This window comes from Rhineura floridana, chromosome 12 (genome assembly GCF_030035675.1).
Source record: "Rhineura floridana isolate rRhiFlo1 chromosome 12, rRhiFlo1.hap2, whole genome shotgun sequence".
In the NCBI taxonomy this organism is placed as follows: Eukaryota; Metazoa; Chordata; class Lepidosauria; order Squamata; family Rhineuridae; genus Rhineura; species Rhineura floridana.
Window position 1 is genome coordinate 27,763,892 of NC_084491.1, and position 288,358 is coordinate 28,052,249.

The following is a 288,358-nucleotide window of genomic DNA, read 5'->3' on the forward strand; positions in this document are numbered from 1 at the left end:
CTGAGCTGCCCTCCCAGAACTGAACGTGTCAGTTTTGTTATGGCATTTGGAACAGATAGTTGGGAAATGTGATGCTTTTCCAAGGGTGTTAGAGATGTTCTCTTCTGTATGACAAAATCTGTTGATTTTTTAAAAACTTATTTCACCATGTCCTGACTGAATTCCCAGGATGATTTTTTTTCCTGGAAAGGTGACAAGACTTCCTGTATAACACTTAAAAGGGACCGGGGGGGGGGAGGAGCTGTCAGGACTCTCCTTTGGTCTGAAGGGAGAAAAGTGAGACGAGTGAAAACTCTTTGGAAGCAACATGTGGAAAATATATAGGGACGGAGGAAAGGAGGCAGATAAACGGGGGAGGACAGGCAAGTTTATTGAATCCAAACAGGTTAAGTCACCCCCAAACTCACAGCCAGACAAGTCTAAATTAGGTCTGAGTGACTGGGACCTGTAGCAGTTCTCCAAGATAAACAGTCCTCACCCTCCTGCCTCAGAAATGCTGGAAATTTCCATCGCAACACTCCTGCCTCTGTCTAACGGCGTATAAGCCTGCAGTAATTAAACTCTGTAAACAGGCATGGCCTAAACATTGAGCCCCAGTTTGCGTGTAAATGTTAAGCCAAACCATGTCTTAGCATGGAGGACAAGCAAACATTTGATTTTATATTTGTGACAGTACTCAGAGGTCTGGTACTTTTTTCAAGGTATGAATATCAACACCTCATTTAAAAAAAAATTTTTTTTTTACCAAAAAGGCACTAGATAGTTGAATGCGGCTTTTCCAACAACCAAGCTGAGCTCAAAGCAGCTCACAACAAGAAAAAAACCTTAACAAATTAAAGCAACCCTTTCTAATACCAAAGGAATATCCAGTTTATTTACAATGCAATAAATGAATCAAAACAATATAACAACAAAAACACAAAATACAAATCAGTCACGTTGGATGTATGTTAGGAACACCAATCCACCCTCTAGCAAGAAACAGAAAAACCATCAATCCAGCCACCCCATTTCTCACCTAAGGTGTACACACACCTTTCCTTGGAGGGACAGGTTTCACCAACAGGCTCTCACTCTGGGGCAGAAACTACTTTTATCTCCCACTGCAGCCAAACATGTGAGTTCCTGGAGCAAAGATCACAGCTGTAGCACTTTGGTCTGGTGGCTGATGTTCTCCCTGGGGCTAACTCATGGTTTGACTTAGGTCCCTCCATATTGCAGAGCAGAGCATATGAAAAGCTTGGCCTCTCGCTTAACATCAAAAAAACCAAAGTGCTTCATCAGCAAGTGCGAACCAATCCCTCTGTAGCACCATCAATCCAGCTTAATGGTGCAACGCTGGAGAATGTCGATCACTTTTCTTATCTTGGCAGCCATCTCTCTGTAAAAGCTGACATCGACGCTGAAATTCAGTATCGTCTGAGCTCTGTGAGTGCCGCATTCTCCCGAATGAAGCGTAGAGTGTTCGAGGATCGGGATATTTGCAGGGAGACCAAAATGCTTATTTACAAAGCCATTGTACTACCGACCTTACTGTACGCCTGTGAAACATGGACCATCTATAAACGCCACTCCCAACTTCTTGAAAGATTCCACCAACACTGCCTCCGGAAAATTCTGCAAATTACTTGGGAAGATAGGCGGACTAATGTTAGCGTATTGGAAGAAGCAAAGACCACCAGTGTTGAAACAATGATCCTCCAACATCAACTTTGCTGGACCGGCCATGTTGTTCGAATGCCTGATCACCAACTTCCAAAGCAGCTACTTTACTCCCAACTTAAGGATGGAAAACGGAATATCGGTGGACAGCAAAAGAGTTTTAAAGATGTTCTCAAAGCTAATCTAAAAAAAGTAACATAAGCATTGAGAACTGGGAAGCCTTGGCCCATGAGCATCCCAATTGGAGGTCGGCCATTATCAAAAGTGCTATGGACTTTAAAGAAGCATGAGTACAGGGCGAAAGGGACAAACGAGCTAAGTGGAAGGCACATCAAGCAAATCCTCATGACCATCTTCCATCTGGAAACCTATGTCCTCACTGTGGGAGGCATGGTGGATCCAGAATTGGCCTCCACAGTCACTTACGGACCCACCATTCAAGACCTTATCTTGGAAGACAATCTTACTCGGCCACGAGTGATCGCCAACAAATGTCTTATTCCAAGAAAGACACACACAGCTTTAAACTTTAAATTAGATCTTTACTTAGCAACATCAGTTGTTACTGGTTACAGCAGAAAACAAGGAGGAAAAGTGAAAGAGAACCTAAACTCACAACTCAGGAAGGACACTCAGCCCCTGGGCCTAAATACCCTTTAGTGGCTTTTCCTCCTCTCAGTACAATGGGTATTAATTAAAGACTGTGGCTTATTCCAGCACTCCGCACTGTCAGTATTTTGCATGAGGGATTCAAGCGCATACTGGAAAATGTAGCTTTGTACAATTAAAAGTGGATGAAAGTGCTATGCCGCCAGCTCTGTAGCCAGCCTTCCTTGTTAGGTAGGCCAGCCACATTTCTAGGTGGGGTATTTGGTGGGAAGGTGCATAGTGCCAGCCAATTCCCCCCCCCTCCACTGGTGGAGAGGACATGAGGACCACATCAGCAGTTCATTTTAAATAATATCTATTGCCTTCAAAAACTGTAGTATTCACTAAAGTAGACCCAGAGGTTGCAGCTAAGAATTGCCTTTCTTTTTCATGTCCCATAGATATTACTGAAACATGGATCATAGATACAGTATGTTTGTGAAACCCTCTTGATTTTTCAAGTGCAGTCTTTCAGTCCTTGAAATCTCTAAAAGTAAAGACATTTTGTTTTGACATTTTTGGTTGGAAATTTTGGCAAGCATAGTAGAAACTGAATCAGTTGATAGAGAATATTCTAACCATTCATATTTCTGGAACTATGCTAGTTGGAAATTACACTGTGTTTCAGGTTTGATTGGAGTTTAATCTGTTGAATTGTCTTACCCTTTTTTGAGAGATCCCCAGGAATACCAGGCTCAAAAGCTTGACTTTGCCTGTAGCTACACTCCTCTTTCACCTTTGGTCTGTTACTGCGTTCTGATTATTCATGAAACTGAACTACTTTAGCAATAAGCACCCAATCCTGCTCTACTCATCATAACTGCAGAATAAACAAATGTTTACTTCTTACTGCAGGAAACCAAACCTGCTTCTTTATTGCTGGCTGAATAAAGAACACAACAGAAACGGAAACAAAAAAGAGCCAAGGAAAGTCCAAGGTGTAGAGGTTAATTCTAGCTCATAATACAAAGCTCAAATATTGAACTCTTCAGGGGTCATGTTAACTATACAGGCTGGTTTTTTCAGGACCACTTAAGTAATTGTAGGGTGATTGTGATCATGAAAAATTCACCCTCAGTCAGGGAAAGTCTTGAGTGAGCAGACTTTTGGGGGCTTTTCTGAATGAGGCTTTTGTAGTGCATTTGCCCTGCCTTATTCACTGAATTTTTCAGAGGTTCCTGTTCTTAAATTGCTCCTGTTCTTAAAACAATCCATCATTCTTTAAATGGAGGTTGCCACTGTCTGTTATGTCACAAATTAAAAAGACTATTTCCTAAAAAAAAGTTCAGGGGGAGGAAAAGCATAGCTCGGCTGGGATGGTGCATCCATTCCCCTCCCTGGCAACAGGGCTATCTGCTGTCCTAGTGCAATAACTGCACTTTAAAAAGTAAAACAGACCTCTTGCAGTTAGGAAAGTGGCGAGGAAGCGCAGGTCCCTCCAGACAACCTGTTTATTGAGCATTCATCCTGATTTGCTTGCACAAAGTTTATGTAGAGGTTAGACTATATGTGGTCTTTATTGAGCTTTCATTCTGCTTTGTTTGCAGGGTAGTTATATGACGAGCATTCATCCTGCCTTCATTTGGATTTGTTTTAGATGTTTTCCTCTTAGTCATTCATTTATCCCACTCTTTCCCATTCATTCTCCCGTCACTTTCTGTACAGCAAGAAAGTCTGGTTCTTTTTTAAAGTGGCTTTGTTACACTAAGGTGACAGAATCCTTTAATCCACTTTAACCGTGCAAACCTAAAGTTCAGTTGTGTGTTTGAATTTCTCCTGTAAAATACTGACAGTCTGGAGGCACCCTGCATTTAAAAGTAATTCATGTAAGTTCTGTTATTATGTAAACTTCATGAGGTTCTAAATTTTGCCACAGCACACTATGAGGTGAATAACATAGTCTTTGGCAGAAGACAAACTGCAGTGAAATGGAAACAGTGCTGCATGCGATGAATACAGGAATGGCAAATGAAGCCTTCTTATATCTTTACTGGCCGCTTGCAAGATGGTTGGAATTGTATATGAAAATATCCATGGACCAGATCCCTGGGCAGAGTGATGCTGGTGCCATTTGCTCCATTGTTCTTGGACCATCCACCTTTACATGTCTTAGGAACATAGGAAGTTGCCTCATACGGAGTCAGATCATTGGTTTATTTAGCTCAGTATTGCCTACACTGACTGGCAGCAGCTGTCCGGGATTTCAGGCAGGATTCTCTCCCAGCCCAACCTGGAGATGCTGGGGATTGAACATGGAACCTTCTGTATGCAAAGCAGATGCTCTACCACCGAGCTGTGGTCCTTTCCCTTGGCCTGGCTCCACGTGAAATGGGTTGTTTCTAATATGTGGTACTCATGAATCTAACTCTAGGTGGCTTATGCAACAGTCAAAACCTCAAGGCTGAGGCTGCTATATAACCTGCCAACATCAAGGGTGCAAAGGCTGCTTGCTGTTCTGTTGTAAACAAAGACCTTGGCGAACCAAGATGGTGTTTGTGTATGACATATGCTTTGATCCTCAGCAGCGCTCAGTGGGAGAAGTTTGACCCCTCTTCCACCTCTGCCATGTAAAAACCTGAATGAAAATTAAAGCCACTGACCATCCCTGTAAAGAATAAGTAACACACTGATACCTAGCCCTCGCTCTGACACTGATGAGATGCCCAAGATGTCTTTGAACACTTGGGAAGAGCACAGAATCTTATTTCAGTAGCTGAATAGTAATAAATCTCTCCACGGGACCTATACGATTCACAATAAAACAGGAGTGAAGAACCTTTTTTAGCTCAAGGGCCGCATTCCCTCCTGAGGGCCACATGCCAATAATGAGCACGGCCAGAGGCAAAAGTGGGTGGAGCAACAGATACGACTCTACATTCCAGCCACGCAATTTCTATCCCATGCTCAAATGCACACATCTTTCCATCGTCCATTCCTGCAAGCCACAGGCATTATCACAGTTCAAGGGCAGCTTTCCCCCAGGCCAAAAGCACTCACAGAGGGTGTGGAGCAGTTGTAGGGAAGGGGAGCATGGCCTGGGGAGACCTTCAAGGACTGGACAGAGAGACCTGGAGGAGACCTGGATTCAGTCCTTGGTTCTAGAATTCCCCACTCCTGTAATAGAGCCACACATATGCCATTATGATGGTGCCTTTGATTCACAACAAAATCACCTTTGTGACAATTGACTACTTGAGAATGTTGGGGGATGCACATTCTAAGACAAGTACCTTTAGACATCATGGAGGCATCAGGAAGTATATCTCCTCCCTCTGCAACATCCCCAAATTAGGGTGTCGGTATGATGATGGTGATACTTTCACACAGAGTAGCGAGCTTAATTTTATTCTGAAGGAAGGTGATGTGTTGAGTTTAACTGGATCCATTCGTTTTACAGCAAACTGTATCTCTGGAGAGTTTGGTTCTGGATACAAGTGTCATCCCTGCAGGATAAGACGGGGAGAGTTGATAGGATGTGGCCACCCAGACACAGTTCCAATATCCAGTTTACGTTATTGTCCAGGGGAAAGACTGTAGCTCAGTGGTAGAGCATCTGCTTTTACATGCAGAAGGTCCCAGGCTCAATCCCCAACATCTCCAGGTAGGGCTGGGAGAGAGATCCTTGTCTGAAACCCTGGAGAGATGCTGCAAGTCAGTGTAGACAATGAGCTAGATGCATGAATGGCCTGTCTCAGTGTAAGGCAGCCTCCTATATTGTATGTCCTTTGGGCGAGGGCCATAGCTCAGTGGAAGAGTATCTGCTATGGAAGCCTAATGTCCCAGATTCAATCCCTGGCATCACCATGTGGGGCTGGAGACATCCCCCATTTGAAAACCCTGGAGAGCTATTGCTGGTTGTTATAGACGATGCTGAGGTAGATGGACCAACATTGCTTGTCGTACTCCGAGTAAACCCATTGAAGTTAATGGACATGGCCAACTTAGCTGTATTAATTTCAGTGGGTCTTCTCTGAGTAGGACTTAGGTAGAGACAATCCTATGTTCTTATTTTCTTATGGGTGTAAACGTAAGGCATGAGCAGGTCAATGTTAAAAGCCTTAAAGCCTCATTGATTTCAATGGGAGAGAGTTAAGCACATTCCCAAAGCTGCTCTTTATGAACACTTTCTCAGCAATCAGCCCCACTGAATACACTGGGGTTTAGTTTCAAGTAAAAATGCATAAGATTACGCTATAATTTCCCCAATGAATGTGACTTCAAAACGCTTAACTGTGGCTGGATCATGCAACATGCTGTCCTTCCTCCTCTTCCAGTTTTTGTATAACTTGAAGGTGAGCAATAGAGTTGTGAATGACCTTTGATAGCCAGTGGCTACTGTAAGCTGCTGGACTTTGTGCTAAACCCTACCTGCTTGGGTGCTGGCTGAAAGAAGCCATTTTTGTGCGTTGAATATGGACATGTTACACATTTAAAAGCATTTTAAAAGGTTTAAGGTGGGGTAAATCTGTCCTCCAGGAGGGGTTATGCAGTCACAGGCCCCACCCTGCCTATAATCCTAAGTGTGCCTGTAGAGTTAACTCAGACAAAAAGAAAACTAATGTGGTGTAGTGGTTAGAGCAGAGGTAGCCAATGTGGTGTCCTCCAGATATTGTTGGACAACTCCCATCAGCCCCAACCAGCATGGCCTGTAGTCAGGGATAATGGGAGTTGTAGTCCAGCAGCATCTGGAGGGCATCACATTGGGTTAGAGTGTCAGACCAAGGCCTGATAGTCCAGGGTTCAAGTCTCCATCAAGCCATGAAGCTCACTGGGCGACTTTGGGCTAGTCTCTCTCAATCTAACCTACCTCATAGAGTTGTTGTGAGGATGAAATAAAGGGTCGAGAGGAGAACTATGTATGTTGCCTTGAGTGTCATGGAGAAAAGAGAGGATATAAATGTAGCAAATAAACAAATAAGAGGTGTGCATCTTCCACTTTTGGAAAAAAGCCATTCAAAGAGATATGGCTCCTGGATAAGTTTCTAGATTTGACTTAGATTTTCCTATGGAAAACTGAATATTCTCTATCTTTATCTTGTGCTGCAGGCCACCCATCTGAGATGCTAAAAGCAAAGAAAGTTAACTCGTATTGCTGGCCTTTCTGCAAAGAAGCTCCTGCATAATAGATCAAGGAAACGAGATTAAGGAGAAGAAATGAATAATTGAAGATTAATCAGGGGCAATTCAGAGTAACCTGAGACAGGAGAGGGCTGCATTTTGATGGACGAGAGACTGAAAGAGGAGCCAGATAGACTTCCTTTTATGTCACAGAGGTTAGTGAGGTCTGCTGGATAAGCAGGAAATGGAAAAAGTAGCGATGGAACGGTGGGCACTTCCTTGGAGGCTATAGAGAGATTTGCCAGTTTGGAAGGAGCTAAGAAGGTCTCTGGATTCTGATTCCTTTCTCATGCAGTGACATGGAGCAATGGATTATGGATTGGCAAGGAACCTACCATTTAGGAGCCTGCTGACGATCATCTACATCCTCCCAACGGTGGCTTATGGTGAGTAACCTGTTAGCAGTCTTGCCAGGCCAGCAGCGGCACAAGATCCATATAGCAAGGATGGAGGAGAAATTTTTATTCAGTTCACATTTAAGGGTGAACATACAAAGCTGCATTTTCCAAAACAACAGGCAAACTGAAACACAGCCATCCTTTGAAAGTTACGCTTCTCCGAAATTTGCAATGCACTTCTCCACACAAGTAATATGTACAAAAATGCACATACTGGGGTAAAGTGTGCTGCCTGGAGTGCTGGGTCGTACAAACATTATTAAGGGGTTCCTTAATACAGGCATCAGCAGTGGATCTGGCAAGGACCTTGGCAGATGCCCAAGGATGCCAGGTGTTGGTGCCAGCCCTGGCAGCAAAAGTGCTGTCCCACTTTTTCATGTTAAGGAGACCCACCGAAAGTCTTTGCCCAAGATGCATGGCTAATATTCTGGAACTCAAGAAGATGCATAGACTGTTAACTCACATGTTGATAAGGCTCATATTGAACTGGCGATAACCTATTCTAGTAAATACCTTCAATGCAGCAGAATGGGCAATTGCAGAGTAAATGAATGCACAGGCAGCCCCTCAGCAGTGTTTAGCGGGTGGGTGGAGAGCATTCGTGGAGTAATCCTTAGTATGAAAATGGAGGTGTCACAGGCATGTCCCTATTATGACGTCTTGCAGGGTATGTTTGTATGAGCTGCTCAGAGCCTTGGGGAAGGAGCAGGACACAAATGGAGAGGGACTATGGCTCAGTGGTAGAGCACATGCTTTGCATGCAGAAGGGTCCAGGTTCAATCTTTACCATCTTCAGTTAAAGGGATGAGGTAAGCAGTAATGTGAAATTCAGGATGGAGAGATCTCTCAATTTTGGTCTCTTTCAGTTTCTCATTTTTCGTGTCTTCAATTCAGTTCTCCTCATTTCTTCATCAGTCTGTGATTTTTTTAAAAGTCCTCACAAAATTTTTAGTGCACATTTTCCTGAGTATATACATTTTTGCATGCAACTTTGCTAATCTACACAGTTTTTGCAAGCAGTTCACCCAAATATAATGTATTTGATATTTATTTTATTTATTTTTAAAATTTATATACTGCTTGACTGTAAAAAAAAAACACCTCAAAGTGGTTTACAAAGACTTTAAAATTTTCAATAAAACAAATACGGTTTTATAGGTTATTTTGTATCCATATTTTGGGTGCTTTTTATATTATTCTCATTAATATATGCATTTTTATGCACTTTCCCCTAATATATACATTTTTGTACACATTATTTGGTTGGAGAACTGCATTGCAAAATTCAGAGTAGTGTGGATTTCAAAGGATAGCTGCATTTCAGTTCATATGTTGTTTCAGGAAGTTTGAATTAAAATCCCAACTGAACTGAATTCCTCCTTCATCCCTATTGGGAAAGTCCTCTGAGCATGAGATCCTTGAGAGAGCTTCTGCCAGTCAGAGTAGACAATACTGGGCTAGATGGAAAAATACTCTGATCTGGTATAAGACAGCTTCTTATGCTCCTAAACTGAATGAACAAGGAGTAAGCAGTTTGAATCATGGCTTTCATACAATCTGCTGGCATTGCTTGCAAAGAGAGCCCTGGAAAACTAAAGTTGTTTGCTTCTTCCAGGTCAGCTGCTCCCTTTAGAAGATGCAAAATATGAGGAACATGTGGTCAAAGGGGTCCGTGATCGTTCAGTGCTGCTGGCATGCGGTGATGTGGTCTTGCCCATGGTTGTCTTCTGGAGTTTCACCAAGATGGGCTCGGACATCCCCAGGGCTGTCGCAATCAGCAATGGCATGGAGGCCAAGGTGGAGAGAGGCGCTGTCATTCTGGGGAATGTGACCTTGAATAACAGCAGCCTGGAGATAGAGAACCTGCAAACAGCAGCAGAAGGGCGCTTCATGTGCCAGACAATGTATGAAGAAGAGGAGGATATCAAAGTGGCTTATTTCTATATTGAGCTCATTGTTTTGGGTAAGTAACTTGGCGTGTCTGATGTGTGGAGGGATTTTTCCCTGATGGCTCCTATATTTCCCAGAATTAAAATACCATCACCACCACCAGCAGCAGCCTAGTTCAGGAGTCAGACACCTGTGACTCTACAAACGTTGGTGGACTACAGCTCTCTTCATCCCTGGCCATTGGCTATGCTGGCTGGGGCCTAGTTAATGTCTTCTTCTTTGAAAAAGTTATTTGGGGAGGGGGAGATTTAGAGCACACAAGCAGAAGTAGGAAGGGATGCTTTAACCTTTTGCCAGCCTGTCACTTCTCTCCCTCAAATTATCTATCCTCAAATTCTCCCCCTCAAGGTGCTACCTGTGCTTACTTTCAAACATGTGCTTGGAACCCTACAAGAGGAAATGTATCTGGGGAGAGGAAAGATGTTGAGTGAAAAGCAGAGTGAAGCAAAAGTGTTTCACTAAGGATGGACAGACCAGTCTTTTTGGAGTCTGTGTCACTTTTGCATGCATCGTTGCACATAGGAATTTTCCATCCTGTTTCCACATTAAAACAGGTAAAGGTGTCCCCGCACTTATAGTGTGAGTCGTTTCCGACTCTTAGGGTGGCGTCTTGCGACGTTTACTAGGCAGACCGTATATATGGGGTGGGATTGCCAGTTCCGTCCCCGGCCTTTCTTTACCCCCCAGCATATGCCGGGTACTCATTTTCCTGACCACGGATGGATGGAAGGCTGAGTGGACCTCGACCCCTTTTACCGGAGATTCGACTTCCTCCTTCCGTTGGAATCGAACTCCGGCTGTGAGCAGAGCTTCGGCTGCATTACCACCGCTTACCACTCTGCGCCATGGAGGGTCATGTTTCCACATTAACTTGCCTTTATTAAAAAAAAAAAATCAGCATGAGAATCTGCATTCACATGTGTATTTTGAAGATATGTCTTATCAAAATACCCATTTAATTTTGATTTAAAAAAATTATTGAAGAACTGTGTTGCAGCATTTGGAGAAGTGTGAAATCTGATTGATAGTGAAGTTCTAATTCACACATTAGTCTAGGTGAGGGGAGCAGCTCAGTTTATAGCAGAATTTGCTGACCAAACAGTCAAGGATCTCTAGCTTAAGCACCCTCCTGTCGATGGTTTTCCACTTGCTTGGTGCAAATTCAGACTGAATTCATTCTGTAGTCTCCCAAGATATTGCCGCTCTGGGCTCCTTCTGGGATGAAGGGCAGGATATAAATTTAATAATAAACAAATAAATATTTTGGAGCAGAACCAAGTGGTTCCTTATATCCCACATGGAGAACCAGAGGAGATCATGAGATAATTTTTTTGATTGTGTACTGTGGGCCCACTAAGGATTCTTGACGGCCACCCTTCCCATCCTGGAGCCAATACTGTATGGCAGAGTGCAACAGCTGGACCCGGATCAATAGCAAAATTGAAAACAATGCATAGATGCGCTTGAGGGTCCTGTGCAAGCAAACTCCAGCCCGGTTCATCTTCATCTAGCTGTCAAGGATATCTACAAAAACACCTTAGGAATGTCAGTGAACACACTCTGACCTCTCAAAATTTGTCCGGAGATAAAAAGGCTGCAGCCAAGTAATTGGATCCCCCACAAAGGAGTTAAAATTCCTGCCTGGGGTGTGCTGGTCAGAGAGCCTTTCTACTGGGCACATTGGGGAAAATGTATCCAAGGTTTCATGGATGGAAGGCTGAGTGGACCCCGACCCCTTTTACCGGAGATTCGACTTCCTCCTTCCGTTGGAATCGAACTCCGGCCAGACATTTGGCCCTCTTGTATATGCAGAATACTGCAGATAGGCTTTCAGAGATGATTGTTCATGGGCCTGCATTTTGCTGCTAGTGGGGTTGGCTAAACTCAAGTTGTCAAGTACTCCTTCGTTGCTGGGGGATTATATCTCAGAAATATGTAACTGCCATTCATTGCCAGCAATCCCATGGGAGTGACTTGTCTCTGCTTTCAGCCAGCGGAAGATTTAATCCTTTTCTCATCTTAAGGAAGCCAGCCTGTATTTTCCAGCACCAGCTGCAAATTGAGGGAAGGGAAACATATATTACACTTTTAGCTGACTAAGGAATTACGTATAAGAATGCATGTGATCCCATCTCTCTGTCTCTCATCCAAGGATAACTTTTCCCCATATATGTTTGCAAACATACTAATGCTCGTGCATATAGGCCTGCTCCAGATGTTCAGTTGGAACGTGCAAAGTGGCAATTGGAAATGTGTGGGGTGAGCCCTGTTCTCTTGATGACATCACAGGTACCATGCACACACCCAGGCCAATATGTGATTGTTGCTAGTCTGAGGGGGGCTGCCTTACTCATGAGTGGGGTTGGTCGATCAAGGTTTTGTCTCCTTTTTGGGCACCCAAAATGCCCCCTTCAGACTAATGCCAATATTGCACAGATGGGGGACTGTGCCCAGTGCACACAGCATCACTGAGGGACCAGAACTCACACACATTGCATATTGCCATTTGTCCCTTTGCATGTTCAAACTGATTGCTTGAAGAGGGTTATGTACGTGCGTACACACACACACACTTCCACAAGGTGCTGTAATTAGGGAGGGATAGAGGACAAATTTGTTAAGCTCAAATTTAAAAGTGAACCTACCTGATTCATATTCTCCAGAACAATACACAAACTGAAATATGGACATCATTTGAAATTCACACTTCCCTGAATTTTGCAATGCAGTTTTCCACCCAAGTAAATGTTTACAAAAATATGCATATTAAGGTAAAGTGGGCATAAAATGCATATATCAGTGAAAATAACATACAAGTATATTATTATTATAGGGAAAATTGCATACAAACATATGCATATTAGGAAAAATTTGGATTAAAAGGCTGACGAATTTTCATGAGGATTTTTTTTTTAAAAAAAGCACCAACTGATGTAGAATAGTGGAGAACTGAATTTAAGATTTGAAGAATGAGACACTGAGAGAAACTGAAATTTTAAAAGGGATTAGATAGAATAATGGAGAATAAGGCTATGAATCGCTACTAGTCATGATGGCTACATCCTATTTCCAGGGGATCTGGGGAGCAACAGCATGAGAGAGCTGTTACCCTCATGTCCAGTTTGTGGGCTTCCCACAGGCATCTGGTTGACCATTGTGGGAAAGCAGATGTTGGACTAGATAGGGTTCTTATCTTTTTTTATCCTGCAAGCCTGAAGTCCGCTCACCCTTGATTTAGGTTCTGTAGATGTCTGGAAAGGGCCACAGCTGAGCTCAGCTCTATGTTTGCTCTTTCCCAGTCCCTGTTTCAAAGCCCTTCCTGCAGATGAACAATTCAACACCCGTGGAAGGCATGCCTGTAGTAATGACATGTACCATAAAAGAGGGTACTCATCCTGTCGAGTATTCCTGGCAGCGCCACACTAACCGGGATGGCACCGTAGCTGTTGCAGAAACAGTGGATGGTCTATTGAATCTGACATCAGCAAACCGGACTCACATGGGTTGGTACACCTGCATCGCCCACAACGAGGTCAATAGCCAAATCAGTGACAGGATGTACCTTGACGTTATCTGTAAGTAACCAGACAGCAGGGCTAAATGTTCTGTCTTTCCTCCTAATGTGAGACATTGCATGTACCCTCAATGCTGCAAGGTGCTGAAAATAAAACAACAAAGAGTCCTGTGGCACTTTAAAGACTTACACATTTATTATGGCCTAAGCCAATGGTTCCTAAGCATTTTCCCCCATGGATCACTTCAAAATTGCTGAGAGTCTTGGTGGAGCCTGCTGTAGCAATTGTAATATGCTGTGTGGTAGGTGCTATATGATTTTTAACTGTATTTTTATTGCTTTTATTTCTTATATTGTATTTTATTGTATTTAATTCAAATTGTAATACAACAAAATACAATATCAGAAACACAAGAAGCAATAAAAATACAATTAATAATCAATACGAATATTTAACATGGACATGTCATGGACCACAAGAATGAAGCTCACGGACCAGAGTCTGGGAACCTCTGGCATAAATTTTCATTCACTACAATCCACTTAACCAGATGCATAAAGTGTTATCTTACATTACAGGTATATATAGAGAGAGAGGCATGGTTGTGGATTGTAAACAGTGAGGTCAGAGGAAAATGAAATGCAGACAGTGATAATTATGTTATTAACGGTGTAACTGATCTTAAAATGGCCAGTCTTGAACAAAGGAACCTCCAAGGGAGACTGCAATATGAAACCACTGAATTACAATTCATCAAGAGATTCAATTATCCCAACAGAACGAGAATAGTTTAATAAAACTTGGTATCATGCCACAATGACAAAACAAATATAAACGGAGCATTGGAAATGAGCAATTAAGTACATGACATAACCTCAACTAGAATTATTTAAAGTTTTCCCACTGCTGTCATAATTAATTAATTAAAACTGATTTTGTATTTATACCATTGAAATAATATGTGATGTAAATTGTTATTTTAGGGTTTATATCTTATGTTTATATTATAGACATAATTTAATGTAGGTTGATTTAAGTCAGTAAATAAAAATCTCGGCATATTAGGGTAGGCCTGAGGAAATCTTCAGACAAGTCTTCAGTCCCTTCTAAGAGAGAGAGAGAGAGAGAGACTCTCCCCTAATTCTCTCTCTCTCTCTCTTATCTGGAAGCAATGAGATCCACAGATAAGAAAGATACTGTTAAAGGAAATGGATGGAGTGGATGATCCTTTGTGAAGAACTTAGAACACTCAAGAACAGTGCTTCTAAACACTAAGGGCACCTACAGACTTAAGCTGGTTTAACAGTCATTCCTTCTTCCCTAGGGGACTCTGTGAAATGTAGTTCTGTGTGTGGCCTTACAGCAGGAATGAAGAGCCTGTGGCCCTCCCGATATAGTTGGACTCTATTTCCCATCAGCCCCAGCCAGCATAGCTAATGGTCATGGTTTATGGGAGCTGTAGCCCAAAATATCTGGAGAGGCCCAGATTGCCCACACCTGTACTAGGAATTCTCAATATCCTCAACAAACTACAGCTCTTAGGATTCTTGGGGTGGAGGGAATCATGACAGTTACACCAGTTTAACATTGCTGAAAGAAACTTAGCACTACGGATATGCCCTCACTGTTATAATGATTACTAAACATCTTGTCTTCTGAAGGTTTATCCTGACCCCTTTTTGGATCTGCTGCACTACTAACCTACCTCATGATCCCTCCTGTAGATGGGCCTGATGAACCAGTAATCAGTGTGGAGCCATTTGCTGTTAACCAACATGGCTTCTCAGCCAATGAACAGGAAGAGGTGATTATGACATGCCTTGCTCCTTCTAACCCACCCAGCCACTACATTTGGTTCTACAATAGCTCTCAAGTCTACTCTGGTCAGAAGTATGTAATCACCAGGATCTCACGGACCCAAACAGGCATCTATACTTGCCTTGCTCAGAACACTCATCTGAATACACGTACCCAGACCGCCATAATCTTGACAGTCTACTGTAAGTAATCCTTCTCATCTGGTTTGGGCATGAGGCTCTGGCATGTACTGCTCTGTCTTCTTTTTTCCTCTGTCTTCTGGATTTTATTTCCTTCCACCTTTCCAAATATAATCATATCTAAAGAGGAGGCAGGAAAAAATAATTTGGTGTGTAGAGCAGCAGACAAGAAACAAATGCAGTGAGTGCCTCTTTTCTTCTTTTGATGGTCCTGAATGGTGGTCAAAGCAAAGCAGCATCTCATCTGTCACATAAGAGAACAAAGAATGTTGTCATTCACCACTTTCTTGGAAATTTAAAAAAATAGAACTGACAGCAGAAGGGTGGTTCTATCTTACTCTTTAACTATAGTGTCTAAATCATAATCAAAAGTATCTTCTGATTATGGACCAAGACAACTTTATTCTGTTCCTTCTGGTCAGACTCTTCTAATTTGGCTTGTTGTTGTTGCTGCTGCAAAACTGAAGTCAAGGAGAGTAAAGATTTATTTATGTCTGCATTTATTTGTAAGGAACTAGTGTGGAGAACAGGATCAAGAGTTTATTAGGACTCAAAAGGGATGATTTGTTGTTGAAGTTGTTATTATCTGTGCATCCAACATCAGCCATAAGTAGCCAGGTAGACTTTTCCCAAGTGGGCTGACATGATTTTTTTTCACTGTTATGTTTGATGTCTGATTCTAGATTGGGAGAGGTGCCTGATTGGCTTAGAATCTACTGAGGAATTCTGAAACCTTGTCCAAATCAAAGACCAAACTGGTTGATCTTCCACCCCCAGAAAAATAATATTGTTTTGCCAAAGGTTTTTCCCTTCCCTGAGGCAAGAAAGTTTGAGATCTGAATGACCATGAAACACACTTGTGAAGAATGAAAATTTAGTCCTTTATTGAAGCCAAGCTGTTGGTTTGCAGGCAAAAGCTAGCACTTAAAGCAACAAAGGCGCAGAGCTTATCTTACGTTCTCTGTTTTCCCCCGCTGGAAGCCCCCAGACAGCAGACAGAGAGATCCCTTATGGGCCTATTTAGATTTACACTGCACCACTCTTCCCTGCAGGCTGGTGTCGAGGCTTCTAGCTGGTGTTGAGGCTTATCTGCTCAGATTGAGGGTCCTTTATTTATACCCAAAAGACCCTCTGGGAGGGGGCAGAGGTCGCACCTATACCTGTGAGATTTTTATCTTTCCCAGGGGCAAGTATCTTTAGAACTCATACTTTTGACATTTGTTTATTTTACAATGTCCTTGAATTTGTGCTCGCAAGAGCTGAGAATGCAGCTGTAGAGCTTTCCTTCTGCCTGACGAGGTCATTGTTTTGACTAATTAAACCATCTTTCCCAGCCTTGGCTGTTAGCATCAGCCGAGACAAACAAGCTTCAGCAAGCCTGTAAATTCTTGACCAGAGTTTTCTGTTCAAAGCAGAACTCCAGCACTAGGCAAGCAGTTTGCAAAAGCAATAAGCACCCCATAAATCAGGGGTCTGAGGCAAGAATTATGGGATGGGGGAATGGGACATGCCACCCTAAACCTCCTCGGTTACATCGAGATGGCTTTTGGAATTTTTGCCCCTACAAATGTAGAGCCAACATACGTGTGCAGTAGCATCATGTGGTACAGCTCTACCTAGACTGTACTGCTTAGAACTATAGATGGGAGAACCTCTCTCTTTCATACCCACTCTTCACGCAGAGAACAAACCTATCTACATGAAAGATATTGTTTTCATGTGGGGGACAAACCTGAGATTCCACCACCTGCATCCTCAAATGATGGACAGCCTATGAGAGCTGAATCATGTAATTCTATTGCACAGATAGATATGCTCTAAGCCACCTTAAAGTTCAGGGACATGATAAAACAACAGCAACTGGAGCATGATAGAAATTAGGCGGTAACAAATGGGACCTGCAACAAAATGTTGCAGTGTAGTATGCTCCTGTTCAAGCCAGGCCATCTCCAGGATACTCTCTTCCATCCCCCTCACCCCACAAACTTTGCTATGGATTTCTATCCCCATCTTGCAACAGCATTCTGTACATATTGTAGCTACAGCCCTCAAGGGGTTGTTTTTTGGAGAGGTATCTCCCCTTGAGTTTCCCCCCTACATATTTTTTGTTCTTCTGCAAACTTTTGGGTTCATCCTAGCCTGTGATATCTCCCCCTTGTGCGTGGATGGTGCCATCTGGGCTGCATAAGGACTAGCATTTAGGTCATATCCATCCCATACATTTAAAGCACTCTTATGCCACTTTAACAGTCATGGCTTTCCCCCAAAGAATCCTGGGAAGTGTAGTTTGTTAAGGGTACTGATCTCACAGACCCACAATTCCCAGCACCCTTAGCAAACTACAGTTCTCACGATTCTTTGTGGGGAAGCAAAGACAGTTAAAGTGGCTTAAGAGTGCTTTAAATGTGTGGTGTGGATGTGAGCCAAGATAACTGAGGTTGCTGTTGGTATATGTGATAATACAGTGATTATGTTATTCACGAAGGTGGAATTCTAAGAAAGTCAAAATCCTAAGAAAAATATGAGGTTGCTCAGCCAACCCTCAGTTCTGTAGCTTAACAGAATAAAGGAGGGAGGGGGAGACATGCATCTTTTGTTGCTCTTTGCATTGCGCAAATTGGGAAAGAGAGAGAAAGAACCATGGGGCATCTCGCTACCTCCTTTCCCAGCAAGGAACACAATACGCTGATGACTGCCAGCTCCTACCCTCCCCCTCCGCCCCACAATATACCAGCAGGATTCCACAGCCTCTGAGAGCCGCATGACAAACAGAAATTCTGCATGTAAGACTTTTCCCAGCATTGGGGATAGGGTTCGGCAGCTTGTTCCTATCCATTTGAATTCTGACAGTCCAGCTTTCAGTACCGGTGCAGCATTTTTTTGTTCCCAATTGTGCAATTGCTGATTCGTGGGGTTTTTTTCCCAGCGAAAAAAATAACTGCTGATGAAAATGCTTTTGCTGTAGGCACTTGTTCCTCTGAGTTAAGAATGCATCAGCTTAGAGGAAAGCTGGTTTCAAAGACAATAACGTAAAATTCAGAGTAGTTGTTTTTTTCTAAACCATGCTGATGACAGCTGCGACCCACCGCAAGAAATCAATGCCGGTCCGAAAACAATGCAGACTGTCCGGTTATGTCAAAATCTGGTAATAAATCTGATTTAGTGAATATTCTGCCCCATCCCTACCCAGATTCAAGCAGTGGAGGGTGGTCCAATAGGGCGGATGGGGCTCTGCCCCATCAATAGCAGGGGAAGGCTGGCGGAGGGCAGACAAGAGGTTGTTGGGACAGTGCCCCATTCACCCTAATGGACCAGCTTCAATTGCTCTCTTCCTTCAAATGGTCTTGCAGTCACTCCCATTTTTAGATGGTAATATGGATTATTTAATTCAAAATGTGGTAAGTCAGTTCTGCTGTGTTCAGGGTTTCTCTACCCTGCCCCCTACTCATTCTGCTGACCGGGGACCTGGACTCCTGACCCCCTTCCCATCCTGCCCAAATGGCACCTCTGTTTCCAGTTATTTCTCTCTCCGGTTTGTGCATGGTTGCTATGGTTGGAAAAAGTCCCGTTGTAGGATTCTGTGTGGGCGTGGAACATCACATGCCCCTGTCACTGTCCCACTGGCCACCACTGTGGGTGCAACCTATGGAAAGGCTAAAGGGAAATACCTGAGCAGCAGTGTTAGATATGTATCTGACACACTGTGAGTTGGAACGGCTGTGTGTGGCCATGCCGCAAGAGCCACAGAGAGGAAGAGCACTTCTCCCCCCCATCCATGGCATTTTGGCCCAGGGTGCTGCTGGCACACCAGGCAAACAGGCCACCATGATGCCCTTGGTGTCAGTAACTCCTCGTTGCTGTTGATACTGTGTTTGCACCCCCCATGCACAGATCTGCCCGAGGGGAAGCCCAGCTGCATGCCACTGCCAGCCACCAATTTCCAAGACGTTGCCCTGCACTGTTCGTGGCAGGGGGGGTTTCCCCCAGTGCGGCTGCGTTGGGTGAAATCCAGGCGGGGAGGAAACAGCATGTTGGCAACCTATTCCAATGCCACCCAACTCCATCAAGGCATGGACCTTCGCAACGGGACCTCCTATACTTGCGTGGCTTCCCACCCAGGTCTGAGAGAAGAGACCATCTGCAGAACCACTGTGTGTGAGTAATGACCTTCTGCTGCTCCCAGCAAAACCTTTGACAATCTGGGTCTTGACATTCAAGCACAAACTTGCATTATATTTAACAAAATACATCTATGGGGAGATATCAGTTTCACCAGAGACTTCTCTATGTGTGTAGGATCGGAGTTTAAACACCCGGTGCCATTTTGGTCTGGGGTTGACAGCAGGGATGGGCAAATATGTCAATTTCAGTTTCTCTCAATTTTTCATTTTTCCAATCAAGTTCAGTTCTCCACATTTCCACATCAATTTGTGATTTTTAAGAAAAATAAAATCCTCATGAATGTTCTCCAGCATGTTAGTGCGAATTTCTCCTAATATACACATTTTTGCAAAGCAGTTTCTCATAATGTAATGCATTTTGTTATTAATACATAATATATACATTTATATTCACACTTTGCCCTAGTACAGGATATGCATTTTTGTACACATTAGTTGGCTAGAGAACTGCATTGCAAAATTAGGAGAGGTGCCTGTTTCAAAGGACGGCTGTTTCATTTTGCATATTGTTTCAGAAAATGTGAATTAGATAGATTTGCCTGTAAAAGGGAACTTAATTAAATTCCTCCTCTTGTTTTGGTTTTTGCTCTTAAGTTACCAGCCCTCAGTGTTCTAGAGAAAAGCTTAGGAATGTGTGGTACGCAGTAGGGGCTGGAGTGTAACTGAGTTCCAGTTTTCTGTATCCTTTCTGTTGCTACCATTTCCTGTCCCCTGCCTTTGCTGTCCATCTATCCTTAATATTTATTTTACTTTATTTATTCACATATTTATAATCCACAATTTCAAAAGAATATATCAAGGTGGAGTACAACGTATAAAAATAAAATCAGTAAAATCAACCATAAAACCATCAATAAAATATCAATAAATACAGATTGGTTAAAAAGGAAAAAAAATCAAATTACAAAGGCATGTCTAAACAATATCGTTTTCACAAGATGTCTGAAAGAAAGGAGAGATAGCTCTTGCTGAACCTGTATTGGTAGGGAGCTCCACAGGGCAGGGCCTGCCACACTTGGCCCCTGGTGAAAGGAAACCGAACTTCAAGGGCATGCGGAACCACCAAAAGTGCCCCATCAGAAGATCTCAGTGATCGAGGTAGAGCATAAGGAATATCCACTTACATAGTTCTCTCTCTCTCTCTCTCTCTCTCTCTCTCTCTCTCTCTCTCTCTCTCTCTCTCTCTGGAAGGACTTCCCTTGCCTTTGACAACTGCACGACAGGAAGAAATTCAATAGGTGCAGTTTTTCCTAGTTTAGATTTTCAGTGACAGGGGAGAACCAGACCTGTTCAGTTGCCAAAGTTACAAGGGCTCAATGATGGCCCTTTCTTCCATGGAACCCAGCATTATTTCGCTTCTGTTCCATTTCTAATTGCTTTTTGAAAAATGTATGTAGAGTCTTACAAAGACAGGAACAAGTGAAAACAAAGCTTTGGGATAATAACTGAATGCCACATCAAATGTAGCATGTGTGGTCATAATTGAAGGACTCCCCCCCCCCAAAGTATGATTGGTCTGCACCAGTACTATCATAAAGTCTGGCCCTAGGTGTACAAATATGAATTTGGCCCTTTTTGCCAAGTGACCAGGAAAAAAAATGCCTTGAATTGCTCTTCAGCCTTCAATTACAACTTGGTCTGCAAATGTCGACAAGGGATGTTTTTCATAACTAATTTAGGGATAAATATGATTTTCATTTCATTGCGGTAAATCAAGGCACATTTTAATGCATAATTATAGGAGCTGGTTCAAAAGCTGGCAACCTGGTAAAAATTTTGCCACATTTGTTCATTCTCCTCCCCCAGATGCTCTGTGCGTTTGGCAGTTGCTTTACCCACAGAAAATAACTGGTGGAACGTCCCTATGACTGCTTTTCCATCCTAGAAAGAGTTCCTCCTCTTGCTGTTTTCCATGGTGTAGGGCCTGTCTATATCTAGATGTAGTGATAACCCCTCATGGGGAAGAAAGAATGCAGCCCTTATGGAGAGATCTGCTTCTTTCATTCTATATCAGTTTTGTATGCCTTCAGTAATAAATACATTCTATCCAGTTTACTGCAGATTTTTTTTTTATGAAGCAGACACGAAAAAGTCATTTTTAATTGTATGCATTTTAGTATGCACGTCCCCCTAAAAATATACCTTTTCTCCCTAAAATGCACATTCTTGTACACATCACAAAATCTGGAGGAGTGCACAGGCCAATCATCCTCTGCATTCTGACCTGTGCGTTAGCTCCAGGAATGGCAAATTAGGTCAGTTTGCTTTGAAATTCCACACCCCTGATATAGTGAGGTTTGGTGTGTTGTTAAGGCTAGAGATCTGCCTCTAAATGCTCTGTTTGTGCTGCAGGGGTTCCAGGTGGGAGCCCAACCTGTAGCGCAGTGGCGACGAAGCAGAATGAATTCCTCATGTTGACCTGTGACTGGGCAGGTGGAGAACCCCGGATGACTCTCTGGTGGAGAGATTGGAGGGACCATGTGCTGGGAGGGTTGAAGCAATCCCACAACATCTTTGTCATGAAATCCAACACCACCCTCGGGGGCAAAGAATTCACCTGCGTAGCAGCTCACCCACTTCTGGCAAGAGCTGCCGAGTGCCACATCCGCTTGGGTAAGCAGAGAAGTACAATCTTTTGAGGGCCACATGCCAGTGGTTGGCAGGGCCAGGGGCCCAGTGGGCAGAGCACCAAATGTACATGTTAACTTTGTACAGGAGGCTGGATTCCACATACACACAGATCCACTCGGTTCTCCATCCAGATTGTCAAGAGGCATTTTCAGAGTTCAAGGGGTTCATTCCAGCCAGGAAAAAATATTGAGGGTGTGAAGCTGGGCCACACAGCAGGGGAAGGAGTGTGGGCTGTGGAGAGGGGTGCGTGTATCTTGGGGAGAACGAAGAGAGCCAGATAGGGAGGCCTGGAGGGCTGTACCTAGACCTCGGGCCTGAGGTTCTCCACCCCGGCATAGACTCTTCCTGAGTTCCAGATCACAGGTACATCCCATATGCGTTTGTCAGGCAGACATGGCATCAACTCACAGAGGGCCTTGAGAAGGGGACAGTATGGGATTTGATGGAGGGGGTGGGGCACAGATGGGTGAGGCAGAAGAGTGGGGCCACAAAATCATCATCAGGTGTTTGTGAACATTTGAAGAGGTAAGTATGTAACTGTGCATCCCAGATCCATTGCTCTCTTACTGCACAAAGAACAATTTATGTCTTTGCCTTCTCACATACAGGATCTTCCATACAGCCCTACCAGTGGAGGCTGGTCCATTGGGCAAATGGAGCACTGCCCCACCAGCCTCAGTCTGCCCTCAGCCAGCCCCCACCACATGCCTTCTTACTTCAATCCAGTCCAGGGGGTAGCACTTCCTGTCCACTTCCTCTGTCTCTGTGTTGCCCTTTGTAGAACTCAGCAGGGAAGAGAATGGGGACAAAACTAGAATGAGTTAGCTCTGCCGGTCATTGGCTCTGCCTCCACCTGCTGCTTGGGCTCTCTGCTTTCTGCCATACCAGTACCACTGGGCACCAACTATCACTGATACCTACCTGCACACTCTGGCTGCCTTATTGCATATGGCCCAAACCTGGCTCTTTAGTAGAGTGTTTGCCCAAGTTGTGGTATGATGGTTGGTTGGCGTTGTTATCAAGTTATTTTTCCTGCGGCATTTATTTCTGGGGATTTGAAGACATAATTTGAACGGATTGTTTTATTATGTATTTCAAGGGTAGCCAACGTGATGCCCTCCATATGTTGCTGGACTACAGCTCCCATCATCCCTGGCCATTGATTGTGCATCATGGCTACCCCTGGTGTATTTGTATGCTGATTGCCTATCAGAACTGATAGGAAGGCAGGAGAGAAACGGTGTTAACCAGTAAATAAAATATTGCTGATACATCTGTAAGTCTATGGTGTACAAGTGGTACAACATAAGTGGAATGACTGGGGACTACCTCAGGGACACTGCCTGGTACGAGTGCACTGTTAGAATGGTCACTTATTTTTGTCTTGGCAAAGACTCCATTCTGTTGAGCAACTGCGTAGCAGGCAGAATATCAACAGATGAAGCTTATTTCAGTATTACAGTAGCAATGAGGAAGCTGTGGCCCTCCAGATGTTTTTGGACCACAACTCCCATCATCCCTGACTATTGGCTTTGCTAGCTGAAGGGATGATGGTAGTTGGAGCCCAACAACAGATGGAGAGCCACAGGTCCCCCATGTCTGCCTTACAGCATCCCCAGGCCAGGGAAAACTTTACCTCTCAAATTTCTGCCTGCCACACAGTTGTAGGTGGGCTATTGGCCTGATCCAGCAGGCTCTTCTTATATTCTTATGTTCTTATGTTAAAGAGGGGGAAATGGCACCTTTCTTGTTGTACTTTCTCAAGCTGATTTTGTTTTTGTGGTTTTGCACAGAACCTCCCAAGCTTGTGGTCGAGAGAGCCAAGGTGTCGCTCTTTGAAGGCAGTGAGGTCCAGCTGGCCTGTCTCCTCCAAGGTGCTTATCTGGGATCGGAAGTCTTTTGGTACAGCAACAAGAATCAGGTCATTAGAACAGATGCCAGGAAATACCGACTGCATCAAGAGAATGCTTGGTTTAACTTGACCCTCCGGGATACAGAGTGGATGAGAGACAGCGGTGTCTATCGCTGTGCTGCCATGAATGCAGTGGGCAATACCTCTGCCAGCATCAACCTACTGGTTAAAAGTAAGTAGATGTGCACAGGCAAAGTGAATACACTAAAGCCACATTTGGGTGTTCCAAAGCTGGCATCTGTAGAATCAGCGCATGGAGAGGGGAAATGAGGTGGCAGTGGGAGTGCATGTGCCCAACCCACACACATGGATTGTTCTTGATCATGTTGACACAACAGCAGGAGGAGGTTCTTGCCGTCATGTTCTGCCTGGGGACTTCCTGGAGGCATCTGCGGGCAGGAAGTAGGGATGGACAAGAAATTTGATTCAGTTTCAAGCAAAGTCTATCAAATTCACACTTTGTGAAACAATATGAGAACCAAAACACAGCCATCCTTCGAAATTCGCACTTATTCACATTTTGCAATGCAGTTTGCCAGCCAAACAGTGTTTACAAAAATGCATATATGAGGGGAATAAATGAACATGAGTACCTGAGTGAAAATAACATACACAAATGCATGATATGATGAGAAATTGCTTGCAAAAATGTGCATATTAGTCAAAACTGCCTACAGAAATTTGTTTATTAGGAGAAATTCACACTAACATTCTGGATAACTTTTATGAGGATTTTTTTTTAAAAAAATCACAACTTGCTACAGAAATGTGGAGAACTGATTTTAAGATTGGAAAAATGAGAAATGAAGAGAACCAAAATAGACAGATCTTCCCACCCCTAGCAGGAAGATGCTGAACTAGATGGACCTTTGGTATAATCCAGCAGGAGTCTTCTTAATGTTATTTCTCCACAGAGCCTAAGCATGTGCAAGTTGCAGGCAGGCAGGCAGGCAGTACCCTTCAAAACTGGGGAGGCTCTGTTTCGGAGTAATGATTCATTTGTAGACTACATACACACTGCACTTTGAAAGCATATGACGTTCCCCAAATAATCCTGGGAACAGTAGTTTACCCCTCAGCACAGAGCTGCAATTCCCAGCACCCTTTACAAACTACGGTTTCCAGGATCCTTTGGAGAAGTCATGTGCTTTAAATGTATGGTGTGTAAGCAGCCATAGCCTACCCATGACTACTAGTCATGATGGCTATATACAACCTCCAGATGCAGGAGGCAGTATCATACCTCTGAGTAATAGTTTCTGGGGAGCAACAGCAGGAAGAGGCTACCGTTTTTGTGTCCTGCTTGTGGGCGTCTCAAGAGGATTCTCGTGGATGCCATCTTAAGGTCCTTGGAGAAGAGGCAAGGATATAAGCATCTGCAATACATTTTGGAAAATTGCACCTGTTAAGATAATTTTCCATGGTGGTTCCTGACATCAAGGACCAGGTTTTTGTCTATGTTTGGCTACAATTGCACACCATTTTGAATCAAGATGGTGGACTGAACCTTTCAAAACTGCACTGATTTGGGGGGTTTCTTAGAATTCCTGAGCAACGCCAGGTATGAGGCTGTTAGAAATGAATGAATGAATATCCTTTGCCTCCTTTGCAGAATACCCCTCCCCACCCAACGTGACAATTAGCAAGCTGATGTACACTCGCCACCGCACAGAGGTGGAACTGGAGTGGCAGACCCAGGGCTCAGGGAATTTGACAGGCTTTGTGGTCCAGAGGAGGGAAGCAAAAAAGGCTCCCAAAAAGCAGCTGGCCAGTAGCTGGGAAACAGTGGCCAATGATATTGACCCCGACATCCGTGACCAGAAGCTGGGTGGGCTGGATCCTGCAGTTGTGTATGCCTTCCGCATCCTGGCTGTCAACCACCGGACTACTGGACACCCCTCTGAAATGAAGACACCAGGTGATGTGGGTAGCTTGGGTGATAGCATTCCTTGGGAGGCTGTGACAGAAACAAGCTTGGGAGTTGCGATGACCCTCCTATGTGCCATCTGTGTGTGGGGAGCAAGCTTGGGCCTTTCTCCCAAGAAGCAGTGAATCCTTTTGGAATGTGTAAGAAATCATAATTGTTTGTTTGTTTTTATTTAATGGGACTGATGCAATAAATAAACACACCTGTTCATTAGGCCCCATCTCCATCATACACTTAAAGCACTATTATACCACTTTAAACACTCACAGCTTCCCCCAAAGGTTTGTTGAGGATGCTGAGCGTTGTTTGGAGACCTCTGTTCCCATTACAGAGCTACAATTCCCACAGTGACTTAACAATCAATCTCTCTTTCTGGGGAATTGTATCTCTGTGTGGGGAAATAGGAGTCTCTTAACAACTCCCTCCGTGGCGCAGAGTGGTAAGTGGCCGGAGTTCGATTCCAACGAAAGGAGGGTCGAATCTCCGGTAAAAGGGGTCGAGGTCCACTCAGCCTTCCATCCATCCGTGGTCGGTAAAATGAGTACCTGGCATATGCTGGGGGGTAAAGAAAGGCTGAGGACGGAACTGGCAATCCCACCCCATATATATGGTCTGCCTAGTAAACGTCGCAAGACATCACCCTAAGAGTCGGAAACGACTCGCACTACAAGTGCGGGGACACCTTTACCTTTACTTTTTAACAACTCCCAGCACCCTTAACAAACTACAGTTCCCAGGATTCTTTGGAGGAAGCCATGGCTGTTTCACATGGTATAATACTGCTTTAAGTGTGCACTGTAGATGGGGCCTGAGATTAGAAGACAGCGAGATTTCAACTCTTGTTTCATGCTTGCAAAGGCCCATTGATAGAGCACATGTTTTGCGTGTAGAGGGACCCTGACAACAGCAGTTTACAAGGATCTCGGGTGATTCCTTCCTGAAACTGATTGGGGTGAAATCTGGGTGTGAGCATAGCCCTTTTTGCAGGTTGTAGGGAAACAAATGGGCATGGAAGACAGCGATCACAATCTTGGCTCCAGTAAACACAAGAAGGAAGAAGAAAGCTAAAGTGGGCATGGTTAGTGGACCTGCTTCTACTGCTGAGGGCCAGTACTGGTTCCAAGTTTTGTGGGGCTCTTCAGCAAGATGCTGTTTGTGCTCCCTCTCCCTGAGTATACCAACCTTCTCCTCACCACTGTTGCTGCTGGCCATTCACTTGCCTCTCACTCTGGACCCAAGCCACCCTATCTCCAAGAGGGACAGGACAAGATTGTGGTGATTATTGTTCTACCTTGCTCCTCTTACTGCTGCCTTGTTTGGAGAGGGCAGGTGAATAGGCAGCAACAGCAAAAAGAAAGATCAGCAAGGCCAGGAGACTCCTGAGTTGACAATGGGACCCCTCCTGAGTAGGGTTGCTAGGTTCAATCCCTGAGACTGATCCTGTATCTTTAGAAGAAGAGAAAGTTAGCCAAGTGCAGGTGTTCTTGCAACCCTGTAATGGGAAAAACCACAAGGTGGAATTCTCCCTTCCCCCTGCACAACTTTTAAAGATACAAAAGACCTCTTGGTTGCCAGGCCCAGCCTCCAAGACAGCCTTTCCCAACCGGTGTGCCTCCAACAACATCTGGAGGCACACCGGTTGGGAAAGGCTGCTCCAAGAGGTCTTCTGTATCTTTAAAAGTTGTGTAGGGAGGAGGGAGAATTCCACCTTGTGGTTTTTCTCATTACAGTGTTGCAAAAACACCTGCACTTGGCTGACTTTCTCTTCTCCTAAAGATACAGGATCAGTCTCAGGGATTGAACCTGGCAACCCTACTCCTGAGGTGTGGGCCTTGGCAAATACCTGTTGATGCCAGGCCCACTGGGAATGTATTCAGACTTAGAGTTGCACAGACAGCTCCATCTGTATGTTTTTCTGGTTAATATAAAATGGTGGCTATTTCTCACATCAATAAAAATTAGTCAGACAAAAATAACTTTTTCAGTTTTGAACACAAGACATCCTCTTTCCAGTGGTGCAGAGTTCTAAAAGTTTGTTCAAGGGATTTTGCAGCGAAGATCTCATTCTCTAGACCAGGGACTGGGAACCTTAGGCTCTCCAGAGGTTGTTGGACTGCAACACCCATTGGCTCTGGCACCATCTACTCTCAGGCTCTCTGCCGTCTGCCCCACCAGCCCCAACAGGCACCAACCAGCACTGCCTATCAGAGGGGATTTCAAAATTTAAATAAATAGTGTGGGGGGAGCGGGAGCTTAAAAATGAAACCCTGAACAAACATCAGAGTGGATAAATACACTGGATATTTGGGGGGGGGAGAGAAAGCAAAAAAACCCTTCTTAAACTAGGGGTAGCATTTTGAAGCTGCAGCTGTACGTGTGCCAGTTGAGGAGGGGTGGAGATGGGGGGAGGGGGAAGCAGAGCTCACCCCCAGCTGAAAACTCCACCCCCACTTCCCATTGAAGTGACGTCTGTATTCAGTTTACATGAAGCCCTTCTGGATGTTCATTTAGCAATTCGTTCTTGGCATCTGTGGAGATGGTGGTTTAAAGCACAAATGCAAAATGGTGGACCAGAAAGGCCGCAGCAGCAACAGAGGGAAGATGGTATTGGGAACATTTAATTTTGAGGAACATTGATGTGCTGCATTGGCTGCCCTGTGAAGAGGGACCCCTGTGGCTCAGCAGCAGAGCGCACGCCTTGCATGCAGAAGGTCTGAGGTGTAATCCTGGCATCTCCAAGTTTAAAAAAGGATAAGGTAGTAGCAGGCGATGGGAAGGACCTACCTGAGACCCTGAGGAGGTGCTGCCAGGCACAGCAGACAACCCTGGGATAGCTGGGATCCCAAGCTGGGTTGGATGAAGAGGGATAGGGGCAAAAGCGCTTCTTGAGTCTGGAATGTTACTGCAAGGACCAGAAAGAACCTGCTTCTGACATTGCTTCTTTCAAAGTCTTTGTTTCTGGTCTCTCTCTCTCTCTCTGCATTTGGTGCTGCTGCTGCTGTTCTTCCTTGCGTTTGAGAGTGGCTCAGTTTGCTTTGCTTTTCCTGTCTTGATGTACTGCATGAGGCTGGATTTAGATTTGTGAAACCGTATGGCGCAATCTGCTGCATGCCACACTCTCTGGGTGGGGATCAGGTTGGAGATGGCAAATGGTATCTGATGGGTTTTGATGGGATTGTCATTTCTGGGCCCCATCATCTCTTCTTAATTGTACAGTGTTGGTTCATCCTTCCTGCCATGGATTATTTTTCTTCACCTTTTTCTTTTGGGAAGTATACTCCACCCTCCCGTAGATGCTTACAAGGCTCATTGCAAAGGAATTGTTTTTCTTGCTAGCTTGGGGTTCCTTTGAAAACCCTTTGCCTGATGCTTGATGGAGCTGAACTCTCACTGCAAGATCTCCAGAACTTATAAAGCAATGAGATCTCTTTACACAGGAGCAAAGGATGAGGTTATTTAATCAGAGATGGAAGATCAAGATTGCACCCACTGGATCAGCCTCCAACTTCTGTGAATTCAGCTAAAGTTCTGGATTAACATGCTCTGTAATATTCACACCATACATTTAAAAGACATGGCTCCCCACAAAAAATCCTGGGAGCTGTAGTTTACCCATCACAGAGCCACAATTTCCAGCACCTTCAAAGCCATCATTCCGGGATTCACTGGGGGAAGCCATGTGCTTTAAGTGTGCTTTAAATGTATGGTGTGGCTGTGGCTGTGAACCTTTTGCTGTGTTCTCAGTTCCACAGAGGAAGTCTGCACCAGTCTCCTCCAACTTGGTGCCCTCCAAATGTTGTTAGACTCCCATCAGCCCTGGCCACTTTGGTTCATGGTCAGGGATGGTGAGAGTTGTAGTCTAAGAACATCTGGAAAGCCCCAGGTTGAGGAAGCCTAATCTCCACACACAGGAGTTGTATGGGCATAGGCTCTGCTTCGATATTCTGCTGTAGAGCCAGCAAGCATGATCCCACTCCCCACCAATTACATGCATTTTCTGTACAAGCCATATGGTGTAACAACATTTATGAGTGTGTGTGACACAGTGGGGGTGGGTTGGGATACAGCTTGCTGTATTGAAGGGCTAGCACATACACTGCAAAATTATATAGCTCTCACAGCAGTTTATTAACTGCCAATGGCTTCCCAGAATTCTCACTGGGAACTGCAGTTTGATGAGGTGCTCAGCATTCTTGGCTACAGTTCCCAGGATTCCCTGTGTGTGAAAGGATTATTGTTAAACCATTTTTAAGTCTGTGTATAGATAGGTCCTAAAGAAAACTAGAGAACAGCTTCCCACGTAGCTTTGGATATTATCTGGGGTATTTCCAGATGAGGTGTTTATTGTAAAATCACCATGGTTCATTTGCTCACATTTACTGGGCTTGTGTGTTATCATCCTGTGTTTTCCAGCAATTGTACTATCCCAGAAGACCAGAACAATAGCACAAACTTGACAGGTGTGGATGGTCCACATTTTGCATCACTCTTGTTTTTCCTGTTTCTACATAGCTAGGGTAACATCCTAAGAGATAAACCTCGCACATGTCCTCTGTGCAAATCCTTTCCCAAATGTTACACACCAGCCCTGTGCAAACAGGAATGAGGAATCCATCAAGCAGCCACTGCACTAATCTAGCCAATTACTTTCTGTTGTATTCAGGTCCTGCTTGGAAGCTTCTCATAGGCATCTGTTTGGCCCCTGAGAGAACAGGATGCTGGACCAAATGAGCCATTAGCCTGATCCAGCAGGACTCTTCTGATGTTTTTAGTATTGGAGTTTGGTATATATTGCAGTGGGATGCATAAATAACTAGTCAGGTTATTTACTAGTCAGACTGGTTGCTGAAAGAATAAGAAAACCTTAAGGTTTTTTACTACTGGGAAATAAGGCCATTCTGACTACAGGCATACATGTAGCCATTGTAGAGCTATGAGGCTCACACTCACAAGCCCTCTCTATGACTGAGTAGAAAGAAAGAGGAAGGGTGGAAGTAAAGCTTGAGAAAAATGAACAAGTAGTTTTTAAAGGAGGAATCAGTGAGGGAAGAATGGGTTGCCTCCCTCCCTCCCCCCCTCTCTCTTCCAGTTCAGTTGACTTGTTACAAGCAGTGGTGCTTCATTCCCAACACTTAGAAGGAGAGCCCTGCTAGATCAGAGCAAAGACCTATCTAGTCCAGTGTTTCATTCCCATTGTAGCCAGCCACATGCTTCTGGAAAGCCCACAGGCAGGACATGAGCACAACGACTACTATTCTCTTCCTATTTGCCCTGCAGCAGCTGGCATTCAGTGGCTTATTACCTTTGATACTGGAGACAATGTGTTATATTCAACCAGAGCTTGGAAGATTACTTTTAAAAAGTAATAAATTACAGTTACAATTACATGGCCCCAAAAAGTAGTAATTACTGTTACAATTACAATTGCTCGGAAAGTAACTGATTGCTTTTTCTCAAAAGTAATCATACAATTACATTTCAGTTACTTTTTAAAAAAAAATGCCTACAAGGTGCTGGCCTTGGCTGCTGCACATCTAAGTAGCCTAAAACAACATTAAAAATAAACACACATATACAGAGGTAGTAGAATAATTCTTTTTATCCATAAGATAGCAATGGTGGTCTCTTCGCTGGTAAGGAAGGTGGGGAGGGAGGCAGAGGCCACTACTCAGATCTTTGCATGTCAAACCAAGTGCACCCTCCCCCACTCAGCCAGCAAGCATAATCTCTCTCAGTTAACCACCTGACCCTGCCCTGCCACCAATTAAGGGGCACTCACCCAAGCAAACAAAGAAGTTAAAATACTGCAAATGTAGCACAGTAGCCAGAGAGGGTGGTGGAGGCCACTTTGTGTGCCAAGTCAAACACAGTACACACACACACACACACACACACACACACACACACACACACACACACACGTCATCTTTCACCTCCACAGTCGTTTATCTCCATTCTGCTGCTGCCTCCTTCTCTTTTATACATGTTCTTGACCTCTGGCTCCTTTTCCCCTCCACTCCACCACCGCCATCCATTTTTTAAAATAATTGTTTTCTCCACTCCACCCGTCTCACTCTCCACCTCCTCCTTCATTGCCTCCTACCCACCCACAGAGCATGAGGGAAGAGCGATGCTGCACAGAAGCCCAGTTTGAGGCACATGATTTTCATCCACAAATCAGAGGAGCAGAAGACTTGCCCTGTTTCTCCCCCCCCCAAGCCCAAAAGTAATGCTGGAGACATTACAATTACTCCACAAAAGTAATAAAATTATTCCTAGTTCTATTACAATCAAAATGTAAAGGAATTACCCACTTGTTCCTCAAAAACATAATGAATTACTTCCAAGCTCTGTACTCAACTAAATTATATTCAGGAATGGGGGAGAAATTTGATTCAGTTAGTGTTTAAAAGTGAATCTATCAAATGCACACTTTTAAAAAACAGTATGGGAACCAAAACACAGCCATCCTTTGAAATTCACACATTCTAATTTTGCAATGCAGTTCTCCAGTCAAACAATGTTTACAAAAATGCATATATTCAAGAAAAGAGTCTATAAAAATGTTGTTGAAAATAGCATACACAAATGCATTATATTAGGAAAAATGATTGCAAAATGTGTACATTAGTCAAAACTGCATACAAAATAAGTTTATTATGAGAAATTCACACTAACATGCTGATAAAGTTTCATAAGAATTTTAAAACACACACACACCACAAACTGGTGACTCCTAGAGAACTCAAGAAAAAGTGCTAAACTATAGGATTATGGTCCTCCAGATATTTGTGGAACATATATAGGTTATAATGCACAAAATAATTTTTACAGGGCATATATTGGAAGACTTCCCAATTTTTTCTGTGCATCTTGGCTTAACTTTGCCAGGGCCAGGCAAAAATGACTGCCTTCTGTCTCCATAAGGAGAGCAGCTGTTGCAACAAGTCTGGGTGCAGGTCGGGGATGGCTTTAGGAAGGTGCAAAACCAAAACGAAACTCTCAAGAAAAACAAGCAAACTATTTTCTTGGAAAAACGGAGGAGATTGAAAACAGATGCTGTGCAGAATCAGCGGCTCCCCAGAAGGAGCAAGAAGAGAGTTTGTGTAAAGGCTCATTGAGGGTTTCCTTCAGCAGAGAAAGAATTCTCCAGAGATGCAATGTTGCTGAGGGCCAAATGACATGTTAATGTGGGTGATCTGTCACTGGGTCTCTTGATTTAACCCTCCCCCTAATAACCTTTAAATCAGCTGCAGGGAAGGCAGGGGCAAATTTGATTGAGGCAGAGGTGCTGAGGGAGGTTCACCTTTCCCCAATCCTTCAGTGCCCCAATCAAAATCTCTGCCCCAAAGCTTCAATTAGTCTGCTGGAGGGGGAAAAAAACCATAGGACACCTTCAGATTAGGGATCTGTTAATTTCACTTTTTCTCATTTTTCTGATCTTACATGCAGTTCTCATTTCTGCAGTAATTTGCATTGAAAAATCCTCATGAAAATTCCCCAGCATTTTAGTGCAAATTTCTGCCAATAAACACTGTTTTGTATGCAGTTTTAACTAATGTACACATTTTTGCAAGCAATTTCTCCTAATATAAAGCATTTTTGTATGCATGCTGTTTCCACCAATATATTCATCTATTCAAACCAGCAGGTAGAAATTAGAGCATCTTAAAAGCCCCAGCAGCATAAAAAAGCAGTAGAGACTAAAAAGTCAGAGAAAAATAAAAAAGATCACCTAGTGCTGAAAACATAGTGATGGCACCAGGCAAGCCTCTCTGGAGAGGGCATTCCATAGGTAGGGCATCCCATCTGAGAAGCTCCTCTCTCCATCGCCAGCCATCTCAACTCAGATGGCAGGGCATCTGAAGAAAGGCCTCTAAGACCTTACATGTGCAGGTAGGTTCATCAGGTTAATGTCCCAAGGTATATACTCGAGTCCCAAGCTATATAAAGCTTTAAAAGATGAGCACTAGTAATTTGAATTGGGAGTCTGTGCCATCATTTAAGTGCTTGCAAAATATATTCCCAGTACATGCCTGGAGACCTGCTTCTTGCACCAATGCACAGGGTCTGGCACAGGACAAAGATCCAGAATACTTTAGGCCAGGGATCTATCCTAATGTCTGGCCAAGGGAATCAACTGCAGGTGATTCACAAGGTTATTCTTGAATTATTACATGAATTGGTCAAGACCCTTTGTTGTGTTTTTCCACATTTTTTTTACCCATGTGAGCAATAATACATAATTCACAGGGGATCTTTCCAGTCCCAGTGTGAGGTGCTGTGAGTCCCTTTTCCTAGGGAAGTCTGCTATGTGGGCACATCCACTGGTTATTCCAAGAATGATGGGAAGATTATTTGTTTTACTTGCATTATAGCCTGTCTTTCTTCCATTATGGAACTCAAGGTGAGATACTTGGGGTTCCCAGGCAGCCTCCCAGCTGCAAACCTGCTTAGCTTCAGCAAAGCGGCTGCTTCATGTTCCTATGGGACCCTCCAGATATCCTTTTCAATGTGCATTCATGATTATTTGTGCTCATGATGGTATTGGGCTGGTTATACGCAATCCCGCTTTCATTACTGTTTGCCCCTGCAAAAGTTTTGGAGCAGACATACTGCTTCATTTCCAATCCATGCTCGTCCCATAAATGCCTACTGAAATCCTGCAATTTTTTATACCACAAATGTTCTTTTTGTTTATTTTCGTCCCACTTCTGTTGCACTATAGGGCAGGAGCGCACCCCAGATGGCAATAACACAGTAACATAGGGGAAGCATCACAGAATTCCTAATAAAGCAGAAATATACGTGGACAGTCCAGCATAAATCCACCACTAAAACACTACGCTTGTGTCAATGACACGTTGCAGAATAGACCTGCAAAAGCCCCCACCGATCCAGAGGAGGCCTATGTGATTGAAAGGCACAGTACAACAGGAACGTAGTAGAGCGCATAGCATTTAGAACCTAATTTCCATAGGCTGTAATGCCAGAAGCCCCTGGGACATAACAAAACTGCGAGCCATCTGCTATATTGTGTTTTGGGGCCCTGATGATCTGGTCTTAGTACAAATCCATGGTCTTCAATGGCAGCTTCCTCTCTCTTGCAGCCGACCCTCCTTTTAATGCTTACCCTGCAGTGATTGGTGCCGGAGTGGCAGGGATGATAGTGGCGACAATCACATCCCTTCTAGTATTCCAGTACATCATTCGGCATCGGGAGAGCAATCCAAGTGAGTCTCTGGTGTTTGGGGTTGTCCTCTCTCTCTTGGTGTTAGGTCAAGGGATCCCCCCAAAAAACTTTCTTACACCGGAATGTTGTTCAAGGCTTCTCTTTAGGGGCAAAGAACAGAGGACCATGGCTCATGGGAAACTTATGGCAAGGGTGGGGAACTTCAGACTCTGGGACTGAATGCGGCTCTTCAGTCTTCTCTGTCTGGCCCTTGGGACTCTCAGTAGGCCACACACCCCCTCCAGGCCACGCCTCTGGCAGGTCCTGCTCAGGACCGCCCTTGAATATTTTTGCTTGGTTAGAATGCATATATATAAACAAACCTCTGGCTTTTGCATGGGTGCAGTTTAGCCTGCTGTACAACGGTAAACATCACATCCATTATCCTGCCAACTTTTGTCCCAGCCTCATCCAGACTGACATGTGGCCCCTGGGAGGTTCCTCATGAGTGAATGTGGCCCTCCATTGGAAAAAATGGTTCCCCATTCTTGGCTTATGGGAAGGGCCATAGCTCAGTAATGGAAGACATGTTGTGCATACAAAAGGTTCAAGATTCGATACCTGCCGTCTTCAGGTAGGACTGGGAAAGACCTCCATACTGAAATTGTTGAAAGCTAGGGTTGCCAGGTTCAGGGCCTGAGAGTGATCCTGCATCTTTAGGAGAAGAGAAAGTCAGTCAAGAACAAGTGTTCTTGCAACACTGTAATGGGAAAAACCACAAGGTGGAATTCTCCCTTCCCCTGCACAACTTTTAAAGATACAGAAGTTCTCTTGGTTGCCAGGCCCAGCCTCCAAGAGGTCTTCTGTATCTTTAAAAGTTGTGCAGGGGGAAGGGAGAATTCCACCTTGTGGTTTTTCCCATTACAGTGTTGCAAGAACACTGGCTGACTTTCTCTTCTCCTAAAGATACAGGATCAGTCTCAGGCCCTGAGCCTGGCAACCCTATATGAAAGTTGATGTCAGTCGGTGTTGACAGCAACACTGAGCTAGATGACTCAGGCTAAGGCAGCATCCTGTGTTCCTCCTCTTGGCCAGCAGGTGCAAGGGAAGTCTGATTTAGAGCGAAGCAGAGACAGACAAAGGAATGAAAATAGCAGAGTCAGTGGTGCCTTGCCTAGATAACATAGTCGTGTTCTATGGTGTGTACTGAACTGGACTAGAGTGGAATGAGCAAGAGAGAGGGAGAGAAAGAGAGAATCGCCAGAGGAAGACCACCAACAGATACCTAAAGCCCCCAGGTTAGTGGGCCAGTGGGGCTCTGTTCCCAGTTGGATGCAACAACCACGTAATGTCAAAGTAATTAAAACAAAAGCAACGAAAGCTGTGTCCTACAGCCATGCAAAGTCATTGAGTCAGCACTGCTTTTGCTCCCAGCAAGTGGCTCACTGCTATAGGACAGATTCATTTATAGACAAAGGATGGGGAACCTGTGGCCTTTCAGATGTTGTTGGACTCCAACTCCCATCAACCCCAGCCAGCATGGCCAATGGTCAGGGATGATGACAGTTGAAGTCCAGCAACATTGGGAGTGTCTCAGGTTCTCCATCCATGATTTAGAGTTTCTCTACCACTGTTCATGGTAATAAAAGTACACATGAATTTTGTTTTAGTGCCAGGGTGGGGAACCTTTGGCCCTCCAGATGTTGCTGAACTGCAACTCCCATCATTCCTGGCCATTGGCCATGATTGCTGGGGCTAATGGGAGTTGTAGTTCACCAACATCTGGAGGGCCAAAGGTCCCCCATCCCTGTTGTAAGGAAGCAGATTCATCAGTGGTGCAGTGGAGCAGGGATGATGATGTCATGTCCTGGGATATTATTTGCTGATCCTCTGCATACCACTTTTCTCAGTGATAGAAACTCACCAAATAAGCTAACCAGAGGTAGAGGTAAGTTACTTTAGCATGCATAGCTTAGGGTTACACCAACCCTTTTATTTTGAAAAATTCTGAATCCCGTTATTGTGACCAACTAAAATGTCACAAAATAGGAAGCAAGCTTTTGACTCCAACAGAATTCTTCATCAGAGAGGCAGGAGAGCCTGATCTTTAGCATATGGTGGGGCAGAGCCCTATCAGTATTTTTTCTGCACCCCAAAACCCAAAGCTGTAGTCCACCAGCCTATCCACCCCACTCCAACCCTGCCAGTTATATTCATAAATTTTCTATTAGAGACTCTTTGGAGTCTTTTCTGTCTATCACCTCTGCTGGCCAGTCATAGCAGTAGACAGCCTAGCCAACCACAAAACAGTATGGCCAGCTGGTCCCATCCTTCACCCTTCTTTGTTATGGGGTGGCGGAGTGGTGGTATTGGAACTGTAGAAGGGGAGTCTCTCAGCCTAACGTACCTAACAGGTTTGAGTTCAGTTCGATGCTAAGTAATCGTACTACTACGTCACTTAAGTGTCCATAGTAGCTTTGCAAGGAAGAAAGATGGGGAGGAAACCAAATCATGCTGGCCCTTCCTCAAATGGCCTCCTTGGCTGCCTGGCCTTGTCCAATGGTCACCAGCCACCACAGTCAGAAGTGAAGGTAGAAAACCAACCAACCTGTTTTGCCCTGTAGCAAACCAATCCCTCAATTCATGTCTGTTTCTAGGAAGGAAGGGAGGTTGCGGTCCCTATGTACACTTGCCAGGGAGTTAAGTCCCACTGAACTTTATAGCACCTATGTCTGAGTACACATATAGGATCACACAACATATTTCTTTATTTTGCCGTACACCAACTCTGGGTTTTAGCATTGTCTGCATGTGACACACCAAATCCTGGGATGTTGCATCCAAATTAATTTAAAAATGGGATTCCCCCTCCTAATATTTGCATGTTTTTATGGGGTTAACAATCTCACTAAAGAGCAACAATATGGATGGTAGCACTGGAGAGGCTTTGTACTTTGAGGGGCTCAAGTTAATTTGCCTGTTGTACCATTGCAGAAAGTCATCATTAGTAAGATAGCATGTATAACTTTTGCCCTAACTTGGTGGACAAGGAATCTGTGGCCCACCAGCTCTTGATGGACTTCAATTCCCATCAGCCTCAACCAACATGGTCAGTGGTCAGGGGTTGTTGGAGATGTAGTTGAGCAACAACTGGAGGGCCACAGGTTTCTCACCCCTGCTGCAGGTCTTTGGAGGGTGGAGGAGAGCCCACCACAAATTTTACATACAAGACAGACAAAGTCAAGTTTAGTTTAATGTTGTAACCACAGGTTATAACATAATAGATCAAAACATCCACAAAAATATTAAAACATCATATATCCAACAAAATTAAAAGCATTAATATAAAATAAGAATAAAACTGTAAAATCCAAAATACCAAATAGTAGTTACAACACTAATAATTTATGAGATAAAAGAGTAAACATGGCCACTTGATAACTAACTTAAGGAAGTGCAACCGCCAATAGATAATTGATGCACTCTGCTTCAGAACCCAAGAAGTTCATAATAATCTGACCCAGCAGTCTTCCTCTTATTGCATCATAAAAGGAGCAGCATAGGACAGAATGTTTAATGTCCTCTACTTGAAAGAGGCGGCAGTGAGACCACTCCTGAAAAAACCTTCCTTGGACCCAGAGGATGTCAGCAGCTACAGACCAGTAGCCAATGTTCCGTTCCTGGGCAAGATCCTGGAACGTGTGGTTGCTGACCAGCTCCAGGCGCTATTGGATGAAACCGATTATCTAGATCCATTTCAATCGGGGTTCAGGCCTGGTTTTGGCACTGAGACTGCCTTGGTCGCCCTGTTTGATGACCTATGTTGGGAGAGAGACAGAGGGAGTGTAACTCTGTTGATTCTCCTTGACCTCTCAGCGGCTTTTGATACCATTGACCATGGTATCCTTCTGGAGAGGCTTGCGGAATTGGGAGTTGGAGGCACTGCTTGGCAGTGGTTCCGCTCCTACTTAGCGGGTCGTCTCCAGAAGATAGTGCTTGGGGAACATTGCTCGACACCGTGGGTTCTCCAATGTGGGGTCCCGCAGGGTTCGGTTCTGTCTCCCATGCTTTTTAACATTTATATGAAGCCGCTGGGGGCGGTCATCAGGAGTTTTGGAGTGCGTTGTCATCAGTATGCTGATGACACGCAGATCTACTTCTCCTTTACATCTTCTTCAGGTGAGGCAGTCGACGTGCTGAACCGTTGCCTGGCTGCGACAATGGACTGGATGAGAACTAACAAACTGAGACTCAATCCTGACAAGACTGAGATGCTGTTGGTGGATGGTTTCTCTGATCGGATGGTGGATATATACCCTGTCCTGGATGGGGTTACACTCCCCCTAAAGGAACAGGTGCGTAGTCTGGGAGTCATCTTAGACTCTTCCCTCACACTTGAGGCTCATGTAGCCTCGGTGGCCCGGAATGCGTTCTACCAACTTTGGTTGGTAGCCCAGCTACGTCCCTATCTGAGTAAGGAGGACCTCTCATCAGTGGTACATGCTATGGTAACCTCGCGTCTGGACTACTGCAATGCGCTTTACGTAGGGCTACCTTTGAAGACGATTCGGAAGCTACAGCTAGTGCAAAATGCGGCAGCCAGACTGCTAACAAGAACTAAGCGGTCTGAGCATATAACACCTGTGCTAGCCCATTTGCACTGGCTTCCAATATGCTTCCAGGCCAGATTCAAAGTGTTGGTACTTACCTATAAAGCCTTATACGGCGCGGGACCACGATATCTGTCGGAACGCCTCTCCCGATATGAACCGGCCCGTACACTACGGTCTACTACGAAGGCCCTCCTCTGGGTTCCGACTCATAGGGAAGCCCGGAGAGTGGTGACAAGATCTAGGGCCTTCTCAGTGGTGGCCCCCGAACTATGGAATGGTCTCCCCGAGGAGGTGCGCCTGGCGCCGACACTATCATCTTTTCGGCGCCAGGTTAAAACCTTTCTCTTCTCTGAGGCATTTTAATTCCTGTTAATTGTATATTATTATATTTTGATTTTAGACTGTACAGTTTTGTGTACAGTTTTGTGTTATTTTTATTGTATTTTTAATGTTCACCACCCAGAGAGCTGTTGCTAGTCGGGCGGTATATAAGCTTAATTAAATAAATAAATAAATAAAATAAATTGATCCTGACCACAGGGAAAGAGGTGCTGCTCCATGGATAGAATCTACAAAGATGATAGACACTATAATGCCATTGTGAAATGAGCCCCATCTCTGAAGCTCCCATGCACTGGGTTTTGGGGGATGAGTTTTAATTTTGCCAACTTTCTTGCAAAATCTTTCTAAAAATGTGATCTCCTTGCTTTATTGCATCACAGGGTTGCACGACCTGCTCTTCAGACTGTAAGTTTTCTTCGTTGTCTCTTATGTCCTCTTTCACCTATTAATTCCTGTTCTCATTTGCCCTTGTTGACCTACATCAGGGATAGCCAATGTGGTGCCCTACGGACCCTGTTGGACTACAACTCCCATCATCACTGATCATTGGCTGTGCTTGTTGAGGCTAACAGGAGTGGAGTACTCCAACAGCCAACAGCAGGAGGGCACCAAGTTGGTTACACCTGGTCTGCATTCATTGGTCTGTTGGCTGAATAAATGTGCTTCCCAAAATTCTCCTTTGGTCGTTTTGATGTCAGATCTTGTCAGATCAGAGCTGGACTGAAGGCAGCTGTTGAGCAAGAACTAGTAATCACATGGCAGAAATCAGACACAGGGAAATCTGTTGTTTTTCAGTTAAAGTTCCCACCTGAACAAGAACCCTTTAATTTCCTTCATGGTCTGGAGCAAGCTAGCAGCTAGCCTTGGTGGGCATAGTCATTCTGGAGTGCAGGGATGGGGAGCTTGACTGCAACTCCCATCAGCCCTTGCCAGCACGGGCAATAGTCAGGGATGATGGGAGCTGGAGTTCAACAACATGTGGAGGACCTCAGGATCCCCATTCCTGCTTTACTGCCCAGTAGGATGGGATCCATTGGCCGGTGCCACTGCAAAAGCATTCCATCCGTCTAACAAGTATTGAGTCCAGCTCGTTCTTAGTCTGCTGCTTTTACCAATCCATTTTTCCCTTTGCAAAAAATATTGATAAATATCAATATTTTAAAAGGCGTTGATAATTTAAAAGGAAATTGATAATTTGAAAGGATATATTGATACATTAAAGGAGATATCAACACAATTATTCTTTTTAGAATCAATATTTTAGAGACAGATTTTTTTTAAAAAAAACCCTCCATTTTCAAAAATAGCCACGGAAAAGCACTATATAAACATCCGATCTGCAGTGACAGAGAATACGCACCTTAATGGAACATTTGGTCCCAAATCCCAATTAGACAGAATTCTAGCACATCCCCTTCTGCCCAGAATATGCTGTGACCTGCAACCCTGATGGCTCACCAGATGGGAGGAAGCATAAATTTCATGGCTTGCATGTGTGATATGTATTCCCAGATAGCCTTTAAATGTTTTGCTATTTTATGAATATTTGGTATCCATTGTTACGTAATTTCAATATTTCATAGACCATGATACTTATTTTTAATACTTGATTGTTGATATTAGTGTAGAAGTTGCCAAACACAGCATTTGGCAGAAGATGGCACCTCATGAGATTTTATGCTGGACTCTTGCCACATCAAAACCATTGAGAAAAGCCCCTCACACCCAAGCACTTGAATTGTGAATTAAGGGCCCCTCCAGGCATCCTTTCTATTATTCATTCATGATTATTTGTGCTCATGATGCTATCGGGATGGTCACACATGATCCCTCTTTCAATACTGTTTCAATCAGTGCATATCCTATAACTGCCTGTTGAAATCCTGTAACTTTTTATACCACAAAAGTTTTGATTTACTGTTGGCCTGCTTTTGTTGTGCTATAGCCCCCCTGGACAGCACTAATGTAGTAGAACCAGGGAAGCGTTGCAAAACAAATTGAAGCAAAATAAATCCACCACTAATGTACTATTATTTTGTCAAGAACAGGTTGCAGAATACATCTGCAATGAAATATCAGTCTGAAGGGTCCCTTGGATGTAGACAATATGTGAGAGAGCCAGAAGACTTGAGAGTATAGACCAGCCTTTCCCAACCAGTGTGCCTCCAGATGTTGTTGGACCACAACTCCCATCAGCCTCAGCCAGCATTGCCAATGGTCAGGAGAGATGGGAATTGTGGTCCAACAACATCTGGAGGCACACTGGTTGGGAAAGGCTGGTATAGAGACCATAAACATTTCTTGCTGTATTTCTGCATCCCACTTATGTCAGTTGTGTACACTCTGCTTCAGGGCTGGTGGAGAAGCTCGTGAGCACATCAGCACTCCAGAAGACGCTGAGACAGTGGCAGGGATGGAAGGTGAGGCCACTGAGCAGCTTGGGGAGCCTTCAACCACAGCTGGGGAAACATCAGCAGGTAAACTGTTGGCAGACCATCACTTCTGGATTATTAAAATTGGCTTGGATCCAAGTTCAGAGCTATGTTTCTGCTTGTAGGAGCATCCCCTGACCAAAGTTCCTCTCATATGAGGCTCCCACTGGTGGAAGGAGAAGGGAGGTGACTTTCACTGGTTATTCCTTCTCTCTGAAGTCCATGGGAGCCTTTGGAAAGCTGGTCTGGAGGCTCCATAACCAACCACAGCATGAACCAATGCCTCCCATGCATGGATAAAGCCATCACAGGTCTATCATAGCCTTATAGTGAGCCATTGGTCCATCTAGCTCAGTATTGTCTACGCTGACTGGTAGTGGGTCTCCAGGATTTCACAGGATTCTAGATAGGCTCTCTCCTAGTCCTGCCTGGAGATGCCAGGGATTGAACCTGGGACCTTCTGTATACAGAGCAGTTGCTCTGCCACTGAGCTATGGACCTTCCCCATCAGTGCAGATAGATATTTTATACGCCCTCAGCCACAGTGCTGTTCACTCAGTGGGCTCAGTTTAGCTACAGGTTTTCTCTGAAAGGAAAACTGATGAATTATTTCTCTATAAGTAAATAAATATCACTGCCATTCCCACTTCCAAGAAGGCAAGCCACTTTTTCAACTGAACAACAGGTTTGGGAGTGGGAGCACCACTCTGTTTCCTAATAGGGATGTAAGCTAACTTTTGCATCTTGACAGGGAACCATGAGAGTTTGATTTCCCCTCTTTCTCTCTCTCTCTGCTTTGTGCAGCCATGTACCCCACTCCACTCTTCTGGCTTTGATGTTGCCTCACTTTGTTTATTTTTAGTTATTCCATTTGTATCCCACCTTTCCTCCAAGGAGCTCAAAATGGTGTTCATCGTTCTCCCATCTCCATTTTATGCTCACAACAACCATATGCAGTAGGATAGGCTGAAAGGCCGTGGCTGGCCCAAGATCACCCATTGAGTTTCATGGCTGAGAGGGGATTTGAATCCTGGTCTCCCAGGTCAGAGACCAACATTCTAACCGTTACACAACACTGACTCTTACTTCATTCCAAGAAGCACACAAATAGGGCACATTTACCCAAAAAAATCTCCTTACGCCTAGATATTATCTATAGGCATCTTTTTTGTTTGCTTGTGAACACAAAATCTGCATTTCACTGGGAGAAAATGCTGGACCTAGGGGTTTCTGTTAATATTAAAGCTGGGGCAGAATTCCCTCCCTAGTTTCCTCAAAATATTCCCTTCCTCATTCTCTCCTTGGAAAAACAAGGCCTAATTTTCTGCATGGAGAGGATTTTTCTGAAAGGTTCAGGAGGGGATGCAGCCAGTGGAGGCTGGTGGCTCCAATGTCAGTGGGGAAGTGAATCCTCTCCAGGTCTTAGTCCGAACTTTCAAGGAGCTGTCCAAGGTACTGAAAGGGGATAAATGGAAAACCCTCAGCAATCTCATAGGGTTTAAGAAAGGGAGGCAGCAGCCCCCTCCCAAAAAATTCACAGAAATTTCTCTTCCACCTCTATAATTTTTGGGAGGTTTTCAGTTTGCCCTCATCCAATGAATGCCCCCCCCCAAAAGAAAGAAGCAACTTAGTGACAGATTTTAGCAAGAAAGTATGGAAACTAGTGGCTGCCTTTCCCCCACCAGCTCACAAGCACCTCACACCCTTTGCATGTGTGTTTCTGGCTTTTACAGAAGTTAGCCCAGGGGAAGCTACGGCAGCCCCAGGGGAAGCTACGACAGCCCCAGAGGAACCTACAGCAGCCCCAGATGATGCTTCATCACCTGCTCCAGATCTGGATCCCACTGATGATGATCCTCCAGTTAATGTGACAATCACAGTGACGGCAACCCCATGACCACCAGGAAATCTGACTTCCTGGTAGTCAAAATAGCTTTGGGAAAGTTGTTTAGGTCAACAAGAGGACCTGATATGGAGAAGGATTGTGGTGCTTGGGAGAACTTGGAAGGAGATATCACAGGCAAGATCTTTCCCATCACAGTCCCTGAAGCTTCTGCCTCTCTGAAGGCAGAAAGAAGTCCACGTTTTAGCAGGTCTTCAGCCTGAGCTACAGAATCGAAATGCACCTTGCAGTAAAGAATGGATAGCCTGTGAAAAGTCTGGAGGTTGCCTTGCTACAGGCAGGCAAAGAGAGATGTGATTCCTTTCTTCTTGGTAGAAATTGACCGGACAGTTTATGGTTCAGGAACGATATAGCCATGGAGGTGACACTTCTGTTTGCATGTGGCTGCAGAAGACACAGGGATCTCAGATGGGGTACCTGGGATAGAATCCTGCTATCCAACAGACACTGATCTCTTTGTATATTAGTGGGCGTACAGAAGACCATTGCTTATGATTGGTTGTCTCTGATACTGTTAAACAGTCTGATGCACTGACAGCATAGAGCTATTTTTTTTCGTAGTGGGAGGTGAAGGAAGCTGAAAGTGTCTGCGATAATAAGTTGTTGTGACTACTTTTGAAAATGGAAGAATCTTTACCACATCTTCTCCAGTATCTCAGAGGTTACAGAATTAGAAGAGAGCCTAATTATTCCAGCTTTACCTCTAAATCCACCCTTAAAACATAATAGGAAAATAGCTGTCACTGTGTACTCTGAGAAGCAGAAATTCTTGCTTTCAGGAGCAGTTGCTTTGGATTACAGAGCTAACCAGATCATCAAGTTATAACTTTGCCAGCTTCTAATCTCTAATGGAGAGACTCCCCTAAAGGATTTGCTCCTTTCTTGTACAAAAGGCATAAATATGCAAGTGCTGGGAGATGAGCCTATTAGATTAATAGAAAGCTGCCTTATACCAAGTCTATCTAGCTCAGGATATATACAGCAGGGATGTCCAATGTGGTGCCCTCTAAGTGTTTGGACTACAGATGGGTGAAGGCCTGGGGGGAAAATGTGATAAATTGGGGGGGACATTTCCCTCCTTTTTCTCTTTCAAAAGAGAAACCTTTTTTACCCTGGATTTCCCCAGCTTTTTGTCCTGGGCCTTCATATCTCTACTTTGGACTTCAGCTCCCATTATTTCTGGCTAAGCCATGCTGGCTGGAGCTGACACCTGGAGGACACCACATTGGCTAGTCCTGGTCTGTACTAACTGACAGCACCAGTCCAGGGTCTCAGGCAGGCATCTTTCCCAACCCTATCTGGAGATGTTGGGGACTGAACCTGGCAGCTTCTGCAAGCAGCCCACGCAATCTCCTGCCAAACACACAGGTTCATCTAAGCAAAACGTGCAGCTGACTATTTAATATGCACATTTTACAGCCACAGAAATGGAAAGCAAAACCTTGTTTCTCACTCAGTATTTGTCTTCATTTTTTATAGCTTACTTGGCTGCCCACCAGCTTTGAGCCTCAGAGCTCTTTTGGTATTTGCTGGCTATATCCAAACCACCAAACTGTTTTCTTCAGCCCCTCTCCAAGCAAGTGGTGTGTGTTCAGCCCTCATCAAGCAGACACATTCCTCTTGCAAGATATATCGAAGGCTTGGGAAAATGTCATTTTGCACAACATTGGATGCTTGCCAGTGTTCCAGTTGGAGCCCGTGGCAATTGTGATGGAGCTACAGAGTGCAAACTTTAGGTTGCTTCCATGAATTGACAGCTCCATGAGTGAAAGAAATGGACCAAACTAACCTATCAGCCAGATCCTAAACATATTTACTTGGTCAGCTAGGATAGAGATGGTGAACCTTTAGCCCACGGGGCAAACATGGCCCAACAGGGGTTCAGATTTGGCCCACATGGCTGTTTTCCCCAAACCGAACCTGCCTGCCCTGCACCTGATGTCATTTGTGATGTCAGGTGTGGTGCAGGTAGAGACATGGTTACCAATGCTCAACTGGGAGCCTTAAAATGCACTCCCAATTGTGCACTGGCAAGGAAAAGCAGGCTTCATCTCTATTGTCCATCAGCTGATGGGCAATAAAGCTAAAGCTTGCTGGATCAACTTCACAGGGGTGTTGCCCATGAGAAACTCCCTTGTGCTCCCAATGCCTACAGAAAGCAGACTTTGGGTCTACTGCAGGAGGGCTGAAGCCTCCTGGATGAGCTGTGTATGGTGCATTGAAACTTCAGGGCTTCAAGAGCACCCAAGCATCTGATGTCACTGTGATGCTGGGTGATTGACAGGTGGGCAGTCTTGCCCACCTGTCAAATTTGGCCCACAGAACTAGGAAGGTTCCCACGTCTGACTAGACCTCACTTTTTTTCTTTCTGTAAGAGTGCTTACTGTCGCAGCCGATGTTCTGCCAGCATGGAGCAAGGTTTTGAGTTCCGTCTAGCTGGATACTTTTTATGGTGTAAGGAAATATCACTGGTTCCAGTAGTTGGGCTTTATGGTGCATTAGAATGGGCCTTTAGAGAACAATTCAGTGTGTGTGCAAGCAACACACTTGCAGGTGTCCATCGGATCAGATGGTTGAGATTTCTCTCAACATTATTAATGTGCTGCAGTTTGAACCATAGATCCATACAGGTTCTCAGAGTAATACAATTTTCAGTGCAGTAATATTGCACCAGGACAAAACTTGCAGGTGTTCAGTAATCATATTCTACAACACATGCAACAATCCAACATCCTGAAGACTGTAGTTTTTCACTTGAAAATATATCTAAAAGTCAGGTTTCTAGACCATATGGCTGCAAAAATTGACTGGAAAATATGCAGTTAATGATTGGAGAAATCTGAAGCTGGAATGTGACTAATCCTGCTCCTAGTGGTCACACTCATCGCCCCCTACATAAGTCCTTCCTTTTCCCTGTGACGTAAATTAAACAGCAGAAGCCTGGTGGCTCATTTTGCTTAATATGTAGGAGCCACCAAGTTCACCTCTTCATCAGGCACTAAGTTTAGAGAAGAATAGTTTTTAAGTGCTGAATTCAAACAACCCTGCTGAAAATATACAGAAACACAGTCCCAGGATGGACTTTATCTTTTTGGTAGTGATTGATGCTCCCCCCCCCCCCATGGTTAGCTTCTAGGCTAAATTTACTCTTACAGAATGAGTGCCCTTTGAAGTTAGAAGAGCAACAGAATGCTCGTGTTGATGGATGTTTTAGGACAGGCAGTCGTCACAGCTCTCCATATGTCTATGCCTTGGGACTAGCTGACAAAGTCCCCTTTGTGTTTGATCCATGATGACTCAGGGAATATTCCTATGCAATAATTCCCCTCCCTGTCCACCCCACACTTTATGGAAATTATCAGATATCAAATTCCAGCTAAGCACAAGGCAGATTAGCTGCCAGTGCTGGGAATATCTCTTCAAATGGCGATGACATCTCTGCTCATCCTACTCAATGACCTCTTCCTTAATGTCCTTTGAAGGAGGCTGGCTAGTCTGCCTGGTGCCCCAGGCCTGAACAGTATAATTTCCCAGTCTTAAACCCCAGTACAATCATATCATACCATACATCCCTGTCTGAGGGCTTGTAAGAGTAAGAGGGAGAACTAATGTTATGTTTATCTCTAAGCAGCTACATGATGACTTCCAAGCAAATGGGTTTGGGTTAGCTAGAGGTGATCCTCCAGATGTTGTTGAACTCCGGCTTCCATCATCCCTGACCATGCTGACTGGGGCTGATGGGAGTTGGAGTCCAACCACATCTGAAAAACCACCAGTTCCCCTTGTCTGGTCCAGTGCCATGTGATAAATGGCCTAAACACTAGGTAACAGAAACTAAGGGGCCAGTCAAAGAACATATTCAGCAACACTGCACCTTGGAGCTTGTTCTGGACTATACCATCCCAGATTGGAGGTGGCGTAATTGCACGATGAAAGGCTCCATCCCATCAAGACCACCCTGAATGCAGTCTTCTACCAAGAGAAGGATTCTTGCCTTTCTCCCCACTGTGCTAGTTCTCTCTACCCAGGGATCTGTCAGTGGGAGAGAGTATTATTTGCTCAGGCAGCCCCATTCCGGCTGCCTGACATGGTCCAGTCTGGGAAGAATTCTCCTTTGAGAGTTGTATTGATCATGTGGTGCAAATCACCTCCAAACTCATAGGCCCAAGAGCCATGTGCAGAAATCTTTGTGCAGTAGAGCACTACACCTCTTGCAAGTGGTGCCATCAGGGCAGGAGTTTGGGTCAGATATCTGGGGCTCCACTTAGTAGCCTGAGCAGGAGGACCTCCACAGACCGCAGGGCTGGCTTCCCATAGTTTGAAGTAAATAAAATTCTACACAGCCCATTCTCAATAAGGTGGTCCCATAAGGCCACAGCTTAAATTGTCTTTACTGTACCACAACCGATTGCTAATGATACCTCTCCCACTGCACTCCATTCTCATCCTTGGGCTTTCTTTCTGAAAAGACTGAGAAATAGTTGCAGCTGTTGGCTTCATGTTAGTGTGGCAGTAGAATCCACTCTGAGTTTTAGTTTGAACTTTCAAGGAGCTGTCCAAAGTACTCCTTGGACAGGTCCTTGAAAGTTCAGACTAAACCCCAGAGTGGATTCCACTGCCGTGGAGCCAACAACCACCACTGCTTAGAAACTTCCTAACTTGGGCAGGAAAAGCAGAGCTGATAGCTGATTTTCAGACGGAAGCCTACAGCCATAGCTTTGGGTTGTTTGCAGGTCCTTCCTGTGATGCCTTTAACAGGTGCCTAATACGGTCTATAAATTCTCTGATGACCCCCTGCTTTAATTGGAGATGCCAGCGGCTGAACACCCCCCCCACCCCCCCACACACACTGCCATCAAGCTGCAGCCCAGTATTGCACCTTGGTTAACATTTGTTAATGAATTTCAATGGCCAAACAGCAGCACTTGCTGGGCTGATTTCCGCTCATGGGCTATGAACTTATGCTCTCTTGTTGTCTGATTTAATTGTGAATTGCTTTGAAACTTATGTTCAAGATGAAACAGCAGGTTATACATCCACTTACCAACATACAACTACCCCCCACCCCATTGTCCCAGAAACATCCTCCCCTTTTTTTTGTTCGCTGAAATCAACATAGCCATTTTTAGCTTTGTAGTGAAGAGTGGAGGTGATTTGTGGTGGTCCAAAATTCTTAGCTGATGGAGGAGGGGTGAGCCGATGACCAGAATGAATTGAAGAGCAAGTTGTTTGCTCAGCCCATTGTTCAATGAAAAAGGGGGGTGGATAGAGTGCTAACAGAAATTCTGACTCCACCAGCTTAATCTCTCCTAGTTTTCATCCAATGCCCCAAAGAACATGGGCTGTCAACATCTACTTTACCATAGGAGACATTCTTTCCATTGTTTCCCAAGAGGACAGTCAGCAATGCTGTGGGAACTGCCAGCCCCACAAGCACCCATCCCATCTCATCTGCCCTGGGATCTCTGCATCTTCTCATCTCTCATTAGTGCATTGCCAAGGCCAATAAAACAGCAGCCCTAAGCAACTGGAACAATGAGCCACTTCAGCAAACAAGGCCCAGGCTAAGACCCAGACACATTTTTTCCCATTACCTTGTCTAATGGATCACTGGGAGATTGCATTCGCCACTACCCCAGCAGTCTTGCTGCTTGCTTTCATATTTCAGTACACAGTGTGGCTTGTTATAGCAACCTTGCCGCCGCCACCAGCCACACACATACTTTGATCAGGCAGTTTGTTTCTCTGGCTGGGACAGCCACACTCTTTGCATTCAGTTCCTTTGCAATTGAAAATGTGACCCACTACCTCATTATTTAGATCTACAGCTTTGCCTAGCCCAGAGATTGGGAACCTGTGGCCCTCCAGGTCTTGTTGAACTCCAGCTCCCATCAGCCCCAGCTATGGTGGGCAATGGTCAGGGATGATGGGAGCTGGAGTCCAGCTGCAGCTGGTGGGTCACAGGTTCCTTATCCCTGTCACAATGGCTCCATATAGGTCCAGTCATTGTTGCCTTGTCCTAGCCCCTGTAAAGGTTCCTTTCCAAGAGTTGCGTGGAAACTATTATCATAAGAACGTAAGAGCCTGTTGAGTCGTCCAGTGGCCTATCTAGTCCTACATCCTGTTCTCACAGTGGCCAGGTGCCTCAAATGGAAGCCCACAAGCAGGATTTGAGCGCAGCTGAAGTTTCTAGCAACTGGCATTCAGAAGCATACTGCCTCCAACCACATATCCACTAGGTACAGCTTTTGCTTTCACTGTCAGGAAATCAATAGCTCTTGGCCAAAACTTGCCTTCCATGCAACTCAAGTTACAGGAGCCCCCTCTGAGGATCTGGATCTAGGAGCGCTTAAAGAAAGCCAGCAAAGAGAAGAAACTGTGGCTACAAGCAAGTGTAAATGAGGGGCAGAGGAAGAAAAGATGAGTTAAAGGCAGGTGCCTTCAAGGAGTGTTGTTCTATGGTACATGCTGAGGCTTCAGAATCTATCCTCTTGCACCTACTGAACAGCCACGATAGAAAATAGGACCGAATTTTCCCCACTGTGAAGAATAATTATAGGATTTGTGGAGCTTTTTAGGCAGGTGGAACAGCAGTTCAAAAACTGGAAGCAGGGAGAGATGGGCACAGCAGCTATCATCTGAAGTACCCAATGTATTGATCAATAATATGGGGGGAGAGAGAATAAGCAATATGGAAGATGTAGAGGCTGTAACACCAGCCGCTTGCCCAAGAGATAGCTGAAAAGTACTCTTGCAGGGAATTGTGGGTTCAGGAGTAAGACACACACACATATGTCTCTCTGTGTGTATGTATGTATGTATGGGAAGTGGGAGGCTACACAGCATAATTGGTTGCAGGGTGAAATAAGGCACTCTGATAATCAGTTCTTCATACAGGAAGCCTTGACATAAAGCAGTTTCACAGGCTAGTATGACTATGCTGCACTTTCATTTAGACCAACTTATGCCCCTTCTCAGCTTATGGTCTTGAAATGTATACATTTATCTATTAATACACTTGTAAACTTCATTAGGGTCAAAAGTGGTATATAAAAAAACTCACAATTAAAACTGGAGAGCATTGGAAAGGTCTTAAGACAGATAACACAGATGCACAACAGGCAAGATTACAATACACACAGCTTGGCAGTACACAAGTCATGTGAAAGAGGTGTGGATTGCCATTTGTTGCTGAACTGGCATCCAATTCCACAATTATCCCAAGCCTATTTCTAAATGCCTGCTGGAAAATCTGGGCCTCAGAGAAAGGCAACCATTAAAAGTGCTTGATAGTTATTTTATATGAAACTTCTACATAAACTGTAGAAACTCTTTCCCCCTTCTGTATCATAGTGAACACACACCTCCCACAAAATCCAGGGTAGTAGAAAGTACAGGATGTGTATTGGCAAACACATGGAATCCCTTAGCACAGCTTTCACCAACATGGTGCCCTCCAGATGTTGGCACTAGACTCCCATCATCTCCAGCCACCCCAACCAATGATTAGACATTTGCCACAGCATCTGATTGTCCTGATGCGCACCCTATACTTTGGACAAGAGGCTACTGTAAGGACAGAATATGGAGAAACCGATTGGTTCCCAATAGAAAATGATGTGAGACAGTGGTGTATTTTATCACCGTTTGTTTAATCTGTACGCAGAACATATCATACTGAAAGCAGGATTTGACCAAAATGAAGGTAGTGTGAAAAGTGGAGGAAGAAATATCAATAATTTAAGTAATGATTTGAAAAGAATGCTGATGAAAGTTAAAGACGAAAGCACAAAAGCAGGACTATAGCTCAACGTCAAAAAACTAAAGTAATAGAAGATTTACGTAACTTTAAAGTTGGCAATGAGGAAATTGAACTTGTCAAGGATTATCAATACCTCGGCACAGTCATTAACCAAAATGGAGACAATAGTCAAGAAATCAGGAGGCTAGGACTGGGGAGAGAACTAGAAAAGGTCCTCAAATGCAAAGATGTATCACTGAACACTAAAGTTAGGATCATTCAGACCATGGCATTCCCAATCTCTATGTATGCATGTGAAAGTTGGACAGTGAAAAAAGCGGATCAGAGAAAAATCAACTCATTTGAAATGTGGTGTTGGAGGAGAGCTTTGCTCATATCATGGACTGCGATAAAGACAAATAATTGGGTGTTAGTACAAATTAAACCAGAACTGTCACTAGAAGCTACAATGATGAAACTGAGGTTATACTTTGGACACATAATCAGAAAACCTGATTCACTAGAAAAGACAATAATGCTGGGCAAAACAGAAGGGAGTAGAAAAAGAGGAAGGCCAAACGAGATGGATTGATTCCATAAAGGAAGCCACAGACCTGAACTTACAAGATCTGAACAGGGTGGTTCATGACAGATGCTCTTGGAGGTCACTGATTGGAGGTTGCCATAAGTCGTAATCGACTAGAAGGCACATAATGAGGGTGTAGTTCAAAACTTCTGGAGGGCATCAGGTTGAGGAAGGCTGCCCTAGCATAACCATTTCAGTAGTGTCTATGTCAAACAGTGGAGCTGGGAGGGCACCACTGAAAAGGCCCTGAAAATGTCCCCATTTGCCCAAGGAAAACACTTAGTGTACCAACCACACATTCCATTTTATGGCATGCAGGTGTGTTTTAATGTGTGTGTGCTGGTAAATTTTTCTTAAAGGTATTAATGAAGCAATGTTAAGCAGTAACTTACTAGACACAGAACTTGGAAACAGTAATTCTGGAGAATTGTTTCAAATTTTGGAGACTTCAACACTAGACAGCAGTAGTAATGATTACACCACACATTAGACCAAAGCAGCAGCATTCTCTTTAATATTAAAAAGGAATATCCTGCCAGAACCTACATCATTTAAACATATGTACAATTTTTTTTAAAAAAGAATATTACAACTTTTAAATGAAAATATAGTGTATTTTTTCTATATGATACAAAAGACATGCATCTTTAAAATCATTTATTTGCAAAGGAACAAAAGTACAAATATGAGAACACCTGCTTAGACAGCAATATTTTATTTAACCAAGTTACTTTTCAGAGAGCAATGGAAGAGACTTTTTATACTTAAGACCAACCTTCTCCAACCTGGTGCCGTTCAGGTGTTGCTGGACTCCATCAGCCCCAATCAGCATGAACAATGGTTAGGGATTGTGGGAGTTGTGGTCCAGCCACATATGGAGGGCACAAAGTTGGGGAATGCTGCATAAGACATTTAAGACACATACCATCAGGAAAGCTGTTCAAGGAAAATCTTGTCAAAGCTCAAGAGGTTACTACAATTTGCACCCTGCTCCTGGACACCTTATGTGGAAGTAAGTCACACAGATTTCAGTGGGACATGCTTGCCAATGTTGTGTTTAGGATGAGAATTAATTCTGGTGACCCTCTGAGATATAAGGAAGCCTGCACCTATGACTTAGAACTGATCGACCTACATACCCACTAGTGCCATGCATAACATGGATAACGGCTGTATAATCATAAATAGCTGTGTCGGTTCATGTCTTTCTTAAATTATCAAAAGTCCTTCTAATGAGTCAAAGACCTTAAGGATGGAGAATATCAAATCTATCTCAGGCAAAAGTTCTGCAGTTAATTTTTTTTCCTGCTTTAGTTGCTGTTAACATAATTTGTTTCTCCTTTTCACAAGAACACACGCAGCATATGCCAAACAACTGATGAAAGACATGCAGCACTTACTTTGCTAAAGTAATATATTCTGATAGTGAATTTTGTAAATGAGAAATAATCAGGGGAAATCTACTAAGCACTAAGATACCATGAGAATGAATTTATGTTTAGACTGCTACTTGCTTATCTGCTTCCAAAGCTATGTAAACATAAGGACTAGAAACATTAAGAAGCTAGTATTCTAGAGGTTTTAAATAAGATGCCATAAGTCTCATGAAAGTGCTTTGAGAACATTTAAAAAGTCTGACAAAAGAATTGTGTTTAGTGAATTTGAAACGGCAGTGACAGCTTAATTGGATAGCAAGTTGGAAGGCACAATATTATTCGTTAGGGCAAGCAAAAACAAGATTTTCCTACAGTTTCCTGACCAGAAGTCACCAGTCAGAACCTGACAGGGGGAACTGAATGAGCACTTAGAGAAACTTGGTCACCTGTATATGCTTTGTAAGGTTCATAATTACACATCTGTGATTGGGGGGGAACGCATGATCCCCCCTAAAATATAAAGGCAATATATATATATTATAAATAAAATACAAAGGAAAAAACCCAGGGAAAAACACTTAAAACAGTGTCACACAATATAAATAAAGCAATCCTTGATGAGATTTTGCTACTATAACAGATTACGGACTCTTTTCCAGCCTCCAAATATGACTCAACCATTTCAAAATCTAAAGGCTCATGTTACCTGCCTGGGCTCTCCTAAATCAAAAGTGGCTTCTGTGATGTTCCTGCTTATAGTGTAAATATGGTAAGTGCTGTTTATATAGAAGACATATGGTAAGTGGAGCGAAAGAGGAGGGGGGAGTACATGAGCAGTAGAATGCTGGATGATTGGCTGAGCGTTTGAATGGCTGGGAGTATAAATGGAAGAATGACAGTTGAATCTGGGTGGATGTGGGGAGTGTGGAGAAAGAGGTGTTTGAGGGTGGAGGTCAGGAGTGTGGAGAAAGAGGGAGTTGGAGTTCTGATTAATAATAAGTCAAGTACAAAACAGGAATAGATGAAACCATACGCTTGTGAAACATTCTAAAACTAATCCTGTTATTTCTGATATTTAATAAATACTTATTTGGTTTACTAAAGGCCTGATCCTTGGCTGGGGGATATACAGACCAGAAGGGAGGGCAAGGTAATTACCAAGGCTGAACAGAAACAGTATCTAACGGTGGCAGCGGTAAAGGGAGGAATAATAACAACTGAAGTATCCAGAGCAACCCAGAGTTGTATGCGTTATCTATAAAGATACAAGGGGGTTGGGAACAGCATAAGCACGCAGTCACGAAAGTAACCAGCTAGAGAGAGACTCAGGCAAAGTCTCTGGGAGTATTGGTTATAGGACGTGACTGGTGGTGCTGCCTAGCAGGGGGATCTAGTGAGATCTGTGCTAGAGCGGAGTGAGAAACCATATAAAGGACGGTCCGGACTCGTGGTATCCCTGGTGGTGCCTAGTGAAAGGCAGTAGCCACAAGCAGGTGGGAACCTGACAGGGAGAACCAGGGAAGGATGCCACAGCTTCGAACAACAAAAAGGGTGCCAGAATCTTACACTCCCATATCAAAGTATTTTGACATTCTTGCTTTCTCACAAGGCATCTAATTTGTGTCCAAACCAGCTGGGACATTACACCCACCAAGTCACACTAATGTACTAGCATGATTCCCACTCTAAGGATTTGAAAAGCAATTCCTTGGAAATCTCCAGCCATTGTCGAGTTAAGTTTGGAGATAAATAGGCAGCAGAGACCTTGTGTAGGTCTCACCATCAGTCAAATCACGTCTTGTTCCAATGTCCTACAAAAAAGGGTTCTTGCATAGTAACCTAGATAAGGGCTGCAAATTCTCATTAGGGAGCATTATTTATAATATTATATAATATACATAATATATTATATAAAATAATCACACACTATATACACACACAGCATTTGACATTTGCTGCAACAGATATAAAAATACAGAGACTGTTTTTATCACACACACACAAATGTTCCTCAATGTGGTACATTGCACTTGTGAGCACCACCTCCTCTCTTCTGTTGGAGCTTACAATTTCTATTAGGGCATCTTGGCCCTTTCCTCTAACCCCAACCCTCTTCAAATGGGGCATTTCTAGTTCCTGGCTCCAGCTAGGAAACCAATTCATATTGCCATGGGGCAAGTGTAAATAAAAATTATGTGCCTCTGATTCCTGGAGAAGGTGTTTTACACGTCTATATTTGTTTTATTTATGCTGGTTGAAACTGGGAGAAAGGGAAATATGCAGTTAGCCTTGTGACATACACATTGCACCCTAAGCTGTTTCTGAGGCATGGACAGTTTTCTTAAAGATACATATAGAGCAACTGTATAACTTGGCTACAAGTGTGACACCACACTTTAACAGCACTGAATGCAGCTGAGTGTAGTAGGTTGTTTTGTATTCCAAAGCAGTGAAACAGGGATGTTAAAACATTTTGCACCATGTCAGCCCTGACTTGCCCTGCTTTTACGCTCACCAAGTTCCATGAAGGTATTAAAATACAGTATAATCATAATTATCTTTGGGAAGGCCTAAGGCAAATGGCTTGAGCCTGAACCTGGTATGCCAATTGAACAAAATGCTGTGATAACACATTTCATTAGAGGACTTAAAATCTAAACTCGATTGTATAGTACTCATACTCCAGTGTATTTATAAAGCAGGCAAGCTGAACCCTTTTCTGGACCAACTTCTGGCAAAGTGCGCAAGCTTTTGCTTTACACATGTAGGATGAGTCCGTACCACCCGTTTCATAGAAAGCATTGCTGAACACAGATACAGTACCAATATCTGGTGCACTCTGCACGTCTCAAACCTGTCTCTGAATACTTCTCCATGTTGTGAAAATGAGGAGTTACAAAGGCATTAACTTTCTTGGGTTTAGTCTGCAGAAATACTCTCAACCTCCTCCATTTTGGTAACGCTCCTGTTTCCCTCTATAAGCGTGTTCTTTTGTTTGTTTAAAGTTGACCGTATGTATGAACTTATTTACCTTTAAAGCAAACCCCTGAAACAGATATCTTATTTCCTATGAGTGGGATAAGAGGAGCCATTTCCAATCCAGCACAATTTTGGCTGCTTTCCTACATCAGACACATCAAATTCTCCTCCCCATCATTTTTTTTAAAAAACACAGCATTCTATTGAGTCTTTTAAAAAAGTTAAAGCAACCCGAGGAACAAGATTGTCCCATGCATTTCCCTTGATGCACAGGATACATCATGGGAAAGTCAGGAGACAAATCAAAATGTTTTGGAATGAAAAACAAGTGACATTGGTGTAAAAAACTCAGTTCTTCCACCCAGCAGTAAGGGCTATATATAATTTGGCCGACAACAGTTAGTTCAGTATGATTACATTGTCCATTTTGTATCTCTTGCTATCTGGAACTAGCATGGCAAGAGCTTCACACTTCAACTACTACATACACCTTAATGAGCCTCACTGCAGGCCTGCCATTTGTCAAAAAGTTTTCACTAGCACCGACTGAGAACCATTTGGCATTCAGCATAAGCACAGATTGATACGCTTCCATTGCAAGTTCAATGGTTTCATTTTCAGGTTGTTAGAATTAGGTGATGACTATTTCACTGATATATTGTAACAGTTAAAACTATTTGAAATTTCATAGCCAATAGTTCAATTTGTTCTGCTTCCATTTGCACTAGACCTTCCTCTGGCATTATGTCCTCAAATGTAAATTATGAGCTTCAGGCCAACTTGGATCTGAACCATTCCAATAAGCGTGTTTGCTAACTGTTTATACTAAACTGCAATACTACTTTCCCCAATGTCCATGGAAGACATTCTAATGTTTCCCAACATTACAAGATACCTTCAGATAGTCACAATGGCTTCATGCTGGAAGGGATGGGAAGAAATTTCTCAAGACATAAATAAAATATAAAGGCAAAAGGCTTTTAAAACATACATTCATAGGACACTACACCAAAAATAAATAGCGATTTTATAATTAACATCCTGTTGTCAGTCCCTTTCAGCGACTCTGCTGTGCAGTTACTGGCTTTAAATTGGGGAAGAGAGGGAGGTCCCTTCCTTAAGTCTCTTGTATTTGGAGCTGTCGAAGACCCCCCAAACTGTCCAATGTAACACCATTTGAAATCCGTTCTGTCTTTTCATTACAGTCTTTTGAAAGAGGCTGAAGAATAAGGGGACTCCAGCTCAACATGTGATTGGATGTTTCCAAATGCTCACTGTTATCTGCAAATAAGACACAGCTATTATCAATCACTTGTCTACTGGCAACCCCAAACACCATCAAAATCTTCAGTGCAAGCTCCAACAAGCTGAGAAGCACGACTAACATTTCATGAATCATCAACATTCCTCCCTCTCCAGCCAACTTTCCTGCAGCTCTTCAGCCCAAATATCAAGTCTGTTTAATCTTAGTTGCTGAAATGTAAGATCACAGCCGAAGGTGGTCCTGGCAGAAGCTTAAATAAATTAGCACAGTGATTAAAATAATTTAGTCACCACAAATAATCAGAGTAGAGTATTGGATGAAATCCATTAAAAAAAAAAACGTTAAGAAAACTTTAAAGTTTAAGGAAGTACCTGGAAGGCACTGGAGCACCAGTTTCCATAAAATGCACAGGGAACCACAACATGATTTAAGTATTAATCTCAGCCTAACTTTGATTTCTGTGTTAAGTTGTTTTGGTTGTAAATAAACAGCAATTGCCTCAGAGCCAACTATATTTTTCCATTGTCCCAAACTGCTGGCATACCTTCCATACAATCTGTGCTGAGCGGATTCACATTTTCTTGACAACAAGAGTCCCGAGGAGATGGGGACTCCACTTTCTCCTTGCCATTTTCTTCTGTCTCTATGTTGCATCCAGGGACTGTGGATGCTAAGCACATAGCAACCATCACATGATTCAATGGTTTCATTTCTAAGCTGTCCTGCTGATAAGGTGCTACAATGGGCATCACAGGTACAGTGTTGGTGCCAAAAGTGCCACTGGTTTTAGTGAAACACCTACAAAAATTAGAACAAAATTCATGGAAAATGGAACACTATAAAGGGAAAATGTTACCTAACCACACAAAAGAGAGTTGTTGTTTTTTTAAAGAAAAAAAATTATCTTGTTAAGTGCTGTCTTACACATTTTTACTGGGACATCTTTGGAAATACAACAAAAAGAGCTTCAATATCAATTTGCTCTCTGAATTGGTAACTTGACCCCTGTTAAAGTACTTCTGATAGAGTGATTACATTCAATATTGGATTCTTCACCATTTGTAAACCTAGAAAGTGAGAACATGCTTTCTGAGTCTTCCCAGAAAGAATCTTTGATAATTCCCTCTCATTCTGGATTGTGAAAGACTAGTCAAGCAGGGAAGGAAGTCAATTCCTTATAGCTGAATCTACTTAGCCTTTTAACAACAAAAAAGGCAGCTTACAGCTAAAATCCTTTGTAGACATGCCCAGCACTAATCCAAAGTGTTGGGAAACTGCCAGTGCTATAAATGTTTGTAGCTGGAGAACCCGCTTCCAAGGACACTGAGGTGGTTATCAACTTGTTTTTTCAACATTCACAATAAATGCTAACAAGCACTTACTATATTATTTGCAATTAAACAAATTTAGTGAAAAACCACAACACACCCATATCTATTTAGGGCAGACACATTGAACTGAAGATCTGTGTCACAAAGCATGTGAATTATAAAGAATGTGCCCCTTAAACTATGATGAAAAGTGAATGGTATGAACAGCAGAAATATTTTGTCATTTTGACACTATACTTCAGCCTCTCACATATATAAATGTTTATACTGATTTTCATAATGAAGCTCATTCTTGCTACTGGGTTTATTATGAGAATGCCTGGTGGCAGCTTAAAAATAAGTTATGAGAATGTGAAACAAAGCATAGAAAATACTCTTCCACCAAGTGGGGGAACTACTAGTATATACAGAATTTGTTCACTTTTCATTGACTATGGTTTGGTTGCTCTCCATAATCATCTCATAGGAAGGAGATAATTAACATGAAGCTCTGCCTTAAATTATTCCTTGGCAACCACACCATTTATTTGCAATGACTGTCAAAATACATCCTAAAGCTACATAATATTTAGCTTTACAGAATGAAAGCTTATTATGTGGAACTTTCTTTAGCTACAGAAGCAGGACCATAATTAGAAATGCTTTGTTATTTATACTGTGGCAACAACGTACTTGGCACTTTCTAGAAGCAACCAAAAACATTCCCCTGCCATGAGCAGCTTACAATCTAAATTTTGGCAGCTGTAGAGACAATGGAGGAATGGGAGGGATAGTAGAGGCAAAGATTAAAAGGGATGGATGTGAGCAGATGGAAACACACACACACACACACACACACACACACACACAGAGACAAAGAGGGGCTGTGTTTTGGCTGGTGATCAAAATTAAGAGATTAGGCCACAGGATTCACAGAAGAGGCGAGTTCTGAGGATGAATGTGAATGGAGAGAGAAAACAGTGGATAAAATTCATTATACATATGGAATGCTCATATGGGCAAATACAACACAACCTGCAAGCTTCTTTGTAGGAAATACCAAATGAGTCACAAGATAGCAACCCATCCTCTTTAAACTTTTCAGGCTCCCTTAACCCTTCTTCAAACCTGCTGTTGTATGTTTTTAGTTTTATTATTGGTATGTTATTATGTTTTTATTTATGATTGTAAGATGCTTTGTGGGACAGGTGTTTTTTATAAATCCTTCTGCATGTGTAAACCTAGTCTAGGAATATTTCCGGAGGGTATCTGGGCTCAGGCTACAATGGAACTCTAGAAGGGAGTTCCACATCTGTGGAGCAACAACTAAGAACCTGTTTATATGCCTTTGCTCTTCCAATAGGTTAGTCAAAGCATTGGTTTCCAAATGTATACTTAAAATACATTATCAACACAATTGTAGCTTCAGCCCTACCTGAGTCAACAGTTCCTTTGCATATCACAAAGATCCCTTTCTTTATTTTCCCATCCACATATAAGTGCATAAGGCACGCAGTGGTCACACAATAATAGCGAAAATCACTCTCCCTATTTTTAACAATGTTAAAAGATCTGCCTGACTTTTGGTAGTCAGGTTGGAACTACTCTGTTTTGTCTTTAGATTAGATTTGATCTGGAAAGATAGCACATTGATTTCAAATTGCAAGCCACACTGAGATGATGGAACGCTAGGGGCTAGAATTTTTTTTTTAAAAAAACCATTTATGTTGTGTGCATCTAAAGTAACCAACATCCAAATACTTGAACGACTCAAGACACAGGCAACTACAAGTAGGGATTGTGCAATCCTGGGACCGCAGTTGTATCAGTCTTCAATATGGAAAGCTAAGATGACTGAACTGCATGAATACCAAGAAAAACTGACAATACAGAACTGTTACACAGTTCTGCAGTACAATGATCTATTTTAGAAGCTGTGCTTACTTAAGTTGACAGCAAAGAAATTAAGAGTGGCTCAAGCTTCAGCCATTTAATTTCCACTTATTTTATATTGAGGGGCAAGAAGCCGGCTATATTCTGGAACAAACTTACAAGTGTTTGCATGAGGGAAACGTTTCCCCCTTACTGCACAAGCCAATAAGCTCAAAATATACAGTCAACACAAGGAGTTCTTTTTATAATCTGCAATACTCCAGGTTTATTTTTCAAGAAGCCTTTTAAGTTGAGAGCTATCCCAGTCTGTGTTTGTGTCAGAATTGCTTAATATGTTTTTTTAATAATGTTTTTAACCCTTTTTAAAAAAAGTTTTGAAAATGTTTTTAACGCTTTGTCTTGATGTATTTTAAGATTTGTTTTTATGATGTTTTAAAGTGTTTTTAGTGCCTTGATTGCTGCCCTGGGCTCCTGTTGGGAGGAAGGGCGGGATACAAATTAAATAAATAAATAATATTTTAAAAAGTCTAACTAGTAAAACATTAGCACTAATCCACAAACATTGAATTTGTTTGATCTAAGAGTCCAGAAGGGTCAGCTGTGTGCAAAGTAAGACTAATTAGCCCTAGTAGTCATCCTGCAGGACTAAAGAGATGTTGGCTGAACTTCAACCCCATACATGGAGAAGTCCCAGTCTTACTGCAATGCGTCCCAAAGAGCAAAACCTACAAGCTGAGAGTCTCACTGGAGCAGCCTTTGATGCACCTGTAAGAGCTGCAGTTGAAAAATCCATATGCATGTGCACAGATGCTTGGGGGCACACATGGGACACTGATTCTCTGACTGGCTATTGTAGTCATTTTACAAACTTGTAGGTGAAGGAGGGAGAGAAGGTTTGGCACCTTTTATAAGAGAGTAAAGTGGAAATATCTAACAATGATCATATTATACCCAATATACTGCTTGAATTATGTTTGCTCCCTTCTAGTTCTACCCAAGTACCCAGATTCTTTCTGTAAACGTGAAATGCTTCAGTTCCACAGCTGCACAGAAGTCATTCCACATAATAATGTTTACAAGAGCCAACAGGCCAAATGAAGCTGCCCATCTTTGGTCCAAGAACAGGCCACAAGTTTGGACATGTCTTACTGCTTAGCACTGGATAACTGTGGCCACCTTTCCAGTCTTGATAACTGTTTCTGTGCTCTCCCTGACACTGCATCTAGTAAGGCCAAATTATGCTGTTCCAGTATGCCCTGCAAAGTATACAACTGAGCACAACATACCTGCCACCATCAACAAATATTTTCCCAAGGCTACATTGTTAGCATACAGGGGAGTATTACATAGAGTAAGGAATTGTTTATTTCATGATGAAATTTGAATTATTTCAAGGCACATGGCCTTTCGATGTCCTTATAGGACTCTTCCAACTCTACTAGTCTATGATTCTAAAGCAAAGATATTAACATTAATCAAAATGTTAATTCAGACAAAACTTTGTGGCAGTGGAGAGATTTCATGTAGATTTCTGGTAATAACAAAGCCTTGAAGTGTTTAATATCTAGTTGCCACCTAGTGTCACAGAGAAATGGTCTCACTAAGTATAAGTCACTGCTTCCCTGCAGAAGAAAACAGCTCTGTTTCAAACTCATCACCTTTTAGGCTAGAAGTTTCTTGAACTGTGCAGTGACAGACGTTGAAGGGGCAATTTCATTATCCTCAAAGAGGCTATTCCTTTATCTGATCCTACATTTTTAAACACTAGATGTGGTTCGTAACCTGCCATTGAGCTGAAATTCTCATTGAGCAGAAGCGTTCACAAGTACCTCAAAGGAAGATGCAGATGGCATGTTTGGGGAGGTACTCAGCTCGCCTTTCTGCATGCTTGGCCTTTTGTTACAAGGGTAAGAGGCCTGTTAAACCTTTCCATACCCCCCTCCCCAAACAAATCACCTTCTGTACTTCAAAACTCTATCAATGCAGTATTCACATTTTGCAACTGGAAGCACACAAATTGAACAGACGACTGACATTTCATCTGCCTGTTCTGTTCTGCTGCACAGAGCTTGGAGGCTTTTGGGCTTATTTTGGAGCCTCATTTTATTTTTAAGTCAATGTACAAGAAAAGGAGGAAAGCAGATTTTACCTACTCGTCTAATTGCATACCCATGCAATACCATACAGAGGGAAGAAAACTGACAGGTGCTGTTAGATGGGGGAAAGACAGAAGAGAAGGGATGATGACAGCACTGTGCCTCTTGCTTCAAGAACAGCACAAACTAAGCTAGGAGGATTCAGAGAGAAGTTTCTCTGATTGATGATATTCACCCTTTGTTTTGTAGGTTTGATTCACACTTTAAAAGCCCAGTGGTATAAATAACCACCATACAGTGGTTGTGAAGATAAACCTAGAGAATTGCAATGGCAAGATAAGGGAAAACAGATCAGTAGATTTTTATCCTGAGGTGCTAGCACCAGATTGTACCTGGTTCTGGATGACAGGTATTCAGGAAATTGAAGGAAGCTACAGTTAAAGTGACACGTCTTAGCATGCTTACTTCCAGAAAGCATATAGCACCTTTTATAAATCAAACTAGAACGGTCTTTATGTGAAGGTCCGGAATAATAAGCAGCCTCCATTTAAAAGCCACTCAAATATACAGTTGTAGTAAGTAACTGGAGGAGACTGAAAGCCCAAGACCCAATGCTCCTTTTGTTCTTTCTTCTCTGGTTTATTACCTGTTATTGTTCCGACAGTTCCGGCAGTTTGCACATTCTGAAGGGTCCACCTGAGGCACTGCTGTGTATACTCCACCACCCTGGATAAATTTGGGGGGGGGGGAGAAACACAATAAAAAATCAGAGTAAATTCAAACCATTAAAATGTCATCTGTTTCTAGACAACAAAAGATCTGATTCCAGTTAGTTAGTAATTCCAGTTAGTTAGTAATTCCAGTTAGTTAGTAATGAAGGCTGCCATTCATCTGGAAGGCAGGGCACATAGCATTACAAAACTTCTGTTTTGCAAAACAGAAGCTTCAGCACGCGCACAAGAGCAAAAAAACAAACAGATGTACTTTGGCCATGTATGTAGTTGGCTCCGTTTTCATCCTGAAGTGCCCAGATCCAAGTTAACAAAACTGAAAATGCTCAAGCACACTGATGAGAAATGGAAGTAAATTCCTCTTTATTAGAGAATTTTGTCTGTCTGTGGCGACAAGATGCGTATGTGGCTGGTACAATGGAGGCATCTGACCCATTTTGTTGCAATAAATCTGATTTGATCACCTTAGTTTTGAAATGTTATATATTTTTACAGATGCAATAATTTATGAGCCAAGAGTGATTTGGAGATCTGAGGGGGTGAGAGGGATTTTGAACTGTTGGTTTTGGCTACAGAATCCTTTATAAATACGAATGCTTAGATTAACACATACCTCACTGCTGAATACGAGGCAGATGCAGGTATGAGGAATATTTGAAAATGGGGCAGTACAGGTGGCAATAAAAGCCTATGTTTTAATTTCTCAAATCAAGACTGTGAAAAGACAGTTTTCAATCCAAGACTCAAACTATATACATTGTATTTTGTGGTGGATAGGCCAAGTACAGCATACACATGACTCTAATTAAACTGAAGAAAATCTATCTCTAAAAATTCAGTATGCAGCCCTTAAAGAATACAAAACATTGACCAAGAAAGGATAAGGCCTCTGCTTTGCATTGTTTTTAAGGGATGTGTTCTGAACTACACATATCAGATTTGGTTGAAGAGATACAATTATTTTTTATTCAGAAGGTAAATGTCAAAGTGAGAATCAGGCCTTAGACAAGCACCTGAAAGAAAACTAGCTAACACCTGCTTTAGGTTTTTGTCCCTGGAATAATCCTATACACACAAAAGACACTTGTTCTGATTAAATTCATAGAGACAGAATCTATCCATACGCTTATGTTTTGATACTTCTAAAATCAGTGTTTGGTTGGCCTTTAAACAGAATGAGTACTTAAGGGTTTAGGAGTGCTGCAAAAAGGAGTAAGAAGGCAAGATTATCTGAAGTGGTAACTCTTGTTTGAGTGGCAAACTGTTTCTCCATTAAATGAAGTGCTTATGCTCAGTTACCAAAAACAAACAAGTCTTACTCAAAACGTCTGAACGTTTTCTTCATTTCCCCAGAAAACAGTCAAATAATTTTGAGCGGGACCAGTGTCAAAAAGGTTTAGCTATTTAGGTAATTAAGATTATTTCTCTTAGAAACAAAACAACTGAACAAATGAATATATTTTCATAACAGAGAGGCCTGATCACAATAAATCTTTCTTAATGACATCAACCCAAGTCTCAAACATTTAGGAAGCAGAGAGACTTATACAGCAGCAGAGCAGGACCCGGGGAAGGAATTCTTTGATTTATTAACCCAAGCTTTTAGCATGCTGTAATGTAATTAAGAGCACTGCTTAAAAGTTAAACTTGAAAGGGGGCTAAGGAAGCAGCCTGATCATAAAGGTATAGGTTCTGGCACAGTTGTCTGTGCAAGTGAAAGAATGCAACACATCCCCAATCATTGTAAGAAAATTTCAAAGTAAAAGAAGTGGGTGGAAGGCTATCTAATGGGTAAGTGCCATTATTACTATGACGTAAAACAATATTCAGAAAGCCTGAGGAATAATTCCACCCAGTCACCTTCACTAGCATTAGATTAACAGACTTGAAGAACAAAAACCTTAAACAATGCAGAATACTACACATTTTCAAATTCCTTCTATCTTGTGCCTACCCTTTATACATCCTCAACCTTACAAGTTCTGAAATAGGTTGGAAGGCCACTGCCACCAAACAAAAAAAGATCAACCAACATCTTTTGCTTCTAAAGCAAAGAATGCAAGTCCTTTCGTAAAATATTCTCAGACACCAACTTAATAGAACAGAATAAAGGGAACAAGACAAAATGATTTCTAAATATAGACAACATTTACTAAATATACCCAGGAGCTAAAATCAATTCCATTTTGTGAAAAAATTAAAAGTCTAGAACAAAATGGGCAATGTTTTCAGAAACAAGGGCCTCATTACAAAGATCCATCAATGAGCTGAAGGTCTGTAGCTAATTCAATTTATGTACAGCTTCTCTGACTGAGCTGGTGGAGACCATCTCGGCTGTGGTATTGGAGGAGCCCAGAATGATAGTGCTGGGTGATTTCAATGTCTATGCTGAGGCTGCCTGTAGTGTTCTGGGTCAGGATTTCATGGCCTCCATGATGACCATAGGGCTGTCTCAAGTTGTCACAGGCCCGATGCATAGGGCAAGGCACACCCCAGTCGCAAATACCTCCTCCTTAGGGAAGGTGATTGAGAGGGTTGTGACGCAGCAATTGCAAGTACTCTTGGATGAAACAGATTATCTTGACCCATTCCAATCTGGATTCAAGCCTGGTTATAGGACTGCATCGGCCTTGGTCGCCCTGATGGATGACCTTTATTGAGAGAAGGACAGGGGGAGCGCAACCCTGTAATTCTTACTTGATCTCTTGGCGGCTTTTGATACTATTGACCATGGAGACACTGTTTTATAGTGGTTCTGATCCTATCTCCAGAGTCATTTACAGAGAATACATTGGGTGATTGTCTTTGTCCCTCTGGCAGTTGTGCTGTGGGGTACCCCAGGGTACCATCTTGTCCCCCATGCTGTTTAACATCTATATGAAGCCCTTGGGAGCGGTCATCAGGAGACTTGGGGTGAGGTGTCAGCACTGCACTGATGATATCCAGCTCTATTTCTCCATAACATATGAATTAGGAAAGGCCGTGCAAGTCCTGAACCACTGCCTGGACTCGGTGGTGGGCTGGATGAGGACCAATAAACTGAGTCTGAATCCTAGCAAGGTGGACATGCTGTGGGTTGGTGGTTCCCGAGTTTGGATAATTGGTCAGTTGCCTGCTTTGGATGGGGTTGTACTCCCTCTGAAAGAGCAGGTCCATAGTCTGGAGGTGCTCCTGAATCCATCTTTGTTGCTAGAGGCCCAGGTGACCTCAGTGGCTAGGAGTGCCTTTTACCAGGTTCAGCTGGTAAGGCAGGTGCAGCCGTTTCAAGACCGGGATAGCCTGACCACTGTTGTCCATGCACTGATAACCTCCAGGCTGGGTAACTGTAATGCAGCTACCCTTGAGGTTGGTCCAGAAGCTGCAGCTGGTGCAAAAGGTGGTGGTGAGACTGCTCACTGGGGCAGGGTATCACCATCAAGTCATCCCACTGCTGAAAGAATTGCACTGGCAACCTATTAGCTATCGGGCTAAGCTCAAGGTTCTAGTTTACAAAGCCCTATATAGCTTGGGACCAGGATACCTGAAAGACTGACTTCTCCCTTATATACCCAATTGATCACTGCACTGTGCAGGTGAGAGCCTCCTGCAGATACCATCTTATCAGGAGGTCCATTCTGCACAACATAGGAAACAGACCTTTAATGTAGTGGCACCTACCCTTTGGAATTCCCTCTCCTTAATTATCAGACAGGCACCATCTCTGTTACCTTTTCGGCACCTTCGGAAGACCTTCCTCTTTTAACAAGCCTTTTTAAGTTGAGACCTTATCCAAGTCTGCGTGTGCAGTGGAATTGCTTTTTAATATGTTTAACCTTTATAAAAAAATGTTTTTAAAGACATTTTGTTTTAATATATTTTAAAGACTGTTTTTATGTTTTAAAGTGTTTTCAGTGCTTTTGTTTGCTACCCTGGGCTCCTACTGGGAGGAAGGGCAGGATATAAATCTAATCAGAGCTTGGAAAAGTTACTTTTTTGAACTACAGCTCCCATCAGCCGAATCCAGTGGCCATGCTAGCTGGGGCTGATGGGAGTTGTAGTTCAAAAAAGTAACTTTTCCAAGCTCTGAATCTAATAAATAATAAATGAAACATATGAGCCTGCTAAACTAGAGTTAATGGATGACACTACAGGCTGGTTTACACATGAATGTTCATACTTGATGACATGAACATATATAATATAAAAATAGGTCACTACAGACATTTTTTTTTTTACATCAACTCAAAAGCAGTACTTTTCAATGGAGTCTGTTCACCCAGTCAGGTTTACATATACATGTACAATACCTTATTCTGAAAAGCTTGGCAAGGTCGAGCTATGAGAAATGAAATACAGCACATTTTATTTGCTTAGTTTGATCCTTTAGCTCACATTTTCAAGCCTCTTTGTAACCATCAGGTTAGCAAACCATTTGTACTGGGTGTTAAACAATGCTGTTTAAGAATGAAAACTCTGACCCCTAGTAAAAACTCATAGGTTATATACAAATAATGGGGTGGGAGCGGGGATGGGGGCTGAGTTTACTAACAAATCCATATATTCAAAATTCAGAATATAAAATCAACTGAGATTTCTTGAGAAGACATTTATGATACATGCTCAGTTCTCTCATAAGGGCCCGAAGACTTCAATTTCAGTAGAGATTACATACTTCTACAAGGTGATATCAGCAACCTGAACTTCAAAAATTATGCTATGAAATTTGAAATATACTTGTTAAGTGGCAAATGGCTCCAATTTCCTAACATTTCATTTCCTAACACCCTTAGTTCAAGAAACAGAGCTCCAATGTCTAGAGCTCACTTACATTTCCTAGGTGATGGGTGTGTTCATATTCCATGTGTGCTCTGGACAGGGAGTTAGTGTGCCCTGGATAAACACCAGTTGCTCCATTCACAACACCATTCATGATTCCATTCGTTCCATTGGGAACCTTGTGATGGAGATGAAGGCAACCATTATTATGGTTTCCATTACTGATAAAGTTTCCATGTATACTCCCATTGATACGACTTGTGCCTGGTAATGTAGTGTATTCAACCATTTGCCCATTGATTTCAGCACGCTGGTAGAGGTAGCCAGGAGGGTCATACTCTGCAACAGCGAGAATCAGGAAAAAAAATCTTAATTGCACGTTTATCATCTGAAAAAGTTGCAGACGAAAGAGGGTCTTGGCTGGCTGTTCATTGTAGAGTTTACACCCCCTAACACTATATCTTAAAACCCTTACAAGACATATTACAATCTGACTGACAGACAGCGGACTATCACCACTAATGATTAACGGGCTAACAAGGATTACACGTTTTACACATTTTCCACCATTTGGGGAATATGAAAACTTCTGTGGCATAAAGACACTTTATTGTAGCAAGGCTACTTGTAACATTACAATACAGAGTATTCTGTGGGACCTATAAATTATAAGAGCCAAGTACAACAGCCGCTACCTTGTGAACATTCAGAATACCAAACACCCTCACCCAGTAATAGATTTTAAAGCAGACGGCAACTATGTTGTCCATTAACTACAGCTACCAATGTATTTTGACAGCAAAGTTATTAAATTCTTCCTGAATACATATCTATTGCTGAGTTAGAATGGAAAATCAAGACATGGGGTTTATCACTACATTTCATTTGAGCAAACTGAAAAGTGCCTTTTCAATTTTGTTGCCCTCAGTTACATTGAATGTTCAAAATTTATTCAATGATGATCATAATAGTGACTAAAATACATAGGAAATGCTGTGGTGTAGTTACTTTGCACCAATATTGTTTTATTAGGTTTGACAGCACAGGGGGAAAAAAAGAATATTAAAAGTAACCTACTCTGCATGGCATTTTGCTGGCGATTCTTCCACAAGCACATGGCAATGAAGGCTATCAGAATAAGGACCATTACTCCAAGGACACAGCCCACAATCATATATAACATATCACTACTCCGGACAGGACCATTTGGTTGAACAGCATGGCTCCCAACTCCACGGTCAGGAGAATTTGGTGGTGTACTAAGGTCCTTCACTGGATATTCTGATGCCCCAGGAGTGCGTTTCACTAATAAAGGGGGAAGGGAGTATGAGACACAAACACATTTCAAATAGCAAGTCTACAAAAGCGTTATTCAAAAGTATAAGTCAATCAAGAGTTGCAAATACTACAATTCAAGTGTATAATACAAGAGTGTAAAGTTCTTCAAAGATCTTCCTTCTATCCTTACTAGTATCCCATAGTTTTCTATTTTAAAATTGTTTGATCATAATTTCAAACACAGTACTCTTGCTTTTTCAAAAAAGGAGTTATTTATCAAGCAACAGGGAGGCACTGGGTAGTCGATGATAAATCTTACTGTGTGTTTTTCTGAACCCAGAAACTATAACCATCATTTTGTTTACAGCAGTGACAGACAATAACATGAGATTGGGATAAAGTCTAGGACAACAGCATTGGATGAGAAACTTTCCCAAGCACTCAGGTTTGGTTTTGATGATACCATGTGGACTTCTAAAAGGATGTAGTCCGCTGAAAATGGAATATTTCTCTCCATGAAGTCAAAAAGCTAACTAAAACAGCTAAAACACAGTGAAAAGTATTTAAAAATTCAAACAAGTTATTACATATTAGTGAAGATTGGTGAGCAACAAACACGTGTTCGTTATGTAGCTATCAGTTTACTAGTAGAAGAAACTAACTCACCTTTGGTCTCACAGATCATCACATTGCTGTAGTCACTTTCACCACCTTCATTATAGCACTGCATTTTAATATCATATGATGTTTCAGGCTGCAGGTGGCTTATCAAATGCCATTGCTTTATGCCTAGGAAGAAAGTATGAAAAAGTGTTCTCTTTGCTTGACATGTTGATTGGGTCACAATTGGGGGGTGGGAAGAGTTATAAAAAACTACAGGAAGTGTCCTTACAATTGGAGGACAAATGTTAAAAAATAAATGGCCTGTTGCAATTTGGATCTAAGCAGACCAAGACCAGTCTCTCATACATACACATACAAGAAGAATTTAATCTCCTAATAATAATAATATGTCTACAACCTTCCTGAATGTGTTGGTCTCAAAGACAGAATGTAGCAACTATTTAACATAGAACCTCAAGGGCAAAGTCTAAATCAGACAAGTAAACCAAACTGCAGTAAGAAAAATTGAGAGAATGTAGATCTTTAAACTTTGGAATATGACTGATACAAATCAGTATGCAACTGCTTTTGCAAGGATAGTAATGGAAACATTCAAGGATCACAACATGCTGTGATTCTGGAGTGTCTTCCTAAAAGAGGCTCGGATGGCCTTCCATAATACTATTAAGATCTGACATTTTTTAAATAAAGCATGTGATAGGAGGCTGGTAGAAAGATGAATTGTGCCTCTTGACTCGTTTGCTTAGGCCTTGCTGTTGATATTCATTTAATCATATTATTTATTTATAATAAATAATAAATTTATAATACATAAAAGTATACCACAATTTCATAAAAAAATCAAATCAATATACAATTATAATACAATAAAAACTACACAAAACAGATGTAACATTTTATAGATTTTGCTAGCCACTTTGGGGTCTCTTTAAAGACAGAAACTGGCACAAATAAGACTTGAAGCCACTCAGCTTAAGCACGCTCAAGTCCAAGAACATACTTGAGAAAACTTCAGGAAAGCTTAAGTAGGTCACTAACATCAAGCCTGGGATAAGCCAAGGATAATTCTTACATACTGTGAAAATATATGAAATAGAAAGGCCTTGAATATTCAGCTCTCATTCAGTTTCCTGCCTTGGAGATTTCAATCCAAACAACCTTCATCTAAGAGAATGATTATATTGTGCCTGGCTTAAAGCCAGTCTTTCATTTAGACACCACCTGGCGTTTTCTGTATTCGCATAAATCACTTTGTCGGTATGCTCACCCTTATGACAAGTTTCAATAAAGAGGAATCCTCACTATTATAATTAAGGTAGTTTAGATACTTCTAATGCTTCTTAAATGCTGCCGTCTTTGTATATTCTGCTGGAACGATTTCATCTAAAATACAGACAGATCTATAAACTAAAGCCTTCACAGGGAATAATAGGATCAAGATATCACAGTGGATCAGGCCAGCGGCCCATCTAGTCCAATATCCTGTTCTCACAGTGGCCAACCAGATACCCACAGGAAGCCCACAAGCAGGACCTGAATGTAAGAGCACTCTCCTCTACTGCTGATTCCAGCAACTGATACTTAGAAGCATGCTGCCTCTGAGCAGTATTTCAAAATAATCAAACTAGTCCTATTGGAGTGATGCGATTTACACATTAATCTGATGCTCATGTTTTTTTCCACTTGTAGAGGTAAGGTAAAGCAATATGATGTCAACTGGCCCTTCCTCTGATCTCCACATACATTCTGACAAAGGTGAGATGGGACTGTATGTGCAGAGATGGTTCCACACTTCCAGAAACCTGGATCAATCATGTTCTCAACTGCAAGGAATGCTCCATACATGCCCATACATAGACACTTAATTTTCACCTTTGCCTCAATGCACAGATATTGTGGAACCAGCCAGTGCAATCTTGACTGCCCTCAAAATTTCACTGTGGGTGAAGCACATGAGTATAGGGCTATTGTCCCTACTGAAAGACTGAAGTGACAGAACACTATCCTACCTACCATAAAGCATACCATTATCTGAAAGTCTATGTTCAACTGCTTTGCTGAAGAGCCTCAGAGGTCACCAATGTCTCAAACAAATCTTAAATTCACTTATGTTTGCAGTTTATATCCTCAAAATCAAACTTAAAATACAGTTGAAATAGCCAGCTAGCTTTCCCCAAGGCAGTTTTCCAAGTCTTTTAGCTCCATCTTATCATTCCACTCCAAGCATTCCTTTTAGTAATCACATTAGGTTTTAGGTTCCTGCTTCCAATCATTTACTAGAACGGGAATCAGTACAAGTATGTCAACTCTGTTCCCATGCACTGCAGCAAGGAAAATATAAGCAACTGTTATAAGAATGCATATTGATTTCTTGATGCTATGTCCAAGAATCCAAGTATAGAATGCAACATGTCAGTACAGGAGACAAGAGCAAGTTTGGTGGTATTTTTGGTGAACAGGCAGAAAACTAGTGACTGTTGTAATGAAGAACAAAATGCAAACATCAAGAATTTTAAAAATAAAATTAAGTTAGCATGTGGTAACATATATAGAAAAGCCATCTGAGTTTTGAATAAATCTCAGAACGGTAAGACTGATCAGCAAAAACTGAAACCTCAGGCTATCAGTTAAGCCACAGCTATAGAAACTTTTTCTGTTATTTGAGTGTTTGGAACTGAAAATTCCTTGGTCAAAATTTACCTATGAAGGGTAAAAAAAAAAAGAATACAATGTACAGCTGCAGTGACCCAAAAGGAATGATATCCAACAAAAGACAAGCGAATCGTCTATATACGTTTTCTTCCATAACTGAGGCTGAATTGAATATTTAAATTAAAAAGTAGTTGTGGCTATACTATGCAGTAAAGAAATTTTATGTATAACATTTCCACCACTGTGCAAATTTCTGTTCCAAGCTTTAGAGCAGCTGCTAGTGGTTTCAGGCTTCCACTAAGATTTCAGAATGCATAAACCTGAAAATCAGGAACAAGCAAATTTTACAGCACAGCAGAGCTCACTTAAACATTTATAAACACAGATTCCATATACCAGAAAGGCTGCAAATTAAACAGCTAACTTCTTCAGACTTAATAGCTTTGACTTCATAGTTAACTTCATTCAAAACATTACAAGGTAGCAGTCTTATAGCATTGCAGAGTAATATTAATACAATAACAGATTCAAATAGGAGATGGAAACGTGCGGCAGCCAAAGCTGTTCTATGAAATTCTGAGAACAGGTTTTATTTTACATAAAATCAATGTTAACTCATAGATGTGCCAAAAGGTGATGGCAAGGGAATTATGTGCTTGTGGTGATCAATCAAATGCTTGCTCCTGTGTTAGTGAACATATACTTTTCTACTGTGCAGCTCATAAAATTAAAACCTACAACTGGACAAAAAATTCTAATTCTAATAATAATACCAACTGCTTACATTAGTGTTAAGAGAAGAAATCTGAGAAGCCAGTTTTTTCCAGCTTCAAACATATTTTAAAATATTTAACATTTGAACTGAATAAAAGAAAAGTTGGGGTACAGAAAAATTTGTAGCTGATCTGAAAACTTCACATTTCAGTTACGCTGGGTCATGTAATTAAAAGAATTAATGGCTTCTACACAATCCTGTTGGACCATAACCATATACAAGGATCATGTGAGAAATGTATTATGAGAACCAACCCTTCACAAATATAGTCCCACAGCAGTTTCTGTGACAAGGGCTTAAGATCTGGGAGTTAGGTAGGGAGGAGGGGTTATTTGTTATTATTGTTATCAATTAATTATTAATTATAATATAATATATAACTATTAAACGTCAGTTTGATGTGGTTGTCAAAAAATCGAATGTAATTACGGGGAGTATTATTTAAAGTTCCTCTAACAGAGACATCACTGACAACCTGGTACAAGACACCGTAGGAGTTTTATTCTAGTGCCTCAGCTCTAGTCCACAAGTTCTCACCCATTAGACACTTTGACTTCATTTTATGCTAGAATGAGCACAGGCCCTTTGTCTACATCAGACAGCTGTCTGCTTGTTTTTTTGTGAGGTCTTGGGTTATGTCCTCTTTACATTAAAACTGCATTTTTGGTTGATGCTTTGGAGAGGACAAGGAAGAAATGTAACTGGAGCAATGCCTTGCATAATTAGCATAACATATCTTACCTTCCACAACATCCCTCTTGTAATCACTATCATTGTCACTATCCGTTGGCCGGTAATAGATATAAAATCCTTGGATGGGCGTGTTGTTGTTACTCGAAGCGATATACTAGAAAACAAGCATTAAAACATCTGAAATTCCAGACCTATAGTCAGCAAGGGTGTATATATGTCACTGAAAGACAAGCTGAATGTAATGCAGGAAGAGATACTGGAAACAAAAGTGGGCTTCGTAGCAATGAAAATTGTGAAGACAGTTCTAGAATTTTAGTTACTGCTATATTCTCACCACATTAGACTCTCATGATTGTTTAGAAGTATAAAATTTGCACCCACTTCATTCAGGGTGCAGACCAAATCGGCTTTGGTCACCCTGATGGATGACCTCTATCAGGAGGAGGACTGGAGAAGTGTGGCCCTGTTGCTTTAACTGGATCTCTCAGAAGATTTTGATACCACTAACTATGGTATCCTCCTGAATCAACTCCATGGGATGGGTGCGGAAGGCGCTGTTAGCGGTTTTGCTCCTACATGTAGGGTCAAGTTCCAAGAGTGGCACTGGATGACTGTTCCTTGGATCCCTGACAGTTGTACTGTGGGATGCTGGAGGGTATTATCTTGTCCCCAATGGTATTTCACATCTATATGAAGCTATTGGAAGTGGTCATTAGGAGATTCGGCACACTGGGTCATCAGTATACCAATGCTACTATGCTCTATTTCTCTGCAACATCTGAATCAGTTGCCAGGAAGGCCTGGACCAGTGCCTGGATGCAGTAGTGGGCTAGGTGAGGGCCAATAAACTAAAGTGAGGCCCTGTGGGTAAGTCTGGAAGTTCCCAGGTCTGAGGAATAGGTGTGTTGCACCTTCTGGATGGGGTAGCACTCCCTCCAAAGGAACAGATACGTAGTCCGAGGGTGTGTCTGGATCCATCATTGTCACAGGTGACTCAAATAACCTCCGTGGACAGATTTTACAATAGAGAAAAAGTTGAAATATTTAGGTATCATTATGACAAATAAAAATTCAAAGTTGTTTCATAATAATTATGAAAAATTATGGACAGAGATTAAGAAAGACTTGCTAAGATGGGATAAACTACAATTGTCATTAATGGGTAGAATATCTGTGATAAAAATGAATGTATTACCGAGAATGATGTTTTTGTTTCAAACAATACCTGTAATATCCTCTGATTTACCTTTTAAACAATGGCAAAAAGATATCTCTAAATTTGTATGGCAAGGAAAAAAACCAAGAGTTAAATTTAAACTACTACAAGATGCCAAAGAAAGAGGAGGACTGGGATTACCAAATCTGAGACTTTATTTTGCTGCCTGCTGTCTAGTCTGGATAAAGGAATGGATTTTATTGAGGAATAAAAGACTATTGGATTTGGAGGGCCATAATTTGAAGTGGGGATGGCATGGATATCTATGGTATGACAAAGTAAAAGTAAATGTAGACTTTAATAATCATTTCATAAGACGTCCTCTGTTGAAAATATGGAATAGATATAAACCAAGGTTTTATTCGAAAATACCATTATGTGTCTCAAGTCAAGAAGCGTTTTATAGAAGAGAAATGACTGGAAAAGAGAAATGGTTAACTTATCAAGAACTATTAGAAAATGTACATGGAGAATATACAATGAAAGAGAGAACAACTGACAAAGGAAGGATATAGTTTTCAATGGTTTGCCTATTTACAATTGTTAGAAAGATATAAAATGGACAAGAAAATGTATGGGTTTGAAATAAGTAAATCTGATTTTGAAATAGGATTGTGTACAAATGATGAAAATATAATTGCGAAAATGTATAAACTCTTATTGAAAATGGATATGGAGGAAGAACAAGTAAAAGAGTGTATGGTAAAGTGGGCAAAAAATTTTGGTCATAACATACAAATGGATCAATGGGAAAATATGTGGAAAAAAGGTTTGAAATTTACACTATGCTATAATCTTAAAGAAAATTTTTATAAAATGATGTACCGTTGGTACATGACTCCAGAAAAGTTGTCAAAAATGTATAGTAATGTTTCTAATGTTTGTTGGAAATGTAAACAACAAGAAGGATCATTTTATCATATGTGGTGGTTATGTAAAAAGGCAAAATCATTTTGGGCACAGATAGGTAGGAAGATGCAAAAAATTCTAAAGATAAATATTCAGTCAAAACCAGAATTTTTTTTATTGGGTTTTATGGATAAACAAATAGAAAAGAAATATGGAAGAATAATATTATATATGATTACGGCAGCAAGATTATTATATGCACAAAAGTGGAAAATGGAATCAACACCAACAATGGAAGAATGGTTATTGAAATTAATGGACTTAGTAGAAATGGATAAATTGACATGTTTACTTAGAGAAAAATCGACAGATACATTTCTTAAGGAATGGAAACCTCTCTTAGACTTTTTGTTGAAAGATCAAAATAAAATGATGATACTGGGATTTGACGATTAATTAAGACAGCCTATGGAGAAAAGGGACTCTGTATGTATACATTAAGGGACAGGTTTGATGTATATTATATACTTATAGCTGATCTGCGACAAATCGGAAGTCAACTATTTTATTTTCATTTTTTGTTGATGTATTGTTATGTCTTTTTGACTTTGTTTTGTTTGTTTTTGGAAAAATTTGAATAAAAATTATTAAAAAAAAAAAAATAACCTCCGTGGCCAGGAGTGCTAAACTAAGTTTAAGGGAATACTTCCCCCATACAGACCTGCCAGTACACTGAGATCAGTAGACGAGGCTGTCTTGGTGGTACCACAGCCTTCCAGTCCACTACCATGTGCAACAGCATTCCTACAGAAATATGGTATGTCTATATTTTGTTTTCGATGCATATTAAAGAAACTATCCGTTCATCCAGGCATTTATCTGATTGTAATAATGGCTGTTAATACAGACTGCGCATACTACCACCTACTGAAGTTTTTGTTTTTCTGTGACTATTGGAATTTGTGGTAATAAGGATTTTTTTTAAAAAAAGTTAAGTTTTAATTGTGTTGTACACCACATTGGATATTTTGCATATAAAGCAGCATAAAAATGATCTTAAAGAAATAAATGACTTGCCAATTCACCAGTCACAGGAACTAAAAAGTTGTGCAATTCCCCAGAGACCAATTTAGGAGATTAAATTGAATTTCAACACTTAATATGAGCTCTCCATTGCACTAAAAAACAATATGAAGGTGACTAAACAAAAATTGGGAAGTAAAAGGAAAAGCAGACTGCATGTAAATAACAGTCTTAAATTACTACTCAGCATTTATACAAAGCAGTTCAAATGCTGACAGCCCTTCACATACAGCTCTTTGTTGCCCAAAAATCAAGATATTATAGTCCACTGCTTTGTTGCCTCAAAGCATGAGTGAAAACAGCACAGACATTTGCTCTAATATGATGAAAATTAAACGAATTGGTCCATAGTACACACCTCTTTCCTCTAACATAAAACATTCCTTCCAGAGAATTACAACAAATTGATACTTACAGTCCACTTTAACATAATCTGAGTATCGCTGACTGCCTCAGTGTAAGCAATGTGAGGTCCTGCGATGGGAGGGTTGGAAAACCGGTTGGTAAAGCCAGCCACTTGATAAGGCCGAGAAGCAGAACTTCGTGGGCTCTCCCCATAATTGTTAATAGCAATCACACGAAATTTATATGCAGCTCCTTTCATATGACCAAAAAAGAGAAGGGAACATTAAGTGATAATCCTTTCATATGACCAAAAAAGAGAAGGGAACATTAAGTGATAAGAAAAACAAAACAGTGCTCTAGCAGCACAGGACGTAAGGAAACAAATGGTCCTTGTTGTAATGTTATCCTATACTATGGCTTTGGTTCCCCTTGCACACTTGCATCTGACATCCCCTCCTCACAGAAACATCCATTCTAGCCAAATACTGGATCAAATGCTATCTTCTTTCAGGAAAAACAGGGCATGATGTGAATACACATGCAAGCCAGAGTCCCACATTCTCTGTACTGAGTTAGGAAAGTAATTTCTGGTCAGCAGCTTATTCTCATGCTTATTGTGAAAATGCTGCTCAGACACTTGGCTAAAAAGGAATTTGTTACAGTTAAGAAACAGAGACTGAATCTTGTGCAGCATTGTGGCAATAAGAGCAGCTTCTTATGGTTCAATAGGATTTTCACTTGGTTACAGTGTAACTCCAGAAATATATAATATTGATAATGTTATTTAAGGCAATGCATGCATATTAATACCTGGATCCAAATTGCCAACTTCCACTGAAAGTTTAGAAGGGGAGATGTTATCAGCTGCAACCAGCCACTCATTGTTCCTGTTCATGCGTTTGTATTCTACTTTAAAAGCAGTGATGGGTGATCCACCATTTGCACGTGGGATCCAAGTGACATAAACAGAAGTCTCTGATGCTGTGGAAATAGTAGGTCGATCTGGTGCCTCAGGTACTGAAACAGAAAACAGAGAAGGCTTCATTTAGGATTTAGAAAGGTTATCAGCACTTGATTTCTATACCTGCTTTTTGTTTAATCATGTGTTTCAGCCATGTCAGAAAGAACATAGTCAAATGTGAATTAGTCTTATGTCCAGGAAATCCTTCCTTAAATTCAAACATGGAAGATCATTTCAGTTTTCAAATATGGAGAGAATTAAAGCTTCTTACAAAAAAATAGCTAACTTGGCAGCTATTGTATATAGCCTATGCAACAAAAGAACAATGTACTATGTCAGCGCGCACCAGTCCTGAAGTTTTAACATACTGTCAGAAACCAAGAGAATTGCATAGCTTAATTCACAACCACAGAAATAGGCAGGCTGACCTGCTGTGACACACCTACTTGGTACTGATCCGAAATGAACTCATAACATAGAAACCAAACCATTTGCTGAACAGAAGGCCTACAATCTAACCCAAAATTACTAGACCCAATAATTATACGAGTAAAGCTTTCATAAGTAAGAAGTTTTAAGACCTCTTAAAAACAAGTTAGGTAGCTTTCAAAACCATGCAATTATATTAATACTTACTGACCTCACTTGAAGTTAGACAGCAATGGAAACAGAAAGAATGGAGAGAAGTGGTATTAGTTAAGTCTGATTATAACCATTCTGATAGACATCCTTTAATCTTTACTGTACTGGTTTGTATATTTAAACTACACAGAGTGGAGACAGACAAAAGGGGATTTAATTTGAAAGAGAAAGATACATAGTTTAACAATGAAAAGATCATATTCTTAAGGCTAATTTCCAGCTTATCTTTTACCACTGTCTGATAGTGGTAGATTTTGACAAAGGACATATGCAAGCACTGAAACAATTTTGTTCCACATTAATTTACTGTAATAATGTAACTTCATGATGAGAAAAATTAAACCAGGGCTTGTAAAATTCAGCAACATGACTAGATTGATGGGACGTACATTACAGGAACACTCTTTTTAAGTAATTCAGCAGAACATTCCACTGATTATAAATTCAATTAAACCTAACATCTCAACATACAGCCCATTGCAAATAATATATTTTGATTATTTATAGACACTCTCTTCATTGTAACAAGTCACATAAAAAATGGGTAAATAAATAAAAGGGAAACTTCAAAGATAACATCATCAAAATAAATTAGCATTTGAACTGAATTTCTTCCAGCTATTTATTAGTATCCAGGACAGTGTAACATCCAGAAGAATAATTTATGAATTAAAAAGAAGAACTGATCCTTTTCTGCAAAAAGGGGAGAATCAGACCATTGGGTCCATCTAGACCAGGGATGGGAAACTTTTTCGGCCAATGAGCCAGATTTTTATCCACCTCCATCCCACGAACCAACTTTGACAAGCAGGTGGGACCACCTCCTATAAGTCACCTGTTATCATTGTGACATCAGCTGATTGACAGGTGGGCAGTCCCACCCTTCTGTCAAAGTTAGCCCATGGTGGTGGGATGAGATAGTGACCAACTAGGATTGAACTCTCCATGCATGAGCTGATGGGCTGGGAGTTCAATCCTGCTTTCTGCAGGGTTTGGGTGTGCCAGTGAGTTCCCCATGGAACTCCAAACTAAGCAAGACTGAACTCCCTGCCCATCAGCTGATGCATGGGGAATTTCAATCCTGCTTTCATAAGAACATAAGAAGACCCTGCTGGATCAGGCCAGTGGCCCATCTAGTCCAGCATCCTGTTCTCACAGTGGCCAACCAGGTGCCTGGGGGAAGCCCGCAAGCAGGACCCGAGTGCAAGAACACTCTCCCCTCCTGAGGCTTCCGGCAACTGGTTTTCAGAAGCATGCTGCCTCTGACTAGGGTGGCACAGCACAGCCATCACGGCTAGTAGCCATTGATAGCCCTGTCCTCCATGAATTTGTCTAATCTTCTTTTAAAGCCGTCCAAGCTGGTGGCCATTACTGCATCTTGTGGGAGCAAATTCCATAGTTTAACTATGCGCTGAGTAAAGAAGTACTTCCTTTTGTCTGTCCTGAATCTTCCAACATTCAGCTTCTTTGAATGTCCACGAGTTCTAGTATTATGAGAGAGGGAGAAGAACTTTTCTCTATCCACTTTCTCAATGCTATGCATAATTTTATACGCTTCTATCATGTCTCCTCTGACCCGCCTTTTCTCTAAACTAAAAAGCCCCAAGTGCTGCAACCTTTCCTCGTAAGGGAGTCGCTCCATCCCCTTGATCATTCTGGTTGCCCTCTTCTGAACCTTTCCCAACTCTATAATATCCTTTTTGAGATGAGGCGACCAGAACTGTACACAGTATTCCAAATGCGGCCGCACCATAGATTTATACAACGGCATTATGATATCGGCTGTTTTATTTTCAATACCTTTCCTAATTATCGCTAGCATGGAATTTGCCTTTTTCACAGCTGCTGCACACTGGGTCGACATTTTCATTGTGCTGTCCACTACAACCCCGAGGTCTCTCTCCTGGTCGGTCACCGCCAGTTCAGACCCCATGAGCGTATATGTGAAATTCAGATTTTTTGCTCCAATATGCATAATTTCACACTTGTTTATATTGAATTGCATTTGCCATTTTTCCGCCCATTCACCTACAGGGTCCAGCCACATCTCTATCTGCCTGACACCTGGTGTCACATATGATGCCAGGTGTGGGGCAAGTGGGTGTGGTTTGGGAAGATGGCCTCACAGTCCAAATTTGGCCCACTGGTCATAGGTTTTCTACCTCTGAACTAGCCCACTGCATTCTACTCTGACGTGATGGGCTTGCCAAAGGCAGAGGCCTAATTCAGCACTGCAACCCAAGATCTTTTAACGGAGATGGAATAACTTATGCCAGGTCAGATTATTGTCCATCTAGCCCAGTACTGTCTCCAATGACTGGTTAGGATTCTCCAGAATCTCAGAGGTTTTTCGCAATCTGCTAGCTGATCTTTTTTAAAGTGAACTGAACTTGGACCTTTCTCACACAAAGTATACATTCTATACTGAGCTATGGAGCCTTCCCAATTCAAAACGTTTAATGCTTAGTCATTCTTTTAAGTTGCTGTACCATCATTCAACCAGAAGTCACAAAACACACACACACACGACCTGAAAGCTCAGATGTACAAAAAGAGAAGGTGCAGAAGGAAGTCAGTTTTTCAAAACCATCAGGTATACTGTAGCATTAAATGCACAGAGAAAATCAGAAGAACAGTAGCGCCTACCTCCACTATGTCGAGATGAATCTGGAAGGACCACTCCAAAATTGTTGGTTGCCCCTTCTTGAATGACAGAGTGCTTTGGAATACCAACTGGTTGAGAGGGAGCCTGCGTATTTTTTGTGGAGGATGATCTTTCTAACAGAGAGATTAAGTGCTCATTGAGTAGATGAAACATTGCTAAGTCAATCAATATTCTCTCCTATAGCACCCTTTCAACTATATCTTTGGCTTTTCTGGGTATTTTGTTATAGGTTCCACCAACAGGATCTTTAGAGAAAAACCCATCAATTGAAACACATTATGGGGACAGAGGTACAGCAGAGAACCTACTTTCTTACCTTTGCTGGTACGGAAAGTAAGCATGGAAGGCTGACCTTCACCGGCCATATTTCTGGCTACCATCAAAACTTCATAAAGACTGGAGGGCTCCAGTTCTGACAGAGAAAGTTCATTTTCACTTCCAGGGACACGAATTGTATTCCATTTGGTAACATTGACATTATCATCCAACTGCAAAAAGAGGAATCATAAGAGCCTAAGGGCACTCTCTAAATCTGCTGCAGTAAAATACAGGAAAGGCATATAAATATAACCTAATACCCTAGTTATTCAAGGAAAGTGTAAACTACTAACTGAAGTGCAAGACAGTTTTCTTAATAATTTTTCTTGCAAAGCCCAGGAGCCAGCTTTGACAGCAGAGACCTGAATACATCAGTGCATAGAGTTTCCTGTTCTTGCTAGTGTTTCTGATCCCTTCCCGCTATGTTTCTGGGCAATGTTTAAAGTGAAAGGATAAACTGGAAACTGCAAGGACCAATTTTATGTTATGAGTAGCAACAGAACCTGAAACTTCTACATCCCCACATAGCTACCTACTTACCTAGAAGGTTATTGCTTCATACCAAGAAAATTAATCTTGGAGAATGTGATTGGCTTTCATAATTTACTGAAATACAAGTATCCAAAGGAAGTCAAGGAGAAAACTATTAACACATATTTTTAAAAGAAAAAAACAGAAGATATCATTAAAAGTTGTAGTTTGTGGGGATCAGTACAATTTTGAAGAGATTGTCAGACTGAAGGTGGGTGACTGGGCCATTGTGCTCAAGAAGTTATTTTAGACCAGTTCACAAAAGACCACAGCACTGGAGATTGTATTGTGACCTGCAGTAGGAACTGAGTGAATGCTGTAAGAACTGCTGTGTTCACCCATTAAAATTAAAAAGTACCACTACTCAAGTATGCCCTGAAGGCTAGTAGCAGTATACACCACTCTTCTAAAAGCAAGTTCTCTGGAATAAAGAAGCAGACAGAAGGAGAAACAGAGAAGAGTATGAGCAGACTATAAATTGCAAAATGGATCATTTGGTGGCAAGGTATCAGAGTTAGAAGCACAGCTTGGAGATAAATGCTGCACGATAAGAAATCTCACTAGATTAGTCAAGTCAGCAGTCATTACTAATGCAAGTTACAATGGGAATCACCTTGCTGTGTTAGAAAATGAGACAAACTCTAAGGATTCAGCCACCAATAATTTCCATGCATAAAGCCTATGGTAAGCCACTCTCTTATATTGCTCTGTTCCCAGTTTCAAACTGCACCAGCCTTTTGTGAGTCTTATCTTTAGAATATTGGTTAACAAGACATAATGTGTATGCCTAAACAGAGACTAAGAATGATGGATCACTGAACAGATATAGTTTGACATTATCAAAATAAGAGCCACTTGCATTCAAAAGAACCAAGTATTTCATATTAAGCATGAAGTATGTGTGGATGTTTGCCTACTGGCTCACATGCATTTTTAAATGGCCAAGTAGCAAAAAATCCCCACATGCATACCCCTAACTTTGCATCTTATGTGCACTACGTACATTATGTAGTCTACAGTCTGAATAAAAGTCTCATATGAAGCAGTTTGCAGTGCCAGGTAGACACTATGGGAGACTTGATTCCTGTTGGGGGAAGTTCCCTCACGCTCACCAAAAAACCCCAAACAATAAAATCCTGAAAGAAAACAAAATCCTGCTATTTGTGCTTGCATCAAGGTGATGGAGTTATCAAAGTGTACACTGAAGTATGGCAAAGTTTGTCCAACATTCTTTGAAAATCTCTATTACCACAAATGCTCCAAGTGTATTAGCAATCTATCCTAGTTTCTCTTTAACCTAACATTATTGTTAAATTCCAGAGTTTTGTAACTTTCCAATATCCATGTGTGTATGTCTTTTCAACCACAAGCTCCATTTATTATTAAAACAATGGCAGTCCTATAGTTTACCGGGGGGGGGGGGGAAGAAAGAAGGAAGTTTATAGTATATAACGCAACTTGAAGAATTACCTTGCGATATTTCACAAAATAGGCATTAACTGGTTGGCCACCATCTTTTCCTGGGCGCCATACCAGATTGTACTGGTCTGGTTTAAGAGTTTGAGGAGGACTGAGAATGATTGGAGCTTCTGGTGGAGAAATACCATTTGATGCTTTTTCTGTAGCAACTTCATCAGTAAGAATTTCTGCTGGAGATGAACTTTGGAGACTCGTATCAGAATCAGAATCTCCATTGCCTTCATCACTCTGGGCAACTTCCACAGGAGCAATTTCTTCTGCTTTTGTGCTAGCTTCATAGGAATCTACAGACAGAAGTTGAAGGTTAGAGATTCACAAGGGCTCAACTGTTCTCTTGTCAACTATGTACCCCTACTGTAAGTCAATGTTGTTGACTGCAAATGTTACTGGACTACAATTCAATCAGCCCCAGCCAGAATGGCAAATGGTCAGGGATGATGGAAGTTCTAGCCTAACAACTGAAGGGCACCACTTTGGCTACCCCTGCCCTATACCACACATTATTTCTTTGCTTTTTTTTACTGAAAAAAGACAACTTCTCATTGCATAGTGAGCTAATTTGCACATCTCACTAAAGCACATCACATTCAAGTGTACAAGCACTGTGCACTAATGTACTGCTCAGTCATGCCTGCTACGCTCCTCCCCTGCCTTTCCCAAGCCAGGAGGAAAGGAACCATAGTCCTGGCTTATCACTATGTGTGAACCAGCACTAATCGTTTGCTTCCACCAGACAAACCACAAGTGTTAAGTCAAAATCTTTGGCTTCACCTTGTGGTTTGTTTAGCCGGAAAAAAGATGTGATTGCTGGTTCACATGTGCTGTGGTTTGTTTCCTCCCAGTTGGGGAAAGGAAGGAGCAGGAGAGAAGCAAAACCAACATGAGTGAGCAGCATGCTGGTGTATGCTGCTCACTTACATGTATTTTCAACTACGGCTTAGTGAGACATGTGAACCAAATTTCTTAACAGTTTTTTCAGATGTTATGCATAGCTATGATTATGAAATGAACAAGGAGCAATAAAGAAGACAGCTTCAACTTAGTTTGCAATTATGTACCTGGTTTCTTAGAACTAACAACACCAACCAACATCTGAAAATAATGCTGAGTATTTTTTGAACAGTGACACATTACTGTTCAGTTCTAAAGTAACACAGGCCAATTGTACAAAGAATCCTAAGCAGCAAAACCAATTCAGTGCCTGAAAAGAGTTTGTCACTAATTAGGAGAGATGAAATGTTGATGTCTGCTGGCACACTGAAAAAGTGTAAAACCACAAAAGGTAGGGATTCTGTTCTCCAAGACATACAATGGATAGTTAAAATAACCAAATACTACATTGTCCTATTATTTCTACTATATGCATGCCATATAACCTTATAGAAGTCAGGAGTTTACAAAAAAACTTCACAATGCAAAGGTCATGATTTTCTAGCCTGACTGCCTTACAGTGCTTCACATTTCTACTGAAACACCAAGTGTAGATGCCAGTGGAGGCCCCTCATTAAGGTTAGGTGGGGCACTGCCCATCTAAACCACCCTAAACCTCCAAACCTATTGCCCGGTGCTCTTTCTCTGTTCCTTGCATTCATATTCAATACAGTACCTCACATTTAGAGACACTGTGGACTTGTTTCTGTTCATTTTCAGTTCCGGCAAATTATCTCTGGATAGCACAGCAAATCACAATCATTGCTATGGTCCCAACTCCTGTCTCCAGGGTTAAAATTCTAGTAGAAGTTGCTTAGGGAGGGCAGGGGTCCCCTCAGCACTTCCACAATCTCCATTTTGATTTTATTTCCATAGAATAAGCTCTAACCATAGTTCCAGAGCAATTAGGGCAGGAGTATGAAGAGCCTCCCCAATGCATTTCAATCTGAGTCAATCAGATGCATGAATCTGCAATCTGCACTGGCTCCTCTCTGAGTTTGTGTTGCTACTCCCTCGCTTTTGCAAGCAGCAGGCTAAAGCAGCAAGAAGCACGACTCTTTCTCTACAGCCAACCTTTGAAAACAGCAGCAAAATTTCTGTGTGAGTTATAGTTCATTATTTGATTGTGCAGGGTAGGTTGGTGGGAGTATGTTGCTGCATGGGGAGCAAAGGAAAAACCACAGTGGCACGTGGTGTATGTGTGTGTTTTGGTCCTCATGGGCCTTTTGCTGACTGTTGAGAGAGAGGAGGATGAGGATGGCAGTGGCGGGGTGGGGGTGTAGGCCCTGGCCGTGGCGGGCCTTTTGCTGACTGTTGGGAGTGGGAAGAGGGAGGAGGAGGAGGATGGCAGTGGTGGGGTGGGTAGGCCCTAGTGGTCTTTTTGATGACTACTAGAGGGGAAAGTGAGAGCAGGTGGAGGGAAAAGCAGGACCCAAATGGATCACTCTGTGTGTAGTGGTGGTGGTGATTGAAGTTTTGCATCCAACTAGATGTAGCTTGAAAGAAAAGAGTGGCCACTGTTCTGTCTGCGTGGGTGGGTGTAGGCAGACAGAAGGAGAGAGTTGTTTAAAAGAGTTTCTAGTGTTGTTTATGGCTGAGTGGGGATCTTCCAGATCCTAGTCTAATGCTCTAACCGTTGTGTTTACACATACGTAAATGCTAATTTTTATTGATACTTTTACTGTCTTTTGTGGACCCCTTCTAAACCAAAGTAAAACTATTTTCCGTTTCTTTAGTTCTCTTTGGAAAAACCGCAATGTTCAAGCATCCACAAAATCTTTCAGTGCAAGTGGATGGGAAGAAAAACAGACCTTGGCCACGCCCCTGTGACCTCACAGCAGCCCCACCAGTTTTAGAGGGCACCAGCCGCACCCAGTGGATGCTATTTCTGGCTGCTTCATGGAACTGGAGTGGGAGAGGCAAGTTCCACCTCCCCTCCCCGGTGAAAGCTAAGCCCCCAGCAAGCGCTTTTTAGAAACAATGACTAATGACAGCAACTGTGTGGTATTTGTAGCAGAACATTACCTGGTGACAGCCTACTGATTCCTAAATGTCAAAAGAATGGACAACATACTAATGCCACCATTAAAGAATGGGTAACTATTGTTTTAAATAAACCATCTTTTGAATTCTAAAAGGGAACTGACAGGGAAAGGGCACCTGTCAGATGAATGAAGGCAAATGGTAAACAGAGGGTGTTTGACAAGCTGCACGATATGTATAGGTTCAGCAACTGGTAGGTGCTCCTGACCATCCATTAGTCATATGATTTGTCCAATTCCATTCTAACAAAATAGCTACCCTGACAGCACTTCAGCCAAAATATCAATACCCTATTCAAGCAGCAACTTAGATGACGCTTACCAACTGTAAGGAAAGCTTCTGAACGAGCAATCCCATATTGATTGGTTGCTTCACAGGTATATTTCCCAGCATGTTCTGATGTAATAGGCTGAACATATAGGGAGCTTGATCCATTGCGAGACATGATGAAGTAAGTTCTGTCTGAAATGGAGTTGCCTGTTCTTGCTTGGGAGGATGACTTCCGTGATTTTGAATAAAGTACCTGCGAAGGATGGCTAGTAATCAGCCCATGGCTATTGTACCATCGGATTACAGGAGCAGGAAACCCAGTGGCGTTGCAGGACAATGTGACTGTGTCACCATCTGTCACTTTGGTGTTTGCTGGCGGTGAGGTTATAATTGGCTTGGAGCCTCTGTCTATTTAAAATATAAAAATAAGATACAAGCTTATCATATAAAACACTGTTCTTCCACATCCAGAAGCTTGCACAAGGGAGCAGAGAACTGCAGGGAACAATATTTATTTATTTATAAATTATTTTATTTATATCCCGCCCTTCCTCCTAGCAGGAACCCAGGGCGGCAAACAAAAGTGCTAAAAACACATCAAAACATCATAAAAACAGACCCTAAAATACATTAAAACAACTTTAAAAACATTTTTTTAAAAAGCTTTAAAAACATCTTTAAAAAAAGGTTAAAAACATTTTTTTAAAAAAAATATTAAAAGCAATTCCAAGTCAATTCTGACTTATGGCGACCCTATGAATAGGGTTTTTGTGAGGCTGAAAGGAAGCGACTGGCCCAAAGTCACCCAGTGAGCTTCATGTCTATGTAAGGATTCAAACCCTGGTCTCCCAGGTCGTAGTCCAACACTTTAACCACTACATCACACTGGCTCTCTCGCCTAATATTTAAGGGGAGGGAATTCCACAGGGTAGGTGTTGCCACACTAAAGGTCCATTTCCTATGTTGTGCAGAACAGACCTCCTGATAGGTCTGATAGGCCCTCACCTGCAGAGCGCAGTGATTGACTGGGTATATAAGGGATAAGACGGTCTTTCAGGTATCCTGGCCCCAAGCTGTATAGTGCTTTGTAGACCAAAACTAGAACCTTGAACTTGGCCCGGGAGCAAATGGGCAGCCACGGCAATTCTTTCAGCAGCGGGGTGACATGTTGGCGATACCTTGCCCCAGTGAGCAGTCTCACCGCTGCATTTTGCACCAGCTGCAGCTTCCGGACCAACCTCAAGGGCAGACCCACATCGAGAACATTACAGTAATCCAGCCTGGAGGTTACCAGTGTGTGGACAATAGAGGTCAGGCTATCCCGGAGAAGAAATGGCCGCAGCTGTCTTACCAGCCGAAGCTGTGGACATCTATGTACATAAGGACCAAGTAGACTGCTTTGGGCCACAAACACATCAGAACCCACTTATGCAGGTACCATTATTGCTAATTCTTCTAAAAAAATAGGTAAAGAATTCATTTATGGAGGCTTTTGAACAGACTGAACCAATTTTCCAATTTACTATTCTGAAGATAAACAAGCTGAAAACTTTCAAATATGCTTCCTAAATTGACATGAGAGCATTGGTCAGGGGTCTGATTACTTTTGCAAGGCACTGTATATATACAAAATATCAACATGAATAGAATTCCAGTATTACTTGTCAATACTGGAATTCTATTCATGTTGATATTTTGTATATATACAGTGCCTTGCAAAAGTAATCAGACCCCTGACCAATGCTCTCATATTACTGAATTACAAATGGTACATTGTAATTTTGTTCTGTATGGTATTTTATTTTGGAACACTGAAACTCAAAATCAATTATTGTAAGGTGACATTGGTTTTATGTTGGGAAATGTTTGTAGGAAACATAAAAAGCTGAAACATGCTGCTTGCATAAGTATTCAACCCCTGTGCTGTGGAAGCTCCCAGTTTACACAGATGAAAGAAATTGCCCTATTGAGGACACAGTTACCTTATCATTGGCCTCCACCTGTGAAGCATTAAAGTTGCTGTCACATTGTCAGGACAAAACCCCCACTGTTGAAGGATCATTGGTCAGGCTGTGGATCTGAAGGAAAATGAAGACCAAAGAGCATGCTACAGAAGTGAGAGATAATGTAATACAAATGCATAGATTAGGAAAAGGGTACAAACTAATATCCAAGTGTTTGGATATCCCAGTGAGCATAGTTGGATTAATAATCAGGAAGTGGAAGCTGCATCACACCAACCAGGCACTGCCAAGAAGAGGCAATCCCTCAAAACTCAGCACTTGAACAAGGAGGAGACGACTTCTGAGAGAAGCCACAGAGAGGCCAACAATCACTTTGAAGGAGCTACAGAGTTCAGTAGCTGGGAGTAGAGTAATGGTGCACCAGTCAACCATATCAAGAACTCTACATAACACTGCCCATACCTCATGACACACCATCCCTACAGTGAAGTATGGTGGTAGCAGCATCATGTTGTGGGGATGCTTCTTATCAGCAGGGACTGGGCATCTTGTTAAAATTGAAGAATGAATGGATGGAGCAAAATACAAGGAAATACTGCAAGAGAACCTGCTTCAGTGCACTAAAAAAACTGAGGCTTGGGAGGAAACTCACTTTTCAGTAGGACAATGATCCCAAGGCACAAGGTCAAAACAACATTGGAGTGGCTCAAGAACAAAAAGGTGAATGTCCTACAGTGGCCCAGTCAAAATCCTGATCTCAATCCCATTGAGAATCTGTGGCGCTCTTTGAAAATTGCGGTCCACATGCGATGTCCAACCAACCTGAATGACCTGTAATGAATCTGCCAAGTATGGGCCAAAATCCCTCTCACACCATGTGCAAAGCTGGTACATACCTACCACAAAAGACTTAAAGCTGTTATTGCAACGCAAGATGGCTCTACCAAATATTAAGCCGGGGGGGGGCTGAATACATATGCAAGCAACATGTTTCAGTTTTTTATGTTTCCTACAAACATTTCCCAACATAAAACCAATGTCACCTTACAATAATTGATTTTGAGTTTCAGTGTTTCAAAATATAATATCATACATAATAAAAATTACAATATACCATTTGTAATTCAGCAATATGAGAGCATTGGTCAGGGGTCTGATTACTTTTGCAAGGCATTGTAAACTTATAATAAAAAAAATAGTTTTAACTGGCATCACCACCAAAAATAAGAGGCAAATTTAGTCTGTCACAAATTCACTTGGTGGTCCATCAAAAACTTGGCTGGTATTTTGTCAGTGGACTACAATCTACTTCGTAACATAAGCAAACAAGGTCTACATTTTAAAGCTTAATTTATGGGTCAAAACAATTTACTAGAAAACCCCAGAAAGCAACAGGCTGTTTTCATGTTAGACTGAAAGATGTCAGAAAAAGCAGTAGTTTATAAACAGAAAGGTATGTGATGTGAGGGTTGTTTTTTTCTTTACCTCCTTGGGCATGAAGTCTCCCAGTAGACTGTACAAATCCAATACCATTGTTCACTAAACACTGATACAACCCTATATCTTCTCTGGTGAAACCATTAATTCTCAGCTTGTTTCCTGAAGGTAAACACCGTGAAGAAAGATGGACAGGAGCTGCATTATGGTACCAACTGAGGTTAGGTGTCGGGTTTCCATGTATTTCACAAGATAGATGCACATTTTTACCCAGAGACACTATCTGATCTTGCAGTCCTTTTGAAACTGAAGCAGATTCTAGAACGAAAAACAAAATCTTCACATATGCTTTGCTAGTTTCATTCTGGTGATTTCCTAATAGCATGTTTTACTGACTTTGCTTCAAAAAAATTGCAAATTAAGCATTTTGCTACTGTCATATCTTACCTAGTACATTTACACTGTAGTTTACATGTTTCACAACTCCGGACTTGTTATCCACCACACAGGAGTAATTTCCACCATCTGATGTATTAATCGAGTCTATTATAAGATGCGAGTGAAACATTCTCCACCTGCCTCTAGTGAGTACATCTTGGCCATCCTTATACCAATGGACATAAGTAACGGACAGCCCACTAACAACACATTCCAACATCAAAGGGCTGTGCCGAGGTACTGCCAAAATCTGAGAACTGGTGGGGTGAACAATGTGAAAATCCTCTGAGGAAGAGCCTAGAAATCGAGGGGAAACATGAATTACTTTAAATTGGTATCCAAGAGCCCCTGGCTTCCTACATTCTTATCAAAACATTTTGTTTGCCATTTTATTAGCATGTCATCATAATCACATGTTGACCTGAGCCCAGTGCAGACATAACATTTGGTTGCAGTTTGTTCGCTTAAGCCTATTGAAGTTCCCAAACATTTGCCATGCACATCCAAGCCAAGGCCTGTGCAGTACACATTAGTGAGATCTGCTTATAACTTTTCCTGCTTTGTCTATCTCTCTGCTTGCAAGTTGCTTTAACCATAGGAGCATAGGAATCTATCTTACATCAAGTCAGACCATTGGGTTTATCTAGTTCATTAATGATTACAATACCTGGCACCAGCTCCTCATGGTTTCAAGATGTGGGTAATTCTTGGCCCTACCTGAGATTGAAACTGTGAACTTTTCCATCTAAATTATGTCCTCTGCCACTGAGCTATGGCCCTTCCCAAAGGTCTGCTAGATGAATATGCAGTTCTTAACCATGGTTAATACTAGCTACAATTTACAAACACATTCCAAACTGTGGCTTCACATCCAAAACCATAAGTTTATGTATTCAGATGCAAAGCTTCTCTATGCTTAACCTATGTGTTATTTGTATAAGGCCTGAAGATACTTTGGCAGGGCTTCTTTTTGGCAGGGCTTCTTTTCAACAGATCATTTCAGCCAAACAGGATGGGTTTGAAATACAGGAGCCTGCAGTGAGAGTCCTTGGTGATTTATGCTCTATGATTTCATTGAACAGTTTTACACATATTTAATACTCACTGCTGATTACGAGCTTATGTCCAGTGGGTTCAAGTTTAAAATCATCAGTGACTGGGTTATATGCTGCACACCTATAGAACCCCTTGTCATATAAAGATACATTCAAAATGTGCAGATTTCCAGATGGAAGAATTAAGTAGTTTTCTAGTTAAAAAAAGAAAAGTTGGTTATCTTTACTTAAAATTACAGTGAATCATATAGAATGATTTTCTACTCAACACTTGAGTTATACTTAAAACAAAGGTATAATGTAATGACCAAAGCTCAACAAGCTCAAATTACTCTAGCAATTCCTAATGGTCAGGTAAGAGACATATAGTGAATTTCTACACTTGCCTTTTCAGAAGTAAGATCCCCAGAGTTCAGAGGGACTTATTCCTTGGTAAGCGTGCACAGGATTGCAACTATCTTTCTATTACACAGAATCTCACCTGTTGATTGTTCCAGCCATTTTCCCCGTATACGAAAACGAACAAGTGCCTGTGGACTACTTTTGGGTAGCTTGCAACTGATTAAAGCAGTATTTCCTTCTTCCACTAGAATTGTGTTTCTCACAGAGGTCTCAAAATCATCAAGATCTAGAAGAAAATGCAATTGTTTTCCCTTGAAAAGTTCAGAAGATACAGCAGGATCTACACTTTTGAAAAGTTTTGGTTTTAATCAGAATGGGATGCTCAGGGCCTGATCAGATGATATTTCTCAGGAGACAAAGTCAATGCAGCAACAATGGGGGAAAGCCTCAGGTTCATGTGTCTCCTTCCCCCTCCTCCTTTATTCAGGCATAGGGCACAACTTGGTTCACACATCACATTAAACCATAGTCAAAATAAACTATTATTCAATATGAATGAGCAACATGCTCACACATATAAGCCAAACTACAGCCTGTTTCCCAGCAGTGCAGCAGGGCAGGAGTGAGATGCCTGTGATTTAAATTTATTAGCTGCCCTTCACCTAGATGTCCCAAGAAGGGTTACAACAGTTTTGAAATACATCCTTAAAAACAATTAAAACAATCTATAATCGCATCACAAAAATAGGGTGGATCCTAAAAATATACATCTCAAAAGCCAGGGTAAAGAGGTGCATCTTCAGCATTCACCACAAACTGTACAGTGAAATTGCCAGACGCACCTCTGTGGGGAGGAAATTCCACAACTTAGGGGCTGCAGCAATGCCTTCTCCTGGGTCATCACCACCTAAACTTCTGAGCGTGGTAGAGCTACCAAGCTGATCTCAACACATGAAAGGATCTGTAGGGAAGGAGGCGATCTTTCAGATTTTTGGAACCTAAGTCATTTACAGCTTTAAATGCTAGTGTGAGCACCTTGATTGGGCCCAGAAACAAACTGGCAACCAATGCAGCTGTTTTAAAATGGAAAATGGACTGTCTTCAAGTTGATTCCGACTTATGGCAACCCTATGAATAGGGTTTTCATGGTAAACAGTATTCAGAGGGAGTTTAAGCATTGCCTTCCTCTGAGGCTGAGAGGCGGTGACTAGCCCAAGGTCACCCAGTGAGCTTCATGGCTACGTAGGGATTCGAACCCTGGTCTCCCAAGTCGTAGTCCAACACTCCACCCATTACACCACACTGGCTCTCATAGCTGTTTTAAAACAGAGGTTATAGGAGTTCTAAAGGAACTCCAGCCTGTAACTCTGGCTGCTGCATTTTTACCAGTTGAAGTTTCCAAGTTGTCTTCAAGGGCAGTCTTGTATTAGCATGCTGCTTGTTCACATTAAACCATAGTCACTTTTAACTATGGTTTAATGTGGTATGATCATTGGACCACTGCATTCTATAATTCTCAGTACAGGTCTGCTAAGTTCACTTAAATGTCAATATAGCAAAGCAGCAGTTCCATCATAGCTATTTCACCTGCAAGTAGTACAGTTCACAACTTGTTGTGGCTAGCAGAGTTCGTCAGTGCTGACAGGCTGACCTTTATAAGTTCTCAAGAGAATCTTGCTATGGGTCAGTACTCTACAAAAACACTTACCCATCTCAATTATGAGAAACTTTTCTCTTCTGCATATCTGGGACATGCTTCATAGACACATCTTCTTTATAACGGAGATTCTTCAATCCCAGGCTTACAAAGACAATTCAAGCATTTTACCTCAGATTCCAAACAGCCAAATCACCCTCAATTTAGGAATATTTTTCACAAGAGGGGTTTTCAAAAGACAAAAATGTACATGGGATGATGTTGTTGAAGCCCTTGTAACATTTATTTAATGTTGTGTATGTAAATCTAAAATGTGCAGAGTTGATCAGCCGCAATACATGGAATATAGTTTATAATATAAAGAATAACAATTCCCATGGAATGAACGAGCTTTTCTTAAGAACACACTCGTTTTTGCTGTTGTTCTCCTCTTTCAACTCAGGTAGAACTGGTGAAATTTGTCTCTTCTGCTTAAAATCCAGAAAGTATTTAAGCAGAGCTTCAGATAAGATTTCTTTTTACCACGAACTCCCTCTCCAAAACATGCTTATAAGTTGCAATATAATAATGTTTAAAAAGGACTAATATTTACTGGAACAGGTATTACTAGTTTTCTTTCTATATTATGCAGGCATCTTTGGGAGTAAGCCACAGAACTGAGATTTTGTTTCACTCTATGCTTCTAACAAAGATCATCCCTTGCTCCCAAAGGTTAACTGCATGCACGTGGTAAACAAAATATGGGCAAATAAAAGGACTAAAACATCATAAAAGGGTAATCAGCTCAGTTTTACCATAAAGAAAAATATAACTTACAGGCAATAGATACTGTTGCAGGCCTGCTAATAATTGCACCAATGCTGTTATTGGCTATGCATTGGTATGTGCCAGAATTTGAAGGACTAAGGGAGAAGATTGTCAGGTATCCTGGCTGTAGGTCTACTGGCTCCACTTTCTTGCGTAATTTCTCTCCATTGAATAGCCAAGATACATGAGCTGTAGAGGGCTCCGCAGAACAATGAAGCATTACAGTTGCACCAGGTTTCTGGATAGTAGACAGGGGTTCAGAAACAAAGCGAGGAATCAAGTCTAGAAAAGAAAGACACACACACTTAAGGCAACCAATCCCTTTAACTGTTAGCAGGTCATTTTGAGTATATATGAAAAGGTGAAGTAAACATATTTTATATGTATCTCTTACAGAGACCATTTTATAATATTTTAAGTTTTATATCTAGCCTCAATATTTGTGCATGTTTCACGCAACAGCACTACAGACTAGAACAAAAAACAATTACCTTAGTTCAATTTACACCTCTCTCATAACCAAGTAGTGTCAGAAACCACTTTGAATAAATTGGAGCTAGACTACAAAGCTATCTATGATAATCATAAGTGGTATCATGAAATTTAGTTCTAAATGCTTTGACTGATCTTTTTTAAAAGTTGGTTTTAAATATAGGTAGAAGATTTTTATCTTGATTACCAGATGTTAACAGAAGCGTAAGTCTCTTCCACATGAAGACATATCTAGAAAGCAGGTTGTCTTGATCTAATTTATCTGTGTGCATGATTGTGTGCTGCCAAATTCAAAGGAGGGCGGGAAGCCGGAGGCGCGGGTTTAAATAACCATTGGCCGCCCCGCCCCCTCCTTGCGTGCCACGTCAGCGCCACACACGCACGCACCCTCCAAGATGTGTATTGACGGGCACGCACATTTGCAAGTGAATGGAATTCCCCTCCTCTCCCTTCCCACCAAATTGTATTATTTGGATGCAGGAAACAAAATGGTTAGGTTGTGTAGGTTGAGGCATACACAAAGTAGGGGTATGGTGACAAGAGACCAAACATACCAAAATGTCACCACACACGACAAACAAGATGCTCTAATGAACTTCTACACCAGCTGTGAACGTGGATGTAAAACAGGTTAATACTACTTAACAAATTTTCTATAGTAAGAGGAAATCCAGACTAAGTGTAAAAAAAAATTGCTGATGACAATGACAACATCCTGTGGATGGTGCAAAAAACTTTTGTGCTTGAGCAGCTCTGGTTCCACAGTAAACTTCTGTGTGGAAGCAACCTTTGCCTGTAGAAGAACGTTAGGAACATGTGGCAGTTCAGGAAGGCAAACATACCTGAAGCTGTCGCTGAGAAGAAAATGGTAACTATAAGAAAAAGTAGTTCTTGTAAAAGTCCAGGATCAGGATGCATAGTGCCAGGTTAGAAAGGTTAATGGCAAACAGCTTCAGAGTAATATGAATCACTGAGGAGCCTGAAAAGAAGAGATGTAGACATCAAGTTTAAGATACTGTCTTTCTTGTTTTAAATAATGTACTACAGTAGTACTGAGACACAAAATGAAAAGTCTTAAAGAACAGGAAATTTATGTCACAAGATACTACAGGTAAGGCTAAGCAGAGTAGAGACTTTAAACCAGCACATGCCTAAATTTAAAGAATTTGTACTGTTTTTACTTGTAGGAGTATGCATGTGGCCCAGAGTATCATTATTTCTAACTTTTGACTGTACATGGTCCTTGTATGCAATATTTATCACACATTTTGCTATCTACAGAATGCCCCACCACCCAGGTTAATGACAATAGTTCAGTTACATTAAAAATAAAACATTTTAGCATGTCAACAGTAGTTCTGACTTCAAACACAAATTATCATGTCTCAGCTACTACTTTTGGATCAGCCGTTCATTTAACTGGCAAGCTTTACTAATCTCCAACTGCTTTTCTCTATGCATGGGTCAAATACACTTTGCAAAATAAGATTCTACACCTGCTCAAGAGACTCTCATTGCTAAATCTGACAGATGGAAATATGTATAACTGGAACATCCATTTTGTTTTACCTGTAAAGGTAAATGCAGTTTATTGAACACATGTAAAGACTGAACTCCTTAAAACTGGATTTCCTTAAGCAGTTAAAACTTTCCTATGGCCTTCTATGTTAAGGAAACCATCCTAATGTGTTTCAACCCAACAAGGATTAATTCTGGGAGCTACCTCTGAAGGAAATGTACTCTAGAATTCACTACATAGAAGGCAGTCCTTGTTGCAAAGACACATTCATCTCAGGATTAGTTGCATTATACAAGATTTTGAGTATACTGTGCTCTAAGATTAGGAAAAGGTGAGGTGCTTTTCATTTTTTACAACATAGCTTTACTTTGATTAGAAGGTCAAAGTATTTGGCGTATTATGGCTGTGATCCACTGGGTCTTCAGCAGAGTCACTCATGGAAAGCAAGCCCCATGAACTGACCTGTTTTTCATTACCTGGTTCAAATTGCCTGTAATTCTAGCTGAAAATCATTTTAGGATGCACAATATGCCTACAAGAAAAAATGCAGGTATCCTGTCGTGTTTTTGTTCACTGCAGAGAGGTACTGCTAGCACCAAATCTGCCAGTAATATTCCATGTCTGGCATGGACAAAGGTTTTGATAAACTACACAAAATAATTATATACCTTATTTCATTAGAATGTCCAATGTAGAAGTGAACTACACTCAAACAAGCAGGAACTTCGCATTTTCTATATTACTTGCTAGCCAAAACTCCTAATGAATTTGTAAGGGGGATACCCGCATACACATAATCCAAGGTATTTAGCTCATCTTTATGTGTAACCCTTTAGATTTCAGGTTTCATTTAATGCAGATGGAAATAACCCTATACAAGTGTGCTTTGGTTTATTTTTTGTTTATTCAGTACTAGAACCATCTGAGAAGCATGTGAGAAGTAAACATTTGGAACTTTAAGAGGATGGGAAGCAGTGTTTTTCTCTCTGCAAACTCCTCCCCCATCTGTTTATGCACAGAATGCAATAGAAAGTATATTCTTTATCATTTAACCCATGAATTCACAGGCTTTGTATCAAAGTTTTTATCAAAAGTCATCTAGTGGACTATATTATCTCTGTTATACCTGCCTTTTAACATTTTTTTTTAAAAAATCAGTGTTGTACTAAGTGTACAAAATCAGATGTATTCACACCAGAAGTCAACCAATGAAAAGAACAGCCTGAAGTGGACTTTTTGCTACATAGTCAGGCTACATGTGTTTATATAGCTTTTCATACAAAAATTGTCTCCCAAAGTAGATCATATAATCAGTCAATACACAATGCTGGTGACAGATCCTGTACAGAGATGAAAGCAAGGCACAGGCACTGCCCTTAGTTTTATAAAGTAAGGGATATACATACAAATGAGGGTAAAAGTTATTTATTTATTTATTTATTTATTTCAATTTTTATACCGCCCATAGCAAGGCTCTCTGGGCGGTATTTACATTCAATTTAAAAAACCACCTAATCACCAAATCAACAATTTAAACATACAACAAAAGCAAGATTAACATAATAAGCACATATTAAATACAAATCAAAAGTAATACGAAAAAAAAAAGAGATGGAACATATAACTATCTTTACAACATTAAATACAAATACTAAAATATTTAAAAAAATATTAAAATAATAAAATATTAAAATATTAAAATGGACGGGCAAAGAGGAAGGTTTTCACCTGGCACTGAAAAGATAGTAAAGTAGGCGCCAGGCGTACCTCGTCAGGAAGGGTGTTCCACAGTTTGGGGGCCGCTACCGTGAAGGCCCTCTTTCTTGTAGTCGCCTTCCGGGCGTCTTTCTGAGTAAGCACCCGGAGGAGGGCCTTCGATGTTGAGCATAGTGTACGGGTAGGGTCATATCGGGAGAGATGTTCCATCAGGTATTGCGGGCCCGTGCCATGTAAGGCTTTATAGGTTAAAACCAGCACCTTGAATCGGGCCCGGAAACATATAGGCAGCCAGTGCAAGCGGGCCAGAATCGGTGTCACATGTTCCGATCGTTTGGTCCCAGTTATTAATCTGGCCGCTGCATTCTGCACAAGCTGCAGTTTCCAAACCGTCTTCAAGGGCAGCCCCACGTAAAGCACATTACAGTAGTCCAATCTTGAGGTTACCAGAGCATGGACAACTGAAGCAAGATGTTCCCTGTCCAGATACGGGCGTAGCTGGGCTACCAGCCTAAGTTGGTAAAAAGCACTCCATGCCACCGAGGCCACCTGCGCCTCAAGTGACAAGGACGGGTCCAGAAGGACTCCCAAGCTGCGCACCTGCTCCTTCAGGGGGAGTGTAACCTCATCCAGAACAGGTAGAACGTCCAACTGGTCAGGGGATCCATTTACTATCAGCATCTCAGTCTTGTCTGGATTGAGCTTCAATTTGTTCGCTCTCATCCAGTCCATTATCACGGCCAAGCATCGGTTTAGGACCTTGACAGCCTCACCTGAAGAAGATGAAAAGGAGAAGTAGAGCTGTGTATCATCAGCATACTGATGAAAACGCACTCCAAAACTCCTGATGACAGCACCCAGCGGCTTCATATAGATGTTAAAGAGCATGGGGGACAGAACTGATCCCTGCGGAACTCCATATTGGAGCACCCAGGGTATCGAGTAGTGCTCCCCAAGCACTACTTTCTGGAGATGACCTGCAAGATAGGAGCAGAACCACTGCCAGGCAGTGCCTCCAACTCCCAAATCCGCGAGCCTCCCCAGAAGGATACCATGGTCGATGGTATCAAAAGCTGCTGAGAGATCAAGGAGAATCAACAGAGTTACACTCCCTCTGTCTTTCTCCCAACAGAGGTCATCATACAGGGCGACCAAGGCTGTCTCCATACCGAAACCGGGCCTGAAACCCGATTGAAATGGATCCAGATAATCGGCCTCATCCAAGAGTGCCTGGAGCTGGGATGCAACCACCCTTTCCAGAACCTTGCCCAGGAATGGCACATTTGCTACCGGCCTATAGTTATTCAGATTATCTGGGTCCAGGGAGGATTTCTTCAAAAACGGTCTCACCACCGCCGCCTTAAGGCAGTGCGGGACCACTCCCTCACATAGTGAGGCATTAATCACTTCCCTGGCCCAGCCGGCAGTGCCATCCCTGCTAGCTTTTATTAGCCAAGAGGGGCAAGGGTCTAACACAGAAGTGGTTGCACACACCTGTCCAAGCACCTTGTCAACGTCCTCAAGCTGCACCAATTGAAACTCATCCAACAAAGTATGACCAGACTGTGCTCCGGAGACCTCATTTGATTCCACTGCTATAACAGTGGAGTCTAAGTCCTGATGAATGCAAGAGATTTTATTCTGGAAGTGCTTGGCAAATTCGTCACATCGAACTTTAGAAGATTCCATCACGTCCTTAGGGCCACAGTGTAAGAGCCCTCTAACAGTTTGAAACAGCTCTGCCGGACGGGAGATAGAGGATTGAATAGAGGCAGTGATATGTTGTTTCTTTGCTGCCCGCCCCGCCCCAAAATACGTCTTATTATAAGCACTCACCAGTGCAAAGTTGCATTCGTCAGGAGTCTGTCTCCATCTGCACTCAAGCCGTCTCCTATATTGTTTCATCGCCCTCAGCTGTATGAGCTCTACAAAGGAGAGGGCGCACAGGAGCGATCATGTCAGCTGCCCGGGTCATTTCCGCATTCCACAGATCGACCAGGGTGTCAACATGAGTGCCAGCCTTATCAGCCGGAAAACTCCCCAGAGCTTTTTGAAAACCATCAGGATCCAGCAGCCTCCAGGGGCGGACCATCTTAATAGGTCCCCCACCTTTGCAGAGGGGAAGAGTCGTTGTGAGTCTAAACCTCAACAAGCAGTGATCTGTCCATGACAAAGGAGCCGATGTAAGGCTCCCTATACACAGATCACTATCATCATGTCCCGTAGCAAAAATCAGGTCCAGAGTGTGACCTGCCACATGAGTTGGGCCGGTGGTGTATTGGGACAGCCCCATGGTCGTCGTGGAGACCATGAAGTCCTGAGCCGCCCCAGATAAGATGGCCTCGGCATGAATGTTGACATCACCCAGTACCAATAGTCTAGGGGATCTCAACAAAACCTCCGAGACCACCTCCGTCAGCTCAGTCAGGGAGTCTGTTAGGCAGCGGGATGGGCGGTACACTAATAGAATCCCCAATCTGTCCCTCTGGCCCGGCTCGAGGTACAAACACTCAAGGCCCGTAGTTACATGGACATGGTGCTTGAAGAGGGGGATGGAACTCCTATAGACCACAGCAACCCCCCCTCCCCGGCCCTCAGATCTACCATGATGCTGGACTGAGTATCCTGGTGGGCACAGCTGAGAGAGACCAATTGCTCCCTGCTCACCCACCCAGGTCTCAGTTATGTATGCCAGATCGGCTGCCTCATCCACAATTAAATCATGTATGAGGGCGGTCTTATTATGTACCAATCTGGCATTAAAAAGCAGCATCCGGAGATCAGAGAGCTGGCTGATAGGACATCCCGCATACCTGTGGATGTCTGGAGGACCGGAACACGGGACAGCCGTCAACTGTCTGGGCTGCGTTCCCCTCACCTGGCCTGTCTTCCACACAGAGTGATATCTCCCTTTACCTGTCACTACGCCTATTGGGGCCCCCACAAATTCCTCCTGACTATGATTCCTCTCTCCCAGGCACATAATGACACGTCACCACACACCCTTGCAGCATACACCATACATCACACAAACACTCACAGCATACACACTCACAATCAGCCAGCAGAACAACCAGAACAGCCAGCAGAACAAAAGTTAGAAGAAGATCAGTTTGATATTGCCAGACTGAACTGGTGAGATTTTAAGACACAAGTCTGATCTTCCCCTGTGGTTGTTCTAAGCTGGGATGCAACCACCCAATGGTCATTAGTCCTCTGGTCAGTAAGGAAGCCAGAGTGATCTTCTTCATACTACAGTACAGCAATCACAATCACAGGTAGGTGGAGCAGAGTTCTTTCTGGCAGGGAGGGGGAAAACTAAGATGGCTGACAGCTAAGGCCAGGGTGGTATTCCCTTTGCCACGTTGTTCTTTCTGGGATGGAGGGGATGAAACATTCCAGTTGTCCTTGCTTCTCTATCTGGTGGTAGAAGCAAAAGGATACTTATACTGTCTCTTGCTGCTGATGTCACAGGGCAGCAGTACGTTATATACGTCCTCCAGAAAATTGTAGCAACTCCACAGGGATTATGGAATTTCAACTTTAATTTTAAAAGAGCAAGTTTCTAGTCCATATGTTTCGAAGATATGCTTTAAAGTGGTGGGCAACACCTGATGAAAAATCTGAGGTCCAAGGCATTGTTAATTAAAAGTTTGGGTGGAGCAATAGTGTCCAACAGAAGGAAATTATATAAAGTTAAGTGAAGCAAATTCACACAACCTGTACAAACCACTGATTTTACTGTTTGTCACAAAAGTGAACATACAAAACACACACAGCCATGTTTATATGTGTATAGTTGTGTTTAATAACAGAAAATAATTTATGATTCTTATTCAAGAAGTTTATTTTATGTTTGCTCGTTGAAGCTTTTTTTTTCCTGCCACACTGTCTTCATCCAGCAACCACTTAAGTGGCTTTCTGATCAGACTTGATTTATTATTGGCAGATTAGTTTCCAAACTAAACAAAATGTTATGGTGCTCATTATTCTTTCTATCAGAACACAGTAATTCACAGACACAAAAGCCTTCTGATTTTAGTATTGCATCAATCAAGGCAGGGACAGAACACTTTCCAGCTAAGCACTAATCATGGGGTACATTTTGGCATGGTATTTACAAAGGCATTTCTATTCTCAAGAGCAGCAAGCAACACTTCTTAATTACCCTGCCTTTCCACCATTTAGGTCCTCAAGACAGCTTACAAACACAGCAGTATCAAATATCGGTAGAATAAACAGAATCCTAATAATTTCCAGAGGAGTAGCTGTGTCAGTCTTTTGTACACCTTAAAGACTGTAATTTATTATGGCACAAGTTTTTGTGGACTCCATCAAATACATGAAGTGTTATCCTGAGTTACAGAGGTGTGTGTTTGGAATGGATTGTAAAAAGTGAAGTCAGAGGAAAATGAAATGCCGAACAATATGACAGTGATTACTACATGTTTAATTCAAAAAACAGCACCCTGGCACTGGCAAGCTAGTCTCCCTCTGTACCTTCCTTTGCTCCAGGATAGTATTTAAGGTCATTATCGAAATACTCCTCCACTGGCTTTTGCACAGAGGAGGGTTTCCCAAACTTCTGAGTTCATTGACCCCTTCATAAGCTTGTAAAGTTGCCATTGATCCCAGCCCAAAATCTTAGGCATGTAAATGAAATAAAGTAAAGAAATATCAATATATAATCAATATTTATTAATCAATCACCACTACTAGGAATCATAAAATGTAAAAAAAAAAAAAAGGAATGCTCTTGTATTGTGGAATGATCTTATTAAATACAGAGGTTCCTCACTGGCAAGGGAGGTGCACTTTGTACATGTCTGTGCCCTTTATTTCTGAGGCTTATAGTTCCTAATAAGATTTTTTGCACGATACCCCATAGATGTCCTTACCACCCCAGGCCTATCTGGACCCCAGCAAAGTCCCATCAACCTCAGGTGGTCAATACTGACCACTTCAGGAAATCTTGGCATACAGACTGGCTTGTATGCCCTATGTGGAACACATAGCATTGCTGGCAGATTAATTTATTTAATAAAAGATCGACACCATGATCCTTTAAGAGACAGATAAAAAAGCAATTCACACAATAAACTTTAACCAATTCAGTAAGAATCATCAGTAAAATCATCACAATGATGAGTATTAATAACATTAAGGGTCAGGGAATGCCTGGGAGAACAGGTATGTCTTCAGCTTGTGGGAAAAAACACCCCACAGTTGATGTTCACCTGATCTCAATAGGGATAGCTTTTTATCATGGTAGATGCCACAAAGCAGAAGCCCTTCCTCTGCACCCCTCTGTAGGTCATGGTACAGTTAGGGAGGGTCCCATCAGCAAACTGCAGTGAACTGAGAAGTCTATACAGGCTAAGGCAGTCCTTCATAAATCACATTAGGAGGTGAGCAGGTGAATCCTAACAAGTTATATTTTATTTTAAAAGACAAAACTAGTAGGTAGACGGCAGATAACTCAACATGAATTGCCATTAATCTGGATAAACAGAAAAGTAATCATATGGATCTGAAAACACCACGAAGATGGCATCATGCAAGCCTTCCTGGAAAAGTTATTCCATAACTGGGATGCTATATCAGAAATATCTAGAGAAGGGGACCTTAAGGTTTGTTTTAGGTACATTTGAGCACGCAGTACCTGACCCCAAGTTGTTTAGGGCTTTAAACCTTACACTTTAAATTGTGCCTGGAAATGAACTGGGATGTAAAACATGGGGTCCCTTAGTGATCTGCATTGGGACCACTGCTTTTTTTTATAAATGATGTGTAATTAGAGGTGAGCAGTCAAATTTGCCAACAACAAATTATAGTCACAGTGGTAAAAACAAAAAGGGATTGTGAGGAGCTCCAAAAGGAATTCTCCAATTTAGAGGAATGGGTAACATGGCAAATTATGTAAGTAAATATTAAAATGATGTACACTGGGACAAAACAATCCTAACTTCACATACACCCTGATGGGGTATGAACTGGCCGTAACTGACCAGGAGAGAGAGCTTGGGGTTGTGATGGATAGCTCAGTGAAGGATAACCTAAGGTGTAGCAGTTGTGAAAGAGCAAGATTCCATGTTAGAGATAATTATAAAAGCGGATTAAAATAATACTTCCAATATCATAATGTCTTTATACTAATCCATAGTGCACCCACACTTGAAATATTGTGCACAGGTCTATATATAAAGAATATTGTACAAAAGAAAAAGGTCCAGAAATGGGCAACCAAAGTGATCTGGAGGCTGGAATAACCCCCCTCGGAAGAATGGTTACATTTGAGATTTTTTCATTTAGAAAAAGGTAAGTAATGGAGAATATGGCAGAGATGTATTGTGATGAGTAGTGCTTGGAAAACGTTTTTCTTCCTCTCTCATAAATACTAGTACCCAGGGTCCTCCAATTAAGCTGAATGGTGGAAGATTTGGAACTGACAGGAGGAAGCATGTTTTCCTACAGCACATAGTTAAATTACGGAATTGGCTACCATAGATGTGCTGATGGCCACCAACCTAGATGGGTTTAAAAGGGTTTAGACAAATTCATGGATAACACTATCAATGGCTTCAGGATCAAAGGCACTTTGCCTCTGAATACCAGTAGCTGGGCTATTGTGCTTATATTCTGCTGGTGGGTTTCCCATAGGCAACTGGAAAGTGGTTGTGGATAGACTGATGTATTCTTACTGTTTGAATCCCATTCTTCCCCAGGAAGGGGCGTAGCTGGTGGATTTTAATCTGATCGTCTAGGACAAGCTCTGATCCAACAATACTCCTCTGTAAACCTGATTTTTAGGGCAAGTGTAAACCTTATCCTAAGCAAGGATTTCCATCACTTCACTGGAATTAAGGTTGGACACCATGAGAAACTCTGTCCTTGTCTGGATTTATTTGGTCTATTATCAACCCAATGCAGGTGCCCAGGAAAGAGGAAGCATCATCCGGCTATGAAGGAAGACCAAAACAGAACCGTGTGCTGTATGCATATTGTCACTGACTTGAAGTTTCTAAACGAACTCACCTAGAGAATTCACATAAATATTAAAACATGGGAGACAGTATGAATCCCTGAATGACCCTACAAGGGTGCTGCCAAAGAACAACAGTTCCCCAGGTTCACATTCAGGAACCTCACAGCAACATCCATGGCCAATGATGCCAAAGACCACTGAAAGATCTGGAAAAAATCAACATTTATGATACCCTGGTCTTTCCCCCAGCATAGATCATCTACTAGGGCAACCACAGCAATCTCAGTACTAAATCCTAGCCTGAAGCCAAAAGGAAAGACCAACATCTTTGTTAAGTGTCAACTGCCTTTCACTGGCCATCACTACCTTACATTGATATACTAGATTAAGGATGTAATGAGTTTGCAGCTTGTAGAGGACAGGTGGGTTGTTCCTTAAAACCAGTGGCAATTCTTCAAGAAAGTGACAGCATGAGGTGCCCACATTTATATTGGGTGTAGAATTAAATATACTTTTGGATATTAATCTCAGTTTCCAATATGTCACTACTTATTGTTTATTCACTATTTTAACCACAGTGAACAAGCTGGTACTTAAATTATGATTGGTGATGTTGGTTTTCTAGAAAATTCTGGATTGGATTTTTTTCCCTATGCAAACTGCCCTACTCTACATAGGGTAATTTGCATTGGAAATTTTTCTGATGTCCCTAGAGAGTAATCTAATGGAGCATGCTTATTTTACCTGTATTTAGTAAACAAAACTAAAAACCAATAGAACTGACAGGCTTGCTCACTACTGCATTTGCAATTGGCATCCATTCATTGTTACTAATGAACTGATGAAATGAAAAAGTTTCTATAGAAAAATTAAGCACTGGAAAAATTTCCATCCCACATATTTGTTTATGACTAAATCTGGTCCAACACTGCAACTATAATTATTTCATAATAAACAAGTGAACAACATTTTTAGAGATATCTGGAAGAAATTCTGCAGTTAACATTATAGTCAGTTAACATTATGGTCCAAAACAAGTATTGTATGATATTTCTGTGCTATGTCATTGTAGTTGATTAATACAAACATTTGTACCTTCTATATATGTATAAGTTTAAACTCTAAAAATATTCTGCATTTGAATCTTTTAGACCATTTTTGAAGTGCTTCAACAAATAAGGATATTATCAATCTAGAAGTGGCATCAAGTCTCAAAAATTAGTAAGATTAAAATTCCCAGAAGCCAGACAATATTCCTTTTGTTATCTCAACTCTCAAATGAGATTATGAGAAGGAGCTAATTTGCTTCAGATGAATTACAACAAAGCTCTGCTCTTTGAAAACATTATCTGAAGAAATAATAATCAATCTATATAGCACTCCAGAGTGTTCAAAGGACTTCAGATACATTGTTTTGTCATATTTTTAAACAGCTATGAATGTAGGTCAGTGCTCTTCTATCTAGATATAACAGAGGTTAGGAGTAGACAGCTCTGAGACAGCAAATGATACTACCTGTGCAAGTCAATACCTTTGAAAAATTAAAGCTTAGTGCTACAGAGAAATGTCATGTTATGAATGCTGCTTATTTCATTCTGTTGCAATTTCAGAGTTACATTATCTCAATCTATATAAAACATTGTGCAAAGGGACATCTTGTTCCACTTTCATCCCTGCACCAGCAAAAGCCAATCTAGATCCTACTACATCTGTCAGTAATGCATATGTAACAGAGTTTTAATTTTGGCAAGTGAAGATGGATAATTAAGTTTCACACTGAGCAACGTTTAAAGCAAAAGTAGCGAAGTCTACAGTATTTTAAGAAAAAGGCATTCCTTAGTATGGCTCCTCTGGGATTCCCAAACGCTTTGATCACAGTTTTCCTTCTGTATTCCTGAGGTCTGACAAAATGAGTGTAACAGCTGGCATATGCAATTCACTAGTTTTTGTTTGTTTGCTTACAAGGAGTGGTTAGATGTAGGCTAGTAGCAACTGACTTGCTGACCATCAGTTTTAACTACTAACCCAGAGTCGATTTCTTCACTCTTTTGGGAATTGTAAAATCCCTTGAGGCAATTATGTACAATTGACACTAATACATTCTCTCGTATAGGCCTGTTTGGGGGGGAAAAGCTGTTGTGAATTAATAACTAAAGGGGAGACTGGATAAGGAAAATGTAAATTTAGGCAGATTTTAGATGTTTAATAATCACTACCAAGTATCAAATTATAGCAAGGAAATGTAGGACTTTTGGGGTTTGTTTCTCTGCACCCCCACCTTTTCACAGGCTCAATCAGGTCAGCCAAGCATGCAAACCAATCCTGTCGCCAGCAAAAGCATTTCCTTTCACTGTGGTCAGCCAAAAACAGAGGAGAAAATGGAAATGACTTGAAGTTATGGCACCAAAAAGACCAGACAAACAAGGAAATAATCAACTCCACATGAGCCACTTCTAGCCCATCACAAGGAAAAAGGCCCGTGACTAACCCCAGGAAAGGTCATCAAGACCATGGGGGTCACATGCAGAAAAAGGCAATAGTGAGAGGCTGCCAGCTGCAATAAGAATCAGTGTGTTCCTAATTACACTCCAAGAAGGAAGTGAGCTCAAAGAATGTTTTAATTTAGTCACAACCTAATGTAAAAAAACCCCACTGTTCCATTCAAGGCAGGAACCACAACTTCTATTTTTGTGTATTACTGGATTACAAAAAGTCAGGCATTCAACATGCCTATGGACAAGAAACTTGCAAAACTGATTTTAAAAGACAGATGTAGAAGGGAGGGGAGAGTGAAAGAGAGGTTACTAGCTTCAGAGACTGACTCCTTCAACTAGGTTGGTAAGCAATTTTGTAGTTCCAGTATTAGTACTAGGCTTTCAGTGAATCTGTGAGATTTCATGGAAAAAGTAATTCAACAGTACTTTTTCAAACCAAGAATGAAGGCAGTATATATGTGCGTGCACATTCACAGTGGAGTTTAAAGTTTTCTAAATTTAGAACAAAAATATATAGACTAGCAAACTAATTTGTATTACATTTAAAATTATAGTATTCTTTCAAATGTTTCACATTAGTAACTATTTCAGATGAAGAACTTACGGTATTCTTACTTTTGGGGAGAGGGGTGACAGATATGGGTGACAAGCCAAACTTTAATGTCTCAGAAATAGGGAGCAGCCATTGCTTCTTTATCTGAGAAGTCTAGGTGTGTAACCTGGTATCTGCAGCACTTGGCTAGGAGGAGCTTATTCAGCTTGCAAGCTCCAAGTTGAAAACAGAGTCTACAACCTGACCTCATGGCTTCATCAGACTAATTTCTATACCCCCCCCAAACAAACTCCAAACAAGCACCTTTATCCTCTTCACCTCTACCTTGTGTAAACATCTTATCAAATGAAGAATTCTCGAGAACTCAAAAGCTTGACATATTTGCTGTGATGTTTTGGTTGGTCCCAATGGAGACAGTGACCAGCTGTGAACATTGGTATTGTTTCTTACAGGCCAACTTGGTTACCTTTGCTTTTTTGCTGCTGTTATCATAAATCATCTTGAGTATGTAAACAGAATGGCAGTTAAGAAATTTGAAAATAGTTTGCTCTAAAATTGCTAGATAGAACATAAATAAGGAGACATGTCTTCATGCCCTGCCTCCTGATTTCATAACTGCCATCTTCCACCTATTCCCTCACTTTTCTTGGGGCTAATTAACAGCTGTGTGCCCTGCAGGAAGGCAGAAGTAAAGAAGCCCAGGCTAGGGGGCTTGTGGCCCCTGAAGAGACCATCAGTTGGCCTGAGAGAATGTTCTATATTTTGCATTTGCTTCAGTATTTTAACACTGTAAATGGTAAATAAATAAAAATATCAAACGGTAATTTCAATTTAGGCTGCAGTCATAAGTTTTCAGCAGGAACTGAAGATCACACAGCTTTTGCCATAGGACTTTGTAAATAGCTATTTATATGTGCTCTCACCTGTTTTGTTTATTGAAAAATTGATTGTATGACTTTATTGTATTTTAGCGGTATTGTAATCTGCTTTGGGATTATTTAATAATGAAAAGCTAGTATTTTGTTTAAATAAATAACATTTATTATTGACAAGCTTAATATCAGTCACTACAAACTAAACAATTTATTATTCCTATCTCATCTTCACAAAATGGGTAAGTATAGCATGACTTAAACCTGTGAATAATCTTAAAACTGAAAAACTGCATCTATACACTTTGGTTTGATAGCTAAACTTGTTTAGTTGTAGCACAGGGTAGAGAGCTGCACTCCCTCGAGTGTAATCTGTTCGGGATCATATGCTGACATTGGGCAAGGCTATAGCCAGTGGTGGGTGGGAGATCCCTTCTTTTTCCCCACACCCTTTTTTCTCTCTGCCATCCTTTCTCCCCCTATTTCTCCCCTCTTTGCTACCCACATGAAATAAGGCCAAGGAACACAGGTTGCCCACCCTGATGTGGGTGGTAATTCCATAGTGACCAACATTTATAAGCTTCTTTTCATAATATTTTGTGTTTTAGCTAATATTATTTGAACTCCAATTAACATTAAACTGTTTGTTAACTGGATTGATCTTTACTACAAAAGTAAATCATGAAGTATGCCAGAGATAATCTTCCTTTTTATTGTGTTTTAAAAAGGTATAACATAACTATTTTAGAACCTGAAGAATTTATACTTAACTTAGACAATTGTGTTTTATAAATGTATGAATAAAAAAATAAATTCCATTGGCAGCAACGTACATAAACAGCTAATGATTCATGGGTATGTGTCAAACATATGGTAAAGTGTATTGGAAACTGTTGAAAAAATATTTTCTGGCAAATGATCTGTGACCAATGTAACATGTGACAATTCAATGACAGACACCCACAATAAATGCCTCCAAAAGCAAGGTCCTCTTGTGGATAAGGAATTGGTTAAGAAGCAGAAAGCAGAGAGTAGGAATAAACGGACAGTTCTCCCAATGGAGGGCTGTAGAAAGTGGAGTCCCTCAAGGATCGGTACTGGGACCTGTACTTTTCAACTTGTTCATTAATGACCTAGAATTAGGAGTGAGCAGTGAAGTGGCCAAGTTTGCTGATGACACTAAATTGTTCAGGGTTGTTAAAACAAAAAGGGATTGCAAAGAGCTCCAAAAAAACCTCTCCAAACTGAGTGAATGGGCGGAAAAATGGCAAATGCAATTCAATATAAACAAGTGTGAAATTATGCATATTGGAGCAAAAAAACTGAATTTCACATATACGCTCATGGGGTCTAAACTGGCGGTGACCGACCAGGAGAGAGACCTCGGGGTTGTAGTGGACAGCACAATGAAAATGTCGACCCAGTGTGCGGCAGCTGTGAAAAAGGCAAATTCCATGCTAGCGATAATTAGGAAAGGTATTGAAAATAAAACAGCCGATATCATAATGCCATTGTATAAATCTATGGTGCGGCCGCATTTGGAATGTTGTGTACAGTTCTGGTCACCTCTTCTCAAAAAGGATATTATAGAGTTGGAAAAGGTTCAGATGAGGGCAACCAGAATGATCAGGGGGATGGAGCGACTCCCTTACGAGGAAAGGTTGCAGCATTTGGGGCTTTTTAGTTTGGAGAAAAGGCAGATCAGAGGAGACATGATAGAAGTGTATAAAATTATGTATGGCATTGAGAAAGTGGATAGAGAAAAGTTCTTCTCCCTCTCTCATAATACTAGAACTCGTGGACATTCAAAGAAGCTGAATGTTGGAAGATTCAGGACAGACAAAAGGAAGTACTTCTTTACTCAGCGCATAGTTAAACTATGGAATTTGCTCCCACAAGATGCAGTAATGGCCACCAGCTTGGATGGCTTTAAAAGAAGATTAGACAAATTCATGGAGGACAGGGCTATCAATGGCTACTATTTATTTATTTTTATTTATTTATTTTGTTTCATTTTTAAACCGCCCATAGCGAGTAGGTCTCTGGGCGGTGAACAAAACAGGATTAAAATACAATATACAATAAAATCAGTGACGAACAACAGCAAATTAAACAAAAACATTAGATAGAACATATTGACATTAAAATTGAACATTATAATAACATTAAAATGCCTGGGAGTATAGCCAGGTCTTAACCTGGCGCCTAAAAGAAAGTACCGTAGGCGCCAGGCGTATCTCCTCAGGTAGGCTGTTCCATAGTTCGGGGGCCACCACAGAAAAGGCCCTAGATCTAATAACAATCCTCCGGGCATCCTGGTGAGTTGGTACCCGGAGGAGGGCCTTGGATACTGAACGAAGTGAACGGGTAGGTTCATAGCGGGAGAGGCGTTCCACAAGGTACTGCGGTCCCACACCGTGTAAGGCTTTATAGGTCAAAACCAGCACCTTGAATCTGGCTCGGAAACAAATAGGCAGCCAGTGCAAACGGGCCAGGACAGGTGTTATATGCGTGGACCAGCGGGTCCCTGTCAACAACCTGGCTGCCGCGTTTTGCACTAGCTGAAGTTTCCGAACGGTCTTCAAGGGCAGCCCTACGTAGAGCGCATTACAGTAGTCCAATCTAGAGGTTACCAGAGCGTGAACAACTGAGGCGAGATCGTCACTGTCCAGATAGGGGCATAGTTGGGCTACCAAACAAAGATGGTACAACGCATTCCGAGCCACCGAGGCCACTTGAGCCTCAAGCGACAAGGAAGGGTCAAAAAGGACCCCCAGACTACGAACCTGTTCCTTCAAGGGGAGTGTAACCCCATCTAGAACAGGATAAACATCCACCATCTGGGCAGGTAAAGAGCTCACCAACAATGTCTCAGTCTTGTCTGGATAGAGCTTCAGTTTATTAGCTCTCATCCAGTCCATTATCGCGGTCAGGCAACGGTTCAGCACATCAACAGCCTCACCTGAAGAAGGTGAAAAGGAGAAGTAGAGTTGCGTGTTATCAGCGTACTGATGGCAACGCACTCCAAAACTCCTGATGATGGCACCCAGAGGCTGCATGTAGATGTTAAAGAGCATGGGGGACAAGACCGACCCCTGGGGGACTCCACAATGGGGAGTCCAGGGTGTCGAGCAATGTTCCCCAAGCACTACCTTCTGGCGACGATCCGCTAAGTAGGAGCAGAGCCACTGCCAAGCAGTGTCCCCAACTCCCAACTCCGCGAGCCTCCCCAGAAGGATACCATGGTCGATGGTATCAAACGCCGCTGAGAGATCAAGGAGAATCAACAGGGTCACACTCCCCCTGTCCCTCTCCCGACAAAGGTCATCATACAGGGCGACTAAGGCTGTTTCAGTGCCAAAACCGGGCCTAAAACCGGACTGAAACGGATCCAGATAATCGGTTTCATTCAAGAGCGCCTGGAGCTGGCCGGCGACCACCCGCTCCAAGAACTTGCCCAAAAAAGGGACATTCGCCACCGGTCTATAGTTGTTCAAAATATCTGGGTCCAAAGAAGGTTTCTTTAGAAGAGGTCTCACTACTGCCTCCTTGAGACTACCAGGGACTACTCCCTCTCTCAAGGAGGCATTTATCACCTCTTTGGCCCAGCCGGTGGTTACAGCCCTGCTGGCCTTCACCAACCAAGATGGGCAAGGGTCAAGGGCAGACGTGGTCGCCCGCGCCATTCCAAGCGCCTTGTCCACTTCCTCGAGCTGCACCAACTGAAACTCATCCAACAATGAAGGACAAGACCGCGTTCTGGACACTTCAATGGAATCAACTGTCATAACATCAGAGTCTAAGTCCCGACGGATGCAAGCAATCTTATCCTGGAAGTGCTCCGCAAAGTCGTTGCAGTGGGCTTCCGATGTTTCCATAGTGTCATGAGGGCCAGAATGTAAAAGCCCTCGTACCACCCTAAAGAGCTCTGCTGGGCGGCAAAGGGATGATCTAATGGTGGCAGCATTACACTAGCCATGATGGCTGTGCTCTGTCACCCTAGTCAGAGGCAGCATGCTTCTGAAAACCAGTTGCCGGAAGCCTCAGGAGGGGAGAGTGTTCTTGCACTCGGGTCCTGCTTGCGGGCTTCCCCCAGGCACCTGGTTGGCCACTGTGAGAACAGGATGCTGGACTAGATGGGCCACTGGCCTGATCCAGCAGGCTCTTCTTATGTTCTTATGCCCTGTGGATATGCCACTTTAATATGCATTGGCAAGATGCAGGTCAGCATCAAGTCCATCTGGGAAGGTGTAAAGCCCATGGGAATTCATACTTGGCTGTGACATCATCCCAATTATTTGTTCAACCCAACATTTATCATCATTAACAGGGAAGACAAATGGCTCAGAAGTCCCCTCTTTTAAGAATAGAGTTTAATATTAATGATCAAACAAATTTTCACAACAAATTTTCACCAGTAATTTTTCTTTTTAATTTACCTAACTCAAACTCAACAATAAGAAAGTTGCTAATTGACACCAATACCTCAATGGATGTTCTGCTTCTGTGCTCTCTTTTAGGATAACCACATGTCTCATAAGGGCCATTCCCTGTATTTTTTGGTGTTTATTTTAAATTATGTGAAAAATTAATCTGTGTTCAAGACTGCCTTCAACCTTCTACACTGTTGTCTGTTGGAAGGCAAGACACCTTCAGCTCCTGAGGTGAATTTTTGTATCTCTAGCTGTCCTCTTTCAAGGTTGCCAAACCATTGCCTGTGGGAATAAGCGGGCATGCCCAGCAGGTAGCCCAGAATTTGAGCTTTCATTTAAAAACAAACAAAAAACCAGTCTCTAGCCCTCTAGAAAGAATGTTATGGAGTAAAATATGCATGCCCACTTCTAACTGATTTATGTGAAATGAGCCAGTCATACTGCTCCTGCCTGTCAGTATTAGCCAATAAGTGAAGTCAGAGCTGTGATTGGTAAGAGTTGTTTGGATAGCAGGCAACAGGAATCCCTGGGGTCCTAAAGAGCTGCTATTATGCCCTCCCTGTTAACGCACTTGCCCTGCTTCTGTTTTTTTTTTTTTTTTAAGTCCTTGGAATCTCCATAGTTTGCCCTTCCCTTTTCCCTAGCACCCAGGATACATCTTTCCTGTGCTGGGTTCATCTGAGATCAGGAAGTGTCTAAAATTATTTTCTGCAACTACTACTACTACACAATAAGTGTGGGCAAATGTTAAAGAATCTTCCTCTCCCCAATAGACAAATGTGAAACTTTGCAAAGATTAGGGTTAGCATTCGGGAAAAACAGGGTTCTTGTGCCTTTAACAGATACGTGGCAGGCAGAAATTCAACAGGTCAAGTCTTTTCTAGTATGAAATACATTTATGGGAAAAGTTTCAGTGACTACTCTCTTATTTTATGTTATGCTACATCACCATGGCAGGTATTTTGTGACTGGTCCCCCAGCACCCTCTGGTCCAGAAAGGTTGATGTCCCCTGACCCCACCTATTCAGCATAGCTAGGGAGAGCCAATCAGGACACATTTGTCTCCTTAATAGATCTGAGAGGAAGCTGCTACGTGCTTCAAGAAAGTGGGTGGAGGTCTAAGTAGAAAAATATCAGTTCTACACTTTTGTAAACCATACCTAGGTTGAATTTTAATGATAACATGTCATTTAATTACTAAATATATTAAAAATATATATTATCTTTCTTCTAAAAGCAGTATGTCCTCCAGGCCCCTGTCTATCTTGTCTTTTAGATCATAAGTTTGAGGAGGGCAGAGACCTGTCTCTTTGTTAAAACTCTGTAAGGTGCACTACACTGAAAGCATGTCACAAATAACATGCCTAATTATTAAATTATCAGGGAAATAATTAGGACTGTCCTAAAAAGGGATTTAAAAGATCAGCCTCAGAAGACCTTCTCTCGATCCCACCGGTTAAAACAGCTAGACTGGTGAGGACTAGAGAGAGGGCCTTCTCAATAGTGGCCCCCACCCTGTGGAATTCTCTCCCAAATGATCTACGCCATGCCCCGTCTATGATGAGCTTCCGCCGGACCTTGAAGACCTGGCTTTTCAGGCAGGCTTTTGGGACGGGTTAGGTTCTTACTGTTTTTTAAATTTTTTAACTGTTTTATGTACTGTTTTTACCTTGTACGTCGCCCAGAGTGGCTGGACAACCAGCCAGATGGGCGACTAATAAATTGAATAATAATAATAATAAATGACACACATGGCAACACCTTTAATCTATGTAAGTTGCACATTGTGATGTTCCGTTGGTCACAAGAGCTGTTGCATGTAGAACACATTTCAGTTAACATCTCATCACATATTCTTAATGCTTGCAAACTCGAAGAGAATAAAGTTAAAAATTATAGGTTTTTCTTTTCATGTGTTGAGGAAAAAAAGTATGTTTCTGTGACTAATGTAACATGCTCAACCAACATAAGTTTTATTGTCCTAAGCTCATCTGATTTTGTTCCGAAACAAGATTTCTTATTTCACCAAATGAGAAAGCAAAACTATCAATACAATACATTAATGTATTGTATTTTTCCCCTAGAGAGGTCTATAACTGAAGATTAAGGGGAAAATGAGAAATTGAGTCATCTTGCATGCCATGATTCTAGTTGTTTTACTCATATGTAAAATGCCATTTTGAAAAACTGTTGCCATACAAGGAAACTTTAGAAAACCAGCTTTGAAATGATATAGAACATGTTAACTATATATGAAAATGAAAAATGGGTCTGTAGTTTGACATTTTCATGGTATTACCCAGGTAGCATTTCAACTAAGGCACAGAGAAGATTAATAGTGCAAAATTAGGCATGTCTACTCAGATGTAAGTCGCACCAAGTTGAATAGGGCTTACACCCACATGTATGTATATAGGATTGCAACGTAAGTAACTAAATGTGGGCATTAAGTAAACGGTTGATCAAAACCAATGTGGTATAATGGTTAGATCACTAAACTATGACCTGGGAGACCAGGGTTGAATCCCCACTCAGCCATGAAGCTAGTTACTACTATCTCTTAGCCTAACCTACCTCACAGGGTTATTGTGAGGACAAAATGGGAATTATGTACACCGCCTTGAGCTCCTTAGAGGAAAGGTGGTATCTAGATGTAGTAAATAAGGTTATTAAAATACCTCAGTGTAGCAGGAGCATAAATTAAGCATTTTGACAGGTTAGTCAATGGAAAATAAGATATACTATTTATTTGATCTCTATCCTGTGTTTTGATCCAGAAGTGTCCCTGAAGCAACTTACATTAAAAACAAAAAGGAACTGACTTCATGCCCTCCGAACACATGGCAATGCTCTCAGATAGTTCACCCTCTCCTCTCATTCTCATTACATCAGCAAGAACAGCTACAGTGAACTTCATCCCATCACAGTCTAACTACTGGCAACTGAGCAGTCTGTTGTCTGGCTATATACACTCCTTGCTCCTTCCCTAGCCCCCACTCCCAGTTTTTGGGTCTTTTCACAGTCCAAGGGCAGAGAGGGAGGAGTCAGCTACAGCAACTATGTTTCAGGTGAGTAATGTTCCCCATAATATTTATAATAAATCTGGACAATTTACACAGAACTAGCAACTAGATGAATACAAATTTTCCACAGGACAATAAGGGGGAAGAGGATTAAATGCATGACTTATTAAAATAAGGAATGCAGGAATTTGCAAAATGTCACAAAATCTGTTCTGTAAGCTAATTTTCTCATTAGAATTCAATACTATCTGCTGTAGGTCTCTGGAAAACTCACAAATATAATCATAAAGAACATATGTTTAAGCATTACTTCATGCATGAGTGTTGCCAGAGAGAAAAGTTAGATTTAAAGAAAGTGACTTGCCTAAAATCATACAGTGAGCTTCACAGCTATGCAGGGATTTGAACATGGCCCCGCAACATTTATATATTTAATATATGTCCCATTTTTCTACCCAACAGAAACTTAAGGCAACAAACCAGTAACATTTTATTTAAAATAATTCAGTGGTAATCAGAAAAAATACTTGCTGCTATCCAAATATTCCACACTGACCAGATGGGGAAATTGCATCACTCACATGATTCCATCCTCAGGGCTGGTGAACCTCACTTAGGACTGCTAAAAGGTCTGCAGTTCCTAACTTTTCCCTACAACAACAGCGGGCTATGCAGCCTAGGGATGATGATAGTTAAGATTTCCAACAACCCTTCAAAGGATTCAATCACAGGATTCCTTTGAAATAACCTGTTCTTAACATTTCCTTGCTACCCTCATAGGAAAGATGCTTTAATTGTTTAATGTGAGACAAGTGCACCTATATTGATTTGTTAAATGTGGAGATTTGTATAATCTAGCAATAATGTTTTGCCTTGTTTAGGCTCAATCCTAAACTGATAAGGACCTGTTCTAATTTCACTGCCCTGAATGTGGGAATGAATCAGTCCACACTATTTATGTATATTATTGCACAAACATATCGTCTACCCTATCCAAAATTTCAACATCTTGTAAAAAAATGTGCTGTTTTCTTATGCCTTGCTATTTTGATTAGCTGTCTGTTCTTATAAGTGTTCCAACAGTGGTCACATATTGCTTTGAAGATTATAGTGGTGGTGTTATGTTACATTCATTTTTAACCTTGTTTGCTTTTATTAGTATGCATTTGCCACTTTGAAGCTTCTTGGGTGGAAAAGTGGCCTACATTTTTTTTTAATAAGAGTCTACTTTAAATTGGCCCAAATACTTGAGATAAAGGCTATACCAAGCACTCACTGGCTTTTTATCGCCTTGGATCACAGATCTGCAATAAGAGCAAAATTTTCTAGATTCTACAAGTCACAACACTTTCCTGGAAAATGGTTTAATTTAAAGCAACAGGTAAAGTGTTCCACTGATTTACTAGATTAGGATGCTTTTGCTTTTCAAGTCAAGTTTCTGCATGAACTGGTAAGAACAAAAATATGCCAACTTGCCACAAAGTCCATGACAGAATTTCTCTTGGTTTGAGGAACCAATATTCTGCTGAAATTCTCCAAGCTTTTGAACAATTAATGTTCACTGTTGCTCATCAACATTTATCAACTAGTGAAAGTCTAATGATTTTATTATAAGTAAGCATTCTTAGATGGACCACAAAAGGATTTTGATGAAAAGATGTTCCACCAAAAGCCATTTAAAAGACCTCTCTCGAATTTTTCCAGGGAGTTTTCAACTAGCACAAATTCTTTTCTCTGTGAGATGTCACTGTGCAACATAATACAGAGGTGGCCTATTTCTGCAAGCAGATAGTGTTGTATCAAACACATGCAAATTTATCCACTTCTGTAACAGAAAACCACTATGAAAATTCTGTGTCTTGCAACACATTTAGCACAGGAATGGAATGTTACACATACTCCAACTCAGAAAGAAAAGAGGGCAGCACTAAATACAAAGGAGCAGAAAGAGGCAAGCCTCAAAATAGTACTGGGTAATGTAAAGAACTCAAATAAAATAGTAAGTTGTCCAGCATGTTTCAATGGCAACCTTCCTCAGCGGCATAAGAATTCACTCTAAGCTAAATTCTTATGTCCCTGGATGAAGGTTTCCACAAAAGAGCTTTGGACAATTTATTATTTTATTAGAGTTCCTTACATTTTCAGTACTATTTTGAGGCTTGCCTTTTGAAATTATGACTATTGAAATCAGTGAATACATACTTTCACTTACTTCTTTGTTCCTGACTTTTGAACATTTGTTATATTTTCATTCTTCGTAACCGTGAAGGTTTGGAAAATTGGGCAACTCAGCAATGTAAGAATCCATGGATCAAATAAGATACTGCAAAAATTGTATGCATTCTCCTGACATGTTGCCAACATGGTTGCATATATGCCAACATTATTATAAGAAATGCTAATTAATATTGTGATGCCTAGAGAGAAAGTTATACATGCTTGGAAGGCTGTATAGAGGCCACCACCAATTTATCTAAGCAACACTTCAATTATGGCTCCTTGGTAAGTCTTACATTTTGCCTTGAGGTGTATAAATTTTCATTCCTGAACTCATGCCATAGGTCAATTAAATTATACATCTGCAAGCTATACACAGAATAAGGCAGGGCAGGAATTTCAGCTGTTTTAATTAGTCAATTGTTATAATGAGCTCATACAAAAAACAGCTTTGTTCTAAAACTTGGCATGCATATGGCTTTGACTATGTAATGCATACTAGGCCAGTTCTAACACATCTGGTTCTTAAATATGGCCACTGACAGTCCAATGGAATCTGTGAATGCAGTACAGATGCAGCCTAGAGAAACAGGATCATCCACCCTCTAACCTCCTGCGGATACCATCTTATCAGGAGGTCCATTCCGCACAATACAGAAAATGGACCTTTAGTGTAGTGGCACCTATTATTTGGAATTCTCTCCCCTTAAATATTAGATAGGCACCATCTCTGTTGTCTTTTCGGCACCTACTGATGACGTTCCTCTTTCAACAAGCCTTTTAATTAGAGACTGCATCTGTATTAGAATTGTTTTAAATATGTTTTAAAATACTTTTCTTTCCTTTTTTAGAAAAAACTTGTTTTTAAAGCTTTTATAAAAAAGTTTTTAAAGATGTTTTGTTTTAATATATTTTCAAGTCTGTTTTTATGATGTTTTAAAGTGTTTTTAGTGCTTTTGTTTGCTGCCCTGGGTTCCTACTTGGAGGAAGGGCAGGATAGAAATCTAATAAATAAAAAATAAATAAATAACCTAGAAACGTTCTCTGTATTTTATTTCACATCAAATCCAACAGATTCTGACAACAGTATGTCACCAGCAGTGAGTAAGAACAAACAAGGTATGCCAAGCCAGAAGTACCTATATAATCCAGGCAATGTAATACATCTCAAGCAAGCAAATCAACCTCTGCAGTATAGAAGATGCCCAACACAAACACTTCAGGTTTGCTAGACATATTAAGGCCAGAATCTCAAGTTGATATATTTTCACTCAGAAAATCCTTTAAGCTTCACAGTGCCTTGCCACGTCCACTTTGGTAAGCAATCACAGTTGGATACTTTGTGTTCAAAAAGAAGTGTGCACAACAAAACATAGGATGAAATCCAAATATAATCTCTCTATATTAAAGAGAAAAGATGACACCCAACATAGAGGCCTGAAGACCCATTAATACGTTTGAAAAGACACTTGAAAAATGACCCAAATGATCATTCAGACTTAATGAAGGAAGGCCCAGAGCGTAGAGATCTGGAATCATATTCCACCATAATGCCCCTACTCTAAGGTCTCAGCACTGTTCTTTTGGACAATTCCATAACTCAAATGACATGCTAAAGAATGATAGTGTTTTGCTGTTAAGTCTCCATCAGTCATTAAGTACTTGTGCAGATATATCTGAACTCTTCTCTGAAAGATCTAATAACTTAATTTGCAACTGCGCTTCTACTGACATTGTCAAGCAACTATAGCAACTCTATAAAATACAAACCAAAGGTATAGGAAGTCAATTTACCAAGATTTACTTTCTGTTGTAACTTGTAGGGATCTATACTATTTGTGATCCCTAAAGGAACATATATCTATTAAACCCACACCTGCAGCTAGAATTTACAGCCACCTAGTCATCTACTACTGCCTTACATCATAGATAATTAGAATTCAGTGAATTCATGGCCACAGGGAAAATACAATCCCAACGAATGAACATGTCAGCTCTACACTGCCTCAGCAGTGTCAGGGGGGGCTGGAAATTCCTGAGTCTTTGGCAGGGAAGGAAAGTCCTTAGCCAGCAGTCGGGTTGTAAATCTGCCAGGCCTATCCGAAGCGTACTTGCCGAGTCAGAAGTCCAGAAGCGAGGTCAGTGGAGGTCCGGGATCAATTGCCAAGGAGGTCAGTCAAAGAGATGCTGCAGGGAAACTAGGTCTACACAAAGCCACGCCTGACGTTGCAGTCAGCAACAAGCTGCAGCCAAGGTGTGCCTTATAAAGAGCAGGATGGACAGCAGGTGTGAGCCCTCAGCGTTTGGGCCTTAAGGAGACAGGCCTGCCTCTCTTCTGCCTGACCTTCTGCTGTCTACGTTCTGCAGGTGAGGGGGGAGTATCCTGTTCACTGTCTGTGTCTAGCTGCAGGGCCTCTGCTGTCCCTGGGGTGCTCTGCAGCTGAGGGGCAGAAGGAGCTGGATTCTCAGGAGGCTCCTCCGTGTCTCCTGCTGCTCCTGGGTCTGCTGCTGTTACTCCCGAGTCGTCCTCATCTGAGGAGTCCTCTGACGGGGCCATGACAGAACACAAAGCAAACCTGAGCTCACAGAATTTCAACAAGCATGTAGCTGAGGTGAATTAAATCTGACTCATCGTGGAGTTAGAAAGGAGCAACTGTTAAGTTTTGACTTCTCATTTGATTTATTCTATACTTCACTGAAGTGCTCATACTCAGTCTTCCTTGCATTTTTTTGCCATATATACTAGATACAAATGTACTGTTGGACCACACTTTCATCTCTTGGAATTCTTTCTGGTTTCAGCCAACCAAAAAACAACACAATCTTCCAGGTAAATCGACGTTTAATATTCCAAAATGCATCCCAACCATTTCTATTAAATCACAGAATAGCAGATTTACAATAACTATTTACTATCCCTTCAACAATTCAACACTAAGGTCTTATTGGAAAGGTTTCTTGGATTGAAAGCTGCAGATATTTTACACACAACATTTATGTGGTATCAACATAGTTTGTACATATGTGTGATATAACGCCAAAAAAATCCACTTAGTGGTAGACAAGTCCTGTTTCAATCACCAAGTGCTTAACAGCCTTTGTGATCAATGAAATGGGCTTTCAAGAATTAGATTAAAATATTTGTGATTATTTACTTTTTATTAATCTTCTTCAATATGCTGGCCTCAGGTTTTTAAGCAACAATTATGGTTGTTTTATTTAGAACATAGTCCAAAAGCAAAATCTTGTGGCATCTTTAAACTAACAAATTTATAATGGCATATGTTTTCAAGGACCAAGGTCCAGTTCATCAGATGCATGGAAAGTTATCCTGAGTGAGTTAGTGAGTGAGGTCAGAGGGAAATGCAACAGACAGGGAAAAATGTTTAAAGCTTAAATATATGTAAAACAATTACAGTGAGCAACACTGCTTTGTGAACAGTAACATACACATCCTAGCATTGCTAAGTTAATTAACACGTCTTTGTTCAAGAATGGTCAATTTAAGGTCAGTAACGGTACTCTGATGATAAAATGTTCTCCTACTGAATATTACCCAGACATCCGATTTGTTTCTTCCTCCTTCTTTTTGCATGGAGACTGGTTTGTTTGTCTTACATAGAATGCAGAAGGACAATACTGCCAGATGATAGCATATATCACATTGGAAGATGAGTAGGTGAATAAACCCTTGATGTTGTTGCTGATATTATCAGGCCATGTAATGCTGTTGTCTGAGTAGACAGAGGTAGAGCTGGCATCTGGGATTGCTGCAACATCTGTTCCCTGTAGCTGTGCTTCTCTTATGTGGTCTGTTGCTGCTGGCAAGCAGCTTCAACTTAGGGGGCTCTGCCAGCCAGGACGTGTCTACTACCAAAGGTCTGTGAGAGCAAAATATTGTCAATGATAAGTTGGAGCAGTTGGAGCTCAGAGCTGTAAGTGACAAAAGTAGCATTCTGGCTCTTTTCGAGGTCTGTCCTGTATTAAGAGGCCTACTTCCAAAGTTTTGTCTAGTACATTCCAGAATACTATGCTGGAACATGCTCACAGTTTCTAATCAGCAGACTGAAAGAAAATCTCTCCTCACTCTTCCTGATGCATTATCTCTTCCGTATCTGCTAACTTATGCCACCACACTCCCATGTGCATGCATATCTGAGCCCATGGTGGGCAACCTAGGCAGTGGGCCTACCGTCCCTATCCTTCATAGCATATATTCAGATAGAAAAACAGGGGATGACAATCACTGCTTCTCTTCTCCAGACTTGTTCCTTTGCACTCTGCTAACTTGCAAAACCAACCTCCAAAGTTTGCTACCTTCTCACTTTTAAAGTCACATATGTTCCCTGCCTTGATCGCTTGAGAGAGGTCCAAGCCTCACTGTACTGTGGGCTGGCAACCCAGGTTCTTTCTCTGCTAGGATCACAACCCCACTGCCAAAGCAGTAAGGTAAGAAACCCTCGCTGTGCCATGTATCTCTGACTTATTTGCATCCTCAATGCCCATCAGGCTACACAACTCTGATGTTGAAGCAAATCAGCATTCCTCACACTCACTATATATTTTACATCAATCCCCTGCTTTCTATCACTTGTCACCTACCTTTCATTAGATACAAACATACAAAGAGCCCTGCTGGATCTGGCCAAAGGCTCATTTAATTAGCATCCTGTTCTCACAGTGGCCAAAAATTTCTGAAACTTTTAGGACCAGCCATTCCCAACCTGGAACCCCCCAGATATTTTGGACTAAACTCCCATCAGTCCTAGCCAGCAAGCTCAATGACCAGATATTACTGGGAGTTGTCCAAAAAATCTGGAGAGCACTAAGTAAGGGAAGGCTAGTCAAGACAGCTGTGGCCACTCAGCTTGTGTAAAACCCCAGAGATGGAGAAACAAAAAGATTCTCAGTACAAATGCAGACAAAGGTGCCTACTATTTACTGATAGGTTTTGCTGAAATTCTACTGAATATCTTGAGCATACTGAACCATCAGAAACTGGCATCATAAAGCAATGTTATATCAATTATTACAACAAACAAATATCAGAATACTCATTCAAGCTGTAGCCATCCACCTCATGACACGTTTCTAAGGCAGACATCAGTACATAAAATGCGCCAAGCAACATCAGGATAATTTACTCTAAAATAAAATAACAGAATTGGCTGTAATGCTAAGATAGCATTACATTTTCAAAACTGTGCCTTTTCTTTAAGTTACTATCCAAACTTGTTGTAAGAGTGTTCAAAATATAGTTTTACTACACTAGCGAAAACATCTAATAACTTCTGATAAGTACATGGACTGAGCGCCAGCACTGTTCTCATAAGCTTTATTCTTCTAATGGACAGAATACATTGCAAATATTTCAGTTCTTTGATAGCTACTGCATGTGTGTGCAATCCACACTTTGATGAACCCATTCTAAAAGAGAAAACCAAAATGGAGAAGCACCTTAAATCTAAGTTGTAAAAGACAGCAGTACTAATATAGCTCCCCAATTACTGTTTTCGTTCTAAAGTTGCAGGTGGTATACTATCAAAATGAAAAATGGCCACTATTCTAAAGTTTCATGAACTTTACTATTCACAAATTGCTCTGCCTTTGGAGCTGACCAGCAGAGGGAGTCCATCTCAGCCAACGCTCTGCAGAGCTGAACACAATTTTGTAAACATCACAAATTAGATATTCATACAAAGTAAACTAATCTCTATTAACCAGAAATACAGAAGATAAATGCTTGCAGAACATGAGCAGAAGATGCAAGCTTCTCAGAGCAAGAATTTTGTCAGATAAAATCTTATTCAGCTGTTGCTGAAATGTAGACTTTCAGCGTCAACATTTGGATACAATACATCAAGTTTAGGAAAAGCAGATAATATAGGTTTGACTATAACTATAGCAAGAAGTGTTCAAATGTTTTGACTACAGTAGAGATTCAGCTCTAATCCTAAAATACAGTATTAGTTCTAGTGCCAATCAATATAATACAATTTTAAAGATTTCCCAGTCTTTCATGCTTTTCCTAAGCTCATTTATTAAATTATTTATTACATTTGTTCACCCACCTAATGCTTAATTATGTTTAAATTAAAACAGCAAACTCATGATATTCCAATCCTGCTTCAGAAGTATATTTTATACAACAGATTGAATTAAATCTAGGGAACCCCTTGCATTTTTCTTCCCCCTTCATATGAACAATTTTAAAATATCAAAATGATAAACTAAAAAAGCTACTAGAAATGTTTGTCAGTGCAAGCACTAAAATTGGATTCCAAATTCAAAGTACCAGAAACAATCTTATCCAAAACTATTGCAGTAAATCAAATTATAATTTGCACATTTAACATACATACACAAACATTAGCAGCAATTCTAAACTCTGAAAAGCAACCGTACAAGACATTTGTTCCAGAAAAAGCTTAACGTCCTAAATCTTTTTAAGTAACAAGGAATGTTAAAATATTGGACCAGGTAGAGAGGTGCACATGCATGTGTAGGAGTATGATCGTCATTTTAAAAAATAAGCCACAAGGCTACCTGCAATCAAGGTGCAACATTTCTTTACTTGCCTCTGCAGCAATTACTAAATATCTTGGTTTTTAAGAATGAACATGACTGAATAAAATATTTAGTCAGGAATCCCATGTACAATCATGTTAATGGAACCAATGGACCATGTCAGAAATAAACCATTCAATTCAAAAATATGATAGTCACCAAATTTTCAAACATGCATAGTGTAATCTATTATCCTTGCATACAAATCATATACTATTTGCATATGTTATAAAAAAAATAAAGATAATGAACACAAACTTGGAAATATTGGGAAAACTTTAATTACCTATATTTTTCTTGTAAGAAAGATTATAAATAGGAGATAATTATTAATTACCAAGAATCTGGTACACATTCAGACATTTTTTTAAAAGCGGTGTATTGAAGTTAGCATTGCAGAGACTTCTCTCAGCGAAAAAATGTGTTTTTAACAACTAGCTGGAACATCACATAAAATTATTAAAAATCAAATTTATTTTAGTTGGCAAATAAAAAGTACACACCATTACCCACTATAATTCCATTTGATTAAAAACTCACCCACTGCACAAATATAAGCACTTGTACTAAGAATGCTTTATCACCAGTTTGCCTCTTCAGACTGAGAAATAAGTGATGCTTTCAATAATAAGAATAGATGAACTAATCTGAGTGCCTCAAGTACAGTAGGGTTCTCCTTTAAATGTCAGTGTCTGACTATTAAGTATTCTTTGGGGTTGGGCTTTTCTCTTACCAGATAAGCTGTTAAGTCATGCCTTGATTTTAGATCCGCCAACATACAGATTCTTCTAGTGCAGCCTCCCCCACTCATCATCAAGAGTGATATACTTCTTGTTCTATTCCCCCCACCCCCCACCCTTACTACAAAAAAAGGCACTGCAGGGCAGAAATTCCTCAGGTGCTTGCTAATGGAATTCCCAGGGTCTATGAGCCGCTTCGGGGATCAAGAGATCTCATAGCCCCTGCTGGGGTAAGAAGCAACGAGTCTGTTCCATTTAATCAAATACAGAATGAATTTTCAACCCTATTCACTAGGTTGTCTCCAGGGCTCCAAAAAAGCACCAGGGAGCAAGAATCACACTAATGTGGCTCTTTCAGGCAGATATAATTAGTTTGATTTTAAAGAGCCACATTACTATCACCTCAGTACTATTACCCAGATTGTGGGTGACAGTGATACTGTATGTTTCAAAGCTGAAAAACAGAACTAAAGAAATAAAAAAGGAGAAACACAAAATGGTATATATTTTACATAGGAATGTTAACTGCTATTCTATACTGCATGGTTTCATTAACAGCAAGACATTTAGTCATGCTTAACCCCTTGAGCTTGAAAACAAACTAGCAGCAATGACATTTTTCTTCAGATTGTTAACTGAAATCCCTTTGTCCATGATACGCTGATGCTGCTCAGCACCATTAAATACAACATTTTGAATCCTTGTAGTTATTAAATTCCTGAGATATAAGAAATGTCAAATGGCCCTGAATGGTAACTTTAATGGCTAAAATGCAAGGGATGTTCCACAATTAGATAATGTATTTAAAATTATATTGTCCTCAATCCTGATTAAAATGCAGACAGACTACAGCTATTTACCACTTGTGAAAGTTGTCAGATATGTCATAATAAACTAGATTTAATCCCCAATATGTTCATGCTAAAACTAAGGGACACCCCCCCAAAAAAAAGGTCTGAATGTTTTTTAACCATGGAGAAATGTCATATTACAAGCTTCCTTAACAGGAATTCAATACCAAGTCCTCTCCCACTTTTACAGTAAAAGCGGTACAATGGCTTTTGCTCTCATTCCACACTGTCTTGTTGACCTGGACAAAGAAGGCTGTCTAAACAGTCAATTTAATTCACTTCAAAGTCAAACCACCTGCAAGACTGGGCAAGGATGATGCAAACCTACAACCTAAAGCCACATGATCCAATTCTTGAGACTGTGCTTCTGGGGAAAAGAAATTGATCCTGTACCATTGTTTTTATAGGAAAAAGCACATTTGAATATTAACTTTTAAATCAGCCAAACCTCTGTTAATGTAATACAGGATTTAAATCACAACTGCTCTCCTTGTGACACAAAACACCACACACATAATAAGGAAAAATGAGGATGCAATCATAAACACTTTGCATGGACATCAATAGAAATAGCCTCCATGTACAGCAGATTGAGGCATCAATCTCCTGCATTTTTTGTTAATTAAGATGCTGAAAGAACTTAACGCTATGAATTCTCTTATGTAAACCCACAAGTCACAGTGAATTATACTGCTGATTTAATAAGCAAACTATTCCTCTGAAATTAGGTACAGAGAAACAAACTTCTTACTGTATTTCATAATATCTTTGTTGCACACAACTCATTTGGACACTATGCAATTTTAACATATGCTTAACAGAAAGTGGCAACGCAGGCTGCTCCTGGTAAGAATGCTTTCTAGTTGAGCAGCAGTTAACAACAGTTAATTTAAAGTTTCCAGACAAAATGTGATGTTTCATCTCAGCCCAAATGAAAAGAACTCCCAACATGTTGCTGCTATAAATACTCTTTAAGAAAAACAAGATGCAGCTTACAATTTCATGTTCAAAAAGAGTTGTGCCAGAAGTTAAACAGTTTGAAGTTGACAACCAAGCCTCTCAATCACATTTCCAGTGCCAGGAATTGCTTTTGGTTCTATCAAAAACAAGTTTTTGATCAAGTCATGGCTGTTGCTTAGGATCCAATCATCCGCTCCTCTGGGATTTTGTTATGGATATACAGCATCAATTCACCAAAAAGGACAGAATGCTTTCCAAATCACACAAGCAATTTCACATGTATTCTTCATTCCACATGCGCACACACTAGAGCTTCTGAAGCTGCATTACAAATGACAAACACAATCAGCTAAGGTTATCCCTGTCCTTAAGAAGTAGTCTTCACTCACTACTTCCTAGGTGCTGCACAAGGATCCAAGAACTGCAAAGTGAGGTAACTAGAAGCAGGCAGAGTTGTTAAAGTCAATTTTGACATTAAAGAAAAACCAGGTCATGAAGACAGAAGACATAAAAAGATGCCTTATACTGGACTAACTTTAATGAAATAAGGGTGTATGAGACTATATGCAGACAAATTGACACATTTCAGCCTTTGTCAGAAACACAAAGGCTAGAAAGGGGTTAAGCAACGGTAGCACAGAGTCAGCTCTCCCCTCCCCAATTCTTGCATATTTATAAATGGAACCAGGGGGCAATAGCTATTCCAGAACCCCAATGTGATTTTGCATATGCACTCAGCAGTATTTATAAGTAAAGGTGACTAAAATGTATCCACCACTTTCTATATAGGGAGAAAGCCTAAATACTATCGACAACCAACAGGATGTCTCTTTCCCCCCCCAAGTACCAACCTTAGAGGGTGGATACCTTGATATTACAAAAAAAAAAAGGAATAAAGCCATAATTCTTTCTTTTCAGTCTTAGGATTTAAAAGGTACTTCTACCCAATTACCTTACCCTATTCACATGCATGTGCAGAGGGCAAACTATTTCAGATAACTTTATTTGCTCAAATTCTAGAGGAGTAGCCATACTAGCTTGTTACTGTGAACATATACACACAGACAATAGTATTGTGGCACTTTAAGAGTCTTTATTATATTATTAGCATTTATTAATAACTTTTTTCACAACAAGTGACCCAAAGCAACTTACAAAGTGAAACAAACACTTTCTAGAAACCTAAAAAGCACATCTATAACACATATAAAAGACTTGCAGAATTACTGTGGCAGAAGGTTGCACAGACTACAGAAACCCATTTTCATGAGATGCGTACTGAACTGTGATCCAACTTAAATGAAACTAGATCATGCTTCAGTCTAAAAACAGCAAAAAGGCACACCTTAAAGATGAACAGATTTACTGTGGGGTAAACGCTTTCCTGAACCTGACACCAGGACAAATCTGTCTACAAAGTGCCATAAGGTACTGCTGTTGGGGTCTCCCCCCCTCCCCTGGAAAGACTTAACTTCTGCACTTGGAAACTGCTACAAGCCTTAACGAACTGGGCTGTAGGTAGCCCACGTAAGCTTGTGCCACAATAAATCTCTGAACCTTTAAGGTGCCACATATGTGCGTGCGTGTTTATTTGCTGTAGCCACTTTTTACGGGGAGGAGGAAACAATCTTCACCAGGCCGGGCTGCAGCTAAAGCAATTCATTCGGTTATTAACAAACGACCACCTTCCCGGTTCATTATTATATAAACGCGATGACCCATGGTTATGAAGCCATAAAAGCTGAGCCCATACAAACATTTAAACTCAACATTTCGTGGAACAGTACTTCCTCCTCTTCCCTGAGATCCCTCAGCAGCAGCAACCCCTTCTCAGCCTTTTGATACCCTCCAAGCCGTACTCTTCGCCCTCGAGAGGTGACCTGGAACGCCAAGCACACACATGCACACATGCCTGCCTGCCCAGGGTTGGCCACTTCCAGGCAATCGGCCCAACGCCGCCTTCCCCCCCTTCTCCCCCCCCACTCCTTCCCCGCCACTACTTTTGCGGCTTCTTTCCCTCTCTCACAACTCATCTCCCTTCCCAGACACACTTTTTAACACACCCACCAGAGCCAACGCACACGGCTCCTCGCCTTCCCTTCTCACCTCTCAGCAGCGGCGCTGCTTGCGCCCATAGAGCTCGGTAGCCGCTCCCCAGTACATTCCAGAGAGAACAGGCGAGGCGGACGGGACCCTCCATCCAACACTGAGCGATCGGCAAAGGCAGGCAGCCAGCCAGCCAGCCAGCCCCGTCCGGCGGCGCCACCGCCGCCAACGAGCAACACACACAACTCTCGCGCACTGACTAACTGACTGACCGAGGAGAGTGACTGAGGCGGCTAGGAGGGAGGGAAAGAGGAAACCCGCGCACGCGCACGGTTCTGCCTGAGGCTCACGAGGGGGTAAGCCCCACCCATCGCTCGCTCACGCGCGTACACTCTTCTCTTAAAGAAATGGAGAGGAGAAAAAAAAGGAAGCGCAGGCGCTTAGGCTCCGCCCTCTTTCATTCTCCTCCCCCGGCTTTTAGCAGCTTAAAATCTGAGCTCGCGCCTTAACTCCGTCCACTGCCTTCACTCAAACGAAACGGCAGTTTCCTTTCCTCCGCTTTCTAACCTCCTTATGCTTTGACTTGGGAGAGGAATGTACCAATAGGGTAAAATGGAAGGGGGATGGGGACGTAAATCTCAATTCTAAGCGAACTTTCTCCTCTGCTTTGCTAAGTGGAGAAGCGAGAGGGACTACCGCAAATGGTCGGCTCCAAAGGGAGGTGGTACTGTACGGCAGTTTGCGGAAGGAATGGGGAAAGCGTTCCCCCCCTTTAGTTCTGACGCGAGCATTGCCGCCCAGAAAAGGAGGGGGGTATCTATCAGTTTGACCTCAAGTTTCCTCAAGGTGATCCAGTAACATGTGAAGTGCATGTATCATTTCATGTGTACTTTATTTCAATATACATATTGTGAGGAACAGTGTAATCCGACACATGTTTATTCAGAAATAACTCCCACTGAGTGGGACTTAGAATAGTAGAGTTGGAAGGGTCCTATAAGGCCATCAAGTCCAACCCCCCTGCTCAATGCTGGAATCCAAATCAAAGCATTTCGGACAGATGGTTATCCAGCTGCCTCTTGAATGCCTCATCGGAGAACCCACTACCTCTAGGTAATTGGTTCCATTGTCGTATGGCTCTAACAGTTAGGAAGTTTTTCCTGGTGTTCAATCGAAATATGGCTTGTTCCCAGGTAAGTAGGTATGAGTTTGCAGCATTATTTATTTACAAGTCGTTGTATAGCATTTCAATAAAATGCTCTCACTATGAAAATCAAATCAAATCTGGGAGGCACTTTATAGCTTAAGCCGTTTTATAGTGCAGGGCATATGATAGCAATTCAAAGAGGCCAAAGTCCTATAGGGTAAAACACATGAGCGAAAAACATTTGAAGAGAAAGCAGGAGACCATCTAGGGAGACGATTGGACCCTTGGATGATAAGGGAGTCAAAGGTGTACTAAAGAACGATAAGGAGATTGCAGAGAAGCTAAATGAATTCTTTGCATCTGTCTTCACAGTGGAAGATATAGGGCAGATCCCTGAACCTGAACTAACATTTGCAGGAAGGGATTCTGAGGAACTGAGACAAATAGTGGTAACGAGAGAGGAAGTTCTAAGCTTAATGGACAATATAAAAACTGACAAATCACCGGGCCCGGATGGCATCCACCCGAGAGTTCTCAAAGAACTCAAATGTGAAATTGCTGATCTGCTAACTAAAATATGTAACTTGTTCCTTGGGTCCTCCTCCGTGCCTGAGGACTGGAAAGTGGCAAATGTAACGCCAATCTTCAAAAAGGGATCCAGAGGGGATCCCAGAAATTACAGGCCAGTTAGCTTAACTTCTGTCCCTGGAAAACTGGTAGAAAGTATTATTAAAGCTAGATTAACTAAGCACATAGAAGAACAAGCCTTGCTGAAGCAGAGCCAGCATGGCTTCTGCAAGGGAAAGTCCTGTCTCAGTAACCTATTAGAATTCTTTGATAGTGTCAACAAACATATAGACAGAGATAATCCAGTCCACACTATGTACTTTGACTTTCAAAAAGCTTTTGGTAAAATACCTCACCACGGACTCTTGACTCTGAGTAAGCATCTGTTAAGGTTCTGTAACTGGTTAAGGAACAGGAAACAGAGAGAAGGAATAAATGGGCAGTAAAATGGCAAATGCAATTCATTGTAAGCATAAAGTGATGCAAGTTGGGGCAAAAAAAATCCTAATTTCACATGTATGTTAATAGGGTCTAAACTGGCAGTGACTGACCAGGAATGAGACTCTGTGGTTGTAGTGGATAACTTGACATAGTGTGTGGTAGCTGTGAAAAATCTGAATTCCATTTTAGGGATCATGAAGAAAGGGACTGAATATAAAATCTGCCACAATCATAATGCCATTATACAAATATAAATTGTGACCACATTTGGAATGCTGTGTACAGTTCTGGCCAGTTCATTTCAAAAAGGATATTGTGGAGCTGGAAAATGATCAGAAAAGGGCAACAAAAATGTTCAAGGGACTAGAGCAAGTGTCCGGTGAGAAAAAAGGTTACCATTTTTAGGGCTTTTTGGTTTAGAGAAAGGGTAAGTAATGATAGTGGTGTGTAAGTTTATGTATGGTAGGGAGAAAGTAGACAGGGAGGATTTTTTCTCCGTCTCTCAAAATACTAGAACTCAGGGACATTCAATTAAGCTGAACATTGGAAGATTCAGAAGACGAAAGCATGTATCCATCCAGTGCATTAAAACGATGGAATTCACTGCCACTGCAATAGTCACCAGCTCGGATGGCTTTCAATGAGGACTAGACAAATTCATTGAGGATAATACTATCAATGGCTACTAATCGTGATGGCTATATCTCCCTCCATTGCCAGAGGCAGTAGGCTACTGAACACCAGTTACTGGGAATCATATGTGGGAAGAATGCTGTTGCTCTCGGGTCCAGCTCCCAGACTTCCCACAGACGTCTGGTTGGCCACAGTGAGAACAGGATGCTGGACTAGATTGGCATGTTGCCTGATCCAGCAGGGCTCTTCATGTGTTCTGATAGTTAGGGGGATAGTTTAATGCTTGCTGTGTGTTATAGTGTTTTTTGTCTGATATGTTTTAAATGTCTTCACTGTTACATTTTCCTGTAAGCTGTTTTGAAAATTAAAAAGGGCAGAAATCTATGAATTAGTTTATTAATTAATTAGGCAGGCAAGCCATTTGTGATTGGCTTGCTAAGAACTTTTCCTGTTAGCTCCGCCCCATGGACATGGGCTCCACTCTTCATTTCTCACCCTAACTCTCTGCACCCTGCCCAGCAAGCTCATGTCCCTCATCTAGATGGGAGATTGCCTGGGAATCATGTGGTTTTGAGTGACATCGTGGAGGAAAGGAGGGATATAAAATAGTGAATAAACAAACAAAAAAAACAAAACAAGTTAAGAGCAAGTTTTTGCTCAGGCTCCCTGATGGCATGTAGGTGCTACCAGGCAAACTAGTAAATTAACTGAAAGTCATCTGCAAGGCTGAGTTAATATATTTACCATTGGCAGCATGGCATGCTATATCAGAGGTTCAATTTTATGCCTGACATCCGCCGAGGCCACAGTAATGACATGCATAACGCATTCTGAAATTAAAAATGGCCCTGTGTCATAAACAAAGCTACTCATTTGCTAACTAGAGCTCATCTCCTTGGGGAATAAAAAAACCTTGAAAGGAGTGCCATGAGGGTTGATTCTTTGCACTGCCACAAAGCAAGCATAATTCTAATTCCATAAATAAAATTCTACACTTTCCATAGCCACCTACTGATCTGAAACAGAGCTTGATTTTAGTAAAGTTGTATCTTGTAGCTATCTGTTTTTACCATCAAATGTCCAGCTAAGGGCCAAACCATATGGTTCATGTGTATCATGAAACTGCATCTCCCTTGTGACTTTTATTAATTATAGACACACAGAGGGGGAGAATTTTTTCTGTTCCCCAGCACCGTTGGAACTAAATCCCATCCATCAAGCCCCTGAATAGCTAGAATACTGACTAAAGAAACTTCCTATTGGTGCCAATAGGAAGTGTTTTTTCCCGTCCTGCACTGGAGGAGGGGGCAATGATAGTTCCCAAAGCACTGGGGGGGAAAGAGATAAGCCTCCCCTCCCCACATACAACGTTCCTGGTAAGGACTGCCTTCCCCACGCATTTGTCATTAGTAACATAAAAAGGGAGAAGGTAGCTGCACGGTGTGCATTAAGCATAATGGATTGTATCCAGTGTTGGTCCTACTCAGAGTAGACCCATTGAAGTCAGTGGTCTTTAGTTACTCATGTCCATTGATTTCAGTGGCAAGTAGGACTAGCATTGGATATAACACAATGAGTAGTTTGGCTAAACAGCTTAACCTTATGCATGTAAACTTGTGCTAGAATCATGGGGTGGGGAGAGACAGTGAGATCCTGGCCCCTTTACCTTTTGTGACAACCTCCACAGCTTCTGTTTTAAAAGATTCATGGGGTGTGTGATTTGGAAAAAATGGGAGGAAGAGGTAAGCATAGATTTCATTAAGGCCTTCTTATAATTCCACCTATAATTTGAACTTTAACTAAGCCTGTTGAAATTAGTGGCCCTGGGTGTGTCTAACTGTATAGGAATGGGCCGCATGTACTCTGCATGGGTTATTATCATTAATAAAAAATATTAAGGGAGCACAGGAGAGGAGATGGCACTAAAACATGCTAAGACCAAGCTATTTGTAAGTAGGTTTAGACATTTATTTACTTATGTGCCCTGGCTGGAAGTGAGCTACTTGCTCCTCTCTCTCTCTGCCTCAGTATGAGTATGAATTAACTGTCTTTGACACTGGGGCTGCTTTCACACTGCACTGTATTACATTATTCTGACAATTTCTTTACTGGTAATTTGCACATTGTATTTGACCTTGCACAAGCCATAAAAGCTAGTTCCAGAAATCTAGTGCAATGTAGTGGAAGTTTAGCCCTCATTCTTGTGGTAAATAACAACAGAAATAATCCATTTGCAACCCGGACGATTGCAGGAGATTTGTGTTGGCTGCAGCTGCTCCCATGATAGGCATCCCAGCATGCATTGCATTTACACCCTTTAGGTTCATGCCAGGTTTTTTTTACCTGACAAAAATTGTATCAGTATTCCAACATAGTCATGGGTAGCAGCATTCCCTTCCTCTTTTTCCCACCCCTGTGTCCAGTACTAACTTAAGCAATGAATTATGAGGAAACTACAGTGCACAGTATATAATAGGTGAGGGATGAAAACAAGGTGTTGTTTGTTGCAGCAGAGTGGAATACAATTGCTCGAAATGCCAGTATACTGGCCGAAAAAGCCATGGTTCACACAACAGGTCCTGCACTGTGAAAGGAATTTTAGAAATCAGGGCAGAAGTGCTACCATTTTAATCTGTTAAACGTGTGCAATAAGCCCCATGTCTGAATGTCGCCTGGGTCTTTGCTGTAGCTCTGTTGGCCAATTTTACAGTTTTGGTTTTATCTGGGGTAACTCGGATATAGATTGCAGAGCCAGCCCAAAACACTTTGCTGTATGAAACAAAGGGCAAGATGGCTGCCTACCCCCTTCCATGTTGACTGCACTGTCAGTTTTAGGTCAACAATGGCAATGGGATAGTGCCCTCCACTGCTACTGATGGGAGCAGGTTAATTAAGGGGTGGGTGGAGAACCTCCAAAGTGTGGGTCAATCTTGGCTTGCCAGCGGGTCCAATTTGGCTGACAAGGCAATTTCCCACAAATCATGTCCACTGGAGATGTCACAGCAGGAAGCCTGGGTTCAATTCTGCCATGGCTACCTTGAAATAAGCAGGTAACTAATGCAGTTCAAATAGGACAGGGGTTTTATGCTCATTCTGACCCATCTCAGATAATAATCTGGCAATAGCATTTTTGACCAATTGAAATTTCCATGCACTTTTCAAGAAGTGTATTACAGTAGTTCAGTCTTGCAGTTTATGGAGGATAAATGACTGTGACCAGGTCTCTGTGTAGTCCCAGGTTATGGAACGAAGGCACAAGAGGATACCACGTTGCTGAAGCTAAGCAGGGCTGGTTTGGTCAGTGCCTGGGTACATGACTGCCTGGGAACCACAAGGATGCCACTTTGGGTTCCATGATGGAAGAAAGACAGGATATAAATGTAAGAAAACAAATAAATTAAAGGAAAACGAAACCTCCCTGTTTGTAGGAAATTTGCGTGTCAGAGAGAAAGCTAGCTTTTCACTGCACCGCGTTTTTGATTCGGTGGAGCGTCCAAACATGATTTTTCTAGTTGCTCCGTGAAGTAGTGCATTCTAGGGAGAAATGAAATGCGCTATCTCTGAATGTGTAGTTCAGCTTTTCAGCCATCAACATGACCACAACAGAGGCTGAAATGAGATTGGTCATCATTGACATCTCACTGCATCACCATTTTCAAAAGCTAGAAAACTCTTGGGTCAGGCCAACCGCAGGAATATACCATGACCAGAAGAAGCAAGAGAAATACTTTTTCAGAACTTGGAGTGCAGAGTACAGTCTCCTGCTCTATTTGCCATTATGATTCCTTTCTTTGTCCATCCTATCCATCCACAAAGAAAGAAACAAATTGAAATATGGATTGCCAAAATTCAGTGTAGTCTCTTCCCTTTGTTTAAAAATGCACGGGTTCCTTTGTTCAAGAACGCATATGTTCCTATACATATTACAAGCCATATATATATATATTACAAGTGATGTTCTTTCTTTCAAATGGCTCTTAACTTTGAGTCGCATTTGAATAGCTCTTGCTTAACTAGCTAACAAAGGTCATCTTCATTCACACATGCAAAAAAACAGTCCTGAACATGCCTTATGTCTCCCACGCATGTATACATGCAGGGCAAAACCAATGGGGCTTGTTCCCTAGTAAGTTTATTTAATCTCATCCAACTGTCTGTCTCCTCCCATGTGTGGAGATATGGGGAAGAACAATCACATAATAGAATATTACTAAACTTCCAGTCCCGCAGTACATCATGGATAATTCAGCTAGCGGCAACTAGGGTGGTCACTTGTACAGTAGGGCCCCGCTTGTTGGCGGTCTGCTTTGCGGCGTTCCGCTAATATGGCAGCTTTCAATTAGAGTAAAACCCCACTCATACGACACTTGTTCCGCTTTTATGGCGTTTTTCGGGCATCGGGCACCATTCTATTGAATGAGTTCCGCTTTTTGGCGGATTTCACTTTTAGACGGGGGTCTGGAACGTAACCCGCTGTATGAGTGGGGCCCTACTGTATAGCACACACACAAAAAAAGAGGAAATGAATCGGCCCAAAAGAGGACATAGATTTGCACAGAATTTGCATATCTAATGTATATGTAACAATGCAAATTTAGAAATAATTGGTATAATTTAAATAGAAATGCATCTTATCATAGTGGAGACACCTATGATGAGATATCTGCTCAGTCTATTCTGCAGGTGCTAACTTGATGGGTAACTTCATGGCTCCTACTCTTTATTCTTAGGGTTCTTTCTCTTTAAGCTTGTCTTGGACTGCTTAAATAGAGGACTGATAACCCTTCAAATCGAGAGCTGTCCTCTGTAAAGCAGGACATATGACCACCCTAGTGGCAGCAATATGATTCATACAGCTGTGGGTAGCATCCACTTGAAGATTATGGGGTTTTAGACTAACAACAAAACAAAAATGATGGAAGTTTGTATTTTTCCTGTCTAAAAGAAGACAGATTGTGGGCTGCTACATGTTTAGCTGACTTTTAGGCATTCTAAAAATAAGCATTTTGCAAGGATTAACGTAGCTAGAAAAACAAGATTCTTCATTGCAAGCCTTACAGAGGTTAATAGTGAAGTGAAAACAAAAGGTTTAAATTAAGGAAAACATTTTCAAAACTCCAGCTCCCCCAAGTTTTAAAATAAATATAACGGAGTCTTGGGGAAGAAGGGATCTCAGGAAATGGCTGGCTGTCATCCAGGTAAGTGCTTATACACTGTAACACTATTAGCGAAAACATTTTCTTCAGCAATTAAAAGCACAGAGTTATGTCGCCACAAGGATTAATGACAAAATATATAACTAACAGTGCAATCCTAACCATGTCTACACAGAAGTAAGTCCTACTGAATTCAGTGGGACTTACACCCAGGTAAGCGGGGTTAGGACTGCAGCCTAAATTCTTACAAGAATTTAAAAGGCATAATCAAGTACATGGCAATTGCATCCAGAGCTGTTTCTTCTTGCAGTTTCAGTTAGCAAGGCAACTAGCAGCCATGGGGTTCCATCTCTTTCAACAACTTCATTAGTGTGGAGCTCCTTCTCACTCTATTGGCCAAGAAAATCATGAGCACCAGGCTTCAAGCAACTTCAAGAGAGGTAGCTGTGTTAGGCGGTTGCAGACCAAGACCAAAAAGTGTATTGTGACATAAGCTTTTGTTGACTAGATTCCACTTTAACAGATCCATGAAGAGCACCTTATGAAGTGGATCTGGCCCATGAAAGCTTATGACAGGGGTTGCCAACATGGTGCTCTCCAGATGTTGTTGAACTTCACCTCCCATCATCCCTGACCATTGGCCATGCTGTCTGGGGCTGATGGGAACTGAAGTTCAGAAAATATCTGGAGAGCTCCACATTGGCTTCCCCCGGCTTATAACATAATAATTTTGTTAGGGCCAGCTCCAGAGGGTGGCAAAGTCAAGCATTTGTCAGGGTCCAAAGACCAGAAGAGGACCAGTACCCTAATAGTACTACCAATTTCTGGCTAGGTCAGATTGCAGAGTTTAACAAGAGGGTAAGGCAAAAGCATCAGGCAGAGAGACAGCCCAGATAAGGTAGGTGAGGAGAGAGGAGCAGAAAGCAGAACTGGAGAAACAGTAAAAAGGCTTGCAGAGTCAAGGAACTATAGGTGGAGCAGGGGATTAGGGTCTGTGTGGTAGGTAGGGTTGCCAGGTTCAGGGCCTGAGACTGATCCTGTATCTTTAGGAAATGAGAAAGTCAGCCAAGTCCAGGTGTTCTTGCAACCCTGTAATGGGAAAAACCACAAGGTGAAATTCTCCCTTCCTCCTGCACAACGTTTAAAGATACAGAAGACCTCTTGGAGGCTGGGCCTGGCAACCAAGAGGTCTTCTGTATCTTTAAAAGGTGTGCAGGGGGAAGGGAGAATTCCACCTTATGGTTTTTCCCATTACAGTGTTGCAAGAACACCTGGACTTGGCTGACTTTCTCTTCTCCTAAAGATACAGGATCAGTCTCAGGCCATGAACCTGGCAACCCTAGTGGTAGGCTGGCCACTTGTCATGAGCCCTGAGTCTAGCAGGGATCTCTGCATAGAGTTGGATATGCAGTGGGACCAGATGGGGGGCAATGGATCAGGTTCAGGATTCAAAGCTGACTGCTGCAGATAGGGAGATCAGTGTACCTGAGGACATTTGCCAGGAGCCTCCAGAGGAACCTCATGAATCACCAGAACTTGTAAGGCCAGAGCCTAGAATCTCACAGGCACCTTCTCTTGAGCCTGAGGAACTAGATGCCTCCCACTGCACATCACTAATCCTATAGCACAGGGAGCACACCAAGAGGGAGGCTGTTATGCCCATCCTTCAGGCCAGAGTGTTGGCCCATTAATGCTCTGGAGTTCTCTATAAGGGAGTGGAGCCTGGAGGAGGTAGTCTGGAGACAGGTTTAAAAGGTCTCAGTCCGCTCCCAGCCTTTATTGAGCAAGCCTCTTACTTGGAGCTATACATGGTCTGGCAGCTTTCAACCATCTTTGCTTTGCTGCTTTCTCCATGAGGTCTGGCATCAGACCAGAACACTAAAGAATTAGTGCAATTTAAATAAAAATTCAATCCATCTCACCATAGTGGAGAAGACTGAACAGGTGACCTGTGTGCCTGCTCAGTTAGTTTCCAACAACAGGAAAAGCCGCAGAAGGTTGCAATGCACAAGATCAGTCCACAACAATGACAAACATGCAAACTATAGGGGAGTCCAGTGCCAAGTTCGCATTTAGCAAAATTCTCCATCCCTAGTCAGGACATGTGGCCACCCTAGTGTGTGCTGTACTTAGAGATGCTTTGCTATGCAAACAGGCTGGGTGTATACACATGCAGGCTGCTTAGAAGATCTTGAAATATTAAATGATTTATACATGCTTTTAAATAAATAAATAAAAAGATACAGCCAAATGACGAACAAAAACAAACTCACCTTAAATCAAAACCTGGCATATTGTTATGCTGGTTTTCTATTTGCAGGGAGTTAATCAACAGGAGCATTCCAGCATGTGATCTCTCCTGCCACCACCCTCCCATCCCATCCTGCACTTTGAAGTGTTGTACTCCATTCTATTGCCATTGATTCTGCTGCACCTGTAAATCAGGCCAGGGTCTATTGACAGGAAGAGGAGGTTATTATATATGCAAAGAGAAGAGTACAAGGGCAAGTCACAACAGGGAGGGCCACAGCAAATTATAAAGCCCATAAAGCTGCTAGGGCTCAGCAAACCCTGTTGTTTTCAAGGCTGTGCAGTGGTTCAAGAGGCAGCCCTGCGTCCCCATCTCTTGGAAGATCTGTGGTTTAAATCCACACATGGCTGATGTGCTTCCTGTATCCCAGCACCCAGAAAAATAATGGGTGCCTGAGCAAGCTATCTGAGAAACAGTGAAGAAACAAACTCTTGTATGCAGCCAGGAGTTTAGATATCCAATACATAAGATAGATTCCAAATAAAATTGTCAAAGTGGCTCTTCTTACGTTTTATCCCACTCTTCTTCCTGGAGCTCAGGATAGTACCCCCCCATTTTACACCCACCACAACCCCATGAAGTATCTTAGGCTGACAATAACTGCTCCAAGGTTAGCTAGTCAGCACTATGGCTGAGCAGAGAGTTGAACTTGTGTCTTTAATAGGATTAAAGCATCATATTGCGAAGGATTTTAAAAAATGCTGTTTAATATGTTCTTAAACCTTTTTTAAAATGTTTTTAATCTTAGAAGATGTTTTGAAAGCTTCTTTTAAGAAACCTTTTTGAAGATATTTTGTTTTAATGTGTTTTAAAGTTTGTTTTTATGATGTTTTAATGTTTTTAGTGCTTTTGTTTGCCACCCTGGGCTCCTGCTGGGAGGAAAGGCAGGATATAAATCAAATAATAAATAAATAAATAAAAGGTTTCCAAAACACTGCCCTCTTTAACAGCCCAGGAAAACTTAAACTTGTTTGACTCCTGCACATAAGAGAGAAAAAGACTGAAAGCTATATGCTTACTCAATTTATGATATTTTCAGAAAAGCAGGAAGACAAAACAGTTTTCTAACCTTGCAATGGGGTCTAGGTTGAAGTCCAATACTCTGTCCACTATGTCATAAAAAATACCTAGGTCCTGTTTTTGGCCAATTAAGGGCTTATTTCACATTACATCAGCTTTTAAATGAACCTGTGGCATGATTAAAAAGAAAAACTGTGTGTGTGTGTGTAAAATGGTGAAATGTTTGCTTACTCATCAGACAACGAACGTTCCATTCGTTAATGTTTTGTTGAGGCTACAGCAGAGCTGAAAAGCAAATATTCCACCAGCAAATCTCTGCAAACAAGGCAGAGACCAAATAACCACAAATCAGAAAGCAACTTAATCGCGAAGAATAAAAGATATGGCTAGCCTGTTCCTTCTCTATGGCATCTGTTAAACGTGGCATCTCGCCTCCTTCACACAGATATTCTTTTCTGTTTCTTTTCCCTGGAGAGAGTAGTGATGCCGAGGAACTGTTTCAAATCTAATCCCCTGCCAGGATGTACTCTATACCCCAGCGTGGTGCTTGCTCTGTCTCTCCTCTAGTTCCCTAAGGAAAGGCCAGTCCTGCTGACACCAGCAGCTAAAGCCAAGGCGGAGATCCTTAAAGGCAGGCCACAATGCAATTTTCTATGGTCTCAAATTAAACGTCCTTTCTCCCCGCTACCTGTCTGTTGGAGTGCTGTAGAGAGGATGTATAATCAGCAAAGGCCATTCATTCACATTCTTTCCACCTGCATTCCTGGATGTGTTTCCCATCCCGCATTTATTCCAGCTGGATTTGTCAGCAGCTTAACTTGGACCTAATTAGCACCCTAGAAGGGCTGTCTTTTCTACCGGAGTACCTTTCACAAAAGGTTTACCTTGTGATTAAAGTTAGGTGCCTCAGGACAGCACCCTTCAATGCATCTTTCTGCATTCTTGAAGAATTAAGCCTGAAAGGGGGGAGGGAAACACCCACATTTTCTCTCTTTAATCCTAAAAAAAAACAAAAACAAAAAAAACTCAAAGAAGACTTAACTCATTTCTAAAAAGTTAAATCACTTAACTCTGTGTGACCTGTTGCCAGAAGCCAGGAAGCTGAACCAGCAGAGCTTCTGTCTGTGATCCTTTGGCACAAAAGATCTGCTGCTTTGGGGCTTTGTTTTTATTTAGGCGGAATGACTTGCCTTTGACACCCCGGTTCCCCTCCTTCAATAAATCCAAATGACTGAAAATAACAAGGGCAGAGTCCGAAAACCACTTGTAAGCCCCTCTCTCAGTGAAGTTAATGGGATTTACAAGTTTGTGAATGGTTTTCAAGACTGCAGCCAAACTCGTTAGAAGAAGCTTTGCCTTCCTTCAATAAGAAGGTATTATAATTGGCAAATTTACTGTCGGACATTGCATCTCAGAAACTCCTGTGTTAATATCGTACTTTGATAGCCACAATTAGCTCTGTTTGTTTTTCTCTGAACATTTTTCATGTGTAGATTAGATGAAGTTGAAGAACCAAAATGATCCTATAATTTTTTTGCTTGGCTCACAGTGTTTTCTTACGTAACCAGTTCTACTATATAAGACTTGGTACCTCAAATTTGCTTATTAATCTTTGGTTCTCTGCCCCCTTTCTCTTTTGCACTAATAATGACAGTTGAATTATCCATTCTGTTCTTTGTATAGAGTATAGTATAGAGTATAGAGATGACGAACCTGTTGCCCTGAAGATGTTGAATACAAACTCCCATGGGTCCCAGCATGGTCCATTGTCAGGGATGATGGGAATTGTAATAGCGTCCCCATCCTTTCATAGCACTTAGGGCAAGGGTTCTCTAACTGTAGTCAGCAAGATTCATTTAGGTGAAGATGGGAGATGGCACATCCATTATATTAAATATTCATATCAAGTTTTAATTGTATTTTTATTGCTACTTTTGTTTCTTAAATATTGTATTATTGTAATGCATTTATTACTACTACTACTATTACCACCACCACCACCACTTCATCAGAAGGTCCTGGGGCGGGTCACAACAATATGGAACATATTATTAAACAATATAAAATATTTTATTAAATATATAAGAAACAAAAGAAGCAACAAAAATACAATTAAAAATCATACAGTATCTAGCACAGCGCATTACAATAACTAAAGTGGTCTGCCAAGATCATCGGCAATTTTGTATAGCTTGGAAGAATTTGGTAATTAGTTAATATCTTTTATAACATCAGGGTACAACTTAAAGTGCATTGAGTCCCAATGCCCTGTTTAATCAAATATAGTGAATATTTGCAAAATAGATAGTTTGGGGCCCCCACAAAGACAAAGACACACACACACCAGATATATACGGAAGGCAATGTGTTGCTATCAATAAAATACCCACTGTTTGTCCCATGGTTCTTAAGGTTGAGTTGTGCTATTGCTTCCAAACCTGTTCAGTATTGCACAATGATTATTTTTGCTGGATGAAAACTGGAGGAACACTACTCTTCCATTCAAAATGAGGTGCATGTCTTTTCTTTATTGACTCCCTTAACGATGAGCGAGAATCATCCTTGCAACTGTAAAATGAGTCAGCTAATATTACCAGTTCCCTTTGTGTATAGTCAGCCAGGACGTGGGGATTGGATTGTGCTTTCTGGGTCTTGGTAATGCTTCTGGGCTTCCCCCATGCCCAACAACTGTAGTGTGGACTAAGTCAGGGCATCACAGATGTGTGTCCTTGCTCCCTATCACCTTTCAATCCAATATTCTCGAGATGCTTGACAATATATATAACAAAAAGTAAAAATAAACTAGAACAACTTTCATCCAATATCAAGAAAACAAATCACACGAATGGTTTTTGGGGTGTATTTTCTACCCCAGTGAGATTTCCAACATTTTTTTTTGTGGTGTCAGAAGAAGCATGCTTGATAATACCCAAACATCCAGAGCCAAAAAACACTTATTCAGAGAAGGTTCCTGTGCATTTGACTCCAGGGCTCTTTCTTCTATACAAAAACAATGGGGCATTTTTACTATCCCAATCTGCCAACGTTGGCTGGGATAGTAAGTACACCACAATGCATTTTACGACATTCTATGCCCCAGATGCGTTTTTGTTTCCAGAAGAAAACGGTAAGTGGTTATCGCCTAAAATTTGGGGATGTTATACGGGTGACAGTTTCTGACAGTGTTCTAGAAAGACTACCCTGTAGGTCTGCTCACAATGAAAACTACGTTGGTGTCCTTTTTTCACTAGGTTCCTCAGGAGGTAAGAGACTTCCTACCACCAATGCAGATGAGGGCAACACCAAGGTAGTATCCAGGGCCAGTCAAAAGTCAAGAGTCCACAGCAGAAAACAAGTCAGGCAAAAAGCAAGGTCAGAACAGTCCAAGGTCAGGACCCAAGAAGTTTGTGGGCAATGCAGGTCAAGGACATGGCAAGGAGCATATTCAGAGTAGTTCAAGGTCAGGTCTGGGGTCAACAGGAAATCAGTAGACAGGTACAGAGCTGGTTTATAGATGTTGCTGCAGCAGCTCTTCCAGCCTAGCACTGGGAGTCTTATGCTGGCACTGCTGGAATCACACCCCAAACTTCAGCTAACTACCATTGACTATCTGCAGGTAGACCTTTTCTCCCGAGAGAGTCCAGGCCTATGTTCAGGCACTCCTCCGGATGGGCCGGGTCCCCAACTGGTGTTTGAGGCAATGCTTCTCCTTTGGGCCTGGGACCCGTTCAGCCTTGCTATGAGGCCATACTTGTCCCTTGTCCTGGGCCTTGTCATGGGAGCTTGGCTCCTCACCCCCAGATGGAACCTGAGCCAGACTTGGGTCCAAGACCAGAGCCTCCTGGTCTTTTTCTGATGACTCCCCTGGCTCGGACCTGACAGCCAGGGTAGGTTTTTTGCTCCACAAAAATCAGATGAATGTTTTAAAACAGCCTTATTAGAACAGCTGTGGATACTTCAACAGGACCAAAAACCAAAATTAAAGTCATTAATACCTCCCACCCACCCGCACCCCTGTGCCTAAAACAAATCAGATTTGATGACAGTTGCACATAAGGAGAGAGGATGTCAGCGCTCAGGCACCCTCACCAAAAGGCCCTGTCCCTTTAGCCACTTGGCTCACCTCAGAAGGGCAGGGGGGGGAGCACCACAAGTCGAGCCTCTAATGAGGATCTTAATAACTGGGCAGGATCCCATGGGAGTTGGTGATCCTTCCAAGAGACATTGCCCACTCCAGTGGGCTGGTTTCTCCCCCCAAATGTTTAAGACATGACCAGTATATATAACTTGGAAATGGAAATGGACTGCCTTCAAGTCAATCCTGACTTATGACAACCCTATGAATAGGGTGTTCATGGTAAGCGGTATTCAGAGGGGGTTTACCATGGCCTCCCTCTGAGGCTAGTCCTTCCCAGCTGGCTAGAGCTTGCTCAGCTTGCCACAGCTGCACAAGCCAGCCCCTTCCTCGTCTGCAACTGCCAGCTGGGGGGCAACTGGGCTCCTTGGGACAATGCAGCTTGCCCACAGGTGCACAGGTGGCAGGGCACGTAACCCCTGAGCCACTCACTGTGGGGGTGATCTTTAGCTGGCCCTTGACACCCAGGAGACACGAGCGCGGATTTGAACTCACAGACTCTGGCCTCCCAGCCAGGCTCTCCTCCCCACTGTGCTATACCAGCTGTCATATATAACTCAGATCGGTATAAACTGAATCACAGTGCCAATGCGTATTACTAACTTCTGGATAAATCTGGCTCAAATTACGCATGGTGGCTTAATTGTTCAAGGTATACTCTGTCCCCTTTGCCGCATTCAACACTGGTGTACTGTATGATCAGTATTCTCTAACTGGGGAAAACTTGTATTGAGAATATATAGAAATCTCACAAAACACGCTTTGGAGATGGGTTGACCACATGGGGTAGACTATCTGCAGGGTGAGTCCTGGGAACTCAAAATGGGCCAGTTTCTTCTCCTGCACCTGTGTGCAGACTGAGACAGGAAGGCTGATGTTGCTAGCAGCTGGGATAGAGACATGCTGTTTTCTGTGACAGCTAATGGAATTTTTCTTTTACTCCAGTGGCAAAGCAGCTGCTTTTGGCCATGAGTTAAAGCACCAGTTGAATAGATTCCTTGTAATGTAGCCAGACCCTCAGTGCAGTGATTCTTGCTGTCATTGTTTAAAAGGTCCATTATTCAGGAATTCCTAGTCCCAGGGGAAATGATGGGAGCAGAGTTGGACACCAAAATTGCCCAAGGTAGGATGTAGACAGCTTAAGGAGTGTGCCTTTGCCTCTTACAAAAAGGAGGACTTAAGAATCCATAGGGTCCCACGGACAAATGTTGTCTTACCACCACAATAAGCACTGTGCAGGCTTTCAAATGAACATTTGGAAAGAAGACTAGGAGGATACTAGAAAACCTTTCCTGAGAGATATGATCTAAGAGGGCTTTCGTCCTCTATCCAAAACTCTGTTACTCAGACACCAATGTCTCAGTCACACCACTTATGAAGATGTATCATTATTCTTAAACTGAAATTTATAGGCAAATAAATTCAGAACTAACATGCCATATACATATCTAATGCAACAAGAGTTTTGATTAATGAGCTGCTGTTTAAAGCAATCCCCATGGAATGAGCTGCTCTCAAACACTGGTCATGCTGCCAGCTGCAAACAGCCTCCTCCTCACTCACTGTATATTTTTTAAAAATATATTTACTTACTAATAAACATTCTGTCCTCTGGTTCTGCCAGACATACAGTGTTGCTATAACAGCACCAAGAGGAAAACCAAGCTAGCAGCCACTGTAGTCATGCACCCCTGGTTGTGTGCAGCAATTGGTGGATTGGGGTGAAAATCCTATGGCCCTCCAGATGTTGTTGGACTCCCATCAGCCCATGTGGCCAATGGCCACAGATGATGGGAGTTGCAGGCCAGCTACATCTAAGTAATGAGAAGCTCTGTGGCCACTTTGGTGCTTTTTCTTACAGACAATGTTGTTCCAATCCAGCAATGGAGATCCACTATAAAGGAAATCTTTGGTGTCCATAGCAGATGTAAATGATCATCTCAATGCATGTCATCTTGCATCATGATGCTTATCCATATCCAAGCCCCATAGCTGGATGTGTCTTTGATTGAGATAGGGCATACATCCCCACCACTGTGTTGAGCCCTCCCTGGTGGCCATGTACACCCTGCCTCCATCAAAAGACACATCCAGCTGTTGGGCCTGTATATGGATAAGCACCATAATGCAAAGGACGTATACATTCAGGTGATCATTCACATCAGCAATTGCTACTAACGGCTTACTTTATGGTGGTCTCTACTGTTGCATTGGAGCGAGATTATCTGTAAGAAATAGCACCAAAGTGGTGACAGAGCTTCTCATTACTTTGGAAAATGAGTCTACTGATCACCTCTTGCCAAGGCTGTGAAATAATTTCAATTGGACCCATTCATGGAACCCAGATCTTGTGTATTGCCACCACATACAAGGACTCATCACACTTTATGATGAATGCATGTAGATGGAGCACTGGGTTTAAACTTGCTGGCCCTGTCCCCTACTTGGATCCAGCACAACCTGTGAAAGAGCCTACATGCATGCCAAAGTGCATAAGCACAGATACTGCAAACATAATTGAGATCATGCCTGTTCAAGGATCTCCCTGAACATAGATGTTGCTTCATAGTAGGGCACATGTTTTGCATGCCAAAGGTCATGGGATCAATCCCTGGTATTTTCAGTTAAAAGAATCAGGTAGCAGGCAATGGGAAAGTGTAAGTTCAGTAGTAGAGCACATGCTTTGCATTCAAAGAACCCGGGTTTAATCTCTAGTATCTCCAGTCCAGCTGGGAAAGTTTCCTATCTGAAACCTTTGAACTAAATGGACCAATGGTTTGAGTCAGTATGAGCTGCTACCAGTCAGTGTTGATCAAAGGTGGTCCTCCAAATATTGTTGGACTCCAAGGGATAATACTGAGCTAGATAGACCAATGGCCTAAGTCAGTATAAGGCACTTTCTTATGTACAGAACCTAAACACACATTGGCTTTGTAAATGGGCTCCTACTGGGAGGAAGGGCTATCAAATAAATAAAAATGTATAGGTTCTTTCACATGTAAGGAGTGGGGCCAGAATGCTCTCCCCTTTTTATGTATTCAGCCTAATGTGCAAAGAGTCCTAATGAGTGTCCTATTGTGGAGAAAAATACTGATTGGAATTGGATTCACTATATGATAATTTCAGAGAAGCAACAAAATAACTGTCATCTTGGTTAGCTACCAAAAATCTGGTTTCCTTATTTGGGTTTGATAAATTGAAAGTATTTTGACGCCAAAGAACATTGCTTTCCTTTTCAAACCCAACCAAGTTAAAGTGTCCTAACAGTTAACACTAAACCTCATGCAGGATCATTGAAACACACACACACAGGGTTATATTCAACAAAGAGTAGACCCACTGAAATTAATGTCTATTAACTTCATTGTGTCTGCTTTGAGTAGGACTAGCATTTAATATCACCCACAATATACAACCCACCTGTGCAGCATTAGAACTAGGAATGGGCAAGAAATTTGTTTCGGTTCACATTTGGAGTCGAATCTATCAAATCTTCAGTTTCTGAAACAATATGAGAACTGAGACACAGCCGTCAAAATCTGCATGTATTTGGATTTTGCAATGCAGTTTGCCAACCAAACAACCTTTACAAAAATACTTATTTTTATTTATTTATTTTATTATACTTGTATACCGCCCCATAGCCGAAGCTCTCTGGGCAGTTATGTGAGGGGACAGTGTGCCTAAAAATGAATATATGAGTGAAAATAACATAAAATGCACTATATGACAAGAACTACAGAAATGTGTTTATTAGGAGAAATTTGCACTACAAAGCTGGAGAATTTTGGTGAGGATTTTTTTAAAATCACAAATTGCTGCATAAATGTGGAGAACTGAATTAAAGACTAGAGAAACGAGAAACTGAGAGGACTGAAACTGACAGAACTTTCCATCCCTAATTAGGAGGGTCCTTTTTTGAAAAAATAACTAATTTGCAGCAAAAAATTGAAACATGAAACAAAAGTAAAACATATTCATTATGAGTCATTGGGCTTGCTTAATATCTTTTGCACTTTCAAGCATGGCAGTCCTTTGGACAATGAAAATGTTTTGCAAACAAGATCTGGCAATGCTTTTCTTTGGTCTGCTCCCCCTTCCAAAGACTGTGCCTGTGGACTGGCACAGAGAGTGCAAAGTTGGCAAGACTTTTTGAGATCATATCTCAAGCATGCTGTAACACAAAGCATTTATTCTGCAGCAACTGAATACAATATTGTTAGCTGTCCAAGACTTCAAGTAGGACTGCAATCTGCTTTTTCTCTTTCCACATTCAATATTAAATTCAGCGTGCATACACAGTTTCTTTTCAAACAACTTAGTGTTTCAGCTTGCACCACTTTTTTCTATTTTGGCATGGTATTATAAAGACATTTCAAAAGAAATATGGAAATGTGAGCAAAAAACTATGGAATATATATTTTAAAAAGCAAATAAAATAGTTTAAACATGATTTATCAAACAACAGGAGATGCACTCCATGCCAGCTGAGGGGAAAAGAGGCAGGTAAAGCAGCATTATGCTGTTTGCCTTTCATAAATTCACAATAGCCTAAAAAGAAAGAGGTATGACTTCTCACTTTTTTTAAAAAAGGAATTTTTTTCATGAGAAAGGTTTAAGGATTCTTAAAGAAAGTGCTCAAATCTGAGTGCAATCAACACTGGGCCACTGCAACTGAGTAGCATAGCAGAGAAAGTTGTTGGCTGCATCCACATGTCAGGATACGCCAGGATTTCTGGCTTATCATGGTTTATTGTGCTAGTGAATGTTGTCTGATTGCTCCCATTTCATTCCTTCACTAGCGCAAGTAGGAGAAACAAACCATGAAGCCACAATTAAGCTGGCTCAGGATCTTGTTTTTTCCCCTCCTTAACAAGCTAGGATTTGTAGGCCCACAACAAACCATGGTTTAAGGCCATTTAGTGATCCTGGTAGTTAGGGGAAAACAAACCATAATTGTAGTTTGAACATAATGGGAAGCCGAGCTTAACAGCAACTTCTTGTTGTTTTCCAACCGCTGCAACTGGGCACTTGGCGCCAGCATGCTGCTTGTGTCAATAAACCTGGGTTATCATGGCATGCAAATATGGTTGGTGGCAAATATCTTACAGTATGATCCCAGAAACTTCAGCACAGTACCAAAGTGAATGGAAATCGTGAGCTTATCAATATAACCCACTACTAGCGGACTTTGTATAGTTATATTGTTTTTTTACCATGTTAATTGTCTCGGTTCCTCACCCCCTTCCCCACCCACAAATCATCTTGAGAATTGTTTGGTGATGTGCTGAGAGTTCACTGTTAGGGATCTCTATTTATTTGGTTCTATTTCTGTCCAGTTCCTTCTCTTTCCAAAGATTTAGGATGGATAGCTGTTAAAAGATAAAGCAAAACACAACAAAAACAAATGACTCAGTATTAAGATGAGTAGTTGTAGATGAGACAATGATCAAACAGGCCTCTCAAACACAACAGTATTTTATTGCTACAAAACAAGTCTGGAATAAAATTCTACCCTTTAGCTGCTGCAGCAAGCCTAAACAGATCCAGAAAGCACACACTTGAAACACAGCACCTCCTGGAATACATACTGTCCATTCAAATTAAAGGCACCCTCCCCTTCTAAATACTGGCCACTGAGTGCCAACCAAAACCACATTTTAAGACATATTTTTATGTTGCCTTTCCTCCAAGAAGCTCAAGGCAGTGCACATGGGTTTTTCCTTTCCATTTTGTCCTACTGGACAGCAAGCGAATGCAAAAGTTTAGGAGTCTTTTTAGGCACAAGATATGGAATTTAACTAACAGGATGGATGGATGGATGGATGGATGGATGGAACAAACAAACAAACAAACAAACAAACAAACAAAATATAGTTGCCCACGTTTTCAGGTAGAATAGAATCTGTTTTTTTCATTTTCCACAATAGTGCCATATAATATGACACAACAAGCCCTGATGTAGCAGAAGCCTTTCATACAGTTGCAGCGGTGTGGTGGAGCCAGAGCCATGCAGCCTTCCCATAGCACTAGCACACCTGGATGGGGATGGGGCAGGGCAGGGTAGGTACAAGGGCAGGACTGTGCTGACACACTGGCAGAGCTAATCCAGTGCTCTGACTTGTGTTATGACGCATCTCCAACCTTGCAGTGCCCTGCCCTGCCCCGCCCTATCCCCATCCAGATAAGCTATAGAAAATGGTGGGAGGGCAGCTCCACAGTTCTGACCCACCTAGTAATGGATGGTAGTATGGAGTGGTGGGGCTTACCTGACCTCCCGGCAGAGTGGCCACTGCTGCTTAACAGAAGGGAGAGTGGGAGGGGGAAGCTTACAGGGAGGGCAGCACCTTGCTCCTCCCACTCTCTCGCCTGGTAAGCAGCAGTGACCCACCTGCAGGGAGGTCAGGTAAGCACCATTGCCCCACTCCACTGTCTGCTGCTGCTTTTGTAATAGGTCTCCAAGGCAGATGGGCCATCTTATGAGAACCAGTGTGTGTAGTGGTTAACATGGTAAACTAGCATTAGTGATTTAAATATCTGCTCAGTCATGAAATTTACTTGACAGTCTTTGTCCAGCCTAGAGTACTTCAGTCTCGAGTCTCCAAATGTTGTTGGACTCTACCTCCTATCATCCCCAGCCAACTTAGCTGGTCAAGGGTGGTGCCAGTTGTAGTCCAACAACATCTGGGGACCCAAGGTTGAAGAAGATTGTAGAGTCGCCCTACTTATTGAAAAGCAGAGTGAGATAAAAATGTAATAAGTGAACTGTAGGGTGGATATGTGTCCCAATTCCTTGCACAAAATACAGCAGCAGCTCTGCACCACAAACGCATATCAAGTATTTTGCCTATTTTACAGAAGCTGCCATCTTTCAAGCTAAGAAGGACCTCATATATTAAGGAAATGCCTCTGGCAGACAGTAACACCAGTAGAGGGTTTTTTTTAAAAGAACTTTGTTGGCTGCATAAATATTCACAGATTGTTCAATTTTCCCACAGGTGGTGGTAGCTTTTCTTAGGTTACAGGAATGATATACATTAGTAGTATGTCACTGGTGATCATGGGTCCATGCTGGGTGGCATATGAACTCCTTTTGGCCATTAAACCTTTTCCCCCATGAAACATCAGAGCCACATAAACTTCCTCAGTAGTGCAAAGCATGGCAGAAAGACACACGATGCAGTTACCTTGCTGAGCCTAAGCAGGCCTGGGTTTGGTTGGTGCTTGGTGGGAAAACTGCTTGGGCACCCTCCGTATCTCGCCTTGAACTCCTGAGGGAAAAAAAGATGGGATATATAGAGAAATGACTACTGTCAAAATATATACATGTATGAGAAAGTAGTTAGTTTTTCTGAGACTAATTATACATATCTTAAGGCAGGGATGGGCAAACTGGGCCCCTCCACATATTATTGGGCTCTGACTCCTGTCAGCCCCAGTCAGCATGGCCAATTTCGAGGGATGATGGAAGCTGGAAGTCCAACAATATCTGTAATCCAACAACATTTTTTTACATGTGGCTGTCAAGTGAGTGAGATCAGGGGGCCCCCAAGGATTTCCTTATTGCTTTGACTTCCCCAAAATAACTCCACCCACATCTGAGTGTTATGGATATGAAAAGGAACTCAGCAGTCTGAGCTGTGTGTGACAGTGTGTGTATTTACCTAAGAAGCAGGCTTTTACCCTGCATTTAACTCACTGAGACTTAAGACTTAGTAAAATAAAATGTATAGAAATACATAGTAGATAGGAAAGGCATACCTAGTTCTAACTAAGTTGGAGGTGCAATGCCCAGACTTGAGTATTGCCCTCATGGTTCAGGAGAGAGAACAAAGGCGGAGCTGTCTCCTCTCTCTTCAGATAGTCAAAGAAGACAAAGGAAGGAGGGGCAGGTCAGCTTCTCTGAGCATATCATGGTTCAGGAGAGAGAACAAAGACAAAGATGTCTCCTCTCTCTTTGGATAGTCAAAAAAGAGGTAAAAAGAAAGGAGAAAGCTTCCCTGAGCGTATCCTTTTACAATGGAAGGAAATAAGGTAGAGAAGAGCAAGGTAAAGGTAGGCAAGCTTAGCCAGCTGGAGGACCCTAAGTCTATCTTCTTTCTGGAATGCAAACAAAAGAACCCAAACAGGAGTTGCTCTTGCCCCACTTCCAACACTGAAGAGGGTCCAGATGTTTTCCCTCCATTTATGAAGTGAACTCGCAAGAGAAAGCATCCAGATTCTGATGAAACTCATTTGATCAAGACCATGAGCTCGTCCATGGATGACCTTCTCGAGGAATTGTGTTCCAGCCTGGCGCTGTTTGATGACTTTGATTTGAGCCAGCTCATCACTCCTGGTAAGTATGCTTGTTTTCTATGTATTCGGTACAACAACCTGTCCCAACATGTTTCTAAAACTTGGTTTATATTTTTAACTCTGATGAGCAAGCAGCAGCAGTAAACACATCACATCTAGTTCCCAAGAGTTAAAAAGCCAAAGGAGGGAAAAGTGAAATATCACCATCTGATGGATAATGGCAAGCAGTTTCGGCTTGCTTCTGTGTCCACTGCCCAGCCCGAGGGAGAAGCAATGGAAATGCCCAGAGCTGCTTTGAATTCAACTGATGGGATTGCCAGTTCAGTTCAAAAGACTGCCAAACCCCTCTAACTCATCTTGGACCCTTTGGGCCTTGTCTAACCACTCTAGAGTCTAACCTGTGGCTTGCCCACAGAGGTGTTGCTTACCTCTGACCCTGGTGGGCCCTGATGCAATAACCTGCTGAAACTAAGCAGGTCTGAGGCCAGTAAGTGCCTGTATGGGAGAACCAAGGGAACTGTATGCACAGTGCTTTGAGTTTCCCATAGAAGAAAGATAGAATGGATATGTAATTACTTATATCTCACAGAAATGAATAGTTTTACAAAATTTCTGTTTGTTTCAAAAGTGCTTTTATAGAAGAGGTTCCCACTAGAATGTGCTCAAACTCTTCTAAGAGGATTGATAACTTAAGAGAAGCAAACACGATTGTGCTCATTTTCATGCAACCGGCAAAGATCAATAACTAACACATGGCTTTTCATCATTAACATATGTGCAAATAAAAGGTTCTGTGCCTTCATAGAAAAAAACATGGCCCCTTCTGACCATTTCTTGGGTACAATTTATACAATTAACTTGATCTTTTTGTATAGCTTCATAGTCAAAGATGGATCTTCATGATGCAGCCTGCAGAAGACTATACTCTCATCCTTAACAGATCCAGTTTTATTTCTGTCGCTAGAAGGCTGCATTCCAAGGATGACTGTAGCACAAGGATGATGTTTAGCTTAACAGTCTAGAAATCCTAAAGCATAATATTTACAGCAGTCTTGGAATAGCAATTACCCTCATTAACTCAGGGCTCGACCACTTGCCTCCTGCACTACAAAACAAAACAAACGCCATCCAAGGGAGCAAGGCACTTGAACAATGCATCTGCCCAAAGGGGGTAATGGTACTCCTCGAAGCACTAAAAGATTATATTACTGGCCCCAGTGATACCCTTGTTGTCAAAAAGAAAGAAAAACGGGGGAGAGGAGATAAAGGGGGTGGATAAACGGAGATGTTCACTTGTCCAATCTCTTCAAACTAGTAGCTGATGACAGCAAAGTTAAAAGGAGAGAGGAGAGAGATGGATGAGGCCGGGGGGATATTTTCAATTGTGTTTTTACTTAAAGCCTGTTAAAGCTGCGTACATGTCAGACTGAAAAACCTGTGCAATATTATACACGCCACCAAATTGTGGGGCTTGCCATGTGTATCCCAGCAGTCATAGAGTCTCCAGTTCCAAAACAAACAGAAAATCTACTCCTCCCTTGTCGAGAGAAGATTTCTGGGAGTTTTTTGAGATATACTTTAAAAAAAACCCTTTTGTAAGATATGAGGTATGTGTGGTGAGACATCTCGGTCTGATTATCAGCTGAAATGCCTTGTATTATTTAGGAAACTTCAGTGAGCTAGGATTCTTTTAATGTCTAGACATTAGGGAAATGATAAGGGCAAAACAGGGCAAGCCATTTCTATGGAAACAGAAAGTGGCAGGAATCCCAAGAAAATGGCTGCCGTGTTGTGAATGGTGACTACTCCATCAGAGAGTGTTTACTCTGAGTGTGTCTATATAAATAGCTACTGCTGTTTTAAGTTTTTGTTGGGGTTTTTTTTTCACTGTGAAAGGATTCCATGGGCCAAGAATAAAATAAACAAAGCTATGGGCTTCAGGCCTCTGTTTTTGTTTTCTTCCTCAGATAGTGCATTGGTTCTCTCATCATTTGGGATTAGTCCAGATTTCCACTGTCCATTATTTTCTTCTTTGTTTACACGATTAAGCAGCATTTTAAATCCCCATAAAAACAGACACATTTCATCACTGTGACTTGCTTAAGGGTTTTTAAAAATCACTCCTCTTATAAATGCTAACTTCCCAATGAGGACAATTATTCTTGGCGGATTAAAGGCCAAATAAACAGGATCAAGAACCCATTTACAGAAAAGCTTCTGTTGGAAAGAGCCTGTGAAATGCAACCATAGCTAGATTGTGTGGGTATAGGGTTCTTCAGCTCATACAAATGGTCCACTCAGTGCCTCTTGGGAGATTCAGTGTGTTCATATCTATCCACATGATAGATCAGGATAACTGTGATTCCAGCACAATCTCCTGACAGCATGAGATAGAAAAGCACTTGCAGGCTAGATATGGTCTGTGGGTCTTACGCTGACTACCCTTCCCTGATATGCATGTGTTTTGAGAAAACAGCCCCAATCACCAGCCAGTCTGATCTGGGAAATGTAGTTCTCTTGTCTCTTAATGGAACAATCATCCTGTAAGCATAAAAGTAAGGATTGGTAAACACCATCATGCTCAAAGCAGTTGCTCATGTCAGTTTGACCTGTTGTGGCTCCCTGATGCATGTGTATGCAGTAGGATAGAGTGGCATAGCTTCTCAATACAATATGTGTGTAGAAGCAGTATTCAACATATATTGCACTATAGTAGTGAAACCTCCAACACTGGCTGAGCTGGAGCAATACTTTAGAGTTGCTCATGTTTATGGTTCAGAATGTGAGAGGCAAGGGAGTGTTGTTAGTGTGACTGGGATTAAAACCTCATAGAGGATGGTTGAAGATTGGGAGGAAGTCTTAGGAGAAAGTTTTGAGTAGGGAGCTTAAAGAAAGGGTTCAGAGAATGGCAATGAAAGAGAGAAAGCAACTTGAAGGAAGTGTGGATAGAGAATAGGGATGGAAAGATCTGTCAGTTTCGGTTCTCTCAGTTTCTCATTTTTCCAGTCTTCAAAACAGTTCTCCATATTTCTGCAGCAATTTGCGTTTGCTTTTTAAAAAAAATCCTCATGAAAATTCTCCAGTATTTTAATGCGAATTTCTCCAATAAACACATTTTGTATGTAGTTTTGACTGATGTACACATTTTGGCAAGCCATTTCTCATCATATAATACATTTTTGCATGTTATTTTCACTAATATATCCATTTTTATGCAAACTTTCCCCTAATATATGCACTTTTGTAAATGTTGGTAGGTGAACTGAATTGCAAAATTTGAATAAGTCCAAATTTCGGGGGATGGCTGTGTTTCGGTTCTCATATTGTTTCAAAAAGTGCAAATTTGATACATTCACCTTGAAATGCAAACTGAATCAAAATTCTCACCCATCCCTCATACAGAATGAAACTGGGCAGGGGGGAACAGCAGAGGAGAAAAGGAAATTGAGGTAAAAAGGGGCTATTCAGAGAGTGAGTTTAAGATTATGGGGAGGGAGAGAAAAGTTGTGGAATCCCCCCCACACACAGAGAGGTGCATCTGGCACCTATATTATATAATTTTCAGGAAATGCTAAAGATGCAACTCTTTACCCTGGCCCTTGACAGTTCAGATGTATATTTTTCAGACCCACACTATACTTGTAACTGAGGTTTGTCTTTAACTGTTTTTAATGTTGCATTTTAAATTGTGGTGACCTGCCCTGGGACCTTAAGGTGAAGGCTGGTAATACTAATACTAATACTAATACTAATACTAATACTACTAATGATGATGATGATGATGATAGGGAAGCAGGTTTTACCTAAATAGAAACTAAAGAAGGTTGAGAAAAAGTAAATGGGAAAAAATGGATGATAGAGACATACATTTGAAAAAAAGGAGTGAACCAAAGATAAAATCAGAAAACTATGCATAGGTCCTAGAGATAGAAGGTGTTGTTGTTAACTATTGCCACCCTGGGCTCCTGCTGGTAGGAGGGGCGCAATATAAATCAAATAATAAATAAATAAATAAACTATTCCATCCAGGTGTTGGCACCTGACATCATGGGACAAATTCTGGGCCCATGAACTCCAGAGGGACCGTCACAGCTGGTGCTGGCCTTCCTTTTGATATTTTCATTAAAAAAAAAATCAAATGGTCCAGAGGTACAAAGAGAAGTGCCAGGCCAGGTTGCTGAAGCCACTGCCATCATTGTTCCCAATTACTCTTGATTCTGCCTCCAATGCACACTACATTGAGGGCAGGGTCCAGAGCCATTGGGGTAATGAAGTTGGCAATGGTGGCTGCAGTTGCACCTCCCAGTGCTTCTCTTAACAGCAAGGGTGGGGACTCTCTGGCTTGTGGTTCTAATTAGGCTCTCCCACCAAGGCATTTTACCAAATCACAACCACCTGCCCTACATCTGATGTTCATAGACAACATCAGATGTGGGGCAGGTAAAGTCACAGATAGACCAAAAAGGGGCTTGTGGGCACTGCTGATCAGCTGATTGATGGCACTTGCAAAGCTCTATCCAAGGCACTTTGAAGCATATCAGCTGAATGTTGGGGCTTCGAAGTGCAGCGCAGGGCTCACTACAAGCACCTACAATCTATGTAGGTCCACAGAAAGACTGTCAGGGGAGAGGTAGCTGGAACTATAATCCTTCTTTGTCCCTGCTCCTGCCTGTTACCACTTGTCTCATCTAGTAAGCTTGGAGGGACCACCAGGATGGTGCTGTGGGTGGAGCGCACCAGAGAGCACCAAGACTTAGGCTTCCTCAAACCTGGTGCTGGCCCCATCACTGTTGACAGGAAAAAAGTGGACAAGCAAGGAAGGAAAGGAGCCATAGTTGCTATGCTCTAGAGTACCAATGCTTCTTGGTCCATGCTTAAACATTCCCATTGGAAGAAAGCTTTACTCTGCAATCCTATAGCCCCAGAAGATCCTAGAACCCATAGGATGCATTGAATCTCCCTCTTCAAGAGATGAGAGACAGCTCCAACTTTGGAAAGGGATATCCAATGTCTGATTCCCCCCTGCAGTAGGGCCAAAAAAAGGGGCATTCTATGGGCTGTTTGAGGGTGGACCCCCTTCCCAGTCCCCCGGCAGCCCTTTTGCAAATCAGGAAATAAAGCTGGTGTGGCTTTTTCCTTTTTATTTTCCTCCCATTGTTTTCACGGGGAGGGAAATTGTTCAGCAACAACAATAAAAATGGCAAACGGCAGAGCATAAGAGCAAGAACCTGACAAGATGTTGGATAATGTGGACAAATGGCCTTCAGTCGCCCCACCCCAGGGTTAGGATCACGACCTTCGATTTCTAGCTTCTCCCCCGCCAACCTCAGAATTGCAGCCTTAATGTGCTTCTTGCTATCCCCTTATTCTGTATGCTTAATTGTTAATGGCTCCGGATCATGAGACCATTTAAAATTATGTATAAAAACACTCTGAATGCATTGTAACCTCTCTTAATCCCCTTCTCCAGCATACTTCAGAACAATAACTGTAGCATATTCAGAGTCCTCTCAGCATTTAGTACCAGCGACTGAACTCTGTTGCCTTGGCAAGCTATTTATTTACAGCCCTACATAATGCAAAAAGAAGCAGCTTGCATCAGTCTCCTCTAGAGAAGAGATACTTTTATCACTTGCTCATCATCACAACAAGGACTTGTCAGGCCCCATGTTGACAATCTGATCAAAGCTGCCAGAGACAAAAAAATAAATGAATTTCAAAGGCTGCCACTCAGACATGCAGGAGTCTCATCAGGCCTTAAGTGATGCACTGAGGCTCCCATTCTCTTTAGTTTGGTGCCTGTTTCGTAGTCTTCTAGTCTCCAGGCGGACTAAAAATCCATCACCAATGTAAAAACCCATTTTAATATTGACGAGTTGCAAGCTATAAAACCCAGATTTGCTTGCTCCTGAACAGCCTTTGTATACTGTGCCTAACTTTGCCACTGCAGTGCACATGTCTATGAAAAGGCCTGATAATGTTATACAGAAGCATTTCTAGGACCAGATTGCTAATATCAGATTGCTGATTATGATGCAACACTCCTTGTATTTTGTTTCCTGCACATCTCGCTGATTACAATCCCACAGACCCACTATATGTATATTATGTATCTGCAACTCAGGACTCCATGCCTGCAACTCAGGACCTCTTATGGGATGGGATGTATTCCACAAAGGTTTATGCCATATTAAATTTGTTGGTGCCACAACACTCTTTGCTAATATTATCAGTCCTACATTTCCAAACTGAAGTTGACTATTGAGTGATATCAAGGTCTCCACCAGAACCATTAGAGTTCTACACATCTCTGTTAAAAAAGACAGGCACATGTCTGTCTTGGCATATTAGCCAGATCTATTCACACAACTTCTTCAATTGTTCTGCCTTCCAATCTGGGCAGGCTTTTTTGTTTCTTACAAAAATTAACCCAGCAAGATGAGCATAGTCACCATACTAATATGAGCACAGATTGCAGAAATGCTCATGATGAGCTGTATTGATTTTCCTAGCTGTTTTGATTTTCACAGATATCCCATCTGAAACATGTTGCCATTTTTCTTTGTTACGGTTGGAAATATTTTACTACTTTGCCATGCACTCATTCAATCAGTGCAGGATATAGATAGTGTTCTGTTCAGAGGGATTGGGATCTTTGGAAATGAGAATCTGGAGGTAGTCTAAATTTAACAGATATAGAGTTTAATATTCTGTAGGGATGGAAGGATCTGTCAATTTTGGTCCTCTCAGTTACTCGTTTTTCCAATTTTAAAGTCACTTCTCTACATTTCTGCAGCAATTCACACATTTCTTTTAAATCCTCATGAAAATTCTTCAGCATTTTAGTGCACATTTCTCCTACTAAATACATTTTTGTACAGTTTTACTAATGTACACATTTTTGCAAGCAATTTCTCCTAATATAATGCATTTTTGTAAACACTGCTTGGTCGGAGAACTGCACTGCAAAATTTGGATAAGTGTGAATTTCGATGGCTGTGTTTTGGTTCACACATTGTTTTGGAAAGTGTGAATATGATAGATTTGGCTTAAAATGCAAATTGGTCAAATTTCTCCCCCATCTGTAATATTCTGTTTCCTTTTTTGAACAGGCCTTATCAATAGCAGCTCTCCACATATCTAATGCTCCCCTGGCACCAGCTTTGTCATTCTTTTGGTGCCAGGTAAAGGCAAATGCATTTCTCTTTTGTCGGGCATTTAGACAACACTAATGTTGGGACATTTTTATTCCAAGTATGCTTTTAATACGTTTATGTATTTTTACTATTATACTCTATTCTTCTTGTAAATCACTTTGGAACTTTTGTTGTCAGAAGCGATGTATAAATTCAACAGTTCTTGACCAAGAAGTGGCTCGTCAGGTGGGGCAGAACTGTTATGTTAGGTTCCCAGCAGGTGAGGAACTGTTGCTTATCAGGAGGAGGAAGGGTGAGGTGGTGGGAGGTCAGCGCAGAGCAAACCCACTGGCAGGAGTGCTGGATTGGCTCCACCAGCGCATTTGCACCATGCCGACCCTTGGCCCTCTTCCTCCAGTAAGCAACTGCAGTTCACCAGCTGGGAAGCTAGTGTAGCAGCTCCACCCCATCCAGCAAGTTGCTTCAGCCTAAACCTATACCTTCACTGAAAACAGCCACAAGCAGACTCTCATTCTTCCTTATCGAATTCACATTGCCCTTCTAGTCATGTACAAAGTCTAGGATGGACTAGCCTGCAATAAACCCATGGCTTGGATCAAGGCATGGATCTGTCACAAACATCGCAGGTGGATGCATGGTCCACAGATGAAAATAAATCCAGGAAGCAGTTGTGTGAATTGTCCCTGAGGTGAAGGATGTTTGCTATATATTTAGTTGCCAACTAAACCCAGGAACAAATTTACCACCAGTCGCTTGTCCAAAAAACCAGTATCAATTTACTACCCATTTTGGGCATAGCCAACCAGGAAAATCTTTTGTACATCAAACTGTGTTGAAAGAAAGAGGAGTAGCACAAGAGCAGGAAAACTGTGCTCCTGCACAAGTCCCATTCATTTCAAGAGAATTTACGCATAAGGTATTCCCAATGGACTGAGCTCTTTGTCTCCATCAGACCTCCAGGACCAACATGTCAACACCATCCATCCAACTATAGGCACATGTTACCCTACTGCTCTTGAAATACTACCCAGATGTATTCTCTCTCACATGCCCGGCACACACAGAGAGATATGCACACACTTGTAAGATGTTGCTGGCAGATCTTAACTATGCATCTGCTGTCTTGAATGCCCTTGAACTTGGGGAATGTTCTGAATAGGCTTTTAGTATGGAAGTAGGATTATTCATAAATATATTATTGTAAGCAGAGCCCTGTTGCCTGGCCCTATTGTTCCATAACAAAGCCCTGAGAACCCAATAGCTCAATATATGAATAACTTTTATCTGCTTGGTTAATACTGGTACATGCACACTGGATTAATGTCCCCTTACTTCTTAGTCAAGAAAGAGGCTCAGATATTGCCCAAAGCATTTACATCATTTAAGTGGCCCCCCATTTGCATGATAATCGCCTCTTTGGGGGGAATTACTGCTTAATTAAAGAACAGCAGTCACTTTAATTAGCATGTCTCCATGCTCCCTGGTACTTTGCATGGATTCAAATGAGCTGCTCATTAAGCCCTGGCATTGATACAAGCTACGCCCTTTGGCTGAGATCTAACTAAATTAACATCAGGGGACAAACCACTTCATGGTTCAGAAGGGATGATGGACAGCTTGTTTCTTCGAGTCTGTCACACACGGTCTACACTGGAGATCGCTAACTCCCAGAGGGAGATTTGGATGAAAAATGTGAAGTTTTGGGAATAACTTGGTAAAAAAAACAACTGATCTTGAAATTGTTATTAAGAAGACCTGCTAGCTAACCACATGAAAGTGTCCGATGCGTTCCACATAAATTAGGAAAACAACACATTGTGCAAATCATTCCTCTGTGTTACACCACCAGCACCTTCATTTTGATTGAGAAGTCATGTACAATAATACTGATATTTATTCTTATTGCACCCTTCCTCCAACAACTTCAGGGCAGCATACAAATTCTCCTACTTGTATCCTCGCAACAACCCTGTTAGATGGTTTAGGCTGAAAGATGGGAACTTGCCCAATATTACTCCATATGCTGTGATTCAAACCTAAGTCTCCCTAATCTTAAGATTGACATGCGAGCTCTGAACCACTCTATATTAGAGGGTCACCAATACTGATTTTACAATATTTTCATACTAATATTCCAGTTGTGGTGCTTAAACTAAGGGTGGGGAACCTTTTTGTTTGTTTCTGAGGGCCACCTTCTCACATTACCAGTCTCTCAAGGGCCATATCCCAATGATGGAGATAGGGATGGAAGGATCTCTCAGTTTCTCATTTTTCCAATCTTAAATTCAGATCTCTATGTTTCTGAAACAAACTTGAACATTCTTCAGCATTTTAGCACAAATTTCCCATAATAAACATATTTTTGTATGCAATTTTGACTAATGTACACATTTTTGTAAGCAATTTATCCTAATATAATGCATTTTTGCATGCTATTTTCACTAACATTTTCCTTTTTAGGGACACTTTCCTCTAAGATATGGATTTTTGTAAACACTGGCTGGTAGGAGAACTGCATCACAAAATTAGGATAAGTGAATTTCGAAGGATGGCTGTGTTTCGGTTCACATCTTGTTTCAGAAACTGCAAAATGAATAGATTCTGCTTTAAATGCAGACTGAATTAAATTTCTCCACCATCCCTAGTGAAGAGGATCACACTGTCACACACATGCACACGCATGCATCATCACACACATGAAGAGGGTTTTTGCACCCTTCCAATCAGATGACTGTTCTGAGGAGTGTGGAGGGGAATCTTTCATCTCTATCATGATGCTGGGCTATGCAGAGAGTCTTAAACCTCTCATAAGCAGCTTCCTGTGTTTATTTTATTTTATTTATATATTCTTCTGCAATGAAGCTCAAAGTGGTGTATGTATAGTTCCTGGGGTGTCTCCCACCCTGGCACTAACCAGACCAGACCTGCTTAGCTTTAGCAAGCATACTGCATCACATGTCCCTCAGATGCATGTATGTGCGCTCGCAAGTATGTATTAGGGCTGTGCACAGCCTCATGCAACCTGATCCAAAGATCACCCACCCTGGATCCAGCCCTGAATAAATTCAAGGGCAGGATTAATATTTAATACAGTTCTTTAAACCCTAATGAAATATACAGTTGGGAGGGGTGGGGGAAGAAGGAGACGCTGACTCTCCTTCTCTTACCCCTCCCAACTGAGAGCAGGAGGGCTCAATCCTGCTGGGTGCCTCTCTGCAAACACCTTCCCTGCAAGGAAGGCTCTTGCAAAGGAGCACCCTGCAGCCAGCAGCCAGCTGATGAGTAGAGGATCCAATCCTGCTGGGGCCTGCTTTCACAGCATGCTTCTTATGGAGAAGACACTGGAAAAGCAGACCCCTGCAGCCTTCCCACACAATGCCTCTGCACCCTGACAGCCCCAGATCAGTCTGGGCCACCTGGCCTAACCCAGGGCTATCTCAACCTGTTTCAGCCCTAGCCTGGATCCCCTCCCCGAATTGGCCCAATTTAGTTTGGGATTCATCCTTTGTGGTCAAATCTGATGTACACGCCTACTCTGCACATGCGTGCACACACACACATACACACACACAGAGAGGTCTGCACCTTAGGTGAAGAGAGAGAGCGTTTACATTGCCTTACCCTCCCCTGGGTCCATCCTATTACCTAGAAGGCCGTGTCCCCAACCCTGCTCAGCAGAATTTGTTTGGTTTAATTTCAAGAGGCAGCAAGCCTATGCCTTAAAGGTGTCTTCATATTTATTTTATTTATTTGCATAATGTATAGGCTGTACCTTCAGCATACCTTTATCCTGCTAGGGTAGCTCACAGAGAAGTAAGAAATCCAAAAGTACAATTCAGTTGTCATCATCATCAAACAGAGAATACACACTAATACAGCAAATTAAAACAAAGCAACAGTAGTCCTTTCAAAATAGACAGCAAAATCAAACTGCTCTAGGTTAAATAATGCTCACCATAGCAGTTCTAAAAAGCCTGGAAAAACTGAAATGCTGGACTCCACTCCTGTCATCCCTGGCCATTGGCCATGCTGGCTAAGGATGATGGGAGTTGGGAGTCCAACAATATCCAGGGGGCCACAGGTTCCCCATTGCTGTTCTAAAGGAACTCATATCTCCATCATAACTTGAAAAGATATTTTGCAGGGGTATCTGACACACTGGAAAATTTACATGTGTTACCTGCAGATTGTAGACTCTCTGGTGATGTGAGAAAAAGCTCAGAAAACACAAGAGAACAAATTGGACCTTAGTCTTATTTATTTATTTTAAGCAAAATACATGGGAGAAAGGTCTCTGATAATGGAAATTGCTGAACAAGCAGAAATGTGCACAATGTTGGAACTTTAAAAACGGTATGTGTATGCAAACCCACAGAGGGACCTGCAACACCTCCACACTTCCTAGCAGCAGTATTCCTCCTGTTCAAAGCTCCTGTTTCTCAGCCCTGCCATCATTCCAGGATAGTATAAAGGAGCTCAAGCAAGGCATTCCCCCAGTTATCTATTTGTCTTGACACTCAACATTTTGGGTCTGCAGAGCATGATCAATCCTTATTGGGTTGCTTTGGGAGTTTCCCCCCTTCTTCATTTTAATCTCCCCCCCCAAAAACCCCACCCCTCTTGTTTCTCAGTGGTTTCATCTTGGTTCCAGTTTCATTGGCACTCACCACCTGTGTTCAGTATTAGAGGGAGTGATAAAATGTAATGAAGCAAGACAACAGCTTGGAGGAATTCCGAAATGATATCCCTCATCCAGAAATCACCCTTTTGCTATAGAGATACTTGTTCAGGCACAGAAAAGGCTGTGAAGTTTTTCTCCCCCTTATCAAGAAGTGATGAAGATTTTTCATTGTCAATAACAATAAATAATAATAATAATAGAAATGAAGGAGAATATTCTAACTAAAACTAGATCTTAAAGATTTTGAAATAAGCGGTTATAATCCCTTTGGGTGTTAAGAAAACATCTGGGAGGAAGAGAGACTTTAATAAATAATGCCTCTGTTGCAGTCTTGGGTCTTTGCAAAATTACTGAAAGCTGCATAGTTGGTTTCTCTCTTATAAAGTGCCAATTTTTCCTTTTAACAACTCCCCTAAGAAAGAAGATACCAATTACAACAGGCTGGTAGAAGATCACATTATTATGAGCAGACTGTACAAGCCACCAGCAGAACATACTGGAGAAAATATTGTGCATTGCAAAATGAGTAGACTATTGATTATTGCTGCTGGAGATCAGAGCTTGAGAAGTATGGCAGCATCTTGGGCAGACAAGAGTCTTGGAAACCTGCATCTGACACATTCTTTCTGTCCTTCAAGTGCACCCCACCTGATTGCCTGAGCACTCACAGTTCTCTTATTATGTCACACTTCAGAAGGAGAGTTTCCCACCTAGGGGGAAGTTAATAGGAGGAGGTACTAAGCTTTGAGAAGCTTATAAAAGAGAATTAAGCAACATCCTTGAAAGCCTCTTTAAAGTGAACCCTTTTCTTCGCTGCTCTTTGTCTGACTCCCTCGTTTGCTAGTCTCAATGGGGATGAAGCCATGTTTTATCAGCTAGATGACATCAAGCACAATGCTGATATCAGAAGCCAGACAACAGGCAAATGAAAAATACACCCAGCTGTTCCAAGAGTGGAATGGCAGCTCTGGTCTGCAGGAAGCTGGCATGGCACCATAGGCTTAAAAAAAACACAAAACTCCTGAATTGCTTTGCTTTCTTCTCCAGCTGTGTTTTCCAACACACAATGCAATGCCTCTGAAAAAGGAGTCTTGGGTGCTTTCACATGACTGTTAGCAACAGGGCCGCTTTGAATACCACAGAGAAATCTGCTGTGAATTCCACCCATCTGGATCCAGGAGGAAAACCAAGTTTACTGAAATCCAGCCAACAGATGATTTCACATATACATTTATTTATTTTGCTTACTACATTTGTATCTAGCCTCTCCTCCAAGGAGCTCAAGGCAAACATGGTTCCCTCCCTCCCATGTCTCCATTTTTCCTCTCAGCGACCCTGTGCAGTAGGTTAGATTAAAAGATAGTGACTGGTTCAAGGACACACAAGTATTTTGCGACTGTGTAGGGATTTGAACCCAGGTCCTCCCTGGTCCTAGTTGGACACTCAAACCACTATACCACGCTGGCTCTCACATGATGCTTTGTAGGCATGTCTTGCTTATTGGAGTTAAACAGCAGTATAGCATTGTTACTGTGCATGTGTAGTTTGATCACTCTTGCACTGCAACATGGGAATTGTAGTACTTTTCCATGGTGTGGATGCAATTGTAGATGAAAATATTGGGAGAATGCCTCTTAAACAATTACAATTTGGGGGGGGTGACCACCTTTTCCTCTTTATAAGCATTCAAGTAAAATGCTCTTTGACCATGAGGACTTTTGTTTCCCATCACATTTTCCCCTGCAGTTTTGTGAGCAGAATGTTCCCAGCAAATAACAGTCAGGTGTAGGCTTAAAGGAGGAGGTAGACAAAATGTCATTCCTGAAGTTTAGCAACTGGACTTTTAAAAAAGTTAATAGCAGGTGCTGAGTCCCAGTCCCTAGCAAGAAGGGAGGGGGACTTGAACCCTTTGCAGCCCACTGTGGCTCTGATCCAGATTGGCTGCCTTGCACCTGCTGTTTGCATTGGAAGGAAAGCTCCCATTTGCACCAAGGAGAGATTTACAGGCTACCAGACCTAATTTCACCTGTCATTTGCAAAGCATAAATCACGAAGGAAAAGGGGGCAGCTGAAGCACATCAAATGACCCGCTGGCTTCTACCCATGATGCATTAGAGGCCTGGGGATGCCTCAAAGAAACACCCACATAATGCCATATTTTTTTTTAGTTGAGAAGGACCGTAGCTTAGTGGTTGAGCATCTGTTTTGCATCTAGAAGGTTGCAGGTTCAGTCGCCAGCGTCTCCTGGTAGGGCTAGAAGAGTCCCCTGCTTGAAGCCCTGGAGAGCTGCTGTCAGTCAGCATAGACAATACTGAGCAAGATGGACCAATAGCCTGATTCAGTGAATGCAGCTTCCTGTGTTTCTATTTAAAAAAGTCCTACTGGATCAAACAAAAGGCTGATCAAGTCCAGCCTGATTCCTCCAGTAGCTAACCAAATGCCTCTTGGAAACCCAGAAGTACCATGTGAAGACAATAGACCTCCTCTGCTGTTTCCCCACCACAAGGGGAATTCAGTGGCATACCATCTCTGAACATGAAGACTTGAGCTAGTGTCAAGAATTGGCACAGTTGGGTATCTGCCAAGGGCCCACCATTCTAGCGGGGACCCCACTGACAAGAGCTCCCCTGGACTTGCTCCTCTTTTGTTTCATTGATTGCATCCTGCTTGTTCACCTGACTTCCTCTGGCCAAGACCATGGTGGAAGTGAGAAGGATGTTACTGTCTGTTTGCAAACTGGCTATCTGGCTGGCAAGCAAACAGGTGGTAGCAATGAGGAGGAAGAGCAGCTAATGATAAAAGAGATGAGCAGATAGATGCAAAGAGGAAGTGGGGCCCATGGAGGATATCTTGCCCAAGGGTCTTCCAAAACCTGGAGCTGACACTGCATGAAGGTTCCATCCAGCCATCATGGCTAATAGTTTTTCCCCCATGACAATGCAGTGCTACTCAAAATTCAAACCATGGGTGGATAGAACCACTGATAGGTTAACAATTAATCACTGCAACTTGCCTGGGAAGGGTGAGTGTGCTTGTTGCCACCTATGTAGATATGTAGAAGTTAATAGCTGGCCAAGTTTAGCCCTTAGGGATGGGCGAATCTGTCTGTTTCAGTTTCTCACTTTTCCAGTCCTAAGCCCAGTTCTCCACATTTCCACACCAGTCTGCAATTTTTTTTTAAAAAAATATTTTAAAGTCCTCATGAAAATTCATCAGTAGTTTAGTGCAAGTTTCTCCTAATATATACATTTTTGAAAAGCTTTTCCCCTTAATATTATGCCTTTTTGTAATGTTATTTTCACCAATATATGTAATCATATGCACACTTTAACCGTAGCATCTGTAATTTTGTGCACATTACTTTGTGTACAAAGAGAACCACATTGCAAAATTCTCAAAAAGTGTGACTTTTAAAGGACAGCTGTGTTTTGGTTCACATACACTGCTTTGGAAAGTACGAATTAAGTAGGCTCACTTTTAAATGTGGACGTTATCAAATTTCTCCCCCTGCCCCATCCCTTCTCCCATTCCATGTTAGCTTCACCTGCTTATTTCTGGAGATCTGACCTCTGCTAAAGGCAGAGGAACAGGCCAGGATGCTCCATGCATCCCTCTGGTGACAAACCCCCTGAGTGCAAACGAGGACAACAGAGGTCCCGTTTCTGTCCTACAGAAGAGATGGTGCAGCATGCCCATACCACCATTTTTTGCTTTCTGTCTCAACAAGGGGAACCAACAATAGGCTCACCTGGCACCAATATTACAAGCTTCCAACACCAGCGGTTGTATTCAACTGAGTCCAACTCAAAGTAGACCCACACTGAAATTAATCAACCTGTCTATTAACTTCAGTGGGTTTACTCTCAGTAGGACTAGCATTGAATATACCCCAGGTGAAGACCTTCCTTTTTGCATAGACATTTTAGATTATAGAAGCGTGTGTCCTATTTTTTAATAAATAAATCATAAATGTTTTGGGGCTGTTGGCTTTTCGTCTTTCCTTTTCCGATGCTTACTTGTTGGTTGTACATTCGCATCTATCTATCTGTTGTGTGAATTAATTTTGTTCACACTTTTGTACACTGCCCTGGAATCTTTTGACAAAGAGAGGCTAAGAAATATTGTAAATTAAATTAAATAAAAAGAGGACCAACTCTGGATTGACCCCTTTCAGCTGTGCCCCCCTCCCCCTTGCAAAGACCCACAGCTGGATAGTCTTCCTTTTGTTCTGACTTCTCAACTTCAAGACTTTTTGCTTGCCAAAATATCTCTGTTTTCCCCACAGCCCCCAGGACTAAAATCACTGAGACCTGGGGAGTAGGGTATTTTTCAGTCAACCTGGTTTGCATTGCAAGCAAAGACTCTAATTTATTCTGACCTGTGCCCATTCGCTTCCCATTACTGATTGGAGCCTTTAAACTCCTTTCAAGCTTCAAAAGAAAAACTGGGGAAGTAACCCCAGCCCTCCTCTTTCCCAACCCTTCACAAGGTCATTTTAACCAGTTTGCTGCTGAGATGGATATGATCGGGGGGGGGGAGCATTACACGAGAAAGTGTTCCATTGTTTGTAGAGCATGAAGCTTTGCCCATCTGCAGAATCATATACAGAGGCCATTACACACACTCACTAGGAATGATAGGAAAAGGCGCCAACTTCCAGAGGAGCAAACTCTTGTGTCCAAGACTTTTTGCAGATAGTGCCACTTTCCTATTCCATGTGCAACAGCCAACCAGACTGGCAACTGAAACTCACTTCAACACTGACAATGAGGCATCCTCTTCCACTGCATCTGAGGACAAGAGCACACACACAGCCCTGGCCTCCAGCACCTCGCTACTGCTCCCTGCCCTTCAGCATTTGCCACCTCCCTCTGTTCAATGGTAGGGCTGGCCCTGCTATTGCAGCAACATGACAACAGCAGAGAGTCCCGACACACCTTAAAGGGGAACAAATCTATTATGGCAAATCAGCTTTCAGGGGCATGAGTCAGTTTTCACTGGCTGCACGAATGTCCTCCATGGTTACCTGCAAGACCTCAAGGCACATCTGTTGAAGCAGTCAAGATGAATCAACACTCCAGAGTCTTTCCTTTCTTTCTTCACATTTTGGAATAAACACAGGGCTGGCTCCAGATGGTGATGAGGTCAAGCACCCGAGAAGTTCAGAGATAGCAGGAGACAAATCTATGTTTGCATAGAGAGCCAGTGCAGTGCAGTGGTTAGTGGTTGGTCTAGGACTGGGAGATCCAGGTTCGAATCCCTGTTCAGCCATGAAGCTTACATTGGGCCAGTTGCCATCTCTCTGCTTAACCAACCCCACAGGGTTGTTGTGAGGATAAAACACAACAATTCATGTCAGGGACATGATGGGGAGAACTTTGTATGCTGGCTGGAGCTTCTTGGGGAAAAGGTGGGATTTTAAATATAATCTTATATACCAGAGGTGGGGAATGATTTTGGCTCAGTGGGCCAGATCTTTATCTCCTTCCACCCTGTGGGCCAGCTTTGACAGGTGACCAGGGTGACCTACATGTCAATCATCTGATGTCATGCACTAATACTCAAGCTCAGTCCTCCAAGAGTGGATCCTTCTGTAGCCAAAATAGCACCACCCATGCACCACAGCTAGCGTGGGGAAATCTCAAGTTTTGCAGAAATACAAAACATGGGGGGGCTAAGGGGAGGGACCCCAAACAGCTCAATGAGGACAGAGCATGCTCAGTGGGCATGGAATGCTGATTGACTGTTGAGCGAAAAACCAGAAATTGGGGATAGGATGGGATAGAGTATCCTGAAGAAGGACATATCTAGCTAGTTGGAACTCTAAACAGGAGTACTCCATACTGCAACATTTTGTTGCAGGTCTCATTTGTAAATAATAATGCTCTTCAACATTTCCTAGATGAAAATAGGCACACTTGTATAGCATTCCTGTCTTTGCTGAGGTACGCCTGGCGCCAACATTGTTGCCTTTTTGGCGCCAGGTTAAGACCTACCTCTTCTCCCAGGCATTCTAGCATTTTAGCATTTTAGCATTCTGTATTGAAGCATTTGCATTTTAGTATTTTTAGTATTTTAATATTTTAGTTTAGTATAGGTTTTTTGGAAATTCAATGAGTCATGTTTTTTTTTAATTGCTTAATGTATGGTTTTTAATTGTATGTTGATATTTTGATGTTGTGAACCGCCCAGAGAGCTTCGGCTATGGGGCGGTATAAAAATTTAATAAATAAATAAATAAATATAAATTTGCACCAAAGTTTACTGTTTGATCTTCCCATCCAACCTTCATTACGCCACAGTGCAGGCTCTTCTCTGCTTGCTCAACACTATTAATTTACTCTGGAAAGGCTTCAGAAGCAGGATATATAAGCACCAAACTAGAAAAACAAACAAGAGAACGGTTCTCAAAGTACCAAAAGAGAGATAGAGAGAGAAGCTTAATTGTTACTGCCCAGAAGAGGGCCTGATCCAGACAGGGACACTGGCTGGGGGCTGGGTAGGAGGCTTTAACCTTTTGCTCCCTGCTGTGGACCCAATCTGGATGGCGGGGGAGGGGGGCTGTGCCAAAAAACCACTAGAGCAAGTGTTAATTGCATGAATGGTGCATTGTCTTGTTTGACCCTTAATAAACCAACCACAATTATGATAAAATAAAGCATCACACTCAAGAAAACTGAATGGATTCCTGCAGCCTGGGTGTAAGCACATGCAGATGTAAGTGCACGCAGGACTGCAGCCTTTGATAAAACAGGAGTGTCGTTCCAAAATAAGTACTCATGGCTCTAATCTTATGGACAATTAGTCTGGAGTATATCTCACTGAACTAAGTGGATTTGTTTCTTCTTAAAAGGCAAAAGAGGAACATAGTTGGCCAGGGCCAGGGACTAGAAAATGCAGACTGAAAGCAGTTTCTTTCTTTCTTTCTTTCTTTCTTTCTTTCTTTCTTTCTTTCTTTCTTTCTTTCTTTCTTTCTTTCTTTCTTTCTTTCTTTCTTTCAGTGTTCAGTTTCTTAAAGGCTGTTTGAGTTCTTAAACAAGAATTTTGGAACCCCTGTGCTGATACTCTCTCATTATCCATGGCAGCACATATTGGGAGGGGCATAGTTGCTGAGGCACGCTTCCAACACAGCTTCACTGCTGCTTACCTGAATGGGACTGGGGTGGAACAGGGTGGCAATGAGGCTGGAGCTGTGCAGGTGCACCAGCAGGAGCGCCAGATCAATCTCACAGTGCACCCTCACATTTCTGACTTTACTACCTAACCCAATCCAGGTAAGCAGCAGAGATGCCAGTGTCGGAAAAGCAGGTCCACCCGACCACACGCATAGCACAACTGCTTGTTCTTCATACCTGTATATTTCCTTACCTTAACTTTCCTCTCCTGAACGCTTAAACCAGGGATGGGGAACTTACAGCCCACAGGCCGTCTTGGCCCAACAGGGATTCCAATTTGGCTACCGAGATCTTCCCCCCAAACCATGCCCACCTGTCTATCAGCTGATGCCACTCAGATGGGAGGTTTCAATTCTCCAGGCTTCAATTCTGCATTGGCTGCACAGACCAGGACTGTGAGCATACTAGTCACCTATAGCAAATTGTTTCCATTGGCCACACCTGGAGGGGCAATGGGTTGATCTGCCAATCAGTTGCAAAATCTCTTTGAAGTGAATAAAAACACACACACTCAAGCTGATCCCACCAGGTTTTACAGTAAAAAGGGGTGGGTTTTGATTAGCATAGTGTGCCCATTTTCAGAAAAGAGAGGTAGAGACACACTCAAAACTGCAGAACAGTGAGTGCGTCTCTACCCCAGTTCCCTGCAGGTAACTGGCACCTGCAACCAAAGCAACAGGATGTAACACCCCCGATGAGCAGGGGTTAAATCCTGCTCAGTTTCCCCACCACTGTCTTAAACAGTCCAATCCTATGTATGTTTACTCAGAAATAAATCTCACTGTGTTCAAGTAGGTGTGTCTAGATTTACAGCCTAAAACATTTAGCATCAAGACTATCGATGATTTAAAAGGACTCATCCATAATCTATACTTGTCACCTATTTTTAAAAGATTTGAAATTGATATATAACGTCTTTGGGACACAGGTTATTATTCATCCACGGCAAAACTCATAGAGAATATTGATTTCTTTTTCAATGTAATAGTAGTAGTAGTAGTAGTAGTAGTAGTAGTAGCAGCAGTTTATTCGGTCAATGACCAGCATTTTCAACGTAAGACTTACAGAAATTTCTTGGTAAATGGTCAATCCAATCCATTTCACAGTTGATACAACTAAAGAATACTAAAGGTGTTGCTGTTCCATTACTATCTCTCTCACAATGGTTTTGCCTAAAGTGGGCATCAGGGCTTTGGCTATAGGATGCGATTGTTTTTCAATGGGCTCCTGCTGGGAAGAAGGGCAGGGTATTAATTAATGAATTAGTTAATTTATTTATTTACTACTACTACTAATGACTATGGATGTTTCATGAATGGGCAATTCACCTGCAAGGATGGGCAGAGACCTGGACCCCACAGATGAGTGTGTGAAAAGAAGCAGTTTTTGAAGGCATAGGGTTGCATGCAACTAAGTCTTACACAGAGTAGACCCATTGAAATGAATGATCCTAAGTTAGTCATGTCCATTAACTTCAATGAGTCTACTTTGAGTGGGAGTAGCACAGAACACCACCCCCAGTGGCAGAAAAGAGAGAGGGGTGAATTGACTGAAGGCAGTTCCCCTGGGGTGCAATGTCTCCCTGGGGATCTGATGTGGGGTAGCCAGATCACTGGCTATACCGATGGATGGGGGCTGATGGCAGCTGGAGTTCAACATCTGGAGGACCACAGCTTTCCCACCCCTACCATAAAACAGAATGGAGCTGTACTGGGGGGAAATGTGAGGTGAATATGGACTTTCTCTCATGGTCATTGGAAGAGGTTTCTGGCTGAGTTTAGGAGAGAGCAGGCAGCCGATGTGCTTGAGCCTGAGATTTTACCCATGAATGCTTAGATCTCGGATAGCGACTCTTCCACCTTGGTTCATCTAAGTCAAAGGGGATTTCTGTTAGGCACTACCGGTGCCAACTGCATGGTTACCTGGTGGGAAACAGGGATTCAGGAAGTAAACTGGACACCTTGACTGTCGAGCAGATGGTATCCAGATACAACCTGATCTTGTTTAATGAACCTCAACTAGCAGTAACAGGCTTGCATTGTGGAGGGGTTGCAATTGTTGGGCTTTGGCTTTAGAAAGACTCCTTCGCACATAGTTTTCTTCTCTGTTGAAATATGTATGTGTCTGTGAGTATGTGTACAGAAGTTCTGTCTTACCAATATGATTTTGTTAATTCCCTTTTAGCTTTCTCACATCTTGCTAGTACTGCGTCCACACAGGTCTGCTACCCAATTTTCCTAACAGAGACATAGCCAGTTTACAGACAGAAAACCAACAAGTGAAGCTTTCCCAGACCTGAAAAAGCCCTGCTATTGAGTTTCAGCTTGTTCTGGAGTGGTTAGAGCCTCTGTTGATAAAAGAAACCAAATAGGGCATGTTGTAAAAACACTTTTTAGACGGGGTTCAGCTGGAATATGCCCACAACAAAAGGTGCATTGAATAAAACCAATCCCCTGGTGACCACTAGAGCATACTGTCTGCCAAAACCCCATCCAAATTCTGTGACCAGGATAGCGGATGCCACACACAGAATAAACCATGCAGATTTTGTGTTTGCTTACCTGATTCTGATTGATTGCAGTGTTTTTGATGTGTGTTTTTTGCTACAAAATTCAGAATTAGAGATTTATTTATGTTAATTACTGCATAGCTATTCTGCATTTGCAGAGATTCTCGGAATAGACACAGCCCCATCCACTGTTTTGCTGTGCTTTCAGCGGATGCTGCCTACCCATTTTCCTATTCACTATGAGCTATCTTGTTGTTCTTGAGCACTAGAAACATAAGACAAAAATGAAAGAGAATGTTCTCAGGAAGATAAAACACCGGGACAGACAATAGCATTATCAATATGTCATCATATTGATGATGCACACGGTTTTTTTAAATCCTTGAGTTAGAATGCACTGACAATGATAGTGAGCCCAAATTAGTTACTGAAAGGCAATATCTATTCTAGAGAAAGCTTAATACAGCAAAGAATATTGCCCATTCTGTTTCAGCTGACTGTTAAGTCCCTGTTTAGATTCACACAGTAGAGATTACAGGCAAACAATGTAGAAAGGAGACTTGTACCCCAGGATGTCATATAGATGCAGTGGGAGCAAGATGCTGTTGCTCCATGCCGGACTTCTATAGGATCCTTGTTTTGCACCCAGTATTCACCAACCACATCTCAATGGGGAAACTGATCTGGGACTTCTCGTGTTTTGTTCTCCCGAGGAAGGACATGCCCCTTGAGTCACAGCGAGGATCATTTTTCTCCAGATGACCCTCCATTTCAGTAATATGATAGTCCTGTCATGGTTCCAAGCCCTGATTTTGGCAGAACAAAGCCACAGTGCATCTTTCACTCCTCCAGCCAGGGAATGCAGCTGCGGGTCAGAGTGTGACCAATCAGGAATGAACATTTGGAGCGCATCTAATGCAGTTTGTACAGGGAGCCTTTCATGCATTCATGGGAGTGAATCCCACAAAGCAGAGCTGACATTGCCTTGCTCCTCCAACTTTGATATCTCACACCCTGTTCTGGGATAATCCGGCAGGACTAGACTGAGCCTGGCTGAATAACAGCAGTGTCCTGGCTTGAATGTTTTAATGTTGAAAAGCAATCTTACCGAAGATGAGCATGTTGACTCTTCATTACACTTGGCTGTGCATGGCCCAACCTCGCTGTCCTCCCCACCACCTTCCTCCCCCAAGAGAAACAAGGAGCCTGAGAAACAGTGTCAGCCCCAGCTCAGCCAAAAGCCAAGAAGCGAGCCAAAGTCTGGAGCTGCGTTTCCGCTACCTTCCCGCAGAGAGCGAGATTGATGAGAACAGGAGTCCATAATCAACTTGATACGACCCCTGTCCTGTACCGTGAGGGCCTCTTAAAGAAACACTGTCACTTTAGAATTAATGATTTTTTTTGTTGCTGGGCCTTGCCTGCCAATCCTTAGCAATTTAAAAGCATGCTGCCACAACAAGGCCACTTTTTAATTAGCTGGCAGAAGGGGCGGGGTTTTACACATGCACACAATCCAAAATAATCAATTTCAAATTGCCAAAGCCAGATCAGCATGGGGACAGCAGGGGTGGGGGAGGGGGAACAATGCAAGCAAGCCCACACTCCCAAATCATCCTGTCTCCCTCCTACAGCCACTATTCTTGCTTCTAGGCTGCCTCTTGGCTGCAAATTCTCTTGTTCTGCACATTTAAAACATACACGCACACAGACGCACACACACACACACGCCCCAAAAACCAACCTAGCCACTCCAGTAAATGGCCTTTGTTTGTTGCGGACAGATCGCTTTGTCACCTCAAAGAGAGTGATCTTTAAAATTTCAACAGATTGTAAAGGGGCAAGGCAATTTTAATGGTGTACCCCCCCATTTTCTCTCCACTACCCCTCCCTCACTCCCAAGCTGACATGTTCAGCTGATGTCCTCCTGGGGTTTATACACTGAGTTTTAGATTTCATGACCTCTTTGTAAAGAGTATGTCTAGGGACATGGTGAAATGAAAGGGTTTCAAGATTTCCAGTGGGAATGGGAATATTATTTCTGGCTGGTTGCCCATTACATTAAGGCATCCTTAGCGACATGATCTGATACGGCATAATGATTGAGACTTGTATTAGAGGGTTTGGGACAGGGGTATAGAAGCTGGAGGCACTGCTGTTTGTTGCAAGGGAAGGTTAGGAATCATTCAAACGGCTGGCTTTGTCTTGCCCTGGGTTGTAAACTTTCAACGTGTGGGTTGTTTCTGATGTGCAGCAGCCTTTACTTTAGGGAGGCGTTGCCTTTGAAAACCCTCCTTAGATATATGAAGGTTAATATAGGAGACAGCAAGGTCTATAAAACTTTAATGTAACATTTACGTGCTAACAGCTTCTGTGGTGGCAATAAAAACCGTATCAGTCAAATTGTTGGTGCCTAAGAAAACACAGCTGCTTTCATACCACACCAGGGCACTTGCAGAGGAAAATTTATTGTGGCTGAATAAAACACAATGCCGTCCACAGTCATTCCTGGGGTAAATCTGTTGTCTTTAGTAGAGCTGCACCAGCTATGTCTTTGCCTCGCTATGTGGAATGAAAAAATTATTAAAAGAAAGACAAGTGATATTAATAACACCTGTGGCCAGATCCTAAGACTTGATGCACCAGAAAATGAAGACACTACAGATAGGATATAAAGAAGAATTTTTGCACCTGCATGACATCACAAAACTATCAACCAACAAATCCCCAAGATTATCTGTGTTAGTCTGTTGCTGTAAGGACAACGAAGAGTTGAACCATCTAAACAACAGGGATTTATAGCATTTGAGAGACCATGATTATCTACAAATTTAGGAATAAGGCTGCCTTTCTTAGAAACAACTCCAAGCACTTCAGATAAACTCAGATTAGAACAGCTTTGTTTAAGCAGCAGTATGCAGGGAGCCAAGCTGACTCATTCTCCTCTAAAGTAAAGGTAAAGGTGTCCCCGCACTTATAGTGTGAGTTGTTTCCGACTCTTAGGGTGACGTCTTGCGACGTTTACTTGGCAGACCATGTATATGGGGTGGGATTGCCAGTTCCTTCCCCGGACTTTCTTTACCCCCCAGCATATGCCGGGTACTCATTTTACCGACCACGGATGGATGGAAGGCTGAGTGGAACTCGAGCCCTTTTACCGGAGATTCGACTTCCTCCTTCCGTTGGAATTGAACTCCGGCCATGAGCAGAGCTTTGGCTGTGTTACCGCCACTTACCACTCTGCGCCACAGAGGGTCTTCTCCTCTAGGCCTCCACTTTTCCTCTTGCTCCCCTCAAGTACTTCCCTTTGACCCAGGAACAAACTACACACGTTTGGAATACCACGATTAGGTACAAACTTAGGAATCTCCCTTTTGAAAAAACATGTCATGGTGATGCCACAATCACATTTCCACCCAATATGGATGCATATATATATATATCTGACTACCATTCAGATGCATAACTTCTACATCCAAATTATCAGTCTCAGTAGTTATTGACTTCTCCTTTGGCTGTTTTACACTGATTGGGTTGTATTCAGCTACGTTCTACAGGGTCCTTGGCATGCTAACAATTCATGCTAGTTTTTGAAGATCTACCACAAATGAGATAGCAGCTGCATGCAACACCACATGGGTAAGTTACTGCTGTGGGTATCACATTTAAATCAGGTCTTCTGCTCAATGTAGACTGAGAATGTTAAACCTGCACTGGCTGCATTTATATCTGCATTCTCAATGGCATGTAAACACTGACTGTATACACATCATACATCTGAAGCACATTGCTTTCCCCAAAGAATCCTGAGAACTGGACTTTACCTTTTACAGAGCTACAATTCCCAACACCCTTAACAAACTATAGTTGCCAGGATTCTTTGGGGGAAATCATGTGCTGTAAATGTATGGTGTGTATGCAGCCATGGTGTTGATGTAGGATAGAGAAATCAGGAGTAATTGCAGCCAATACAGGTTTTACATTCACATTCTAGAACTATCATTTATTTATTTATTTGTGGAAATTAAAGTGTGCCACAGGACTCGGGTCTGCACAATGTCCATTTAAATCACTGCTAGTCCACATCACTGGTCCAACAACACAGGGAGAAAAGGTGAGTCCTCAGATGTCACTTCCAATACAGTATTTTCCTACGGAATCAGTTCACACATTCAACTGCCTTTTGCCATGTGCTGAGTCATCAAGTGCAGCCATCAGAGTGCTGAGTCTATGCTATGTCCTTATGAACCGTCCTTATCCCTCACATGCAGCCAAAAAGATAAGGCATGTTAATACTTGCAAAATACCCCCTAAACCTCCTGCAAAATTATCCTAGTCCACCTGTGACTTTCTACTGTGACATCATACTCTTGCCATAGATAAAACCAAGAAAGATGAGACACAGAGGAGAAGAATCAAGGCTACATTTCTGATGCAAGGCTATTTTGCACCTTTGACCATTGACACTGGATTGACCATTGATACAAATAATGACAAGAGCCACCTCCTCTCCCAGGCCACATTCCTCGTTGGCCTGACTTTGTACCTCAAGAGGATTTCCCTGGCTGGAAGGTATCCTTGCAACTTGAATAATATCTCATGCTTGTCTGGATGGAGGACAGAGAAGGGTGGGAGTGTGTGTAGAAACTAGCCTACTGCCCCAAGGCAGAATTCACATTTGTTGCTCCACCCACTTTTGTCTTTGGCCCCACCCACTATGACATATAGATTCCTGAATGCCCTGGGGGAGTTCCCAGTAGATAGAGCAGGTGACCCTATTGAAGCCCTTGTCACGCTGTGGAACAGCGAGGTGTGTTGGGCTTGTGACACGGCTGTTCCTGAGCGCCTTCTCCAGCATTGTGGAGTCTGGTTTGCACCTTGGTACACCAGTGAACTAAGGGCAATGAAACAGGCTGCACAACGGCTACAGCGCAAGTGGCAAAAGATGTGCTGTGAGGCTTATCAGGCATGAGTAGAACATCATAACCTTGCCTACTGTGTGGCGCTGAGGCTGGCAAATAAAGGCCCACTTCACTGCCACCATCACCATCCGCAAGTAGCCATCCAGTGGAGCTTTTCCTCATTGTCAGGGGTCTGTTGACATCAACTCAGGGAAATGGAATTTTAGACCCTTTGGAAGCCCGCTATGAATTGTTTGCAAAGCACTTTGAATGTAACGTTGCTCACCTCCATAGCAATCTTGATGCCCTATCCACATCTACTGTAGTCCCCAGTGAGGTGTCTAGTGCAATGTCTGCTGCAGCTTCTTGGGATCAATTTCAGTTGATGCGGCCTGATGACGTGGACAAGGTGCTTGCAACAATGCAGCCAGCAATGTGTCTGCTTGACCCTTGCCCTTCTTGGCTTATTAAATCTTGCTGAGAGGGTTTAACTGAGTGGATCCAGGGTATGATCAACATGTCATTGCAGGAGGGAGTGGTTCCAGCTCCCCCGAAAGAGGCAGTGATCCAACCACTCTTGAAATAGCCCACCCTGGACCCATTGGTTTGTGACAACTACTGCCCGGTCGCAAATCCCTCTTTTTTAGGGAAGGTGATCGAGAGCATTGTGGTGCAGCAATTGCAAGTCCTTTTGGATGAAACAGATTATCTTGGCCCATTCCAATCTGGGTTCAGGCCTGGTTATGGGACTGAATTGGCCTTGGTGGCCCTGATGGATGACCTTTATAAGGAGAAGAACAAGGGGAGTACGACCCAAGTAATTCTTACTTGAGCTCTTGGCAGCTTTTGATACCATTGACCATGGTATCCTTCTGGGCTGACTTGGTGAGATGGGTATTGGAGGCACTGTTTTACAGTGGTTCCAATCCTATCTCCAGGGTCATTTTCAGAGAATAGCACTGGGCGATTGTCTTTCAGCAATGCAGTCCTCCAGCTGAAAAAGGTTCCCCACTCCTGATCTAGGATAAGCCTGACCTAAAGAGCAAGGAGGGAATTCTATCACATATAATTAGTGCAGGGATGGACAATCTGTGACCATACAGCCATACACAGCCCTTGACCTAATTTCAAAAAATCCTCTGCAGGTGATCCGTTCAGACCTTTAGCAAGATGTCTCACCCCCAGCAGATCGCTGGACAGGCAAGGAGATGAGAGAGAGAGAGAGAGGTGTCCAGGCTTTAGCTTTTACAACTATTGGCTTCCGCTATGCCCACTCCCAGCATGTGGGTCCCTAGAGATTACCCCCATGGGAATGTGGCTCTCAACAGAAAAGAGATTCCCCATCCCTGAATGAGAGAGACTGTCTTCTGACCAGTCTTTGGAGCAAAACAGATGGAATGCTGGAGCCAAGTGGTCCCCAGAATGTCTTTCTCAAACAAGGATGTGGAAGGATGCTCCAAGCCTGCAAATCTCTCTTTGGGAAGAAAATCACAGCTTGCATAAATAGCTGGCTCTGATGCCTGCTGTTTTATTATGAGATGCTTGGAGTTGTGTTTTTCTTGGGGAACTTTCCAGGTCAGGAGTAAAGGACGATTCCTTATTTTTCCACCTCGGTAACTAGCAACAGGATTTGTTGTTTTAATTACAGAAGGCAGATCCAATTTGGCCATCTATCTTGGGCTTGGGGTGTGGGCCCAAAGGCAGGAATGAGAGGTTTGCTTTGACAGGAGATATAGGAATAAGCACATGAAGATGGAAGTGGGAGGGTTCTTTAAATGATTCGCTAAGCATGGCAAGTCCAGCTGGGCTTTATCTATCATTGTCAGGCTTTTGTCCTGCATGGCCGGTCAGCTGGCTATGAGGGTGAGGGGCAATTACAGGGAATGTTATTGTTTCAGGGAGAATTTTGCCAGTTCAGATGGTTGATAATCTCAAATGGTGCCAGCTGTAATCTCTATTTCAAATGGTGCCTGCTGTTCAAATATCACCAGGGTTTTTCCCCAGTGATAAGAGCCAGGAAAGGAAGGAGCTGGCAAATGCAGTGGTGGCTAGAGACTCCATGTCAATGGGGCAGTGGAATCCACTTCAGGTATTAGCCCAAACCTTCAAGGAGCTGTCCAAAGGCTGAACCATAGGCAGCTGTCCAAGATGAGCCAGGAAGCTGAAGCCAAGCAGTACATTTGGGGAGGAACCAATCCGACACCTCCAGCCCTTCCTGCAGCAAGTTGCTCACTAGGAACTCTCTCAGCTGCCTCACCCTGTGAATGGCTGCTTGGGGCTACAAGAGCAGGAGAGATATGGAGCAGGTGGCACTCTTTTTTTCTCCCCAAGCACAGGAGCAAACTGAGTACTTCAATCCCAAGTGGCAGCCTGCGGAGTTCAGAAATGGCATTATTTTTCTACTGAAGCAGCAGGGAATAGATGCCTGCAGTTTGACAAGGTTGGAGAGGATGCATCCCTAAATTTCAAGAATATGGCATTTGGAGGAGACACACTTGGCCACCTGCATAATGGTACCACCTGTCTATCTGTTACTGACCCTTCTTGCCTCCTATGGAACTCTACCTGCTACCAGATATACAGACTGTGCAGCCAATGAGAGAGGACTGGCAAGCTTGTCTCGGCATCTAATTGCACTTGAACTAAACCCACATTAATAAAAAAAACACCTAAAAGCTAAAAGGGGGGGGGTGTCGAGATTCTGTTTGCACAGCCGTGACCCAAGAGTCAGCCATTTACAGAAGGTCAGGGAAAGGAGCCTCTTTAGATTCAACCCCCCTCCATTTCCAGCCTCCACCCCACCTGCAACAACAAGTAAAGGTGGGAATGCTTTGCCATAATAATATCCCTAACCTTGCCCTGAAATGGTTACTGTTAGATGATTATCAGCAGTTACCACTTATGGCAATAGAGATCAAGGCAGCAGCCTCCCCAGGGGACCTTGCAGACGCTAGAGGAGGGGGAGACATTGGACAGGGTCACCAGAAGCATGCCTTGAGGTGGCAATAATGAAGAGTTTACACAAGGAATTAAGCAGCAGTTAGGAGGAGAGGGAAGCAGCAGCAAAGAAGGTGGACGTTGTGTGAGGCTGCCATTTCAGCTTCGCCAATTAAGTCTCCCTGTTGGGAACAGAGAGAGAAGACTAGAACTTGTGGACATCCAAGGAAGCTGAATGTTTGAAGATTCAGGACCTACCAAAGAAAGTACTTCTTCACGTGATGCATACTGAAACTGTGGAATTCACTCTGGCAGGAGGCAGTGACGGCCACCACCTTGGATGGCTTTAAAAGGCAAATTCATGGAGGAAAAGGCTATCAGTGGCTACTAGCCATGATGGCTATGCTCTGCCTCCATGTTTGGAGGGAGTATCCCTCTGAATACCAGTCACCTGGAATCACAAATAGAGAGAGTGCTCTTGCGCTCTGATCCTGGTTGTGGGCTTCCCATAGACATCTGGCTGGCCACTGTGAGAACATTTCGGTGGTCTAGATGGACCATTGGCCTGATCCAGTAGGTTCTCCTTATGTTCTTAAGAATCAGCTATGTAGTGCCCAGATGGCAGGCACTGACATTTCTCACTGGAGGTTGCCCCGCAAACAACATATCCCTATCTAATGTTTCTATGTGGGGGACGCTCTCATAACTTAGGCACCATCCACACCATACATGGCTTCCCGCAAATAATCCTGAGAATGGTTGTTTGTTAAGGGTGCTGGGAATTGTAGGTCTGTGAGGGATATTTATTTATTTATTGAATTAATATCCCATCCTTACCCCTGAATTAATATTCCACCCTTCTTTCTGAAGGGAAAACATAAACAAAACAATGCAACAAGAAAAAGAAAAGCATACTAAAAACAGTTAAAACATTCCAAAACACAATTACAATTAAAGCCAGGAATAGTCACCTTCAGCCATCAAATGCCTGGGTAAACAGGAATGTTTTCAAATTCCTCCTGAAAGTCAGTAGCGATGGAGGAAGATGCACCTCCTTGGGGAGGGCATTCCCTAAACAGGGAGCCATCACTAAAAAGGCCCTGTCATAGGTCAGCACCATAAACTATAGTTAAACTATAGTTTCCAGGATTCTTTGGGGGAACCCATGTGCTTTAAATGTACTTTAAATGTATGGTGTGTGTGCAGCCTTGATAACTAAGGCTGCCTACACACCATGCATATAAAGGACATTTGAAGCATATTATTTCCCTCCCAAAATCCAGGGAACTGTAGTTTACTCACATAGAGCTACAATTTCCAGAACCCCTTTAAAAAAGCTATAGTTCCCAGGATTCTTTGGGGGAAATAATGTGCTTCGAAGGTGCTTTAAATGTGTGGTGTGTACACAGACCTAAAGTCTCCCCCATGTGCTGAATGGTTACAGTACGCATGGCAGAAACAAAAGCAGATGGATGCCAATGGCTGACTCATATTTCTTAACCTAGATGGGGATGTTTTGCTCAGTGGCTTTGGAAGGCCTTTTAATGGGCATAGGTGGCTGAGATATACCTGATGGGTCAATGTGGCCATTGAAGGAGACAGACACCAGATGACTGGGAAGGAGTACTGGGAGCAGGGCACCACAGCCAAAACATTGTGGCAGCCTGCCCCTGATGCTTTCTCTGCATGTTTGGCTGCTTCTTGGGTGAAGTACTCTGAGTTTCGTAAGAGAAAGGAAGATGCAGAGCTTGCCAGTTTGGCCAGGACTTTGCACAGTCAAGGTGTTGTGGGCAGTGTAGTCAAGGGCACCCCCTACCACCCTTTCATGCTCCACAGGCCTATTAGGGGAAGGGCCATAGCTCAGTGATAGAGCATCTGCTTTGCATGTCAAAAGTCACAGGTTCAGTATCCAACATCTCTAGGTAGGGCTGGGAATGTCCCTTGTCTAAAACCCTGGAAAGCTGCTTCTAGTCAATATTGAGCCAGATGGACCAATGGTCTGACTCAGTATAATGCAACTTCCTATGCCCCAGTCTTCCTCTCAGCCTTGGAGCTGGGAAAGGGGCAGGGATTGTTCATACCTGCCACCAGGACAGAAGGCAGAAGGTTCCAGGTTCAATTTCTGTTATCTCCCAGTAGGGCTGGGAAAGAATCCAGTTTGAATTCCTGGATATGGGCTGCCAGTCAGTGCAGCCAATACTGAGCGAGACAGATTGAAGGTCTCACTCAGTATAGGCAGTTTCTTGTGTTCCTAGTGCTGCTTTACACACAGAAGCAAACATTCTGGCTGCAGCAATTGCCTTTTCCACTTTCATGCCTCCCCCCACGCAAGTAAGCCTGCCCTGTGATTAAAGTAAGAGAATCATAGTTGATTACTCAATAAAACCTACATTAAACCTGCACAATTTTGCATTTGGAAAAACCATCATTCTAAAAGAGTAATGACTTTGCTTTTACAAGGTTGCACGCACGTATTACATCAGGCCTAGTCCTAAAAGAGGAATTCTCTCCCAAGTGGGTGTGAGTCCTTGAAGATGCGGTGATCAAATGCATCCTCCCAGGCCTCTCTCTCCAATCCTCAGGAGTCTCCCTCACCCACCCTTTCTCTCCAGACATACTCCTTGCTGCTTTCCTCTGGGCCCTCCTTGAGTGCTTTTACCTATGTGGAATGTGTCCACGAACTGTGATAAAGCAAATCTTGCTTGCCTGGATGGGCACAGAGAGACGTGGGTGTAGAAATAGAAACCTCTGACTTCTATGAGATTGGAATGCAGCTGAGTACAGAAAAGGGTTATCTCCATTGCTCCACCTACTTTAGCATCTGGCCCCACCTACTTTTGCCTCTGACCCTGCCCATCACTGGCATGCAACCCCTGAAAGGTGACCCAGGAGGGAATGCAGCCCTTGAGATGAAAAGGGTTCCCCACCTCTATTCCAAGATGTAACTTGCTCCTTACTCTTACAAAATATTTTAAAAATTAAAAACCTGCTATCTGAACAATCAGAGGCCCACCAAAACATTTTTCAAACAGATGAATTAACCAGTGACCAAACATTGCAGCTGTATTTTCAAATATTCAGAACAGAAAGATTTCCCTGAGCCACCGCAAATCCTCAGAAATACCTCTGGAACTGCATTTGTCCTTTAGCCCTGCACTTTGCCTGCTTCTGATGGAGCTGTCCTTCTGTCCTTTTCCACCAAAATTGTCAACAGGGCAACAGTGTCTCCTGGGTAATTGAGCTCATTTGAAAAGCAGTCATCATGTTAAAATTGCAGCTGTCACTTTCCTCAGGAGCTCTGCTTCCTAAGCCTTTGCAAGCAGAGCATTCCCCCAAACTCCCTAAGGCATGCCTCAGCTTTGAAGCATGCAAGGCAGGAAATTAAGAACTGTCTTCAAAGAAAATATCTTGACTCCTCCAGGAATAGAAAAAGAGACAATTTCCTTACTGTTTCCTCTCCTGATACACAGAGCAGGATTAAGGTAATCTGGGGCTTTAGGCCCAGCAAAATATGACAACCCACACCTCCCCAGTACCCCCAACCTCTGCCCTACTTTAGAGCATTTGGGACATTTTTCAGAACTGGATGAGTGAAAGCAGCAGGCAGAAGAGATCAGAGAATAACTGATAGGATATTTTCACATATATGACAAAGAACAGCCGCTCTGGTGCATCAGAAGATGCAATCCAGGTTTTAGCAGAACAGATGAAAGATAGCCTAAATATAGCTCCAAGTCTCCCCATACTGATGGATTAAGGCAGTGGGGTGGGGGATCTATGACCCTCCAAATATTGCTTGGCTCCTATCATCCCCATCCAGCGGGAGTTATAGTACAGCAGCATAATGAGTTAAAACGGAAGTTATAGTCCAGCAGCATCTGGAGAGCCACGGGTTGACCATGCCTGGGCTAAAGTGTGGAAGCCAAGTGTTAGATTGGCCTTCAACCATCTGGTGTGAGGAGATGAGAAACTTCCAGTGGTGCTTACAAAGTGGTCTATATGACAAAATCTATACGGAGGTGTTGATGAAGCCACTTGCTGTGACTGCATGAGCTGCTGTGATGCACAGAGAGTCATGGCAGGCAGAAGGTTTTTCTTTCTTTTCTGGCTGCATTGAAAAAGGGACTTAACTCAATGATAGAGCACAAGCTTTGCATGCAGAAAGTTCTAGATCCATTATCCTGTTAAAAGGACCACATGTAGAAAAGGGTTTTCCCTAAGGGGAGGTGCTGCTAGTCAGGTAAGACAGAGCTGGCCCTACCATTTGGCAAAGTGAGGCAACTGTCAAAAGGCAGGCTCTGCACTTAGCATTCACAGACATGTATTTACATGCATATGCATTCGAGATAAGGTGTAATTGGGGACCCAAGGTTGAAGAACAGTGGGATGAATGAATGATTAACTGGAAGACATATAAACCCTGTGCAAACAGATCAGGATATATACACTATAGGATGATTTCTCTTCTTCAAAACACCTGTAATTATGCAAATCATGACATAACATTGTGATAAGGGGTCTTCTTGGGGGCTGGGGGGGATGATAGCCACTCACCAGCAGGGTAAACATCTCTACGAAACTGTAAAAAGGCTCCCCACGTTGAGGGCCTTGAACATTCAAGCTATTTTTAAAAAAGCAATTAAACTTTGGTTTGGCCCAAATTGTAGCCTTCGGATAGTCCAACCTCCCCTAAGCTGGTGCCCTCCAGAGGTTTGGACTGCAGCTCCCATCAACTCCAGCCAACATGGTTGTTGTGGTCCAAAACATCTGGAGGGCTCCAGGTTGGGGGAGGCTGGCATCATGTCCCGCTCCCCAACCCCAAAGAGAGAGCTCTGCTCTTTCCCTTCCATTGTTGTGGATACTGCCCTTAACCCAGCAAAGGAGACAAGTCAAAGAAACAAAGCTATAGAAATCTCAGCGTTCTTGTTTATGAAGTCAAAACAATGAACGTGTCACTGGATTGTAGTGAAAGAGAAATATTTATTCAACAGGCACATTATGCAGCCCAAAAGGCCACACACCAAAAAAAGAGGGGGGGGGGAGAAGGCTTCTTCAGAAGCTGTTTTTTGCCTGCAGCATCTTTGTATCCAGGCCTCCTGGGGCAGTGTTTGCATCCTTGTAACCATGGTAACAAAGCTTCATCCCCAGGCTTTCCTTAGTCTCTAACATCTCACACCTGGGTTATTTTCCCTTTGTCTCTGACCTAACCCCTGACCAAAGCAGATTTCTGCTGACTGTCACAGTGGCAGGCTTATAAACTCTCACACTTCTTCCTCGTTCTTTGGTCACATCTGCACCTTACATTAAAGCAGTAATTATACCACTTTAACAGTCATGCCACAGCTTGCCCCAAAGAATCCTGGGAATAGTAGTTTGTTAAGGATGCTGAGAGTTATTAGGAGACCCCTATTCCTCCCACACACACACACATACACAGCTACCTTGCCCTAGGAAGGATTGATTGTTAAACCACTCTGCAAGTTGTAGATCTGTGAGAAGAGGGTCTCCTAACAACTCTCAGCACCCTTTAAAAAAATGATATTTTTGTATTTGCAGACTAAATAACAGAAGAAAAAAAGAATTCCCAAAAGAACTCACAGAATCCTTAACAGTTCCCAGAATTCTTTGAAGGAAGCCATGGCTATTAAAGTGCTATCATATTGTTTTAAATATCAGGTGCAGACGTGGCCATTATCTGTCAACTACCGCCCAGCTGGAACAACCATAGGTTGCTGAGTGGAATGGGATACTGGAAATCATAGTGTAATTTGGTTAGGGAATAAAAGACGGAACTCTGTTCTGCTTAGTTTTAACACTTAGCTTTAACAATCAGCCTTGAGTCTGTCCATTTCCAAGGCTGGCCCACAACAGTTTGCTCTCTCGGGCAAAACAGCAAATGGCACCCCTCCCCACAAGTCGAAGCACATCATCTAAAGATGAGCAAATATGTCCATTTCGGTTTCTCCCAGTTTCTCATTTTAAATCTTAAATTTTATTCTCCACATTCCCACATCTGTTTGCAAGGTTTTTTTTAGTTCTCATAATAATAATAATAAATAAACTTTAATTTGTTAGTCGCCTATCTGTCCAATTTTGGACACTCTAGGTGACTTACAGCAGCAGCAAGTACAATATACAATACAATAAATACATTACACAATACAATAAATAACCATATTCATCAATTAAAACTAACATCAAGACATCAGTTAAAAATTAATCAGAATTTTTGTGCATTTCCCCCTAAAATACACATTTTCGCAAAGCGATCTCTCCTAAAAGAATGTATTTTAATGTTATTTTCATTAATAGATGGATGTATATGCACATTTTGCCCTAGTATATGCATTTTTGTACATATTACTTGACTGGAGAACTGCACTGCAAAATTCAGAGACATGTGAATTTCTTCCTTCATTCCTAATAGTACCCAAGGCCATTCAAGTTATTTTGTATCTGAGGCATATATATCCCATAAGAACCTGTCCTCTTCCCCAAAAGGGAACATACAATCCTAATCAGTGGCTAATGAGGAGGAGGAGCAATAGCTCAGTGATAGAGCATTTGCTTTGGATGCAGGAGATCCCAAGTTCAATCCCCGGTGTCCACCAGTAAAGCTGAGAAAAGCTCCTGCCTGAAGCCCTAGAGAACTGCTGCCAGTCAGTGTAGACAATACTGAGCAAGATGGACTCAGTAGAAGGAAGCTTCTTATGTAATTTGCAGCCCTTTCATGACACCCAAAATCTGGTGCATGAGACGACCACCTCACTCTGCCTAATATAAGGCCAGTCCTGTCCATTTCAAAGCCTGTCATGTAAGACCAACATTATAGCCTGATACTGAAAAGATGATATTTTCCACAGAAGTAGCTGTGTGAGTCTGTTACAGCCAATTCAAAAAGTCTCTTGTGGTACCTCAAAGAGTGACAAATTCTAGAGGGATAGATGCTTAGGTGAAGCCAATAGCGGGTGGAGCCTGATCTGCTGATGGGCGCAGCCAGAGCTAAAACTGGATGCCAGAGGCAAAAGTGGATGGAGATTGCAGGACTCCATAGTTCTTTTCTCTCTGTGCCAGCCCACCCCTTCTCTGTCTCTCTTTACTTTGGACACACACGCATACACACACACACCCAGAGGAAAAAGCAGCGATTCCCAGAGGGGTGGTCCAGAAAGCAAGGTTGGACTCCGCCCACCTAGAGGGCCAGATATTGCATTAAGTTTCATCAAGTTAAGCTCCAGGCCATATATTATGGGCTGCAGGTTTCCCCTATGGTGAAAGGTATTTTATTTCTACATAAATAATAATAAATATTTCTATATGTCCCTCTGTACATATAAATTAGCACATACAAACGTTATGCACATCTGTATCCTCTTTATCTCCTTCGGGAGGTGTGATGTGTGAATGGCTAGCCTAAGTCAGCTATGCAGGTGATACAGCCCCCAACAGCCCCACATGGGCTCCTTTCAGCTCTGTGGACCAGAAATGGAATTTGAGGCACCCTACATCCCATTGGAAGCACTGGGTCAGCTTGTCCAAATTCTAGGTTGTATTCAGCTGAGTCCTATACAGAGCAGACACACTGAAATGAATGAACACAAGTTAGTCATGTCTATAAACTTCGGTAGGCCTCTCTGAGTAGGACTAGCATTGAATGCTACCCCCTGAAATCAGGGCCATCTGGCTGTTCTCTAGACAAACAGTTCATGCTTATGATGCATATTGATCCTCTCTAGGGATGGAAAGATCTGTCAATTTCGCTTCTCACGGTTTCCCATTTTTCCAACCTTAAATCAAGGTCTCCACAGTTCTGCAACAATTTGAGACTTTTTTTTAATTACATGAAAATTCTCCAGCATTTTAGTCCAAATTTCTACTAATCAACATATTTTTGTAGGCAGTTTTGACTAATGTACACATTTTTGCAAGCCATTTCTTGTCATACAATGCATTTTTGCATGTTATCTTCACTCATATATTCATTTTTATGCACGCTTTCCCCTAACATATGCATTTTTGTAAACATTGTTTGGTTGGCAAACTGCATCACAAAATTCAAATAAATGCAAATTTCAAAGGATGGCTGTGTTTCAGTGCTCATATTGTTTCGGAATCAACTCCTTTGAAATGTGGTATTGGAGGAGAGGTTTGTGTATACCATGGACTGTGAAAAAGACAAATAATTGGGTATTAGAACAAATTAAACCAGAACTATGATTAGAAGCTAAAACGGTGAAACTGAGGTTATTATACTTTGGACACATCATGAGAAGACATGATTCACTAGAAAAGACAATAGTGCTGGGAAAAACAGAAGGGAGTAGAAAAAGAGGAAGGCCAAACAAGAGATGGATTGATTCCATAAAGGAAGCCACAGACCTGAACTTACAAGATCTGAACAGGGTGGTTCATGACAGATGCTCTTGGAGGTCACTGATTCATAGGGTCTCCATAAGTCGTAATCAACTTGAAGGCACATCACAACAACAACATTGTTTTGTTTTTTTGTTTTTTTCAATAATTTTTATTCAGATTTTCATAAAACATACAAGACAAAATCATAAAACATTCAAAGACAAAAAACAAATTCAAAAATAGTTAAACAAAAAGAAAAAAAGAAAAAAAAAACAAAAATAAAAAATAAAGAGTAAAATATTGACTTCCCATTTGTCAAAGATCAAATCAGTTATAAGTCTATAATATATAACAATCCTGTCTCTTAAGTCATATTATAAAATCACTTTCCTCCAGTAGTTATCTTACTTAATCATCAAATCTCATAAACATTACTTTATTCTTTCCACAAAAAGTCAAAGAGAGGTTTCAATTCTTTAAGAAATATATCTATCAATTTTTTTTTCCAGATAAGCATATCGATTAATCCATCTCATTACTAATTATGATAATCTTATTGTCATAACCATAGTCAAAATAAACATTTCAATTAATCCATCACATCAGAATCTGTTAGGTTCAATAATTTCAGTAGCCATTGTTCTATTATCTCTATTAGTTCCATTTTCCATCTTCCATCTTCAGTAGTCTTGTTAAGTCCAGTAATTTCAATATCCAATCTTCCATTATCAGTATTCCATAATAATCTTGCTGTCAAAGCCATAGTCATATAGTAAGAGTCTGATGGGAATTACCTCTATCCCAAATATTTTCTTGCCATCCATTCTGAATAGGTTGCTGAAATACTGCTGTAAAATCATATCTCTGTTCTTTTTTTCAAAATACACTGGGTCATCTCTTAAAAGTTTTTCCATTGTCACATGGCTGCAGTTAATTCCATAGATTTTCTCTATATTGGGCTCCATCACATCATTCCAGTCCAGAAGATTATCCATGCCATTGATAACTTTATCTCTAGAATCTTCATTCATTTCTTCAGAGATAACATTGAGTTCCAAACAATAGATTTTATTTCTAAAGTCCATAGACTCCAAATCTTGTTCCTGTTCCACGTTGGTTCCAATCTCCGGGATCTCCTCTCTCACAGGGACCCCTATTCCAGTCTCCAGGGTCTCCTCTCTCACAGGGACCCCTGTTCCAATCTCCGGGGTCTCCTCTCTCACAGGGACCCCTTCCAGGGTCACCTCTCTCACAGGGACCCTTATATCTTTAATCTCCTGCTTCATTTTACTCAATTCAATTTTCATTATCTCAATCTCATCCATTATTTTCTGAAACATAGTTATTTCCAGATTTTCAGCCACTTTCTTAATTGCCATTTTAAAAGAAAAATATAGGAAAACCACTTCTTATTTCAGCAACAATTGGGTTAATTCTCCAAACTTGGTGACATCACAGTATAAACAAAGCAGACAGCCTTATCTCTCCAATAGTTAAGTAAACAAAATGCAGTTCCCAGGATCGAAACAATTAATGGCAATCGTCAAGAAACAGATTCGTCAAAATAAAATAGACCAAAAAGAGAGTAGTCTCAAAACAGTATAATATTTTTCAAAATAAAAATCTGGAATAGAAATCCCTCTTCTGTGTATATCTTTAGAATGCAAATCCAGGACAGCTTTTTGCAACAAAAACAGAGATAAGCTATTAATTAGTGCGTAGCAGAGAGAAGTTATGGCTCCCCAGTGAGATGTCAAAAACTGATCAATCTGGCAAATCTCTTTTAAACAGCAACAATTTAAGTCAAGTAAAAGAAAAATATAGAAAGAAGGGTGCTTGCCTGTTAGTGCGTTCTCTCTTAGAAGATAAGATGAACGTTCGCTTTAACAGATAGAGCTTGCTGTTGAAAATCCGTCCCACCTTCGTCGGCTGGACCTCGTCCCATAAATTAATGAGATCTGGTCGTCCCAACAAAAATAGGCTTTGAGGTTAATCTCTTCGTTTCTCCCTACCCGGGAGAAGTTTAATCAGTCAAAAAAAAAAGAAAAAACTGACTGATATATCTGAATAAGCTTCTTTTGAGGCAGGAGCCCGTCTCAAAAGCAGGCACAGGCTAAGTCACCCTTCCCGGAAGTCAACAACAACATTGTTTTGGAAAGTTGGAAAGTTTGGAAATTTGATAAATTCAGCTTGAGAGGCAAATTGAATCGAATTCTTCTCCCATCCCTAGTCACCATGAGCCTGGAAAATCATGGCGCTCCTTAGTGCAAGTCAAGTATGACAGAACCTGTTCAAGGTCCAGAGAACCAACAGTGACATGGACATGCTATGGGCAACCTTTCTTCCCACAGGAAAACCCTCTTTTTTTCTCATAAAGGACCAGCCTTGCTGCTAAAGGCTATGAAAGCCCCATCGGCTACACAGCTGGAGACCTCGCAGTAACTGGCCGCCACTCACTTCTAATAACCCAGGGAGAAATTATTTCAGATATTGAAAGTGGATCTTTTCAGGGGTGGCTTAGGGGCAGACAATGCCTCTGGCCCGTATCATCTGTAACTCGGGCTGACAAACCCATGGCAGGCTCCTTGTCTGTGGCGTTGATGTATGCAAATCCCACTGTTGGCAGTGCTATGTCCACGCCTACAGAATCTCCTGCTGCAAGACTTTTGCATGCAAACGGGGGAGGAAGGCAGTTTCTGCAGGACAACAGCTCCCATTCCCTGCTTCATGGGGGAGGAGGTCCAGGCCCCCTGCCGGGCCACAACGCTGGGGGTGGGGTGGGGTGAAGTGAGCAAATGGAGCTTTTTGCTGTGGTTCCCATGGAAGACTGAGTCTTTCCCAAAGCATATTTAAGGCTGACACACAGAAGGGAGACAGAGGCATGTACAGAGCAAAGGGGCTAAATTCATAGGTGTAGCATTGGTTTTCTCACTGTGAAAGCCAGTTAACAGCATTGATTTGTCTTGGAGAACTCATCTGGGGCTGCTGGTACGAGGAGAAGAGGGCTGGGTCTGTATGCATATATCCCAGCTTGCATTATTATTATTATTATTATTATTATTATTATTATTATTATTATTGTTGTTGTTGTTGTTGTTGTTGTTATTGTTATTGTTGTTATTATTATTATTATTATTAGTCTTCGGAGAGGGGAATCACTGACCCTATTTCTGTTACTCTAAATTGCTAGAGACAGCATTCTTTAGGATTCAGCTGCCCTCCCCAGGATGTCTCCAAGTTAAATCTTGTAGTGGACAGATAGATGCCCTCAGAACACCTGAGCACCCGAGGAAGATGTCTTCCCATCATTGCCACTCCTCAACACTCTCATTTTGTTGCTACCAGTCTCCTCTGGATGAGAGATGAAGGAGCCAGCTGTGAACCATCCAGGCTGATGAGAACAAGGGAACATAACATAAGAACATAAGAAGAGCCCACTGGATCAGGCCAGTGGCCCATGTAGTCCAGCATCCTGTTCTCACAGTAGCCAACCAGATGACCAGAACACTCTCCCTTTCTGGGGTTTCCAGCAACGGATATTCAAAACCATACTGCCTCCAACTGTGGAGGCAGAGCATAGCCATCATAACTAGTAGCCACTGATAGCCTTGGCTAATCCTCTTTTAAAGCCATCCAAATTGGTGTCCATCACTGGAGAGAGACAGAGAGACAGACAGAGAGAGAGACCTTTTTTTATCCACTTTCTCCATGCCATGCACTCTGCTCCCTCTGGACTGTATTTAAGTCGGGATGCCATAACCTCTTGGAGAGCTGCAAGACTAGAGCTATTAGTTTGCAATGGGTTGGATTTTTGTCCTGTTAGTTTTAATTTACCTCTGTACTTATTTATTAAACCTAGATTATTTCATTGAAATATTGAATTTATCCTTTTAAAAAAAATTTTTTTTTTTGTCTTATATGATCTGTTTTGTAAAGGGCTTGGGTATCCCTCACAAACGTTATATATTTTGATAATTTGATGTTTTGCTTTAATTTGCTTTGGGCACAGTTTGCAATGGAAAAGCAGCATAAAACTAAAGTAAATTTAAGCTTGTCTCTAGTACACATACATGCTGATGAACACTATCCTTTATGAGAAGTATCTAGCACCAAGGATAGATTTTCTATGGATGAGTGAATCTGGTAATTTTGGTTTCTCTCAGTTTCTCATTCTTCCAGTCTTAAATTCATCAAGTTTCTGAATCAGTTTACGATCTAAAAAAAAACACATCCTCATGAAAATTCATCAGCATTTTAGTACAATCTCTCTAATACCTTTTAATGCAATTTTGCCTAATATACTCACTGTCATTCACTCATTTTTGCCAGCAGGTTTCACCAATATAATGCATTTTGAATGTTACTTTCACTAATACCTGAGGGGACAGGAGGGGAAAGGAAGGGGAAGGTGAGGGGCAGGAGGGAGGGTTAGGAGGGAGGCGGAGGGTAGGGTAGGTCTAATCATTTACATGCTTATTGATTTCAGTGGGATTTACTCCCATGCAATTATGCTTAGGATAGGTAAAACTGACCATGGGGAGAGGGGAGGGGTGGAAGGCATTCATGCAGGGAGAGGGAAGGGGCAAGAGGGAGGGGAGAGGATGGCAGGTTTGATCATTTGCATGCTTTTGAGTTCAATGGGATTTACTCTTGCACAATCATGCTTAGGAAAGGTGAAACTGACCTGGGGGAGGGGCAGGGATGGGGAGGAAGGGGAAAGGGACAGAAGGGGGGTAGGGAGGAAGGGGAAGGGGAGGAGATTGGGTGGGTGGGCACTGGGCAGAGGGAAAGCCCATTTCCTTTCCAGAAGGAAAACATTGTGAACAGTATCATTGTTTTTCAGGGATTCCCCCACCTTTGTATTCTACAGCAGGCACATGTAGTCTCCCATGCAGATTTAAACCAAAGTTGTCTCTGGCCACATCCACACCAGACATTTATTCCAGTTTAAACAGCCATGGCTTCCCTGAAAGAATCCTGGGAAGTGTGGTTTGAGAAGGGGGCTGGGAGTTGCTGGGAGAGGCCCTATTCCCTTCACAGAGCTACAATCCCCAGAAGAGGGCTGACTGTTCAACCACTCTGGCCACTGGAGCTCTGTTAGGGGAATAGGAGTCTCAGCACCCTTCACAAACTACACTTCCCAGGATCCTCTGGGGGAAGCCATGACTGTCTCAAATGAAATAAAGGTCTGGAGTGGGTGTGGCCCCCTGATTTGGTAAGCCCAGGAGCTGTGAGTCTGGCTTTTAGAACGCCGACAGTTGGTTCTTACTGAGCATGTCCAACATTATCATTGAGTTCAATGTAAAATTTATTAAATTAATTAAAAATCAGCCAGGCATTTTTTAAATGTTTAAACTGCAGAAGATGAAGGTCAGAGTATGGGGCAAGGTCAGTAACAGGATTAGAGGTACTCTTTGAACATGGCTGATTTTTAATCAATTTCAACAAATTATAAGACCACTGACAGAAAAAAGTCCAAAAGGGGTCGGGATTTTTTTCCTCGTTTTACACTTGGAACTTTCGATTCTCTCTTGACTGTTTGTGTATCACCATGAAAACTTACAGGGTTGTTAAGCAAGTGTTTCTGAGTTTAGGACTATAGGTTTTGTAAGGTTTTGTTTTGAAATGAGCTTCTGGGAAGCAGCAGAATGGCATGGGGGTATTTTCAATTTAACTTTGCAGAAAGTGAAAAATCCCTGCTGGCTATAGTATACAGCCACTCTCATGGCTGTATAATAAATATAGATTTTTAATTTGCCACAGAATTAAATAAACAGTATGAATACATATAATGAAAGCACTTTTTATGCCACTTATAGGCTACTGACATATAAATACATATAATGGCTAGATGTTTTTCAACAATTAATGCATACCACATTAGGAAGCAGAGCCTGGAGTGTTATGGTGTGGGTCAGAAGGGGAGAGGAATAAGGATAATCCCTCATCTTAACAAAACACCTGATTCTAAACCTAAGGCAAAAGTAACATTTGAGCAGGTACAAATAGCTGATGGTTAGCATTCAGTAGAGGCTGGTGGCTCCAATGTCCATGGGGCAGTGAATCCGCTCTAGGTTTTAGTCTGAACTTTCAAGAACCTGTCCAAGGAGCTGTCCAAGGTGCCAAACCTGAAAGTTCAGACTCAAACCTGGAGCAGATTCACTGCCCCACTGACATCAGAACCACCAATCTCCACTGTTAGCATCTGAGGGCTGTCCAGTCCAAGTTTGGTTTAAAAACAAGGAACCATTAAAAGAGACTGCAGGGGCCTTGAAGCTGCGTATCAACAGTTTCTGATAGCAGACTGAGCAAACAGCTCGCCCAGTGTCTTCCACACTACAGTGAGGTGTAAGAATTTAATTAATTATTTCTAAAATTTGTGGCTATATATTCCCATAAGCAAATTTTTATGCAAAATTGTGTCTTCTTTTCTGGTGATACAAATCCCTTTTTTTTGGCACTGCTGCATAAATGGCTACTCTAATCCAGTGTTATGCTTAGTTTTCAGTTGCACACAGTAATGGATATAGAGGGAAAGTGGTTAAACAGTAAGGCCACAAATATGCAAAAGGTGCAGCTTGTGGCGATTGCATGGAAGATCAAATATGTATTACTTAAATTACAAGGGAGGGCCGCAGGGGACTGTGAGGCGTCCTTCCCTGGCTCTCCCTGTCAGGTTCCTACCTGCGCGTGGCTACTGCCTGTCACTAGGCACCACCAGGGACTCCACCAGTCCGGACCGCTCTCTCTTATGGTTTACCTATCCGCTCTAGCACAGATCTCAACAGATCCCCCTGCTAGGCAACCACCAGTAACGTCCCAATACTACTATTCCCAGAGACTCTGAATACTGGTATTGTTATTCTCTTCACCGCTGCCACCATTTGTTACAGTTCCCCTTCAGCCTTGGTCATTACCTTACCCTCCCTTCTGGTCTGTGAAACCCCAGCCAAGGATCAGGCCTTTGGTAAACCAAATTAAGTATTTATTACAGATAACAAAGCTAACAAGATTAACAAGATTTCTTCTTAAGGCACATAAGCATATGGTTTTACTCAATACTAATCCGAACTCCACCCCCCTCCTTCTTCACTCTCTCCTGGCAAACAACTCTCTCAAACCCCACCAAGCAATCCACTCTTTCTCTTCTCTCCCCCTATTCCACTCTCACTCTTCCTTTTATACATTCAGCCATTTTAAACACTCAGCCAATCATCTCGCATTCTACTGCCCATTCACTCCCCCTCTTTCACTCCACTTACCATGTATCTTCTAAAACAACAACACTTACCATATATACATTAATATAGGAACATCACAGGGACCCAGCCCCTTTACCTTTTGTGCTGGCCCCTTCAGATACTGTTTTTTAAAAAGGTTATGGTGTGTGTGTGTGTGTGTGTGTGAGAGAGAGAGAGAGAGAGAGAGAGAGAGAGAGAGAATTTGCAGATTTCATCATGGGCTCCCATACATTTTCTCCTAGCTGGAGCAATGGATCAGCACAGACCATTTGCAATAGCAGTGGTCAGGGAAAATCAATTGTTCCAACTTTTCAAGGTTCATTTATCATCTGTCATAGGTGTAGCATTTAAATGGGGCTATATAAATAATAACAAACTCATGGTCTGGAAAGGCCTCAGTTAGAAATATGAGAAGCTAAACTATCAGCTACTTCTGCCGCGCTGAGGCTGGATGGGCAACTTCCTCTTTGTTTCGCCCCATGTTTGCCTACATTCCCCACAACACAACCTCAGTTACCACTTGAAAGGTTAAAAAAAACAAAAACCCCAAACAGCAAGCAAGAGCTCTGAGCTAAAGCAAACAGCTTGGCTTTGCCTCTCAGTGGATCTCTCCAGTTAGAATTTAACCACCCACCAGACCACAAACAGCCCAGGTGGGACTCAGATTAGAAGGAGGGCATTGGAGCAACAAGGACAGGTGGTCTTCTGCTTTCAGCACCAGTTCCTAAGACTCGGCCTTGAGCATCCAGCCTCCTCCTCCACTCACCCCAAGGGGTTCCCCATCCATCAAACTCCTTAAACGAGCCAGGCCATTACTTTAATTTCAGCTGTGGATCCAGTTACACTCCCAGGCTGCTCCATTAGCTGCCAAAACAGAAACAGCCCCCTTGATAAGTGGGGGTGGAGAGTGGGGAAATCCAAACCCAACAGGTTGCTGTGGAAACACATTCCAGCCCGTGGGGCTGTGTTTTTGGAGGTCAGGGTTCTGACCTTGTGGCTAGCCTCAGGGCCGCACATTGTGCTCGTTGCTCATGAATGATGGCAGATGCTCCTTCATGTAACATTGTTGTCAATCCAGAGAGAACCCTCTTGAGGCATGCTGTCTTGACATCTATGCAAAAGAACAGTGACCTCCATCCTCTTCTCTTGCTAAAGGTGGGCTCATTTTTGGCATTTTAAGGGCAGATTCTTGAGCGAGGGGCAGCGGAACATCTTGAGCATCCTGGTGATCTGCTGGAGGATCCTAGGGATGTGATAATAATTAGCCAAAGGGACATGACATCTGTAGGTATTTCCAAGGTTTTGAGAAGCTTTTGGTACAGCAGCCTATCTTCATTCCAAACTGTATTGTAAATCCTGCCCCCCAACTTTATTTAAAACAATTAAAAGAAAAACAAATGGAACATAAATGATGGCCAAAATGCAAGAAGCATTCCACTTCCCTGGACCCAAGCAATGGATTTCTACAGCAAACTCCATGCTCAGTTTGAAACTTGCTCAACTCTTAGCTCTCCCATTAATTTCTCAATGCCTTGGTTCAATTTATTTAGGCTTGGGATGATGACATCAGCATACTTTATTTTCATTTTTCTTGCTCAAGGCCAAACTGCATCATGGACTTTGTAGTCTTAAAGCTTCTGTTCTTCTGACTCAGAATGGAAAAGTTCTACATGGGGGCACATTCAAATGGGTCTTTTTTGTGTAACGCTGTGATATCAGAGGATGAGATTGCAAGAGGTAGTTTAGTACGGCAGGTTAGCATGTTGTGAAAATATCCTTGAAAAGTGTATGGAAATGTCAACTGGTGCACAATACAGCAACATAGTTCCTAATAAGAGCCCAGTAATCTGTCCATATTATACCAATATTATATCAGTTGCATTTGTAACTCCTATGGATTATTGGTTTGGCCCTGTGGATGGGGAAACCTTAAGGAAGGATTTAGTTGTTAGATTTATTGCAGAGAGAGAAAGGGCTGGAGAGGAAAGAAGTTGTTAATGCCATGGAGCAAGAGCCAGGCCTTTGTCACCTTGAATTAGGAAATGGCATTACAATTTATGTGTGTAGGAGGGAATGGAAGAGTAAATTCCTTTTAGTGGGTTTATGTATTTGTATCTATCTTGTATTTTATTTAGAGCTTTAAAGGTTTTGTCTGTGGGAACCCCTGATCTTCCTATCTTGAACTTCTCTGCAAGCAACTCCTGCACTGGTACGTTGGTGGATGCATGGAACTTTGGGAACTATTATATTCTGAACATACAGTATATGCTATATTCCATGGGGACATGTTGTATTGTTGTTGCTGTATTTGCTACCTGATTTAAACTTGAAAATTTAACAAATTGTAATTGTGTTTGCATTATTAATTTGTGAAGTAGCTGCATAGAGCCCAAGAAACTGGTACACACTGACTCCCAGTTTGATTCCAGGCACAATTCAAAGTGTAGGTTTGAGCCCTAAATGCTGTAGGACCAGGGTATCTCAAAGATTGTCCTCTTCTGCATGAACTTCCCTGCATACTACTGTTGTCAGGTGAAGCCCTGTTGCCTGTCCCACTTGGGGAATGTGGATGATGGGGATATAAAATCTTGTCTGCTGTGCCCAAATTATGGAGCTCACTGCCCAGGGAGACCCTGCTATCCACTTTGTGGAGTGTGGTCAGATGACTCTGCTTCAATACACAATTTACAACACTGTTTATTGATGGCATATTTTCTCTCTCTCTGGTTTTGTGGTTTATGTGCTGTTGCTTCTGTACTCTTGTTGATTTATCATTCTAATACCATTTGTTAAAAAATGATTTTGCAACTGCTCTGAGGACCCTGTTTGGGAGGCAGATGCAGGACACAAGCAGGGTGGCTGTGTGCCCTACTTTGCAGAGGGCAGGCCTCTATTTTGAAGGGCTGTCAGAGGACACTCCTCTATTTGAAGGTGTCCTCTGTTTGAAGGGAGCTCTGGTTCAAGTCCAATTTAAAGACTAAGGAGCATAAGAAGGGAGAATAGGAGGGGGCTTGAAGTTGCCTATCAACAGTTAGCAGCTGAACAGCAGTTCATACAGGCCACCTGGTCACAGTCTTCTCCACAATGGTGAGATGTAGTATTTTTCTATTGAAGACATCATAAATAAATTTGTGCCTTTATGAGCATATGTACATTTTATGCAGTGTCTTCCTTTATTCTCTTTTTTTGTTGATGCCCAAGTAGCCACTCTAGATATAAGGTGTTTTTTTTTTAAAAAAAACACCACTGTATACAACATCTAGCGAAGGGCTGTATTAATTTGGTGATTTTTAACGTTGGGCATGAGAGGAATCTAATGCAACAGTTGTGCTAGCAGAAACTCATTACGCAACAGATTGTGTAATCTGCTTATGCCTTCTCTTGTGCAACAATATTCCACTGGCGCAAAGCATTTCAGCAGTGGGACAAGCATCCCACCAGGTGACTTTAACTCAGCGCTATGTTGACCACTGGGTCTACTTTCAGCAATGTGAAATAGGAGTGGGGAGCTCTTGAGCAGTGGTCCTTGGTGCGAGAATAGGGGTGTTGTTGTTGTTGCTGAATTGATATCCTCCCCTTCCTCCCAAAGGAGCCCAATTTAGTGCTGCATTGGACAGAACCCACACAGATACCAATATCACAAGATCAAAGAATGTATAGTGCTGTTGATTTGAAAACATGAAACTAAACCTCCGAGATCAAATCTTGTGGCAGATTTCATGAAAGCATTATGACAGACAAGGCTGTCATCATTCCCATAACACTCGCAAACAGACAGAAGCAAAATCTATATCTCCTAATATTGTCAGATTTTGCGTTTTTGTGCCCTGGCAGGCAGGGTTCTCCTTAAACTGTCTCCATGCTAGGCTTCCTCTAGTCTCAATTCCATCTCTGTATCACAGGCAAGTTTCTTCATAGCCCAGCGTGTCTGCTTCTAACCTTGAGCTGCATGTTTACATTTCTCCTCTACAACCACCAGCCTGCATTACCTTTTATAGGCTGCTCTTACTACGCACATAACACTGTTATTATAAACATAGCCCTGGTCGTCTGGGCATCCCAGCCACTGGCACATGCCATGGCTGCTCCAAAACAAACTGCAGGGTTACCCTTACACATAGCCCCTTGTAAAGGATTTGCAAGATGCTTTGGCATTTCATGGCTTTGAATCAACAGGACTCTCTTCAGTTCAGCAGACTGAAGGCGAAAGGGCATGCAATGATGTACAGATAACTTATAGTTATTGGCATATAAGTAGACTGAGGATCAAGTTACCCCAGATGACAGCAGTAAACTAAGAGTGGGGAAACTGTGGCCCTCAAGACCTTTTTATCTGGTCCTCAGAACTCTCTCCCAGGCCACCGCCACCCTCGCCACACTTGCTCTGAGCACTCCTTGAGTATTTTTGCCTGTCTGGTATATGTCCTTGGAGAAATGTGGGTGGGTGTGTAGAAAACCTCTCACATTTGTGTGGCTGGAATGTACCCTACAGGATAAAGATACAAGCTTGTATCTTTGGGGGGCACATGCCTACTACTGACATGTGCCCCCTGGAATGTTACCCATGACAGAATGTGGCCCTCAGGCTGAAAAAAGGTTCCCCACCCTGGTTAAAACCTAGATTTGCCCCCACAGTGTTTAAAATGTGGGATGGGGCCCAGTTTTAAGAGGAAAAGGGGTGAGCATTTGAGAAGAGGTCAGCCCATTCCCATGGTTTACCTTTCCATAATCTGTCACTAGAACTCCTCCTTGCCCAGTTGAACTCTGATTCTGGGAAGAGTGCATGATGAGAAGAAGGGCATCTGGAGGGGAAGGGCTCTGGGAATGTAACCAGTATTACCTTCAGTGATGGCTGGTGGCTCCATGTCCGTGTGGCAGTGGAATCCCAAAGCACCATGGACAGCTCCTTGAAAGTTCAGACTAAAACCCAGAGCAGATTCCACTGCCCCAGAGACAAGGAGGCACCAGCCGTCACTGAAGGTAACCCATGGGAAGAGAGAAAGCCCATCTTTCCTTACCCATGCATCAATTTTGCTCTCAGAATAAGTGCTTAGCTTTTAGCATCTTGGTTTTTTTAAAGAGCTCTAAATTATTATGTTGTAATACTTACAATAGTGGTAGGGAACTGTTTCAGCCCAAGGGCCACATTCCTTCCTAGGAACCTTCCAGGGGCCTCTTGTCAGAGGTGGGTGAAGCCAGAGGCACAAGTGTGCAGAACAATCAATGTGGGTTTACCTTGTACAGTAGGCTACATTCCAACTAGGCAAAAGTCAGAGGGTTTTTTCAACCACACACCACACACACATCTCTCCATGTTCCATTCGGGCAAGAAACATGACTGCAGTTCAAGGATGCATTCCAGCTTTGCAAAAGCACTTGAAGAGGATGGGGAGCAGGGCCTGTGAGGGGTGTGGTCTGGAAAGGGTAGGTGTGGCTTGGGGTTGGGGGTCATAGCCTGGGGAGAGTCCCAAAGACTGGTTAGTACATCACTCTATTTCTCAATGCTTGAGAATGCAAGAAAATAAGAGTCACATTAGTTGGGACTAAAGGACCATCTAATCTGACATCCTGTTAGCCAATCGCATGCACCCAGGAAGCCCACAAACAAGACTGCTCTGCTGTTGCTCCCCACCAACTGGCATTTAGTGGCATAGTGCCTCTGAACATGGTGTTTCCATATTGTCATCATAACTAATAGCACTGACTGACCTATCCTCCTTTAATTTGTCCAATTTCCTTTTAAAGCCATCTAAACTAGTGGCTGTAAAAACTCAGTGACTTGGGCCACATTCACACCATACATTTATTCCACTATTAATCTACTTTAAACCGCCATAGCTTCCCCCAAAGAATCCTGGGAAATGTAGTTTGCTAAGAGTGCTGAGAGTTGTTAGGAGACCCCCCCTTTTTTTCCCTCACAGAGTTACAGTTTTCAGAGTGGCTTAACAATCAATTTGTCTTCCCAGGAAACTTTGGGAATTGCAGGTCTATGCGGGGAATAGGGGTCTCCTAACAATTCTCAGCAACCTTAACAAATTACATTTCCCAGGATTCTTTGGGTGAAGCTGTGACTGTTTAAAGGAGCATAATAGTGGAATAAATGTAGGGTGTGAATGCAGCTTTGCATTGAACAAGCTCCACTGTAGAGCATTGTATCTGAAACAATATGATAGCTGTCAGTGGTTTGGATCTGTGATGTCTCATTTCACACATGCATCCCCCGTAATGGATGCTGCTATTGCCAACGGATGAACATGTGTATGTGGAATCAGCCCTGAGTTTCGGAGGGAATTGTGAGTCTAGAGGGGATAACACAAAACATAAAAACACAAGACAGAATGCCCTTGCTGGATCTTCCCCAAAGTCAGTCAAGTCCAGCACTCTGGCCTCTTTTCAGAAGTTGCTGTTTCCCCACAGGAGCTGCTTTGCCCAACACTATGCAGCAGGATCTTCCTTTCTCAAGTCTCTCATTCTAAATCAGAGATCTAAATCATTAGTCAAAACTGTATGCAAAAATGTGTTCATTAGGAGAAATTCACACAAAAATGTTGAAGAATGTTCATGAGTTTATTGGAAAAAAAATTCAGATTGCCACAGAAATTGTGGAGAACTGAATTTAAGACTGGAAAAATGAGAAAATGAGAGAACCGAAACTGACAGTCTTGGGAGGCTGCCTTATACTGACTCAGACCATTGGTTGACTTAGCTCAGTTTTGTCTACACTGACCGGCAGTTGATCTCCAAGGTTTCATATAGAGTTCTCTCCTAGTGCTAGTGAGACATGCTGGTGATTGAACCTGGGACCTTCTGCATGCAAAGCAGATGCTCTACTGCTGAGCTAAAGCCCTTTTCTTGTAAGGCTTTAATCCTAGTCACAAGTATCTCCATATAATCTCAAAGTCCATCACACAGGCCTCTCAGAGGCAGGCAGCAGTATGAATGAGTTTTTTTTAATGATTGATTGATCAACTGATCAAGTACTACAGATGAAATGGAACATGTGCAAGGGTGGGGGGTGGGGTGGCAGTTGTACCAGTATTGTGGTTACCTACTGGACAGTGCCAGTGACATCACAACCTCTTCTGCTTACTTCTGGTTGGCTGTGAATTAAGATCCCCAAGCCATTACACATCTGTGCATGCGAAAATTCAGTTGTGCGTGGAATTACTCTATGCATCCCGTTACTGGCCTCTGTTTGTTTTTAATATTCAAGTTATTTAATATTGCAAGGAAACTTGGGCTTTTATATTTCTAAGGGAATGTCAGGAGGTATTTTCCTTGGCTCATGACAGCATGTTCTGCCGTTGCCATATAGTTCACATGCCAGAATGAATGTTCTTGGCATTTTTTGCTCTTAGGGGATGGCAGGAGGTATTGTTTTGGCCAAAGGTATGGAAATAGTCACTCCATATCCATATGAAAGAATGCTTTTCTTCAAAAGGGGAGCCTAGCTGTCTATAGCACAAATCTACAGGCCAGAGAGAACCACAGTGATGACCTTGTTTGCCCTTCTGGGTGTCAAAGATGTGTTTAATCTACAGCTCCAACTTTACTTCCAGTCATTTCCATTGGAACCTCAGCATGTCTAGGAACTTTCTGCAAATGCATAGAATATCAAGGGTGGTGAAAGATGCAGACCAACTCAGATTGATCCTGGGATACTTGTTAGGGCTGGGAAGGTAATAAATGTGTTCTAGCAATCCTATTCTATGCAAAGAAGAAGAGGAAGAAGACGAAGATGAGGAAGAAGAAAAGACATCTATTCATGTCTTGAGTTCAATCATGCAAACAATATATATATATATAATGTAAATATGCTTGCTCATTATAATAATATTGTTCAATTAGCATGTTTTATTCTGAGCACAGTCCTTTATCTTTGCAAAACAGACTATTTTTGAAAGCAGCACTATGATGGCAGGAGGCAAGGAGAGGGTCAGTGATGAGGGGTAGGATACATGAATAGAGAAACCTGGTAAGGAAAGACAGGCACCAAAACCCCAGCACTTGAACACTGGATACTTTGCATGGTTTGAAACATTTATTATCTCAATTTCCTTGAGGAATAAGACATCTTTTTAAAAATTCATGAATGCTAAGATTCTCAGGAATCCATGCATCAACATGCTGTTCTGCAGGAAATTCTAGCCATACAGCACGGCAGAGGCAATGTATATGTCCAATACATACACATGTATATATGCTTTAACAATATGAATGTGTATATTACAATGTGAATGTGTAAATTAAACTATTGTGAGAAAATGTTCTCAGATCTTTTGCACAAGTTCACCCGGTCTGATATCCTGTCTTATGTTGTGGTTACCTCTAGTACTTTAGAGGAAAGTTGAGCAGAAGAACGCACAGAATATTAGGGATGAACAGTTCTTACGTAATGACTGTATCATGCTGTGTGCTCCTCTTGCTATAAAACTCCCAGGAAGCATCAGTTTTGAGATTTGCCAGGTGCACTTCAGTGAAAAAGTAGAGTTCAGCCCTTGGGAAGGGACCAAGGTGGAAGAGCACATGCTTTGCATGCAGAAGATCCCCTATTCAGTTTCCAGCATCTACAGGTAGAGCTGGGAAGGCACTTTGTCTGCAATGCTGATGAAGCACTTCCAATCAGTGTAGACAAAGGGTAGCCAATGTGTTGCCCTCCAGATGTTGTTGAATTTATGATAGAAACCCATAAGTGCTCAATGTGGAGAAGTTTCAGCTGCCCCCCCCATGCTTACAGTTATCAACAGCCCTAGCCAGCGTGGGCAATGATTGGAGATGATGGGAGCTGTAGTCCAGCAACATCTGGAAAACATCACATTGGCTACCCCTGGTGTTGACAATACTGACCTAGATGGACCAGCATCCTACATTGATTTCAACAGAGTATTTATTTATTTTGTTATTCAATGTATTAGTAGCTTTTCTTCATAAAAACGAACCCAAAGCGACATACAATGAAAAGATTAAAACCAATATAAAACTAACAGAAATAAAAAATTAAAAACAGAACAAAACAAAAATACACAGATAAGATAGTGGAACAACCCACCCTCTAAAAGAGGCCACAACATCAAAAACCCTCAAAAAAATTAAGAGCCGAATGCATAAAAACAACACAAAACAAAGACCCAAACCCATAAGCATCCAACCCTGCTCCCCAAACATTACGGTAGACAGGAAATTGATGTGTCAACCAACCATAGGTGGGCTTACATCTCTGGGTTCGGTGCTCAGTCATACTTAGGTATTATGACAGAACCACATGCAGCAATGGTTTGTACTCAGATACTGTCACTACCAACATATGCTACCAACATACCATTATTTCGGGTTTCTATTCACCTGTACTTGGAATGCTCATGGAGCTCTGATAGCACATGCCCCAGCCCAAGCCATTATCCGTCATTTGAGTTATGCTATACAACAAAGGGGATATTGCACCAGCGATCCCAAATCCCAGTGAAACAAGCTCTGTCCAGGGAGTCTCACAGCATAGAGGACTGTACCACACCTTTTCAAAGACAGACGATCCCTTCCTCCCCTTAACTCACCCATCCCTCCACTCTCCAATTTGTCCAGCAAAGGGACACTGAAGCAAAAGAAAAGAAAATTGTCTTTTAATAGGATGATTAATTCAGGCAAATTACCTGGACTGGTTTTAATTACTGTCATATCTCAAAGGGGCTTGCACCTGCTGACTCCAGGCAGCAGATATGTCCCCAACGGCAATCAGAAGCAACTATTCTGAATCCTAAATGGTGACAGAAGCTTGGGGCTCTGTCCAGCATGTGTCACGTTGCTTTTAGTACAGAGCCCTTTGATGTATGGAAGACTCCCTTGTACCTCTGTGAGACTTTATAACAGAATGAACATGTGAATCCTTAGAAGATAAAACAGGCCACAGACAACTCTGGGTCCCCAGAGCACTTCTGAGAGGCTCCCACAGTCCCTCGGGACTGTTTTCGTGTCATTCTGTTGCCATACAGAGAGGCTTCTATGATACAATTGAGATGAGCTCCTCAATGTCTCCCCTTTTGCTCTTCTGAACGGAAGCATAAGTGAGCCAGCTTAGCTCAACTCAGCTCTCCTGTTGTGCTGTTCAAAATGCAAATATTTTCCTACAGGTTGGGTTGTCCACAGGCTGCTCGCTTCACAGAAAAAAGGGGGAAAGTGGCAAGAAGAAAGCTTCAGCCACTCTCTGAATGTACCTGAGGAACCCAGAAAACAAAGGTGTAAAAGGACACACACACACACAACACACACACACACACACACACACAGAGGATTTGCCTCAGCTAACTCAGTGGCTTTCCCTTCCAAAAGCTGAAGTGCTCACTTACCTCCTGTTCTGTCAGTGAATTCTTGTCCAGTCTCGGAGTCTCTCCTGTTCAAATCACGCCTCTAAGGCACCAGACACTTTTTCTTAATGTTTCCTTCAAAGCAGAACCCACCCCCGCAGCCCACCATGGCTCCTTGCCCAGTCACTCTCCATGCAGAGCCAAGAAAACCTCACTCAAGGAGAAAACAAAATTACTTGGGAATGATGTGAGCAGGAGGGATGGTTCTCGTCTTGGGGTTTTTAGGCTCCGTACCATCCGGGTATACAGCAGAGGGGGATTGTATGGGGGGGGGGAAGAGACGGGGTGTGGGGGGGAAGAGAGAAAGAGAACTCTAAAATTGACAACACATGGCTGTTTCTTATCCTAGGGCCTAGTAAATAGGTCTTTCATGCTGGGCCTGTTGCCATGGCAACAAACATGCGGGAAATATTCCAGATAACTAGAATAGTGGCAAAAAACATGTGTTTTGGATAAAACATGCCCCCCTCTTTCTCCTGTGGCTTTATTCATTCGGCTGCTCAACACAAGCTTGCCTTTCAGGGCAGACACCTTTCTTGTGTCTGGAAGGGGTCAGAGGCTAACTCTTGCCGCAACTAAGAAGATGAGACCCATGCTTTTTCTCCAGGGGAGAAAAAAAAATTGAAGTTTCTTCCTGCCACCCCTTGTCTTCAGATGAAATTGAACAAAGATGCTTGCTGAGAACTTTCAGAGGTGATTCTTTTCTGCTACTTGACTCCACAGTGCAGAAAGAAGACAAGCTTATGGTTTCAGGCCTTAGTTCAGGGACAACCAACATGGCACCCTCCAGATAGTTTGGCATCTCCCATCATTCCCAACCTTTGGCCATGCTGTCTGGAGCCAATGGGAGCTGTAGTTCAAGAGCATCTGGAGAGCATCATGTTGGGCACTCTTGCCTTGGTTGGTCAATCTTGAGTTCACTTTGATCCCCGATGTGGCCTTCAATGTGTCATGGATATTGGAGGTCACATCCACATCATACATTTAAAGCACTCGTATACTACTGTTACAGTCATGGCCCTTCGACTAAAGAATCTCATGGGGACCATAATAAATTTGTTTGTTTTTAAAGTGCCACAAGAATCTTTGCTGTTTTTAAAGACATCTGTGGATCCAGAATGCAGCAGCATGGTTGCTGACAGGAATAAGATCCTGTCGGCATATAACACCTCTGCTTAGAGATCTGTACTGGCTGCCAATTTGTTACCAGGTCATGTTAAAGGTGTTACTATTAGTATATAAAGCCCTTAATATCTCTTGCACTGTTTTTTGGCTTCATTTTTTAAAAAAACCCTCAATGCTTCATTCTTTTTAATCTCTATATCTGAATGCTCTTCCACCATCGATCCTCCTACTTTCTTTTGTTTATTTAAGATGGCATTGAAAATGTATCATTTATTTCATGATTTCTGTCTTGATAATGCATCTCTGCCATCCTTGATTGGCATGCTGTCACTCTTCCTTCACAATTCCTGTGTCTTGGGTTTTATGAAATTGAGAACCTGAAGGGAAGGCCAGTTTTTGCAATGCTCCTGACATAATGATAGGCATGGCATAATAACATCTAGTATCATGACAAGGCATGGTATAATTCATAAGTCATGCCACTGGGTTGTATCCAAAGCTCCCCAGAGGAAACCCATTGAAGTTAATGGGCATGACTAAATTAGGTCCATTCATTTCAGTTGGTCTACTTTGTGTAGAATTTCATTGGATGCAACCCATTATAACGGTACCAACTTGGGCCCAATGAATTGTCTAAGAATACATAGCCCTTGTTCACACATAATGCTAAACCAAACCATGGCTTAGTATGAACAAGTAAACATTGGTCTCTCGGCGAGGAGATCACAGTCGCTTTGCTCCTTCTAGATTATTTGGTTTAGCATTTCATCTGAACCTGGGCTTGTGATTTACATTTCTCAGACAAACCACGGGATATAAACCATAGGGAAAACCTTCGTTATAGCCTGTCTGGAGAGAGCAAAACTATGAGCATGGGTTCAGATGATATGCTTAGCAAAACCATGCTAAGAAGCAGCAAAATTATTGTTGTTGTTGTTGTTGTATAGGATCAGTGATTCTCCCCTCCCAGAATGGATGATGATGATAACAACAACAACAATAATGTGAGTGTGTGTACTGCCTTCAAGTCAATTCTGACTTATGGCGACCCTATGAATAGGGTTTTCATGAGGCTGGCAGTGACTGGCCCGAGGTCGCCCAGTGAGCTTCATGGCTATGTGGGGATTCAAACCCTGGTCTCCCAGGTCGTAGTGCAACACCTTAACCCAGCCTTTCCCAACTAGTGTGACTCCAGATGTTGTTGGACCACAACTCCCATCAGCCTCAGCCAGCATTGCCAATGGTCAGGAAAGATGGGAATTGTGGTCCAACAACATCTGGAGGCACACTGGTTGGGAAAGGCTGCCTTAACCACTACACCACACTGGCTCTCAACAATAATATTTAGATTTATATCCCACCCTTTCTCCTCTCAGAATGACTGGGCAAGAGCAAAGTAGCCACCATCTCTTCTCTAGGAGCCTACCCATTTGCTTGTTCGCACTAAATCATGGTTTGCCTTAGAATTATGAGCAAACCAGGCCATTGTGTCACTGAAGCTAAGCAGTGAGGTCAATGACCCGGATGGGAAACCATTAGGAGCACAATGTAAGCCTTGGAAGTATAATAAATAAAAAGGGTGTTTTTTTAAAAAAAATCAATCTGTCATGCATTTGCTGTTGACACAACAAATGACTATGATAAAAGCCACATTAAACAGCTGTTTAATAAGCATAAACAAACAGTGTATAACTAGGTATGTAACCAATTTTTGAGTGCTTTTTGTGTGCTTATGAAGTCAGCTGCATTAAAAATCCACATTGTTGGCACCAGCCCAGCCCAGCTGACTATAAACATAAGCACTGATTATTATAGAATGTTTGATCCATCTTTCACTGCACCCCACACCCATAGGCAAAGCACAAACAGAAGGCTGAGAAAGATGATTGTGATGTCTCCACACGCATAAGTTATCCAGAGAAAGTTTATTTTGGATATAAGGAAGGAGGGAATCCCAGAGACAGCACATACTTCAAATTTCCAAAGAGTTCTTGATTTGGAAGTGTAAAGGACTTCTGTTGAGGCTTTGTCAATCATTGGTAGTTCAAAATAGTCCTGTCCAATGTATCTCCTTATTTATTTCTTTATATATTGTTTTTTAATATCAGAGGAAGGCAATGGTAAACCACCTCTGAATACATCTTACCACGAAAACCCTATGAACAGAGTATCCAAAATGCAACACAAAATAGTGCTGGAAGATGACACCTCCAGGTCAGAAGGCACTCACTGAGCTACTGGGGAAGAACAAAGGACAAGGACAAGTAGTGCTGTGACTAATGATGCAACCAGGTCAAAGCCAAAAGGAAGCCCAGAGGCTGATGTCCCCAGATGCGAAAAGAGAGTCCAGAGTTGTACAATGCACACAATAGGAACATGGACTGTGAGAAACACGAACCAGGGAAAGTTAGAAATTGTCAAGCAAGAAATGGAGCGTATCAACATTACAATACTTTGTGTGAGTGAATTAAAATGGACAGGAATGGGACGTTTTCAGTCAGGCAACTACAAAATATTTTATGCAGGAAATGAGAAATTAAGAAGAAATGGGGTTGCTTTAATAGTGAGAGGTGATGTAGCAAAAGCAATTAGGAGCTATAACTCCAGGTCTGAGTGAGTTATATCAATGAGATTAAATGGGGAAATTATTAACATAACCATCATCCAAGTCTACGCTCCAACGGCAAACTCAGAAGAAGAGGAATTGGAGAGATTTTATGCAGCAGTACAGGAAGAAATTGATCACACACCAAAACAAGATGTGCTGATAATCATGGGGGACTGGAATGCAAAAGTAGGGAACAGGGAAGAACTAGGAATTGTGGGAAAATGGAGCTTAGGAGATAGAAATGAAGCAGGAGAAAGCCTTATTGAATTCTGTGAAGCCAATAATTTGTTTCTTGCAAACACATTTTTTGGGAAACTAAAAAGACGACTGTACATGTGGACATCACCAAATGGTCAATACAGGAATTAAATCGATTATATAATTGGAAGCAGATGGAGAAGTTTCTGCGAAAACAAGACAGGAGCAGACCGCGGTACAGATCATGAACTGCTAATATCAAAAATCAGAGCAAAGCTAAAGAACAACAACAAAGCAATCATAATGCCTAAATACAATTTAAATAACATCCCAGAAGAATATAAAGATCAAATAAGCAACAGATTTTAGGCTTTAAACTTAGTTGACAGAGAACCAGAAGAACTATGGAATGAAGTCAGAGACATTATCAGGGAAGAATGCAAAAAGACAATACCTCTAGTTAAAAAGAAAGATAGACCTCAATGGATGACTGACAAAACTCTTAAAATGGTTAAAGAGAGAAGGAAAGCAAAAGCGAAAGGAGACAGAAACACGGTTAGATATCTAAATGCAATAATACAGCGACTAGTATGTAGGGACAAGGAGAACTATTGCAATAGTTATTGTATAGAAATAGAAGAGGACAACAAAAAGGGAAGAACAAGAGCCCTATTCCAAAAGATTAGGGAAATTAAAGGGAAATTTAAACCACGAGCAGGCATGATGAATAATCAACAGGGGAACTCACTGACTGACAGAGATGAAATAAAAGGAAGATGGAAGCAATATACCGAAGACCTCTATAAAAGAGATGCAAGGATGACAGATTCATTCACGGAGGAACCATATGATGAAGAACCAGAAATTCTAGAATGTGAAGTGAAAGCTGTTCTTAAAATACTTGGAAGAAACAAATCACCAGGAACAGATGGCATACCAATAGAGCTGCTACAAGCTACTTAGACTGAATCTGTCCAAATTTTGACAAAAAAAATATATGGAAAACTAAACAATGGCCCACAGACTGGAAGCGTTCAATATACATCCCAATTCCAAAGAAAGGGGATCCCAGGGAATGCAGTAATTATCGAACTGTTGCCTTAATATCCCATGCAAGTCAAGTAATGCTCAAGATTCAAAGGCTCTTACCATATATGGAGCGAGAAATGCCAGATGTCCAAGCTGGATTTAGATAGGGAAGAGGCACCAGAGATCATATAGCAAACATATGTTGGATAATGGAAGGGACAATTTCAGAAAGAAATCACCCTGTGCTTTATAGATTGCAGCAAAGCCTTTGATTGTGTAGATCATGAAAAACTATGGAATGCTTTAAAAGAAATCCCCTTGGCGCAGTCATTAACCAAAATGGAGACAATAGTCAAGAAATCAGAAGAAGGCTAGTACTGGGGAGGGTGCTTTGAGAGAACTAGAAAAGGTCCTCAAATGCAAAGATGTATCACTGAACACTAAAGTCAGGATCATTCAGACCATGGTATTCCTGATCTCTATGTATAGATGTGAAAGCTGGACAGTGAAAAAAGTGGATAAAAGAAAAATCAACTCATTTGAAATGTGGTGTTGGAAGAGAGCTTTGCGCATACCATGGACTGCGAAAAAGACAAATAATTGGATGTTAGAACTAATTAAACCAGAACTATCACTAGAAGCTAAAATGATGAAACTGAGGTTATCATACTTTGGACACATAATGAGAAGACATGATTTATTAGAAAAGACAATAACGCTGGGCAAAACAGAAGGGAGTAGAAAAAGAGGAAGGCCAAACAGGAGATGGATTGATTCCATAAAGAAAACCACAGACCTGAACTTAGAGGATTTGAGCAGGGTGGTTCATGACAGATGCTCTTGGAGGTCATTGATTCATAGGGTTGCCATAAGTCGTAATTGACTTGAAGGCACATAACAATATTATTTTTTATATCCCACCATTCCTCCCAGAAGGAGCCCAGGGTAGTAAACAAAAACACTAAAAACACTAAAACATATTAAAAGAAAACATCTTTAAAACATATTAAAAAAAGCAAACCCAACACAGGCACAGACTGGGATAAAGTCTCTACTTAAAAGGCTTGTTGAAAGAGGAAGGTCTTCAATAGGCGCCAAAAAGGTAATGGAGAGGGCGCCTGTTTAATATTTAAGGGGAGGAAATTCCAGAGTGTCAGTGCCATCACACTAAAGGTCTGCTTCCTATGTTGTGCGGAATAAACCCCCTGATAAGATGGTATATGCAGGAGGCCCTCACTTGCAAAGTGCAGACTTTTGCTATTGTGCCCCGTGTTCATCACATTGGTTTTAAAAATTAAGACAGCGTAGTGGGCTGCCTGACATACCCATGGATGTTTTGAACAAGTGGGTGCTGCTCATGTAGTGGTCTTATGTGCAAGAGGCAAGAAAAAAGGGATATCAAGGCACTCCATCAGCTGGGCCCCACATTTTCTAGTTGTAGATGAAAGGCAGCCTGGAATCATTCTTGTCTTGGCTGGGTCTGCCGATGCCAGCACCATCACCAGCCAACGCAACAGGTGCAAGGGAGAAGCCTTCCTCCACCTGCAGCTAATGACCATCTGATGGCAATAAAGCTGATTCTCTCTCTCCCTTTCTCCTTGATCTTGAGCCCAATCCTAAAGACTTTGATCAGGCACTAACTGGGAAAGCTCTCTGGCAGAAGCCATAACAAAATATGATTTAGATTTGAAGGAGATGACGTCCTTTAAAAAACTCACCCTGCAGTGGGAATGTTATAGGCTAGATCTGTCTGTGAAAGCTTCTAATTGCATATATGGAACAGCCAAGATATGGCCTGCTTTACTCTGGTGCGGATTCGACTGGCTCTGCTCCAGGGATGGGGAACCTGTGGTCCTCCAGATGTTGTTGGGCTACAACTCCCATTATTTCTGATCTTTGGCCATGGGGGCTGGAGCTGATGGGAGTTGGAGTCCAATGGCATGTGGGGGGGGGGCAACGATTACTCATCCTTGAAATGTACTGCAATGTGTGTGAAATGACAGGCTGTGCTCTATATGGTGCCTGACAGTCAAAGCCAGAGGTGACGTTATGCATATGACTGCCTCATACAGCAAAATGCCTTGGGCCAATCCTGGTCCAAAGGACAAAATGGTGCTCCCTCCCATTTCCACTGCCAGAAACCAACTAGATTGGCACTTTTTTCTACACTGGTGATGAGATAGGTTCAATCAAATGACTGGTTGGGGTTGTTTTTAGAACTCATATAACCCCTGTTCTAAAACAGTTGCATTGGTTACCAGTTTGTTTCCAGGCCCAGTTTAAGGTGCTCATGGTGTTTAAAGCTCTAAGTGACTTGGGCCGCAAATATCTGAGTCACCACCTCCTTTCCCACAGATCCTTTCCGGTGTTAAGATCAGAACAGGGAGGGGTGTTTTTGGTCATTCTGCCACCCTCAGAAGTTTGGGGGGGATGCTGGTCCCCCAAAGAGAGAATTCTCTGTGGCAGCGCCTAAGTTGTGGGAACTCCTCCCCACTGAGGTGCATCTGACAACTTCACTGTACAGTTTTTAGCAAATGCTGAAGACGCACGTCTTTACTTTGGCCTTTGACACTTGAGGCGTATGACTTCAGGACCCACCCCTATACCAGTGATTGTATTGTTTTAATTATTATTTTTAACATTGAATTTTAAACTGTTGTAATCCACCCTGGGACCTGTTGGTGAAGGGTGGGTAAAAACAATAACAATATCAACAACAATAGCAACATCTGTGGTTGGGGATGTGATCAGAATCACGGCATGGGTGGAGAGGTCATTTTACCCTTTGCTGTTCTCCCACGGTGGCCCCAATCCAGATCACTCCAGCTGCTGTTTATTTATTTAGAGTACTTATATTCTGCTCTATAGCCCCAAGAGGCTTCCAAAAAAGTGACTTAGTGACTATGGGTTGTATCCAACTAACTTTTATTCAGAGTAGACCCATTGAAATTAATGGACCTTAGTCATGTCCATTAATTTCACTGGGCCTGTTGTAAGTAGGACTCATTTTGGATACAACTATAGGCCAAGATTGATCAGACAGCATAGAATCATAGAATAGTAGAGTTGGAAAGGGCTTATAAGTCCAGCCTCCTGGTCAGTGGTGGTATCCAAATTAAAGCATACCTGACAGATGGCTGTCCAGCTGCCTCTTGAATGCCTCTAATATTGGAGAGCCCACCACCTCTCTAGGTAATTGGCTCCATTGTCATACCGCTCTAACAGTAAGTTTTTCCTGATGTTCAACTGAAATCTGACTTCCTGTAACTTGAGCACATTATTCCGTGTCCTGAACTCTGGGATGATCAGGAAAAGATCCTGGCCCTCCTCTGCATGACAACCTTTCAAGTACTTGAAGAGTGCTGTCATATCTACCTTCTCTTCTCTGTTGCCTTATATTTTCCTGGTGTCACGTCAGGCAGCAGCTCACACCAAAATGCTTTGAGGCAAGGGAGTGGGGCTCAACAGCTGGATCTTGCTCAGCTCATGATGGAATAAATAAATAAACAAATCTGCTGCAGCAGCAGTAGCTAAACTATCAGCAGGATCCGAATGAGTATAACCACTGATACAGCTAGACTGTTATGGTCCTCAGCTCCCATAGGAAGTTTTAGACATGATGAGGGTCCCTCATCATGATGAGGGGTGTGTAGGTGGGCCTACTGAAGCCCACACTGTCTGTATTGGGGGGTGCCTGGGAGCGCCCTCTCTGTGATCCGTGGCAGGGTCAGGTTGGAGGACCCAATGCCACTGCAGATCAAGGAATGGGACCAGCACCCTCCTACCCTAAGGAGTGGCCCTCAGCCAGGGCCCAACCTGGCCACCCTCTAGTGCCAGCCCTGCCTACAGCCCTTCATTTCCTCATCTTCTTCCCTTCTTTTCAGGTTGGTTCTCATAAAGGTATTGCCCAACTGGGGATTTTGGAGTGGGTTTTTTTTTTTGTTTCCATATGGATCAACACAGCTACCTTTGGTTTTTCATAGCTGTGTAGGAGGAGGTATTTCAGCAGGTGTAGTTTGCAGAGCAGGATCCCTGCCATCCTTTACATCTGGCCACCCCTTCGACCTGGAATGTCTGGCTACGGAACTGAGAAAACAGATCTCATTCTAGTCCTGCTTCTGTCTGACACCTTCCAAACTAGTTTTGCTACCTTCTGGGTAGATTTGGAGGGTATTTTGGAGAGCCTCTTCTAGCTATGAAGGATGTAAGTGCCAAGTCCCAGCTGCTTTTCAGTTTTGGAATTATTAAGGGGAACAGAAATCAGGGGAGAATTTCCCCCCTTAAGCTGAGTTACAGAAACAACTGCATTGCAGATGGCGTCTTTTATAACATTCCAAATTATTAAAAGAAAATACCCACGCCCAAACTTGTATTTTATCTTTCTTAAAAATAATAACAACAATAAATTACCTTATAGCAATACAGAGGAAGCTGTCTTGTACTGAGTCAGACCATTGGTCATTCTAGCTCAGTATTGACGGGCAGGGGCTTCCCAGGGTTCCAAATAGGTTCCCTCCCAGCTCTGCCTGGAGATGGCGAGGACTGAACCTGAGACCTTCTGCATGCAAAGCAGATGCTTTACCACTGGGCTATGGCCCTTCTGTGCTGCAGAGACATGTGATAGGGGCTGGTAGCTATAGGCTTCTTAAAGGGATGATTTCCCACAAGGATGAGGAGGAATTCGATTCAGTTCACATTTAAAGGCGAGCCTACTTAATTTTCACTTTCCAAAACAATATGTGAACTGAAACGCAGCCATCCTTCAAAATCTGCACCTCTCAGAATTTTGCAGTGTAACTCTCCAACCAAGACAGGAGGACAAACTTGTACACGCAAGGTAAAGGATGCATGAACATGTATATAGGTAGTGAAAATAACATACAAGCATGCACTCTGTTAGGGAAAATTGCTTTGTAAAAGTGTGCATATTAGGAGAAATGCACCCTAAAATGCTGATGAATTTTTCATGAAGACTTTTTTTTTAAAAAAAATTGCAAACTGATGTGGAAATGTGGAGAAGTGAACTTCTAATTGGAAAAATGAGACACTGAAATTGACAGCTTCGCTTACCCCTATACTTCACATTACTCTTTTAAGTAATAGTGACATTACTGCCTGTCACTCACATGTCTCATTGTTACTGGGGGTATGGCAACAATTTCAGTAAGGGTGCTCATATAGGCAAGGACCCCTGCTCAAAGCCTTGCAAGCAGAACTGAGGAGCCTGCTGCCTCAGGTCTGCTCTCACGCACCCTGCCCTCTGCTGTCAAAAATGGCTCCTCCCACTCCCAAACCTCCATGGTTTGGAAAGTGAAGATGCTTGAGGGAAGGGACATAGTTCAATGAGAGATCACCTGCTTTGCATGTAGAAGGTCCCAAGTTCAACCCCGGCTCCTCTAGGTAGGGCTGGGTGAGACCCCTGTCTGAAACCCTGGAGAGCCTTGCAGGTCATTTTGCCAATACTGCAGTGGTTCCCAATTCCCTCCCCCTCTGTGGACCACTTGAAAATTGCTGAAGTTCTTGGTGAACCTCTTAATTATTTTTCTGCCTGTTGTAGTAATTGTAATGCACTATACTAGATGCTGAATGATCTTCAATTGTATTTTGGTGTGCGTGGAAGGACTCTGTGTTTGGAAGGACTCTGTGTGCTGCTGCAGCTGTGGCCACTTACTCTACAACTCTGCCATCCTGTTTTTTCTCTGCTCCAGGTATATGAAGGAGAGGGGCTGCCTGTCGTCTTGGGGTTGCCTTGGAGAAGAAGACCATAGAAGATTCTTTGTTCTTACTGCTTTGTTTTGGTTTTGTTTTGTTTTGTTTTCTGATAACTGTTATGATATGATGTGGGAATTACCTTATTTTATATCTAGTTACTGTATTGTGTACATTGTACATTATACATTTTCTGATAGTTGTTGTTGTTGCTTTTTTAATGATGTTACTTGATTTTGAATTGTATTGCTTATACTGATGTACTTGTAAGCCACCTTGAGGGCCTTCTGGCCAAAAGGCGGGATACAAATATATCAACAATAACAATAATAATAATAATAATAATAATTTTACTGCTTCTTTCATTTCCTACATAGTATTTTATTGTACTATAGTTTGAATTCCATAGAATACAATAATCAAATGCAAAGTGAGAAAGAAAAGCAATACAAATTAAAAATAAATATGAATATTTAATACACTGCACCCGCCGCTCACAGCTCCCGCTCCTTCTGTTCTTCACAGTAGTGGTCCGTGGACTATAGTCTGGGAACCCCTGGATTATTGAGCTAGATGGGCCAATGCTCTAAGGCTACATTTATTCCACTTTAAACAGTCATGGCTTCCCCCAAAGAATTCTGGGAAGTGCAGTTCATGAAGGGTGCTGAGAGTGTAGGAGACTCTTATTCCCCTCGTAGAGCTACAATCCTCAGAGTTCTTTGGCAAGTGGATTGGCTGTTAAACCTCTCTGACAACTGTAGCTCTGTGAGTCAAATAGAGCTCTCCTAACAGGGGAATAATGTATGGTGTGAATGCAACCTAACAGCATAACGTGGCTTCCTATGTCCCCATGTTACCAGCATAGCGATGCAGCCAGCACCTTTTCCCCCAAGGGATCATGAGACTTGTAGTCTTTGAAGGGGTCTCCTGCTGATTAAGTTCTTCTCAATATACCCTTGACTTTGGAGCTCAAGTGCATGGCTACCAGAGACAGGGCCTTTTTGTGTTGGTACCCAAATTATGTAACTCGCTAGGTGAATGTCTTCTTTGTCAGATGGACAGAGGCTTTCCTGTTTTCCCATGCATGGATGGCATTGAGGATCCATTAGATTTATTTTGATGTTGAACTTATTTATTTATTGCTGCTCTCTGTGTTTACTGCAGCTGGATATTGCATTTTAATTTTATTGTAATTAGGAGTGTAACAAGAATAGAGCTCGAAAAGTTTCAGAAAAGGGCAACCAACATGATCAAGGGGTGGCACAACTCCTCTAATGAGGAAAGATTACAACATTTGGAGCTTTTAAGTTTAGATAAAAGATGAGTTAGTAGGGACATGATAGAGGTGTATAAGATTATGCATGGTGTGGAAAAAGTGGATGGGGAAAAGTTTTTCTTCCTCTCGCAGAATACTAGAACCCTGGGCCATACAATGAAGCTGAATGTTGAAAGATTCAGATCAGAGAAAATAAAATACTTCTTCATATAGTGTATTGTATACAGGACAAGATACAGTAATGGCACTGGCCTCCAAACTGGACAACTGGATTTAGGCAAAATAAAGCTATCAATGGCTACTAGCCATAATAACTATGTTGTCCCTCCAGTGTCAGAGGCAATATGCCTTTGGATACCTGCCGCTGGGAATCGTACATAGGGGACAGTGCTGTCGCACTCAGGTCCTACTTGCAGGCTTCCCATGGGCATCTGGTTGGCTACTGTGAGAACAGGATGCTGGACTAGGCGGGCCTCTGGCCTGATCTAGCAGGGCTCTTTTTATGTTTTTATTTTCTTAATTTGAGCAGGGGTGCTCACATAGGCAAGGTCATTCCTGCTTGGATTCTTGCATGTAAGGTGGCCATGCATCCTACTTTACAGAAGACAGTCTTCTTTTTTGAAGGGTTGTCCACTCTGAATATAAAGAACCATGAACAGGGAGAGCAGGGGCTTTGAAATTGCCCATCAACAATTAGAATCTGGGCAGGAGATGGACAAGGCACACAGGCCATCAGCTCACAGTTTTCCCCATAAGATTATTGTTTTTCCATTAAATTATCGTGCTTATTTCTAAATTTGCATTTATACATATAAATTCGCAAGCACACTTTTTATGCAAACCAGTGGGGTTTTTTTGTCCTTTTTCTTTCTGGCAATGTATTTTCTCTTTTTTGGAGATGTGTACGTAGCCACCCTACTTGCAAACAGAACTAAGATGGCCATAGCCCAGGGCCACTAGTACTCAAGATAGGATAGGCATTCTATGAATGAATGAATAGAATAAAATAAAATAAAATATCCATATATTCTTGGAAGCCAAGTGATGGTGGATTCCAACTTCCATCAACCCCAGCCAGCATGGTCAATGGCCAGGGATGAGGGGAGCTGTAGACCAACAACATCTGGAGGGCCATCATTGCCCACCCCTGATCTAAACCCTTCCTGTGTGAGTTTAATTTATGGACTTGTTTATGGAGGGAAGAAGGGCCAGGTGTAGGGATCTGTGCGTGCGAGGTGTCAGAGTATATAGAAAGGATGGAGAAAGAGAAACATCTGCCATGGCCTTCAAGATCCAGATGGTGCATTGAAATGTGCTAGGAAGTGCACATTTAACTAGCAGGGTTTATGGTTTTGCCATATGTACAATGTCGACAAGTGAGTCATCTTCTAAAACATTCACATCTAACCCTAGAGAGGAGCTTTTGAGACATACCCAGAGAGGGTTAAGTAGGAGACTCGTAATGTACAGTAAAGGGCATGGAGCAAAGGCAGAGTGGGAAATGTTCAGAGATGTCTGAAGAGGACAAAAAGCAGAACAAGATCCTGTGTCTGGAACTGAAGCTAGACAGACTGAGATTTGGCATACATTATATGAACAAGGAGGTTAACTAACCATTGGAATAAATTCCCTAGGGGAGTTCCTTCCATAGCTGGAAGGTATTTAAATCCAAAATATCTGTTTGCAGCAGAAGTTACATTTTAGCACAGCTGGAAATGATGGAAGTTGTGCATGAATTAAATGGAACATGAGGAACATATAGCTTTGTTGTGTTCTCATAGTACAGGAGAGAAGGAAGGAAGGAGAGGTAGATCAATTAATATCATTTATTGGACAGGCATTATATTAGGGGTGGGGAACCTTTTTCAGCCTGAGGGCTGCATTCCGATCTGGGCAACCTTCTGGGGGCCACATGCCAGTGATGGGTGGGGCCAGAGACAAAAGTGAATGAAGCAATGAATGCAAATTTTACCTTTGTACTATAGGCTAGTTTCTATACATACCCACACACCCATCTCTGTTCTCCATCCAGGAAAGCAAGAAGCATTATCAGACAATCCCTTTGGGTGATGCCAACAACCCACAACCTGCAATGGTGGCTGTAACAAGAAAGGGCAGTGGCCATCCACACTGCTGGGTAGGCATGGTGTCCTGGATCAGCTCTTGGTGCCACAATTCATCCCATGAGTTCGTAGAGCTGTATGTTGCCTTCCAGCCAAAATAAGTATTTGTGGGCCCTAGCAGATGAAAGAACTGGATGAGATCATCTTGAGTTTTTTGGGTTCTTCCAAGGCCTGCAATGGGAAGACATTTAATGCTTTGCCACATAAGATGACCCATTAATTATAACTGATCATTTCAGCAAGATAACCAGCCAGATATTATGCAACCTACCCTTGAAAAGGCCAACCGACATGATCAAGGGAGTGAAGCAATGAGAAAAGGTTACCACATTGGGGGCTTTTTAGTCTCAAGAAAAGGCAAGTAAGAGGAGATATGATGGAAGTGTACAAAATTATGCATGATGTGGAGAAACTGGATAGACATTTTTTTTCTCCCTCTCTCATAACACTAGAACTCAGGGAGATCCAATTAAGCTGATTCAGGACAGACAACAGAAAGTACTTCTTCACACTACACATAGTTCAATTGTGGAATTTGTTCCCACAAGAAGCAGCGAAGGCTGCCAATTTAGACAAATTCATGGAAGATAAGGATATCAATGACTACTAGCCATGATGGCTATGTTCCACCTCCACTGTGTGTTTCAGTAAGAGATCCAGTGGAGAGGGCTGGGCCACTCTAAGCAAATGAGATACCTATGAGAAGCCTGAAAGCTCCAGCCTGAGCCTCGCCTCATCTCAGCACAGAGCATGATGCCATTTTTGGGGCAGACTGCTAATTCAGAAGATGATGTTAATGAGCAGGCAAGTTCAGGCAGTTTAATTTATGTTAAACTAGTATTGTATTTTTAAATTGTTGTAACCCACTCTGGGACTTCATGGTGAAGGGTAGGTAAGATATCTAATACATAATCATATAATAATCACATTTTTCAACAAACCAATAACAACCTTCAAAAATGCAATGTAGCAGACAATAAACCCACTGTTAAAATGTGTAGCAAACTACCAAAAGTATGGCAAAAGAAATCTTTTATTTTGATACCTAAATGCTGGCAATGTGGGAGACAATCAACCTCAGTCAGGAGGGATTTCCATACCTGGGAGACTGACCACCCCCATTGAGGATTTCCTGAGAAAATTCAGCAAACATCTGTGTCTTTGTGTGTGTGTGTGTGTGTGTGAGAGAGAGAGAGAGAGAGAGAGAGAATCTGGAGTACATCTATATTGTATCCCTTCTTATAAGGCAGATTTGTATTGATTAGTGATGTAAGGTTTGACCCTGAGGAAGATCAATAGTTCAAAATAAATCACCAAACAAATTATTGACAAGGGAGGAAGGAACGAAGGAGAGTTATCCTCTCTGAGCCCAAACCGCATATGCTCCTGGGAATCATTCTCCAAGTCCACCTTCTGCTTGATCACAGCAGTGTCAAAAACACTGACCTCTCTGACCTGGAAGATTAAAGAGGATAGCACCTGGTCTTTTGGAAAGCCCCAGGATAAATATATCCTTTGTACTTGGGCTAACAATACTTTCTTAAATCCTCAGAGTAACTCAAACTATTGGCAGGGGTTGAGTAGTGACAAAGAAACGTGGTGGGATGGGCAGGAATGATTTGGAGCATCTGGTAAAACAGCTGGTTGGAACCATTTGGATATATGCTGATAGAGACCAATAGTTGATGGCTACCAGAAATGGCATTATGACAAATCCAAGAGCAATTGTGATTTTTGGTAAGCTTATAAAATGTGGCTTATCAGAATTTAAATTGCCCAGTAATGTAACTGCAAAATAACATAAATTAGCAAAGGGTTCTACAGTACTTGGAGTCTTCTCAGTAATTGCTCAGTTCTACTTGGAGTCTTCTCAGTAATTATAAGCTATCTTGTGTGTGTCTGTTTCTGAGAGGTCTCTCTGTGAGCTCGGACACACCATTTATCGTATTGCCCCCTGGGAATTGTAGTTCCTCCAGTACCAGCCACGGAAGAGAGTTGCTTGGAACCCTTAACTGTTTCCTCCTCCTCCCGTTGTTCTCTGGGAACAGGAGATGTTTTAGTTTTAAATGGGGAGTAAATTCCATTTAAAATGTTTGCAAGAAACAATTGAGGGAATGGACTTAACTAGAGAAGATAGCCTCTCTCTCTTTCACACCTATACCTACACACCAAGGAAAGTGGAACTATTGGCATATGGAAGATAGGAGTAGATGGAGCCTGTGATTTGCAATGGGTAGATAAGTAAGGACCTTCTCTACCCTTTGCTCATGTTGATCGTAACTTTCTCCTGCCTTCAGTTTTCCAGCGGGTTCCTTCCAGGACACATAGGAAGGTGGGAAAGTGCTCCCTTTATGCATCCCATGATTCTGGCTGATGGTTTCCCTTTGCTTTGCACTGGACCATCTGCTCTCTTGGTCAAACTAGAATGAGACCAAGGGATGCTAAACTTTTGTTGTTGTTATATCTCTAAAGTCACCTTTCCCTCCCTTTTGAAGGAAACCATTCAGCTGTCTCTTTCTTTTGTATATTTCCTACATACTGTACTGTGCAGAGTTCCCATGGGGAACTACCAGTTCCAAGCCTGTGCAACTCCCTCCCAGCTGAGATTAGACAGGCACCCTCCTTACTGAACTTCAGGTGTATAACTAAAGATTTCTTGTTTCAGCAAGCATTTGAAGGTAATGTTTGGTTTCATGATGATTTTATTATTCTATTTGGTTTTATGTACACTGCTTAGAAATGCAAATGATTATGAGATATATAAATGTGTTAAATAAAATAAAATAAATGTGCTTAGCTGTCTTCAAGATCTTGAGACAGAAATCAGGGTAATGTAAATACCACAGAAATAATGACAAAACATAGTAACAACAGAAATACATTGCCATCCTATAAAATTAAAATATAGCTAATAACAAACTAGCAACATTCAAAAATCCATTTCATATACGTTATTAGAATAAAAAGAGCAGCCAACAATAGCAAAATCATCCCCATGAATTACAAGAAGTTAAATAATTGTAAACAACAGAGACAACAGTCACATTCACACCATATATTCAAAGAGCATGGATTCCCTCAAAGAATCCTGGAAACTGTAGTTTGTTAAGAGTGCTGGGAATTGTAGCTCTGTGAGGGGTATGCTACAATTCCCAGGATTTTTGGAGGGAAGCAGTGTGCTTTAAATGTATGGTGTGGTTGTAAGTGACCAACATCAGAAGAAATACAATGCACAAATGGCCAGAGACCATGCAAAAAGAATAATGTAGCAGCTTGGTCACATCTCTCCTTTTCTGACCCATGGGCCATAATTTGAGTAATTGTTCCAGATCATCCTTCCCCAGCCTGGTGCCCTTCACATGCTACTTCACATTTACTGCAACTGATTTGTACGTCGCCTAGAGTGGCCATTGGCCAGATAGGCGACACATAAATTAAATTATTATTATTATTATTATTATTATGGACTACAATTCCCATCATTTTCCCAAAGGAACTAATGGATTTTGAGTTAGGCTTGGATGAACATTTGCACCATCCCTCATATGTTACATCAAAGCATTCATTACAAAGCATTCATCCCAGCTTCAGTTTTTCTGCAATATGATGTTGGATTTGGATTGAGGTGTTTTGTAAAGTCATTGAAATGTATGTGTGTGTATCTGCAAAAGAAAGAGAGATGGAAACAATGATGAGAAGGTAAGTTTCCATAAACTGGAGCATCATTTGCAAGATGAAAGCCTATAGCAGCCATAGCAGAATGTAGATGCATGGTTTAATCTCCCCAGTTCTCTCCTGGGATGAGTTAGTCTTATAAAGATGGATCGACTTCTATAGGCCTCACTTACCTATTACAAACATTTCCTCTTGATTTACCCAAGACTTTTTCATTTTCTTTTCAAGGATCAACACACACTCCCTCCACTTTTACTCATCACATCTGGCGAGCAAAGGAGCCAGAACATCTCTGGCTACGAGCCAAGCGGCTAATGAAAAAGACGGGAGCTGTAACTCCAAAAATTCAAGATGCATTTTCAGACATCTCAGATTAGATGCAACAAGCAAGGAACTGGATCAAAGAGGGAAGGGAAAACAACAACAAACTACTCGAGTCCCATTAAAATGAATCTGGGAAAGCTCTATTCCAGCTGAAATCACAAAGTGCCTCATTCTATGCTGCATAGTTTCTCCTAATCTGCAGTTAAATATGGGAAACAAACGGACAGGAATCTAGAAGGATTCACATTTGTCTTGTAGGAAAGTGATGGGGATATCTACCGATCGCCACTCTGCAAGAAGGGAGTGGTTTTGCCAGGGCTGACCTTAGCATTAGGCAGAGCGAGGTGGCTGCCTCAGGTGGCAGATCCTGGGAGTGGGTAGTAAGTTGTTGGAAGACAGAACCATGAATGCCTCATTGTCTGCTCTGTGCTCCTCAAGTTAGCCTACTGTCTTCAAGTGCAATGGAGGATGCTATTCCATCTCCAGTGGTAAAGGAAGATTCTCAATTGCTAATCTGTTGGGTCCTGATATATGGAAAGGCAGAGAAGTTGCCATCTTGTCCTTCATCTCAGGCAGAAAAATGTCTTGTGTGAGGGCATGGGCAGAAGCCCCCACCATGTGACTGTGTTTGGGGGAGATCAACCCCTCTTTCTTCTTAACTTCACCACTGCCAGCAAGTAGTTATTTTTATTTTTCGGCAGCTGTCTCCACTAAACTCCTGTTTAACCTTTGGGACTTTAACAGGCCCAACCTACTCCCTACAGTGGGTAGAGTGCTGTGGTGTTGCAGAGCTTGGAAAAGTTACTTTTTTAAACTACAACTCCCATCAGCCCAATCCAGTGGCCATGCTGGCTGGGGCTGATGGGAGTTGTAGTTCAAAAAAAGTATCTTTTCCAAGCTCTGTGTTCAGGTGTGGGGTGAATAACAAGGACTAGAACCAGATTTTTTCAAAACAAATTCTGGCTTTTCTTAAGGAGTTTAGAAATGGCAGTATTAAATAGCTTTGGGAAATTAGTTTAGGCACCCCCCCTTTCCCATTCTACAGTTTTGAGTAGTTACCCACAAGAGCACGTAAAAATAAATACATTGAGCTAAATGTATCCAGCTATACTCTAGACTGTTCCTAGCCAAGACAATACTTATTCCATTTGAGTCCCTCAGTTCAGCTTCTGGGTTCCTTTTGTTCTTCTAGCTACTAACCATGACGGCTATGTCCTGCTTTTGTTGCACTTTAAGAGTGCCCTCCAGATACGGGAGTTATGCAGTAACATTGGGGGAAGCATGTCAGAACGACTAATAAAGCAGAATGATATGTGGATTAAATGGAAATGGACTGCCTTCGAGTCAATCCTGGTTTATGGCGACCCTATGAAGAGGGTTTTCATGGTAAGCGGTATTCAGAGGTGGTTTACCATTGCCTTCCTCTGAGGCTGAGAGGCAGTGACTGGCCCAAGGTCACCCAGTGAGCTTCATGGCTGTGTGGGGATTCCAACCCTGGTCTCCCAGGTCATAGTTCAACACCTTAACCACTACACCACATTGGCTCTCTGATATGTGGATAGTCCAGTATAAATCCACCACTAGTGCACTGTTATTTTGTCAATGACATGTTGCAGAATACACCTAGGGAAAAAAAAAGCCAGAAAGTGCCCTAAAGCTAAATTTCAAGGACCCGACACTCTGAAACCATGTTCTTAGGGGTGGCCCGAGGAAGCTGAATCTATTTTGTAAAAAAAGCAATTGGTAAAGGAGCGCACAGTGAGAAGGCAGGTAGAAAGAAACACCCCGAGGAACAAGGAACACAGAATTCTTTCTCTGCCTTTAGTTACTGTGAGCAGAGCACAGTTGCCAGGGCTTAACATGCACCTGCAGATCATCTCTGAGCAGCAGGATCCCAGGAACCAGTTACCTGCAGGCCAGCTGCCATTCATGCAGCCCCAGGACACTTTGAAAGGATCCCAGATGGGAAAGAAAAGGATCTTTGTGTAATTCCCCCTGCCCTCAGAAGAAAAAGGGGAAGGAGAAAAAAACACACACCCTTCAACTGCCTCTTAACTTCCTGCCTCAATAATGTACAAAAATCTAGCAAGCCCTCCCTTGCTTCTTTTATTCGATCACCTGCAAAAACAGCTTAGCAGCAGAAAGGACAACATCCCAGTGGGGCTTGTTCTATTGTAATCCCTGCCAAAGTGACCGAACAAGTAGAAGGAAGGGAGTCTCGAGTAACACCAAATCAACAGGGACATGAAGGGCTGGCTTAAAGGTGGACCAGACAAAATGCATTCTCCAGAATATCACCATCATTAAAGTAGCATAATATGTCCATCGTTTACATTGTGTTAAGAATCTAGCTATCAAGTCAGGCATATAAACTACTACCAAGCCAGAAGTGGGCTACCAAATGATTTTGGCTTGAAAGGTTTTGGGAGGGTAAACTGATCTGCAGAGTGCTTTGCAACCAGATCATAGCAGGCTTCCAGCAAGAGTCCAAGTTACTCACCCATCTCACTTGGTGGAGGGGAGGACCAAGATATAACAAGCCCTCCACCATGAGAAACAACTCTACTGGCTGGCATTGAGGAGATGAAATGGTGAGCAATCAAACCGGTGAAAATAAGGTGCCCATGTGTCCTACTTGCTGCCCTGGGGTCCTTCTGGGAGGAAGGGCGGGATATAAATGTAATAAGTATATAATAAATAGGACCATACCAGGTTATGGTCTGATGGCATTTGGGGCTACCACTTTGATGAAGCTAGAAAGGTCTGGATATGGTCAGTGCCTGGATGGGTGGCCACCTGTGAATGGCATCTAGGTTGCTTTGGGTTCCATGACAGACGTAAGAGAGTAAAATAAATAAAAATAAATATGCATTGGAAGGCATTCTCTGTCTGGTCCATGTCTGATTTAAAGACAAGGAGCATTAAGAAAATAGAACAGTGACCTTGAAGTTGCCCATCAATAGTTAGCACCTGGGCTGCAGATGCAGTAGGCTTATAGGTCACATGATCACCATCACCCTCTCCCCACCAACCCCACTATGGTGAATTGTATTGTGTTTCTGTTTATAGTCATTCTTTCTAAATTTGTGTCTATACATATAAATTGGCATAGGCAAATTTCATGCAAGGCTGTGTCTTCCTTCATCTTCCTTTTTGGTGATACATTTCCTCTTTTTCTGGTGAGGCATAGGTGGGTACCCTAGGTGAGAAAGAGCTGCTCACTATGCATAATGAGAATGTATGATGCCGTTACAGAGAAAGTGGATAGAGAAAAGTTTTTCTCCCCCTCCCATAACACTAGATCTTGGGGTCATCCAATGAAGCTGAATGCTGAAAGATTCAGGATAGACAAAAGAAAGTACTTTTTTCATGCATGATATAGTGAAACCGTGGAATTCACTTCCAGAGGAGGCAGTGATGGCCACCAACTTAGATGGCTATTTAAAAGGAATAGATAAATTCATGGAGGATAAGGCTATCAGTGGCAACTAGCAATGATGGCTATGCTCTACTTCTATGGATGGAGACAGCATGCTTCTGAACACCAGTTGCTGGAAATTGCAGTAGGGGAGAGCACTCTTGCACTCAGGTGCTGCTTGTGGGCTTCCCATGGGCATCTGGTTGGCCTCAGTGTAGGGTTGCCAGGTCTCCGATTTTCACCCAGAGACTCTCAGCTTTCATTTAAAAAAATATTTCTAGGTGGTCTGTTCCAAAAGATGTATACCAAAATGTAAAAAAACCCCAAAACCTGTAACTTCTGTTAAATGAGCTCATAGCTGGCTACTCTAACCCCGTCCTTTCAGGTTTGCAGCCAATAAGTGAAGTCAGGGTTGCAATTGACAAGGGATGTGTTGACCTCCAGGCAATAGCTAGAACTAGGGTTACCAGGTCAGAAGCATCCCAAACCCTGAGAGTTAAGAGCCCTGACTAGTTGTGGGATGCTGAGCTTTCTGCCTTACTTGTAAGAATCTTTTTGTGGTTGGTATGGTATTGCATTTAGGAAATCATCACTGTTTTTTGATTTTCATTTTCTCTTCACATTTCATTTACCTCTGACCTTACTCCCTTACATCCATAGAAGCAACAACAGTGGTTACATGTGCTCAACCCCCTTAAACCCACTGATGATGCACCTTGTTGTTTGCATGACGGTTTGTTTCTTGCCTAATAGTGGTAAAAGAGAATTCACATATTTGAAAGTATGGCTACAATTGTTGTAGTTCCCAAGCTGCTGCCTGTGAAGGTAGACCAAACCATGTGTGTTTTCTCTCTATCAATTATTACTCACTGGAATTGGTTGGCTGTCACTGAGTTTATAGCACCCCACAGGGTCGGCAGAAAAGGGTAGAGAATCTTCTTACTCTTAACTCATTTCTCAAACCTCTGTCTGAAATGAAGGGTCAAGTCTGTAAAGAAGTTTGGGGCAGCCACGTTAAAAGGCAGCGGCAAGACATTCCAGGCAGGTAGGGCTTCCGTATTCCAGTTCCACAAATCTGTGCAGGTTAATTGGCATATTATGCAAAGTATTTATTAATTATGCAAATTAAGCATATAAATGGTTGCATTTTCCAGTTGTTTTGTTTTTGTGGCTTGTAATTACCACCAAAACCTGGGGATGGTTGTGAGGAATCTTTTTTTTAACTTATATTTTCAGTCTTAAATGCTTAGGCTCTAGTTTCCAACACTTTGGAATATTTATTTACTTAATTAGAGGATTTATATCCTGCCCTCAGAGCAGCATAGAAAAACAATAAAAATACACAGTCAGTCAATTAAAAGCAACATTGTGTCCGAAAGGTTGCCTTAGCAACAATTAGGAAATGTGAAATGAACATTACAACCTGTAACGCAGACAGAAATCAAGATTTCAATACTATCAGTTAGTCAATAATCTTATCTAATTAGCTCCAAAGCAAGCAGTCCTGTCACAGAATCCTTTCCAACACCAGACTATACTCCTGCATAAGTCTGAAGTGCCTGAAGACACCCAACCTTATGCCTATGCGGAGCAGTAAATTGATTGCAGCAAGGTTTGCCTGAACTTCAGAGTATTTTGAGTATACAATGTATATGGAGTCCTGCCAAAAATAGTAGTAGTAGTAAAAATATTTATATACTGCTTTTCAACACCCCCCCCAAAGTGGTTTACAGAGCAAAATATATAATGTTTGAAATGTGGCTGTATAAAAAAAGATAGCTACAAACCAATATTTTCATTTCAAATTTTAAATAAAGGAAATTCTCCCTAGTCCTTGCAAAAACAAGAATTGGGCTTTGAATATGTGAAATAGTAATAAAGAAATGGATCCTCTAAATATATGCAGAGTACATTCTACAGCACTACACAGAGCTTGCCTCTATTAATTTGGCATTAGGAATGGGATATCAGCCACTGCCAGGGGGCAGACATGTAGTCACATAATAAGTAAGCAGACAACTTTTCTGAAGCTGGTGAGTGTGGGGTGGATTGTTCCATTCCTATTGCACTTGGGGGTGGGAGGTTGCATCTGAATGTACAGAAAGTCTCTGTGTGTGTACACATACTCACACACACACACACATCCATCCATCCTTGGGGAGGAAATGAAGTAGGGTATTCTTTGGTGGAGAGATGTCTACCAGTCATTTTGAAGAAGGAAATGTATTGAAAAATACTTTTTAGTCTTTTCTGAATCATTGAACAGAGGCCGTGCTGAGCAACAGAATGACCGAGGCTGTATTCCATCACAACTTTACTTGGGAGTAAGCACCAATTAACAGTGTGGGGGCAGGCTAAAAATGCAAATATTAATACCTCAGCCTTTTCTACAGAGAGGCTTGGTTTTATATTTGTATTTGTTCGGGGAGGGAGCATTTGGTGGATTCAAACCCTATTCCTTCCTCCATGATGGCAGGCAGACCCTCCCATTCATCACTTAAAACGCATACCCTGAGACACAGAGGCAATTGAGATGAAGGCTGTTTCTCCTTGCTGACACAACTAGGAAATCTATCGGTAAGGGTGCAGCTGCATGTGTTGATCAAATGAGCATGTGCAGTTTTTTTAAACTGCTAGACTCTGCATATGCAGCAGGCAGGCAGGCTAAAATTTTTGATTTTTCCCAGGACAGCTGTGGTGTCCCTCATTGGCTAACAACAATGGAAGGAACAGGCTAATTTCTCACCAAATGGGCAGAAGACTGCCTCCACATTTTGCCTTGTATCTCTGTATCCACAAGGGCTAAACTTGCTTGAAAAAAAATAAAATTAAAGCTGGGGATTCTGTTCACCTAATGAGCTAAGCAGGCACCAGGTAACATGGCTAGAATCCAGGTAAAAACCCAGCTAACAGGGCAATATGGCAACCCTACAGGCAGAGGGTTGCCAACACTACATGGATATGAATATCTTTGCACAGGATCCCTAGTCAAGCCTCACTTACAACACAGTCCTAACCATGTCTAGTCAGAAGTAAGTTCTGTTGAGTTCTATGGGACTTAGTCCCTTAGTGTTTAGAACTGCAGGCTTCAGGGGCATCCATCTTTCCTCCTGAGTGCTCCCATCTAACATCTCCACAACACTAGGCTCCTTTCTTGCTACAGTGGCCTTCTGGTGATTAGCCTGGCCTGAGGGCACTTAAACCCTTCTTGCCAGAACCAAGTAGGCTAGATTAAATGTTCCCTACTCAGTCTCCCAAAGCAGGTGAGAAGGAATGATTCTGTCACTTCAGCTGGACCTGGGAACACCATATTTTAGCTAAGATTTCTATCTTAGTTTCCAAGCAGAGAAATCTTTATTTGAAAGGTATGCTCCAAGCAACTAGGTTGATGCTTACTGTATCATGCTTAATGACATCACCAGGGCCTGCCCCATGACATCACTAGGACCTGCCCCACTAGACATCACTAGAGTCTGCCCCTGAAATCTCAGGGTTTGGGATGCTTCTGACCTGGCAGCCCTACCACAGTGAGAATAGGATGTTGGGCTAGGTGGACCTGATCCAGCAAGCTCTTCTTACACTCTTATGGTGGTGTGGCAGTGTGAGAATAAGGGCATCAACACACATTACAGAAGAATGCCCTTTCATCTGTGAAATCTGTGTGCAAAGAATGCCTCACGCAGGGGTGGGGACCCGAGGCCCAAGTCCCAATGCAGTCCTCCAGGCCTCTTTGGCCACATTGACACCATACATTTATTCCGCTCTTATTCCACTTTAAACAGTCATAGCTTCCCCCAAAGCATCCTGGGAAGTGTAGTTTGTGAAAGTTGTTGAGAGTTGTTAGGAGGCCCCTATTCCCCTGGCTGAGCTACAGTTCTCAGGGTGGGCTAACAATCAATCCCTCTTCCCAGAGAACTCTGGCAAGGGTAGCTCTCTGAGGGGAATCAGGGTCACCTAACAACTCTCAGCACCCTTCACAAACTACACTTCCCAGGATTTCTTGGGAGAAGCCATGACTGTTCAAAGTGGAATAATAATGGAATAAATGTATGGCGTGAATGTGGCCCTTGTCTGACCCTTGGAACTCTTCCCAGGCTACACCTCTCACTGGCCCTGATTCACACCCTGAGTGACTTTGCCTGGCTGGCACGTGCCTTTGAATTCTGATAATGCCACTTGCCTGGATGGAGAAAGGGTGTGTGCGTAGAAACCATTGTACAAAGATAAAGTTAACATTAGTTACTCTGCCTGCTTTTGCCTCTGGGCCTGCCCACCCCGGGCAAGTTGCCCTCGAAAGGTTGCCTTAGAAAGGAATGTGGCCCTCGTCTGAAAAAGCTTCCCTACCCCTGGCCTAGAGATTAACTCTGCCTAGTTCCTTAGCTGATGGTGGAAGAAGCTCCGTAGCCAGAAGCCATGGCTTCCCTTGGCTGCCATTTATTTTCTTTCTCATTTAAAGAGAGGACAATCAGGCCTGCACTTGTCTTTCTCTCTCTCTCTCCCCTCCTTCCCCTTTCCCTCAAAGCCCAACTCCACTCAGCTAAGTAAACAAACACAGCACTTCGCCTGTTCACAAGCTGCTCTGCTGGCAATCTCCCCCCTCCAGCCTCCAGTCTAGCAACACTTCTAAAACAAACACACACAAGCACATACACACACACACACACACACACACACACACATACACAGTGCTGCTGGATGAAGCCACCAGAGATCCCCTCCTTCCTTCTACCACTGTGGTGTGTGCAGGATCCTCAGCAGCAGAGACACTTGCTGGTCTCTGAAAATAAACACAGGCTGATAGTATTAGCACTAAACAAATAGGGGCAGGAGAGCCCTAGCAGATCTCCCTGCTTCCTTTTCTCCATTACAAGGCAGAGATTCTCAAGGGGTGTCGGAGCAGGAAGCCACCTCCTCTCTAGAACTCACAGAGGTCTCTCCAGAGAAATAAAGGAATAACTATCCGGAGTGGAGGGCCGTTTAGCTTGGCAGCCTGGCCAAGACAGACATAATCTCAAAGTGTGTTTTCCCTTCCTAGGGAGAACATTAACTCCCAAAGACAGAATGATGAAGTTACTCTGAATTGCATCCCCTGCTGTTTTGCAGCATGCCCAGGCTTACCTCTGAATGGTTATGAACTCTAAGAGGGCCTCAGCCGAAAAAGTCAAGAATGGCATGCACGTGCTGGCAAAGTAGAAGGTGTTTCTCCTGTTGGGGCTTCATGGTGGCCATGTGGTATTTCATGTACCAGAGACTGTGAGCCCCCAGAAACATCTCAAGCTGTTTATCTAAAAGTTGCTGATTTGGTGCCGTACCATATTTTCCTTTGGATGTTTTACAGGCAAACTTGGGGTGTTCTTGTGCATGTGTAACATCCCTATTCTCATACTATGGGCTACTGCCCAAGACCCCCCACTTCTATTTCACATTGCTGAAAGTAAACCCAGCGGGTTGTATCCAGAATAGCGCTGAGTTAAAGTCACTTTGAGGTATACCTGTTCCACTGGCAAAATGTTTTGCACCAGCAGAACATTGTTGGGCAAGAGAACGGATAAGCAGGTTGTGATAACTTGCAATAAGTTTCTGCTAATTCAGCTGTTGCATTGGTTCCCTCTGTTGTGTAGCATTGAAACTCACCCGTCCGCTAGTGCAAGAGCCCTACTGGACATAGAATGTTGGATACAGCCTTTTGTCAACAGATGGCACTTGGGGGTAGCGGCAGGGGCCTGGTGATGCCTGCTTTTAGCACGGGCAACATTAAGGCTCAGTATGTTTGGACATCTGTTGAGGGCTGATGTTCCAGCAGAGGGCCCACTGGCAAGAGACCCCTTGGATTTGCTTCTTCTCTTCACCCTTGCAACCTGCTTGCACATTCACCATCTCTTGCTCTGGCCTTGACAGTAATGGTTAGAAGGAGGGACAATATATGCCACTGTTTACTTGCTCATTGGCTCTCTACCTGGCAAGCAAGCGGGTAGTAGCAATAATGAGAAGGGAGGGAGAAGGAGCAGCTGGTGATAAATGGCGCCGAGGAGGTAGACTCACTGAGAGAGGGAGGCTCATGGAAGGTGTCTTATTTATTTATTTATATTTCCTTTTATATTTTTCCATTGATAGACCGCTCACTATCGGAAAGATCTCAAAGCGGTTTACAATGGAATACACGAGGTACAATACCAAAAAAAATCCAAATTAATTTACAAAGCAAAATACATGAACAATATCCATATACATAAACACAATATAAAAGCCAGAGCAGTGCTCAAGGGACCCAAGTGCAAAAGATTCAGACACTGGAATTCCTTGCATGGGCCTCAGGAAGAATGTATTTGCAGCTGATACTCTGCCCAAGGAACCGCAAAAACCCAGAGCTGACAGTGGCTCTTGATCTGCAAGGCACCATTTTCAATTTCCCATAATCCATTTAATGCAGCCTGAGGTCTGTCATTATAAATTTCCCACAATGCCATGGCACAACTGCTGCAGCCTAAAGTCAGGGTTACAGGAAGGTATAAGTTGAGGAGCCAGGAGGCTGTTGGAGATTGTCTTCCTTGATTTTTTTTTAAAAGCTCCAATAGCACCATGACGAAAATCTCTCTCTGCCATTGGGGATTTTCCCTTGATTTTTGGAGGTGTCTGGGTAGAACAGCTTAATTTGGAATTCTTATCTTCTCATGAACTTTTTGTAAACAATCATTTTGAAACAATACATTTTCCCTCCCCTTTTAAACGTGCTAATTTGAGCAATGGTGGGACTGTATCATTTCACCACTGCAATGTTGCAATTCATTAAAAAAAAAAAAAGGAATGGGAGAAAATATGATGACCTATAAGGTAAAATGGGGAAAAATGTCCAACATTTTAACAGCTCTGTTTTCCCCTGGAAAAATTCCAAAATATTTCTCTGGGATCCAGCCAGATTCTGTTCCATCAAGCTCTGATCCTGAAGCCATTCCATTAGTAGGGAATTTAATAATAATAATAATAATAATAATAAAGGTACGTGGCTCAGTTCTTTCACACGGCACTGTTGCTGGAGCCCATTCTCTCCCTTCTTCCATCAATCAATCAAACTTTTATTTATTATTTATTTAATTTAATTTATATACCGCCCTAAGCCCGAAGGTGACCAGAACATAATGAAAACTACATAAAACATATTCTCCATGTATATAAAATATGTCAAACAGAGTGAGATAACATTAAATAGAAAAAAACCCCATAATTGTTTAACAGCAATATTAGAATCATAATTATATTGCACACTCCAGAAAAGGAGATTATAAGATTATTACCTGGCTAGAATTAATTCCAGATACATTTTACATGCTGTGGCACAAAATGTAGCTACATTAAGAGAAGGAGGAGTAAAAGAGCATAAAATGAGTGTGATCGTCTCTGCAGTTTTAATAAAAGAGGTCCCTGCTTGCATTCAGACCTGTCCTCCTTCCTCCGGTAAAGCATGGGCATCATAGTGTCTTTTCTGGCAAGCTTGACAAGTCACCAGCTGCTCATGGGCTTCAGTTGGGATATGTGGTGTGAGCCCAGGTACAGCAGTGGGGAGAGTGCTCCTCAGCAGCTAACTCATCAGCAGTGTGAATTTTGAAGGACAGCTGAGTTTCCTTTTTTAACTTGTTTTGGAAAGTGTGACTTCGATGGATTTGGCTTGAAATGAGAACTGAGTTGAATTTCTCACCCATCCCTAGCCCCAGTAACATGACCAATGATCAGAGATGATTAGGGATAATGGGAGTTGTAATCCAGCAACATCTGGAGAGCACCACATTGGCTAACTCTGGTGTAGATAATACTGAGCTAGATGGGTCAATGGCATGGCATTATGAGGCAACTTCCTAGGTGTGCATTCTAAGTATGATTGAAGTGGTTTTGGTACACCCTTAAAATACATGCATTGGCATGCAGTTCCACTATATAGGAAGCCGTTTTCTACTGAGTCGGACAATGCTTTGGGCTCCTTCAGACATCCTTTTCATTGTGGATTCATGATGCTCATGATGGTGTTGAGATGGTCATCTGCGATCCCATTTCCAATATTGTTTGGGGCAGCAAACATTTCAGGACAGACATAACAGCTTCATTTCCATTCAGTGCATGTCTCAAAACTTTCTGCTGAGATCCTGTCACTTTTTATACCACAAACGTTCCGGGGGGTTATTTGTCCTGCTTTTGTTGCAGAGCTTGGAAAAGTTACTTTTTTGAACTACAACTCTACCATCAGCCCCAGCCAGCATGGCCACTGGATTGGGCTTATGGGAGTTGTAGTTCAAAAAAGTAACTATTCCAAGCTCTGTTTTGTTGTGCTATAGTGAAAGAGTGCCCCTCCAGATGGCAATAACATGGTAACCTTTGGGAAGGATCACACAACATCCAATAAAGCTGAACAATGCATGGACTGTGCAGTATAGAAACCCACCACTAAGTCACTGCTATTGTATCAATGACACGTTGCAGGAGGGGGGGAACCAGTCGGGGGGGGGGTTGTTTGGCCCTAAAGCATTGCAGTAAACATTATGTTTTGTGTGAGAGAGGGAAAACGTCTCCTCATGAGATGGACAAGCCAAAATTGATCCTGTTATTGCAGAAAACCAGGCCTACTTTTCTTCCCTAAAGCCCAAACAAAATTGTATTCTTATAAAGAATTCATTGAAAGCAAACTCCTTCCTGGTTCCCCAGGACCTACTGACAAGTCTACAGTGTGGAGAGGAAGTGACTGTCATTCACAAGTGTCTCTCCCGTATGTCTGATATTAACAAGCCTAAGGGGACAAGGGTATGAGGAGAAGGAGAAAATGCAGGGCAGGGAAAGGAGAAGGACCATGCATCATCTCTCCCATTTATTTGACATTCATCTCTAATGTAAACACACTTCCTCTCTCTGAAAGCTAACTTTGCCCTGCATTTTTGAAAGAAAGAAGTATGCGAAAGAGAGTGTACTGTATGTGCAGACTTTACTGCTACCGAAAATACAGTGTCTTCTTAAAAAATCTTAAAAAGCCTTTCCCCCTTTTACAATATTTGATATCACATGCCTTTTCATGAAAAATCCACCAATTCACTGCAGAACAAGTGCAGATTTGCATTCAAATTCAACGAGCACCATATTTAACACTAGCCGCCCTGGGGTCCTACTGGGAGAAAGGGGGGGGGGATATAAATAAATAAACAAGCAAATAAATAAATAAATATTGTCTACTCAAAAGTAAACTTCAGGGAGTTATAGGAAATTTATTCCTGGGCAATGGTGTATATTTTAGGAATGCAGCTTTCTCTGAAGTTCATTCTCACACTGTCTCCATTTGCCCAAACCCATACAATGGGTGGGAAACATTTGGTCCTCCAGATGTTGCTGGATTGCAGTCCCCATCATCCCTGGCCATTGGGCATGCTGGGATGGGGCTCATGGTAAATGGAGTCCAACAACATAGAATCATAGAATAGGAGAGTTGGATGGGCCTATAAGCCATCGAGTCCAACCCCCTGCTCAGTGCAGGAATCCAACTTAAAGCATACCCGACAGGTGGCTGTCCAGCTGCCTCTTGAATGCCTCCAGTGTTGGAGAGCTCACCTCTGGAGACCATCCCAACATCTGGAGGGCCACAGATTTCCTAACCCTGTCATACATAATCAAGAGTTGGACCACTGACTCTAGCACCTTTCAGGGGTTACAATTAAAGATTAAGGTGTGTCACTGGAGCCAGGGCCGGCTCCAAAGGGTGGCCAGGTGGGGCCCTGGCTGAGGGCCCCACAGCCCACAGGGACCCCTGAAGGGCCCATAGTTATGGTGGGGGAGTAGCGCTCCCCTTCCACAGCAGGATCCCTGCCATGGATCACAGGGAGCTGCCCGCCCACTCTCTCTTCCTCCTGCCTGCCTGCTCACTTGCTCTCCCACCCCCCTGCCCGCTTGCCCTCCCCCCTGCTCACTTGCTCGCCCTCCTCCCAGCCCCCCACTCACTTGCCCTCCCCCCAGCCCCCACTTGCTCACCCTCCCCAGCCCCCGCTTGCTCACCCTCCCCCAGCCCCCGCTTGCTCACTCACCTGCTGTCCCACTCCCACCCACTCAACCGCTCTCCCCCCTGCCCGCTCCCCCTCCCCCCTGCTCACTCGCTCACCCTCTCTTCTGCTCACTCGTTCACCCCCAGGCCCCCCACCTGCTCACTTGCCCACCTGACCTCCTACTCCTCCGCCCACCTGGTAGGTAGGTGGCCGTGCATGTGTGTGCCAGGGCCCAGGGCAGGCTGGTGCCCAAGGGTCTGGCATGCCTGGGGCTGGCTCTGACTGGAACTGAGGCACCAAGGATGAGTGCATTAGATTTGCCCCCCCTTCCTTCTCTGAGAACTTCATGAACACCATTTAGTGGAAAGGTGGAAAATAAATTTAACAACAACAAAAATATCAAATAAACAAATGGGGTCCTAATGCCTGGTTAAAAAAAGAACAAGTGATTTCAGGAATTCTTTCAAGCCTCAGGCCCTGGGGTTGCAAAATCAACAATCACTTCATTAAACAGTGACATTAATTTTAACAGCTGTACAGCAGATGGAGTTTAAGAAACAAACTCAGTACTTTCCCCTCTGATTTCGTGTTCCTCTCCGACTCCTAGAAGCATTTACAAGACATATCCTCTCCACCCTGTTCCCCTACCCCAGCCTGCAGCTATAATATGGTTCTTGCGAGGATCAGAAAAATAAACAGAACATAACCAGGACTGTCCTAATGTGCTAAATAACCGAAAAAGACGTAACAGATTAGTGGCATGGCTCAGGCATGATGGATAATGGCCAAAACCTCCCCATCTCTGGGAGTTATTTAGTTAAGGGTCAGCTTTGCTTTCCCTGCTTCTCAGGATGGATGTCAGCCTTCATCGAAACCAGTGGGGGGTTCTCTGAGTCGGCGACAAGAGTTTATTATGGAAGCGGAGGGGCATCGATGCATTCCCTTTGACAAAGCTTCTGCTGGGACTTCTTCGGTGGGGTATTGTAGGCCTAGTAGGAAAAAAATGGCACACTCGCTAGCTGTTATATGTGTTTGGGCAGCTGACCTCTCTGTGTGCAGAGGGGTGAAATGTAGCTGAACCAGCATTGTGGGAACAAAGATTTATTTTGGTCACAGACCAGCATGAATACAAGAGAAGCCAAAATGGAAAAGCTCATGGGTTGTGCCCAGTGCTAGTCCTACGCATAGCAGAGTAGATCCACTGAATTTAATAGACCTAGTGAGGCCCCATATGCATTACACATTGAAACAGTATTATACCACTTTAAACAGTCATGGCATCTTCCAAAGAATCCTGAGAGCTGTAGTTAGTAAATGGTGCTGAGAGTTATTAGAAGACTCCCTATTCTCCTACCAGAGCTACAGTTTCCAGAGTTCCTGGGAAGAAGGATTGACTATTAAACCACTCTGAGAACTGTAGCTCTGGGAGGGGAATAGGGGTCTCCTAACAATTCTCAGCACCTGTAACAAACTACAGTCCCCAGCAGTCTTTGGGGGAATCCATGACTGTTGAAAGTGGTATGATACTGTTTTAAATGTATAGTGCAGATAGGGCCTAACTTAGGTCCATTTGTCTCAATAGGTCTACTCTGAGCAGAAGTTAGTTGGCTATAATGAGTAATTATATAACTAAACTAAACCCTGAAAAAGCATTTTTGACAGACAGAGACAATGGTGGGATGGGAAACATAAAAACAAACAGGTGTACAAACAGGAAACATAAAAACAAACTGTTTCTGTGCTTAGAAAAGCTGAATTCTGCAACCAGTATAAATTATGCAACTTAAACTAATTTGGACAATTTCTTCCAGTCTGCATAATTTATTCTGCTTCTGCTAGTCACAGAAGTAAGACGCTTAAGCCACACAAACACCATATATTCAAAGCACTATTACACAATTTTAACAGTAGTGGTTTCAATCTGGGGAACTGTAGTTTGTTAAGGGTGCTGAGAGTTGTCAGAAGCCTCCCTATTCCTCTCAAAGAGCTACAATTCCCAGAGTGTCCTGGGAAGAGGGACTGATTGTTAAACTACTCTAGGAATTGCACTGGGTTGCATATTTTTCAGTTGGCAGGAATTACATCACATATGGTTGTATATCCATACAACATAGTGCTGTGATATTGCACAATTGTTTTAATCATTTTTAAAAAAACACACCCATAAAAGGATCTCTCCTTCTATGCAGCAGTTCTACAACTGAAAGGTCATAATCTGTGCACAGCTAAATATGTTGGCAAAGCTGCCAATTCTGCCAATAATGGGTACTCCTGTTGCCGCTGCTTCAGCTCATCCTTTTGCTGCTCAAATGAAACTCCCAGATGGTCTTTATTAAATAAATATTCCAGTGTTTCCATCATGGGACTACAAACTCTAGCCAAGAATGCTTGGTTCTGGCTCCTCCTGGCTGAGATTTACTCTCCTCCACGACTGCCAGGTTACAAATGACCCAGGCACCTCCTGGTACATGAGATTAAAAGGCATCTGTTTGCCTGATAACCTTCCCAGACTCTGATAAAGTATGTTGCAGCCCAGCATTCACAAGTAGCAGGAACTGTGGACGTGTGGGAATTGGCCATCTATAGCAGCCTGAAATGTCAGATTGCTTAAAAGCATGGAGAGAATAAATTGAAAATCAAGATATGTTTTTTCCCAAGGTAGCAGTGGTGGAACTTGTATTGAATTTCCAAGGACTCGAGGAGAAAAAGAGGATGTAGTCTAGTAGTATTAAAGTATGGAAGTATACCCAGAGGTATTTAGAGTTCAGCAAGAACATCAGGAGTTAAGGTCAAGGGGAAAGTAGTAATTCCATCATAATGTTAAAGTCGTATCAATAAATGTTTCTGTTTAAAGCAAAGACAGGCAACGGGTTTAGGGCAACTGGGGTAACTGGGCCAGCAGCCATGGGCATAACTTGGAAGGTGTGCAGCATAGGCATCAGCACCCTTTGGGGAAAAATAACAATATTAGAGTGCAACCCTATGCATGCCTATCCAGAAGTAAGCCCCACTGAGTTCAGTGAAACTCCCACATACGTAGCTGAAGGATTGCGGTCTTAATGACCTACCTCTTAGGTTTGAGGAAGGGGTGGAGGACATTGGGTCTGTGGGCCAAAAGCAGCCCTCCAGGTCTTTCAGTCCAGCCTCAGGTCACACTCTTCATTGTCACCCTCCTCAAATGCTTTTGCCTCAATGAAATGTGCCCTTGAACTTGATAATACCTTCTGCTCGCCGGGACGGGAAGATGGAAGTGTGTGTGTGTGTGTGTGCATGTGTGTGTTTGCATGGTGTATGAAAACCTTTGGTTTTAATTTGGCAGGAATGGGTGCGGGTTGTGGATATTTCTCCACTGGCATGTGTATCACCAGTAAGAATGGGTGAATTTGTCAATTTCACTTCTCTCAGTTTCTTATCTTCCCAATCTTAAATTCAGTTCTCCACATTTCTGCAGCAATTTGCAATTTTTTTAAAAAAAAAATCCTCATGAAAACTCACCAGCATTTTAGTGTAATTTTCTCCTAATAAACACATTTTTATGCACCTTTGATCAATGTACACATGTTTACAATTTCCCCTAATGTAATGCATTTTTCTACGTTATTTTCCCTAACGTAATGCACCTTTGTATGTTATTCTCACTAATATACTCATTGTATATGCCCATTCTCCCTAATACATGCATTTTTGCTCGGTTGGCGAACTGCATTGCAAAATTTGAAGTGTGAATTTCAAAGGATGGCTGTGTCTTGGTTCTCATATTGTTTTGGAAAGTGAGAATTTGATAGATTCATCTTTAAATGCAAACTGGATCAAATTTCTCCCCCCCCCCCATCCCTAATCACCAGAAGGGCTTTGAACCTTGGATGCTACCCTGTAGGTGTTTCGTTCAAAAGGTTATTCAGGCACTTTTGAGAAATTCATTTGAGTAAATGACTTCATGCATATGGATATAGAGCAGTAGATAGATGGATATACAAACACGTGCATACATTACTGATAAGGGAAAAAGTTATAGGGAGGAGAGGATTTTAACTGGCCCATAAACATTCTGTTGAAATTTGGTGAAACACCCAATTGACGTCAATGGTTGTTCTGTCCAAGAAGCAAAGGAAGATCTCAGGGCTATGTGAGCAAATAGCAGCAGGCTTAGAATGTGTGGGGCCCGGTGCAAGGGAGAAGGCATCTAGCTCTAACAGAAACACAGAGACACCTATAGTGCAGTGCCTGTGCATCAAGCAGTTGGGAATACAGAAAGCTAGAGTTTCTCTGCAAATGTTTGCAAATTTCCTCTCTGTGAATTGTGATAGTGAATATTTGTATTTCAGATATCTGTATTGTATTATATTCTTCCTCCAAGGAGTAAAGGTGGCATCCATGGAGCTTGCTTCATTTCATCTGCACAACAACTCTGTGTGGAAGGGTAGACAATCACTAGCCCATAATCACCCCAGCAAGAACCCTGGCCGAGCCAGCATTTAAAAAAGGGTATCTGCTTGGTCCCAGTCCAGGAGTGGGGAATGTGAGGCCCTCCAGATTTTGTTAGACTCTAATTCCCATCAGCCCCAGCTAACACAGACAATGGTCAGGGATGGAGGGAGCTGGAACAACATCTGGAGGACACCACATTGGCTTACCCCTGTCCCTGTCCAACACCCTACCCAACACACCAACTTGACTCTTTTCTGGATCCATTTTCAGAGCATTTTCCTATTCTGGAACTACTGCCCTGGTATAATTTGATTGGCCCCCTACAGTGGATTATTGTTGTTGTTATGTGCCTCCAAGTCGACTACGACTTATGGCGACCCTATGAATCAGTGACCTCCAAGAGCATCTGTCATGAACCACCCTGTTCAGATCTTGTAAATTCAGGTCTGTGGCTTCCTTTATGGAACCAATCCATCTCTTGTTTGGCCTTCCTCTTTTTCTACTTCCTGCTGTTTTTCCAAGCATTATTATCTTTTCTAATGAATCATGTCTTCTCATTATATGTCCAAAGTATGATAACCTCAGTTTCATCATTTTAGCTTCTAGTGATAGTTTTGGTTTAATTTGTTCTAACACCCAATTATTTGTCTTTTTTGCAGTCCATGGTATCCGCAAAGCTCTTCTCCAACACCACATTTCAAATGAGTTGATTTTTCTCTTATCAGCTTTTTTCACTGTCCAACTTTCACATCCATACATAGAGATCGGGAATACCATGGTCTGAATAATCCTGACTTTAGTGTTCAGTGATACATCTTTATATTTGAGGACCTTTTCTAGTTCTCTCACAGCTGCCCTCTCCAGTCCTAGCCTTCTTCTGATTTCTTGACTATTGTCTCCATTTTGGTTAATGATTGTGCCAAGGTATTGATAATCTTTGACAAGTTCAATGTCCTCATTGTCAACTGTAAAGTTGCATAAATCTTCTGTTGTCATTACTTTAGTCTTTTTGACGTTCAGCTGTAGTCCTGCTTTTGTGCTTTCCTCTTTAACTTTCATCAGCATTCGTTTCAAATCATTACTGGTTTCTGCTAGTAGTATGGTATCGTCTGCATATCTTAAATTATTGATATTTCTCCCTCCAATTTTCACACCTCCTTCATCTTGGTCCAATCCTGCTTTCTGTATGATATGTTCTACATACAGATTAAATAAATAGGGTGATAAAATACACCCCTTTCTCACACCCTTTCCAATGGGGAACCAATCGGTTTCTCCATATTCTGTCCTTACAGTAGCCTCTTGTCCAGAGTATAGGTTGCGCATCAGGACAATCAGATGCTGTGGCACCCCCATTTCTTTTAAAGCATTCCATAGTTTTTCATGATCTACACAGTCAAAGGCTTTGCTGTAATCTATAAAGCACAGGGTGATTTCCTTCTGAAATTCCTTGGTCCATTCCATTATCCAACGTATGTTTGTGTTATGATCTCTGGTGCCTCTTCCCTTTATAAATCCAGCTTCGACATCTGGCATTTCTCTCTCCACATATGGTAAGAGCCTTTGAATCTTGAGCATTACTTTACTTGCATGGGATATTAAGGCAATAGTTCAAGAATTACTGCATTCCCTGGGATCCCCTTTTTGGAATTGGGATGTATATTGAACGCTTCCAGTCTGTGGGCCATTTTTTAGTTTTCCATATTTGTTGACAGATTTTTGTCAAAATTTGGACAGATTTAGTCTAAGTAGCTTGTAGCAGCTCTATTGGTATGCCATCTGTTCCTGGTGATTTGTTTCTTCCAAGTATTTTAAGAACAGCTTTCACCTCACATTCTAGAATTTCTGGTTCTTCATTATACGGTTCCTCCATGAACGAATCTGTCATCCTTGCATCTCTTTTATAGAGTTCTTCGGTGTATTGGTTCCATCTTCCTTTTATTTCATCTCGGTCAGTCACTGTGTTCCCCTGTTGATTATTCAACATCCCTACTCTTGGTTTAAATTTCCCTTTAATTTATCTGATCTTTTGGAATAGGACTCTTGTTCTACCCTTTTTGTTGCCCTCTTCTATTTCTATACAATAACTATTGTAATAGTTCTCTTTGTCCGTCCGTACTAGTCACTGTATTGTTGCATTCTACCCATAGGTTCTAACCATGCTTCTATCTCCTTTTGCTTTCCTTCTTTCTTTAACCATTTTAAGAGTTTCTTCAGTAATCCATTGAGGTCTTTCTCTATTTTTAATGAGAGGTATTGTCTTTTTGCATTCTTCCCTGATAATGTCTCTGACTTCATTCCATAGTTCTTCTGGTTCTCTGTCAACTAAGTTTAAAGCCTCAAACCTGTTATTTGACCTTTCTATTCTTCTGGGATGGTATTTAAATTGATCTTGTATTTTGGCATTATGATTGCTTCTCTACAGTGGATAGTTTTAAGAAATGAGTAAATACTTTTATTTATTATACCAGGCCTATGGTTGAACAGACTTTAACCCTTCTGTTTTAGTGATCTGTCACCCTGTTGTGTGCTGTAGTTTATGGAATATTTTTGGTGATTATTTATATATATATATATGAGGTTGTCACCCTGCAACGCCTGTGTGCTTGGAACAGGAACTCCAGGTTTCCTCTACCCCCCCTTGCTAACCCTTCTGTGGCCTGCTATAGTTGCCTTGCTCAATGGATGCTGGCCCACTTGTGCTTCTTGGTTGGTCACTCACAACATGCCTGCCCACCTTGCATGCTCACTCTTCTGCTATGTCTGGGCCAGCTGGCACCATGTAACTATCAACACTGTAGTTCACTGCCCCACCTGTCTGTGGTGAAGTGAACTGCAATGAAACTAATTGCAGCATGATGGTTTTTTACACGTGAAGAGAGAGAGAGAATGGTGTGTTTTGTAAGCCACCTTGGGCCCCATATTAGAGAAAAGGTGGGGTATAAGTCTAAATAATAGATGATGATGATGATGATGATGATATATTTAGCATTGACATCTAAACAAATAATGTTCACAAATGAAATCATTTGACATCCAATGGTTTTTCAGTTAGCAGTTGACATTTGACAGTCCTTGATCACTTATTTGTAATGGTACATAATGGTTTTGGACTATGTTCATACATTTATACAATTTATACAATCAGGAAATATCTCTTGGGGTTTAATGGGTGAAAAATATATTGAAAAGTAGAAATTTTCAACTAAATTTTACTTTGGAACCCTTATCCCTGGATAGCCGGCATTCCTGAAAAATGGTATGTACACTCAATTATGCCACTAAATAATTCAAAGAACACAACATAAATAAATATGAACAGAGAGATATTAATGATGCCTTCAATAATTTCCTTGTGTCTCCCAGAGGATCATAACTCTGTTAAAATAATAGCAGCCAAAACTATGGAACCACAAACATTGTGTTATCCTACAATCATACAACTTTGCCCAGGAAAGATGGTACTAATTAGAAATGACATGTTAACAAATCAGATAATAAAACATAGTCCACATGGGGAAAACTGGTCAAACAATACTCACTTACTACAAGACTTTTAATCAAGGTTTTTTTCTTAGGTAGAACTATGGTGAATATTCCCCAAATTTGATTTTCAGGTAAAAACTAGCAAATTCAGTGGAGCAAGATTTCCCCTCCCCTGAAAAACACGTAGATTATGTAGTCACATGAGCAATCCTACCCAATCAGGGATGACACAGTGATATCACAGTATTAGACAGAGAATCAGATTTGCTTACAAGATGGCATCACTGAGGGCAAGTGAGGGCAATATAAATGAGCAAGCAGTTGCAGCAAGCAGTTGCAACAGCAGCAGCATTGTCATCATGCCTAATTCCTCCATTTTTAAACTGGTTTTTTGATTCTCTTTTAGCTATAAGTATGAATGGTTTTAATATTGGAATTAGTTTAATTTTATTTTAATCTAGACTCTGTATGTTTTAATTATATGGTTTTTTTTATCTGGGAGCCGCCACGACTTCCAGTTTTGGAAGGATGGCGGGGTATAAATAAAGACAATCATCATCATCATCATCGTCAAAAAGGAGCCATTGTTTTAGCACTATTGTTTCTGACTGAGCAAGTACTGAAGGCTATGGAAGTACTACACAGTTTTGTACAGCTTCTTTGCAAATAGATCTCCACCACCAGCAGCCAATGGAAACCCTGAAATGGTTCCTGGGGAGGGACTGAGCTGGCCTGGAAGTATTCACTGGATCCCTAGCTGGCCTCACTGTCATCAAGTGACAGCAATAGGCCCTATCTGAACCTGACTGCTGTGCCAGTTCCAGGCTCACACAGCCATCTGCCTGCCCCCTTATCTTTCACTCCAGCTGACTGGTGTGCATGACAGGCTGTGGTGGTTGCCCTTGCACTTCATTAAGCCACACTGGGCAGTGGCTGTGGTTTGGACTGAACCCTACATCTTCATGAAAAGAAAATTCTTAAAGAATAGGGTAGGGAAGAGTCTAACCCAGGCTTTTCCAACCTGGTGTTCTCCAGATGGTTCAGACTATAACTCCCACCAGCTGTATTTGTATGGCCAATGGCCAGGGATGATGGAGGTTGCAGTCTAAAACATCTGTAGGGAAGGCTGCTTTAACCAGTGTGATCCTCAGCTGTTTTTAGATGGATGGGGAACAGTAGTTGGTGGACAGTTCAGTCTCTTTTTGGTTCTTATCTCTTCTACATGGGTTCATTCACAAATACGATCCATCCCATTTCTGCAGAAATCTGCAATTTTAGATCCATATTTAAATACATATTTTTGAATGTTACTTGCTCTCAAAACACACATTTTAAAATGTATTTCAAAGCATGTGTTTTGCCCCTGAACTGTGGCTCTTCCCTGTTTGTGGGGAGAACTTGCCACAGGGCAGGGCAGGCAATGGCTTATCTCTCGTCTCCTCTTCTCCTTGTAGACCTCCAATGTGATGGAAGAATCATGGATGGGATTGGGTTGAATCAACACTTCATCATCCCTATAAAGTCATTTGGTCTCTGGATGACAAGTCAGCTTGTCTGTCCCAGCCCCAGGATGGAAGAAAACCATACCCTGATGCTCAAAGAAAAGAGCCAGTAGTGGCTGGTGCCCATTGGGACTGGTGGGGCGAAAGGCAGGGAGCCCAACAATAGGTGGAGCCAGAACCAATGACAGCAGAGCCAGCTAATTCTAGTTTTGTCCTCATTTGCTTCCCTGCTGAGTTCTACAAGGGCAACACTGAGACCAAGGAGGAGGAGGAAGCTGCAACCCTGTGCCACCCACTGGACTTTTTGTAAGTACGAAATAAGGCTGGTGGGGGCTAGCTGGGGGCAGACTGAGGTCGGTGGGCAGAGCCCCACTTGTCCTAATGGACCAGCCTCCAATGAAAAGAGCCATTTCCCTCCTCTGGTGGGGCAGCTTACTTTGCATGGCTGAACATGCACTGCATTTATTTGCTGAACTGTAAAAGGTGGAATAAATCATAGGGAGGAGAGATGCAACAGCTTAGATAAAACCGAGAAGCATAAATCAGGACGGAACAGAAAAGAGATAAAAACCCTGAAACGGATGTTAAAAATGTGAGTCTCCTGCCAAATTCCAGTGAAGGATCCCGCCTCTGTTTAAGGAGTTTGGAAAGCTTCACTTGCTGGTTGAAGTAAGACAGAACCCTCCCTAAACCAGAACATCCTATACTTACATTAGACTTTTAAGGAGATTTTCAGTGACCATCCTGTTATTTGCAGAGAGCTACAGAAAGTTCTTGCTGACCTAAGAGATCTCAATGTTGTTCGAAGGACTATAAATGAGGCACCAAGTGTGGATTGGCTGCTCATTCCCCAGGTATGGTGTTATATTGTGTTTTGCCTCCATGACAACCAGGAAAATTAGAGACATTTTGGCAACCCCAAGGGGCTGCACCATGCAATCCCAGAGGTCTGCTTTGTGGTAGAAAGAGTTAATCATTTGTCTAGCCATACAGATGAACAAGTGGAACCTGCAACTAGGAAGGAACAACTCTGTCCATTTGGGTTTCCTCAGTGTCTCATTTTCCAATCTTATATTCAGTTCTCCACATTTCTGCAGCAATTCCTCATGAAATTTCATGAATCCTCATGAAAATGCATCAGAATTTAACTGCAGATTTCTCATAATATACACATTTTTGTATGCAGGTTTGTCTAATATACACATTTCTGCAAAGCAGTTTCCCCTAAGATAAAGCATTTTTGTATATTATTTTCATGAATATATGCGTTTTACCCTAGTAAATTCATCAACATTTTAGTGAGAATTTCTCATAACAAACACATTTTTATATGCAGTTTTGACAAATATATCCATTTTTGCAAGCAATTTCCCCCACAACACTTCAGGGTAGAGATAGGCTTGAAATCATGAAGACATTAACTGCAAAGTATCCCTGATCACTTAAAATCAGGTCCCTTGAAGTTCAATGGGCCTACCCATCTCTCCAATTGATCAAGATGCTTAAGACTGCAGCCTTATCCTCAAAGGAGTCTGCTTGATCATCAGGTTCATCAACATTTAAAGCAGGGGAACTGGATCCAGCCAGCAGGTCATATAAGAGGCTGTGTTGAGGATGCCGTCATAATCATGCTGTCCTACCCGAGGATGCCACCACACTATCCCTTAAGGGAATTTGTAAAAACCTTTAGGAGGGCTATCTCTTCCTGTGATAGTCCCTAGAATAGGAAGATATGCTTTATAATTTTATGATATTAATGTTGTTTAATAAGGATACATTTGGGACATGATTTCAAAAAGTGTTAAAATTGTATTGTTGAATCTTATGTATTTTTGTACTGTGTTTTATGCTTGTAAACCAGTTCAAAGACATTGCCAGGAAGCAGGATGGAAGTCTAAATAATTAATGAATAATAATATTAAATACATTATGAATAATTGAATAATTGTATTTTATGTATTTTAACTTACTGTTTTGTCTTGTGTTTTTATTCTGCATAATTTTATTATGTGTGTGTGTGATTTTATTGTAAGCCGCCCTGAGTGCCCCATTGTGGGATAGAAGAGCGGGATAGAAATAATTTAAATAAATAAATAAATTTTTGTACACATTGCTTTGGATGGGAGAGAATCAAGAGTTCAAAGTGTAATACGAGAAAAAAAAATCCAGACCCCTGTTGGACTTTTTTTCTGTCAGAGTTCTCACAATCTGTTGAAATTAATTAAAAATCAGCCATGTTCACAGAGTACTGTAATCCTATTACTGACCTTGCCCCATACTCTGACCTTCATCTTCTGCAGTTTAAAAGTTAAAAAAATGCCTGTCTGATATTTAATTAATTTAAGAAATTTTGGCTTGAACTGAATGATAATGTCGGGCATGCTCAGCAAAAAACAACTGTCAGTGTTCTAAAAGCCAGACTCACAGCTTCTGGGCTTGGCTAATCAGGGGGCTACACTCACACCAGACCTTTATTTCACTTGAAACAGTCATGGCTTCCCCCAAAGAATCTTGGGAAGTGTAGTTTGTGAAGGGTGCTGAGAGGAGACTTCTATTCCCCTGACTGAGCTTCAGTAGCCAGAGTGGTTTAACAGTCAGCAGCTCTGATTGTAGCTCTGTGAGACCCATACCCATTAGGAAAGAAATGGAGAACCTATGGTCCTCTAGGTGTTACTGCCTACAGCTCCCATCATCCCTGATCACTGGATGTCCTGTCGGGAGCTGGTTGGAGTCCAGCAACTTCTGGAGGGCCACAGGTTCCCAAATCATGTATTAGAATTAATCCTGGCACAACCTCAAGACCAGATACATCACAGGCTTGTCCCTCCCTGCCTCATGGGTCACCTAGAGAGCCAGTGTTTTGTAAATCAGAAGGTGGCATCCTTAGAGTCATTTGGCTATGAGTATCAACTGATCTCAGTGTTTAGGGAGATGTTTAGCTATACTATCACTGATGAATCATAGCGTTTCTATTCAGACCTCCAGAGAGAAGAGAACTTCCCCTTGATTAGCTGTGCCTCTCTTGCCTTGATTCATTTCCTTGCTAATTGTGTTCTGTCATCACATGAGTCATCTTCAACCAATCAGAACTTGGATGTTTGTTCTTTTATTCAGGCATTGTGTCTGTTTTGTTTGGCCGTTTTCTTTAATGAACACTTCAGGGAGTTTCACTTGCAAATTAGAGAATGTATCGTATGTTGTGTGTGTGTGTGTGCTTAGCCATTTGAACCAACTAAATTAAAACAGTATGAATCACTTCCTTGCAAATATTCAGTTTGGCAAAAGAGTTTTTGGTCTCTCGTGTCATGACTGCAACTCTTTCCCAGCCATTTTTATGGATGTTAAGCATCTAAGAGAGGTGGTTGGTAGGGGTGGTGTTCAGTTTCACAACTGGAATGTGAGGTGGGGGCTTCGAATTAAACTCCCCCAATTTGGAAAAACAGGGTCAATTATGAGTCGAGGCAAACATTCCTCTTAATTTCAGCTCAGTTCCTATGTCGTTCAGTTCAGAGCAAGCCATCCACAGCCTTCCCTGATTTCTCAGCTGTCCCTGTCCCCAACGTAGGCATGGGGAGCAAAATGTCTGAGCAAAGCTGAAATACATACAATCCTGCATGAATAAGATCTACATATGAGATTGGGAAGTTTGGCTTTTGCAGGGTCCTCGATCACATGGAGAGACTCTATGCATGCACAACTTTTATGCAGGCAGGATCTATTCATACCTTTGACTGAATGTGTGGAGGTGGAACCAGGACCAGGCCAGTGATCTCAGTTCTCCTCACCATGCATTCAATGCATGTGTGAAAGGGGCTATTGCTGGAAAAGAATGTCTCCTTGTATTTTAATGTGATCTTGGGTCCCAGTGTATGGTATGCAGTAGGGATGGGGGGATAAGTTGAACTTCATTCCATTTGCCTTTGAAAATGAACCCACCAGGTTCCAAAGGGAGGGGCAAGGGGGCAAGTGCCCCCTCAAACAAGGAGCTGTTCCCCTCACATAGTATATTTTGCCCACCTAGATATATACATAGCCCCTTCTGTCCCCCCATTTTTTTTCTGGTGCTGTTGCTTGAACCTACCTAATGCATACTTTCTGAAACAATGCACAAATTGAAGCACATCCATCCTTTGAAATTCTCATTTTGAGTTTTGCAACACATTTCTCCATCCATGTAATATGTACCAAAAAATAATAAACTAGGATGAAGTGTGCATTAAAATGCATATATTAGTGAAAATAACATGCAAAATGCATTATATTCGGGGAAAATGCTTTCAAAAATGTGTATATTAGGTAAAATTACATATAAACATGTGTATATCTGCATTAAAATGCTGATGAATGTTCAAGAGGATATTATTTGTTGTTGTGCACCCTTCACACAGAGGTCCCAGAACAGGTTACAACAATTTAAAATACAACATTAAAAACAATGTAAAACAACTTAAAATCACAAACATCACCAAAAATATGGTGGGTCCTAAAAATATCCATCTCAGGTGTCAAAGGCTAGGGTAAAGAGGTGCATTTGATGAAAACTGTATAGTGAAGTTACCAGATGCACCTCTGTTAAGAGGAAGTTCTACAATTTAGGGACTGCCAGAGAGAATTCCCTCTCCTGAGCCGTCACCCCTGAGCTTCTGAGAGCAGAAGAATGACCAAGAGGGTGCCCCCTCTGCTGAGATTAACGCCTGAGAGGGTCTGTAGAAAAAGAGGTGGTCTTTCAGATATTTGGGGTCTGATTCATTTAGGGCTTTAAACATTAACGTGAGCAACTTGAATTGGGCCTGGAAATGAACTGGCAACCAATGAAGCTGTTTAAAACAGTGAATGAGAACTAAATGGAAACCAAGCCGGTAATATGGGCACTGCATTTTGGACTAATTGAAGTTTCTGAGTCGTCTTCAAGGGCACTCCTATGCAGAGCACATTGCAATAAGTTAAAAACAAAAAAATGCAAACTGATATGGATGTGAGATTGGAAACTGAAGATTGGAAAATGGAAAACTGACAAAACTGAAATTAACAGATTTGCTCATCCCTAGTCTGAAGGTACATGAAGCAACCACCTACCTGAAGCTAAGCAGGTCTGAATCTGATCAGTGTTTGGATGGTAGACGGCGGGGGAACTACCTGTATGCTGCCTTGCATTCCACAGTGGAAGACAGGTAGGATAAAAACGTTCAACCAGAAACCAAACAACAGGACAAAACCCCAAATACCATTCTAGGGCAGCTTATTTCAGCTGTGCTTTCAGTTCTGGGCAAAGATTTCAGCAGGAATCCTTTAGAGCCACAGTACTGTACCCAACGCTCCAAGACAAACACAGCCATTGTTGTCCTGGATCTCTGCTTGGCAGCTTGTTGACGGCAGTATTTTCAATGGTGCTGTGTTCCCAGCAATATTCGGCCTGCCCAGAGATGAAGCCAAAAGATACAGTTACAATGGAATTCCAGCCAGGCCCAACAAGCCTAAAGACTTTAGCAGTAGGGCTGAAATCTGAGGCTAGCCTAAGGTTTGGGTTTCACAAAAGAAGGATCAAGCAAGAGCTGATGGAGGCTAGAGTGTAAGGAGTGCCATCAGCCTGTGCAACAGCTGCACCCAGCCGGGGGAAGGCAAATGAAATAATCTCCTCAAGTGTCTGATAAAAAGAAAGTGGGATTTCGGGAAATCCACATGCTCAGATCTCAGCCCAGCTGTGTTGTTTTTCGGAAAGTTACACTTCAATGTTCTAAACCAACATGATCAAAAGGAAAGTATTAAGTGAGGCTAAGGAAGGTGGCCCAAGACAATATACCCCAGATGTGGGATGCAAAGCAAGAGTGCCGTGGTTTGTCCACACTCTTGCCCAGACATATCAAGTTTCATGGTCCTTTCTGGTGAGTTACCTTTCTTCTGTGTGGTGCAGTTTCGTCTTGGGTTGATGACAGCATAGTTGTGTCTTGTTTCCTGTTCCCATTGTGCTTCCATACTCAAAGTATATGGACCTCCTTCACTGGTTTACATGTAGATTCTGCACATGTGGCAGAACAGTGGCATAGGAGCCACTTCTCCAAGGACCAATCCCACACTGCTCTGCAGTTGATTCATTCATTCATTCACAATATTTATAACCCTCTCTTCTGCTTGACAGCAGGCTTCCGACGGTGGCTGACTAAACAGAAAATAATCAAGTGACAATAGATAAAATAATAAGACTTTTAGGGGCTGTAGCCAATATTAATCCTGCTCAGAGTAGACCCACTGAAGTTAATGGACATGACTCACTGAGGTTCATTAATTTCATTGGGCCTACTCTGAGCAGGGCTTCAAACTGATTAGAGAAGGGGAGAAATGGAACTGCCAGCTTTCTCCATCTGCTCTGCTGAAAGACCAGTAACTTTTGATCTCCGTGTCCTTTTCAGCTGGTTATTATAATAGTTACATTCCAGCTGGTTATTACAAGAACAGTGGGTGGTATTCAATGTTAGTCTTACTCCTAGATCCAATGAAATGACTACATTAGGTTCATTAATTTTAATGGGTCTACTCTGAATAGAGAGCCAGTGTGGTGTAGTGGTTAAGGTGTTGGACTATGACCTGGGAGACCAGGGTTCGAATCCCCACACAGCCATGAAGCTCTCTGGGTGACCTTGGGCCAGTCACTGCTTCTCAGCCTCAGAGGGAGGCAATGGTAAATCCCTTCTGAATACCGCTTACCATGAAAACCCTATTCATAGTGTCGCCATAAGTCAGATCGAATTGAAGGCAGTCCATTTCCATTTTCACTCTGAGTAGAACTTGATTGGACACAGTCCTAAGAGACTTAGGATGCAATCCAATACATGTTTACTCAGAAGTAGGTGGCACTGGGTCCAATGGGCCTTACTCCCAGGTAGGGATGGGTGAGAATTTTGATTCAATTCACATTTTAAGCAGAATTTATCAAATTTGCAATTTCTGAAACAATAGAGAACCAAAACACAGCCATCCTTCAAAATTTGCATTTATTAAAATTTTGGGATGCAATTCTCCAACTAAACAACATTTACAAAAATGCATATATTAGGGAAAATGAATACATGAGTGAAAATAACATGGAAAAAGGCATGAAATGATGAGAAATTGCTTGCAAAAATGTGTACCTTTGTCAAAACTGCCTATAAAAATGTATTTATTTAGAGAAATTCATAGTAAAATGGTGGAGAATTTTCATGAGGATTTTTAAAAAAACAATTCATAGATTGCTGTAGAAATGTAGAGAACTGAATTTAACATTGAAAAAAATGAGAAACCGAGAAAACCAGAACAGACAGACCTTTCCATCCCTACTCCCAGGTAAGTGTTATTGGATTGCACCTGAGCAGGAGAGGGAGATGAAGGTTCTGTGGCGGCTACAGGAGAAAACAGCTCCATCCAAAAGCCAGGTAGCACACGAAAGCCTCCTCAAACAGCTCAGTTTATTTTTAGGGTGGGCAGGAAGGGCAAGTTCCTTGCCTAGCTAAAAGCAGTTCATGTTATGGGCCAGGGTCATGCTGTAACAATCACACAACCACATAGAATCATGTGTCAAACTGTACATGAACTCATGCAACCTACATTTTCAACCTGATTAAAAATGTGGCCCTCTGTATTGCTTCACCCACTTTTGCATCTGGCCTCACCCTCCACTGGCATATGGCCCCCGGAAGTGTGCCCATGAGGGAATGGGCTGAAAAAGTTCCCCATGTGGGCTGTAGAGATATGGCTTGGATACTGCATTCTGAACCAACCAAAGTTTCCAGACACTCTTCAAAGAGAGCCCCAAGTAGAGCACGTTACAGTAGTTACATGAGATGTGGCCAAGGCATGCATCACCAATAGGAGTGTAGTTATCCAGGGTCTCGGGGGGTCTTAGACCCCTTATGCTTTTGAGAGCACGGTCCCAGCAGGGTTCCTATATCTCCACCATCCTATGAGACAATCAGCATGAAAGGGTAGTGTGTTAGCCACTGAGAAGAATCTTCTAGCATACTTTCATGTCCTTTCCTACTGATTGGAGCCAATCAGAGTAGAAAGGAGGTGAGTCATCTACTGGGAAGACTCTTCTTAGCAGCAGCTAACACTCTCCCCTTTCGTGTTTATTGGCTCCTAGGCATATATGTGTTGTTGTGGAAGAAGGAACCCTTAAATATTAGACAGGCGCCATCTCTGTTATCTTTTCGGTGCCTATTGAAGACTTTCCTCTTTCAACAAGCCTTTTAAGTTGAGACCTTATCATAGTCTGCTTCTGTGTTGCAATTGCTTTTTCATGTTTTTAAACCTTTTTTTAAAGAAACCCAATATGCTTTTAACCCTTTTTTTAAAAAAAAGATGTTTTGAAAGCTTTTTTAAAAAAATGTTTTTAAAGATGTTTTGTTTTAATTTTAAAGTATTTTAAAGTCTGTTTTTGTGATGTTTTAGAGTGTTTTTGGTGCTTTAGTCTGCCGCCCGGGGCTCCTGCTGGGAGGAAGGGTGGGGTCTAAATCAAACAATAAAAAAATAAAAAATTAGTAATTAACAAGGATCTCATTCTCAACCCAGCAGCAAAAAAACAGGGTCATGGCTGTGACTAACAAAAATGGACCCTGCACTTCTGAACACTACTGGTCACCAACCATGAACAATTACTGATGAACAATTACTGCAGAAAAATGGTTCTTTTACCTCTTTCCACAGATTTCAGGGGCTAACGACATATGATGTGCAAACATGAGCACTAGTGAGTTGACTCTATCTTAAGAAAAGCCACTTGGTGAGAAAGGAATTGAGACCAGGGTAGTGGCAGGGTGGGGGGGCAATGATGAAAGTGGGTGATTAACTCTTTCCCCAGAAAGCCAAGCAAGAGGCAGTGCGGCACTTCTGGATGAGATTTTACTGTCATGCCTGGGCAGCTTTCAAGACAGATTTAGAAAACGAGTTTGATAATGAAGATGGAGAGTAAGTCAGAAAGGGAACCATCTGGGCCCCGGCAAAAGAATTCCTCTCCTGCCAAGATCAGAAGTAGTTCAGGAGAAGGCAAAGCAGCCACAGATGGTGGAAAGTGTGGGGGCAACAGACCAGGAAAGGAAACAAAACTCATGTCTTATATGGTGCAGATACTGGCACAATATTACAGGTCACAGTGCTCCGGTATATAGATTTCACATACAGGAGTGAGACTTTTGACCTCAAAAAGGGCTAGAAAGCTCACATGAGTGGGGCTTGCACGGAGCTTTTTGGGGGGGGTTAAAAATGAGGTGCTGGCACTCATATATTGATGAAAGGTCTGCGGGTGCCAGCACAAAATGGCTGCCATGGACAGCACAAAAAGAAGCGCCAGTACTCTGTACTGGTGAGCACTGTCACAAAAAAACCCTGGCTGTGCGCATATACAAATGTATGTACATGACCAATCTCTATGATGCTCTCTAGGCATTGGGTGGGGTGGGAGAAATGCACCCACATTCGATACTTTCCTCTTCTCTCAGGCATTTTAGCATGTGTTTTTAAATTGCTTTTTTAAAAAAATGTTTTTTTAAAATTTGTATATTTGTTTTTAATGTTTTTAATTGTTGTAAACCGCCCAGAGGGTTTTGGCTATGGGGCGGTATATAAATGCAATAAAAAAATAGATAGATAGATAGATAGATAGATAGATAGATAGATAGATAGATAGATAGATAGATAGATAGATAGATAGATAGATAGATAGATAGATAGATAGATAGATAGATAGATAGATAGATAGATAGATAGATAGATAGATAGATAGATAGATAGATAGATGAATGAGCAACGAGGAACCTGTCCATGAGAGGAGTGGGAGTGAGGAACAAGGCATAGATAGCCTTGTCCTCCTCTTCTATGGTAATTTACCACCTTCCCATGGCTATACTTCCCTTGACCCATGATCACTGAAGTTGGGGTGGCATCATCCATGTCCCTCAGAAAGTAGGAATAACTTTCTGTCCAATTCATTCTTCAGACACTTTTCAGCCATTAAATGTTCTTAAATGGCCTTGGTATTTACTCCAGTGTGGGGTAGTGGTTAACGTGTTGGGCTATAAGCTGGGAGACCAAGGTTCAAATCCCCACACAGCCAGGAAGCTCACTGGGTGACCTTGGGCCAGTCACTGCCTCTCAGCCTCAGAAGAAGGCAAGGGTAAACCACCTCTGAATACCGCTTACCATGAAAACCCTATTCATAGGGCCACCATAAATCGGAATCGACTTGAAGGCAGTCCAGTTCCATTTTTTTCCAGTCTGTAAATAACATAGTTTTTCTTAAGGGGAAACCAAAATGATAACCAAATCAATTGACCTGCCTGATAATGTCAGAAGATTAGGTACTCCTGAATCACCTTTAAGGCTTTTGGATACTACCAATCCAAACTCTAGATAGTTTACTGACCCATATAAATGTCATGATATCCTTTTTGCCAGCTCATCATTTCTCTAAAATCGAGTAATAAAGGAAGCAGAGCTTGGAAAAGTTACTTTTTTTTAACTACAACTTCCATCAGCCCCAGCCAGCATGGCCACTGGATTGGGCTGATGGGAGTTCAAAAAAGTAACTTTTCCAAGCTCTGAAAGGAAGTGCTATAAAGGACCATAGCTCAGAGGCAGAGCATCTGCTGTGTATGGAGAAGGCCCTGGTCCTATCCTTGGCACCTCCAGGTAAGGCTGGGAGAGACCCCTGAGTCTGAAATCCTAGAGAGGTGCTGCCAGCCAGTACAAACAATACACAGGTCTGGCAGCTTCCTATAATCCAATGGTCTGACTCAGACACAGCTTCCTATGTCCCTAAACCACCAACAACAAAAGAAATCTTGAAAGAAATTGACACCTTAATGAATGAAACTTCCCAATCAAAACCATTGTGATGTCTCCCAACTTCCCACTTCCCTTTCTTTGAATCAAAGGCCCATAATTGTGTGTGTGTGTGTGTTTAAATTAAATCACACATTTAACTCTCAGTTAATTTTGCATCTGGAATTGAAGCGGCACCTGTCAATTAATGTTAAAAAAGAAGCTTTCCTTAAACCAAAATGGCCTTTTAGAATTGCCTGCAAAAGCTTTTTACACCAGGGTTTTGTATGATAGCAGTAAATATCCCTACGGGATGTGGTATCTCATTCTCCTTTGCCACTGGTTCTTTGCTGATCCTCTAATGAAAACCTCTTCTGCTTAAAAGTAAGCATGCCATGTCTCTCATTGATCTTATAGAGACCATATGCTAATACAGCCAGGCGGGGGCGGCTAACTTGGCTGCATTGATGAGGTTACATGCTGCAAACAGACAAATACAAGGAAAAGCCTGAACCTGGTTTTGCAAGACGGCAGATGTTGTGGTGCTAAGTGCCAATATTTATTTTACAAAAATGTTGCCTGCTGCAGGTGCGAAGTTCACAGCATGAGATTCATTGTGGCTACATGGGAGTGAGATGTATAACAAAGACGAAGCAGATGGGCAAAAAGTACCTTGGCTATCCACCTTAATTCTTAAACCTGCTGAGACAGTGCTCTTTCAAGTGGGAAGGGGCACCTTTATTTGAAAGGAGCCGTTTGCAAACTGTGTTCCAGGCAACCCCAGAGATCCTCAATAAGAAGATCAACAATGCTGGACATGCTTCCCTGGAGGACATCTTCCTCTGCAATTCAAACATAGCAGTCCACAGTGTCCTAGGGGGCACTTTTGGTTCATTTGGGGAAATATGGAGGTCCAATTGGCTCTAAGTTTGAATGGTCCATTGGCACACACCCTCTGGTGAGCTCTCTGCAATGTTGGATGGAGCTTGGCAACAGACTTACCTGGTGGCAATGATTGGCTGGCTATGAGTCCCCATTTTAAATTTCCCAGTGTTCATAACATAGCATCACTTGGGTGTGACTGTGGGAAATTTAAAATGTCAGAACTATGTAGGGATGGAAAGATCTGTCAATTTTGGTTCTCTCAGTGTCTCATTCTTCCAGTCTTAAACTCGGGTTGTCCACATTTCTTCTGCAATTTGTGATTTTTTTAAAAAATGAAGGGCTGCCACCCCTGCTTGCTTCACTCCCCAACCCCACTTACCATCACAAAACCTTCCCTGACCCCCCATGGATTGTCAAAGTGCCCCTCCCCCCATGAGTCACCAAAGCTCCTCCCTCCCCCATGGGTTGTCAAAGCTGCCCCCTTCTCCCCCCATAAGACACCAGAGCCCCCCTCCCCTCCACAGAGCTCCCCACCCCCATGGGTCACCAGAGTGCCTCCTGCCCCCATGGGTCACCATAGTTTCCCCCTGTCCCCCATGGATCACTGAAGCTCCCTCTTTTCTGTCACACACACACACACACGAAGACAAATCCTCATGAAAAGTCTCCAGCATTTTAGTGTGAATTTCTCCTAAGAAACATATTTTTGTAGACAGCTGACTATTGTACAGCTTTTTGTAAGCAATTTCTCGCCATATAATGCATTTTTGTATGTTATTTTCACTCCTATATTCATTTTTATGCATGCTTTCCCATAACATATGCATTTGTGTAAATATTGGTTAGCAACCTGCATTGCAAAATTCAAACAAATGCCAATGTTGGCTTTGTTTCAGTTCTCATATGGTTTCAGAAAGTGAAGATTTGATAGATTCAGCTTGAAATGTGAACTGAATCAAATTTCTCCCCCATCCCTAGAGCTATGAAACATCAAGGGCTTCAACTGTAGCAAAGCAGTTCAAGAGAAGCAGCAATGGCTTGCCCAATCAGGTAGAGCCACAGTAATAGCCTCCTGATAGCAGCTTCGCTGCTGGAATGGAGAGCGATGAGCTGATGGCAAAGCACCAATCCAGTGCTACCACCCAGTCCCAACTTTGCCATTATTGACATTTTGTGTATACTGTAACAGACTACAGAAACGAATAGTCTGGTATGAAATTAATCATTTGGAAAAGAAACTTACGGTGTATTACTGCTGAGAAATAAAGCCGTTCTGAATACAGACATATATGTGGCCATTGTTGAGCCATGAGGCTAGTACTCAGGCATACTATCAGACTAGCTAAAAAGGAAGGAAGGAAAGCCTGAGAAATACAAACAAGTTGCTACTAAATAAAGGATGAGCAAGGGAACAACAGGTTGCCTTTCTGTCTATCACCCCCCCCATTGGTTGAAGTTACTTGTTACAAGCATTGGTGCTTTACGCCCAACAGCCATCACCCCTCACCTCTGCAGCAGGGACACCCTTTGGGTGAGCTGCTCCAGCAAACACATGGGACATTATTACAGAAAGAAATAGTGCCAGCCTCAATGCCTGATGGAATTAACCAGAGCTTGGAAAAGTTACTTTTTTGAACTACAACTCCCATCAGCCCAATCCAATGGCCATGCTGGCTGGGGCTGATGGGAGTTGTAGTTTTAAAAAAGTAACTTTTCCAAGCTCTGGAATTAACCCATTCTGTTCTCACCCCTTTGCCCTGCAGCGACTGATTTTTTTCACTCCCAGGACACCTCCTCAGAGACCTAACTTAGGAAATAAGATTAGATGTTTTCAGTACATCTGATGGGTGCTTCTGTCCGTGCTGGTCCTTGGTGATCCACACAACTGACAGAGCAGACCCAGAACCAATGCTATGCTCTGCAAAAGGTCATCTCAATATATGGAGGAGATTTCAAGATCCTGACAGGCAGGTCTAAAGGCTTGTATGCTTTTCTACAGCTCTCTTGAAGCCTCCTTGCAATATATAATAAATATAATATTGGGCTCAGCAGTAGATGAAACCATTTTACAGCTGAGAGCTTGTCCATGGTGCCAAGAGACTCCCATGCTCTTTCTCTCAATGGAGAGCTCTGGAATGAGGTGGGGCCTGCTGTTGACAAAACTGTAAAGCTGTCAGTGCTACTGTAATTTGTCAGATTAAGCTGGTACTAAATTACTCAGGTTCAAGCTATTCTGTGCAAGCAAATCTTCCATCTTCTTTGGCCGCAGGACATTTATCCTCCGGCTTGTGCAATTAAGGAGTGAATTAAATCCTTCAAAGGCCCGTCCCAGCATTTTCATTCTACCACCCATCAGGGAATGACATAACATGTCCCTCAAGGGAATTTATCACAAGAGGCACACACTTGTGTTTGGAGAGGTTGACTAGGTCCTGCTTGCAACATAAATTTCGGGTGTCACTTTGTTTTAAACATGCATGGCTTCAAAAGATGTCTAATACAACCATGAAACTGAGCCTTGTACTTTCTCCCAAATACTTTACACACGCACAAACTTTCCCTTTCCCAGAGACACCACCATTTAGATTTCCTGCATTAAGCAGGGGTTTGGACTCGATGGCCTTATAGACCCCTTCCAACTCTATGATTCTATGAAGCTTCAAATCTGAGGCTGGGTCCTAGCAAGCTGCCCTATATACTCAGGGCTCAATCGGAGGCTTGGGCAAGGGCCATAGTTCAGTGGTACAGCATCTGCTTTGCATGAAGAAGGCCCCAGGTTGGATACTTGGCATCTTTAGAAAGGACTGAGAATGTCTCCTGCCTGGAATCCTGGATAGCTGCTGCCAGTTAATATTAATGATACTGAACTAGATGGACCATTGATTTTATTCATTATAAGGCATTTTCCTATGTCCCTACATTCTTCAGGTGTTGATGGGACCAGGGGCATGCAACATTAGCTCCAGAAATTGGCAGGTACTACGAAGCCTCTGGATTGGCCAAACTTGGTATATATTCTGGGAATCTGGCTGTCAAAGCTGAGCCGCAACCAGGTGCCAGGAGCTCCTCCAGAAAGTCAGAGCTGAAGAATGAAGCCATAAGTTGGAGCCAAAGAACACGCTGAAACATGCCAGAGCCACAAGACCACAGTTGCTCAAGAAACGTCCAGGCCCAAACAGGAAACCCTTTAGAGCCCTTCCTGTTCAGGAGTGCCCAATGGCCAGCATGGGTGGGTGGCCCCACTCCAAAGCTTGAGAATGCTTCACTGCTGGGAAGCTATTCCCCAGCTGCAGTTCTGATTGCTTATCACATGGGGCAGCTGCATTGGGAGCTGAAGGTTCCCAAGTGTGGTCCCAGCAGCTTGATACTGGCCTTCTGCATTTGCCTGGTCAACAGAGCAATACCTTCCCATCCAGAGCTGTAGACTCTATGGAGCTGATCCGTGTGGTGCATTGTGGAACTGCAGGTCCTCAGTAAAGAACCTTATGGACTCATTCTGCCCACTGCCCATTGGAAAGACCACTGGATCTTTCTAGGCAGGGAGGAGCATAAAGGGATTCCTTTCCCAATGAGCATGGCTTGAGTGAGAAGGTCTACCAGAGCTCTGGTATCTTGTCTGTTCCTGGTTTTGCTCTTCAGTCCTAATTCAGCCTGATCTACAGCCATCTCTCCCGGCTTGTGATTTGATCCTTGTTGTTCTTTGGTCCTGATTCTTATAGCTCGTTCTACAGACCGTCAACCTGGTTGTCCTCTGGATCAGGGCTGAGGGAAAGGATCTGGCTGGTGGTCTGGATCGTGAACTCTCCTATCCCTGTGGGCCATTTCGACAGGTGGGTGGAGCCTCCAGAGGATACCATGATGCCAGATGCCCAGTGGTACTTTCAGTCTCTGTCCTTTTGATGTGCAAAAGAGAAAAAAGTAAAGAAAAGAAAGAAGGGAAGAAGAGCAACAGTCTTTCTGCTGTGGCTAAGTTGCTTCGGAATGCCCTTGTTACTGAAGTCACCACTGGAGCTGTCACTGTTCACCTTTGCAGTCCCGCCTTTTCTGGAAGGTTCCTGTGACGGATGGTTGCCTTTGTTGCCTTTGTTGCTGTTTTGTATAAGGCTTTATTATTTTTTCCTCTATTAGTCTCATATTTATTTTGAAGGCCAGCGTATATTTATACATCTTTAAATACAGCAGCCAACAAAACAATCCATGACCAGCACAGATACAATATATCACGGAGGCTTACTTGATACCCCCCACATACACACATGCTTCCTGCTAACATTATCCTAGACTACGGTTGTAAATACACTCTGCATCCGGTGAGCTCCCACGGTGGGTTTGGGAAGTGGTGTATATGCAACATTGGCCACAATCCACCTGTCTCCTATATCTAGCCCATTGTTTCTGCATTTTGATGCATTTTCCCGCAAATGAGCTTCAATCTGAAGTGAGAAAAAGAATGACCAGTAGTGCAGTGGCAACGTCAGAAGTGCAGGGTCCCTTCATGTTAGTCACAGCCATGCCCTCCTCTTCCTTTCTTGCTGCTGAGCTGAGGATGAGATCCTTGCTAATGCCTTCTGCCACAACAAGAGGCAAAACTAACAACCAATAAGCATCAAAGGGGAAGAGTGTTAGCTACTGAGCCCCCACCCCTTGGAAACCCATGGAGGCAGGTTAGGGTAACACTGACTCAATGGAAGGAACATACCAGAAACCAGCAGCTAGATGGGCCATTGGGCATTGCTAAAGAAAGAGGAAACATTTCACTAAGAAAAGAGAGCAAAAAAGGACATAGATGTAGTGGAAGCCAAAGCCCAGCCTACTGTGGGTCACCCACAGGGAAGTGTGTTTTGTCCCTCATGCTGAGTTCAGTCCCACTTTGGTTTCCTGGGGTCAAGTGGCAGATCAGGGTTGGATGGATGCGTCAGCTTCAGTTCTCTCAGTTTCTCATTTTTCCCATCTTAATTTCAGTTCTCCACATTTCTGCAGCAATTTGCTGTTTTTAAAAAAAATCCTTTGAAAATTATCCTGCGTTTTACAGCAAATTTCTCCTAATAAGCACATTTATCTTTCACGTGGAGATCCGCCGCATCCACCTCCCCTCAGTGTGGTGTAAATGCAAGATGGATTGTGCCTTAAAATGCTAAAGCATTTTCAGGAGGATTTTTTTTTTTTTTTTACAAAAAACCCACAAATTGCTGTACAAATGTGGAGAACAGAATTTAAGGCTGAAAAAAAAGGAGAAATAATGAGAACCGAAATTGACAGACCTTTCCATCCTTCACTCCAAGGACCCTGCCTCTCTCTCGTCTCATAGTTCCTTATCTTTAAAGCAGACACAGACCAAACAGCTCTTCAAGCAGAAGACACTTTCAGATACAGGAGTATCCTCTGTAAAGTAAAACATGTGCTCACCCCCTTACCTGCAGTGCAAGCCTGGCAAACGATGCCGTGGTTGGTAAGGCAGGCTCCAATAGTGGCTAGCAGGGAGAGGTTGAGGCATCTGCATGGGACCCTGCGGCAGCAGAGGTGGCCACGGGCTGTGGACAGCAGGAGGGCATGGGCTGCTAAGGTGACCTCATGAATGCACTTACTCTGGCCCACAAATTATGTTACTCTCCTACTTTTGTTGTCATTTTCATTGGCGATCACTCGTGGCCGAGTAAGATTGTCTTCCAAGATAAGGTCTTTAAAGGTGGGTCCGTAAGTGACTGTGGAGGCCAATTCTGGATCCACACAGCCTCCCACAGTGAGGACATAGGTTTCCAGATGGAAGATGGTCATGATGAGGATTTGCTTGACGTGCCTTCCTCTTAGCTCATTTGTCCCTTTCGCCCTGTACTCGTGCGTCTTCAAAGTCCATAGCACCTTTGATAATGGCTGACCTCCAATTGGGACGCTCATGGGCCAAGGCTTCCCAGTTCTCGATGCTTATGTCACTTTTTTAGATTAGCTTTGAGAACATCTTTAAACCTCTTTTGCTGTCCACCGATATTCCGTTTTCCATCCTTAAGTTGGGAGTAAAGTAGCTGCTTTGGAAGACGGTGATCAGGCATTTGAACAACATGGCTGGTCCAGCGAAGTTGATGTTGAAGGATCATTGCTTCAACACTGGTGGTCTTTGCTTCTTCCAATACGCTAACATTAGTCCGCCTATCTTTTGTTGTAACTACTGTTGTAACTTTTGTTGTAACTACTAGTTAGCCATCTTGGATTTTATTTCTAAAGAAAGGCACGATACAATTACGAAACAAATCAATGTGAAGGTTGCCCATGAATTAATGTGAACCTCAGGCTGAAAAAGACTTCTCATCCCTGAGCTAGAGGAGATGAAGAAATGCTGGCTTTCGTGATGGCCATGCAAAAAAAGGTGACACCAGCTTTAACATGTGATGTACGAAAGAAGGGAAGGATGATTTCCTGGAGCTGTCGACACTACACCTCTGAATACTAGTTGCTAGAAACCACAGGAGGGGAGAGTGCTGTTGCAATCAAGTGCTGCTTATGGGTTTCCCATAGGCATTTTAGGTAGCCACTCTGAGAACAGGATGCTGGACTAGATGGGCCACTGGCCTGATCCAGCAGGGCACTTCTTATGTTCCTATGTCTCTAATGAATGCCCTTCAAAGCCACATCTTGTGAAGACAAGTGCTGTCTTGCCAGGTATGCTTCAAGTTGCATTCCGGCATTGAGCAGGGGGTTGGACTTCACGGCCTTATAGGCTCCTTCCAACTCTAGCATTCTACGATTCTTTCTCCTTTAACCCTTCTGCATTCCAAGAATGTACAGGCATTTCAACCAGCTTTACTTTTTTATTTTTTAAAAAATTAATGGTCTCTTGGAATCTATATAGCTTCCCTAGTTGGAACAGCTGTCTGTTGATTGCTCCTCACTATGGGGTACCAAAAGAGTTATTTGACCCCTGGTAACTGAGAGAGTCATTCCTGATTAGGAAAGTGCTTGCCCAGAACGACTCCTCTCTCTGCCCTGCCCAAGAATGCTTTTTGCAGACATTATCACAAATCTTAACAGATCTTTGGTACAAAATGGGTACTTGTGCCAGAAAAATGACCTCAGACTGTATTTCTGAAGTTTTACTATTTAAAATAGGTGCGTGTGTATATTTTTATATGTGTGTGTGTGTTCAACCAGCTGGAGTTCTTTCAGTAAGTGAAGAAAAAAATGCCCATTTGTATCGAATGTGGCATCTTATGTGGTCATCATTCACTTAGGGGGCCCACAATTAGCAAAGAGGGGCTTCCTATCCTGTTTTGGAAATACATAGAAGAAAAGAAATGATCCGGTGGGGGGGGGGAAGAAGGCATTTTCAGGCATGCTTCATGCTGCCCTGTAACAGAGCCAAGTCAACATGAAATTTCTAGCCTCCATAAAAGGAGAGGCAGGGAGCTTTCGGAGGGGTTGAAGAGCCTGAAACTGGAATTGGCTGCTGCTAATTCTCACTTTCAACAGTTGGTTATTATGTGTGGGCTTCCACTTTGCCTTGGATCTTGACCAAAGAAAGCACAAACTCTCAAAGTGTTGCTTAAAGAACCATAGATCATTAAAGAAGGTGAGCTTTTGCTGCATGCAGATTGCATGAAGATGGCTCTTTATGAGGGGTTTGCTGGACATTCCCTTGCTGTCCTCTTTCTTTTCTGTTCTCAGTGTGCATGAGTGCACATGCATGCTTGCATGCACACACGCATGGACACACGCCACTTGACAGATTGACATTTGCACATGCAGCGTGAATCACTATGGGTTTTTACAGGGGGCAAAACAAGAGCAAAACGGTTATGCATGACAGCTGCCCACTTTCTTCTGCACCCAGTCCAACAGCAAACCCATTACCTAACATCAGGCCACAGAAGGGGCTGACTTTATGCTTATGCTGGAGCTCCTAGCCTTGGAACCCAGTCAATAAGGTACCTATAAGGCTGGGAAGCTTGCTGTCACATGAAGGTGGGCTGGCAAATGAGACATAGCTCAATCGGAATGCACAAGTCATTTGCATGCTGGAGCCGGGACATCATTTCCTTGGATGGGATAAACCAGCACAAATCCCTTCCAAGCTACCCTTTGATGAAATTGATTTCCCTGAGCTCTCGTGGGGAGGTTTTTTCATTTCACTCCATTTTACTTGAACTAATGCTCTTCCAATGGTCTAGTTAAACAGCAAATTGGCCCTGAGCAGCCACAAGCTCCCTCTGAGGCATTCTGTCCCATTTCATCACTGGTGCAGCAATCTCACTGGTTTAGGGAGGACTGGAAGGTGAAGTGGGAAGGAAGATGGTGAGATCCAACATGGCATTCCACTCGAACTAAAGCCCATCAGCAATAGCTTAGATGAGATAGACAGAGACTATGGATGGTATTCAATGCTAGTCTTACTCAGAGCAGATCCATTGAAGTTAATAAACAGGACTAACTCGATTTCAATGGGTCTACCCGGGGTGTAGTCCTCTGGGGTTTGGGGAGGCCCTAGACCCCTTACCTTTTTGGGAGCAGGGTTCCAGCAGGGTCTCTATGTTCAGCATCCTATGAGACCATCAGCATGAAAAGGGAGTGTGTTAGCCACTGAGAAGATTCCTTCCAGTAGCTAACACTCTCCCCTTTCATGCTGAATGGGGTCTTAGGGATGTCTGTTATTGTGGGAGAAGGGATTAACAAGGATCTCATTCTCAACCCAGCAACAAAAAATGGGGAAGGGTGTGTGGCTGTGACCTATCATGAAGGAACCCTGAATTTGTCACTACACTACTGGTGTAGTAGAGAACCAGTGTGGTGTAGTGGTTAAGTTGTTGGACTACGACCTGGGAGACCAGGGTTCAAATCCCCACACAGCCATGAAGCTCACTGGGTGACCTTGGGCCAGTCACTGCCTCTCAGCCTCATGAAAACCCTATTCATAAGGTCACCATAAGTTGGAATCGACTTGAAGGCAGTACATTCTGTCTCTACTGGTCTACTCTGGGTATGACTTATTTGAATACAACCAAGAAGTTTTATTTACTCTCCATTTTATTCCAGTGTGTGAGAATGTGGGTTGGATTAACCGCTAGACTAAGACCCTTGTAGAGTGAGACCTCAGCCAAACTGATGTAGTTTATAGTTTGTAGTTCAGCGACATCCAGAAGGCCAAAGGTTAGATGTAAAGAAGAAGGCACTCAGCTCTTCTTCTAAAGCAGTTCTTGCTCTGACAATGGGACTAGGATAATGGGACTTGCACCAAAGATAATAACATGCCATGCAAAGTTGTCTGCACAAACCCATGTCTTGCTTCTTGTACTCCAAGGCTGTAACCAAGAATGCTGTCCCCATTCCATAGTACCTCTTGAAGGTCTCAATATTGATGAGTAGGGATGATGAGTAGGGATGGGGAGAAAATTTGATTCAGTTCACATTTGAAAGCGAACTTACCTAATTCACACTTTCTGAAGCAATACAAGAACCGAAACACAGTCATCCTTCAAAATTCACACTTCTCTGAATTGTGCAATGCAGTTCTCCAGCCAAGTAATGAGTACAAAAATGCATATACTAAGTGTGCATACAGTTGCATATATTGGTGCAAATAACCTGCAAAAATACAGAATATTAGGGGAAGCTACCTTGCAAAAATGTGTATACCAGGGAAAATCACATACAAAATGTGTATATTAGGAGAAATTTGCACTAAAATGCAGATTAATTTTCATGAGGACTTTTTTTAAAAAATTGCAATCTGATACGGAAATGCAGAGAACTGAACACAAGATTAGAAAAATGAGAGAAATTGAAACTGACTGATTCACCTGTCCCTGGTGATGAGTAGGTTCAACATTAATAAAACAACCTTCAGCAGAATTTAAGGTCCGATTTTTATACATTTTATCTCAAACAAAAATGGAAGGCAAAAATAGGAAACATTTGAAACAGCAGAATTCGTGTTATCTGGAAATCTATAAAAGAATGGAACGTCGTTTCATATACGGATGTGAATAGCTGCTCTTGATGAGAACCAGGGGAAGGAAAAGAGGGTGGCGGATGGCAGTTTTTGGGCTGTCCCCTTTCAGGCATTGACATGACTTGGTTCCAAAGTCCCTGGCTAGTTGAGTCTCACCCAACAAGAGAGTGTTAGAAATTAAAGGTGTTTTCAGAAACGGAAATCATACTGGAATTTCCGTCCCTGAAATACTACTCAGCTTTTGCCATTAAAGAAAAAGAAAATTGGTTGTATTCCATTAATACGCAAAGCCTTTAGAAATATCATATATAAGGGTAAGTATGTTCCACCATTTGAGAATGGGCTATAGACATACTTGTTTTAATGAGAAATAGGGATGGAAAGCTCTGTCAGTTTCTCATTTTTCCGATCTTAAATCTGTTCTCCACATTTCTTCAGCAATTTGCGATTTTGATGATGCAGGCCTCTCAAATTCAATAGAACTACCAGCTTCTATTGAATTTGAGAAGCCTGCATCATCAAGGATTTTTATTATTCATTCTTCAGTCCAAATTAAAAGACTAAGCAATATACACATTGTACAATATATGGTGTAGGTCAGATTTATTATTTACAAGATCCAAAAGTGCCTAAGGAGCTCAGGAACATCCAGTTACCAAAAATCCAAAGTACAGTAGGGCCCTGCTTATACGGCAGGTTAGGGACCAGCCCCCTGCCTTAAAGCGGAAATCGCCGTAAAGCGGAACCCATTGACTATGATGGGTCGCGTCGTGCGAAAATGTCGCAAAATGCTGCAAAAGCACAAAATCGGCTTTAAACGGGGAATTTCCCCTAATTGAAAGCTGCCGCATCAGCGGAATGCTGGAAAATGGAACGCCGTAAAGCGGGGCCCTACTGTACCCCCTGAAGAAGACCTTGACAGGTTGAAACGTGTTTGAGAAAGACTTAGAACTAGGTTTGAATACAAGGAATGTATTAAGCATATTTTATTGCTATATATGATGGTTTCTAATAATGTTTTATGATTGCTAGCTCTTATATAATAAAATTACATTTACTCTTTTAGATCTTGTAAAATGTTTCAGAGGTTGAAATACATAAAATCCTGAATTTGCTACTATTGCTGTGTTCACACTGGAGCATTAATGTGAACATGGGTCAGTTTTTCTATCTGCACATGTGTGCATTGTCATCCATACATGAGCACCTTCAGTTTCATGCCTCCAATATTTATTTTCATGTTTCCTGTCCACACTAGTGGGTGGTGCTTGATTGGATGTACTCACACTGTCTGCTGATGTCCCCTCCCTCATTAGTACTTCTCCATCCACCATAAATTCCAGAAACCTGCGGTCCATTGTGGGCATGCTTGCAGGTATTTGTTTACGTGTGTACGCACTTTTTTTTTAAGGAAAAACCCACAAGGTTTCCAATATTCCGGATTTGTACGAAAGAGTAGACAAAAACCCAAACTTCCTGCAAAGGCAATTTTTATTTTTAATAAGCTGTTTTGTGCAAAAGCAGATCTGTGCAAAAAAAGATAGTTTTAAAAATAAATTTTAAAAATACTGCCAACATGCCCTTCAGCAACAACTGGTGGAAGAAGGCAAGCTGAAGCTGGAAGTTGGGGATGTGGTAATAGATGGCACAGCGTGAAACGTCACCACACATGTAAAAGGACCTGCCCACACAATGCACTTCTGTGCATCCATGATTGGGTAACATGCAATTTGATATTGGATTTTCTTCCCTTATCAGATTATCCCTGGATCAGGAAAACACAAATTTTATTGGGGGGGGGGAGTGTGGGCTGCCACTTGAGCTGCAATCCTCTATACACTTACATGTGAGCGACCTCAATGGGATTTAGTTCTGAGCAGATGTGTAGGATTGCATTGTTAGATGAGGAGGACGTCATGTGGACATCAGTGGAGACATAAGGAGCTTCAAATCCACATTAAACTCTGGTGTGGACAAGCCCTTCAACTAGAAATAGGGGAGAAATTCAATTTAGTTTGCATTTAAAGGCTAATCTATCAAATTTGCACTTTCCGAAAAAATATGAGAACTTCAATACATCCATCCATTGCAATTCACACTTATCCGAATTTTGCAATGCAGTTCTCCTACCAACCAATGTTTGAAAAAAAATGCATATATTAAGGGAAAGGGAAAGTAAAAATAAACATATTAGTGAAAATAATACACACAATGTATTATATTAGGGAAAGCTACTTGCAAAAACATGTACATTAGTCAAAACTACATACACAAATGTGTTTGTTACGAGAAATTCACACCAACATGCTGATGAACGTTCGTGAGGATTTTTTTTAAAAAAACAACGTGAATTGCAGCAGAAATGTGAACTGAATTTAAGATTAGAAAAATGAGAAACTAAGAGAACAGAAATGGACAGATTCTTCCATCCCTACCTTCAGTCCACTTAAATCTCATAAATGTTTCCATTGCTGTTGAAGCACATCATACTCCCCAAATTCTGAAATGTTTACAGTGCAATCAAAACCCAAGATCTGCTGGGATGACCAAGTTTGGAATCAGCAGATCTTGAGCTGTCCCAACCCAACCAGGGCTACACCAGTGTAACTCCCTCATCCCAGCTCAGTGGGGGATAAGTCCCACAGTCTGGCTCAGCAGGGGCTCAGCTGGTGAAACTTAAGCCACAGTAACTTACACCAGCATAAGTCCCAATACAGTAGGGCCCCACTCATACAGCGGGTTACGTTCCGGACCCCCACTGTAAAGCGAAAACCACTGTAAAGCAGATCCCATTGACTTACATTGACCAAAATGGTGCCCGGCGGCAAAAAAATGCTGTAAAAGCAGAACAAACGCTGTAAAGCGGGGCCTTTCTACAATTCACAACCGCTGTATTAGCGGAACACTGTAAAGCGAAGCGCTGTAAAGCGGGGCCCTACTGTAAAGGGGTGTTCAAGGGGCATGGCTAAGGAGGGACAGGTCAAGGGGAGTCCTGCACTTGTGGTTTTTTGTGATGGGTCTCATTTTTTTTTTTTGCTGCCCATTTTATGCTGGCATTCACAGCACTTTTTATCAGTACTGGTACCTCATTTTTTAAAAAAACCAAAACCAAAAAAGCACTATTCCAAATCTCTTTCAGCTCAGTCCTGACCTGGCAACCCGGCAGAACTTACACCAGCAAACAGGGTGGTGTAAGTCAAACTATTTTAAAGGCTTGTGTTCCCTTTGCTAGGCTTGGGCTGGCTCAGCCAGCAGCAGCCTGGCTCCTGAACTGAGTTTGGAAGAGGGATAATTTATGATGACTTAAGGTGGTGCAAGTTCCACTGGCATCCTATACCTTGGATTGCTCTGTTAGAATGTCAAAGCTTGGTATGTGCTAGAAACTTGAGGACAATCAGTTTCCAGTGGATAGACAATGTTTTGCCAGCCAGAATAAGCCGAGCTGACAGATGCAAACTCAGTACTCACAAGCAGAAACCTGCACACATAATAAGAAAGGGCAACATTCAACCAAAGTTAAGTAATGTTGCAACCTGCTTGTTTATTTAGAATTAAGTCGAAGTGATTTTCATGAAATTAACTTTGAAGTAAGTAAGATTAGGATCAGAGCTTGACATCCAATGAAAGAAGCAAGCATGCCCTCAGATCTCCTTATAAAATGAGTGAGATTTAAAAGTGCTGATCTTCATCTGGATGAGATACCAAAGACCTACAAACTTGGTCAACATAAGATAAGCCCATTTTAAGAACATTTTTGGTAGCTTTAGCCCTAGAATGAAAGGCAACTTAAACAGTTAAAGAAAAACCTCTGACTGATAGGAACATTTTGTTATGAAATTGTTCCAAAATGCTACTTCCATTTCCCCAGAACAATCACCTACACCTTCTCCAAAGCAAAATTTATCCCCAGCTTGCATTCTACAATATTCTGGCAATTGGGTTAGTTTAGATCAGCTGTGGAGAGCCAGTGGTATTTCTAAAAATCAGCATATATTTAGATGAGTCTGCATATAGAAAAGTGCAGTGGATTATCAGTTTCTTTTTTCCATGTATATTGTTTAAAAAATGTAAAATGTGCATGCCATAAATTGATGGCAGATAGCAGACATCAATAAGCAGAGATCTGGAAAATGCCCTGAAAAAGGGTTTCCCAAACTGTCGTCCATGGATCACCAGTGGTCCACCAGCTTTATTCTGCGATGTGTCTGTGAAGAATACTTACAATTTGAATGCAAACTGTAATACAATAAAATAAAATATAAGAAAGAAAAGAAGCAATTAAAAATCATACAGCATCTGGCACAGCATATTACAATTGCTACAACAGATGAAAAATATTATTAAGTGGTCCATCGAGATCCTCAGCAATTTAAGTGGTCTTTGGGGGGGGGAAAGTTTGGGAACCACTGCCCTAAATATATATATATGATTGGGCACTAGTAGAACAATAGCACCTTTTTATAGCACCTTATACCTCTCCATGTTCACCCTGAATGCACAGTCGCCTTATGGATATGATTGCTCACCCCCCCCTTCTCCATATAGATAAGGCAAGTGGCTAGCTCCTAGTGACAACACTGTGTGTTACAAATTCCTTGACCACTGAGGAAGACCCCTTGGGGGGTCATAGAATCATAGAATAGTAGAGTTAGAAGGGGGCTATGAGGCCATCAAGTCCAACCCCCTGCTCCATGCAGGAATCCAAATTAAAGCATTCCTGACAGATGGCTGTCCAGCTGCCTCTTGAATGCCTCCAGTGTCAGAGAGCCCACTACCTTTCTAGGTAGTTGGTTCCATTGTCATATGGCTCCAACAGTTAGAAAGTTTTTCCTGATGTTCAGTCGAAATCTGGCTTCCTGCAACTTGAGCCCATTATTCTGTGCCCTGCACTCTGGGACGATCGAGAAGAGATCCTGGCCCTCCTCTATGTGACAACCTTTCATGTACTTGAAGAGTGCTATCATATCTCCCCTCATTCTCTTCTCCAGGCTAAACATGCCCAGTTCTTTCAGTCTCTCCTCATAGGGCTTTGTTTCCAGTCCCCTGATCATCCTTGTTGCCCTCCTCTGAACCTGTTTCAGTTTCCAGGGTCGAAACATGTTTGGTCTCTAATATTTCCCTGTTCATTGCTTGTCACATCAGCTCAATGTTAAGGAATCATTCCAGATAAGTGAGATCATATACGATTGTATTTTAGACACTTCATTCATAGTTTTACTGTATGCTCATTTTTCTTGCGAGGTTAAATTTGCATGCGATTCTTGAACACATTCTGGCATAAATATGTAGGCTGTGCACCACATTCACACAAAGCCCGAGGCAAATCAGGCCCATCTGAAGATTTCCGGGCCTTGGCTGAGTCGGGTTGTGACAACCACGGATTGCTGCAGGTCACATTCGATGACCCAGTGTGATCCGGACCTGTCAGGGGGTGGGGCATAAGGCAGGAAGAAGAGGCAGGCATGGCTCTCTTTCCTGTCGCATGAGCAGAGGCAGCAATCCTCTGGGGGCTGTTTCATGCAGGACTACTCCCTCCGCTCACAAGGTGGGGGGACAATCCTGAGGAATGCTGTTTTGCGAAGGGCTTTCCTGCAGGACAAATTAACCCCTCTCTCAGCCAGGAGGGGGAGGATGTCCCTTTCCCCTCACCGCCATATGTTTAATGCCATATGTCTAATTAAACATGAGTCCTGCCCTGAACTTAATTGGGAGTGGTTCCAGGCTGGCGTGGATGATCCTGGGCAGGTCAACCTGATGCCCTCCCTCCTGATTGGAGCCAAGGGTCTGTCCATAGCCCTACTTCCCATTGGCATCTAATTGGCCACTGTGAGACCGGGATACTGGACTAGAGGGGCCTTTGGCCTGATCCAGCAGTGCTCTTCTTATGTTCTTAGCTCATTCACTGTGCCTGAGTTCAACACAATGGGAACCAGCCCTAAATTTGGAGTGGGATTACAACAAGAGGCAATCACAGAATCTGTCCTATTGATTTAAGATCTGGGATTATTTTTACAAGATCTCCTCGATTCCTCTTTATAAACCAATTGTCTCAATAGCACATAAATGTCTCCATCATCTCCTAAATAAAAAATCCTTTGAGACGAAAGAAAATGCCCCCCTCCCTCCAAATTAAAAATAAATCTTGCCTACAATTTTTATTGGAGTGGGGTTTTTTTACAAGTGCCTGAGTTTTTCTCAACTGTTTTCACTTCATAGACTCCTTCACATTTTTCTCTTTATTAACATGGCCTCTTTCCCAGGATATTTCATGATGCCGGGTGTGTTTTCACTTATTGCGTTGATTTGCGTTTGATTGTTTCTGTCCCCATGAAAAAAAACCTGGTAATATTATTAAAGTTTTTAAAAAAGAAAATCTGTGTTATTTCCCAAAGGGAAAATGTATTTGCTATTTTTGCCCAAGTTTCCTGTAAATTCCCATTCAGAAATGCCACATTCTTCCACTTCAATTAAGCATTTATACTTGTGTTCCAAAGAGATCACCAGACATGCTAAGATTGGAGTGGTGACTGGCAGAGAAACAAAGATCAGAGACCCTTCATGATGTTCTTCCACTTTGGTTGGGCGTTGAAGCAATGTGATTAGTTATTAGTTACATTTATTACTTACATTGGTTAGGGTCAATGCCATGCCCTCCGTGATGATGGATGGATGCTCTCAAGGTTTACCCCATGACCAGAGACTTTGCCCACGTGGCACAGGTAAGACTATAACACACATGCTTTTTACTGCAGTTTGTATAAGGGTGCGAAGGGGCGATTGCTGGACCCCATTATGGAATGGTTTCCTGGTAGATCTGTTGTAGCTCTCTTGGAAGTATGTCTAAACAGTAATAGTCCTTTAGTTATTTTAAATGTAGCCACATTTTTAAATGTTGTAATTGTCAGAAGGGATAAAAGGCTCTGATTTGCTGTAATGGTCAATGGGTCAATAAATATTTTTCATTTCATTTCGGTTACATTTTTATTCTTCCTTTTCTCAACAGAGACCACGGTAGCATTCATACTCCTCCCCCATGGCCAGAGATGGACTGTGGGCAAACCTAAGAAGGGGAAGGGCTGTAGCTCCATGGTAGAGCATGTGTTTTGCATGCAGAAGGTCCCAGGTTCAGTCCTTGGCATCTCCAGATATGCATGGGGAGAGACTCCTGACTGAAATCCCAGAGAGCTGCTGCCAGCCAGTGTAGATGATACTGACCCAGATGGACCAGTGGCATGACTCAGTAGAAGGCAGCTTCCGAAAGTTCAAGAAAAGCTTGCTGGATCAGACCAGCGGCTATCTAGTCCAGCATCCTGTTCTCACAGAAGCCAACCAGACTCTTATGGGAAGCCTGAAAGCAAGACCTGAGTGTAGCAGTCTGGAGTGAGCCAGGAACCAGGAATCATGGGACAACCCAGGACTGAAGAGTAAGTCCAATAGCATTATGTGTGGTAGAATGAAACTGCCCTCCTGACCCAGCATCACTTCTGCTAACCTGGATGGGTCTGGGGCAGGGAAGTGGTCCTGTCAGTGAGCACACACAGCCCCAATTTCAACTAGCTCCAGCACCCTACCTACAGGTTCTTTATTTTTAAACCAGATTTGGACCAGACAGCTGTGCCTAAATAGTAGAGCATCTGCTTTGTACGCAGAAGGTCCCAGGTTCAATCCCTGGCATCTTTAGGTAAGGCTAGGCAAGGCTCCTGCCTGATACCCTGGAGAGCTGCTCCAGCTCAGTGTAGGCAACCCTGAGCTAGATGGACCAATGGTCTGACTTGGGATACGGTGGCTTCTTATGTCCCTAGTAGTTCAAAGAGAGGACTGTCCTCTGTAACGTATTTCATATGGCCCCCCTATAGCAGACTTGATTTTTTTCTAAGTGGCGGAACTCAGCCAACACCCAAACCAAACCCTTGTGGGCATAGTAGATAGACTTGTTCAGCATCTCTATTATTTTCTTATCTTTTCTCTGGGATCATGGCAAGCAGCTGTTCCAAGCCTTGCTGGAATGCTTTCCACCATTGTTCCAGGAAATGGTTTGCAAGACGGCGTGAAAGTCACAGGACAAATGCTTGGCAAGCCAATAGCAGCACCATCACTATTCCCTTCTCCTCCCTGCTCTGCACCCTGTTTCCCAAAACAATTTATGAGGGCAATATCCTGGAACACAGGAAACTTATCTTATACCGAGTCAGACCATACTGTAGGTATATCTCCTTTTGCATTGTCTCTACACTCTGGCAGCGGCTGTCCAGGATTCCAAATGGGAGCCTCTGGGCTTTGAACCTGGGACCTTCTGCATGCAAAGCAGAGGCACTACTATTGAGCTACAGCCTTTCCTCATTGACAAGGGTGGACTCTCTCTCTCTCTCTCTCTCTCTCTCTCTCTCTCTCTCTCTCTCTCTCTCTCTCTCTCTCTCTCTCTCTCTCTCTCTCCCTCCCTCTCTCTCTCTCTCTCTCTCTCTCTCTCTCTCTCTCTCTCTCTCTCTCTCTCTCTCTCTCTCTCTCAGGTGTGAGGACTCAAAGGTTATTTGGAATTTCCACATGTCAAGAGGTCAAGGAACCTTTCCAAACAGCTGAGCTGTTGTTAGTCTTGTCAGGCCCTTCACATCTGGCCTGCACATGGGCCTCGCTGCTGCAGAGCCAGATCCTGCCATCCAGATGGGAGAGAGAGTGAAGGGCTGAGATGTTATTCAAAAGCCTCCTTAAAGGTCAAAGTTTCATGACTCACGATCACAGGAAAGAGGAGTGGGAGACGGCACATTTTTCCATGGCACTCCTCTTCTTCTGGAGGCCTTCCTGGCATTCTTCAGCAATATTATGCAGTCATAATACAACCGCAGTCGGTTGTGACAATCAGGGAATGAAAGTACTTCCTTTCTAGAGCTTTGGCCAGGAGCACCATTCAGCTTTCAGGGACTGGGAATGCGTGTGTGGGGAGAAAGCGAGTGAGCGAGCAAAGATATTTTAATGAGCAGGAGCAAGACTTGGGATAAGATTCAAGAGCCAGTTTCCTTGGATGATTTCAACACTAACAAAGCAATCCTATCAGGCTTAGGAGATTCAAAGGTGGTCAAATCACCGGATCCAAAACAAATGCATTTCTTCTAGTGCTGTGCCCAAAAATTTCTCACGTGTGTGTGTTTTAAATATTCTCCCATCAGTCAACGAGAAAAGAAATCACAATTGGGAATTATCAAAGGGGAGAGGAACACCTGGTGAAATTTTTGTGAGTGGGGTGCAGGGTTTTTGCTGCACTTGCCTTGCTTTTGAGGGGGCTGAGGGGCGTTTGTGAGTGTACTTTGTTTTTCATTCTACAGATCACCTCACCAGTGGTCTGCACTCTGTATGTAGCCTTCCCAGGTGCCTCATGATCAGGACATACAGGTAGCTGGGGGGGTCACAGACTACTAGAGACATGTTTACTGCAAAGAAAACACAAACCATTAGGGATGGGTGAACATGTCATTTTTTGGCTTTTCTCAGTTTCTCATTTTTCCATTCCATATCAGTTTGCAATTTTTTAAAAAAGTCCTCATTAAAAATCATCGGCATTTTAATGGTAATTTCCCCTAATAAAACATTTTTGTATGCAATTTTGCCTAACATATACATTTTTTGCAAAGCAATTCCCCCTAATATAATGCATTTTAATATGCTATTTCCATCCATATATACATTTTTATGCATTTTTACTCTAGCATGTGCATTTTGTACACATGACTTGGCTGGAAAACTGCATTGCAAAATTCAGAGGAGTGCAATTTCAAAGGCTGGTTGTTTTTCAGTTCTTCTATTGGTTTGGAAAGTGCAGCTTTGGTAGGTTTGCCTTTAAATGCAAACTGAATCCAATTTCTTCCCTGTCCCTATACCCCTCTGTGTATGCCTCTGTGTATGCTTTAAGTTGGATTCTGGCATTGAGCAGGGGGTTGGACTCGATGGCCTTATAGGGCCCCTTCCAACTCTACTATTCTCTGATCCTACTGATGGAAATGCTAAAGAAATTCTTTAGAGAATGAGGCCAAAAAATGGAAGCTTCTTTCAGAGAGGAGCAAAACTTTTGAGAAAATGAATAACAGATTTTAACACAACACTCATTTATTTTTTTTAAAAAAATTCTCTCCCTGTTGAATGATGCAACAAAAACAAACTATTCCAGTTCAGGGCTCATATACTTTTAGCTTCATTTTAGGCACATGCTGGGGTTTTTGGATCCCGCAGATGCATAGTGTCTCCTGGCAAGCCCCTTGCACATCTCCAGCAAGTCTCCTTTTGTCTTCCAATGCTGGAGTTCTGATCAGGTACAAACCTTTCTGCAGTCATAGGTAGGAGGTTTGCAAGGTCAGCTCTTCCTCTTCAAGAGTGGATATTTTCCTCTGGCCTCAGAAAAGGAGAACTGAAAAATCTTATAACCCCTGGGATTGTAGGATTGTGCTGTAGATTATAAGAATTCTGGATCCATTACTGTTACTTGAGGCTCAAATGACCTTGCTGGCACGGAGTGCCTTTCATCAGCTTTGACTGTTGGCCCGGCTGTGCCCTTATCTAGACAGGGACAGCCTAACTTCAGTTGTGTATGCTCTGGTAACGTCTAGGTTGGATTACTGCAATGCATTATATGTGGGGCTGCCTTTGAAGACAGTTTGGAAACTACAGCTGGTGCAAAATTCGGCAGCCAGATTGTTAACCAGGGCAGGATGTTTGGAACATATAACACCTGTTCTGGCATGACTGCACTGCACTGGCTACCAATTCAAAGTGCTGGTTTTGACCTATAGAGCTTTATGGGGCTCAGGACCCCAGTACCTCAAGGACTGCTTCTCCCCACATGAACCAACCCGTACCCTGCATTCTTCATCTAAGGTCCTTCTCTGTGTGCCCCCTCTAGGGGAAGTGCAGAGGGGGGGCGACACAAGAGGGAGCCTTTTCAGTAGTGGCTCCCAGCTTGTGGAATGCTCTCCTCCAGGAGAGCCTGGCACCATCCTTATCTATTTTTAGGCACCAGGCAAAACCCTTCCTTTCTACCTGGGCTTTTGGCCCTTAATATGAAGGGCTTTAGGTATCATATTTTACTGTAGCAGGTTTTTGAAGACCTGTCTTTATTTGTACTGATCTCTTCTTACATTGGGTTGTGTAGGCTGTTTTAATGTGTTTGTTATAACTGGTTTTAATCTTATTGTTGTAAGTCGCTTTGGGTTGCTTTTCAAGGAAACTGACTAATGAAGAAGAAGATCAGTGTAAACTAAGTGCCTGTTAGTGTTACTTTTTTTTGTCTCATTGCTATATCAATGTTATTGGCACAGGCCAGCGCATCATCATTTTTTTTAAAGCAAAATAGATTTGCGTCTTTGACATGCATATTATTTAGTGCATGGGTCTGCCCATTTCACTGCTTGCAAAAAGTGGATCAACTCAGTGAGATAGAGGTGCTCCTAAGGAACAATCACATGTGCTTAGACATATGGGGATAGTAGAGACATCTGCCCCCACTTATCCTTCCTAAATGGTCCCCTCAGGTGTGGGATCATGACATGATAATGGAATAACTTACAAGGACAAACTGGAATGGGTCCAAGAGGAGGATGATAAAGATGGTGAGAGGCCTGGAGACCAAATCCTATGAGAAAAAGTTGAAGGAGCTGGGGATGTATAGCCTGAAGATGACATTGTTAAGAGGCAATATGATAGCCATCTTCAAATATTTGCTGGGCTGCCACATAGATGATCAAGCAAATCTGTTTTCTGTTGCTCCAGAGGCTAGGACTAGAACCAATGGCTTTCTACTGATTAAATATTAGGAAGATGTTGCAGAATACACCCACAATAAAACACCTGTCTGGAGGTACCCACTGTATTAGTTGATTTCACGTACAACAATGTTTAATTTACAGATCACTCTGAAACACTCACGTTGGTCTGATGCTCACGGAAGTTGTTACTGTTATGGTAATCAGGCTTAAATGAGGACTCGAAGCACCAGCTTACATAAGGCCCTATTATTTGTGAGGAGCAAAGCTTTATCTGAAATGCTCTCCCAATCCTGGCCCAAATTACATTCCACAGGGCAGGGAAAGGACTAGGTTTCCAGGATCTCTGGTTCAAAGCATTCTTCAGATAATCAATGACAGCTTGAATTTTCTGGCCAGGGCCCTTGAAATTTCTGCTTCCGTCAATCTTCTCTTTTTCACTTTTTCAGTTAAAAGGTGTGTCAGCCACTCTGAATCAGGGAGGTATTGCCAAAAAAAAAAAAGGAAAAAGAAAAGAAAGAAAAGTAAATGTGTCACCAAAAGAGAGGTCAAATGAGGGTGCAGATATGCATAAAACTTGCAGGTGCTATGTATGGATGCAAATTTAGAAATAATAGGTGATATCTAGCATCAGGGTAGACCCATTGAACTCAATGGACTTCACCAGTCTTGGGTAAGAAAATGAGTGTATAATCCCAAATACTACATGTACCTAACAAACACAAATTGAAACTTTATAACTGTGGAAATGCTGATGCAGTTATGTGGATAACTGATCCAGAGAAGTATCATGTGACTCAGTCAGCTGACCTCTAGAAGCATCTAGGGGTGCAGGCTTTAGGTATGTCTAGAGAAAAAGAAAGGATAAGGTATTTTTTAAAAAGGTTTTTCTGTCACAGGTATCTTGGGTTAGGGAGACCTTCCCATTTTTATTGCTGGACTTTAGCCTCCAGTGGGGTAGCTGGAACTCTTTGAGGGTCTCTTTGTTTGTAGGCAAGAAGATCAAGTAGTGGTGGCTGGTGCCCTTTGGGACTGGTGGGGCAGAAGGCAGGGAGCCCAACCATACGTGCAGCCAGAGCCAATTACAGGCAGAACCAACTAATTCTAGGTTCATACCCATCCTCCCCCCTGCTGAGTTCTACAAGGGCAAGCCCTAAGACTAAGAAGGTGGAAGATGACAGACAGTGCCACCCCCTGGACTAATTATAAGGAAGAAATCTGACCAGTGGGGGCCAGTGGAGGGCAGATGGAGGTTGGTGGGGCAGAGCTTCATTTGCCCTTATGGACCAGCCTCCACTCCTTGCAAGTATCACACCTGTATTACTGCGCTCTGTGGGTGAGGGCCTCCTGCGGATACCATCTCCATAAAGTCCATTCTGCAAAACCTAGGAAGCATATCTTTAATGTTGTGGCACCAACACTTTGGAATTCCCTCCCCTTAAGTATTAGACAGGCGCCATCTCTGTTATCTTTTTGGTGTGTATTGAAGACCTTCCTCTTTCAACAAGCCTTTTAAATAGAGACTTCATCCCTGTTTGCGTTTGTGCTGGAATTGCTTGTTAAGATGCTTTAATATGTTTTTCAAGATGTTTTGTTTTAATATGTTCTAAAATCCTTTGTTTTTAAGATGTTTTAAAGTGCTTTTAATGTTTTTGTTTGCCATCCTGGGCTCCTTCTGGGAGGAAGGGTGGGATATAAATTTAATGAATAAATGAATAAAACTATGTCTGATTTTTTTAAAAAAAATATTAAGGTGACCCCTGCAAGATATTCTTTAGTGATCTGCTGATTGGTCCCACTCCATAACTCAGGGGTAGCCAATATGGAGCCATCCAGATGTTGTTGGACTACAGCTCCCATCAGTGCCAGTCAGAATGGCCAATGGTCAGGGATGATGGGAACTGTAGTCCAACAACATCTGGAAGTCACTACACTGGCAAAACCTGGTGTTCTTAATAAGTAATGTCAATTAGCTTCTTTGGAACATCCAGACTTCACTACTGGAAGCTTAGGGGTGTGGGTGTGTATACTAATGAACTTTCTGTGTTCTGTGTTCATTTAATTGCACATTTGGGAGTGTAGGGATATTTTCCACTTAAAACAGATGCAATAGAATTTCTCATAGTAACATTAATTTAATCTATTAAAACCATTTATACCTCACCTTTCTTCAATGAGTCCAAGGTAGCTAACAACATAACTTCAATCAGTAACTTAATTAAAACACACACACACCCCAATAAATACAACAAAGCAACCACAAAAGACTAATTCAGCAGAGAAAATGATAAAAAATATAGTACCCATAAACATAATCTAACCAAAACAATTAAAATCACTTCAAAATGTGGTTTTCCCTAACATAATGCAATTTTGTACACTATTGTTACTAATATATGCATTTTAATGTCAACTTTCCCCATATGTGTTCTTTTTTGTATATGTTTTTAAGTTAGAGAATCTCATCACAAAATTTGGAGATGTATGAATTTGGAAGGATTAATTGCATTTCAGTTTGCATACTGTTTTTGAAGGATGAATTAGGTACGTTCCCATTAAAATGTAAGCTGAAGTGAATTTCTCCTCCATCATTAGTTGGCACTCAACCATCCGAGTTCATTATTAGAGGGAATGATGATTAGATATGCAGACAGACAGAGAGTCAAACAGAGCAAACAGTATCTGTCTCATACTTCTGGACAGAAACCATCCAACCACATCTACCATTGTCTTTTCTCTGCTGAACAAAGAGTGTTTCTGGAAAGTCTGGCAAGAATTGCTGAAATCTCTTTTAAAGCTGTATACATTAGACAATGGAAATTTGTATTTGTTCCTGGTTGCATACTTTATTTAATTTGTGCAGCCTTATAAAGTTAAAATCATTCATTTTTCCACTTTAAAATCCCTTTATATATATTTTTAAAGCAATGGCAAAAGCACGCAAGGTGCCTTTTATGGCACATCACTGTGGAAAATATATTCCTAAACGAGCAAGCTTTCTTAATATTTGAATATAGTTCCTCTGAATGAGTAGGGAATGCAGATGAATGTTATGTTTCTGCAAGCCTTATGCAGTGCAGGTTAGGTAAAAATAATATTTTGACTTTTTTTACATTCCCTCCTCTGTCCAAGGAAATCAATGGGCACAGATCCACAATACCTCCAGCAGAGCTTCATTTAAAAAGGGAGAGAAAAAATAGCTTGAAATGATTTGTGTGACATCTGCAAATGGAACCAATGGGAATTGTCATTCAGTGGCAACTGGTGTCTCCAATGTCAGTATGGCAGTGAATCCGGTCCACGTTTTGGTCCAAACTTTCAAGGAGCTATCCAACATGCTAAAACCAATTCCCAAAATAGGTTTGGCACCTTGGACAGCTTCTTGAAAGTTCAGACTAAAAGCAGGAGCAGATTCA

The 288,358-nt window shown here is 42.2% G+C and overlaps 2 protein-coding genes across 5 annotated transcripts; one reads left to right on the forward strand and one right to left on the reverse strand.

The window, feature by feature from the left end:
- Positions 1-7,735: 7,735 nt before the first annotated feature.
- On the forward strand, positions 7,736-44,395 carry VSIG10L2 (V-set and immunoglobulin domain containing 10 like 2). Its single transcript, XM_061593381.1, has 12 exons — positions 7,736-7,814; positions 9,442-9,789; positions 13,076-13,351; positions 15,016-15,291; positions 19,180-19,443; positions 21,822-22,082; positions 23,894-24,184; positions 25,625-25,930; positions 35,050-35,172; positions 40,447-40,471; positions 42,419-42,543; positions 44,232-44,395. Exons 1-12 carry the CDS (start codon positions 7,736-7,738, stop codon positions 44,393-44,395), a joined length of 2,538 nt encoding a protein of 845 aa, XP_061449365.1.
- Positions 44,396-53,264: 8,869 nt separating this feature from the next.
- CDON (cell adhesion associated, oncogene regulated) lies at positions 53,265-210,745 on the reverse strand. 4 transcript variants are annotated; one of them, XM_061593447.1, is made up of 21 exons: positions 210,657-210,745; positions 154,253-154,336; positions 97,521-97,657; positions 96,196-96,468; positions 93,862-94,008; positions 93,431-93,574; positions 92,335-92,622; positions 91,936-92,205; positions 88,538-88,894; positions 85,235-85,527; positions 83,232-83,403; positions 82,897-83,028; positions 79,458-79,664; positions 78,718-78,899; positions 75,203-75,308; positions 71,077-71,199; positions 70,210-70,437; positions 69,185-69,471; positions 64,293-64,372; positions 58,892-59,145; positions 53,265-58,364 (listed from the first exon to the last, which is right to left on the reverse strand). In XM_061593447.1, exons 3-21 carry the CDS (start codon positions 97,594-97,596, stop codon positions 58,201-58,203), a joined length of 3,783 nt encoding a protein of 1,260 aa, XP_061449431.1. In that variant the 5' UTR covers positions 97,597-97,657; positions 154,253-154,336; positions 210,657-210,745; the 3' UTR covers positions 53,265-58,200. The 4 variants fall into 4 exon arrangements, with proteins under 4 accessions (XP_061449431.1, XP_061449430.1, XP_061449432.1 ...); XM_061593446.1 differs by lacking the exons at positions 154,253-154,336; positions 210,657-210,745 and adding an exon at positions 131,716-132,089; XM_061593448.1 differs by lacking the exons at positions 154,253-154,336; positions 210,657-210,745 and adding an exon at positions 131,677-132,089.
- Positions 210,746-288,358: the final 77,613 nt, after the last annotated feature.

What these genes read in the sequence shown, in the direction of transcription:
- VSIG10L2 (XM_061593381.1), top strand. Translation starts at nt 7,736, where the DNA reads ATGGATTATGGATTGGCAAGGAACCTACCATTTAGGAGCCTGCTGACG. An exon ending in CATCAACCTACTGGTTAAAA is followed by an intron (nt 24,185 to 25,624) that starts GTAAGTAGATGT and finishes CCTCCTTTGCAG; the next exon opens with AATACCCCTCCCCACCCAAC. An exon ending in CACGACCTGCTCTTCAGACT is followed by an intron (nt 40,472 to 42,418) that starts GTAAGTTTTCTT and finishes ACTCTGCTTCAG; the next exon opens with GGCTGGTGGAGAAGCTCGTG.
- CDON (XM_061593447.1), bottom strand. Translation starts at nt 97,596, where the DNA reads ATGCATCCTGATCCTGGACTTTTACAAGAACTACTTTTTCTTATAGTT. An exon ending in ATTTTGTGAAATATCGCAAG is followed by an intron (nt 83,404 to 85,234) that starts GTAATTCTTCAA and finishes CTCTTTTTGCAG; the next exon opens with TTGGATGATAATGTCAATGT. An exon ending in CAGCACAGATTGTATGGAAG is followed by an intron (nt 58,365 to 58,891) that starts GTATGCCAGCAG and finishes TCTTATTTGCAG; the next exon opens with ATAACAGTGAGCATTTGGAA.